This window comes from Panthera onca, chromosome X (assembly GCF_046562875.1).
Source record: "Panthera onca isolate mPanOnc1 chromosome X, mPanOnc1 haplotype 2, whole genome shotgun sequence".
Taxonomy (NCBI): domain Eukaryota; kingdom Metazoa; phylum Chordata; class Mammalia; order Carnivora; family Felidae; genus Panthera; species Panthera onca.
In genome coordinates, this window is record NC_138357.1 from 82,499,416 (window position 1) to 82,714,785 (window position 215,370).

General features: G+C 37.1%; 1 protein-coding gene across 2 annotated transcripts; it reads left to right on the forward strand.

Moving 5' to 3' along the window:
• The first annotated feature begins 27,228 nt into the window (after positions 1-27,228).
• On the forward strand, positions 27,229-212,358 carry WNK3 (WNK lysine deficient protein kinase 3). Of its 2 annotated transcripts, none has more exons than XM_081794294.1 (23): positions 27,229-27,313; positions 50,792-51,447; positions 70,992-71,164; positions 71,929-72,149; positions 73,090-73,247; positions 76,420-76,508; positions 80,189-80,408; positions 87,722-88,016; positions 91,500-91,693; positions 91,790-91,939; positions 133,165-133,229; positions 148,561-148,708; positions 163,703-163,819; positions 165,059-165,214; positions 165,296-165,347; positions 166,579-166,716; positions 167,074-168,017; positions 173,073-173,163; positions 173,705-173,835; positions 174,373-174,995; positions 177,897-178,108; positions 195,710-195,912; positions 206,818-212,358. In XM_081794294.1, the coding sequence occupies exons 2-23, from the start codon at positions 50,911-50,913 to the stop codon at positions 207,145-207,147; spliced, it is 5,247 nt and encodes a 1,748-aa protein (XP_081650420.1). In that variant the 5' UTR covers positions 27,229-27,313; positions 50,792-50,910; the 3' UTR covers positions 207,148-212,358. The 2 variants fall into 2 exon arrangements, with proteins under 2 accessions (XP_081650420.1, XP_081650419.1); XM_081794293.1 differs by lacking the exon at positions 27,229-27,313 and adding an exon at positions 27,821-28,148.
• The last annotated feature ends 3,012 nt before the right edge of the window (positions 212,359-215,370 follow it).

Sequence of the window (215,370 nt, forward strand, 5' to 3'; positions counted from 1 at the left end):
ATTTCTATTGGTGCTAGAGGGGAGCGAGTCTCAGTTACATTCTTGGGGTTTTCCTTACTGGTTCTGGGGTCTTATCCAATAGCAAATCTTGAGTAGGTTTTGAGGAGGATCATTTGTCCTCACAAGGTTATTAATGAGGGACATTGTCCACTTGCCATCTTCAGATTGGCAGTCTCTCTGTGGCTTCTGTGCTTGCCTTAGGACACAGAAATCATTATAATATTTGTAACACCAGGCCTTGCATTCCTGTCCCTCAAGTTTATTAAAGCAGACATTCCTTTCTGGAGCCTCACCAGGAGGCCATGGAAAGTAAGGTCCAGGTGCCAGCTGACTTCTCCCACCTTCCTGCCCCACAGCCCAAGGGACATTTCTTTTTAATCTGATGGAAGTCCCATTCTCCCTCAAACCCAATTTTCCTATTTGTTTTGGCTTTTCAAAAAGAAAGCTCAAATATCTTGCAAGCTAACCTGCTTTTAGTTCAGCTATACACTTCCTAGAAGGTAAAGAAGCACAGAGTCTGCTATTCGCCAGAAAGGTAGAAAAGGAATGGGTGAAATACAGGAAGAAAAAGACCTCTAACATTTCAAAATATTATCTGGAGATAAGCAAAAGTTTTAAAAATAGGACTCAAAAAGCGCTAACTATAGAGGGAAAAAATTGGACTCCTTAAAGTAAAGAACTGTTATTTACCAAAATGCACTGTTAAGAGAGTGAAAAGGAAAGAAAAAAAAGGAAGAAGATATCTGAAATACATATATCAAACAAAGGATTTCTGTTAAGAATATGTAACAAAGTCCAATGAATCAGTAAGAAAAGTGCAGACAATCCACTTGAAAAATTACTTAAATCCAGTACTTCACAAGAGAAGATATCCTAATGGCCAATAAATATGAAAAATTGTTGGGGTGCCTAGATGGCTCAGTGGGATAAGTATCCAACTTCGGCTCAAGTCATGATCTCATGGTTCATGAGTTCAAACACCATATCAGGCTCTCTGCTGTCAGTACAGACCTGCTTTGGATCCTCTATCCCCCTCTCTCCCTACACCTCTTCCCCTCAAAAATAAACATTTAAAAAAATTGTTCAACTTCCTAAATAATCATGAAAATGTAAATTAGAATCATGTTGCATTTCCACTCCATATCTACCGGTATGGCTAAAGTGGGAATGTCTGACAATACCAAATGTTGGCAAAGACGTGGAACATCTTGATGGGAAACATAAAATGGTACAACCACTTTGGAAAATTGGCAGTAACTACTAAAGCTAAACAATTGTATCAATTCCACTTAGACATACACCCAAAAGAAATAAATATATATGTTTATCAATAGACATATCTAAGAATGTTTTATAGAGGCACTGCTTATGACAGCCCCAAATGGAAACTACCCAAATACTCATCAACAGTAATATGGATAAAGTGTAGTATATTCATACAAGGGAATAACATACAGAAATGAAAATGAATAAACTATTTCTACATGAAATATGGAAGAATCTCACCAACCCAATATTAAGTATAAAAAATTGACATAAGAGTGCATGTTGGATGATTCAATTTATATAAATTTTTAAATGAGGCAAAATTAATCCTTGGTGTTACAAATCAGAAGAGTGGTTATCTTTGAGAGGAATAGTGACTGGGAGGGCATATGAGGAGGACTTCTGGGGGGCTAGCCAGGTACTATTCTGAGATCTGGATGCTGGTTACACAGCTGTGTTCTCTTTATGAGAATTCATTAAACTCTACCCTTAAGATTTGTGCATTTTTCTATATACATGCAAAGCTCAATAAAAATTTACCTAAAAAACTTTCACCTACAATTTATCCAGCCACATTGCACCTGCAGGTCTGAGGACCAGACTCTGAAGTGTGGTTCACCAAAATAACCAATGCCACTTTAAACCTTTTTAAGCACTGCCCTTCCACTTTTCCTGGCTATACCCCTATGCAGCCTTACCTGGAACAGAGAAGACTTACAAAAATTTCTTCTATAGGTCCTTTTACTGGAACTGAATGAAGTAATCTGAGAACATATGTAGCTTTTCATTAAATATGGTAGGTTGTCATACATTGGGAAACTTACTCCATACCTACCTCAGCTGGAAGTGAGGGACAGCAATTCATTGGAACCTACTTGCCCAACTTCACTTGATGCCCAAACTCACCCATCCTCCAAGCAAATTCTTTTCTTTTTTTTTTCATATTCTTTTTCATATTCATATTCATATTTTTCATATTCTTTTCTTTTTTTTCTTCTCCAGATTCTCAATTCACACCTTCAACTAACAGGTGATGCCAAATTTTATTGCTTTTACAAAAAAATCATGTATGCCTTTTATAGAAAAATTCAGCAACAGAAAAAAGAACAAAAACTGTCAACAGGTACCCCCAAATCCTACCACCCAGGTATAACCAGAGTTAGTAATTGGTGAGGTCTCTTTGTAAGATGTATTCAAACACCAAGAAGTATATATAGAAGATAGATGGATCATGGATGAATAGAGAGATAATTATATGAAAATTTAAGCCACAAATTGGGAGAAGACAAATTGCCATAAATATAGCAGCAAAAGATTAATATCCATTATATGTAAATAACTTCTATAAATAAAAAAGATAAATAAATCAATTAAAAAGTAAGAAAATCATATGAAGACAATTTATGCAGAATGAACCACAAAAGAACCAATACATATATGAAAACATGGTAAATCTTACATGTAATCATAAAATGAAAAGTAGAGTCATGCAGAGTGAAAGGAATGGGACATATTCCCACATCTACGCAATCATACTGCTAATATTTCACAACCATCACATTCTCAAAACTTAATTAAATTTTGAGAAGTTAAATTAGGTCTGGTAATGTCAAATATTAGTAAAAATGTGAAGAAAAAGGAACTCAGACATTAATGGTTTCAGTATTAATCAGTGCAACCATTAATTCAGAAATACCTAGTAAAATTAAACATCAATGTCCAAGAGAAATCAAGAACATGTTCACAAAAAGACTTTTACAAAAATATTCATAGCCACTGTATTATCTATTGCTACGTGACAAATTACCTCAAAATTTGGTGGATTAAAACAACAAATATTATCTAACAGTCTCTGTAGTTTCAGGCGTGGCTTAGTTGAATGCCTCTGCCTCAAGGTCTCAGGGCTGCAATCACTGCATCATCTGGGGCTGTGCTCTCATCTGAAAGCTCAATTAAAGAGAACAGATTACAAAAGGTCAGGCATACCAGGAGGCAGGGATCATCTGGGGCCATTTTATTTTTTTACTTTTATTATTTTTCATTATTAAACTTTGAAAATTTTTAACCCCAGTATAATTAATATGTAGTGTTATATTAGTTTCAGGTGTACAATATAGTGATTCAACAATTCTATATATTACTCAGTGTTCATCATGATAAGTGTACTTCTTAATCTCTTCCACATATTTCACCCATCCCCATCCCCTCCCCTCTGGTAACCATCAGCTTGTTCTCTACAGATAAGAGTATGTTTCTGGGGCACCTGAGTGGCTCAGTGAGTTGAGTTTTCCACTTTGGCTCAGGTCATGATCTCAAGGTATGTGAGTATGAACGCTGCATCAGGCTCGCTGCTGTCAACGCAGAGCCTGCTTCGGATACTCTGTTCCCCCCACCCCTCTCTCTGCCCCTCTCCTGCTTGTGCTCTCCCTCTCTCTCTCTCTCAAAAATAAATAAATATTTTTAAAAATTTTTCAAAGAGTCTTTTTCTTGGTTTGTCTCTTTCCCCTTTGTTTCTTAAATTACATATTTGAGTGAAATTATATGGTTTCGCCTTTCTCTGACTGACTTATTTTGCTTAGCTTTACCCTCTAGATCCATCCGTGTTGCTGAAAATAGCAAGATTTCATTCATTTTTATGGCTGAATACTGTTTCATTGGGTGTATATACCACTTCTTGTTTATCTGTTTATCTGTAGATGGACTGCTTCCATAATTTTGGCTATTGTAAATGATGCTGCAATAAACATAGGTGTGTGTGTATCTTTTCCAATTACTCCTTTTATACTCTGGGTAAATGCCCAGTAGGGGAATTACTGGATCATATGGTATTTATATTTTTAATTTTTCTGAGGAAACTCCAAACCGTTTTCCACAGTGATTGCACCAATTTGTGTTGCCACCAAAAGTATACAAAGTTTCATTTTTCTCCACATTCTTGGCCACGTTTGTTTCTTGTGTTTTTGGCGTTAGCCATTCTGACAGGTGCGAGGTCACAACTCACTGTGGTTTTGATTTGCATTTCCCTGATAAGTGATGTTGATCATCTTTTCATGTGTCTGTTGGCCATCTGCATGTCTTCTCTGGAGAAATGTCTGTTCAAGTGTTCCGCCCATTTTTTAATTGGATTATTTAGTTTGGGGGGGGGTTGAGTTGTATAAGTTTTTTTTACATATTTTGGATATTAACTCTTTATCAGATATATCATTTGGAAATATCTTCTCCCATTCAGTCGGTTGTCTTTTAGTTTTGTTGACAGCTTCCTTTGCTGTGCAGAAGGCTTTTATTTGGGTGTAGTACCAATAGTTTATTTTTTAATGTTTATTTACTTATTTTTGAGACAGAGAGAGAGAGAGAGCATGAACAGGGGAGGGTCAGAGAAAGAGGGAGACACAGAATCTGAGACAGGCTCCAGGCTCTGAGCTGTCAGCACAGAGACTGACGCGGGGCTCCAACCCACGGACCGCGAGATCATGACCTGAGCTGAAGTCAGACGCTTAACCGACTGAGCCACCCAGGCGCCCCAACACCTATTCTCTTGAAAGCTGCTCCAAAAAATAGAAATGGAAGGAAAACTTTCAAACTCTTTCTATGAAGCCAGCATTACCTTGATTCCAAAACCAGACAAAGACCGCACTAAAAAGGAGAATTATAGACCAATTTCCCTGATGAACATGGATGCAAAAATCCTCAATAAGATATTATCCAACTGGATCCAACAATACATTAAAAAAATTATTCACCACGACCAAGTGGGATTTATACCTAGGATGCAGAGCTGGTTCAATATCTGCAAAACAATTAACATGATTCATCACATCAATAAAAGAAAGGACAAGAACCATATGATCCTCTCAATAGATGCAGAGAAAGCATTTGATAAAATACAACATCCTTTCTTGATAAAAACCCTCAAGAAAGTAGGGATAGAAGGGTCATACCTTGAGATCATAAAAGCCATATATGAAAGATCCAACACTAATATCATCCTCAATGGGGAAAAACTGAGAGCTTTCCCCCTAAGGCCAGAAACAAGACAGGGATGCCCACTCTCACCACTGTTATTCAACATAGTATTGGAAGTCTTAGCCTCAGCAGACAACACAAATAAATGAAAGTCATCCAAATCAGCCAGGAGGATGTCAAACTTTCACTCTTCACAGATGACATGATACTTTATTTTTTTTTTCACAGTTGCACTGCTTTATTTTTTTTTATTTTTATTTTTTTATTTTTTAATATATGAAATTTACTGTCAAATTGGTTTCCATACAACACCCAGTGCTCATCCCAAAAGGTGCCCTCCTCAATACCCATCACCCACCCTGCCCTCCCTCCCACCCTGCCCTCCCTCCCACCCCCCATCAACCCTCAGTTTGTTCTCAGTTTTTAACAGTCTCTAATGCTTTGGCTCTCTCCCACTCTAACCTCTTTTTTTTTTTTTTTTTTCCTTCCCCTCCCCCATGGGTTTCTGTTATGTTTCTCAGGATCCACATAAGAGTGAAACCATATGGTATCTGTCTTTCTCTGTATGGCTTATTTCACTTAGCATCACACTCTCCAGTTCCATCCATGTTGCTACAAAAGGCCATATTTCATTTTTTCTCATTGCCACGTAGTACTGCATTGTGTATATAAACCACAATTTCTTTATCCATTCATCAGTTGATGGACATTTAGGCTCTTTCCATAATTTGGCTATTGTTGAGAGTGCCGCTATAAACATTGGGGTACAGGTGCCCCTATGCATCAGTACTCCTGTATCCCTTGGATAAATTCCTAGCAGTGCTATTGCTGGGTCATAGGGTAGGTCTATTTTTAATTTTTTGAGGAACCTCCACACTGCTTTCCAGAGCGGCTGCACCAATTTGCATTCCCACCAACAGTGCAAGAGGGTTCCTGTTTCTCCACATCCTCTCCAGCATCTATAGTCTCCTGATTTCTTCATTTTGGCCACTCTGACTGGCGTGAGGTGGTATCTGAGTGTGGTTTTGATTTGTATTTCCCTGATAAGGAGCGACGTTGACATGACATGATACTTTATATGGAAAACCCACAAGATTCCACCAAAAAACTGCTAGAACTGACCCATGAATTCAGCAAAGTTGCAGGATATAAAATCAATGTACAGAAATCGGTTGCATTCCTAACACCAACAATGAAGCAACAGAAAGAGAGATCAAGGAATCAATCCCATTTACAATTGCACCAAAAACCATAAAATACCTAGGAATAAATCTAACCAAGGAGGTGAAAAATCTGAATACACTGAAATACTGAAATACGCTGAATACACTGAATACACTGAAATACTGAATACACTGAATACACTGAAAACTATAGAACACTTATGAAAGAAATTAAAGAAGGCACAAAAAAATGGAAAAAAATTCCATGCTCCTGGATAGGAAGAACAAATATTGTTAAAATGTCAATACTACCCAAAGAAATCTACATATTCAATGCAATCCCTATCAAAGTAACACCAGCATTCTTCACAGAGCTAGAACAAACAATCCTAAAATTTGTGTGGAACCAGAAAAGATCCCGAATAGCCAAAGCAATCTTGATAAAGAAAACCAAAGCAGGAGGCATCACAATCCCGGACTTCAAGCTATACTACAAAGCTGTAACCATCAAGACAGTATGGTACTGGCACAAGAACAGGCACTCAGATCAATGGAACAGAATAGAGAACCCAGAAATGGACCCAGAAACGTATGGCCAACTAATCTTTGACAAAGCAGGAAAGAATATTCAATGGAATAAAGACAGTCTCTTCAGCCAGTGGTGCTGGGAAAACTGGACAGCGGCATGCAGAAGAATGAACCTGGACCACTTTCTTACACCATACACAAAAATGTACTCAAAACAGATGAAGGACCTAAATGTAAGACAGGAAGTCACCAAAATCCTCAAGGAGAAAGCAGGCAAAACCTCTTTGATCTTGGCCACAGCAACTTCTTACTCAACACGTCTCCAGAGGCTAGGGAAACAAAAGCAAAAGTGAACTACTGGGACCTCATCAAAATAAAAAACTTCTGCACAGGAAAGGATATAATCAGCAAAACTAAAAGGCAACCAAAAGAATGGGAGAATATATTTGCAAACAACATATCAGATAAAGGGTTAGTATCCAAAATCTATAAAGAACTTATCAAACTAACACCCAAAAAACAAATAATCCAGTAAATAAATGGGCAAAAGACATGAATAGACACTTCTCCAAAGAAGACATCTAGATGGCCAACCAACACATGACAAAATGCTCAACATCACTCCTCATCAGGGAAATACAAATCAAAACCACAATGAGATAACACCTCACATCTGTCAGAATGGCTAACATTAACAACTCAGGCAACAACAGATGTTGGTGAGAAATAATGTTGGATTTGGTTTGCTAGTATTTTGTTGAGAATTTTTCTATCTGTGTTCATTAGGGATGTTGGCCCGTAGTTCTTTTTTCTTGAGGTGTCTTTACCTGTTTTTTCTGGACTCATAGAACAAATTTAGAAGTTTTCCTTCTTCTATTTTTTGGAATAATTTAAGAAGAATAGGTATTAACTCTTTTTTTAAATGTTTGATTTAAACACTTAGGGGTGCCTGAGTGGCTTAGTCGGTTGAGAGTCTGACTTCTGTTCAGGTCAAGATCTCCTGTCTCAGGTCTTGATCTCGTGGTTCATGAATTTGAGCCCCGCATTGGGCTCTCTGCTGTCAGCTTGGAGCACACTTTGGATCCTCTGTCCCTTTCTTTCTGCACCTTCCCTGCTCGTACTCTCTCTTTCTCTCTCTCTCTCTCTCAAAAACAAATAAACATTAAAAATAAATAAATGTTTGGGATGAGCACTGGGTGTTGTATGGAAACCAATTTGACAATAAATTTCATATATTAATAAAAAATATAAATAAATAAATAAATAAATAAATAAATAAATAAATTTTGAGAGAATTTCCCTGTGAAGCCATCTGGCCCTGCAATTTTGTTTGTTGGGAGTTTTTTGATCACTGATTCAGTTTTATTGCTGCTAATAGGTCTATTCAAATTTTCTAATTCTTCTTGATTCAGTTTTGGGAGGTTATATGTTTTTAGGAATATATCTATTTCTTCTAGGTTGTCCAATTTGTTGGCATATAATTTTTATAATATTCTCTTATGATCCTTTGTATTTCTGTAGTTTTCGTTGTTATTTCTACTATTTCACTTCTTATTTTGTTTATTTGAGTCCCCCCTCCCCTCTCTTTTGATGAGTCTGGCTAAAGGCAAATCAATTTTGTTGATATTTTCAAAGCGCTAGCTCCTAGTTTCATTGATATGTGCTATTGTTTTTTTAGGCTATATTTTATTTCTGCTCTAATCTTTATTATTTCCTTCCTTCTCCTGGTTTTGGGTTTTGTTTTTCTTCTTTTTCTAGTTCCTTTATCTGTAAAGTTAAGTTGTTTATTTGGGATTTTTCTTGCTTCTTGAGTTAGGCCTATATTGCTATAAACTTGTCTCTTAGAACAACTTTATTGCATCCATTTGGGACCATTTAGAAGTTGCCTACCACAGCATCTTTGTTCATAACAGCCCCACACTGGAAACAGCTTAGGCATCTGTTGATAAGAGAATGGATAAACAAACTATGATGCATTCTTACAATAGTATACACTCAGTAGTCAAAAGGCTGAGTAAAGGAAACTTTAGACAAGAGAATTCATAGCGCATCATTTAAATTATATAAAATTCTATAATAAGCAAAACTGCAAATCTATTGTGGAAAAAAGCAGAACAGTGGTTACCTGTGGTGGGAGTAATTGTTTGGGAAGAGGTGTGAAGGAACTTTCCTGGTTGATGCTAATGTTGTGTGCTTTTTTAGGGGTTTCAACAATGCAAGTATGTTCATTTGTCAAAATTAGCTATATTATCACTTAAAATTGTATTTAATTACATGTGCATTTTATTAAAAGTCAGTTTTTATGTCAAAAGAAACAAAACAAAACCAAATATTCAACTGTATTTAATGATGTGTGTGCTGAAATATTTAGGAATTAACTGTTCTGATATCATGTCTGTAACTTTGAAATGCATCCAAAAAATAAGATGGATTGATGGACTATTAGAGGAATGGGTATATGGATAGTTAATGTATGATAAATATAGTAAAATATTAATTGTAGAATTTAGGTGGTGGGTACATGTAAATTCACTGTACAATTTTTCAACTTTTCTGTATATTTAGAAATTTTCATAGTAAAATATTGTAGAAAAATCAAAGATGAATATCCTATATTACCCAGCAATCCAATTCTAGGTATTTACCCTACAGAAAAATCTCAAATATGAATATAGGTAGACATGTGCAAGGATGTTCACTACAGCACTGGATGTAATAGCAAAAAAGTGGAACCAACTCACCTGTCCCTCAGTAAAGGAATGGATAGATCAACTGTGACTTATTCATACAATGGAATATAACATACAATGGAACTAGATCTACATGAATCAACTTGAATAAATCTGAAAAACAATGTTGGGTTTAATATACAAGCTGCAAAATCATACATATACCATGAGGCACATTGCCCACTCAGTGGGGCAATGGGAAGGCTCTGTAAGAAGTAAATATGGGGAATAAGGCAACTGAAAACAATGAACCTCCTGGGGCTCCTGGGTCGTTCAGTTGGTTGGGTATGGGACTCTTAATTTTGGCTCAGGTCATGATCTCAGTTTGTGAGTTCAAGCCCCGCACTGGGCTCTCCACTCTCACCTCAAAGCCTGCTTCAGCTCCTCAGTCTCCCTCTCTCTCTGCCCCTCCCCCCTCTCAAAAATAAATGAACATTAAAAAAAAGAAAACAGTGAATCTCCTATCCAACCTAGCTTTACATATTGGATTTCACAATGTGTATAAGTAACTACAATAACCTGTACAATGCCCCATATAATTTAATAATATCTAGTTCTTTCAATAAGCAAATGATATTTTCTTCCCAAAGAGAAATTAAAGCCCCAAATATATCCAAAGCATCTTATCTCTCTAATTTTTTTCAGTCAGAGGAATTTCACACTGGTGTCTGCTGGGGGCCCAAATTCCTAATTCTGTTGCCGTGTCCTGGCCTGTCTTGCACTGCTGTTTTGTTTTGTTTGGCTTTGGGAAGAAATTCTCAAGTAGAGGAGAGGTTTAGCTCTTGCTGAGATGAAGCTTAGGGCTTCCCTGGTCTTCCCTACTCTGTGCCAGATGCCAAGATCTACAAAGTGGCCAATGAATGATCATTAGGCCTCTTTCCATAATCTCTCCCCAACCTCCAAACCTCTACAGGTTATTCAGAGGCATCTACTTCCATTCCTCAGGTAGTAAGCAGAGATATTGGCATCATCACATCACGTGTGTCTATATCAATCAACCAAAGGTGACTAAGCCACATTATATGTTAATTGCGCTCTATGAGAAGAAACTAGCAATCTAGGATCAGGAAGATTTCCAGGCCTTACCCCAATAAGAGGAACTAGAGCATGTATGAGTCATAAGGAATCTAAAAGGGATGAGTCTTTCCAGTTTAAGGTCTAAACTACACACTGGCCAATTAACCTCCTTGGTCCCTTTCCCTCTGGGCTCATACTCTTGGTTCTGTTCCTCTTATTCTTACTACCAAGACTATGGGCAGTAGAAGACATAGAAACCTTTTTTTAAAAAGTAATCTCTACACCCACTGTGGGGTTTGAACTCACGACCCCAAGATCAATAGTCACATGCTCTACTGACTGAGCCAGTCAGGTGCCCCTAGAAAACCTTTTCATAAGACTTGAAGTAGTGATTCTCAACCAGGGGTAGCTTTGTACCCTCCCCCAAACATGCCCAGAGGACATTTGGCAATGCCTGGAAACATTTTTTTTTGGTGGTCACAAGTGTGTCAGGGGGAGGTACTACTGACATATACTTGGTAATGGCCAAAGATGCTACTAAACATTCTACAATGTACAGAACAGCTCCCCCCAAAAAGGAATGTCAATACTACTGAAGCTTAGAAACCTTGGCTTACAGGGCTTAGAGCAGAACATGCCTACTCCCACCAGGCCTTCAATCTTTTAGACTCTATTGAAGTTTCCTCTTAGCCTGCTCAGTAAAGGATAATGGTCTAGGGATGAACATTTCTATTCCACCACCTGCACAGGAAAAAAGGCACAATCCAACAGGTTAACTAGAGAAAGATGTCCAAACAAAGTGAACGTCAAGATAGAGATATGCCAAAGTAGAGATACCATAGCAACAGCTTTTAATCTCTCAGTTCTTATCACATTAAGCTACACCCCTAGAATAATGATTCAATTATGTGTACTTGAACCTTATTGCAAGATCTCCATTTTGGAATAGGTGGGAATAAGGAAAACTTGAACACTTCCCATGAACCCAAGAAAGTTTCAAACTCCCAATATCCAAGCCTTTGCTTCCAGCTAGAATGTCCTTTCCCACCATCCTGGCCTGTCTAAATCTTACTAATTTCCCTTTTTTTAAATGTTTATTCATTTTGAGGGGGGAGGGGTGGAGAGAAGGAGGGAGACAGGATTGAAGCAGGCTCTGCACTGCTAGAAGCATGAGATCATGACCTGAGTTGTACACTCAACCAACTGAGTCACCCAAGTGCCCCAAAATGTTACTAACCTTTTAAGGCCCACATCAGTGTTTCCTCTACCTGATCCCCCATAACTCCCCAGCAATTCTAAGTTGGCTATATTTTTATAGGACACATTACTGTCTGCTTTGTATTAACGTTATTTGATTTCACAGGTTTTCAGTTTTTACATTTGACTTTTGTAACATCTACACAGTCATATTTATTAACATACTCAAACCATCTTCTTTGACTGAATTTGAACTAGGATCAATCAGACAACAAACATTTCAAGCTATGTCCTGCCATCCAACCCTCCAGTTCTTACAATGAAGACATCTTGGTAGAGCAGATTTTGCACAGTGATCAAATATTTTATTATATTTTCTCTTATTATTTTATAAAAATACAAATGGAAAGCCAAAAAGTGAAAGGTCTAATACTACAATATAGACAAAGGCTAATAACATTAAACACATCAAAAGCAATGACTTGAGACAAACACATTAGAACAGTTGGTCAAAGGGCGTTCAGTTGTGAAGGAAAAGAACAAGATAAAAGAATATGTACAGATGACTGGAAATGCATCATTGGAAGTTGAGTCAAAAAGGTACAGTGTAATGATGCCGGAAATGGAGAATTTTTTTGGATTTTAGAGTGATAATCAGTATAGATTACTGATATATATGGGCTTCTAGAATCACAAAAATTCACAACTACACAGAACTGTGGATTATGGCACAATTTACCATGTGCAGTGCTTTCAAATGGAAAAAGAAGACTGGTGTTCAACGTCCTTTGAACAAATTTGTCAAAAGAGTTGAAGATACCTCAAAGTCAACATGAAAATTCCCTGATTACTGCTTAATCCTTTGAAAGTCATTATCAACAAGTCCTTCTTCCCAACATTAAAGCCAAAAATGTTTGAAGAACTAATGGCCAAATTTTTTCAAAATTTGTTGAAAAAGATTATAAAACCACAGAACTTTTTTTGGGGGGGGGGGGGGGGCTGAATGAATTGTAAACTCAAGTGCCGGGACTTGGCCTAATTTGTTCTGGGTTCTCACATAAGTTGAGCACAGAGTATTAAAGTAATGAATGTAATAAATAAATGAATTCATTATTTTTCAACAAATATTTGCTGAGGTCCATAGAAGAGATAATACAATTCTTTAACATAGAATGCTTTCAAGTGTAAGGATTACTTGTGAAAGGAGCTTCTGTTCCAACAGATTATAGTGTTTCCAACAACAAGTCTGCTATGAACCTTATCACTGTTCTGTACATAAAGTATCTTTTCTTAAAGCAAGATGCTTTAAAATTTTCTCTTCATTATTGGTTTTAACAAATTTCATTATTGACAGGCCTTACTGCAGTTTTCTGCATGTTTCTTCTGCTTGGGTTTTTTATTTTTCTTTTTGTTTTTAGTTTCTTGGATCTGTGGTTTTCTAATTTTCAACAAATTGGGAAAATTTTAGCCATTGGCTCTTCAAATATTTTTTCTGTCACTCCCCCCTTTCTGGGACTCCAATTACATGTATATTAAGCCCTCTTGAAATTGTCTCACAGCTTGCTAATGCTTTGTTCATTTTCTTCAATCTTTTTTCTATGTGTTTTTAACTTTAGTTTCTAATATGTTTTCAGGTTCATTGATCTTTTCTTCTGCAATGTCCAATGTCCAAGAAAATCTTAAAGCAACTTGTTTTTATTTTTTTTATTTATTTTTTAACGTTTATTTATTTTTGAGACAGAGAGAGACAGAGCATGAACGGGGGAGGGTCAGAGAGAGGGAGACACAGAATCTGAAACAGGCTCCAGGCTCTGAGCTGTCAGCACAGAGCCCGATGCGGGGCTCGAACTCACAGACCGTGAGATCATGACCTGAGCCGAAGTTGGCCGCTTAACCGACTGAGCCACCCAGGCGCCCCGAAAGCAACTTGTTTTTAAAAAGATACCTTATCAAGCTATTCCAAAAAATAGAAAGGGAAGGAAAACTTCCAGACTCATTCTATGAAGCCAGTATTACTTTGATTCCTAAACTAGAGACCCAGTAAAAAAAGAGAACTACAGGCCAATATCCCTGATGAATATGGATGCAAAAATTCTCAATAAGATACTAGCAAATAGAATCCAACAGCATATAAAAAGAATTATTCACCATGATCAAGTGGGATTCATTCCTGGGATGCAGGGCTGGTTCAACATTCGCAAATCAATCAATGTGATACATCACATTAATAAAAGAAAAGATAACAACCATATGATCCTGTCAACCGATGCAGAAAAGGCCTTTGACAAAATTCAGCATCCTTTCTTAATAAAAACCCTCGAGAAAGTCGGGATAGAAGGAACATACTTAAACATCATCAAAGCCATTTATGAAAAGCCCACAGCTAACATCATCCTCAATGGGGAAAAACTGAGAGCTTTTTCCCTGAGATCAGGAGCAAGACAGGGATGTCCACTCTCACCGCTATTGTTTAACATAGTGTTGGAAGTTCTAGCATCAGCAATCAGAAAACAAAAGGAAATCAAAGTCATCAAAATTGGCAAAGATGAAGTCAAGCTTTTGCTTTTTGCAGATGACATGATATTATACATGGAAAATCCGATAGACTCCACCAGAAGTCTGCTAGAACTGATACATGAATTTAGTAAAGTTGCAGGATACAAAATCAATGTACAGAAATCAGTTGCATTCTTATACACTAATAATGAAGCAACAGAAAGACAAATAAAGAAACTGATCCCATTCCCAGTTGCACCAAGAAGCATAAAATACCTAGGAATAAATCTAACCAAAGCTGTAAAAGATCTGTATGCTGAAAACTATAGAAAGCTTATGAAGGAAATTGAAGAAGATATAAAGAAATGGAAAAACATTCCGTGCTCATGGATTGGAAGAAAAAATATTGTTAAAATGTCAATACTACCCAAAGCTATCTACACATTCAATGCATTCCCAATCAAAATTGCACCAGCATTCTTCTTGAAACTAGAACAAGCAATCCTAAAATTCATATGGAACCACAAAAGGCCCCGAATAGCCAAAGTAATTTTGAAGGAGACCAAAGCAGGAGGCATCACAATCCCAGATTTTAGCCTCTACTTCAAAGCTGTAATCATCAAGACAGCATGGTATTGGCACAAAAACAGACACATAGACCAATGGAATAGAACAGAAACCCCAGAACTAGACCCACAAAAGGATGGCCAACTCATCTTTGACAAAGCAGGAAAGAACATCCAATGGAAAAAAGATAGTCTCTTTAACAAATGGTGCTGGGAGAACTGGACAGCAACATGCAGAAGGTTGAAACTAGACCACTTTCTCACACCATTCACAAAAATAAACTCAAAATAGATAAAGGACCTGAATGTGAGACAGGAAACCATCAAAACCCTGGAGGAGAAAGTAGGAAAAGACCTCTCTGACCTCAGCCATAGCAATTTCTTACCTGACACATCCCCAAAGGCAAGGGAATTAAAAGCAAAAATGAACTACTGGGACCTTATGAAGATAAAAAGCTTCTGCACAGCAAAGGAAACAACCAACAAAACGAAAAGGCAACCAACGGAATGGGAAAAGATATTTGCAAATGACATATCGGACAAAGGGCTAGTATCCAAAATCTATAAAGAGCTCACCAAACTCCACACCCGAAAAACAAATAATCCAGTGAAGAAATGGGCAGAAAACATGAATAGACACTCCTCTAAAGAAGACATCCAGATGGCTAACAGGCACATGAAAAGATGCTCAACGTCGCTCCTCATCAGGGAAATACAAATCAAAACCACACTCAGATATCACCTCACGCCAGTCAGAGTGGCCAAAATAAACACATCGGGAGACTATAGATGCTGGAGAGAATGTGGAGATGGAAATGATTGGAAATGATTTTGTCCTTTTGAGACTTACTTTCAAGCCCTGTTTATAAAACCGGAGTAGTCTTTAGTATAGGGCTAATCTTGCCTTACTACTGAAGCAATATGCCCTTGAGTACTTTTCCTGATGTTCCATATGTTTGACGTTTTCTCCATTCTGACCATTGGAAATATGAATGATCCTAGCTCTACATGAGCTCCAGGAATTTTTCTCCCTGCTCCTTGCAGGTGATTCTTTCCACAGCCTTGAATAATTTCTTCACATACGTGTGCTAACCAGTATTCAGCTGAAGATTCTAGAGGAACCTTCTATGGGTCTCTGGAGTTCTTCCTCTGTGTAGCTCTCTACTCTCCATGCAGCTCTTCCCTCTCTGGCATTTTGCTGTATGAATTCCAGCCATCCTGCCTTCCCTGAATCCTCAGGTCTACTGCCTCAACTTAGGGAAAACACCAACCTCCATTTTAATCCCCTCTCCCTGAACTGTGGCCTGAAAACTCTCTTCAGGGGTCAAGTGGGGCAGTTGTAGAACTTACCTCATTTGTTTTCCATCTCTCAGGGTTTACTTCTCTGTACTGCTTGATGTCCAATGTCTGAAAACATTTTTTCCCCCATATATTTGTCTGTGTTTTTTTTTTAGTTGTTTTAGACAGAGGGTAAATCTGGTCCCTGTTATTTTGTCATGGCTGGAAACCCATTGAAGGGTTTTATCAGGTTAATGATATGGATGGACCTGTGGGTTAGAAAGATGGCTGACGGGAGAGATAGATTGGTGGTACTGGATCATAGGCTGAGAGATTGGCAAGGAGGCTGGTGCAATTCGGATCCATGTAAGTGGCATAGTGGAAATCTGGCAGCAAGAGGCACAAACTTAGCCATTCCCAGGACAGGTTTCAGGACCAGTCTCTGGGAAGGAGGGGGACAGGGGAGAGCAAGGCTAGGCCCCAGGCCCAATGCACAGGGCAGATTATGTAGACGATAATAAGGCAGGAGATCAGTCACCAAAAATAGGAAACCAAATGAGAAATAAGTTTCAGACAACAATTCTGAGAAAGGGGGAATGCAGAGACAGCTACCTAGGCAAGGTCTGACATCTTAGCTTATGCACTAAAACCCTCTGAATGAATAAATGAATGAATGAATGTTTGACTGCCTATAGCACTTATTACAAAAACATGCACATGTTAATTTGTTCTTCAGTATCCTGTAGCAATTATTGTTTTCATTTTCACTTGTTTATGCCTTATCTCTTCCTCTGTATTCTCTGTCCATAATTGGGGACTATATTTGTGTGCTTCACTTTTTCCCAAGTAGCAGCATTATTATAATTATTTTGCTCAGGTTTCCTGACCCTCAGTCCAATACTCTTTCTTAACTATACCATTAACCAGCATTCTTAACAGAAATAGCTTGCCAAGGTAATTATAAGGACTCTTTGGCATATGCAAGGAGGCATATGCCTTCTTGAAAAGGCATGCATGGTGTAAAATTGTACAAATCAAAAACAATTTTCTCTCAAGAAATTATGGTAAAAGATTTTATTATGCCACTTACAATTCAGCTAGGTAAAACTTTTGCTATAGAAGTAACATATGCTAACCACCCCTAAATGTACAAACTCCCAAAATAATTAATTGTTATTCAAACTATGGTGTGAATTCTTTCACAATTTTCTCCAGGTCAACAGGAATAAGTATAACTCATGGTTTTTAATAGCTTTAGTTTGGATATAACACAATTTATTTAACCATTCTTCTATTGACAGGCATGCAGTTTTCTTGGTGCTTTTATTTCTGTAGGATAGACTCTGAACAGTTTGGTCAAGGGGTTAAGTGTATGGAGCAGACACAATTAGCTGGCATTTTCCCATTTCTTTCCTGCTAACAGAATGCTAATTTTGTTAAGGTATTAGGCAGAGAATTCTGATCTCAAGGAAGGTGGTCCTACTCCCTGGTCTATATGTGACACGTGATTCAGTTATGGCAAAGGAAATGTATGGGTAAGCTTGCTGGGGGATGTCTGGGAAAAACTGCCTTCCTTCAAAAAAAGGAGAGTGGCATGTCCCTTGTTTCCCTGGCCACCATCATTTTCCTTTTCTACCTTTGAATGCAGTTGTGATATCTAGATTCAGCAGCCCATCTTACAAGTATGAAGTAGCAAGCCTAGGGACAAAAAGTCAACATGTCAAACATGGTGGATTAGAAGGACAGGAAAAAAATGCCTAGATTCTTGAGACCTTGTTGAGTAGTTGATCCAGTGTTAGCACCTGTGTCCCTCCACATTTCTTGATATGTGATAAAAACAAACTTCCATTTGTTTAACCAATTATCAGTCAGATTTCCTGTCACTTGCAGCCCAAACCATTCTGAACTGATACTGTACATTTTTAATTTTATTAGATTCTTCAGATAACTTTCAAAAAAGATAGTAATGAGTCCCACTTTTATCAGCGATGAATAGAAGCAGGAAAATTACATTCATCTGGGATTTATTTTTGTATATGGCATAAGGTAGGGACTTTTGGTTTTTTCTAGTTGGATGACCAATTTTGAAAGCACTGTTTATTACATAAACTATCCCTTTTGCACAGAAATGAACCAGATACCTTATTTTTAAAATTTTTTAAGTTTTAATTTTAATTCCAGTTAGTTAATGTACAGTGTTATATTAGTTTCAAGTGTACAACATAGTGATTCAACACTATTCAACACTACATCACTCGGTGCTTATCATGACTATTGCACTCCTTAATCCCCATCACCTATTTAACCTATCTCCCCACCCCCCATCCCCTATGGTAACCATCAGTTTGTTCCCTATAATTAAGAATCTGTTTCTTGATTTGTCTCTCTCTCTCTCTTTCCCCCTTTGCTCATTTGTTTTGTTTCTTAAATTCCACATTTGAGTCAAATAATAAGGTACTTGTCTTTCTCTGACTTATTTCACTTAGCATAATGCACTCTAGCTCCATCCACGTCATTGCAAATGGCAATGGAAAGATTTCATTCTTTTTGATGGCTGAGTAATATTCCATTGTATATATACACCATGTCTTCTTTATCCATTAATCAGTCGATGGACACTTGGGCTCTCTCCTATTGTTGATAGGGCTGCTATAAATATCAGGGTGCATGTGCCCCTTCAAATCTGTATTTTTTTGTATACTTTGAGTAAATACCTAGTAGTGCAATTGCTGGGTCATAGGGTAGTTCTATTTTTAACTTTTTGAGGAACCTCCACATTGTTTTCCATAGTGGCTGCACCAGTTTGCATTCCCAGCAACAGTATAAGAGAGTTCCCCTTTATCCACATACTCACCAACATCTGTTGTTTCCTGTGTTGTTGATTTTAGCCATTCTGACAGGTGTGAGGTGATATCTCATTGTAGTTTTGATTTGTATTTTCCTGATGGCACGTGATGATGAACATCTTTTCATGTGTCTATTGACCATCTGGATGTCTTCTTTGGAGAAATGTCTGTTCATGTCTTCTGCCCATTTTTTCTTTTGAGAGACAGAAAAAGACAAAGCATGAGCAGGGGAGGAACAGAGAGAGAGGGAGACACAGAATCCTAAGTAGGCTCAGGCTCTGAGCTGTCAGCACAGAGCCTGATGCAGGGCTTGAACTCACGAATCATGAGATCATGACCTGAGCCGAAGTCAGATGCTTAACCGACTGAGCCACCCAGGTGCCCCAACCTCTGCGCATTTGTTATCTGATTATTTGGTTTTGGGTGTTGAGTTTTATAAATTCTTTATATATTTTGGATACTAACCTATTTACAATTGTCCCCCAAAATAATAAGATACCTAGGAATAAACCTAACTAAAGAGGTGAAAGACCTGTACTGTGAAAACTATAAAACAATGATGAAAGGAATTGAAGAGAACATTAAAAAATGGAAAAACATTCCATGTGCATGGATTGGAAGAACAAATATTGTTAAAATGTCTATACTACCCAAAGCAATCTACACATTTAATGCAATCCCTATCAAAATATCAAAAGCATTTTTCACAGAATTAGAATAATACTAAAATTTGTATGGAACCATGAAAGACCTTGAATAGCCATAGTAATCTTGAAGAAGAAAAACAAAACTGGAGGCATCACAATTCCAGACTTCAAGTTATATTACAAAGCTGTAGTAATGAAAACAGTATGGTACTGGCACAAAAATAGATGCATAGATCAATGGAATAGAATAGAAAACCCAGAAATAAACCCACAGCTGTGTGGTCAGCTAATCTTCAACAAAAGCAGGAAAAAATCCAATGGGAAAAAGACAGCCTCTTCAACAAATGGTGTTTGGAAAACTGGACAGCAACATGTAAAAGAAGGAAAGTGGACTAATTTCTTACACCATACACGAAAATAAATTCAAAATGGATTAAAGACTTAAATGTGAGACCTGAAACCATAAAAATCCTAGAAGAGAACACAGGCAGTAATGTCTTTGACACTGGTTCTAGCAACTACTTTCTAGATATGCCTCCTGAGGCAAGGAAAACAAAAGCAAAAATGAACTGTTGGGACCCTATGAAAATAAAAAGCTTCTGCATATTGAAGGAAACAATCAAGAAAACTAAAATTCAACCTAATGGATGGAGAAGATATTTGCAAATGACATACCTGAAATAGGTATTTTGACGTTTTCTGTAGTTACTGTTTTTAATTTCTGTATTTTTCTCTCCCACCCCTTTACCCCCCTACCCAGGTTTTATTGCCTCAGGAGAAGGGAATGCAGCAGGATAAAAAGCATGTTTCACTTACCAATCTTTTTGTTTTTGTGTTTCAAGAGCCCAAGTCCTTAGGGGAAGAGGATTAGGGGCAAATGCAAAGTGTCTTAGCCAGAAAATATGAAGGAAGAAGGATTGTACCCAGCTTAGAGAGAGATTCTATCACTCCCTGTACCCTAGGGCTGGGGATAATGTAATGCTATCAGGGAGACCCATGGGTCTTTGGTAGAGGGGACCTGTGTCCGGAATCCTGGCTCCATCTCTGGATAGACAGAAACACCTGAGAAAACGAGGGGTGTTCTAGGCAGCCTTAACAAAAATTCCCAAGCCACTGGCAGGATCCTAATGCAACAAGGACCTGCTGGACCATAAAGGAACACTGGGTAGGGGCAATGGACCTCTGACTGTTAAGCTGTGTTGCCTGACGGCCAAGGACTTAATGGACTTCTGCTTCCAGGCCTCAGCATCATGTAATAGCCCAGAATTGTGGCATGAGCCTAGGGTGGAGGAATGTTAAGAAGAATTGAGGTTGGGGCACCTGGGTGGCTCAGTCGGTTAAGTGGCCGACTTCGGCTCAGGTCATAATCTCGCGGTCTGTGAGTTCAAGCCCCATGTCGGGCTCTGTGCTGACAGCTCAGAGCCTGGAGCCTGTTTCGGATTCTGTGTCTCCCTCTCTCTGACCCTCCCCCATTCATGCTCTGTCTCTCTCTGTCTCAAAAGTAAATAAACGTTAAAAAAAATTAAAAAAAAAAGAATTGAGGTTAAGTTGTATAGTGAAGGAAACAATCAACAAAACTAAAAGCCAATGTACTGAATGGGAGAAGATATTTGTAAATGACATATCTGATAAAGGGTTAGTACCCAAAATATATAAAGAACTGATACAACTTAAGACCTAAAAAACAAATAACCTAATTTAAAATGGGCAGAAGATATGAGCAGACATTTCTCCAAAGAAGACATACTTTGTCTTCAGACAAATGGCCAACAGACACATGAAAAGATGATCAACATCACTCATCATCAGAGAAATGCAAATCAAAACTACGAGATATTATCTCACACCTGTCAGAATAGCAAAAATCAAAAACACAAGAAACAACAAGTGCTGGCAAGGACATGGAGGAAAAGGAACCTCTTGTACTGGAAATGCAAATTGGTGCAGCCACTGTGGAAAAAAACAGTATGGAAGACCCTCAAAATATTAAAAATTGAACTATCCTATGATCCAGGAATCACACTACTGGGTATACAGTAAAATACAAAATACAAAATATTAATTCAAATACAAAAACACAAAATACAAATACAAAAATACTAATTCAAAGGGATACATGCATCCCTATGTTTATTGCAGCATTATTTACAATAGCCAAACTATGGAAGCAGCCCAAGTGGTGTCCATCAATTGATAAATGGATAAAGACGTGGTGTGTGTGTGTGTGTGTGTGTGTGATGGAATATTAGCCACAAAAAAGAGTAAAATCTTGCCTGCCATTTGCAACAACATGGATAGAGCTAGAGAGTATAATGCTAAGCAACGTAAGTCAGTCAGAGAAAGACAAATACCATATGATCTCATTTGTATGTGGAACTTAAGAAACAAAAGAAATGAGCAAAGAAAAAAAAGAGAGAGACAAGCTAAGATACAGACTCTTAACTATAGAGAACAAACTGATGGTTACCAGAGGGGAGGCGGAGGGACAGGTGGGGGAAGTAGGAGATGGGGATTAAAAAGTACACTTTCATGATGAAAAATAAATAAATGAAATGAAAAGAAAAGGAATAAAAATGAAAATAAAAAAGAATTGAGGTGGGGCGCCTGGGTGGCTCAGTTGGTTGAGCATCCAACTCTTGATTTCAGCTCTGGTCATGATCACAAAGTTGTGGAATCAAGCCCTGTGTCAGGCTCCATGCTAAGTGGAGCTTGGGATTCTCTCTCTCCCTTTGCCCCTTTTCCCCACTCATGTGTGTGGTCTATCACAAAAAAAAAAAAAAAAAAAAAAAAAAAAAAAAAGAATTGAGGTTATTTTACCAGCCTCATAGAAAAGGGAGCTTGGAGACTAAAGTTAAACGGAATCATAGAAAGGTACAACAAAGGTACAACAAAAAGATTGAGAGCAACGGACTCTGAACTAAACTAACTGGGTTCAAATCTTGGTGTGTTACCTTGGCAAGGTATTTAACCTCTTTGTGATTTGGATTAACAATTTAAAAAATGGTTTTAATAATGGCGCTTACCCCATAGGATTTAATGGGTTTGTATAAAGCACATAGTAAATGTTATTTAGTAGTAGTAGTAGTAGTAGTAACCTTAGTGATAGACTCCGATTCATTCCTGATACATGAAGGATTTGTAACAAGACTGTTTTGAAAGACTTACAGAATGTTGGAACAGATACAGAGGGGTCAGTGGAAGGGAAGTTGAAGGGAGAGGAGAGAGGAAGGAAAGAAAGGCAGGCAAATTCAGCCTTGTTAGTTAGCTCAGGAGACTGAATTCTCTGATTCCCAAAAGCATATACTATGTTACACTGTACATTTCTAAAATAATTGATCTACTTCTGGAGAGGGAAAGAGTTGTTCCAACACCTCCAACTCAGGCTCTGTATCCTGTCCACATGGAGACTTTGCAGAGGAATTAAGATTCCAGATACTTAGCAAGTTTTAGGAGAAGTGATGCAGGCTTACTCTTTTTTAGGCTAAGTTGTCAAGGCAAAGGCATTTACCTTACCCTCTACCAGCTATATGACCTGGAGAAAAAGACTGTGTCCAGGAAGAGGAGATCAGACTCCATAGTAAGGCTCTAGAAATTGTACTATCTAATCGGAAAGGTGGAGTATTTCTAAGTCAGTTACTAAACTGAAGGTAGCTGCTCATTTCTTGGCTAGGTAATGTTTATTCTTACTCAGGGGACACTCAACTTTTGCTGGAAGGAAGGAGAACCTCCTGGGAGGACATTAACAGATCCTAGATGATTCAGGTAAGAAATTCCCCAGTACCAAAGAAAAGATCACCCAGGTATCTAAGTCCTGGGAATTACTATCTTGATCAGGGGGCATCTGGATGAGAAGTAAATTTTCTTTGCTCTAACTGCTAAGATTTAATGTGAGGAAGAAAGTGGCTGCAATATTTTTGAGACATTAATGGATGTTTTCTTTCCTGTATTTTCCCCCATTTACTCTATCCTTCCCCCACCAAAAAAGTAGTCAGCTTTATGGCATATCTCAGGGGAGGGAGGTGGCAAGGCAGGAAAACAAATACTCTGCCAGTCTCTCTAGCTTCTGTGTTCCAAAAGTGGAAGCCCTAGGGAAGGGGGGTTAATGTGCAGGGACAAAGACAAAGTATCTGGGCTAGAAAACTAGAAGGAAGAAAGATTTGCATAAGCCTAAAAAAAGATTCTTCTCTTCCTCACTCCCCTCTCCTTGGTGCTTGGGGGTGGGGTAGGAGGTGAGCAAAGAGCTCTGTGGGAGGTCAACCAGCATGTACTGCCAGGAGCAACATTTGGTTGGCTAGAAGACTCAAGAGAGGAAGGGCTTTGTAGAATGTCTAGGTAGATGGACCAACAGACAACCTTGGCAATGAGTTCTATGCCCCAAGTATGGCAGAGACATTGGAGAAAACTATAGCACCTGAAAGGACCCATGTGGGCAGAGGGCTGAGCAGTAATTGACAGGATATAAGGACCTGGAAGCATATGACTTTACCCCACTTCCACTCTCTACCCCCATGCCTGAGTACTACATAAAATCCCTAAACTATGACAATGCCTGGGATGAGAGAAAAGAAAATCAAGAATGACTTCTATTGCTTTCCCAATAACCCGGTAAAAGGAGGGCTCCAGGTCGGAAACTGAGTTTCAGAAACAGTCACAACTCTACCTATGGTTGTAGCAGTCAGCTAACTGTTAACTTTGAGGTTCATCTCAGTTCCATTTTGTTAACTGAAGGAGTTAACTTCTATGTTATAGGGAGGAGAGCAACAGCTAGTAGGGTCATGTAACTAACCTCCCACCCCCACCCCTGCAGGATGCCAGGGTCTAAAAATGGTCCCAGTGAAACCTTTTGTAATTTCATGGCACCAGAGCCTTTACATAAGATGAACTACATCACTGGAAGAATTTTTTCCTGGAATAACGTAAAGCCAAATTACAAGTGGTTAATATTTTTTTAATTACTTAACTAATTCAATATTTATTGCCTGCCTAGAATGTATAAGGAATTTAATAGCATTACAAAACACATTAAGTTTATAATTTCATGGAATTTACATTCCAGTAAAAGAGAGACATATAATAAGCAAATTATCAAATCATACACATATAATATTTTGGGGGAAGTCACAAATGCTGTAAAAAAATGAAACTGGTGGGGCACCTCTGTGGCTCAGTCAGCCAAGTGTCTGAGTCTTAATTTCAGCTCAGGTCATGATCCCACAGTTCATGAGTTCGAGCTCCACCCTGGGCTCTGCACTGACAGCGAGGAGCCTGCTTGGGATTCTCCCTGTCCCTATCTCTCTGCCCCCCACCCTCCCACTTGCACTCTTTCTCTCTCTTTCAAAATAAATAAACATTTTTTAAAAAACTGAGTGAAGGGATAGAGGCGGGAGGCTAATGAATGACAAGTGGTTAATATTTTTAAGTTAAATTTTCTATTTGATGAGTAGAAACATCACAAATGCTATTTGAGAGTCAGTGGAAACCAGTGGGTTAAATAGAAATGTTCCCTGTCATACATTGTTGACTAGCTATAATTTCCCACTCTTCTAAAGAAGAGTGGGAATGCCTATAGTGGCATTTGTTCTGAGTTATGGACAGGTTACTTCAAATAGAAGAGCATGCGTGTCAATAAAAGGTCTAAATTGAGAAGAGCCTTGCTTGAATGGGGAACAGACTGATTTTCTAATTTCTCAGGTTTGTAAAAGTCACACTATTTTATAGTTATTTAGCAAATCTTTGCTGTCAAAGAGGGACTTCTCAGAAGGGTTCATATCTGAGCAGGTTGAAGGGCTAACATTTCCAGGTATTGTTCTGTACTGATTACATCATTGGGCTCAGAGACAAAGGAATAGATCACAACTGAGGAAGGTACCTGTTGATTTTCCTAAAGGTGGATGTGTGTAGTGGTGGTGGGAGTAGGGTGACATTGAGAAACAAAAATTGTGGTTCAATTAAAAAAAATGGTGCCACAAGTTTTCTAGTTAGCATCTCAGGGGAAGTCAGGAGATACAAAGACTTGTAATAGCTTGGTAACCTTTGAAACAGCCCTTTGGTGGTTACTTGGCTGTTTCCTGTTTTCCCCACAGTACTCAACAATTCCAACAGGGAAAAGGGACTATCTTCAGGGACAGTGAGGAAAGGAGTTTACAAGACTCCATCCATTCTGTCACTAATTTGGAATGCAGAGATCTTTAAGGTAGAGTGGTGGCACTATTTGGAGAAATTACACCTTGCTCTTCCAAATTTAGCCAGGAAGATCTCCACAGGTGGAATAGTTGGACCTCCTAGCACTGAATTTCATTCCTTTAAAGTCTTTTTCCATTGTCAAAAGTGAATATGGGGATTTGAATTTATTAAGGGCATAGTCTGGTTTCCTTACACGTTCTGGCAATCCTGGCATTAATAAGTGACCTTCAAGAGCAAAGATGTAGAGACAACAAACAGGGCTGCATGGCCTCCCACCATTCCACTCCATTTGGACTCTGGAAACCTCATAATTAAATTTATTGATGGTTTTTTAAAGAGCTGAAAAAGCTGAGGTTCTGAGACCTATAGTAGGACAAGAAAAAATAACGTGGAGAGAGGAAATTGATATAACTCAGTGATAGGGTCCTGAGGCTGGGAAGTTGATAATATTAGACTGGCATTTTCCACACAGCCTCCTACCCTCAAGGCATCTTTCTAAGACTTGAGGGGCATTTGAAAGAAATCCTGCCCTTTAGGAGCTTTCATTCAGTGGCTCAGATACCAGATGCAGCCTGGGGGATTGAAAAATGCATGGGCTTTGGAGTGAGAACACCTGGGTTCAAGTTCTGGCTCCTCCATACATAGTTGTGTGAATTTGAGCAAGTCATATCCACTTTCTCCTCTTGGGCCTCAGTTTCCTCCTCTGTGGAGCCAGGATTATTCATGCAAGAATGACAGAAACAATTCTGTACAGTGCCTGATACAATGCAGGAAACAGTTGTTAAATAAAGCCGCGGCGCCAAAGTTAACGTGTAGTGAAAGCTTGAAGGAGGTAGCATTCACCACCAACTAGAGGATCTGGGAAGTGAACGGTAGGAGACGGTGAGAGCCAGCTTTAGGGGAGGTGGCCTTTACGCAGCGTGCAGTCTAGGAGCCAGCAGGACAGAGAGGGGGCGGGGCTAGGCTTCTGAAGGGGTTGCTATGGCACCGAGGGGCCAGGGGAGGGTAACCAAACCCTTAAAACATTGCTCCCTCCCCCACCCGCTACAGCCTAGGCCGAAGGCCATTGTTCCCAGCAAAATGGCGTCGGTAATTTCCCTCCAGGCCAGAGGCCTAAGTAAGGCGGAGGGTGCGAATGGGACTGGAGATGGAAACAAAAACTACAATTCCCAGGGTACACCGCACCTGCCTGCGAGGCGCAAGGCACGTGCCCAGGCCTAGCGGTTACATGCCGTCAAAAATCCGTTTCATATCTTCCCTTTCCCATCCCCACTTTCGTTGTTGCCCAGCCCCCGCGCGCGCGCACTGAGGTCCGGAGGGGTGGGGGTGAGGGTGTGTGGGGGGGGAACATGCCGTGGCCGTTGCCCTAGCAACGTAACCGGGAGACCGGTATTTGTAAATCTGTGCTTCGATTTCTAATCCCGAAGCCGGCAGGTATGGGTCTCGCGAGAAAAGCTGGGAGTTGAAAAAAGGGAGTTAGGGGTGGTGGGTGAAAAGGTGCCGGCGGGTATCACATCTCCGCAGAGCTGCTGCATTTAGAGGCTTGCGGATAACAGAGTGGATGGTGGGTGGCTGGGAAGTGTGTGCTTGGACTTTTCTTTTTTGGAGGGGAGGTGGGTAAAGAAGCCGTGGAGAGAGATCTTTTGAACACACAGGGGGTGTCACGCGTGTCTCCTCACTGAGATTTTCTTTTTTGGAAAGGAGAGAAGCCTTTCTCCTGCTCGACGCGCATCCCTCTCTCCCGCTGCGTTGAAGAGGGCGGGGGAGGAGTGCGCACGCTCCAGTTGGCTAGCCACTGGGCACCTCGCTGCGATAGGGGCTGTTCGGAGTTAGGGCTGCTCCGTCGTCTTTCTCCGCCCCTCCCCCCCTCTCCTTCCCTCCCCTCCCTTCCCCGCCCCCCTCTACCCCTCTCTTCTCTCCAGAATTCCCTGGCTGGAGTACGCGTGCGCCTGCTCTGCTCCCGGGCGAGCTCGAGCTTGGGCTCGTACACCGCTCCCCTAACCCCGCCCGCTCTTTACCTACCGGCAGTAGCTGGCCCGGTGGGCTCGCGGGAGACTGTCGCGCGCGCACGCGCACACAACGCGGAGCGGCGCTCGAGACATCGAGGAGGGGAGTAAGAAGCATCGGAGGAGGCGATAGAGGAGGAGGCGGTGTGTGTATATGTGTGTGTTCTACGGTGTGGCTCGTCGAGGGGCGAGCGGAGGCTTGAAAGAGGGCGAGGGAGCAGCGAAAAGAGTCAGAGTCTCTGTCCGTGAGAGCTTCTAATCTGGTGAGGGTCCCGGGCCGGCCAAGGCTCTGGGAGAGAGGGAGGAGGCCGGGGGGCGTGTCTGGGATTGGGTTGAGAGATGAATGGGCTAGGGATGAATGGAGGGAGGCAGCGGCGGCCAAAGAGTCTTAGGAGTAAGCTCCCTAGTGGGGGGCGGCTTGACTGAGGTAGGGTGGATGCCGTCGCCAAGAGGTATGGGACGAGGCCGGGCTTGGGTCTTCGGGGTTCTCGGAGCTGTAGTACGTGTGAGCGAACAGGCGGAGAGGAAAATTCTAAGGGGGAAAGTGGAGAAGGGCAGGTTTGGGGTTAAGGTGCGTTTTTGTCTTTTTTTCTGTTTTTGTTGGGGGGTGGCAACTTTGGGAGTTGGTGGAAGACTAGGGGATCGGGAAGGTGAGGAGGATACGTGAGGGGGCCCTGGGAGATGGTTGACAAAGGACTGAGTGATCATTTAGGTGAGATTGAGGCTGCTGAAAGAGAAGATCGCTTCGGGTGTGGGAAGTTGAGTTTCAGTGGGCATTGGGGTGGGAGATCGTGGAGAGGGATATTGCTGTCTGATTGTGTAAGTGGGTTAGGTTCAAGAGATTGAGAGGTGTTATTTGGGAATGGGTGACTGACGGTTGCGAATGGGGAGGAGATGGTATGATGGCTTTAGGGTAAAAGTGGTGAGGTGGCTTCAGTGTACTGGAAAGAGGTTTTGTTTGACTAGTTAAGAGTGGTGAAACATTTATGGTGTGGGCTGTGGGTGGAAATCCAGCACGTGTGTATCTCCCTATCTTGGGAGTTGATAGACCCTGTTAAAATGAAATTGAACCCTTAAAACAGATGCGAGTGGTATAGCTATTCCTTCTTAAGCGTTACCTTTGATTGAAGCAATTACATGAATAAATAGCCTTAAAGTTGTGAAAAGGCTTACTCACTTACTATACACTTCTATATAGTAGTGATTGCATCCAATTTGGGGAGGCATTGTTACCTGTTTTTCATTTATAGTAAGTTGTACTACCAAGATAACTTTTGAAGAGGTCGCAGTATATGACACAGAGCAGCAGGTGTCTTCTAGACAATATTTAACCTTTAGACTGATGAATTTAAAAATTGTTTGAAGTCAGCAGCCTAAAGGAGGGATACCTTGCATTGAAGGATAGCTAAAATGCACTAAAACTGGTTTTGAATGCTAAAATATATATACGTGATTTTTTTTGTCATTCAGAATTTATTTTGTTTGAAAATTGGCACTTGTTGATGTGCGTTTAAATTATAGCAGATTACTAAGGACATTTTGTTCTCTGAATGCATTACTTATCTTCTGGTAGGGATGCTTTGTGATGGTCTCATTCTATTCTGGGTCAAGATTAATAGTTTATGGATTTTTCACTTTTCATGGTTACTTTTTACAAACTTTGCTGACATATATTTATTATCTTGGAAAAGTTGCAAATTTGAGAACATTCCCATGACTTTTTTCTTTATTCTGCCTTGATGTTGGAAGGAGTGTAATCCTTGTTTTGGCTACCCAGAATTTAAATACAAAAGTTAATACTATGTTCGTATTCTCTCAGATTAAGATGAATACTTAGTGTAGTAAGCAGTAGAATAGAAGTATAAAAGCATCATGAGAGCCTGGGAATGTTACACCAACTTTGGCAGGCAAGGTAGCCTCCCAGTTTTGAACTAGATGTTCCTGGAGTGGAAGATCTTTCAAGTATTGAGGCTGGGAGTGGAATGCGATAAGGTTGGAATCTTAGATTGAGGCTAGGGTGAAGGATTACCCTGCAGAATTAGGAGCCCTTGACTATTTAAGAAGGAAAATAACATAAGCAGATTTTTGGTGTTCATCTCTCTGCCTTCGCTTCTGATGCCCCTGCCCCAAACCCCCTCCCCAACCTGGAATGCTCTCTCTCCCCTTCCCTTTGAATTTTGAACTCATTCTTTTTAGACTAACTTCAGTCTTTAGCTATTTCTGAAAGCCTTTCATGCTCCCCCCGCTTTTTTTCTTTTCCCAGCATCCTCCACCAAACTGCATTCGGTGCCCTCCTTTAGTGGTCCCATCACACCTTGTACATATTTTTATTACTGTACTTCTGTTGGTAGGCAAGCAGGAACATTATTTGCCTTTTTATACATAAGAGAGAAAGCACAGAAAGATAAGACCTGTCCTGGTAAGTGAGTGGTGGACCCTGGAGTTCCGACTTCTAGACCAGCGTTGATCCTCATATCACAAGTCTACATTTGTTGATGTAATTATTTTATAGGAGTTAAATTTCTGTAATTTGGACTTTAACTTTCTTCCATAAACTACACGAATTTTTCATTAAGGTGTCCATTGACTTAGCCAGTAAATGATAAAGCCAGGGGTTTTAAATGATAAAGCCAGTCAGGTTCTGACTAGAACCAGAGTAGTCAGAAATAAAGAAATGAGAATTGTTATATTACTATAAGATTTCTAGTCAGATAATTTACTTAAAATTAATAGAAGGCCTAAATTTTTGTGTATATGTCTGTGGGGTGGGGGTTGTGTGTAAGAAAAAAACCCTTCCTTTCTCAGTATCCCATCTTAGTATAAGTAGACCAGTTCTATTTGCAGATATACTTGTTTATGTCTCTTGCCTAAAATGCAGAATACTTTCAGAGAGGTGGGTCTTTTACATTTTTTTGTTTGAGATCATAAAATTTATGGTACTGTTAGGAGATATTTGATGATTGTAAAGGACATCTGTAAAAGCATTTATTCAGAAATACCCAAAACTTCAAAAGGAGAATTTGATACCATTTTAAATTGTTTAGGTAGAGCTTATCATAAGATATTCAGTTTAGAAAATGTTGAGGTTAACTTACTGCAGTAGTGAGTCTTTAATGCTCCTTTCTTCAGGGATATATCATTTTTTTCATTAACAGAAATGAAGTAACATTGTTTTCTGTGTTTTAACCTGGTAACTTTGTATTGTGATAAAATTCACATAACATAAAATGTGCCATTTTAGAGTGTACAATTCAATGTCAGGTACCTTCATGATGTTGCATATCTTGTTCCAAAACATTTTCATCACCCCAAAAGGAAACTCTGTACCCATTAAACAGTCGCTTCCCATTCCCCTTTCCTCCCAGCCCCTGGCAACCACGAATCTGCCCTCTCTATGGATTTGCTATTCTGGGTATTTCATATAAATGAAGCTATGCAATATATGACCTTTTGTGTCTGGCTTCTTTCACTTTGCATGTTTTTGAGGTTCACTAATGTTGTGGCATGTATCAGTCTTTCATTCCTTTTTTTTTAAGTTTATTTTTTTTTAGTAGTCTCTACACCCATCGTGCGTCTTGAACTCACAGCCCCAAGTTCAAGAGTTGCATGCTCTTCCAACTGAGCCAGCCAGGTGCCCCTATATTTCATTCCTTTTTATGGTTGAATAATATTCCATTGTATGAATATACTACATTTTGTTAATCTATTCATCGGTTCGTAGACATTTGGTATCTTTCTACCTTTTGGCTTTTGTGAATAATGCTGGTATGAATATTTATGTATAAGTACTTGAACAACTGTTTTCAATTCTTTGGGGTATGTACCTAGAAGTAGAATTATTGGGTCAGGTAGTAATTCTGTTTAACTTGTTGAGGAACCACCAAACTTTTCCACAGTGGCTGCACTATTTTACATTTCCACCAGTAATGTATAAGGGTTCTAATCTCTTCACATCCTCACCAACATTTGTTACTTTCTGGATTTTTTTGTTTGTGTGCTTTATGGCCATCCTAAGTGGGTGTGAAATGGGATCTCATTGTGGTTTTAATTTGCCTTTCTCTAATGACTAATGATAGCATCTTTTTTTTTCAATATATGAAGTTTATTGTCAAATTGGTTTCCATACAACACCCAGTGCTCATCCCAAAAGGTGCCCTCCTCAATACCCATCACCCACCCTCCCCACCCTCCCACCTGCATCAACCCTCAGTTTGTTCTCAGTTTTTAAGAGTCTCTTATGCTTTGGCTCTCTTCCACTCTAACCTCTTTTTTTTTTCCTTCCCCTCCCCCATGGGTTCCTGTTAAGTTTCTCAGGATCCACATAAGAGTGAAACCATATGGTATCTGTCTTTCTCTGTATGGCTTATTTCGCTTAGCATCACACTCTCCAGTTCCATCCACGTTGCTACAAAGGGCCATATTTCATTCTTTCTCATTGCCATGTAGTACGGCATTGTGTATATAAACCACAATTTCTTTATCCATTCATCAGTTGATGGACATTTAGGCTCTTTCCATAATTTGGCTATTGTTGAGAGTGCTGCTATAAACATTGCGGTACAAGTGCCCCTATGCAATGATAGCATCTTTTAATGTGCTCATTGGCTATTTCAATTTCATCTTTGGAGAAATGTCTATTTGCCCATTTTATAATTTTTTTATTGTTGACTTGTAAGAGTTTTTTAAAAATATATTCTAGGGGCGCCTGGGTGGCTCAGTCGGTTGAGGGTCTGACTTCAGCTCAGGTCATGATCTCACGGTTTGTGAGTTGGAGCCCTGCATCGGGCCTTGTGCTGACAGCTCAGAGCCTGGAGCCTGCTTCTGATTCTGTCTCCCTCTCTCTCTCTGTCCCTCTCCCACTCTGTCTGTCTCAGAAATAAATAAACATTAAAAAAAATAAATATATATATATATGTATATATATTCTAGATACTAGACCCTGATCAGATATATGATTTGCAAATATTTTCTTCCATTCTCAGTTGTCTTTTTACTTTGTTGATAGTGTCTTTTGATGCACAAAAGTTTTGAAATTTGACGAAATCCAGTTTATTTTTTTTTGTTTCTTATGATTTCAGTGTTATATTTAAGAAACCATTGCCGAATCCAAGATGATGAAGATTTTTAACCCCTTTTTTTTCTTTGAAGAGTTTTATTGTTTTAGCTTTAATATTGAGGCCTTTGATCCATTTTGAGTTAATTTTTGTATATGGTATAAGGTAAGGGTCCAGCTCTATTCTTTTGCATATGGATTATCTTGAAGTTTTTTTTAAATTATAAAATAGATAAGGGGGTGGGAGGTACAGGCTTCCAGTTATGGAAGGAATAAGTCATAGGGATAAAAGGTACACCATAGGGAATATAATTAATGGTATCGTAATATTGTTGTATGGTGACAGATGGTAGCTACACTTGTGGGAGCATAGCATAATGTATAGACTTGTTGAGTCACTATGTTGTATGCCTGAAACTAATGTAACATTGTGTGTCAACTATACTTCAATAAAAAATACATAATATACAATACTGTACATGTATTTAAATGAAGCTATTTTTTGGCGATATCTGATTACTTTTTGAGCATTTGTGGAGGAGAAATGTTTCTAAATGCATTTTTGAAGGTCATGCCTTATATTTGAAGAGTGGGAATATTCTAAAGCTCTTTATGAGGCAATGAGACTTGCATGATCAGGAAACTTCAATATGGCTAACTAGACACTCCTTATGTTAAAGTGTTGTTTTCCTTTTTTATAAAGAGTAGTATTTTTGTTTTCAGATTGTTTGTATAGGGCGAAATCTTAAAAGTAGGAAAAAAGCAGATTTGGTTTATAATTAACCAGAAATTGGCATGGGATTTATCCTAAAAGGAGTCATATCTATGTGTTACATAGATTCTGATTGTGAGCCAGCTTCTTGACCAAACCACATATCAATCAGTACTTTTTGGAGACTTTTTATTTGTAGCTTAGGCTATCATCACCTGTACTTGTCCTTTTCATTTAGGAATAACGCAAGATTATTTTAGTTTAGTTGCTTGTAAAAATGAGAATTAAAATTTAGTATAGCATGTTTGGTTGGTAAATCTCAGCCTCAAGTCAAGTATAATTAAAATAGGGATGTTATTTTGAATTGTTTTAAACACTAGGGGATGTGTTTTAATACAAGAATGGGGAATTGGTTTGATCAACTCCAGTTGATCAGTTCTTTTATTTCCAATGCTGCCCGGAGAATAATTTTTATCCTGATGGGCGACTGTCGCATTTCCATTCAGAGCTATCATTTGAAGGTTTCTAGCAAGAGACAAAACCCTTGAAGATACGCAGTTCATTTGCTAAGGAACCTTTCAGATGCACTTTTAACTCACTCTGAAGCTGTTAGCCCAAATGAATTTTGTAGTATGACTTACCCAGCATGTTTGTAAAGTTCTACCATTCATTCAACAAATATTTATTGTGTTCCTCCAGTGTGCAGGGTTGATGTGTTGGGGGAATAGATGAAAAGGAAGTAAATTAGGAAATGACCCTGTCCTCTTTGAAGTTACATTACAGTGGAAGACAACAGATAGTCAACAGATCTATCAGAAAATAAATGCTGAGAAGAACTTTTTAAAAAAGGTTTTATTTTTAAATAATCTCTACACCCAGTGTGGGGCTCAAATCCCCAATCCTGAGATCAAGAGTTGCATGTTCCACTGACTGAGCCAGCCAAGTACCTCAAGAAAAAAATTTTTCAAGGGTGCTGGGATGTTAGAGAGGAGCCTCTTTAGCTCAGGTGGTCAGTTTGGAAGTCTTCTTTGAGGAGGTGACTTTGAACAGAGATCTGAATGTTAAGAGACCAGCAATTCTGAGTATCTCTTTTGTTAATTGTTATTTTGTTGAATTGTTTATCCCTTTTAAACACTATAGGTTTCTTAATATTTTAAATGTCTGAGCTACTGCTTTTGTTTCTAAGGGGGGAAAAAACCCAAATACATTCCTTATGAGAAGAAACTGTTCCCAAGTGAAAATGTCACTGGAGTAGGAGTCAGCCTGGGTTCTGGTCTTGCCCTCAGTATGATATTGTATAAGTCTAAGCACCGATTACTTCATGTGTTACTAAACAAAACAAAAGCCCTACCTATTTTGCAGAGGTTTTTTGGCTCATTAAATGAGAAAATATGCTTTGTAAATTATATGACATACATATACATATGAAATGCATTGTAGTCTATTAAAATATTTTTGGAGTCAGAGTTTCTCAATTGAGAAATGATTTCCTACCAATTTAAAGCTTTTATGTCTCTAACCATCTGGTAAATTTTAGCGCCAAAGATCTAAACTCATTGATTAATCAGGAGGGGTTGGGTTCTTAGAAAGTGGTATTGTGGTAAACAGTATATTGGATTTGGAGTTAGAAAACTGGGTTTCCAGAATTCTCCCCTTCACCTACTAGCTTTCTGACTTGGGCAAGATGCTAAAACTTTTCTGAGCCTTCCTAATTTTCAGAATTCAGGGTAATACCAAATAGCTCTCAGAGTTGTTTTTAGGAGTAATTCAGTAAAGTAGATAACTTTCTTATGAAAACTATAAAGCAAGGTTTGATAACTTTTTCTGTAAAGGACTAGACTAAATATTTTAAGCTTTGCGGGCCATGAAGTCTGTTGCAACATCTCAACTCTGCTGTTGTAGCAGCCATAGGCAATATGTAAATGAATGAGTGTGACTATGTTCCAATAAAACTATTTATGAACACTGAAATATGAATTTTAAATAATTTTTGTGTCATGAAATACTATTCTTCTTTTGATTTTTTTCCCAACCATTTAAAAATATAAAAATATTTCTTAGCTCACCTGCTGCACAAAATATGGCAGTGAAGTGAGATGGGTTTGGCTTGAGGGCTGCATGTAGTTTTTTATTTTATTTATTTTTATTTTTTTAATGTTTATTTATTTTTGAGAGCGAAAGATAGAGTGTGAGCTGGCGGTGGGGGGTGGGCAGAGAGAAAGGGAGACACAGAATCCGAAGCAGGTTCCAGGCTGTAAGTTGTCAGCACAGAGCCCAACGCGGGGCTCGAACCACAAACCATGAGATCATGACCTGAGCCGAAATGGGATGCTTAACTGACTGAGCCACCCAGGTGCCCCTGTATGTAGTTTTGCCACCATTGTTATAAAGGGTTAGACAGAATAAAGTTTTAATTAGGATAGGTGATTGATAAATATAAAGTCAGGCTCCCCAATAAAGATAAATTGTTTATTTTTGATAATGAAAGAAGATGGAGATGATTTCAACTCCTTTTCTAATTTGGACCCAGAAAGTTTTTCACACAATACGGGTATCTTTAATTGAGGAAATGATCTTGCTAAAGCAAAACTGGATGATGGAAGTGAGTAAGAAGATAGTTTTAGTGTTATAAACTCCTGAGGACTATAATGTGGTTATGCATTGTATGTATCTGTTTAATTCAGGGATATAGTGTTACACATGTGGCTCTAAGTCATATGTGGCGTCATGTTATGAGTAAAGAATGGACTTAGGAATTCAATGCCTGGATTGAATTCTAGCCCTGATTTTCGCTAGCTGTGTGATTTTAGTCAAGTTAATTTTTAAAGCCTAGTTTCTTCATTTGTAAAATGGGAATAAAGATATTATCTGCCTCAAGATTCTGGTGATGATTACATGAGAAAATGCATGAAGGGGCTTACAGTGCTTGGCACAAAGAATTCAATAAGTATTGATTGATGAATTTATTTGGATTTATGTAGTACATACCTTATTTGTTTTCTCCTTCCTTCAGTTATTTTGAGAAGTGATAATATCCTTAACTGGTTCTTTTGTATAGACAATTCTGATAGACAATAGACAATTCTGCCTTAAAGGATTAAAATAACATAGAGGTCCACTAAAGCCTTAAGGTCCACTTTTTTGCAATTTCTTGCCCCCCAGTGGGTATCCATTGTTCAAAGTTGACTGGGGGGGGGGGCACCTGGCTGGCTCAGTTGGTGGAGCTTGCAACTCTTGATCTTGGGGTTGTAAGTTCAAGCCCCACATTGGGCGTAGAGATTACTTAAAAATAATTTAAAAAAATCTTTGGAAAAAAGGAGTTGACTGTGAACTTATACAGTCCTTTTTCATATGTGCATATACAAATAAAAAACATATTTTATGATTTGCTCTTTTCCCAAAGAATATGACTTAGGGCTCTTTTCATGTCAGTATTTACACATCACTTCATTCTTTTTAATGAATACATAGTGTTTAATACTACTTGCTTCTTTAACCTGTAGGGTAAGTTAAGAGCATATCTTTCCAGTCTTTTTTACAGGCATTTAAACATACATGAGTACTTTTAGAAACAAAAGGTTTTGTGGATTTTTTTCACATAAATGATATAAAGATGTATATGTTGTACTATAACTTGTTTTTTTCACCTAATAGTATGTATATGTAGGAGATTTTTATATATCAGTATGTATCCATCTCTCATTTAAACAGATGTGTATTATTACACATGTACCACTGCTATTTCACCATTCTCTTATAGGTGTATATTTAAGTTCTTCTCAGTATTTTTTGCTGTTCCAAACAATGCTTCAGTAAAAGTCCTAGTGCATACATATTTGTATGCATACAAGAATATTTCTCAGGTAGATACTAAAAAGTGGAATTGCTAATGACAAGTATGCATTAAGATACGTCGAATTTGTTGGGGTGCCTGGCTCGCTCTGGTAGAGGTTGCGACTCTTGATCTCAGGGTCATGAGTTCGAGTTCCATGCTGGGCATGGAGCCTACTTAAAGATTTATAAATAGATACTTGGAATTAGTTAAATGAAAAAGCTATTCCAGTTTATCTGCCAAGAGTTTATGAAGTGCTGAATTTCTCATACACTTCTCAAATGTAATATTAACAGATTTTTGGGGGGCTCATCTGATGGACAAAAAAATGATATTAAATTATTTGAATTTGCATGTCCCTGCTTACTAAAGAGTTTGAACCATCCTACCATCCATGTATTGGCCATTTGTATTTCTTACTGATTTGTTTTAGTTCTTTATATATTCTGGATAGTAATGCTTTGCTATACGTGTTGCAAATGTTTGCTCCCAGTCTGTTGCTTATCTTTTAACCTTGTTCATGGTCAGATGGCCAAATGTGTTAGCTTTTTTATTAATGGTCTTTGCATCTAGTTTTTTTTTTTTAATGAAAGCCTTTTTTCAAGTTAGAAATATATTCAACCATATTTTTCTTTTAATAGTTACATAGTTTTCCTTTTACATTTAGCTCTTTAACCTACCTGGAATTTATTTTTGTAACTGGTTTTTAAGTAGGGCTGTAACATCTCTCCCTCCCCCCCCCATATAGATAGCCAGTTGTTTTGACAACATTTTTTATGCTATCACTGCTGAAACTACATTATTTAGCTGACCATAGCTGTATTGTATTAGTTTTATTTATATAGTATTGCAAATTTCTTCTTGAGCTTATTCCTAGATGAATATGTTACAGCTTTGTTGCTGTTACGTACAGGATTGTGTGTGTGTGTGTGTGTGTGTGTGTGTGTAAAATCTCAGTGAGCTGCCCTTCTTCAAGGCACCCAGCCCTTCCCTCCCCTTCCTAGTGCTGCCCACCTCCAGAATAGTTGTTTTTTAAATTACATTTTCTATCTGATTATTGCTGATATATAGCAAAGCTATTGATTTCTGCTTGTTGATTTCATCTTTGGTCTTTCTGTTGAGCTCTCTTGTTAGTTCCTATTATAGTTTTTTAATTGATTTGCTTGGATTTTGTGGATAATCATATAGCCTGCAAGTTTTGGTTTTGTCTCCTGCTTTCCAATATTCATATGTCTTATTTTATTTCCTTAAGGGTAACAGTGATAATAAGAATTCTTGGCTTATTCATGACTTTAATTATTGTTTATGTGAAAGATGCTTAACCTCACTTATAAGATAAATGCTAATTAAAACCACACAGATTCCTTTTTTAAATCTATAGGAGTGTTAAAAAAATCAAAACATTTGATAACACCTTTTTGTTGTCAAGGCTATGGGGTAAAGGACACTTTCACACATTACAGGTGGGAGTTTAAATTGGTACAATGCCCATGGAAGGCAGTTTGGCAGTATTATGTAAAGATACACATTTATTATTCTGGATATATTAGCATACTTCAATAAAAGTTAAGTATGTAAATTTCTTTTGATCCAACAATCTCATTTCAGGGAATACATAAATATACACACCCCCCACATACATATATATATATAGAGAGAGAGAGAGAGAGAGAGATGCAAAATATGCAACGTTATCTGTCGTAACACATAACAGCAAATAATTGAATACTATATACCATATAGGTTTTAAAAAATAAGAATGAGGAACCTCCATGTGGTGACAGGGAAAAAATATCAAGTTATTGTGACTCTAAACAAAAGTTTGGTATATACTATGCTACTTTTTTTAAATGTTCATTTATTTATTGTGAGAGTGAGAGAGAGAGAGAATGAGCATGAGCAGGGAACAGGCAGAGAGGGAGAGAGAATCCCAGGCAGGCTCTGTGCTGTCAGCGCAGAGCCTGACTTGGGTCTTGATCCCATGACCACGAGATCATGACCTGAGCCAAAATCAGGAGTTGGTTGCTCAACCAACTGAGCCACCCAGGTGCTCCTTATTTATATTTGCTTATTTGCCTAAAGAAACTCTGGAGGGCTACATAAGAATCTAATGAATGGGTTACCTGTTAGGGCAATGGTGGGAGCTAAATGGGTTGGGAGGGAATCTGTTAATTATATACATCTTTGATTTTTTGAATCTTAGGACTATATTTTTAAAAATTAAAAATGGTTTCTTGAATTATTTCAACTCCTCAAAGAACATTTTTGTTTTTCTTGATCTTTCTTTTCTGTGTTACAGGTTTTCTCCAAATGGCTGTCTCCTGATTCTGTTCATATTTAAGAATGAGCTAGTAGAAGGGCCGACTGGGAGTTCTGTTGTACTGAGTCAGGGTTGTCAACTGGTAGGCTTTATTTTGGGGTGAGTGGGTGGACAGCTGGCTATTATACTTGGAGAGCCCAGATGCAGGAGGGCAAGGGCTTTGCTCTGGGGTTCTCTTGTTCATCCTGGTTTGTTGAATTTGATATTCTGCATGCAAGGATTTTTGTCTTTGGTGGAATGGGGAGGAGAGCTCATCAATTGTGTCATAATTCAGACCTTCAGCTAATCCCTGTTTTCAGCCTTTTTCTTTCTTTCTTTCTTTCTTTTTTAACTATGGTGCTTTATGGGATCGCTTATCTCTGGGGTTTGGTCTTGCAAGCCTTCTCCCTCCTGGGTTGGAACCCTTTCTGTTATGTATTTTAGGTTCTAGCATCCTTTGATTTGTGTTACTCGCCAGCCAGTTCTTTCCTATCTGTTCTCTGTCAGAAATTGTTGAAATCTTGTATTTGCTATGCCATTTTCCATTTGTGTTCTTGACTTATGACTTATACTTTTGTATTTTTATACTATCACTTTCCCAGGGTCTTGGAAAGTACAAGAGATAGAAGTGTTCAGTTCACCTTGGTGAACCAGAAGTCCACAGTAATAGATCTTAAACTTGAGTAAACTGTAGGTCCCTTGAGGACAAGGACTGACTTTTTTTTCTTTTTTTTTTTAAAGTTTTTTTTTTTTTAACATTTATTTAATTTTGAGACAGAGAGAGAGAGAGCATGAACAGGGGAGGGTCAGAGAAAGAGGGAGACATAGAATCTGAAACAGGCTCCAGGCTCTGAGCTGTCAGCACAGAGCCCGACACGGGGCTCGAACCCACGGACCGCGAGATCATGACCTGAGCCAAAGTCGGACACCCAACCAACTGAGCCACCCAGGTGCCCCTGACTTTTTTTTCTTTTATCCCCAGACCTTGACAGTGCTTGGCACTTGGTAAATGTTTATTGACATGAATGTACATATATGAGAGAGAGAGGACTGTTAATGGGAAATTTATAATTTTGACTATTTATTTAAAGATTTTTATTGAAGTATACATGGCATACAACATTGTATTAGTTTTAGGTGTACTACATAGTAATTTGACAATTCTATGCATTATTCAGTGTTCACCACAGTAAGTACAGTTACCGTATGTCACCATACAAAGTTATTACAATATAATATATATAATATTATATATATATATATATATATATATATATATATATATATACTATATTCCCTATGCTGGGAATTATTATATATATATATTATTATATATATATTATATATATATAATATATTATATATATATTATATAATATATAATTATATAATATATATATATATATATTATATATATATATATACTATATTCCCTATGCTGTACTTTTCATCTATTTGGCTTCCTTATTTTATAACTGGAAGTTTGTAGCTCTTAATTGCTTTCCCTATTTTGCCTATCCCCTCACCCCCCCCTCCCCTGTGGCCACCACAAGTTTGTTCTCTGTATTTATGAGTCTGTTTACCTTTGCTGTTTATTTACTCATTAGTTTTGTTTTTTAGGTTCCATACATGAGTGAAATCATATGCTATTTGTCTTTCTCTGTCTGACTTATTTCACCTAGCAGAATACCCTCTTGGTCCATTCATGTTGTCATGAATGGCATGATCTCATTCTTTCTTATGGCTGAGTAATATTTCATTGTGTGTATATATATACCACATCTTCTTTATCCGTTTTTCTATTGATGGACATTTAGGTTGCTTCCACATCTGGGCTTTTATAAATAATGCAGTAGGGGCACCTGGGTGGCTCAGTCGGTTAAGCGTCCGACTTCAGCTCAGGTCACGATCTCACAGTCCGTGAGTTCGAGCCCCGCGTCGGGCTCTGGGCCGATGGCTCAGAGCCTGGAGCCTGCTTCCGATTCTGTGTCTCCCTCTCTCTCTGCCCCTCCCCCGTTCATGCTCTCTCTCTGTCTCAAAAATAAATAAACGTTAAAAAAAAAAAAAAATTAAAAAAAAAAAAAATAATGCAGTAAACCTAGGTTAGCATGTATCTTTGTGATTTAGTGTTTTTATTTTCTTTAGGTAAATACCCAGTAGTGGAAGCACTGGATCATGTGATACTTCTACTTTTAGTTTTGTGAGGAACCTCCATACTGTTTTCCAGACTGGCTGCACCAATTTACATTCCCACCATCACTGTGCTAGTGTTGCCTTTGCTCCACATCCTTATTGACACTTGTCATTTCTTCTCTTTTTGATACTAGCCATTCTGACAGGTGTGAGGTGATACTGTGGTTTTCATTTGCATTTCCCTGATCATTAGTAATATTGAGTTCCTTTTTTTTAAATGGATTTATTTATTTATTTTTTAAATATGAAATTTATTGTCAAATTGGTTTCCATACAACACCCAGTGCTCATCCCAAAAAGTGCCCTCCTCAATACCCATCACCCACCCTCCCCTTCCTCCCACCCCCCATCAACCCTCAGTTTGTTCTCAGTTTTTAAGAGTCTCTTATGATTTGGCTCCCTCCCTCTCTAACCTCTTTTTTTTTCTTCCCCTCTGTTTTGACTCTTATGTGGATCCTGAGAAACTTAACAGAAGTCCATGGGGGAGGGGAAGAGTTTCTTTTTTTAAAAAAATAAACTCTACACCCAGCGTGGGGCTCAAATTCATGACCCTGAGATCAAGAGTTGCATGCTCTACTGACTGAGCCAGCCAGGCACCCCATGTTGAGCATCTTTTCTTGTGTCTGCTGGCCATCTCTTTGTCTTCTTTGGAAAAATGTCTATTCAGGTCCTCTGCCAATTTTTAATTGGATTGTTTTTTGTGTGATGAATTGTAAGAGTTATTTATATATTTTGGATACCAACCCTTATCAGATATGGCATTTGCAAATATTTTCTCCCATTCAGTAGGTTGACTTTATATGTATTCTTTCAATTGCTGGTTCCAAAAGTTGAAATTCTTGAGCCATTGATTGACAAAGTACTGATTTTATGCTGAATTTCTCATGGATAGAACTACAGTAAGCTGTGGTAGAAAATTATTTCAAACTTTTAACTCAAATGCTCCAGGATTATATATCAAGCAGGTTAAAGGAGTAGATGTAAGGTAAACTTTGTGAAATTTTCCCTATAATTTCAATCTCTATAGAGGTGCTTTTGCAGTTATCTTTATACATATTCCTAGTTTATTACTATTTTTTGAAGGAAAAAATGGTCATGTAAAGGTTATGATATATAGCTGTTAAATTCAGCAAGAGACTTTTGGTTTGAGGTCTGATTTTTGTGGAGTATTTCACTGAGGTGTGTTTCTGCATTGCTGAATGTAGAATGCATTGCTGAATATTATCCTGGTCACTGAATCAATCCTAACATGTCTTATTACTGGAAAGCTTTAAAAGAATGTATTATTATCAGTTTTACTAAGTGAGTCTACTGAAAATCATTTAATGTTTTTTAGAGTATTGTTGAATAGTGGTTTATTATAATGCTGCCCCTAGAGGTTTTTAAGATATGGAAAATAAAAGCTTCTATTTATTGATTATTATATTGTGCCAGGCACTGCGCTAAGTAGTTTATGTGTATATTTTCATTTTATTTTCATATCAGTCCTATGAGATTTCACAAATGAAATCAAGAATGAATGAGTTGAAGTAATTGGCCCCATATCTCCTTTGAGGAATGAGAGGCAAAATCAAGATTTGATTCCAGGTTTCTTCCTCTCCAAAGCCTGTGTTCTGAAACTGTTTTATGGTCAAGAAGGTAGTGGATTCATAATGAAAAGGCCTTAGATATTCTATGCTTAGTGAAGTTCTTGGCCTAGTTTTAAAGATTTATTTTCCTTATTTACTGTGTTTATATAAATAATTAAATTTTTTTTTAATGTTTATTATTTTTGAGAGAGAGAGAGAGACAGAGAGAAAGCAGGGAAGGGGCAGAGAGAGAGGGAGACACAGAATCGGAAGCAGGCTCCAGGCTCTGAGTTGTCAGCACAGAGCCCAGTGCAAGTCTCAAACTCAGACCATGAGATCATGACCTGAGCTGTAGTCAGCCGCCCAACCGACTGAGCCACCCAGGCACCCCTATATAAATAATTTTTTTATGTTTATTTATTTTGAGAGAGGGGAGGGGTAGAAAGAGAGGAAGAGAGAATCTCAAGCTGACAGCTTGGAGCCTGACTTGGGGCTTGATCCTATGAACTGTGAGATCATGACCTGAGCCGAAACCAAGAGTCAGACACTCAACTGACTGAGCCACCCAGGCACCCCGTGTTTGTGTTTCTTATTTGTTGTTTATTATTTATTGATGTCAGGTCTTTTCACTTCAGAACAGTGATTCTCAGCCCTGGAGACCAGGATGAAAATAAGGAGAAGAGACAGAATGGAGGGGGATGAGGGGAAGGTAGAAAGTATAATTTTACAAAGGCATATTTGATCTTACAATGGCTTTGATTTTAGTCAAAATATTTTAAGATTCTTAAAGGAGACATCATATTTTATGGAGATATAATTAACATACCATAAAATTCACCAATATATATGTAAATGATTTTTAGTAAATTTATAGAATTATGTAACCTTGATTACAATCTAATTTTAGAACATTAACATCATGCCCTAAAGATCCCTTGTGCCAGTTTGCAGTCCTATATACCTCAACCCCAAGTGACAACTAATCTATTTCCTGTCTCTATAGATTTGCGTATTCTAGACTCTTCGTATAAATGAAAGCATACAGTATGTGGTCTTTTCCTCTGGCTTCTTTCATTTAGCATAATGTTTTCAAGGTTTATCCTTATTGTAGCATGTATCCATAGCTCATTATTTTGCATTTCCAAATAATATTCCATTGCATGGATATAACACATTTTGTTTATCCATCAGTTGACAGACATTTGTATTGTTTCCACCTTTGGCTAATGTGAATAGTGCTGCTATGGACACTTGTGTAGAAGTTTTGTGTGGATATATGTTTTCATTTCTCTTGGGAAGATGGTATCATCTAGTTATTCTATACTTAATTTGAGGAACTGCTAGACTGTGTTCTGAAGCAGCTGCATCATTTTACATTCCCACCAGCAATATATGAGTCTATTTTCTCTACATCCTTACTAACACTTGTTACTCTTTTTTTTTTTTTTGTTTAGAGAGCACACGTGTAAGCAGGGGAGGGGCAGAGAGGGAGAGGGAGAGGGAGAGAGAGAGAAAGAGAGAGAGAATCATAAGCAGGCTCCACGCCCAGCACGCAGCCTAACTCGGGGCTTGATCTCATGATAGTGAGATCATGACCTGAGTTGAAATCAAGAGTTGGACACTTAACTGACTGAGCCACCCAGGTGCCCTGTCTTCTTTTTTATTGTAGCCATCTTCACAGGTATAAAGTAGTATTTCATTGTGGTTTTGAGTTGCATTTCTCTAATGAATCATGATGTGGAACATCTTTTCATGTGTTTATTGGCTATTTGTATATCTTATTTAGAGAAATGTCTATTCAGATCTCAAGCCCATTGGATTATTTATCTTTTCATTATTGAGTTGTAAGAATTTATTATATATTCTATCAGTCCCTTATCAGATTTGTACATATTTTCTGTTAGTCTCTTTGCTTTTCACCTTCTTGGTGGCATCTTTTGAAGCATAAAAGTTTTAAATTTTGATGAGATCCATCTTCTCAGTTTTCTCTTTTATCACTTGTATTTTTGTTGTTGTATTTGGGAAATCATTGCTTAACCCAGAATCACTAAAAATCACTCCAGTATTTTTTTTTCCTAAGAACTTATTGTTTTAGCTCTTACATTTAGGTCTGTGATCCACTTTGAGTTCATTTTTTTGTATGGTATGAGGTGGGGGCCCAACTTTACTCTTTTGTGTGTAGATATATCCAGTTGCCCCTGCCCCTTTTGTTGAAAGGTTTGTTGAAAGTAACCTTTGTTCCCATTCAATGGCCTTGGTCACTTTTTTGAAAATCAGTTGACCATAAATGTTAAGGTTTACTTCTAGACTCTCAAATCTATTACATTGACCTACAGTTGACCCTTGAACAATGTGGGGGTTAGGCGCACCAACCCCTGTGCAGTTGAAAATCTGCATATCTTTGACTCTCTAGAAACTTACTAGTAATAGTATACCAAAGCTTTACCAATAACAAACAGTTGCTTAACACATATTGTGTATGTTATATGTATCATATACTGTATTCTTACAATAAAAGAAGCTACAGAAAAAATGTTAAGAAAATCATAAAGAAGAGAAAGCAAATTCACACTACTGTACTGTAAAATATTCATGTATAAGTGGACCTGCACAGTTCAAACCCATGTGTTTCAAGGATCAATTATATAGAGCTATCCTTATTCTGTTGTTCATTCCTTTTATTTTTTTTTGTTTATTTATTTATTTTGAGAGAGAAAGAGAGCAAGCACAAGCTGGGGAGGGACAGAGAGAGAGAGAGAGAGAGAGAAGGAGAGAGAATCCCAAGCAGGCTCTTCACTGTCAGCACAGAGCCCGAAGTGGGTTTCAAAGTCATGAACTGTGAGACCATGACCCAAGCCGAAATAAAGGGTTGGATGCTTAATCAACTGAGCCATTCAGGTGCCCCTCTGTTCATTTCTAATTTAATTCTTTTGTGGTAGGAGAGCATACTTTGTTTGATTTCAGTTCCTTTAAATTTACTGAGATTTATTGTATAGTATATTATTTGCTCTGGAGACTTTTCCATGTGTACTTTAAAAGAATGTATATTTTGCTCTTACTGGGAGTGTTCTGTAGATGGCAGTTAGGTCAAGTTGGTTGGTAGTATTGGCCAAGTTTTCCAACTTCTTTTTGGTTTTTCATCTGCTTGTTTTCTCCATCACTGAGAATGGGGTATTAAAATCTACTATTATTGAATTCTTTCCTTCTAGTTTTGTGAGTGTATTTTATTTTGGAGCTCTGCTGTTAGATGTGTATATGTTCATAATTGTTATAGTATCCTGATGAATTAATCTTTTTATATTTTCAAATGTCCCTGTTTATCTCTAGGAACAATTTTGTCTTAGGGTTGGTTTTTAGAATTTAGAATACTGGGGGAACACTCATTTCCCCATTCCTCTTATTTGTTGCTTCCTATCCTTATAGTTTGGGAAACCAGGTGACCAAACATGTTAGAATTATTATGCCAGAGCAGCACTACTTGTCCCTCTATTTTTATATTAGGGTTCCGAGTAATATTTATTTGTTTTCAAAAGAGAGACCACATGAGCAGGGGAGGGGTGGAGGGAGGGAGGGAGGGGGAGAGAGAGAGAGAGAGAGAGAGAGAGAGAGAGAGAGAGAGAATCTTAAGCAGGCTGTACGTTTAGCATGGAGTCTAACGTGGGGCTTGATGTCACAACCGTAAGATCATGACCGAAGCCAAAATGAAGAGTCAGACACTTAACTGACTGAGCCACCCAGGTGCCCGTAATTTTTAAAAAGAGGTTATGGAGTTAAAATTTTTGGAAGGCTTTTTCTAACTTAAATTATCTAATTTTGCCTATTTTTGTCTGTTTGGAAGTCCTTTTATCTTACTTATGGATCTCTGTTCTTGAGGTTTCTGGATAAGTGACCTTTAAGTTAAGTGAAGTGAATAATATTATTCTTACTTAAGAATATCCCACCTAAAATGTTAACATTTGGGGAATGTGAGTGAAGGGTATACTGGATTCTTTGTATATGATTGCAGGTTTTTTTCCAAGTCTAAAATTATGTCAGAATAAGTTAAAGAAAAAAAATCTCTACCTAAGTGAGTCATTGTTAGTTACTTTTTCTCACTTGCAGGTAATGCTAGTCTTATTAGATGATTTTCAAAGTATATTGATTTGGAAGTGTAACCTCACAGATCACTCCTTAGCTCTGGTATTAACAGTTATGTCCTAGTACTGTCACCTGACAGGCAAATTTCTGGGAGTTTTTATAGACTCTTCTTTTGCCTCACAATCATATTCATTTAGATGGTAAATCTTGTATTTAGTATTTCCTTAATGTATCTTGAATCTGTTCCTCTTGTCACTATTTTCATTCAAACCTCAGCATCTCTTTCCTGGATTATTGCAGTAGCTCTCTAACTGGTCTCCGTGTTTTACATTGTATGGCATAGAAATCCTTGGTGACTGTCTGCCTTTCTGTCCTCATCTGCCCACTTCTAATATGTGAGTAAACTATTCATGGTACCACTCATATGCACTTACTCCATACTGTTTCTTGACTTTGCTTGTGATCTTACCTCTGCTTGGATCAGCTAATTTTCTCTCTTTAAGACTCAGTTTGGGTATCTTTTCCAGGAAACCTTACTTAGATTGTCTGACTTCCGGTTTTTGCATGTAGATATCTAGTAGTCCCAGCATCATTTGTTGAAAAGACTGTTCTTTCTCTTTTGAATTTTCTTGGCACCCTTGTTGACAATCAATTGACTATGAATATATTTTTTTCTGGACTGTTTATTTTTACTCCATTTATCTATACATCTATCCTTATGCCAGTACCACACTGTCTTAATACTATAGCTTTGTAGTAGGTTTTAAAATTGGTAAGGGTGTGTCCTCCAACTTTGTCCTTTTTTCAAGATTATTTTGGTTTTGGCTATTCTGGGTCCCTTGAAGTTCTATGTGAATTTTAGGATAAGCTGGTTAATTTCTGCAAAGAAACCATCTGGGATTTTGATAGCAATTGTGTTAAATGTGTAGAACAATTTAGGGTTTTTCTCCTCATTATGTTTTAGTTCAGGTTTGTTTTTCTTCAGTTTTTCACATTTGATATTTCTGTGTATTTTTGGTTTGACCTGACAAATTGTGCCTTCTAAGGCACGTAATGTAATAGGTATATAGGCTTAACTTCGTGATGCATGTTTGTGGTGAGAAGAGAAGAATTTTCTTTTATTATTATTTTTTATTTTTTTAATGTTTATTCATTTTTGAGAGTCAGAGAGAGATAGAGCACAAGCGGGGCATGGGCAGAGAGAGAGAGGGAGACACAGAATCCCAAGCAGGCTCCACACTCAGCACATAGCCCCGCGCGGGGGCCAAACTGATGAACCATGAGATCATGACCCGAAGTCAGACACTTAACCGACTGAGCCACCCAGGTGCCCCAGAAAGTATTTTCTTATTGGCGGTTTGACCATTCATTTGAAAAACTTTTTTTCCTTATGTGTTCCACATATTTCCACATGTTCCTTATGAAAAGTTTTAGAAAATACAAGAAAGCAGAAAGAAAATTCATAATTCCACCAGAGTTATGTATGTGTGTATGGAACCTTGTTGTATATATTTTTTCATTTAACCATATAACATCTAGAGAATGTCTTTTTTATTTTATTTTTTTTGAGAGAGAGCATGCACACGTGCGAGCAGGAGAGAGGCAGAGGAAGAGCGAGAGGGGGAATCTTAAGCAGGCTGTATGCCCAGCATGGAGACCGACGCAGCTCTTAGTCTCACGACTGTGACATTATGACCTGAGCCAAAATGTAAGAGTTCACACTTAACTGACTGAGCCACCCAGGCGCCCGGGAATGGTTTTTCACCTCACTAAAAGCTACAGTGTTTTTAATGCTGTGTCATATCTCATTTTGATATTTAACTAAACCTCTGTTAGGCTTGTGTTTAGGAGAGTTTTTCCAAATTTTAAGTGTTATAATGAATGTTAAACCTTTGCCCAGATTCTTGACTATTTGCTAAGGCAAGTTCCCATAAGTGGTTCAGAGGATGCATATTTTTAAGTCTTTCATGCCATTTTTTTGGTATAGCATGTTAATATTTGACAGCAGTTTCTTTCTGTTCATATCTGAATGTAAGCTCATAAACAAGTATTTACATTTTTCAGGATTACTGTTAGATGTTCTTAGCAGCATGATTGACAACAGTCAAAAGGTAGAACAACCCAATCCATTGGCCAGATAAATGGAGAAGCAAAATGTGGTATATAAAAACAACGGAATATTGTTGAGTCTTAAAAAGGGATGAAATTATTGGGTGCCTGGGTGGCTCAGTCGGTTAAGCGGCCAACTTTGGCTCGGGTCATGATCTGACAGTTAGTGAGTTTGAGCCCCACATCGGGCTCTGTGCTGACAGCTTGGAGCCTGGAGCCTGCTTCCGATTCTGTCTCTCCCTCTTCCTCTGCTCCTTCCCTGCTTGCACTCCGTCTCGCTCTCTCTCTCTAAAAATAAATAAACACTAAAAAAAAAGGAATGGAATTCTGATACATGCTACAACATGAATGAACCTTAAACATTATACAAAGTAAAATAAGCCAGACACAAAAGGACCAATATTGTATAATTCCACTTATATGAAATACCTAGAATAAGCAAGTTCATAGGGACATAAGGGAGAATAGAGATTACCAGAGGCTGGGAGGATGAGCAGTTTTAATGTATATAGAATTTCAGTTTGCAATGATGAAAAAGTTCTAGAAATAGATAGTGGTAATGGTTGTACAGTGTTGTGAATGTACTTAATGCCACTGAATTGTACACTTAAAAATGGCTACATGGTAAATTTGATATTAAGTATATTTTACCACAATAAAAAATACTACTATTGGATTAATTTCAGAATTTTAGATAAAAACCACTTACTGAGAAATTATGTGCTTATTTTACTTATTATGTGTTACCTTGTAGCTAAAGGTTTGGATACTTGTTTTAAATATGATTGATTGATAGATGGTGCTGAGAACTAAGTTCCTAACCAACATTCATGCAGTATGAAGACTTATTGAGCTATATGCCAATTAGTCTGCTAGGCATTGAGGACTACAGCGGTAAACGAGATAAGACACAGTCCCTGGAGTGTGCTGGTTGCTAAGATTGGACAGAAAAAGAACAAACTTCTTATTAAGAAAAAAGGGATTAAACAGTCAGGTGACTTGTTTTCTCCTTAATGATTTCCTTTGTGGGGTGATTTTAAAATATCCTTTCCCCCCCCTTCAGGTTGCTATGGAAACATAATGACCACATAAGCGGAAGTCCTTTCTGATAATCCTGATACCTGAGATGTAACTGGACTAAAGAGTGGAACAGGAAAAATTTTAGTGCTAACCTCAATTACAATGGCTACTGATTCAGGAGAGCCAGCTAGCACAGAAGATTCTGAGAAACCTGATGGAGTTTCATTGGAAGACAGAGCTCCTCAGGTTGCAGCAACTTTGACAGTGGAAGCTAGACTAAAAGAAAAAAACAGTACTTTCTCTGCTACTGGGGAAACTACAGAAAGGAAGAGATTCTTCCGAAAGAGTGTTGAGATGATGGAAGATGATAAAGTTGCTGAATCTTCCTCCAAAGATGAGAGAATGAAGACTGCAACAAATATTCCAAGAGTAGAAAAGCTTCCTACAAATGTGCTGGGAGGTGGACAAGAAGTTAAATATGAACAGTGTTCAAAGGCAACTTCAGAGTCCTCAAAAGATTGTTTGAAGGAGAAAAATGAAAAGGAAATGGAAGAAGAAGCAGAAATGAAGGCTGTAGCTACTTCTCCTAGTGGCAGGTTCCTGAAATTTGACATTGAGCTGGGAAGAGGAGCATTTAAAACAGTATATAAAGGATTGGACACTGAAACATGGGTTGAGGTTGCTTGGTGTGAGCTGCAGGTGGGTATATAATCTTTTTGGTTTTAATAAATTCCAGTTTTAGCAGGCCTGGCCTTCTGAATGATCCAGGATTAATATGTATCATGGATTTAAAAAAAATTGAAAGGCTTGTTCCCCACCTCCCTGAAATGATGCTCTTTCCCTAGATCCTCTTAGGAGCTCCTGGAAGCCTTTTTTCCTCTTGTTCTTTTCCCTTCTCTTGTTTTCCCTTCTGTTTTAAAGGGGGGGAAAGCCTATCAATGCCTTCTTTGGGAAAATGTTCTTAATTTATTAACCTTGGGAAATTTCCCCCAAACTCTTGAGGTCTCATTTTGAAAACTTTTAATAAATGTATGCCTTATAAGTTAGTTGATTGTTATACTAAATATTTAGGAGTGGGATATGTCAGGGATATATTTAGTGCAATTCCTACCTTTTCTCTTTTTATTTCAACAAATTTTTAGGGGTTCATATGGTGTTTTTCAGAACAGACAATGTTATGCTTGATTCTTTGAGGACTTCTATTAATAGAGACTTGCTCAATACCTTTAAATTTACCTCAAAGAGGATCTCTGGAAGGAATAATAACCAGAACCTACTGAGGTTAGTCAACTGGAATGTGTTTAGAAAGGAGAAATGAGAACAACAGAATAGTCGAATTACCTAGATATTTGGTTCCATAATAAATGTTTGTGAGGTACTTTTAACTAATGAAGTGCTAGAAGGGGTTATAATAAGAATAGTTTCAGAGAGATGTAGTTCAAATATAAGGAAAACCTTTGTGGCCTCAGTCAGCCCATGGGAAATGTCAGTGTTCACATGAGATGCTTAAAATTAAGATTGAATAAAGCAAGTTGCTAAGTACAGGTTTTTGTTTTTTTAATTCCAGTGGTTTCTGTGCATGTGGATGTGTATATATGTGTTGTGATCTCACCCATTCTGAATTTGCTGTAGGTTACCATTTCCTAACTTTACTGTCTGTCAGAATTAGTGTTTGCTTCATATGCAGATTCCAGAGCATGGTGTCAGAGATTCAGATTCATCTGGGGTGGGATACAAGACTTCAATTTTAACAAGCTTACAAAGTGTTTTGAATGTAGGAAGTCCCTTGACTCTAGGGTGTAAGTTACCTAGCAGTCAAGCCATTCTAGTAGTTCTTCAAAGGTGGGTGCATGTGTGGGTTTGCTTGGCTTTCTTCTCACCCCCTTGTACCCCTTTCAGAATTTTATAATTCTGTGTCTGTGACACAGTGGAAATATTAAGTAATATGAGAAAATAAATATCAAAATCACCTGAAATTCCAGTATTTTGAGGATGCTTTACACATTTTAGTATAGATATTTCTGGACTCTTTTTTTTTTTTTTGCAAAAATGTATAGTATATGGCTATTTTTTCCCCAAACAGTAGGATCTTTAAGGTTTTACAAAACCTTTTCTTTTTACTTATGATGAACATCTTTTCATTACCAGCAATTGTGAATTTACATCATTATTTTTTAAAAAGTTTTATTTGTCAGAGAAAGAATGAGCATGCATAGGGGGGAGGGGCAGAGAGAGAGGGACAAAGAGAGAATCCCAAGCATGTTCTAGTGCTGTCAGCGTGGAGCCTGATGCGGGACTTGAACCCACGAACCATGAGATCATGACCTGAGCCTAAATCAAGAGTCGGACGCTCAACTGACTGAGCCACCCAGGTGCCCCATACATCATTATTTTTAATAGTCACCCTTTATAAGTTATTTAATCAGTCATCTGTTGTTGGACCTCTAGAATTTTCTCCAGTTTTTCACTATTATAACCACAGTTGTGATCAACATACTTGTATATATAATGAAAATATGTACATTTTAATTTCATTTCTGCATTGTGACATTGGTAACATTGATCTTTGAGTGATACTCTGTGAATGGAGGAAATAATTTCCATTCACTTGTTAGTAGAATACATAGTAAAGATATGTTAAGTATTTTGAAAATAGTATACTCTAGCTATGTTAAAGGATGTTTAGGTAAAACTTAAAATACTCTAGTGACAGGGACTGCTTAGGGGAGTGCCTTCTATCATTCACCTGTGGAAAGACTAAGAGAGTCCATAAGGTCTTACTACTCAAAACATGGTCCCTGGAGCAGCAGTGTGGACATCATCTGGGAGTTTGTTCGAACTGCAGGTTCCTAGGTCTCAGACCTACTGAATCAGAATCTGCTTCTTAGTGGCATCTGCAAGGTGATTGGTATGTATAGTAGTGTTTGAAAAGCACTGAAATAAGGGACCAGTCCAAGAGCTAGCTGAATCAGAGGAGGAATTCCTTTAATACACCAACTTGAGCTTTGTACTCTATCATACATACTGATTCCTGATATTTGCTCCAGACCTTCCAAATCAGAATCTCTAAGAGATGGGCCTGTGAGACTTATTTTTTGAAAGTTCCCCAGTTGATTGGATACATAGCCAGATTTGGGAATCTCTCCTATGGAGCAAATGTAAATATATAAAATACGCTTTTTAATGATTATTTTTGAGAGAGAGAGAGAAAGCATGTGTGCACATGTGTATGTGAGTTGGGAGAGGGGCAGAGAGAGGCAGGGACAGAGGATCTAAAGCAGGCTCTGTGTTGATAGCAGAGAGCCCAACGCGGGGCTTGAACCCACAAACTGCAAGATCATGACCTGAGCCAAACAAAGTCAGATGCTTAACCAACTGAGCTACCCAAGTGCCCTTAAAATACATTTTAATTTACACCAAGAACAATTGCAGTTTTGTATTCTGAAAGGAATGTCAGAATTAGTGGACTTAATTGATGCAGTTTTTAGACATCACTTCATTTTCTGCATATTTGGAATTAAGAAAAACTAACTTGTGAGTACTATACAGTTTTTAATGTAGAATTTCTCATTTTTTTCCAGTTTTCTTTATTATGTAATTAAACAATTTTATAGAAAAACACCCCATTGAATAGTTTAAATGTTTAAAGTATTCTAAATTCTTTTTCAACCTTTGTTTATATATGTGTGTGTGTGTGTAGTATATAAAGTATTTCCATACTTTTGTTATCAATTTGATATGTATTTTTTGTTAACATCATTAAAATATTTATATTTTATTGCATTCATACCACCTGTTGCTTAAATCTTCTTCCCTGAAATTAGGCAGTTCTTTTTTTGTTTGTTTAATTTTTTGCATGTTTGATTTGAAAATCACAGCTTAACAAAATCTTTTTATACCTTTTTCTCTTGATGGCATTTCCCCCCACTGTGGATATTTGAGCCTTATGTAACAGTTGCTAAGAGCACCAAATCCATTTGTTTAGAATACATTGACCTTATGGCAGTGCAAAGAACCAGAAAAGATAGATTTTACTGCTGATATTTGACTTTGAGGATGTTAAAAATAAACAAACCCTTTGAAGACGTAGGTCAGATTTAGGATTTGGCCATAAATATCTGCATTTAACAGTTTGTCATAGTTTATGGTTTTGGTAACTTGATTTATACATCAGTGGAAAGGCTGACCTATTCTTTGTAAAGAACTTGGTAAATTTTGATAAATTGTTAATTTAATGTGAGTGAGGCTATCAGTCATAAGTGCTGTTGGGAAGACTGTTTATTTTAGTTCATGATGTTGAAAGACCTGGTCAGATGTTACTGAAAGGCCTGTTTAGTTACTCTTAGAAGGAGTCAGTCACAAGAATTTGTAGTATTTTCCTCTTCTAACAACTTGAGAATCAACAGCACTCCCCTTTTACACGTGGAAACATAACCAGCTTTTGCTTTACTATAATTTGGAAAAACACGTCCACTAGTGTATTTGTCATTTGTTTTCTTGATGGAACTGAGTTTGCACATAATGGGGCTATTTTCCAAATGGAGGGACATTTTTTTATTTGACTTTCTAAAATGTATTTGACTGTTCTTATAATAAGCTTCACTGTAGGGTCACATATGTGATTGTGTGCTTCTCAGGGTAATTAAATGGGCCTCCTTTTCTATTTTAATTTAAAAAAAATTTAAATTTTAATCCAATATGGTTAACATACAGTGTTATGTTAGTTTCAGGTATATAATTCCATACATCACCCAGTGCTCATCAGGACAAGTGCACTCCTAAATCCCTCTCATCTATTTAACTCATCCCCTTACCCACCTCCTATCTGGTAATAACCATCAGTTTGTTTTGTATAGTTAGTGTCTGTTTCTTGATTTTCCTCTCACCACTCTCTTCTTTTTTTCCCTTTGCTTGTTTGTTTTGTTTTCTTAAATCTGACACTATGAGTGAAATCATATTGTATTCGTCTTTCTCGGAGTTATTTCACTTAGCATTATACTCTCTATCTCCTAATGGGCCTCTTTTAAGTAGCATCTAACAAATAGAGCACTAACAAGTCTACCTATAGTCTCTGAGCTGAACCAAAAATGGCACTGAAAAGAAAGATTTTTTTAAATATGAAATTTGTTGTCAAATTGGTTTAAGATAGATTTTTTAAAAAAGACACAGTTGACTGTAGCAAGTTGACCTGTTGAGTGAGCATTCTAATGCACTTTCATTATAGTAGTGAATGTATTCAGAGCAGTGCAAGGGAAGTAGCAGTTTAAAAATCCATATTTCTACACCCAAAGCACCCATCAAAATTGTGGGGAAACTTGTTTCCATTTTATTTTCATTTATCATCTAAAAGCACTTTGGGGAAAAGTGTATTTTTCAATACCAGCCCTACATTTAATTGTAAAATTAGAATTAGATAATAATATGAAAACAGCTGAACTTCCAAAAAAATAAAAAATAAAAAAATAAATGCTATAATTTCTATTTTTGAATAAATATTGTAGTCCCAAAGTATTCACTCTGGGATACTTTTGCTCTCAAAATATTTTGTTTTGGCTCTCTTGGAAATGTTTCCAGATTCTGTTTGAGCCACACACAAAAAATGCTCCATTACATATATAACATACCCAAAATAGTGTTACTCAGTTTGATTCCCCCACTCTCTTCTGACCTAGCTCTCAAAGTGGAATATTCTCATGGATAAAGAAGATTACATTGAAGGGAGGAGGGATAAAGCTTGTTGCTTAAATATATATGTGCTTGTCTTTTTGTTTAAAAACTAGTCATGTAACTTTATCAAGTATAAACCAAAGGCAGGTATTTTCATAAAATGACAAAGTGTGAGAGTAGAAGGAGACAGATTTGGTCTGGGAAATAACATTTATTTTCCCAGTTAGTTCAGAGTTAGTTTTGAGCTAACTATCTGTTTGATAGATAAAATAAATTGATACATCTAGTAGTCTGAATAATTGCACTACAAAGATGTCCATGTCCTAATCCCTGGAATTTATGAATATTTTACCTTAAATTGCAAACAGGAGTTTATAGATGCAATTAAAGATTTTGTGGTGGGTAGATTATCCTACATTATCTGGGTGGGCCAAAGGTAATCACAAAGATCCTTAGAGGGGAAGGATTGTCATAGTCCAAAGGAGCTCTGACAATGGAAGCAGAGGTTGGAGTGAGGCGATTGATGGCAGTGGGCAATGAACCAAGGAATGTGGGCAACCTTTAAAAGCTAGAAAAGACAAGGAAACATTCTTCCTTAGAGCATGCAGAAGGAACACAGCCTTGCCAATTACCTTGATTTCAGTCTAGTGAGACTCATTTTGGACATCTGATCTCCATAAGTGGAAGGTAATAAATTTGTGTTGTTTTAAACCACTAAATTTGTGGCAATTTATTACAACCAAAATAAGAAATGAATACAATACACACAGCTGTCATTCATTCATTTGTTCATTCATTCAACAGATATTCAGTTCTACAATGTGTCAGAACTGTGCTAAGTGCTAGGGTCATACTGGGGAGAAAAAGCAGACACAGGCCCTATTTTCATAAAACTTACAGTAGACGGAATTTATACTCAGTAAGAAGAAAGCTTGGAAATTGGAATTAGTGAAAAGATCAAAGGTCTGTTAAATATAGGTTTGTTTGAAGGAAATGGTAGGGTTGGGAGTATCGGGCAACAGGGATACCATTCCTTTACTACTTAGTTTTCTTTTTTTAACTTTTTATTTTGAGATAATTTGCTACTAACTGAAGAATTTGAAAGATAGCATAGAAAGTTCCTGTATGCCTTTCACTCACTTTCCCCTTATGTTAATAATATCTTAACCAGAGAAAATTGATCAAAACTTAAGAAATTAAAATTAGTATAGTACTATTGACTGAAGTACAGAACTTATTTGGATTTTGCCAGTTTTCCCACTGATGTGCTTTATCAATGTGGTGATCGATTTAGGGTCCCACATTGCATTTAGTTGCTACATCCTCTTAGTCTCTTCCAGTCTGTGACAGTTCTTCAGTCATGTTTTTTATGATCTTAAACTTAAAAAAAATTTTAATGTTTATTTTTGAGAGAGAGAGAGAGAGAGAGAGAGGGCCAGAAAGAGGGAGGCAGAGGATCTGAAGCAGGCTTCACAATGTGAGCACAGAGCCCAACACGGGGCTTGAACTAATTGTGAGATCATTACCTGAGCTGAAGTCAAGAGTCAATCGCTTAACCTGCTGAGCCACCCAGGTGCCCCTGATCTTGAACTTTTAGAGTATGGCTTAGTTTTTTTATAGAATGTGTCTTCATTGGGGTTTGTCATGTTTTCTCATTATTAGATTTAGGTTATGAATTTTGAGAAGAATACCAGAGAAGTGATACAACCTTCTCAGTGCATCATAGCAGAGGGTACATGATGTTGGTGTGGATTACCGGTAATGATAACCTGATCACTTGGTTAAGGTGGTTTCTAATAGATTTTCTGTACTGTAAAATTAATAAATTTCCCTTTGTAGATTAATTCATACCTTGGGAGGAGATACTTTGAGACTATGCAAGTATCTGTTTCTCCTTAAACTTTGTCCAATTGTTTTGGCAACAATTGGTGTATATCTTGCCTGTAATAAGTATTACTGTGGTATTCTAATGGTGATTTTCTACTTGCCACATTCCTTCCACAGTTATTAATTGGAATTAACTCTTAGTTTTATGTGGTTTCTTCCTAAGTATGACTGTTAAGTTTCTAAAAGCCCAACAATTGGGGAATTTGTCATTGAGGAACTTTAGTATATTTTAAATTATTAATAATGACATCATACACTTTCCATTTTTTCAAAATTAATGTTAATTGTGCACTGTATAAGTACCTGGATAGGTACTTAATTTGAATATTTTATTTAGTCTTTGCAATAGTTCTATGCAATAGATGATTAGTTTTCAGATGGTAGAACTGAGGTTTAGATACATTCAGTAACTTGCCCAAAGGGTAAAGCAGGGATTTGTATTCATCAATGGTATATAAGAAACATTTATATAGATGATTTAAGAATTTCCCTCTCATCTTTTGTTTTAATCATTTTAGAACAGTTTCTTAAATGGACCCTGTTTAAGTTTCTTCAAATTAAACTACTAAGGCTCAAGGGATACTTAATAGTGTCATTTAAGGACACACTCTGGCTTGGGGCCTCTGAGGAACAGTTTAATGACTGGGTTGCCTTGGTTCAGTGTCTGGCCCTCGTCTTTTGTCTGTGTCCAGAGATGGTTAGACATGTTGGGGAGACTAACTTGCACTAATTCAAAAGCCTAAATCTAGGACACAAGTTTATTAATTTAGAATGAAGAATACAGTTGGTAGGTCAAATGTTCTGTTTGGTCTGTGGGCTAGATACAGGGGACACTAAATTATGAGAAAGTGGCTTGGTAAGAATAGAGTCAGAACAAAGGAACTAGATGTTCCTGTGTGTGTTCTTCTGCCAGGACCATAGACCAAGTAAATGAACTGTATGCTCAGGTCCTGTCTGAATGAGGACATCCTCTTTGTTCAACAGTACTGGTAGACAAGTGAATCTGGTTCTGTATTTGGTTCATTCACCTTCCCATGTGCTATCTTGACTACCATGGATGAGCACTATTTTTAAAGGAATTGATACTGTTGCTAAGAGCTTTAACATGCTAATTAATGGCCAGACTCTGACTGTTATATGCTGATTTTTTTTATTAGTACTTTGATGTTACCATTTACAGATTATTGTTATCTTTTAGTTCCAGGACTCTATACCATCTATCACAGGAAAGTGGTTTGTGAATGAGGTATCTGCAATCGTTGCTGTGAATACTGTTGATGAGAGGCAAAGCAATGAACTAGAAAGTGCTCAGGATTCAGAATATGACAGACCTGGGTTCCATTGTTGCCTGTGCCAGTTGGGTACCTTGGGCAAGATAAACAACAGTTTGGAAACTTAGCTTTTTACTTTTCAAAAAAGAATTAGAATTAATATTTCTGATATGCAAAGGACAATAAAGAATAACATGATGGAAACTGGGTATCTACTGCTCAGCTTGAGAAAAAAAATGTTGAGGATCAGAGATAATTATTATAAAACATGTGGTACGTGTTTGAGTGTTCAGTAAATGATAGTGATAAAATACTGAGCGACCTCATATTTATCCAGAATATTTATTGATAGACTGCTTTGTACGTTAAACACCATTTTGAAGCCTTCATTGTGTTTTTCCTTACTTGAACAAGTTATAATACAGCTTTTATAACATTGTTGATGATTTCTTCCTTCACATTTGCAGAAACAGAGCCACATAGCCTCTGACCTGGTTATGTAGTTCATTGTTGGTGTTTGCATTAAGAGACATAGCTGATAAGGCCATAGTTGACCTTTTGGAAATGAAATACTTCTTTGTTTTGTTTTGTTTTTATTTTTTAATAGTTTTTATTTAAATTCCAGTTAGTTAACATACAAAAAGAAGAAGAAAAACCAGTATTGCACTGTATGTTAACTAACTAAAGTTTAAGTAAAACAAAGAGGGGCGCCTGGGTGGCTCAGTTGGTTAAACATTCGACTCTTGGTTTCGGCTCAGGTCACGATCTTATGGTTGTTGGAATAGAGCCCCACACAGCATGGAACCTGTTTGAGATTTTCTCTCTCTCTCTCGATGCCCCCCCACTTCCCTGCTCATGCATGCTCTCTCTCTCTCAAATAAAAAAAAGAAAAGAAAAAGAAAAATCAGTTTAATATTTAATATTAAATTATTATATTTAATATTTATTTAATATTAATATTTAATATTTAATATATTATATTTAATATAATAAGAAAAACAGTGTAATATTCGTTTCAGGTGTACAGTATAGTGATTCATCAATTCCATACAACATCTGGTGCTCATCATAAGTGCACTCCTTAATTCCCATCATCTACTTCAGCCATTCCCCACATACCTTCCCTCTGGTAGCTATCAGTTCTCCATAGTCAGGAGTCTGTTTCTTGATTTGCCTTTCTCTCTCTTCTTTTCCCTTTGCTCGTTTGTTTTGTATCTTAACTTCCACATATAAGTGAAATCATATAGTATCTGTCTTTCGCTGGCCAACTTATTTCACTTAGCATTATACTCTCTAGCTCCATCCATGTCATTGCAAATGGCAAGATACCATTCTTTTTAATGGCTGAGTTATATTCCATTATATGTAGTGTGTGTGTGTGTGTGTGTGTGTGTGTGTGTGTAGCCCACATTGACGAATGGATAAAGAAGATGCCATGTATATATATGTGTGTGTGTGTGTATATACATATCCATTAGTTGATGGACATTTGGGCTGTTTCCATAACTTGGCTACTGTAGATAATGCCACTGTAAACATCAGGGTGCATGTATCCCTTTGAATTAGTATATTTGTATCCTTTGGGTAAATACCTAGTAGTGCAATTGCTGGATCGTAGGGTAGTTCTATTTTTAACTTTTTGAGGAACCTCCACACTGTTTTCTGCAGTGGCTGCAGCAGTTTGCTTTCCCACCAACAGTGCAAGAGAGTTCTCCTTTCTGCACATCCTCACCAACACCTGTTATTGACTGTGTTGTTGATTTTAGCCATTCTGACAAGTGGGAGGTGATATTTCATTGTAGTTTTGATTTGAATTTCCCTGACCATCAGTGATGTTGAACATCTTTTCACATGTCTGTTGGCCATCTGTATGTCTTCTTTAGAATGAAATGCTTCTTATCTTGAATAAATACATATGCATGTTAGTCATGTTGGTACTATGCCTTATCTCAGGAAAGATTTTGTATATGTTTTTAGCATTCCATATATTATGATAGATTAAGTGCTTAGTTAACATTCACAAAAAGACAGTATTTCTTTTTTTAAAATTTTTTTAAAGTTTATTTTGAGAGAGAATACAAGTTGGAGAGGGGCAGAGAGAAATGGAGAGAGACAGAGTCCCAAGCAGGCTCTTCACTGCCAGTGCAGAGCCTGATGGCGGGGCTCGAACCCACAAAACTGTGATGTCATGACCTGAGTTGAAATGAAGAGCTGTACACTCAACTGACTGAGCCACACAGGCACCCCCAAGACAGTATTTCTTTTTAAAGTAGTGTGGAGTAGTTGAAGTCTATTTGGTAAATTTGTATTTGACTTCTTTTATTATTATTATTATTTTTTAATGTTTATCTTTGAGAGAAAGAGAGACAGAGAGCAAGCAGGGGAGGGGCAGAGAGAGAGGGAGACACAGAATATGAAGCGGGCTCCAGACTCTGAGCTGTCAGCCCAGACACCAACACGGGGCTCAAACTTACAAACTGTGAGATCATGACCTGAGCTGAAGTTGGACGCTTAACCGGTTGAGCCACCCAGGTGCTCCATGTATTTGACTTCTATTATATCCAGTTATATAATTTAATAATATTGAAAAATTGGTACTTGATACTTTTTTGGTCACCTTACCTAGAGACAGTAAGATTTAGGGATCATTTTTATATAATTTTCCTGACTTCTGTGTCAACTCCATTAGCTGTCTCTGCTTTCTGATTTGCCTTTTGTGTTTCATCATTTCTTTTTTTGTATAAGAACTCTCGTTGGTGATGTGTGAAAGTTACAGTATTAAAGTGGTTATCATAATACAGTATTGTGTGTGTGTGTGTCAGTGTGTGTTTAAAGGAAGATTACTGTAGTAGCTGAAAGCTGTTCTCTGGATTTTGGTGCTAGTTTGGCAGGTTTACTTTCCACTCACTGAATTATAAGTGGACCTTGGAAGATCTTGGCTATACCTTTTCAGTGGACTTTACCTCCAGCAATACATCTGGGACAGCAGTTGTAATTTTGTAAAGTTGTTTACTCTTAATGCTGACTACTTTTGATTCCTAGGATCAGAGGATAAGATGGAGTAGTTTAGTTTGGAACATGAATGACTTGTATTCTACTAATTTAATCAAGGCATCAAATTTTATTCATTATTCTTCAGAATAGATCTGCTGATCTATCACAAGTGGATGACTTCCAGCTAATTACAGGGACATTTAGGACTTAATTAGTCATCTAAAGTTAGACAGAAAAGCATAAACATTTATGTCCAGGTCTTCTTTTTTTAAAATGTTTATTTTTGAGAGAGAGAGAAAGAGTGTGCAAGCAGGGGAGGGGCAGAGAGAGAGGGAGACCCAGAATCTGAAGCAGGCTCCAGGTTCTGAGCTGCAGCATGGAACCCAATGGGGGTGGGGCTTGAACTCATGAACTTTGAGATCGTGACCTGAGCTGAAGTCAAATGCTTAACTGACTGAGCCACCCAGGTGCTCCTTCCAGGTCTCTTCTAAGTGTAGCATCCTTTGTTCTTGTTCTTTGAGTTCCATAACTCTTTTAGCATTTTTTAAATATAACATTGCATAAGTTTAAAGTGTGTAGTGTGTTGGCTTGATACATTTATATATTGCAATGTGATTGCTACAGTAGCATTAGCTAACACTTTTTGTCATGTCACATATTTATCATTTCTTTTTTGTGTTGAAAGCAGTTAAGATTTAGTCTGTTAGCAACTTTGAAGTTTATAATATTGTTGGCTATAATCACAATATCGTATGTTAGATCTTCACAACTTAACTTATTTACTAGTTGTACATTTATATCCTTAGACAACATATCCCAAATTCCCTCTGTACCACCCACTCCCTGGTAACTGCTATTCTACTCTCTGTTTTTATAAATTCATTTTTTAGATTCCACATATAAGTGATATGACACACTGTTTGTATCTCAGATATCTACACACCCATTTTCATTGCAGCATTGTTCTTAATAGCCAAGATATGGAAACATCTTAAGTGTCTGTCAGCAGATGAATGCATAAAGAAGATGTGATGCATATATATACACAATGGAATATTATTTAGATATATGCAATGGAATATTATTTAGCCACAAGAAAGCAGGAAATCCTGCCTTTGTGACAACATGGATGGATCTGGAAGGCATTATGCTAAGTGAGATAAGTCAGATAGAGAAAGACAAATAACATATTAATTCCTTACCTCTTTTTTAAAATATTTTTTTGTTGTGGCACAATGTACATAACATTAAAATTTACCATTTTACCCATTTTAAGTGCACAATTCAGTGGCATTAAGTATATTCACATTGTTTTACAACCATTACCACCTCCCATCTCCAGAACTTTTAAACGTCCCAAACTGAAGCTCTATACCCATTAATCAATAATTCCCCTTTCCCCACTCTCCTAGCCCCTGGTAACCACTATTGTACTTTCTGTCTCTATGAATTTGCCTATTCTAGGTACCTTGTAAAAGTGGAATCCTACAATATTTGCCTTTTTGTGTCTGGGTTATTCCACTTAGCATAACCTTTTCAAGTTTCATCCATGTTGTAGCATGCATTAAAATTTCATTCCTTTTTAAGGCATTTAAGGCGTACATTCCATTGTATGTATATACCACATTTGTTTTATCCGTTTATCCATTGATGTACATTTCTGTTGTTTCTTCTGACTATGGTGAATAATGCTGTCATAAACATTAGTGTGTAAGTATCTGTTTAAGTCCCTGCTTTTAATTCTTTTTGGTATATATCTAGAAGTGGATTTGCTGGATCATATGGTAATTCTATGTTTAATTTTTCAGAAACTGCCATACTATTTTCACAGTGGCTGTACCATTTTACATTCCTGCTAGCAATGTACAAGGGTTCCAGTTTTTCTACATCTTTGCCAACTCTTTGTTATTTTCTGTTTTTTGTTTTGTTTGGTTTGTTTTTTTTTTAATAGCATCGTGAGGATGTGGAGAAAAGGGAACCCTCTTGCACTGCTGGTGGGAATGCAAATTGGTGCAGCCACTCTGGAAAACAGTGTGGAGGTTCCTCAGAAAATTAAAAATAGACCTACCCTATGACCCAGCAATAGCACTGCTAGGAATTTACCCAAGGGATACAGGAGTACTGATGCATAGGGCACTTGTACCCCAATGTTTATAGCAGCACTCTCAACAATAGCCAAATTATGGAAAGAGCCTAAATGTCCATCAGCTGATGGATGGATAAAGAAATTGTGGTTTATATACACAATGGAGTACTACATGGCAATGAGAAAGAACGAAATATGGCCCTTTGTAGCAACGTGGATGGAACTGGAGAGTGTGATGCTAAGTGAAATAAGCCATACAGAGAAAGACAGATACCATATGTTTTCACTCTTATGTGGATCCTGAGAAACTTAACAGAAGACCATGGGGGAGGGGAAGGAAAAAAAAAAAGAGGTTAGAGTGGGAGAGAGCCAAAGCATAAGAGACTCTTAAAAACTGAGAACAAACTGAGGGTTGATGGGGGGTGGGAGTGAGGGGAGGGTGGGTGATGGGTATTGAGGAGGGCACCTTTTGGGATGAGCACTGGGTGTTGTATGGAAACCAATTTGACAATAAATTTCATATATTGAAAAAAAATAAAATAGCATCGTGTTGGTCTCAGTGCTGACAGCTCAGAGCCTACTAGGGATTCTCTCCTTTTCTCTGCCCCTTCTCTCTCTCTCTCTCTCTCTCTCTCTCTCTCTCTCTCTCTCTCAAAATAAATAAATGAAACATAGCCATCCTAATAGATGTGAAGTGCTCATTCTGGTGTTGATTTCCATTTCCCTAGTGACTAGGGATGTTGAGCCTCTTTTCATGTGCTTACTATCAATTTATATTTCATTCTTTGGAGAAATAACTATTCAAGTCCTTTACCAATTTTTAAATTGGGTTGTTTTTTTGGTTGTTGTGTTTATGGTTGTTGAGTTGTCCGAGTTCTTTATATGATCTGAGTATTAATCCCTCATCAGATATATGAATTGCAAATGTTTTCTCCTATACTGTGGATTGTCTTTTCATTCTTTTAATAGTACTTTGATGTACAAAAGTTTTAAATTTTGACTAAGTCCAATTTATCTAATTTTTCTTATCTCTATCCTTTTGGTGTCATATCCAAAAATTCATTGTTGCACCCAATATCATGAAGCTTTCCTCTATATTTTCTTCTAGAAGTTTTTTTTTTTTTTTAATTTTTAGCTCTTATGTTTAGGTCTTTGATACATTTTGAGTTAATTTTTGTATATGGTATAAGCTAAGAGTCCAACTTTACGTTTTTTGCATGTGGATAGCCAGTTTGCCCAACCATTTGTTGAAGAGACTGTCCTTTTCCCATTGATTGATCTTGGCATCATTGTTGAAAATCATTTATTTGACCATATATGCAAGGGATTATTCCTGGCTCTGTAGTCTTTTCCATTGATCTTTTTGTCTGCCTTTATGCCAGTATCACACTGTTTTGATTACTGTAGTTTTATAGTAAGTTTTTAAATCAGGAACTCCAACTTTGTTCTTTTTCAAGATTATTTTGGGAATTTGAGGTCTTTGAGATTCCACATGAATTTTAGGATTTTTTAAAATTTATGCAGATAATGTCATTGGGATTTTGATAGGGACTGCATTGTATATCATGCATTATGAACATATTTGATTTAGCACATGATATACTTAATTTTACTACTTCCATTTTATTTTAGGTTCTGTATATATTTTACTTTTTGTTTCCTTTATTCCTGTTGACTTAGATCACATTTTTTCATTTTTACAACTTGTTAGCTTCTTTTTCATAACACTGAAAATCAAACACTAATAAACTAATTCAGCAAAGTTGCAGGATACAAAACCAACGCTCAAAAATCAGTTGTGTTTCTGTACTGAAATTAATAACCCAAAAAGGAAATTAAGAAAACAATTCCATTTACAATAGCATCAAAAAGAACAAAATATGTAGGAAGAAATTTAATTAAAGGGGTGAAAGACTTGTAACACTGAAAACTACAAAACATTGCTAAGTTTATTTTTTAATTTTTTTAATGTTTTTATTTATTTTTGAGAGACAGAAAGAGAGCATGAGTGAGGGAGGGGAAGAGAGAGAGATAGACACAGGATTTGAAGCAGGCTCCAGGCTCTGAGCTGGCAGCACAGAGCCTGACCCAGGGCTGGAACTCACGAACCGCGAGATCATGACCTGAGCTGAAGTCGGACACTTAACCGACTGAGCCACCCAGGTGCCCCAAAACATTGCTAAATTTAAAGAAGACATAAATAAATGGAATTTAATGGCTAGAAGGTTTAATATCATTAAGTGTCAATGCCAAAGGAGATTGGCAAATACAATGCAGTCCCTATCAAAATCAAAAACTACTATATATCCATCAAATGAAGTCTGTGGACTCAGCCTCCCAGATGGGGTTAAAAGACAAAACCCACATGTGTTGTTTGCTAAAAATATACTTGAAACAGTGATAAAGAAAGGTTAAGATAAACATATGCACAAGAAAGAGAAAAGAGGAGTGGCAATATTAATGTATCACAGAAGGAAGAAAGTAAAGTTAAAACATTGAACAGGATTTTATGAAATTATTTACTTCACAGTTTAAGAAGATATATCAAAGACCTGTAGGCACCAAAAATAATTTGGCTAGTAATTTAAACTAAGAACCTGTAATAGATTCAAGGAAAATGGGTAAACATATGGTTATAGTAGGAAATTCCAGGTCCTATTATTTCAAAATAGGACAGATCGAGTAGACAAAAAGTGAATAAATATAGAGGAACTAGATAGTATAATCCACAGACTTCATTTGATGGATATATAGTACTTTATATCCTTCAAAGAGAGAATATACGTTAATACAGTCTGAAGCCTCTAAAAAAGTTGGTCAAATATGTGGCCCATAGAAAATATTAAGTTAAAGAAAATATGTTTTATATTCTGCATTACTCAGTAAAATTAGAAATAATGAAACAAATAACTAAAAGATTCTTAATTGGAAATTAGAAATCACATTTCTAGACAAATTTTGGATTGAGGAGAAAATCAAAACTGAAATTATAAACTACCTAGAAAGCTATAAAATAGAGGACGTTACAGTGAAACTTGTGGATCATTGCAAAGCTATTCCCAGAAGAAAATTTATCACCTAAAATGTCTTCATTATTAATGAATAATAACTAGAAGGGATGTAGTACTCTTGAGACATTAGGGAAATAATAGCAAAGGAAAAGCAAAATAAGAGGGAATTAATAAAGATAACTGAAATTAATAAAAACTTGCAAACATAAAAATAGGATAAATAAATTTTACTCATTTTGACTTTCTGAAAAAATGATTAATGAACCTGATGAAGAAAAATAAAAAGTGCAAAAATACATGAGAGAAGAAGTGACAAATGAAATATAGCCATGCTCTGGAAAAGAGTCAAAGAAGTAGAAGAGAACATGACGTACAACTTTGTCAACAAAATTATCCCAACATTTTAGCGTGAAACATTTCAAATATAGGAAAAGAGTTCTTGGATGTAACAATGAACACATGATCCATGAAAGTAGAAATCAATTAATTGGACTTCAACAAAATTAAAATATTTTGCTCTTATGAAAGACACTATTAAGAGAATGAGAAGGTAATCCAGAGAGTGGCAGAGAGTATTTTCAAATCACATATGTGATAAAGGACTTGTATGCAGAATCTATAAAGAACTTGTGGGGGGCGCCTGGGTGTCTCAGTTGGTTAAGCGTCCAACTTTGGTTCAGATCATGATCTCACAGTTCTGAGTTCGAGCCCTGAATCAGGCCCTCTGCTGTCAGTATAGAGCCCACTTGAGATCCTCTTGTCTCCTTCTCTCTCTGCTCTGTTTGTTCTCTATGGTTAGGAGTCTGTTTCTTGGTTTGCCTCTCTCTTTTCCCATTTGTTCATTTGTTTTTAACTTCCACATATGAGTGAAATCATATGGTGTTTGTCTTTCTCTGACTGACTTATTTCACTTGGCATAATACTCTTTAGATCCATCCTTGTCTTTGCAAATGGTAAAATTTCATTCTTTTTTATAGCTGAATGATATTTCATTGTGTGTGTGTGTGTATATATATATATATACATATATATATATCATATGTGTGTGTGTATATATACATATATATACCACATCTTCTTTATCCATTCATCAGTTGATGGACACTTGGGCTGTTTCCATAATTTGACTACTATAGATAATGCTACTATAAACATCGGGGTGCATGTGTCCCTTTGAATTAGTATTTTTGTATTTTTTGTGTAAATACCTAGTAGTGCAATTGCTAGATCATAGGGTAGTTCTATTTTTAACTTTTTGAAGAACCTCTATACTGTTTTCCAGAGTGCCTGTACCAGTTTGCGTTTCCACCAACAGTGTAAGGTTCCCCTTTCTCCACATCCTTGCCAGCACCTGTTGTTTCCTGTGTTGATGTTAGCCATTCTGACAGGTGTGAGGTTATATATCATTAGTTTTGTATTTCCCTGATGATCAGTGATGTTGAGCATCTATTCATGTGTCTGTTAGCCATCTGTATGTCTTCTTCGGAAGAATGCCTATTCATATCTTCTGCCCATTTTCTTAACTGGATTATTTGTTTTTGAGGGGTGTTAAGTTGTATAGATTCTTTATATTTTTCGGATAGTAACCCTTTTTCAGATATGTCATTTGCAGACTTCTCCCATTCTGTAGGTTGCCTTTTAGTTGGGTTGATTGTTTCCTTTGCTGTGAAGAAGCTTTTTATATTCAGGAAGTCCCAGTAGTTTATTTTTGCTAAACAAAAGAAACCTCTCTAATGATACTCTTTCATGTTCATCAAGTTAATATTTCTTCTACTCTTTTTCCTTTTTTTCCTACTCTCTTGAGTTTCATAAAAATATAGTCTATCAATGTATGTATTTTATCTTAAAAAATCTTTGGTTTGAACCCTTCTCTTATTTCCAATGCTATTATGGATTTGTTTATATATTTCTTTTGCCATTTTGGTGGAATTTAGGAAGAGAAGGGATTTAATTTAATTTAATATGTTGTCAATCATCTTGAAATGGAAATCATAACTAAATTTTTAACGAGGATACTTGATTATTTCTCTGTTAAAATCAAAACTTAAAATAGTTCTGCCACTCCTTCCTCTCCTGCTCCCTCTTGCAGAAGACAAAAATTGCTTTTATTCTTCCTTTTTTTTGTTAGAATTTTTTAAATTAAATTAAAATTTTTGTAGTCTCACATTTTTATTTAAATTCCAGTTAACATACAGTGTAATATTAGTTTCAGGTGTAGAATTTACTGATTCCTCACTTATTACATACAACATTCAGTGATCATCTGGAGTTTTAATTCCAGGCTTTCTTTTTGCATTATATATCTTCTATTTTAATTATTGTTTAGAAAATTCATTCCATTTTACCAACCACATTAACCACTATTACTTAGCCTTTACCCTAAGTAAGCATTATTGGCAATTTATTACTATTTATTGTATGCCACACACTCCTTTTCTAATGATTTTATTTGGCCATATTTTTTTGAAATTCTTTGAATAATATTTTCAGAAGGGGTGTATGGAATGATGTACTTTGGGCCCTTATTTTCTTAAAAATGTGCCTATTTTTCCCTTATAAATTTGATTGGTTATTTTTCTGGGTTCAGAGTTTTAGGGTTACAGTCCTCCCTCAGAATTCTATAAACATTGCTCCTTTGACTTTTAGCATTTAATATAGCAGATTAGAGGTGTAATTCCTGTTTGAAGATATTTTACTGGTTGATAACCTTGTATTTCTTTCTAGAAATATGTTGGCAGTTCAGATATTTAACCAGAAGAGATGTCTACATGTCTAACATTTTGATTATTCCTGTCCTGACATCATATAGATCCTATAGATGTGGAAATTCAGGGATTTCTTAGGGAAACTTCCTGTTTGTTTTATTACTTTTTTCATTTTGACATATTATTTTTCTTTTCCAGCAAAGGTGATTTTATTTTTTATTTATTTTTCCAGTTTTATTGAGATATAATTGATATATAACAATGTAGATATTTAAAATGTACAACATAATGATTTGATATATGTGTATATTGTGAAATGATCACCACGGAAAGTTTAGTTATCATATGAGGTATTGTTTTTCAACATATTGATTTATTTTGCAGGTAGGTTTATAGCATAGTTATGAAATATAACAGCTGCTGCATTGTTGAATGGGAGGAATGAAAGTAACTACCTAATAAAATTTATCAATGATTATATAAGTCCTGAGAAAAAAAATTGACAGATAAAAATAAATACGTATATAAATGAAAACAACAGAACAAAGCACACATTTGAGTGGTGTTAGAAATGTCCATGAGAATTTCTAGACTCTATTTGGAACTTGCTACTCCATTTCAGGACCGGAAATTAACCAAAGCTGAGCAGCAAAGGTTCAAGGAAGAAGCAGAGATGTTAAAAGGTCTCCAACATCCCAATATAGTTCGATTTTATGATTCCTGGGAGTCTGTATTAAAGGGAAAGAAATGTATTGTATTGGTGACTGAACTTATGACATCAGGAACCTTAAAAACGTAAGTTGACACTGATAGTGCTAATGAAGTTTTATTTGGAAATACTTTTCAAGAGTCATAAAAATTGTTTGTAAAATTGCAGTACTTGATTAAAGAATATGTAGTGTTAGACTGGCAACTATGTGTCAGGGCAGGTTGAAAAATTCAGGATGTTAAGTTTGTTAGAATATACAGTATTGAGAAATGAATATTTGTGGGATAGCATAGAGTTTAAGAATTACAAATAATGTCATTTTGTAAAAATAATGAAAGATTGGGGGTGTGGCCAGGTTCACATATCTAGTGAGCAGTACTATATAATTATAATTTATTGTTTTATTTCTGACTGCAGTTTTTCATTTGATGGTACAATCACTTATTTATAATTATTAAATATGGGATATACTTTTTATGTTTCCTAGCATCTTTGTACTAAAATTTTACATAGTTAACCCCCCTGGTGACTTTATAGAAATAGTTATTGGAAAGTAGAGAAGGATTTTCTTTTTAAAATTGTGCTGCCCTTCCACAAGAGGTCACTCTGATTAGAATGATTCTTGTTTTGAATTTAAAAAGCTAAAAATGATAGACTTGGTAGGATGTCTTCTCTAAGAATGAAGCCTAGATTTAATTTTTTTTTTCTATAACAGACAATAGAGGACAATTCAGTGCTGACAATCATAGTACATACAATACCGGCTAACTTACATGATTTACCCTAATAGTGCTCATATAATAAGCTAGATATGTTTGTTTATATGTGGTCTTTTTTTTCCTTTGTGTAGGTACTTAAAACGATTTAAAGTCATGAAACCAAAGGTCTTAAGGAGTTGGTGCAGGCAAATTTTAAAGGGATTGCAGTTCTTGCACACTAGGACTCCTCCCATTATTCACCGGGATCTGAAGTGTGACAATATTTTCATCACGGGACCCACTGGATCTGTGAAGATTGGTGATCTAGGACTAGCCACCTTAATGCGAACATCATTTGCTAAGAGTGTCATTGGTGATTAACATTTTATAGTTTATTGTTAGGATAAAGAGAGATTTTTTAATTGTGTATGTGTAGAATTGGGATCAGCAAACTATGGCCCATGAATCAAATCTGGCTCCATTGCTTATTTTTGTAAATAAAAGTTTTATTGGAACACAACTACATTCCTTCATCTATGTATTGTCTATAGCTGCTTTTGCACTACAGTGACTGAGTTGAGTAGTTGTGACAGACCATATAGACTGCAAAGCCTGAAATCTTTACTGTCTGGTCCTTCACAGAGAAGTTTGCTGACCCCTGTCCTAGAATGTGAATTTGGTTTTACTTTATTTATTTATTTATTTATTTATTTATTTATAAGTGTTTATTTATTTTGAGAGAAAGAGCATGAGTGGGGGGGGGGGGAGCAGAGAGAGAGGGGGAGAGAGAGAATCCCAAGTAGGCTCTGTGCTGTTAGTACAGAGCTTGACATGGGGCTCAATCTCAAGAACTGTGAAATCATGACCTGAGCCAAAATCAGGAGTAGGACACTTAAGACTGAGCCACCCAGGTGTCCCAAATTTGCTTTTAAATATCCATTATATATTGACTTATTTCAGACACATCCTAGTGTATTTCTTTTGTGGGACATATTAAAAGGTTCCAAAGACTTAAGACAGAAGATTTACTAATTTAATTCAGAAAAATTTGTAAATAAAGGATTAGAAATAAAAACAGATTTTAGTAATCATTATCTTGAGCATTACAAGTTGTACTTTACCAGTATGGAAAGTTAAGGAAATTCTTGACGTACTTTGTATAGATATAGCAAGTATTCCTGCAAATGTTTTATTTATAAATTTGGTTTAGGGAGCAGAAATTAACCCAGGTAATCCATATGGAAAAGGGAATGTGATCTTGGTAGATAAATTTTTCTTTTTAATAAAAATATGGATGTGGTGTTATTTTGTAGGGACTCCTGAGTTTATGGCCCCAGAAATGTATGAAGAGCACTACGATGAATCTGTAGATGTCTATGCTTTTGGAATGTGTATGCTGGAAATGGCTACTTCTGAATACCCTTATTCTGAGTGCCAGAATGCAGCTCAAATATACCGTAAAGTAACTAGCGTAGGTATAACTTTATTCTTTTTTACTTCTTAGATTGTCATGTTTCATGTTGAAGTTGGTAAAGTCAGCTTAAAACTAATTTTGGTTTTAGTTTAGTGCTGTATAACACTGCTAAATTTAACATAATTGTAATGAAACAAGCTTTATATTTATGCTGTATGCCTGTACTTTATTGGGGTCACATAAAATGCTCTGTATTAGTACCTTTGGGTAAATGTATAGACATATCTATATCCATTTGTTTGTAAATAATTTTTAGATTTATTGGGTGGATAATATTTTTTTCAAAGCTGATAATGAAGTTTGACTAAATGGTTTTGAAGGTTTCTAGTTCTAAATGCCTAATTATGAAAGAGCATTCAAAATATTGTTCAACAGCTACAGCATTTGATTCCCTGTTATAGGTAATTTTTTGCATTAGAAATTTCAAGGAATGTAAAGATGAATAAGAAGTATTTGCTACCCATAAAGAGCTTGCATTTTTAAATTCACAAATAGCTATAAAAATAAGAGTATAGTAAGGGATGTAAGGTAGAAGCAAAGTCTTAGGATTGTTCAAAATAGGTCTATTTCATATCTACTTGGGTGGCTGTAGAATAGGCTGTGAAAGAGATTGTTAGAGTGTTTCAAGTAACTAATACTAACAGGTACCATTTTTAAATGCATGCTGTATACTATATACCTTCATATTATAACCCTACAAGATGGTGCTATCTTCAGTTTACGAATGATAAGGCTGAGAATCAGAGATTGTGACTTGCCCAAGTTCACACAGCTACTAATAGTGGTGGATTTTGACCTCAAATCTGTCTGACTCTAGAGATACATGTGTAGGGAGACAAGAAATAAAGCCAGTATCTAGAATGTGGGCCATTCTATAGGACAAATGACCTAGTTTCTCCAACAAATCAATTTCATGAAAGTAAAAAGGGGAGGGACTGTTAAAGAGTACAAGAGACTTAAAGTAGTGGTGAGCTACTTTAAGTGAGCTAAATGTTTAACAACCGATTCTCTGAAAAAGAAAAAGCACTGATTTCTAGCATTCTCTGATTTCCTTGGTGTTAAATATTCTCACCATGACTGATTTCAAGTCACCACCGTGACCTCACTGAATGCAGGGTTGGGAACAGTATATACAGTGGCACTCATCATATGGTATTTCTACCATACAGATATAATAAACAACCTCAAGAGCATAAATAATAGTAAAATGTAGTAAAATAATTACGAGTAGTGTTATCAGTATTTATTTCCTTGGCTGTTGATATAATTTATTTAATTGTAAGCTTATATAAGTTTTGTAAATGACTGTGTTTAATAATCAACTTACAGATTTCTTGACAATGTAATAGTTGCCTCTTGTGAGATGGTATGAGCCAGGTCTAATGCACCATACATGTTCTGTCAGGACCTTGTTTGAATCCTGATTTGAACAAACCAACTATAAGAAGACATCATTTAGACAATTTGGAAAATTTGAGTGTGGACTGGGTTTTAGATAATGTTAAGTAATTATTGGTAATTATTTTAGGTGGGATGGTGACATGATATCTGTTAGAGGTATAAACTGGAGACTTTCTGAGTGAAATGACATGATGCCTAAGATTTGCTTTAAAATATTTTAGGATAAAAAAGGTATGGGGGTAGATAGCTGAAACAAGGTTGACAAAATGTTGCTTGTTGAAGCTGGTGATGGTTACTTGGGGCTTCTTATACTATTCTACCTTTGAGTATGTTTGAAGATTTCTGCAACAAAGAGCTGAGAGAAGAGATAAGGCTAGAATGTCTTTTTAGTCTGAGTTCATACATTGTATGGCCACAAATAGAAAAGAATTTGTACTTGGTTTTGGAAGTTGCAGCTTCCCAATTAATTTCACCTAGGAGCAGAGAAAGGCAATAATTACCCAGGACTGCGGAAGAGGTAAGAGATCAGTGGAAAGGTCAAAGAGGAGTTTTTGTATAAGTAGAATGATGTAACACCATTTTTTGAATGATGATTTTATTATTTCATATTAAAATCACAAAAATGCCATATCACAATTCACATTTCCATCTGTATTAAAGTTTCTTGAGTTTGAGATCCAAATTAACTCCTAATCTCACCAGGTTTATCTAGTATATGATACTGGGCTTTCTGATTGTGCATCCTGTGAAGTAGTGTGGCAGACCCAGAACTAGGTTTTAGATTGCCTTATTCCATGACAATTATTCTATCATATCTTTCTCCTTCTAGATTAATTTGGAGTTTTCTATTAAATGACTGTAATGATTATTTTGTGAAATCTAAAACTCATAATTTAAGAGTAATAGAATGTAAAATAAGCAGATTCAGGCAGCTAACATTGTTACAGAAACATTTTGAATTGTCTAGACCTTACTAATTTGTTAATGCATTCCTAGAACCTATTGATTAGCTTGAGGTTCTCTCAATATTTTAGTATTGCTTAATGATAAAAATAATACAGATTTCTCAAAAGTTTATAGATGTGTGTATATATATATTTTGCATAATACATATATATTTTTTTAATGTTTATTTTTGAGAGAGAGGCACAGAGCATGAGTTGGGGAGGGGCAGAGAGAGAGGGAGACACAGAATGTGAAGTAGGCTCCAAGCTCTGAGCTGTCAGCACAGAGCCCGGTACGGGGCTCAAACCCATGAATTATGAGATCATGACCTGAGCCGAAGTCAGATGCTTAACCGACTGAGCCACCCAGGTGCCCCTATACATACATAATATATTGATTGTCCATTGCTTCTAGCTCTTCTGGAAGACTCGTTTATTATAGTTTGTTAATTGGGGTTATACTTGTATGTACATTTTGAGATCCAATTTTTTCCATACTTAATGTTTCAATATGAGAATTTTCTGTTATTAAATACTTTGAGAACATTTTTAGTTTTTGCATAACATGAGCATATATATATATCATATAATTTATGTAACATCACCTCTGTTGTTGGAAATTTAGATTGTTTATAAGTCTCCACTGTTATTTGTAGACTATTAGAACTATGGCAAAATCTTTGTCAAAAAATTGTTAAACTGTATGTATATATTTATCTTATATTTTAGTTTAGTGGTCAAAATTTATTATTTTAATAAGCATCCTGTTTACTTAGGCTTCCAATTGCTTATTTTGTGACTAGAAACCATTTTTCTTTTCCCAGGGCATAAAGCCAGCCAGTTTCAATAAAGTCACTGATCCTGAAGTGAAAGAAATCATTGAAGGGTGTATTCGTCAAAACAAATCAGAAAGGTGGGTGCAAATGTAGCAAAATGACATAACTGATAGATACATTAAACTCTTATCTTGGACTGGGTCATTTTCTAACCTTTGAATAATACTGAGTATTACTTTTGAGTAGAACACAAACCGTACTGTATTGAGTGAAGTGTATCAGTGCATGTTGCTTGCCATTTTGGACTTTGATACCATGTGCTCAGTTTTTCTTGAACTGAAATTTGGGGTTTGTTTGTGTGTGTTGTGGCAAATTTTCATCACCTTCAGCCATCAGTTTAACAGTCATTTGAGCCTCCCAGTTTAACTTGTTTCTAACAGTTGATAGTAGAGAGTTTCTGCAGTGTCACCTTCAGGTAAGTACTCAAATGGTTGGGCCCCCAGGTTAATTTGTTTCTAACAGTTGATGGTAGAGAGCTTCTGCTGTGTTACCTTCAGGTAAGTACTTAAATGATTTTTTATGATAGCTTAAAAAAATTGACCATCAACTCACTGGATGTTTTTTATTTATAGACCATATATCCTTAGGTCATGATAATGGTAAAGTGGATAGGGCTATTTTTTTCAAGAAGTAGTATTCTAGATGGGCGCCTGGGTGGCTCGGTTAAGCATCTGACTTTGGCTCAGGTCATGATTTCACAGTTTGTGGGTTTGAGCCCCGCATTGGGCTCTGTGCTGACAGCTCGGAGCCTGGAGCCTGCTTCGGATTCTGTGTCTCCCGCTCTCTTGCTCCTTCCCCACTAATGCTCCATCTCTCAAAAAAAAAAAAAAAAATTAAAGTAGTAGTATTCTAGATTTATTTGTATCAGTTTTTTTTTTATGGACACATCCCTTTAGTTTTAGCTTATATTTCCCATTAATTTGAGCTTAGGACAGTTGCCGAGTTAAATCAGTAGGTTAAATTTTTGATTTTTTACCTCCTTATTGGTTATGATTAATGAAGGTGATAGGTCTTTTATAGAAGTTATTTTCACCCACATTTTATTGACTGTCCCCCGTTTTTATTAGTTTTCTAAGTTCAGTGTTGTATATCTGAGAATATATAAAGCCACTAAGGTAAAACCTGTTTAATTATAGCTTTATTATAAAACATTATTGGTGTTTGTACCAACAGGCTATATCTAGGTAGTTATATATTTTAATTATGATAAAATGTGCATAACTTAAGATTGACCATTTTAATCATTTTTAAGTATACAATTCAGTGGCATTAAGTATATTCACATTGTTGTATACAACCACACAGCTTTGTATTTACAGAACCTTTTCATCACCCAAACAGAAACTCTGTACCTATTACATAGTACCTCTCCATTCCTTTTCCCCTCAACACCTAGTAACATTTATTCTACTTTTGTCTCTATGAATTTGTTTATTCTAGGTACCTCATGTAAGTGGAATCATACAATAATTTGTCTTTTTGTGGCTGGTTATTTAACTTAGCATAGTGTTTTCAAGGTTGATCCATTTTGTAGCCTGTATCAGAATGTCATTTTTAAGGAAGAAACACATACATGCCCATTTTGTGTATCCATTAGTCTGTTGATGGACACTTGGGTTAGTTATTCTACCTTTTGGTTTTGATGAATAGTGTTGCATGGGTATTGGTGAATAAGTATTTGCTTGAATCCCTGTTTTCAGTTCTCTTCATTATATACCTAGGAGTGGAATTACTGGATTGTATGGTAATACTGTTTAATTCTTTGGAGAACCACCAGTTTTTTTTCATGGTGACTGCACCATTTTGTATTCCTTCCACTAACATATGAAGGTTCCAGTTTTTCAACGTCCTCACCAATACTCGTTATTTTCCATTTTTTGATAATAGCCATCCTAATGGTTACGAATTGGTATCTCATTGTGGTTTGGATTTGCATTTTCCTAATGGCTAATGATGTTGAGTATCTTTTCACGTGGTTCTTTTCATGTGGTTATTGGCCATTTGTATATCTTCTTTGGAAGAGTGTCTGTTCAAGTCCTTTGCCCTTTTTAAAGTTAGGTTGTTAATGTTTTTGTTGTGGCCATTTTTAAGTTGTAAGAGTTTAGGCATACTTTTTTTTTAAATGAGACTGAAAATACAGTTGACCCTTGAACAACAAACAGTATAGTACTGTAAATGTATTTTCTCTTCCTTATGGTTTTCTTAATAATGTTTTCTTTAGTTTATTGTAAAAATACAGTATGTAATACATATGCAAAATACGTGTTAATCAACTGTATGTTATTGGTAAGGCTTCTGGTCAATAGAACTATTAATAGTTAAGTTTTGGGGGAGTTAAGAGTTAGACACAGATTTTCAACTGAGGTTGGCACCCTAACCCCCCATAGTGTTCAAGGATCAGTTGTATGATGTTGAAGTAGCCATTTTAGTTTGGATTCTGATTAGTGCTTTTACAGCATTTTCATTGTGAACTGTTATCAGAGAACATTGGAATATTCAGAAGGATTCATAGCATATTAGTGTATTAGAAAGAGCATAAGCTTCTACATCAGACCAAGATTCAAATGTGGATTCATACTTAGCCAGTGTGATCTTGAGTAAGTTACTTAACTGTTCCTCAAAACAGGTCTTATTTTGGTGATTAAAAAGATAATGCATATAAAATACCTAACAGAGTAATAAGTATTTAATGGTGTCTTTTGGTGCTATTGCTGTAATTATTCCTTAGTAAAAATACCTAGGGAAATTTTTCATTGAGAGGCAGAGGACTTTAACTTGGTTGTGCCTTCTTAAACACATCTCACCTTAGCCTTAAAACTAATTAGTATGAGGAAGCTTATTCTTTTTATAACTCTCTCTTAGTTATGTATTTGTCTCAATCAGTAAAATGATCAGAAGGGTTGAAAATCCTCAAGTTACAGGATACCATGCTATTAATGTACTTTATCTGTTTTAAGTAGTGTGAGAGGTTTTCTACATAGACATTGGTTTTAGTTCTCTCTGACCTGTAATGTAGATACATTAGATATTAAATATCTGTTTTAGAAATTGGTGAAAGCAAAGGAAATTAACTGTCCTGAGCTTGTAAAAGAATCTTTTGAACCCCTGTCCTTTTTTTTCTCTTCAGAGATGGTTAATTCCTAATATTAGGTTAGAGGCACATCCACTGCATGTATACTTTGGCCTAAAATACTAGACTTACATATTTTAAGAAAACCATGGGACTTTGCAGAACTAAATTAGTTTCATTCATGGCATTCTCTAAAGAGTAAAGTACACTAACTTGACTATTGTTAATGGAGTCAATGACTTCTATTTATAACATTTGTAAAATAGTTTGAATTTATGGTTTACTTTAGAGTTTATATATCTGGAAGTTTTTAGTTGCCTTTGCTGACAGTCTGTTGTTTGAGTTTTAGTAACTTAAGCCAGTGGCTTAGGGAAACTAGTCACTCTACCCAACATATACTATAGCACAGCTTCAGTTCTCTAGGCATATAGTATCTAGATGTGTTGTTGATAACAATCTTTAATTAAGGTGACTTTAAATGTATGTTAGGTGGGATTTCTTTGCATTCTTGGTAATAATGAGTTGGATATAAGATTCGGTTTTTAACAAAGCAGGGTAATGGTTTAATTAATAGAAGTTTTAAAATAAGATTGTTATTTTGATGTAATTAATATTTACTAATTAAGGGTTCTATATCTTGTTTGTGATTGGACAAATTGATAATGAGATATGTATTTTGTTTATTAGGTTGTCTATCAGGGACCTATTAAACCACGCATTTTTTGCTGAGGATACAGGACTGAGGGTGGAGTTAGCAGAGGAAGATGACTACTCTAATTCGTCCCTGGCTTTAAGACTCTGGGTTGAAGACCCTAAAAAATTGAAAGGCAAACACAAAGACAATGAAGCTATTGAATTCAGTTTCAATTTAGAAACGGATACATCTGAGGAAGTAGCATATGAAATGGTAAGTGAATCCTACCACTATTCTCCACACCCCCCAACCAATGCTGCCCTTTATAGTATCAGGGTTGATTGATTCCTTTCTCCTTCTTGCTTTCTTTCCTCTCGTTTTCTCCTTTTCTTTATTTAAATTATTTTATTGTGAAATGTATCTTTACATAAGAATATATTAAATTTGTATGTAGAGTATAAAGAATAATAAAATGCTACTTTTATTAAGAAATAGAACACAACTGATACCTTTGAAGCCACCTGTATGCCCCTCCCAGTTGTATTCCCTTCCCTAATCACTACAGGTAATATCTACCCTGGCTTTTGTGTTACTTATTCCTTCCTTTGTTTTTCATTATAGTTTATCTAAGTAATATATTGTTTTGTTTTAGAAACCTGAGTGGCAAGCCCACACCTAGGTGATTACTGAAGTTACTATTAGGTGAAGATGGCCAGGATAGCCAACTGAATAGTCTCTCAGTCATAGTCTGCCTTCAGTTTCCCTAAGCATTTACAAGAGGGGAAGTCAACAGGTGAGGTCATGATTAAATTTAGGGAAATACACACATGGCTCACTAGTCAGGTCACCAGTGGGCTGTTGTATGGACCAGAAATTAGTTGTGTGGTTACAATATGGTTTGATGGGGCATGGGCCTCTCTGACTTCTCTACTTCTAATCTCCTCATGCTCCCTCTCCCCACAGAGCAGATGACAATAGAGAACTTCTGTGGGGTTGAATGTGCGTCCACACCAGATCCAGGCTGCTACAGTGCTTGGAGGGAAGGCATACAGGAGCTTTGGCAGCACATGGTCAGATTAGCCAAGTACAGATAGTCTGAGGCAGGTTAATCTGGACATCCTGTCCTTGGGTTAAAAAGAGGGATGGAACATTGGCAGTGGGGATCTTGGAGATGATAGCCTTTAACGTGTCTATTTTTATAGTCATACTGTTTTGGTCTGGAATGATTGCCTTGGACATCTGGTGCACAACTATTATTCTGATATTTCTCTTTACTATCTTTATAGACTCTTCATCCTCTCTGTTGGGTTTCATGTTTCCTAAATCTCATGTCTTTCTCTTTCGTGGCTTACCCTATTGTTTTAGTGGCACACTTCCTCTGCCTGCTTCTTAAAGAAAGGGTATGAGAGGTAAATTCTTTGAGATTTGCATGTATGAAAATATTCTTATTCTATATTCATATTTAATTGATTGTTTGGCTGGCTATGGCATTTTAGGTTGCATTTAAAAAAATTTTAGACTCATTGTTCCATGCTTTTCTGGCTTTCAATATTAATATTGAGAAGTATAAAGTTCTGTTTTCAGAATCTTTTGCATGTGATCCATTTTTTGCTCTCTGGAAGTTTGTAATAGTTTCTATTTCTTTTTTCAGTATTCTAAAATTTCAGTGATATGTCTTTTTTTAATTTTATTTTTATTTTTTAAAAATTTACATCCAAATTAGTTAGCATATAGTGAAACAATAATTTCAGGAGTAGATTCCTTAATTGCCCTTACCCATTTAGCCCATCCCCCTTCCAACAACCCCTCCAGTAACCCTCAGTTTGTTCTCCATATTTATGAGTCTCTTCTGTTTTGTCCCCCTCCCTGGTTTTATATTATTTTTGTTTCCCTTCCCTTATGTTCATCTGTTTTGTCTCTTATAGTCCTCATATGAGTGAAGTCATATGAGTTTTGTCTTTCTGTGACTGACTAATTTCACTTAGCATAACACCCTCCAGTTCCATCCACGTTGTTGCAAATGGCAAGATTTCATTCTTTTTGATTGCCGAGTAATACTCCATTGTATATATATATACCACATCTTCTTTATCCATTCATCCATCGATGGACATTTGGGCTCTTTCCGTACTTTGGCTATTATTGATAGTGCTGCTATAAACATGGAGGTGCATGTGTCCCTTCGAAACAGCACACCTGTATCCCGTGGATAAATGCCTCGTAGTGCAATTGCTGGGTTGTAGGGTAGTTCTATTTGTAGTTTTTTGAGGAATCTCTATGCTGTTTTCCAGAGTGGCTGCACCAGTTTGCATTCCCACCAACAATGCAAAAGAGATCCTCTTTCTCCACATCCTTGCCAACATCTGTTGTTGCCTGAATTGTTAATGTTAGCCATTCTGACAGGTGTAAGGTGGTATCTCATTGTGGTTTTGATTTGTATTTCCCTGATGAGGAGTAATGTTGAGCATTTTTTCATGTGTCGGTTGGCCATCTGGATGTTTTCCTTGGAGAAGTGTCTATTCATGTCTTTTGCCCATTTCTTCCCTGGATTATTTGTTTTTTGGGTGTTGAGTTTGATAAGTTCTTTATAGATTTTGGATACTAACCCTTTATCTGATATGTCATTTGCAAATATCTTCTCCCATTCTTTCAGTTGCCTTTTAGTTTTGCTGATTATATCCTTTGCTGTGCGGAAGTTTTTTATTTTGATGAGGTCCCAGTAGTTCATTTTTGCTTTTGTTTCCCTTGCCTCCGGAGACGTGTTGAGTAAGAAGCTGCTGTGGCCAAGATCAAAGAGGTTTTTGCCTGCTTTCTTCTCGAGGATTTTGATGGCTTCCTGTCTTACATTGAGGTCTTTCATCCATTTTGAGTTTATTTTGGGGGATGGTGTAAGAAAGTGGTCCAGGTTCATTCTTCTGCATGTCGCTGTCCACTTTTCCCAGCACCACTTGCTGAAGAGACTGTCTTTATTCCATTGGATATTCTTTCCTGCTTTGTCAAAGATTGTTTGGCCATATGTTTGTGGGTCCATTTCTGGGTTCTCTATTCTGTTCCATTGATCTGAGTGCCTGTTCTTGTGCCAGTACCATACTGTCTTGATGGTTACAGCTTTGTAGTATAGCTTGAACTCTGGGATTGTGATGCCTCCTGCTTTGGTTTTCTTTATCAAGATTGCTTTGGCTATTCGGGGTCTTTTCTGGCTCCATACAAATTTTAGGATTATTTGTTCTAGCTCTGTGAAGAATGCTGGTGTTATTTTGATAGGGATTGCATTGAATATGTAGATTTCTTTGGGTAGTATAGACATTTTAACAATATTTGTTCTTCCTATCCAGGAGCATGGAATCTTTTTCCATTTCTTTGTGTCTTCTTCAATTTCTTTCATAAGCTTTCTATAGTTTTCAGTGTATAGATTTTTCACCTCTTTGGTTAGATTTATTCCTAGGTATCTTATGGTTTTTGGTGCAACTGTAAATGGGATCGTTTCCTTGATTTCTCTGTCACTTCATTGTTGGTGTATAGGAATGCAACCGATTTCTGTGCATTGATTTTATATCTTGCAACTATCCTGAATTCATGAGTCAATTCTAGCAGTTTTTTGGTGGAATCTTTTGGCTTTTCCATATAGAGTATCATGTCATCTGTGAAGAGTGAAAGTTTGACCTCCTGCTGGCCGATTTGGATGCCTTTTATTTCTTTGTGTTGTCTGATTGCAGAGGCTAAGACTTCCAATTCTGTGTTGAATAACAGTGGTGAGAGTGGACATCCCTGTCTTGTTCCTGACCTTAGGGGGAAAGCTCTCAGTTTTTCCACATTGAGGATGATATTAGCGTTGGGTCGTTCATATATGGCTTTTATGATCTCAAGGGGATGGAAAGCCGTCTATCATGCTAATGGTCAACAAAAGAAAACTGGAGTAGCCATACTTATGTCAGACAATCTAGATTTTAAAATAAAGTGATGTGTCTTGATTTGAGTCTATTTTCATCTACTTTGTTGGTTCTCAGTGGAGCTTTCTAATCTGTCAACTCATATCCTTTAGTTTCTGGGAAGTTTCTTGAAGTATTTTATTGATCATTTCTCCCCATTTTTTTTCTTTCTGGAACTATTAGCATTTGGATATTGGACCTTTTGGACTGATTCTCCACTGTTCTTTCTTTTCTATTTTCCACCTTTATTGTCCTTTTATTCTCCTTTCTGGCAGATATTATCAACTTTATTTTCTAACCCATCAAGTTTTTCATTTCTGTTATCATGGTTTTAATTTTAAGAGTTCCTATTCATTGTTTGGTCTGTTCCTTCCTTAGAGTAAACATCTTGTTTTTTGTTTTGTTGAGGCAATATTATCACACCTCTCTGTAATATTTGTAAAAAAAGTGTTTCTAACGTTTTTCTACCTGTGTAGTCTCTTTTCTCCAAATTGCTGTTTTACCTTTGTTGGTTTTATACTGTCTTCTTGTTAGAGGCTTTTCTCATATTTCTGGTAATTCTTGCTGCTCATGATTAATAGACTATAGGAGACTATGTTTTCTGTTGCTGTGTAACAAATTACCACAAATTTAGTGACTTAAAGCAACACCCATTTATTAATTCAGTTCTGGAGGTCAAAAGTCCTAGTGGGCTTCACTGTATTCTCTGCTTAGGATCTCACAGGCTGAAATTAAGGTGTTACCAGCCAGGGTTCTTATCTGGAGGTACTGTGGGCATATCTGCTTATGAGTTTTTGGCAGAATTCAATTCTATATAGTTGTAAGACAGAGGCCCCCGTTTCCTTGCTGGCTGTTAGGTGGTGGTCACTTTCCACTCCTAGAGGCTGCTTTTCAGTCCCTTCATATGTCCTCACTCCATCTTCAAAGGCAGCAATGACATGTTGAATCCTTAGTCACCAGCTGGTAAAAGGCTCACCCAAATAATCTCCCTATTTTAAGGTCACCTGTTCATAGCAAAATAATGGGATTGATCTCTCCTCATATTCATAGGTTTGAGGATTAGGATGGGACATCTTTGAGGGCCCATAATTTGTGTTCCACAGAAACTTACAAGCCCATTGGATGATGTGATTGCTTGTATCGGACTTGTTAACGTTGACCTCTACGGTGGGCCTTTAATTAAGGAATCTCTGACATCAATATTTGTAGGTCTGTATTCTTGGATTGGTCAGATTCCCCCAGAGAATCATCTTTCAGTGTCCTTCCTGAAGGGTAGGGGGCTGGTTACTGGTATTTTGGTAGCCAAGTTGGGGAAAGGGCTGAGGGTTTCTGCATATGGCATTCAGTGTGCATATTGTCATTTAATCTTACTTTCTACATGGTAGCTTTACTGTCAACTGTGCCTGGTGTTCTATAGTCCAGAGATCCTCTCTTTTACCCTCTCTAGAGAACAAAACTCCAGGCTTCTTGGGGAGGGGAGAATCAATCACCCAAAGGTGTGGAATGGAGGAAGGGGCACAGGGATCCAAATATTTAAGTGCTTCTCACACCAATGCCAGAACAGGTATTGCCAGTTCCTGTGCCTTGTGAATATTTTTCAGTATAAATGATAATGATTCTCCACTTTCCCTAGTTCACCATTTTCAGGTCTTCTAGGTCACTTAATCTGTTTTCCACATTCTGGAGTGTCCAAAATGTTGTTGCTGTTGTTTTTCTCTTATTCTCCCTGTTCTTGTGGGTTTATAACTTAAAAATCCATTTAGTATGGGGATTTTTTTAGAGCTTTTGGAGGGAGTGAAAGTAAATATATGGATTCCATCTAACATTTTAATCATCTTTCAACTACCACGAAATTTTCCTGAGTATTCAGACCCACAAGGCATACTTTAAAAAACAGATTGTAGGGGCGCCTGGCTGGCTCAGTCGGTTAAGCCTCCGACTTCAGCTCAGGTCACCATCTCGCGGTCTGTGAGTTCGAGCCCCGCGTTGGGCTCTGGGCTGATGGCTCAGAGCCTGGAGCCTGCTTCTGATTCTGTGTCTCCCTCTCTCTCTGCCCCTCCCCCGTTCATGCTCTGTCTCTCTCTCTGTCTCAAAAATAAATAAACGTTAAAAAAAATTAAAAAAAAAACAGATTGTAGGACTGAGAATAATCTGCCATGCCACCTCCTCAAGTCATCTTTCTGCTCCTCAGCCCCGCTTTTCTCAGACAGCAAGCCCTTAACTTCTCTCACACTTCTAACACCTGGTAAGATGTAGTACTTTGCTGTGAGCCGATATCCCTTTGCCTGGAGTGTGGATCTCTAAATTTCATCTCCACCTCCCTTAATAGCCAGCAAGTTCCTTTTTTTGTTTGTTTGTTTTAATTCAAGTCAGAGTTTACCTTCCTCTGTGATGCTTTCTTCTCTTTTCCCTTTAGGGCTTTTATAGGAGCTTAAAGCTTTCTACCTTATTTTAAGTTAAATATGTACCATCTTACCACCAGATTTTGTGCTCATACAGGACAAACGACCAGTGTAATAACTTCTATGTCTCTGGAGTCCAGTACTGGGCACATTGTAGGCACTTAATGTTGTTGAATAAGAAACTTTTAATCTTTCACAAACCTTAATGACAGTCATAAATTAACTGTAATAAGACTGCATGTACTGAAACATCAAGTTATTTGTTTTGTTTAAAGCCACAATTCTTTTAACAATACTTGGTAGTGGTATTTTTCTTATGCTTATTAAAGGCTCTACATTTATGTATGTCTAGGAAAGAACATAGAAGGTGGGCCTGGGTAGCTCACTCGGTTGGGTGTCTGACTTTGGCTCAGGTCATGATCTCACAGTTTGTGAGTTCAAGCCCCGTGTCGGGCTCTATGCTGACAGCCTGGAGCTGCTTCTGATTCTGTGTCTTCCTCAGTCTCTCTCCCACTCTCCTGCTCACGCTCCATGTCTCTCTCTCTCTCTCTCTCTCTCTCTCTCTCAAAAATAAATAAACATTAAAAAGAAAGAACCTAGATGTACATCGAAAATATTGAGGGGCGCCTGGGTGGCTCAGTCAGTGAAGTGTTCCACTCTTGGTTTCGGCTCAGGTCATGATCTCACAGGTTCATGAGTTTGAGCCCTACGTCAGGCTCTGCACTGACAGTGTGGAGCCTGCTTGGGATTCTCCCTCTCTCCCTCTCTCTCTGGCCCTTCCCCTGCTCACATGCACTCTGTCTCCCTGTCTACCTCTCAACATAAATAAAGTTGTATAAAAAATTATTTAAAATTTTTTTAATGTTTATTCATTTTTGAGGGGGGGGGGTGCAGAGGGGCAGAGAGAGAGTGAGACACAAAATCTGAAGCAGGCTCCAGGCTCTGAGCTGTCAGCACAGAGCCTGATGTAGAGCTCGAACCCACAAAACTGTGAGATCGTGACCTGAGCCAAGTCAGACGCTCAACCGACTAAGCCACCCAGGCACCCCTGTATAAAAAATTATTTAATTACTATGATATACACTTGAAACTATGTCAATTATATTGAATTGAAACAAAAAGGACATGTAAACAAATTAGCTCTTATTTAATGGCATTTGCAATTTGGGAGTGCAAAATAACTCTGCTGGTAAAAAAAAAAGTTAAAAATCTTAAATGTTAAAGATGTAGTTTGCTTATTATATTTTGTTTGTAGGTCAAGTCAGGATTCTTCCATGAAAGTGATTCCAAAGCTGTTGCTAAGTCCATTAGAGACCGGGTCACCCTGATAAAGAAGACAAGGGAGAAGAAACCAGCTGGCTGTTTGGAAGAACGCAGGGATTCCCAGTGCAAGTCTGTGGGGAATGTACTCCCTCAGCACCAGAATGCAACTTTGTCCCCTGCTCCTGCTCAACACACGGGGGCTGAATGTGAAGAAACTGAAGTTGATCAGCATGTTCGACAACAGTTTCTACAAAGAAAACCACAGCAGCACTGCTCCTCTGTTACAGGTAGTATTCCTAATTTATAAAAGTAAACAAACGTGTGATTGTATTCCCTTATCTTGAAATAGTACTTTTGTGCTCTTCAAAGAATTCTATTATCCATCATTTCATCAGTCCTTTTACAAACTCCCTGAAATAGACAAGCCAGCCTAGTTATCTTATTTTAAAATTAAGAAACTGTTTTGTTACATGACTTGTCCAAAGTGCTAACTGAATAAGAGCTATAATATTTTTACCATTTTTAAAGGTCTAATGTAAATCCTTAAATAAAGAATATTTGGAACTAAAGGGAAAATTTATTTTTTAAGGAGGAATTTTCTAGACTTTAAGATCCTTTGTTTTTAGACTCAAGTATAAAATTATTGTAGTTCCTTTAATTTTTCTGCTATAATGCATTCTCTTCTCTAGAAGGACACAGTATTTTCTTTTCTTTTTTTAGTGTTTTCATAGTAATAACCAATTGTTCTGTAAAGATAGTATTTTCTAGCCAGGTTCTAAGAGAATGAGAATATATATGACCCTTAGATTTTACTGAAATCCTAATGGCAAGTATAGATTAGTTAGGGATTTACATGAAATGGCCAGCAAATGGAGTTGATTTTTTTTTTAACATTTGCAAATTAGTTTATTGTTAATCCATGCTCAGTAAATTAGTATTATATTTCTAACTTAATGGCTTTTTTTTCCGTAACTAATTGGGACGGTCTCCTTGAGGCGTCCTAGTATCAGGAGTCTTTTATTTTTTTTATTATTTTTTTATTTTTTATTTTTTTTTATTTTTTATTTTTTATTTTTTAATATATGAAATTTACTGTCAAATTGGTTTCCATACAACACCCAGTGCTCATCCCAAAAGGTGCCCTCCTCAATACCCATCACCCACCCTCCCCTCACTCCCACCCCCCATCAACCCTCAGTTTGTTCTCAGTTCTTAACAGTCTCTTATGCTTTGGCTCTCTCCCACTCTAACCTCTTTTTTATTTTTTCCTTCCCCTCCCCCATGGGTTTCTGTTACATTTCTCAGGATCCACATAAGAGTGAAACCATATGGTATCTGTCTTTCTCTGTATGGCTTATTTCACTTAGCATCACACTCTCCAGTTCCATCCACGTTGCTACAAAAGGCCATATTTCATTTTTTCTCATTGCCACGTAGTATTCCATTGTGTATATAAACCACAATTTCTTTATCCATTCATCAGTTGATGGACATTTAGGCTCTTTCCATAATTTGGCTATTGTTGAGAGTGCTGCTATAAACACTGGGGTACAAGTGCCCCTATGCATCAGTACTCCTGTATCCCTTGGGTAAATTCCTAGCAGTGCTATTGCTGGGTCATAGGGTAGGTCTATTTTTAATTTTCTGAGGAACCTCCACACTGCTTTCCAGAGCGGCTACACCAATTTGCATTCCCACCAACAGTGCAAGAGGGTTCCTGTTTCTCCACATCCTCTCCAGAATCTATAGTCTCCTGATTTGTTCATTTTGGCCACTCTGACTGGCGTGAGGTGATATCTGAGTGTGGTTTTGATTTGTATTTCCCTGATAAGGAGCGACGTTGAACATCTTTTCGTGTGCCTGTTGGCCATCCGGATGTCTTCTTTAGAGAAGTGTCTATTCATGTTTTCTGCCCATTTCTTCACTGGGTTATTTGTTTTTCGGGTGTGGAGTTTGATGAGCTCTTTATAGATTTTGGATACTAGCCCTTTGTCTGATATGTCATTTGCAAATATCTTTTCCCATTCCGTTGGTTGCCTTTTAGTTTTGTTGGTTGTTTCCTTTGCTGTGCAGAAGCTTTTTATCTTCATAAGGTCCCAGTAATTCACTTTTGCTTTTAATTCCCTTGCCTTTGGGGATGTGTCGAGTAAGAGATTGCTACGGCTGAGGTCAGAGAGGTCTTTTCCTGCTTTCTCCTCTAGGGTTTTGATGGTTTCCTGTCTCACATTCAGGTCCTTTATCCATTTTGAGTTTATTTTTGTGAATGGTGTGAGAAAGTGGTCTAGTTTCAACCTTCTGCATGTTGCTGTCCAGTTCTCCCAGCACCATTTGTTAAAGAGACTGTCTTTTTTCCATTGGATGTTCTTTCCTGCTTTGTCAAAGATGAGTTGGCCATACGTTTGTGGGTCTAGTTCCGGGGTTTCTATTCTATTCCATTGGTCTATGTGTCTGTTTTTATGCCAATACCATGCTGTCTTGATGATGACAGCTTTGTAGTAGAGGCTAAAGTCTGGGATTGTGATGCCTCCTGCTTTGGTCTTCTTCTTCAAAACTACTTTGGCTATTCGGGGCCTTTTGTGGTTCCATATGAATTTTAGGATTGCTTGTTCTAGTTTCGAGAAGAATGCTGGTGCAATTTTGATTGGGATTGCATTGAATGTGTAGATAGCTTTGGGTAGTATTGACATTTTGACAATATTTATTCTTCCAATCCATGAGCAGGGAATGTCTTTCCATTTCTTTATATCTTCTTCAATTACCTGCATAAGCTTTCTATAGTTTTCAGCATACAGATCTTTTACATCTTTGGTTAGATTTATTCCTAGGTATTTTATGCTTCTTGGTGCAATTGTGAATGGGATCAGTTTCTTTATTTGTCTTTCTGTTGCTTCATTGTTAGTGTATAAGAATGCAACTGATTTCTGTACATTGATTTTGTATCCTGCAACTTTGCTGAATTCATGTATCAGTTCTAGCAGACTTTTGGTGGAGTCTATCAGATTTTCCATGTATAATATCATGTCATCTGCAAAAAGCGAAAGCTTGACTTCATCTTTGCCAATTTTGATGCCTTTGGTTTCCTTTTGTTGTCTGATTGCTGATGCTAGAACTTCCAGCACTATGTTAAACAGCAGCGGTGAGAGTGGGCATCCCTGTCGTGTTCCTGATCTCAGGGAAAAAGCTCTCAGTTTTTCCCCGTTGAGGATGATGTTAGCTGTGGGCTTTTCATAAATGGCTTTTATGATCTTTAAGTATGTTCCTTCTATCCCGACTTTCTCAAGGGTTTTTATTAAGAAAGGGTGCTGGATTTTGTCAAAGGCCTTTTCTGCATCGATTGACAGGATCATATGGTTCTTCTCTTTTTTTTTTTGTAAATGTGATGTATCACGTTGATCGATTTGTGAATGTTGAACCAGCCCTGCATCCCAGGAATGAATCCCACTTGATCATGGTGAATAATTCTTTTTATATGCTGTTGAATTTGATTTGCTAGTATCTTATTGAGAATTTTTGCATAAATGGAGTTGATTTTTATGTGATTCTTTGTTTTTAGGTTTGCTTTACTAAGAAAATTTTAGTTATACTACAATGTCAGCATGGAGAGTTTACATGATGGTTTTTGGTTAATTGTATAGTGTGCATATTTTATTTCAAGTTGTCTCGGGTTGTCAGAGTAAAAGAAAATATAAAACACTTATTATTTCCCATGTCATTTAGACCTTGTGCTTCAAGTTTTTCCTTCTACCTGTTGCTTCTTTTCTTTGTCATAGGTGACAATTTGTCTGAGGCAGGAGCTGGATCTGCTATACACTCAGATACTTCAAGTCATCCCAGTGTGGCCTGTTCCTCAGACCAGAAGATGGGTTCTCAAGTGGTTTCCAACATCCCACAGGCTGAAATAAATGTTCCAGGGATGATTTATCCATCCCAGCAGCGAGTAGGACATTACCAGCAGATTTCAGGGGTAAAGTGAACTGTTATATTTTTAAATATATAATCCATATATTTATTGTAAATGGGAGAGTTTATCTTTAACATATTTTTTTTTCTTATTTAACAGCTGCAACAGCAGCCAAAGCTGTCTCAGCCCCACATTTTGCCTTTGGTTCAAGGTCAGTCCACTGTTTTGCCTGTACATGTCCTTGGACCTCCAGTTGTCTCACAACCCCAGGTTTCCCCATTAACTGTCCAGACGGTCTCACAGGTAAAGGTAAGGTGTATTTTAGAGGTTCTGTATTCTGTTAAATGTATTTAACACTGCCTAGATTTTCTCCCTTTCAAAGGCTCTCTTTCATAAATTCAATATAGTTATATAAAACTCACTGAAAGTTAAAAGTTGTTTATGCCTGAGGATGTGCCTAACATTGTGAAACTAGAATCTTGAGACACTGATTGTATTATTGGCAAAGACACTGAGGACACCATATATCGATAAACAAATTTATTTATAAGTCAGATCTCTTGCTCTTGGTGATGATGGTTTGTTCTTTGTATTGGACTTTTCTAGCCTGGTTTGAATGTGGAGGGATGTCTTTTGTAGTTAATTAGAAATAATATTTTATAGACAAAATCTTTGGCACTTTATCTAAATTCTTGGCTTTTTAAAAAATTTTAATTCCAGTATAGTTAAACATACAGTGTGATATTAATTTCAGGTGTACAATATAGTGATCCTACACTTCCATGCATCACCCTGTGCTCATCACAAGTGAACTCTTTAATACCCTTCATCTATTTCACCCATCCCCCCCCCCCCCCCGCCTGCCTTCTGGTTAACCAGAAGGGTTTGTTCTCTGTAATTAAGAGTCTGTTTTCTTAGTTTGTCTCTTTTTTTCTTTGTTCGTTTATGTCATTTCATTAATTCCACATGAGTGAAATCATATGGTATTTGTCTATCTCTGACTGACTTGTATCACTTAGTATTATACCCTCTAGATCAATCCATGTTGTTGTAAACAGCAAGATTTCGTTCTTTATTATGGCCAAATAATATTCCATTGTGTTTATACACACACACACACACATACATACTACATCTTTATCCATTCATCTATTGATGGACACTTGGGTTGCTTCCATAATTTTGCTGTTGTAATTAGTTTCGCTATAAACATCAGAGTGCATATATCTTTTTGAATTAGTGTTTTTTTGTAATCTTTAGGGGGGAAATACCCAGTAGTGGAATTGCTGGATCATAGGATAGTCCTATTTTTAATTTTTTGAGGAAGCTCCATATTGTTTTCCAGAATGGCTGCACCAGTTTGTATCCTCACCAACAGTGCAAGGGGGTTCCTTTTTCTCCACATCCTTGCCAACACTTGTTTCATGTGTTTTTGGTTTTAGCCATTCTGACAGGTATGAGGTGATATCTCATTGTAGTTTTGATTTGCATTTCCCTGATGATGAGTGATGTTAATCATCTTTTCATGTGTCTGTTGGCCATCTGTATGTCTTCTTTGGAGAAATGTCTGTTCATGTCTTCTGCCTATTTTCAATTGGATTATTTGTGTGTTTTGGTGTTGAGTTGTATAAGATGTTTATATATTTTGGATACTGACAGTTTATTAGATCTTGGCTTTTTTTGATTCATGTTTATTTCTGTAGGAGAAATAAGTGTGTCTTTTTGACTCTCAAACTTAGCATTATTCATTTCTGACAAGGTGTAAACAGTGTTTGTGAGAGTTCATATATTGACTATTCTGGTTCCCTAGGTTATGAACTCTGGACACATGGTTCAGCTTTTTTGTTTTTGCCATCACTGAATTTTCTTTTCTCAACCTCACCAACTCCTACGTGTGCCTTATGTCTTTGGGAATGAGATGGTCTGAGCTCCTAGGCATTCTCTGTATATGATTCAGTTAGCAGCTGGTGCATCTGTTTCTTTTAAGAGATTGATATATAGTAAGTCACAGTTCATCAAACAGTTTTTAATGACTACCATTTCTATGTATGTAAGATAAAGTAAAATATGGCCCATACCCTCAAGGAGTTCACAGTCTTGTAGGAGAAAGCATACACATACTTGACAAATGCCTGATGTATTTAAAACCTGCTGGGGGTAAATTTAATCTGATAGAGTTGACAGTGCATTGTATTTGGCTAGTGTTTGTAGACAACATGGTACATATTCATAATTGCGCTCTTGTGGTTTGATTTGCCTGTTTCTTAGACTTTCATGCCAAGTGTGTTGAAAGGATGCTTAAATTAACTTAGGTTCAACCACATAAGTATGCAGATATATGTATTTTAAAATGTGCTCCAAAAATTTTTTAAGTTTCAAAAATTAGTGTGAGAGTATTATTTACCTATTTAAAAATAAAGCCTATGAAGTTATAAAGAAGACCATGAAAATCACCTGTTATTTCTCCAGCTAGAGACAACTTTTTGTTTATATTTGTCGGTAGAGCCTCTAGATTTGTCTTTTTTCCGTATTATACATATATAATTTTGTTTATATACATCTGAATATCACATACATACTATTTTTTAGACTCCCCCCCCCCCAATATATAGAAGCCACATAAGCAAGCACTTTGACTGTTGGTGTCTTTTTATGAATGTGGTGGTTCAAGTTCTAGGAATTATTGCATCCAACCTATATTTATTCAGCCAACTCTCTCTCCTCTTTGGAGAGCTTCTATGTTCATTTTAGCTATGATATTGAAATCCCTTTGAGCTTTTTCTTGGAACTTCCAGTGTCTAGTGTGTGAAGGTGTTAGATTCAGTTACTCTGAATCTCTGCCAGGGCTTGAATGAGTTATATAACAAGTGCAATAAATGAGAAGCCACGAGCAGTATATTATTGGGACTGGTCTCAATCCCTTAGTGTATTCAACCAGCATTTACTCATGGTATTAAAGATTTTTATAGGACTAATACCAGTACCTTTTTGATAGCTTACTGAACTTTTTAGAACATAGCATTATTTTATCTATCATTTTGTCTGGGAGAGTCCCATTAAAATGGGCATGGCATATGCATTTATAATTTGAATTTTCCTTGCACCACAACCAGGAACTGCAGCTGAACTTTGGAACAGATGGACAAACTTCAGCCCAACATATGACTTTAGACTTGTCAGTTACTGGAGTTCCACAACCAGTCTTTTCTGCAGTTTCTCCTCAGACATTGTCTGCTTCACGAATGATTTCCCAGCATCCAAAATTGGTCTTCAACTTGAGCCTGGCCCTAGAAATGGAAATCAGGAATTAACCAAATCACCAGATTCTAATGACATCTAACTTCTTTTCTTTCTTTCTTTTTTTTGAGAGAGAGAGAGAGAGAGCACATGAATGTGTGGGGGGGGGGGAGCAGAGGGAGAGAGAAAGAAAGGGTGGGGGAGAGAGAGAATCCCAAGCAGGTTCTATGCCCAGTATGGAGCCCGATGTGGGGCTCAATCTCACAACTATGAGATCATGACCTGAGCTGAAATCAAGAGTCGGATGCTTAACCAACTGAATCACCCAGGCACCCCCAGAATTCTAGTTTATTATTGGTTAACTGTTCTCAAGCTTTGTCAAATAATTCTGCACAATACATGAGCAGTGCACAGAAGGCTGCTGGTACAGTTCAGCTCCCTTCTAATTCCACTGGGGGGCATTCAGGGGCCAATTAGCCTTCACAAAAGATATATTTAGTACCCCACCCGTACTCCATAGTACATCAGGAGTCTAGGAGACTCTAGGTTCTTCAGTGCCACAAAGCCAGACTGTGTATTTGAAGAAACCTTTTTTCCAAGCCTCTAGTCAGCAGCAGCCATTAATTTTACAACCTAAAATTATGGCATCACTACAAAAAATTGTGCAGTGGGATTGTATTCTGAGAGTGTCTGAAGCTCGTGCAAGTCAGCAGCAGTGAAAAGGTGATATTAAAAGTGTGATTCAGTCCCTGCAATGACCCTCTTACTCTATTCAACACACTTCTGCAGGGCCACCTGCAGAACTGCCATCCTTCCCATTGAAGGCTCCTGGGCAGCTGCCATTTGTGATACATCCCCAGAACAAGCTTTTTAGCCATCATAGCCAATTTACCCAATCCAGACTACAGCACAGTGTGTTTATTCACTGTCATCCCCAGAATATCTTCTTTGTACTGTACAACCACCAGGCTCACAGTCAACTCATTCTGTGCAGACTTCTTATCCAGTCCTGCCTGTGGTACAGGCCTCTTATTTGGCTCCAGCCTAAGGGCATCCTGCTTTTCCAGTGCAACCTCAGGTTTTGTCAGCTTTTCCAGACCAGCCAGCATATATGATCCAAGCAGCTTACTCTGTGCAATCTATAGAACAGTTTGCTTACTGGGCACTGCCACTTGAGCATGCCCATTATTCAGCACAAACTGCTTACACCATCTAGACAACTGAACAGGCAACCTACATAACTCAGCAAGTATACACAGTAAACCCTACCGATAACAAGCACATACATATTGCAAATGCTGCAGATCAGAAGTTACACTCCGTACCACCTTATGTAGTACAGACTTCTGATGAACAAATCTATTTAACACAACCCTAAGGTGGTAATTCTTCAAAGTTGGAGCAAAAGACATTTTTAACATTAATCTTAATGTCCAGTACTCAGCAGCTGCATCACAAGCAGATGTTGGTTTTAGACACCAGCAGCTAAAAACCCACTCAATTAGCATTACGTGTCAGAGGGCCATGGAAGGACAACTTCAACATCCTGCGCAGATGTCCTTCATTCAACAGGCCTCCTCACAGGCCCAGATCCAGCCCCCCCCCCCACTTTATCTACACAGTTTTCACGATCATATCTAACACCAAGCCAGGTTTCTCATTCAGTTTTCATTCAGCATCTGCACATGACTCATTCATCTTGTAGAGAAGCACAGAAAAGCCATCAGTTGTCTACTAAAGAAGGTCTTGTAAATCAACAGCAGTCTTTGGGTAGCCACCACGCTGCTTTCCAGCAGCGTTTACCTCATTCACAGGCACCTAACCAAGTTCAGACATTACCAGGTATGTTGAAGGTATGGATATGGTATGGATTATACCTCCTTTGCAAGAAAACTTGCAACCAGTGGCAATGGAAAAATACATAATGCAGCCCTTAAAGCAGACTCAAGTGCTTCAGCATTAGCAAACATTTCCCCTGAAGAAAACCCTAGCGTAGCACCAGCCAGCATGCATTCAGCAGCAGTCTGCTGTCCAGCCACAGTGGCAACCATCTTCTGGCTCAACACTTGTTTTTCGGTCAGCAGAAACACAATTACAACAGCAGACCCTCTGTCAAAGCTCTGGGGTAGCTCTTTCAAATCAGCCACCTTCTTCTGCTCATCAACACTTAGTATTCCAGTGCAGGCTTCTACTGTCTTTTAGAGCATTTCTATGTTATAGACACAGCAGCATTTGCAAAGCCAAGAAATTCCAAAGGTAAATCCTCCTGGAGGAAAAATATAGATGATTGTGATTTTTCTGTGATGTTCAAGGGTCAGGGAGATAGTGAGCTAGGTAGAAATGGCATTGGACAGGGAGTCACAGTCCCCATTCTTGGGTCTTTTCCTTATTTATTCAGTGCGTGGCCTTGACTCAAGTCTCTGGGGTTTCCTCATCTCTAAAGTTGGAGGGGTTAAACCAGATGATGATAACAAAAAAAATATTTGAGCACCTACTTGGGATGTATCAGTGAATAAAACACAAAAATCCCTTCTGGCATTAACTTTTGTTTCCTGATGCAGAGAGACTCTGTTAATAACCTTAATAAAAAGTAAATTTATAATATGGTCCCAGGAGACTGGGGGAAATGTGGAGCAGGGTAAGGAGGAAAGTGGGTTGTAATTTTAAATAAGGTAGTGATCAGGGTAGGCCTCGTTGACATTTGAGCAAACATTTGAAGGAGGTGATGTAGCCCACAGTGCACATTTGAGGCAGAGGGAATAAGCAGTGAAAGGCCATGGAGAAGGAGAGTGTCTGGCATGTTTGAAGAACAGCAAGGAGGCCAGTTAATTCTAAAATGTTAGGAGCCAGTGATTATCTTATTACTCTACATTTATAATACAGCATTTGCCTTTATGAGATGATAGTAATGAACACTATTAAGTGATTCCCAGGTGCCAAATACTGTCTTAATGATTTTACATGTACTATTCTCACAACTGTATGAATTGTAGCTATCATTACTCCTGTTTTATAGGTGAGGAAACTGAGGTTCACAGAGGTTACAGGAAGGTCAGGATTTGAACCCAAACTATTTGGCTGCAAAGGCTGTGCCCTTAATCATTACACCCACCAGCCAGCCTCTTTGTAAGATAGTATCCTCCCTGCCAGAATTGGAGAAGACGGACATGATGACTTCATTGAGATTTAGTTAATTCAGGAGATTGATTGAATTATTTATAGAAAGAAATTGACAATCTAGTATATTCTTGTTTCTGTGTGTGTATGTGTGTGTGTGGCTGTTTTGTTCTGCTTTAGATAACTCTGAAGACTCTGAATTTATTGAGTTTGACTAATAAAAATGCCTTGAGGTCCTTAGATAAAAGGTGTGCTGTCCTGTAGGAATTTTCTATTGATGGTATATTAGTATTCCAAACAGCTATTATCTCAAGTACTGTGTATTTTATAAAATTCCCTCTTCCTCAAGGGTATAAATTATAGTGAATTCCAGTGTGTGCAAGCTGACTCCTAACAGAAACAATCAAGGATTAATAAAGATCTTTGCAGTTGATGGTTCTTCAGACAAAGCATGCTATTCTGGGGTTATTTCTTTAAAAAAATTCTTTTAATGTTTATTTATTTTGAGAGAGAAAGAGAGCATGAACAGGGTAGGAGCAGAGAGAGAGGGAAACACAGAATCCAAAGCAGGCTCCAGGCTCTGAACTGTCAGCACAGAGCCCGATGCGAGACTCGAACCCACAAACTACAAGATCATGACCTGAGCCGAAGTCAGACGCTTAACCGACTGAGCCACCCAGGAGCCCCTGGGGTTATTTCTTTAGAATAAAGTTCTTCATGAAGTATTTTGGAATGGAATATTCGTTTCTGTAGGTGTGTGCCGTATACTTTCCTTACCTAATTAAAAAAAAAATTCCTCAACATTTTATTAAGAAAAATTTCAAAGATAACAAAAAGTTGAAAAATTATAAAGTGAACACCCATATAACCTACCAACTAGATTCTATAGCTAACTTTTGTTGTATTTGCTCAATTACGTATCCATACCTTTATTCACTTATCAATCCATCTTGTTTTTCTGGCACATTTCAAAATTAAAGTTTTTGACATCAGTATACGTCATAAATACTTCAGCATTCATATCATTGGCTAGAACTGAGCATTAATTTTTTTAGTTTATATTTGTATGCAGTAAAATGCATAGATTATAATTCAATGAGATTTGACAAATGCTTACACTTGTGTTACGCAACCAATTATCAAAATATAGACCAGGTGTTGGCAAACATTTTCTGTAAAGGTATAGGTAGTAACTGTTTTAGTTGTTGTGGGCTATAGAGTCTCTGTTACAGCGACTCAACTCTGCTATTACATGCATGAAAATGGCCATAGACAATATATTAAAAAAAAATGGACATGGCTGTGTTCCAATATAACTATTCACAAATAGATGGTGTGCCAGCTTTGGCCTGCAGGCTGTAGCTTGTCCACCCAATACAGAATACTGCCATTACTTCAGAAAGCTCCCTCATGACTCTTCCCAGTCAGTACTCCCCACACCCCACCAGAGTTGACTGTTGTTGAGTTTTTTCACCTTAGTTTATCCTGTTCTAGATCTTCATATAATTGGAATCATACAGTGTGTACTCTTGTATAAGGATTTTCTCAGTAGATTTTTGAGATTGATCCACATTGTGTGTATCAATAATTTCTTTTACTGCAGAGTAATATTCTATTGTATGAACATACCAAATCTGTCCATTTTACTATTCATGAGTACCTGAGTGGTTTCTAGTTTGGGGTTATTAATAATAAAACTGCTGTGAATATTCTTGTATAAGTCTTTTTGTTAACATATGCTTTTATTTCTCCTGAATAATACCTAGGAGTAGAATTGCTGGGCCATGGGATAGGTATTTGTTTACCTTTTTTCCAGATTGGCACTATTTTACAGTAACATCAGCAATATATGAGTGTCACACCCTCACTAACTCTAATTTTAGCTATTCTGGTGGGTGTGTAGTGGTATCTTGTAGTTTTAATTTGCATTTCCCTGATGACTGTGTTGTTGAGCACCTTTTCATGTATTTATTGGCCTTTGTGTATTTTTCTTTGTGAAGTGTCTGTTCAAGGCATTTGCCCATTTTACTTTGCCCATTGTAGTTTGCCTTACATTGTTGGCTTGTACAAGTTCTTATATATTCTGGATAATACTAGTCTTTTAGCAAATATATGCTTTACAGATCTATTCTCCAATCGGTGGATTGCTCATTAATTTTTGTAATGATTTCATTGGACGAAACAGAGTATTTAGTCTTGATGAAGTTGACGAAACAGAGTATTTAATCTTGATGAAGTCTAATTCATCAGAATTTTCTTTTGTGGTTATTTTTTTCTGTGGCCTCAGAAACCTTTGCCTACACCCAAGTTACAAAAATACTCCCTGTTTTATGGTTTTAGGTTTTATGTTGAGGTCTGTAGTCCATCCTACATTAATTTTATGAGTGGTGTGAAGTAGGAGGTCAAAGTTCTTTCTTTTCCCCATATGAATAACCCACTGTTTAAGCTGTTGAAAAGATTTCCTTTTCCCATTGGATTGTTTAGCATCTTGTCCAAAGTAAAATAAACTTATAAATATGAATCTGTTTCTGGGCAGTGTATCCTGTTGCATTGATCTAGTTGTCCATCCATTTGCCAGCACCACACTGTCTTGATTACTGTTGATTTATAATATATCTTGAAGTTAGATAATACAATTCTTTCTACTTTGTTTGCATTTTCAAGATTTCTTTGGATATTCCAGGTCCTTTGCATTTCCATATAAATCTTAGAATTAGATGGACAATTTCTACCAAAAAATGGTAGAATTTTAGTAGGGATTGTTTCAGATCTGTAGATCAATTTGAGGAGATATGACATAACAATATTGAATCTTCCAACCCAGGAAAATGGCATATTTCTTCATTTATTTATATCTTCTATCATTTCCCGTCAATGTTTTATAGTATGGGGGTTGTGGCACATCATTTGTATGTGTGTGGTGGTAGTGAGAACTCACCTTTGGATAAGCTTATTCCTAATTTATGTTTTGATGATACTAAAAATGGAATTACTTTTTAAATTACATTTTCCAATTGTTTGCCATTTGTATAAAAGTAAAATTGTTTTTTTCACCTTTTGGGATGAGCACTGGGTGTTGTATGGAAACCAATTTGACAATAAATTTCATATTTAAAAAAAATTATTTTTTTGTCCTTGTACTCTGTGTCTTTATGAAGTTCAATTTATTAGTTCTTGTTCTTTCATTGATCCCTTGAGATTTTCAATGTAAATAATCAAATGCAGACAGTTTTATGTCTTCCCTTCTAATCTTTATGCTTTTTATTTCTGTTTTTGCCTTATTGCACTGGCCTCAACCTCTAGTACAATGTTAAATAGCAAAAAAGATACTGGACATTTTGCCTTGTTCCCTGATATAAGGGAGAAAGTGCTTGATATTTCACCTCTAAGTATGCTGTTAGATGTAGGGTTTTCTAGATGACCTTTATCAGATGAAGAATTTCCCCATATTCTCAATTCACTAAAAATATTTTATCCTGAGTGGATGTTGAATTTTGTCAAATGCTTTTTTTCTGCATCTGTTGAAATGGTGATATGACATATGACTAATATGGCTAAATTTACATATACCATTTTACTATTTTTTCTCTTTACCCCTCTGGTTTTTTTTATTTCTCCTGGCCAAACTTCTTTGGGTAAAAAAAATTATTTTTTAGAATCCAGTTTTAATTTTACTATTTTTTTTAGCTAAATACTCTTCCTATGTTTTAGCAATTTCTATCAACTTTATTTATCTAGGCATTCTTTTATTGAGATATAATTCATACACCGTAAAATTCACCCTTTTAAAGTGTACAATTCTATGATTTTTAGTATATTCACAAGGTTGTGCAACCATCACCACTAATTCCAGGATATTCTTGTCACCCTAAAAGAAACGCCCTATCTATTAGCAGTCATTATTCTTTACCTCCACCTCCCCTGCCCCTGCCATTCACTTATCCAATATCTATTTAGTTGCTTATTCTAGACATTTCATATAAATGGAATCATGCTATATATGCCTTTATGTGTCTGGCTTCTTTCACTTATGATAATGTTTTCAGGGTTTATCCATGGGGTAGCATGCATCAGTATTTCATTCCTTCTTACAGCCAGATAATATTCCATTGTATAGACATATTTTGTTTATACCTCTATCAGTTGTTGGACATTTGGGTTGTTTTTACTTTTTTGTTGTGAATAATGCTAGTATGAGCATTTGTGTACAAGTTTTTGTGTGAACATTCATTTCTCTGGTAATATACTCAGGAGTGAAATTGCTGAGCCATATGGTAACTCCATGTTTAACTTTTTGAGGAACTGCCAAATTTTCCAAAGCATGTGTACCATTTTACATTCCTACCAGCAAGGTATAAGGATTTCAATTTCTTCACATCCTTCCCAACACTTATTACTTGCCTTTTTGATTGTAGCATCCTAACGGATGTGAAGTGGTTTGCATTTCCTTAAAGGCTAATGATGTTGAGAATCTTTTCAAATTCTTGTGGACTCTGTGTATCTTCTTTTTTTCTTCTTTGGAGAAATATCTATTCAAGTACTTTGCCCATTTAAAAAATGTTTTTTAATGTTTATTTATTTTTGAGACAATGCGAGAGACAGAGTGCAAGTGGTGGAGGGGCAGACAGAGGGAGACACAGAATCTGAAGCAGCCTCCAGGCTCTGAGCTGTCAGCACAGAGCCCAACGCAGGGCTCAAACTCACGAACCATGAGATCATGACCTGAGCCAAAGTCGGACGCTCAACCAACTGAGCCACTCAGGCGCTCCAGTCCTTTGCCCATTTTTAAATTAAGGTTCTTTTTGTCTTTTAATTGTTGAGTTTTAAGTGTTCTTTATATATTCTGGATGCTGGACCCTTATCAGATTTGCGACTTGCCAGTATTTTCTCCCATTCGGTGTGTTCTCTTTTCACTTTCTTGATACTGTGCTTTGCAGCTTAAAACTTTTTAATTTGATAAATCCAGTTTATGTTTTCTTTGGTTGCTTTGTGCTTTTGTAATTTTTCCTTTTTAATTTGAAAGCCCTTTATTTCTTTTTCTTCCTGATTGCTCTTTCTAGAACTTCCAGTGCCATGTGGAATAGAAGTAGTGAGAGAGGACATCCTTGTGTGATTCCTGATCTTAGTGGGAAAGATTTGAGTCTTTCACCATTAAATGTAATGTTAGCTATGGATGTTTCCACTTTTAAACAACTTTATTCAGGTATAATTTATGAACAATAAACTGCATATATTTATAGCATACAATTCAATGACTTGATAGATATATGCCACAATCAAGACGTTTAACATTTCACCAATCCCCAAAAGTTTCTTGTGTCCCTTTTCAGTGTTTTTTTTTTGTGATTTCTCAAGGGATTTTAATTTACATTCTTAATTCTTCAGTTTCTACATGGCTTTAATATTTTATTTAATAGTGTATTATATAAAATATAATAACCATGTAACCATTTATTCCCTCTAAGCTTTAAGCTATCATTGATATTGATATATATATATATATGTATATATATATGTATGTATGTATGTGTGTGTATATATACACATATATATTATACCTACATGTATCATAAGCCATACAATGCAATCTTATAACTTTTGCCTTATATAAACAAACATTTTTCAAGAAAGTAAGAGAACAAATTTAAACTTTGATGAGGTCCAATTTTTCAATTTATTTATTTTTTGTATTGATTGTGTCTTTGATGTTAAATCTAACTTTTTGCCTAGTCTTAGACCCTGGAGTTATTCTCTTGTTTTTGTTTGTTTGTTTAAGTTTATTCATTTATTTTGAGAGAGAAGAAGGGGACGGGTAGAAATAGAGGAAGAGAGAGAATCCCAAGCAGGCTCCACGCTGTCAGTGTAGAGTCTAACACGGGGCTTGATCTCATAAACTGTGAGATCATGACCTGAGCCAAAATCAAGTTGGACACTTAACTGAGCCACCCAGGTGCCCCTATTTGTTTTTTAATTTATGGTTTTCACTTATGATCTAGGTGATCTATGTTATTTTGTTAATTTTTGTATAAGGTGTGAGGTTAAGTTCCGGATTTTTCTTTTTCTTTCTTTTCTTCTACCTATAGATGTACAATTGCTCTAGTGTGATTTGTTGAGAAGACTACCCTTCTTCCATTGAATTACTTTTTATACCTTTGTCTAAAATCAGTTGGGCATATTTGTGTGGGTCTTTTTCTGGGTTCTCTATTTTATTAAATTCATTTATGTCTCTGTCTCCCTGTTAATTACATAGGTCTTGATTACTGTTGCTATACAGAAAGACTAACATTGAGTAAAGTGTTTTCTCCCCCTGCCTTCTTTTTTTAAAGATTATTTTAGTCATTATCTAGCTATTATAGGACTTCTAACTTTCCATATAAAGTTTAGAATAATCTTGTCTATATCTATAGCAAATCTTGTCAGGATTTTGATAGTAATTGCATTAATCCTATATATAAATGTGGGGAGAATTGACATGTTTACCGTATTGAGTCTTCCACTACTCATGAATGCAGTGTCTCTCCGTATATTTAGGTCTTCTTTGATTGTTTTCATTAGCACTTTGTAATTTTCAGCATACATATACTGAACATCTTTTATTAAATTTAAGTATTAAGTAATTTTCTTTGGAGAGATTACAAATGGTATTGTTTTTCATTTCAGTTTCACATGTTCATTGTACATAGAAATGCAATTGGTGTGTGTGGGAGGGGGTGTGTGTGTCTTGTATCCTATGACTTTGCTGAACTTAATTATTTTTAGAAGAGTTTTTTGGGTAGAATACTTGTGATTTTTTTTTATGTAGACAATCATGTAATCTCCAAAATGTAGACCATTTAATCTCTTTCTACTCTATATGCCATTCTCTTTCTACTCTATATGCCATTTAGTTCTTATTTTCCTTTTGTTGTGCTGGTTAGCATTTCAAATACTGTGTTGAATAAGAGTGATGAGAATGAACATACCTTGTTTCCAAGCTTAGAGGAAAACATTAAGTCTTTCACGATTAGGTATGATGTAAGCTATAGATTTTTCCTACATGCTCTTTATCAAGTTGAGGTAGTACCTAGCAGCTATTTGAGTCACTGAGAAAAATTCCTTTTCTCTGTTAATATAATTTTATGATTTTTTTTTACCTATTGGTGTTGTGGATTACATTGATTTCAAATGTTGAAACAGCATTGCATCCTTGGAATAAACCCATTTGGTCATAATGTATAATTCTTTGTGTATATTGTTGGATTTAATTTACTAACATTTCATGCAGGATTTTTGAATCTTAAGTTCATGAGAGATATTAGTCTGCCATTTTTCTATATCTTTGTAATTTTCTGTCTGGAGATTGTATCAATTGCTGAGAGAGGATGCTGAAGTTTATAATCGTAGATTTATATATTTCTCTTTTTAGCTGATTTTTTCCCATTTGTTTTGAAGGTCTCTTGTTCCATGCAATCACATTTAGGATGGCTAGGTCTGCTTGTTGGATTGATCTTTTTATCATTATATTATGTCCCTTTTCATCCCTACTAATTTTCTTTTCTCTGAAGTACACTTTATCTGATACTACATATCCACTCCTGCTTTCTTTTGATTAATGTTAGCATGGTATATCTTTCTCCTTCTTTCTACTTTCAACCTACTTGTCTTATTGTGTTTAAAGTGAATTTCTAGTAGAAAGCATCCAGCTGGGTTGGGGGTTTTTTTGTTGTTGTTTTTTTACCCACTCTGCCCATGTTTTCCTTTCATTTGGTATATTTAGACCATTTACACTCAAAATAATTATTGATATCTTAGGACTTAAGTTTGACATTTTAGTATTTGCTTTTTGTTTCTTTCCCATGTTCTACTTCCTCTGTTTCTCTGTTCTTGTCTTCCTGTAAGTTACTTGCAGATTTTTTCAGGATTCCTTGTTTTATTTATACTGTTTGCATGTATTGTGCTGTATAGTTTTTTAGTGGTTGCTCTAGGTATTACGCTCTGTATATGTAACTAATACACTCTTCTAGTATGGACATTTTACCACTTCAGGTTGAGTATTGAAACCTTACTTCCATTTAGGTCTCCTTACCCTTCCTAGTTTTAAAATATAATTGTCTCGGGGCGCTTGGGTGGCTCAGTTGGATAGGCATCCAACTTTGGCTCAGGTCATTATCTCACAGCTTGGCTCATTAGTCTGAGCCCCACATTGGGTTCTATGCTGACAGCTCAGGGCCTGGAGCCTGCTTCGGATTCTGTGTCTCCCTCTCTCTCTGCCCCTCCCCTGCTCACACTCTGTCTCTCTCTCTCTCTCTCTCTCTCTCTCTATCAAAAGTAAATAAACACTAAAAAAAATTTAAATATAATTGTTTCAGAGCGCCTGGGGGGCTCAGTTGGTTGAACGTCCAACTTCAGCTAAGGTCATACTCTCACAGTTCATGAGTTCAAGCCACATGTCCAGCTTTGCGCTAACAGCTCAGAGCCTGAAGCCTGCTTCAGATTCTGTCTCTCTCTCTCTCTCTCTCTCTCTCTCTCTCTCTCTCCCTCCCTCACCTGCTCACGCTCTGTCTCTGAAAAATAAATAAATATTAAAAAATTAAAAATAAAAATAAAACATAATTGTCTCAAGTGTATCCTCATATGTTAAGTACCACAATAGATGTTATATGTTTACAGACCTACTGGCGAAAAGTTCTAGTTTTGTTTAGTCTGAGAATATCTTTTTTTTCTCTTTCATTTCTGAAGGTATATTTTGCTGGATGTAGAATTCACGGTTAACAATTATTTTCTTCCAGCATTTGAAAAATGTTATGCCCCTCCTTTTGGCTTCCATATGTTTAGGTGAGAAATATGCTGTCATTCAAGTTGATGTTCCACTAATGTAATGTGTTGTTACTTCCTAGTTGCTGTTAAAATTTAGTTTTTACAAGTTTAATTATGATGTATCTTGGCATGGATTTCTTTGGGTTTATCCTCTTTGAAATTCACTCAGCTTCATGCATTTGTTTTATGTCTGGCCAAATATGGGAGGTTTTCAACTATTATTTCTTTGAATATTATTTTCTGCTACATGTTCTTTCTTGTTTCCTGCCAAGGCTCCGATTCAGTCTTTTTTTGTTTTATTGTGTTCCATAGGTTTAGAGGCCCTGTTAATTTCTTTCAGTTTCTTATCTCTTTTATTCAAACTGAGTAAATTCTAATTAATCTGTACTCAAGTTCACTTATTCTGTTTTCTGTCATTTGCATGCTGTTAATTAGCCCATTCAGTTAGTTTTTTATTTACATTATTTTTTATTTCTATAATTTCTATATAGTTCATATAAGTTCTATTTTTTCCCTCAGGTTTTCTATTTTTTCATTTGTTTCCAGAGAAATTATAATTACTTACTGAGGATTTTTTTCTGACAGCTGCTGTAAAATCCTTGTAAGATAATTCCAACATCTGATTCATCTTGGTATTGGTGTGAGTTGATTGCATTTTCCCATTTGAGTTGTGATTTTTCTTTTCATGTGACAAGTGATTTTTTTTGTTGTATGTTGGATATTTTTAGTATTATGATTGGGGATTCTTGGTCATATTTAAATCTTCTATTTTAGCAGGCACTTGGACTATTGAGTTTAGCCTGTAGACTCTATCCTTCTTTTGTGGACCATAGTTCCAAAGATAATTTAGTTTCTTGAGCTCTTGTAATACTGTTCTGGTCTGCTTGGTCTTCTGGCTCTTGTTGAGCCCTCACTGGGCCCCTGTTGGTGCTACCTGCAGTAGTGGAAAGGGTTTTTCTGGGCTGCCAAGTGTTAGATTTCAGGAGTGGTAGATGCTGGGCCGAAGGATGGAAAGCATATCCCCTGGCCTCTTATCTGGCCACCTGATGCTGGTACCCTTCATACTCGATATTGCCTAGTGCCACTAGAATATGGAAGCATTTACCTGGTTACTGTTTATTGCTGGTCAGGAGTTGAGGGGTCATCATGGCTCTCTTCCACTGGACACAGGTGAGGACATAATGATGTGGGTTGCCTTCTGCCTTTAGGTGAAGTGTCAGGAGACACCTAGTCTGGAACTTTTCCTGCTGTGTGGTGGAGCACAGGAGCTTCTGGGTCTGGAAGGCTCTGTACTACCCGACTCTTTCCTCTGTTTCTTCAATCTTGTAAGAATGTTGGTGTTTTCTTTTGATTTTTATCTGCTATAGGGATTACTCTCAGATGAAAAGCCATAAAAATGGCAAACTCATCCACTATTCTTCCTTTTTTCCTACTGACACCTTCCTACCAGTTTCTACCTGCTTTTGCTTGGTCTCAGGCAGTGTTTTGTTTTACATTTGTCCAGCACTTTCATTGGTAACTGCCCAGGGTGGGGGAGGGTATTAGAAGTAGACCTTACTTTCCCAATTTTTGTCATTGCAAAATAGCACTTACGTGAGGTAATCACTGTAGTCCTGTCAGTAAACCCTAGAAAGTTGAAGGGATGGTATGAATTTCTGATATTTGGGTTATTTTACTGCCAAGGTAGAGGAAAGAGAGATCTTCAGTCTGGTCAAATAGCAAGCTATGCTTACATTTTGTGTCTGTCTCTCCAATAAAACTGAAGGTTTTTTGCATAGAGATCTGTACACTATTTACCTCTGTATTCCTAGCACCTAGCATAATGATTGATAAAAATAGTTGCTTGTTGCATGTCTGTTGAATAAATTAATAAATAACAATGTCTATAGATATCTCTATCGTCCTGTTCTCAGTGACAGAAGTGTTCTTTGTTAATATTTATCATTCTTGTTGCCTAATCAGGACTTCCAAATTGATAATGAACTTGTGTTTGGTGGGTGACCTAATATCTGTTCTTATTTGTCCATTTTATTTTCCCATTTAGAAATGGACTAGGGACATAAGAGACAGGAAGTGAATCATGAATTCAGATATGCCAATTGTGGTTTTGATCATTTTATCAAATAATATGGAAAACCACTTATTCTGATAATTATTTATTGCTAAGGTCAGCATTTCTTACTTCCTCTAGTGTGATGTGTTAGTAGTAGTGAATTAGTACTTCCAGTGGTTAAGATTGATTTCATTTGACATTGTGGTCTAATCAAGTATCCATTTAGATGGTTTAATTTTCAAGCTCTTGAAGAGAAATATTAAACCTCAGCATTTTATATGCAGTTGCATCCCTGCTCAGTATGTTTCGATATCACTTTGCTTTTCTACCACAGTATTTGCATTATTTTTTCTTTTTTAAAAATATTTTTCCAGTTACTTTAATTATATGAGTAACATGCCAATATATACTTATGGTAAAAATTTAAAACAATACAGAGAAGCCTCATTTGATCCACCCATATCCTTGTTCCTTCCGTTGTCAGATTGGTGTATATTCTTTCAGATCTTTTTCAGTGTAGTTACATATATAGATATGTACACTTAGACCTTACACAACATTGTTTTCTGGTTTGGTCTTTCAGCACATAAAAGATATCCTACTGTATATGTCACTTTGTACTTTTTTAACTTAATTATGTGTCTTGGAAATATATCTTTATTATTACATATAGGTATACTGGATTTCATTTAATTTTTATTTAATTGCTCCATAGTATTCATTAGTAAGACTACACTGAAGTTTGTTTAGCTGTTCATCCTGCTGATGAACATTTTGGCTCTTTCCAGTTTTTCACTATGTTTTAAAAATTTATTTTTATTTTATATTTATTTATTTATTTTTAATATTTATTTATTTTTGAGAGAGACAGAGTGTGAGCAGGGGAGGGTCAGAGAGAGAGGGAGACACAGAATCTGAAGCAGGCTCCAGGCTCTGAGCTGTCAGCACAGAGCCCAATGCAGGGCTCAAACCCATGAACCATGAGATCATGACCTGAGCCAAAGTCAGACACTTAACCGGCTGAGCCACCCAGGCACCCTTATTTATTTATTTAGAGAGAAGGGAAGGGGCAGAGGCGGAGAGAGAATCTTTTTTTAAAGTTTATTTACTTTGAGAGAGAGAGAAAGAGAGAGAGAGAGAGATTGCGCCTATGTGTGAGAAGGAGGGAGGGGCAGAGAGAAAGGTTAAAGAGAATCCCAGTATGGGGCTTGACATGAACTGTGAGATCATGACCTGAGACAAAATCAAGAGTCAGATGCCCAACTGACTGAGCCACCAAGGTACCCTGAGAGAGAAAGTGCGAGAATGAGAGAGAGAGAGAGGGAGGGAGGGAGGGAGAGAGAGAATCTTAAGCAGGCTCCGTACCCAGCATGGAGCCCGAGAGAGAGAGAGAGAGAGAGAGAGAGAGAGAGAGAGAGAGAATCTTAAGCAGGCTCCATACCCAGCATAGAGCCCAAGGTAGGCCCAATGTGGGGCCCAATGTGGGGCTTGATCTCACGACTGTGAGATCATGACCTGAGATGAAGTCAAGAGATGGACGCTTAACCGACTGAGCCACCGAGGCGCCCCCAGTTTTTCACTATTTTAACTAATATTATAGTGAACAAAGTGGATCATACTAGAATAGACACTGAGGCAGAATTACTAGACTATAGGTCCTATACGTTTTTTATATTAATACATATTGCCAAATTGCTTTTCCAAGGGACTAGACCAATTTAAATTCTCAGCAGCCAGTGGTACAATCTGTCAATATTTGATAATATCAGATTTTTTTTTGCTAGACTGATGAGTAAAAAGAACGTATTGTTTTAATTTATATTTCCTTGATTACTAGAGATGATGAGCGTGTCTTCATAAGTTTATTTTTAACTTTTTATTTTGAAATGATTTTAGATTCACATAGTGTTTGCCAAAATAGTACAGAGAGTTCCTGTGTACCCCTCCACTCAGCTTTCCCCAATATTAACATCTTATATAACCATAGTGCAATCATCAAAACCAGGAAATTGACAGTGTATGATACTATTAATTAAACAAAAAACCTTATTTGGATTTTAACAGTTATCACATGCACTCATTTATTTTGTGTGTATCTGTAGTTCTGTAAATTTATTTCATGTATAGATTTGTGTAGCAATCTCCACAATCAGAATGCAGAACAGTTCCTTCACTCAGAAAAACTCCTTTGAGCTATCCATTTATAATCATACCCTCTTCCACCTCTAACCCCTGGCAATCACTAATCTGTTCCCCATCAAGATCATTTTCTCCTTTGGAGACTATCGTATCAATGAAACTATACAATGTGTAACCTTTTGAAAGTGACTTGAGATCCATTCCAGTTGTTATGTGTATCACTAGTTGGTTACTTTTTATTGTTGAATACTATTCCCTTACATAGCTACACCATAGTTTGTTTACTTCTTCATTTGTTTATTGAATATTCATTTTTTTGCTTGCAAATGTTATTTGCCTATTTGTCTGAGAACTTTCTCTTTTTCTTTTTGATTTCTTTATATGTTCTAATACTAATTCTTTGTTAAATATAGTGCAATTACTTTCTTTCAGTGTGTCCTAATTTGCTTATAGTGTCCTTTGTCACCCAGAAGCTTTTATTTTTTATAAGATCAAATCTATTCACCACTTTTTTTTCCTTTTGGATTTTGCAGCTTGCTTAGGAAGGCTCAGTGTAAAATATTCTTCTATATTTTCTTCTAATACTCTAAAATTTTTTCTTTGTTTAGCTCTATGTTCCATTTTGAATTTTTTAAATGTTTTTATTTACTTTTGAGAGAGAGAAAGGGAGGAATACAGAGAGAGAGAGAGAACGAATGAACAAACATGAGCAGAGGAGAGGCAGAGAGAGAGGGAGACACAGAATCTGAAGCAGGCTCTGGGCTCTGAGCTGTCAGCACAGAGCCCAATGCAAGGCTTGAACTCACAAACCGTGAGATCATGACCTGAGCCGAAGTCAGGCACTTAACCGACTGGGCCATCCAGGTGCCCTTCTATATTCCATTTTGATTTTGAGTTTTTTTGTGGACTATCTGAAGTAAAGATCTAGTGTTTTTTCAAAATGAATAGATATCTGTCCCAACATATTTATCATTATCCCAACTGTTTGTCATTTCCACACTGATCTGAAATGGTATCTTTATCATATCTGAAATTACTATACATACTTGACTCATTTCTCAATTCTCTTTTGTTCCTTTGACTTTTATCTATTCTTATACCAATACTCTAGTGTTTTTAACGACTTTATTTGTAAGAAATTAAAGATTTTTCTTTGATTTACTCTTAGATAAAACTTGTTTTAAATGATTGTTAATTTTGAATTGGATACATTTTTATTGTTAATATATGTATTTATGGCATTGTAGTCAGACCACACTGTCTACTTATTGGAATTTGATATTTCTTTTTTTTTTCTCTGTGTGCTAAAGATTTATATTTTCCATTCTGGGATGTGTATTCCAAGTTTTGTCTATATTTATTACATTATGCTTCTTAATTATAATATTAAAATTCTCTATATCCTTTCTTTTTTGTCCAATTCTTTCACTTTCTGAGAAAAAGCGTTGAAGTATCCGACTATAATTGTGGATTTCTCCATTTCTTTTTTTTTTTTTTTAATTTGTTTATTTAAATTTGTTCATATAAATTTGTTTATTAGTTAACATACAGTGTAGTATTGGTTTCAGTAGAAGAACCCAGTGATTCATCACTTATATACAACACGCAGTGCTCATATCAACAAGTGCCTTCCTTAATGCCCGTCGCCTGTTTAGCCCATTCCACCACCCTCCTCCCCTCCAGCAACCCCCAGTTTGTTCTCTGTATTTAAGAGTCTCTTATGGTTTGCCTCCCTTTCTATGTTTCTCTTGTTTTTCCTTCCCTTCCTCTATGTTCATCTGTTGTGTTTCTTAAATTTCACACGAGTTAAATCATGTCTTTCTCTGACTGACTTATTTTGCTTAGCATAATACATTCCAGTTCCATCCATGTTGTTGCAAATTGCAAGATTTCATTCTTTTTGATCACCGAGTAATATGCCACTGCAATTATACACAACACATCTTCTTTATCCATTTATCAGGTGATGGACATTTGGGCTCTTTCCATAATTTGGCTACTGTTGATAGTGCTGCTATAAAGAGTGGGGTGCATGTGCCCCTTCAAATCAGCATTTTTGTATCTTTTGGATAAATAGGAGTGCAATTGCTGGGTCACAGCGGAGCTCTATTTTTAGTTTTTTGAGGAACTTCCATACTGTTTTCCAGAGTGGCTGCACCAGTTTGCATTCCCACCAGCAGTAGAAGAGGGTTCCCCTTTCTCCTCATCCTCACCAACATCTGTTGTTTCCTGAATTGTTATTTTTAGCCATTCTACACAGATGTGAAGTGGTATCTCATTGTGGTTTTCATTTGTATTTCTCTGATGATGAGTGACGTTGAGCATCTTTTCATGTGTCTGCTCTGGAAAAATGTCTATTCATGTCTTCTGCAAATTTCTTCAGTTTATTATTTGATTTTTGGGTGTTGAGTTTGGTAAGTTCTTTATAGATTTTGGGTACTGACCCTTTATCCAATGTCATTTGCAAATATCTTCTCCCATTCTGTCGGTTGCCTTTTAGTTTTGCTGATTGGTTCCTTTGATGGGCAGATGCTTTGTATCTTGATGAGGTTCCAATAGTTCATTTTTACTTTTATCTCTTTTGCCTTCGAGACATGTCTAGAAAGAAGTTGCTCCTGCCGAGATCAAAGAGGTTCCTGCCTCTTTTCTCCTATAGGATTTTGATGGTTTCCTGTCTCATATTTAGATCTTTCATACATTTTGAATTTATTTCTGTGCATGATGTAAGAAAGTGGTCTAGTTTCATTCTTCTGCATGTCACTGTTGAGTTTTCCCAGCACCATTAGAAACTGAAGAAACTGTCCATTTTTCCATTGGATACTCTTTCTTGCTTTGTCAAAGATAAGTTGGCCACATATTTGTGGGTCTATTTCTGGGTTCTGTATTCTGTTCCATTGATCTATGTTTCTGTTTTTGTGCCAGTACTCTACTGTCTTGATGATTACAGCTTTGTAATACAGCTTGATGATTATAGCTTTGTAATATAGCTGCGTTTTTTCTTTGGCATGCTGCTGGGATTCAAAACCCAAAGTTTTATGGGAATGCAAGCTGGTCCAGCCACTCTGGAAAACAGTATGGAGGTTCCTCAAAAAACTACAAATAGAACTACCCTACAACCCAGCAATTGCACTACTAGGCATTTATCCAAGAGATACAGGTGTGCTGTTTCAAAGGGACACATGCACCCCCATGTTTATAGCAGCACTATCAACAATAGCCAAAGTATGGAAAGAGCCCAAATGTCTGTCGATGGATGAATGGATAAAGAAAATATGGTGTATTTATATATATATATAGGAGATATAGGTGTATTTATATATATATATAGGAGATATAGGTGATATATAGGTGATATAGGAGATATATATAAATATATATATATTTATATATATATATAGGAGATATAGGTGTATTTATATATATATATAAGAAAATGTGGTGTATATAAATATATATATATATTTATATATAATTTATATATTAATTATATATAAATATTATATATTATATATACACACAAATATATATTATACACACACAATGGAATATTACTTGGCAATCAAAAAGAATGAAATCTTGCCATTTGCAATGACATGGATGGAACTGGAGGGTATTATGCTAAGTGAAATTAGTAAGTCAGAGAAAGACAAAAATCATATGACTTCACTCATGAGGACTTTAAGAGACAAAACAGATGAACATAAGGGAAGGGAAACAATAGTATAAAAACAGGGAGGGGGACAAAACAGAAGAGACTCATAAATATGGAGAACAAACTGAGGGTTACAAGAGGGGTTGTGGGGGGGGATGGGCTAAATGGGTAAGGGGCACTAAGGAATCTACTCCTGAAATCATTGTTGCACTGTATGCTAACTAATTTGGATATAAATTTTAAAAAATAAAAAATAAAACAAATTAAAAAAAAAAAAACCAAAGTTTAAAGGATGGCATGGTGCGGATCTACTCCCCGCATCTGCCCTGCTGATGAAAGGCCTTGGCTGGCACCTACAAAGTCATTTGTCCTTGGGGAGACAATAAACCCTCTTCCAAAAGTACTCCAAGAATGGGACTTTTCTCTCCCAGTAAACCCCAGAGATCTCTACACCTTGCTATGTATTCTGGGACCAGCTCCCTCCTCCCCAGGAGCATGTCACGGCTCCACTTGGAGAAAGTCTCCACAATCTCAGAGTTTGAGCTCTAAAAGCTGTTTGCAAAAAAGAACTGGGACACTCAATACTTTCTGCTTCCCATTCTGTGGTCTAGAGTGGTTTTTCTCTTGTGCTAACTCGATGCCACACTTTCTCAACCCCTCTCTATTTCTCTCCCTTTTGTCTCCATCAAAAGGTTTCCCTCCCCTCTGTGGCTCTCCCTCCCCTCTGTTTTTCTCTCCCCCAGTTCACATCCACATACCTAGCACCTGCCAAGCTGTCTCTCTACAACTGTGGAGATCCTTGTGCCAGTCCGCAGATCGATTTCCTGGGTGTTCCAAGTAATCTGACCTCAATACAGCTCTGTTTGAGGGACAAGGATAGCCCAGTGTCCCCCTCCTTCTCCACCATCTTAACTTCTCCATTTCTTCTTATTGTGAGTCCTAATTCCTTAATCCTAAAAGTTTCTGGATACTGAAAGGATTTTCCTATATTTGTTGCCAAAATTCATTTGGTGGCAAACTTGACCTGAACCAATGAGACTACCAATAGTGTTTCTGTTTTTAAAAGCAGACACATTCTGGAGCGACTGGGTGGCTCAGTCGGTTGAGCATCTGACTTCAGCTCAGGTCATGATCTCACAGTTTGTGGGTTCGAGCCCCGTGTTGGGCTCTGTGCTGACCACTTGCTCAGAGCCTGGAGCCTGCTTCAGATTCTGTGTCTCCTTCTGTCTCTGCCCCCCCCCCCCCCCCCCCCGCTCATGTTTTGTCTCACTCTGTTTCTCAAAAGAAATAAATGTAAAAAAAAAATTAAAACAAATAAAATAAAAGCATACACATTCATTTATATTAAGGATTACATAATTGGTATGTGTAAGAACCCCTTGTACAACAGGACTGAATGCTGCTAAATTTTTCATTAGTTAACCTGTATTCTTGAATTAAAATATTTACAATGAAATCTTTATGATATATGCAAGGATATTAAGAACACCTATATACCAAATACTCTAGAAATGAAAAAATTACCATATTTACTGTCCTCTGGATATACCTGTATTTTTTTGCAAGATTTAAAACTTCATTTAAATAGTACCCTAGCATATGTATTCTTCTGTATTTTTTTAAATTCAATATGGATTATGAGATTATTATGAGATTTACCCATGTTCACATATGTAGCTCTACTTTCTTCATTTTCCTTTTCTCCCATTGATGTGCATGTGAGTTTTTCCCATTAATTTGCTTATTTCCATGTTCCTGACTCATTCCTTTGGGATAGAATATATGTTATTAATTTTATGGTTGCTAAATCTCCTCCCATGTTTAGTCTTTTTTTTTTTTTTTTTGGCTTTTGCTTTATATTTAAAATGAAGGTCTAGTTGATCGGCATTGGTAGCTGATTTGGGCTTCTTCAATTAAAGTGTGTAAACTTTGTGACTTCTAGGTTAACAATGCCTCATCCCACATCTAATGAATGCCTGCACTATTAGTGAGATCTTTTGTAGTTAGCTGGACATGAGTGGGATGTATAATGGATGTTCCAGAAGTTTCTCAGATTCTTCATTTTTAACTGTTCTCCAAAGAAGATTTCTTCTAAATATATGACTCCTCTTAATAACAGCAGAGGAGAAAACATTCTGGTTCAGGATACAATCTAGAATAATTGTTTGTATTTTATTGTCACTCTAATAGTTTCTTCTAATTTGGAACAATTGTTTTAGTCTTTCTTGGTCTTTTATGACCTTGATGATTTTGATGAGTGTAGACCAGTTATTTTATAGATTAGTATTCAAAATGGGTTGGTCTTATGTTTCCACATGATTAGATTCAGGTTATGCATTTTTGGCAAGAATAATATAAAGGCGATTTTTGAGTCCTTTTTAGTGTATTATATCAGGAGGCACATGGTGTCCGTTGTTTTATTACTGGTGAAATTAATTTTGATTAGTAGGTTAAGGTTCTGTCTACCAGATTTTACCACTGAAAAGTTATTATTTTTTAATTTATAATTAAGTAATATGTGAGGAGTTACTTTGAGTCTATGTTTATCATAAAACCTTTACCCACAGTTTTGGCAGCCATTATTGCCTATGATGATTATTACTATGATGATTGCCAGATAATGGTTTTCAAATTCTGTATTTATTATTTGGATTAAAGCTTTCCGTTTTCCCCATTTATTGATTGATTGATTTAAATATATAAAAGTATTTTTATTTTGTTCTATGGTTTATAACTCATGAGTATCATTATTTATTTTGATGCACCAACTATCTCAGATTAGGCTAGTGGGTTCCTCTTCAAACTTGTTTCTTTAAACTTTTGACATGTCCCCATCATTCTTTGAACTTACCTTTTCACAACAAGCGTATTCTATTCTTCTTTGCCCCAACTTCACAATTGGTCATATCTCAATGAGTTCTGGTTGAGAGAGTTTGTTTTAATGGGGATACAATCTCATAAGAGGAACAGTTTCAAAGTGAGGGAAAAATTGGTGATAATAGGAAAGAGAATGGAGAATTACTGGAGTGATGTTCTTGAGAAGGTGAGAGGAGATGAAGTTTAATTTCTAAATAGAAGAGTTGGCCTTAGCATAGGAGCCCAGACAGGTTGTCCACAATAATATGCGTGAAGGTAGAGAGTGTGGGCACAAATGATATTAGGTGAGTAGATGTGGTAGTAGGAGTTTACGGTAATTCTTTTCTTGTTTCTTTTTTATTTTCTCAGTGAAATAAAAGTATGGTCATCATCCGAGCATGAGTTTGGGAGAGAGAGAGTGTGTATTAAAAGTTTGAGGAGAGAGGAGAAGGTATAAATAAGTTTTCTAAGAGAATGGTAAAATGAGTGGTAGTAACACTTCCAGGCAGCATTAAGTACCTACCTGAAGATAATTGTTCTAAAGATTTTTTTGATTTTGGTGCTTCTCTTTTTCTAGCTTTGGTGTTTCTGAGAGGTTTGGTGATCCTGGTTTTCTAACCCAGCTCCCTCTTGAATTTTTGGCCAATCTCCATTGCTACTTACCTCTTAGCACAACAGGGGTTTGGAGGTGGATAGGATTGCCCAGTTGCTCCTTCTTTACCTTCCCATTGAATCTCTCAGATAAATTCCCCAAGGCCACTTCATGCTTCTGGTATCTACTGTGAGTAGGTTTGGTGCTTCCCAAATCACTCCTAACTTTGTAGTAGTTTTCTCCATATATGTTCCATATATGTTTGAAGCTTTGGTTTCCAATGATTTTGTTTCCCTGTGGATGTGAACTATTGTTTTCTATTCATTTGGAGATTCTCCACCATTTATGGTCTGTGGATGGCACTCGTTTTTAATTTTTCTAGGATGTTATAACTTTATTCCAGTTTTTTAAACCATCATCTTGCTTTCTAGAGTAATAGAATGAATGTATATGATCACTGTTACCATATTGATTCAGTCTCCTAGAATTTTTTTTCTGTGTGAATAATGTGGATTAACATAAGGAAAGGTAACTTAGTGATTTTTGTTGTTGCAAATGTTTAGCATTGACTACTAGGATGAGGAGTATCTTTCAGGTTTTTGTTGGTATTGTTAGAAGCAATGACCGGATTGGCCAGATTTTAGATTTTCAATGCATCAGGAGTCAATAAAATGTTTTTATATATTAATTTTTTTCACAGATAAATCTACATATTAGCATATCTGATGTGTACATTTGTAAGATTACTCTGGAAATTGTGGTTCTGACTGACATTTCCTATTTTATTACTGCTTCATAGCTGATCTCAGTGAAATCATAATGTTCAGCTCCAGTTTCTTAAATCAGGAAAGTAATGTCTTTACACTTTATTCTTGATGATTTTAATTCTAACTATAGTATGTTTAAGACCCAAAAAGATAGTTACTGAAGATATTAGTGCCTTTGAGATGTTTACTTTGTCTCTGGTTACATTTCTGTTTTTCTAGTCCTTTCAAGACAGTACAGAAACTATCTGAAGAATGGACTGATGGGTATAATGCTGTTGTTAATTGGCAAAAGATTCACCATGTTCACTTTGTTCAGAAATATCCATGGGTCTAGTGTGTGTGAATGTGATTAAAACAGTAGGTTTATGGGGCACCTGGGTGGCTTAGTCGGTTAAACATCTGACTTCAGCTCAGGTCATGATCTCATGGCTCATGAGTTCAAGTCCTTCATTGGCTGTACTGACAGCTCAGAGCCTAGAGCCTGCTTCATATTCTGTGTCTCCCTCTCTGTCTGCCCCTCCCCCACTTGTGCTCTGTGTGTTCCTGTGCGTGTGTGTGTGTTTATGTCTAACTGTCTGTCAAAAATAAACATTAAAAAAACAGTAAGTTTATTCTGATAAAGACAGTTTTTTAAAAAATATAACTTATTGTCAAATTGGCTAAAGTACAGTGTGTAAAGTGTGCTCTTGGTTTTGGAGTAGACTCCTGTGGTTCATCGCATTACATACAACACCCAGTGCTCATCCCAACAAATGCCCTCCGCAATGCGCATCACCCATTTTACCCTCTCACCCACCCCCACCCCCCCCATCAATCCTCAGTTTGTTCTCTGTATTTAAGAGTCTCTTATGGTTTGCCTCCCTCCCTCTCTGTTTATAGCTATTTTTCCCTTTCCCTTCCCCCGTGGTCTTATGTTAAGTTTCTCAAGATCCACATATGAGTGAAAATATAAGATATCTGTTGGTAAGGACAGTTTTAATATATTGAGACCAGTTTCCAAGGCATTCGAAAGGAGTAAATCTTACAGTTAGGGAGCTGACATTGAGGACCTACAATGTATCAAGCAGTGTCATCTCATTTATTCTTCATTCTAACTTCCTCTATAAAGTAGTTAATTCCATTAAATGAAAATGTATAAAAATTGAGAAGTAATGTTAGTCTGGTTTCTCTAGAGAGAGAGATTCTGGATCTAGGATATTAGACCATTTATGTAAAAATGCTAGTTAGCACAATATTTTATTTATGTGAAATTACTTTATTCTAACTGAAGGAAAACTGGTCTAAACAGTCGGTGCATTTACTGAATGTTGTCAAAAAATGTTCTCAAAAGACACATATTGCTTAGGATGTCTTCGGAATGTAGAAGCTGGTAATGATAAGGACATTAGTCATTTGGATTGATTTACAGGGACATTATTTGGCCTTCTCCGTTTTGCAATATAAATTAGTTGGGATATTGAGGATATTGACAGGATGGGAACCTTTCAAGTAGCTCTCATTCTCCAGGAAGGAGCCAATCTCTAAAATAGAAGCACAGTTGAAATCTGCCAACTTGGGAAGTTGGTGGAATGAGCTAAAAGACTGATTATCTGTGGATTACTAATAAAGTTATGTGAGGGAAAGGCAAACTGTTCTTTAGTGGGGATAGCAATGATGAAGTATATTTATTTTATCATAGTATACATGTTAGCATTCTCAGTTTTTTAACTGTGCATTCAGTTTTAAAACATAGTTTTAACAATTTGGACTTAATACTGATACTGGTTTTGGTATGCAACACCAGTTTTTTTTTTCAAGTTTTTATTTAAATTCCAGTTAGTTAACATAGCACAATATTAGTTTCAGATGTAGGATTTAGTGATTCATCACTTACATACAACACTCAGTGCTTATCACAAGAAGCGCCTTCCTTAATGCCCATCACCCACTTAACCCATCTCCCCACCTATCTCCTTTCTGGTAAACCATCAGTTTTTTTCTCTATAGTTAAGAGTCTGTTTCTTTTTTTCTTAGTGTTTATTTTGAGAGAGAGGTCATGCTCACAAGTGGGGAAGAGGCAGAGAGAGGGAGAGAGAGAATCCCAAGCATGCTCTACACCATTAGCACAGAGTCAGATATGGGGCTTTTGAACTCCTGAACCGTGAGATCATGACCCAAGCCAAAATCAAGAGTCAGACGCTTTACCAACTGTAAAGCTTTACCACACAGGTGCCCCAAGAGTCTATTTCTTGATTTGTCTTCTTTCCTTTGCTCATTTGTTTTGTCTGTCAGATTCTACATATGAGAGAAATCTTATGGTATTTGTCTTTCTCTGACTTAATTGTTTCACTTAGCATTATACTCTCAGATGTCAAGATTTCATTCATTTTTCTGGCTGAATAATATTCTGCTGCATATATATACCGTATATTCTTTGTCGTTCATTAGTTGACAGACACTTGGGCTGTTTCCATGATTTGGCTATTGTAAATAATGCTGCTATAAACATAGAGGTGCGTGTATCCCTTTGAATTAGTGTTTTTGTATATTTTGGATAAATACCCAGTAGTGTGATTACTGGGTTATGGGTAGTGCTGTTTTTAGCTTTTTGAAGAATCTCCATACTGTTTTCCACAGTGACTGCACCAGTTTGCATTACCACCAACAGTGAAAGTGAGTTTCTTTTTCTCCACCTCCTCACCAATACTTGTTGTTTCTTGAATTTTTGATTTTAGCCATTGTGCCGGATGTGAGGTGATACTGTAATTTTGATTTGTATTTCCCTAATGATAAGTGATGTTGAGCATTTTTTCTTGTGTCTGTTGGTTATCTGGGATGTCTTCTTTGGAGAAATACCCGTTTATTTCTTATGCCCATTTTTAGTTATTTATTTTATTTGTTTATTTTTATTTTGGCAAGTTTTTATTTATTTTTATTTTTTTAATATGAAATTTACTGTCAAATTGGTTTCCATACAACACCCAGTGCTCATCCCAAAAGGTGGCCTCCTCAATACCCATCACCCACCCTCCCCTCCCTTCCACCCCCCCCATCAACCCTCAGTTTGTTCTCAGTTTTTAAGAGTCTCTTATGTTTTGGCTCCCTCCCTCTCTAACCATTTTTTTCTTCCCCTCCCCCATGGTCTTCTGTTAAGTTTCTCAGGATCCATGTAAGAGTGAAAACATTTGTAGCAACATGGATGGAACTGGAGAGTGTTATGCTAAGTGAAATAAGTCATACAGAGAAAGATAGATACCATATGTTTTCACTCTTATGTGGATCCTGAGAATCTTATTCCCATTTTTAAATTGGATTATTTGTTTTCTGGGTGTTGAGTTGTATAAGTTCTTTATATATTTTGGATATTGACCCTTTATTGGATACATCATTTGCAAATATCTTCTCCTATTACATAGGTTGCCTTTCAGTTTTGTTGATTGTTTCCTTTGCTGTACAGAAGCTTTTTATTTTGATGAAGTCCCAATAATTTATTTCTGCTTTTGTTTCCCTTGCCTCAGGAGACATATCTAGAAAAAGGTTGCTAGAGCCAATGTCGGAGACATTACTGCCTGTGCTCTTTTCTAGGATATTTATGGTTTCAGGTCTCATATATAGGCCTTTAATCTATTTCAAACTTATTTTTATGCATGGTGAAAGAAAGTGGTCCAGTTTCATTCTTTTGCATGTAGCTGTCCAGTTTTTCCAACACCATTTGTTGAAGAGGCTGTTTTTTTCCCATTGGATTCTTTACTGCTATTGTTGAAGATTAACTGATCATATAGCTGTGGGTTTATTTCTGGGCTTTCTATTCTGTTCCATTGATCTATGTGTCTGTTTTTGTGCCAGTACCATACTGTTTTCATTACTGCAGCTTTGTAATATAACTTGAAGTCTAGAATTGTGATACCTCCAGCTTTGCTTTCCTTTTTCAAAATTACTTTGGCTATTTGTGGTCTTTTGTGATTCCATATAAATTTTAGGATATTTTGTTCTAGTTCTGTGAAAAATGCTAGTGGTATTTCGATAGAGATTGCATTAAATACATAGATTGCTTTGGGTAGTTTAGGAATTTTAATAATATTTTTCTTCCAGTCCATGACCATGGGATATCTCCATTTCTTTCTGTCCTCTTCAATTTCTGTCATCAGTGTTTTACAGTTTTCAGAGTACAGGTCTTTACTTCTGATTAGGTTTATTCCTAGGTATCATTATTTTTGGTGCAGTGGTAAATGTGGTTTTCTTGATTTCTCTTTTTGCTGCTTCATTATTAGTGTATACAAATGCAACAGATTTCTGCACATTGATTTTGTATCCTGTGACTTTACTGAATTCATTTATCAGTTCTAGCAATTTTGGTAGAGTTTTAGGGTTTTCTGTGTATAATAATGTCATTTGTCAATAGTGAAAGTTTTACTTCTGAAAATAGCTTTTTGAAAATAACTTTTCTTCTTATACTTTTTAGAAATTACAGCAAAGTATAAAGTTAAAATTACTGGTTAACTCACCTCTCAGAAATGAACCTTTGTAGTTTTCTAGACATTTTTCCATACAAACACATACACAAAATATTTTTTAGTATTTTATCAGAATTGGATCATACCAGCTTTTAAAAAGATTTCTTCTTTTTTTAACTATTTTTTAATGTTTATTTATTTTTGAGAGAGAGAGAGAGATAGCAGGGGAAGGGCAGAGAGAGAAGGAGACACAGAATCTGAAGCAGGCTCTAGGCTCTGAGCTGTCAGCACAGAGCCTGACATGGGGCCCAAACCCACGAACCGTGAGATCATGACCTGAGCTGAAGTCGGATGCTTAACTGACTGAGCCACCTAGGTCCCCCAAAGATTTCTTATTTTTATTAAAGTATATAAAGCATATATACATTAAAGTACCCTAATCTAAATCTAACGTACCCTAATTGAAGAATTTTCACGTATCTATTCCCCCACTAAATGCAAGTGAAGATAGAGTACATTTTCAGCCCCCTAGAAGATTCACTAAGATCCACCCACATTGTTGCATGTATCATTAGTTTGTTTTTTGTGCTTTGAGTTGTACTATTATAGATTATGCCACAGTTCAGTTTTCAATTCTTCTATTGATGTACATTAAGATTGGTTCTCCTTTTTGACTCTTAAAAATAAACAGCTGTGAATGTTCCTGTATGTTTTATTGTTGGACACATGCACTCATTTCTCTTGTGTCTGTATATAGGTGTAAGATTGCTGGGTCACAGGATAAAAGTATATTTAACTATACTAAATAATACTACACAGTTTTCCAAGTAGTTGTGTCAAAATACATTCCTACCCGGGTGCCTAGGTGGTTCAGTCAGTTAAGCATCCAGCTTCGGCTCAGGTCATGATCTCATGGTTCATGAGTTTGAGCCCTGCATTGGGCTCTCTGCTGTCAGCGCAGAGCCTGCTTCAGATCCTGTGTCCCCTCTCTCTCTGCCCCTCCCCTGGTAGTTCTCTCTCTCTCTCTTTCAAAAATAAATAAACATTAAAAAATATATTCCTACCAGCAATGTATGAATGTTCCAGTTATTTTACATCCTTATCACCACTTAGCATTACCTGTATGTTAAATTTTAGCCATTCTGGTAGATGTGATGTAGTATATATTGTGCTTTTAACTTGCATTTCTCTGATAAGTAACAATCTTGTGCACTTTCTCATGTAATTCTTAGACGTTCAAATATCTTCTTTTGTGAAGTGCCTAGTCAAATTTTGGTGGGGAGGGTAGTTGTCTTTTTTTTAGTCTGCTTTAATATTGAACATTTCTTTAGCCTTTCTTTGTTTTTCTTGACAGTGTTGAAAAGCACAGGCCAGTTTTTTGTAGAATACCCTTCAGTTTATGTTTATTTGAAGTTTTCTCATGATTAGATTCAAATCATAGATTTTTGGCAGGAATACCATGTAAGTGACATCTCTATATTAGGAGCCATGCCAGTTTGTCCCAAAATTTGTGATATTAACTTTTATTACATGGTTCAAGCAGGGCCTGCCAGGCTTCTCCACTATAAAGTTGCCATTTTCCCCTTTATAATTTATGAGTTATTTATAGGGAGCTGTTTTGAGACTATGTAACATCATCAAAACTTTCACCCACTAGTTTATGTATCTATTGATATTCTAATTTCATCATTCCTCTTTATGTTTATTAGCTGTCCCTTCTCATTTATTTGTTTATTTGTGTAAGTGTGTACTTATGGGGCCTTATATTATTTACTAAGTTGTGATATAATATTATCATTATTTATTTTGATGGTTAAAGTACCCCAGATTTGGTTAATAGGCACCCATTCAAGGTAGATGTGGTGTCCTTTTGACATGTCCTTGTTATTCTTTTTTAAAAAAAAATTTAATGTTTATTTTTGAGGGTGGGGAGGAGGGGCAGAGAGAGAGACACACACACAGAATCCAAAGCAAGCTCCAGGCTCTCTGCTAACAGCAGAGAGCCAGATGTGGGGCTCAAACTCACGAACTGTGTATTCATGACCTGAGCCAAAGTCGATCACCTAACCGACTGAGCCACCCAGGTGCCCCAACATGTTCTTGTTATTCTTTTGAGTACTTCTTTATTTTCTGGCACGGTATGGTATTTCAGGCTCATTTTGTACTTTCCCTGCCCCTCCTCTGGAATCAGTCATTTTTCCATGGAGCCCTAATTCCTTTCAGTGGGCAATGTAATTTAGAAACTAAAATATGGATGTTGGCTGTGTTTTGTGTTACTTGGGGGTTATAGTTTCCAGGGTTCTCAGCACACAGACCAGAATGTGTGTGTGTGTGTGTGTGTGTGTGTGTGTGTGTGTGTGTGTTTCGTATGGATACTTCCAGCCCACTTTACTTTTGACTTTGTGTTCTAGGAAAGAACTTTTTGTTTTTGTTTGTTTTTGCCATGCTTCTTTCAGTATATATCCAACATCTCTATTTGGTTATACAATGGGCATTTCAAATTCAATGTGTCCAAAATCAAACACTTTTTTTATACTCCCCTCCGACCACTGCCCTAAGGCTGTTCTTTCCACAGTTGTCCCCATCTCAGCAAATGGAAACTCTTTCTTGTTACTCAAGACATATATTTGTGGTTATCTTTTACTCTTCTCTTTTTCTCAAATGTCACTTGAAATCATCAGAAAGTCTTTTGGCTTTTCCTTTAAAATATATCTACAACCTGACTACTTCTCACTTCCATCATTATCATGATGGCCTAATCTCTCTTACTTGAATGATTACAGTAGCCTAATTGTTGTCCTTCCTTCTGCCTTTGCTCCTTTATAACCCTTTTCTCATTCTAAGAAGCAGAATGATCCTTTTATTTATTTATTTTTTAAATATGAAATTTATTGTCAAATTGGTTTCCATACAACACCCAGTGCTCATCCCAACAGGTGCCCTCCTCAATGCCCATCACCCACCCTCCCCTCCCTCCCACCCCCATCAACCTTCAGTTTATTCTCAGTTTTTAAGAGTGTCTTATGGTTTGTCTCCCTCCCTAACTTTTTTTTCCTTCCCCTCCCCCATAGTCCTTTGTTAAGTCTCTCAAAATGCAAGTCATATCATGTCTCAAAACCCTACCCAAAACCTTCTATTGCCCATATCACTCATAGTAAAAATACCAATACTTAATGGCATGAAAGCCCTATAGGATCTGGCCTCCCCTGCCCAACTCTCTGACTTCATGCAGATTTTCTTTGACTTCTGTTGTCTTTTCAAATGGTGATTAAGTCATTTCACAGATCTACAGTTTAAGGACAAGGGTATGTACACTGTTTATTAACAGACATTGATCTATAGTTCGCTAATAAGGTATGGTTTACTTTTACCCCCATAGTGTGTTTTCTAATGCTTGTAATAATCAAATATGGTAAAGACTGCAGTCTTCAACATGTATACCTACCAAAATTTTTCCTTTCTGCATCCTTGCTGATTTGGTTTTACTTGTAGGGACTCTACCTCCCAGAATGCTAAATGGTTCAGTTAGTCCTCTCCTTTTTATCTCCAATATGCATTCTCACTCCTTTCAGTTTTTTTTTTTTTTAAACAGGGTTAGTTTCTGCCTCCAAATAGCTGTAGAAACTTGGAGGGCTGCAACAAGAGCAGTGCCTTATCAATTTGCTGGTTGGTACAGACCCTTGATAACTCAACTGACAGCACATAATACAGGGAAAGTATGACATATAAGTCTACTTTCAGTTAGTTTCCCTTTCATGAGGTGCTCTCTAGGGAGGCCCTGGAGTGAAGCCTAGGTAAATTTTTTTTTTAATCTAGTTCTACCTGCCTTATAATTAATAAAACTTCCTCCTAGTTTCTATCACTCTTGTTTGTCAGTTTTTGTGGTGCCGGTATGTTTTCATCTTTTTTTCCTTGCCTGTTTAATAGTCTGTGTGTCTTGATGTGAGTTTGTCCATGGAAATGTGCTGTGGATCATTTCTTTCTTTTTTTCATGTTTGTTTATTTTTGAGAGAGAGAGAGAGAGAGAGAGACACCACAAGTGGGGAGGGGCAGAGAGAGAGGGAGACACAGAATCCGAAGCAGGCTCTAGGCTCTGAGCTCCCAGCACAGAGCCCGACACAGGGCTCGAACTCATGAACCCTGAGATCATGACCTGAGCCAAAGTCTGATGTTTAACTGACTGAGCCACCCAGGTGCCCTGGATCATTTATTTTTTTATGGTAAATTTCATTTCTTGGAATCTTGGCTTGGCCAGGAATTCGGCTTGGATAAACAATGACTTTATAGATGAAGCATTCTTTTTAAGTATAAAAATATGGAAGTGGACATACACAGTGATAATTTTTTTAATTAGACAAAAATTTCACTGTTAAACAGGTATATGCATCATAAATATAGGCTTGAACCAGTTTGTATCTTGAGTTAGACCTGAGTTTGAACAGTGTCTCTGAATTATTTACTGTATGATTTGAGGAAAGGTATTTATTTTAGCTCTGATTGTTTTCATTTGTAAAATGACATTTTAAAATGCTTGTCTTGCATTTGCAACTTTGAAATGTAAAAAATAAGATGGATTGATGGATATACATGTGATATGCAATTATACTAAAATGCTATAGACTGTGAGTGGTAGATACATGGGTTTTCACTGAACAATTATTCAACTTCTCTGTATGATGTAAAAAAAATGCCTATCTTGCAGGCTCATTAGGTTTAGATGAGATATATGTAAGAAGTGCCTGGCATGTAGTAAGTGCTTAGTAAATAGCAGTTATTAAAAAATAAAAAGCACTTCATAGGAGAGGCATGTTTTGTAGCATTGATAATACAAGATAGTTTATGAAATTTTTAGATGTTTCTTTTCTTGTTTTTTGTTTTCTTTTTCTTCTTCTGTCTCCCCTCCTCCCTTTGTCTCCTTCTCTTCTCCTTCCCTTGAGATTATAAACTGCATCCAGGGCTGAGAATCACTGGTGGGAGGAGGGCAAATAATGACAAAGTAAGTTAAGGAGAAAGGATTAGGAACTAACGAAACTTAACAGAAAAGCCTCTGTGGTATGCACAAGGGGTCTCTGCTCCTCAGTACTGTCTGGAGTTATTTATCTATTCATTAATTTCCTTTTACTGACTCAATTTTTGCTTCTATCACTTACAGCCTCAGCTTGCTCATTTGTAAAATGAAGATAGCAATACTTACTGCTCAGAGTTGTCATAAGGGTTTAAGTAAGTTTAAATAATGTATATGAAGTGCTTAGCACTTAATAAATGCTTAATATTGATTGGTTTGTTGCTATAATAAAAATAAAAGCAATGAAAATATTATAATAGTGAAAGACAATTACTGAGTGAGCATCTATTCCTATTTCAGGTGTTGGTTAGGTGCTGGGAATATTGTGATAAATTTTAGAGATATGGTCTTTCCCTCAAATAGCTCACAGCATATCCCAGGTGAGAAAGACCTAGAAACAAGTGTAAGAAATGTCAAAATAGAGAGGAGAGCATGGTATGGCTCATGGAATCCACGCCTAGCTTTGCTTTTCATTTTGGCCTTGTCCTCATTCTGCATGTGTCCAGATGTACTTCAGTATTATTGAATTTTACTAGAAAATTATCAAAGTCTTAGACATCAAAATTATGAAAGTCTCATTAAGAAAGGGGATTGGTGCCTGTCTCTCATTGGATTTTAAGGTGGGCGTTAGTTGAGAAATAAGCACAAAGTACCATTTCTTGACTTTCTTTTCCTCCTCCAACCTAGTCAGTCAACCCATACTGAGGTTTTTTCCTGGACAAATTAGATTAGCTTCTAAATATAGGTTAGATATTTAGCTCTTTAACATAATTACTGTTTAAAAACACTAAAAGCAAATACTTTGGCAATCAGAATTCTTTTTTGTACACACAAGATCCGACAAAATGTATCCAACTTAAATGGTTGTATTAAAGAAATTTTAAAAGAATTATATTGAGACCCAGCAAGATGGAACACTGACATGGTGCCTTGATGCATAAATCTAGAGGCAAAGAGTATGGATTAAGTAAAGAGAAACAAGACATAGTTACTGTGACAGCAATCTGGGATGATATTTTATAACCACGTGTTAATTATTAACAGGATTATTAATGCTACTTTGTGTCCTCAGAATCATGGCTAATAGTCGGTTCATCTGTCTTTTCATATGATAGCTTCAAATCAAGTTCTCTCATAATATTTTGAGGAGTTTCAAAACTAATATATACAAATAGATGCTGGGCTATTTTTTTAGATGTCTTTCAGATTTAATTAAATGTTCCATTTTTACTTTTGTCTAAAATGACCATAATGTTGTGTATTGAAGTAATGGAAACCTGCCCTGTGTTTACCAGATTTGAGGGTTGATAAATCTGTAAAAAGTTGAATTTATTTTTTTCTTATTACCAAAGAAGATGAATATAGATAAGCTTAACACCTTGTCATATATTCTTCCAGACCATTTTATATACTTAAACATACATGTAATTTTAATGTAACTATAGTATACATACTCTTTTATAGTTTTTTCTCACTTATAAGATAACCTATATATCTGTCACTGATAAGATAACATGTAAAATACAATTATTTATTTAATGGAGCAAATAAAGGAAACAAGTGTCTAAATTTTTTGCTCTTTGCAATTATATTCTGTGTTGTGAGGAACATTCTTGTAGCTAAATCATGCTGTCTACTCTTAATTATTTCCTTTGTATACATTTTTAATTATTGGGCAAATTTCTAGAAATGTAATTGCTACATGTTTGTAAGACTTATGCATTGATTGTCAAATTACTTTTCAAAAAGGACTAACCAGTTTACAATCCCACCAGTGGTTTATGAAAATACCGATTTTCCTGTACGCTTAGTATTTGATATCCTTTGAAAGTTTTAAATTATAAAATGTATGTAGTAACATCATAAAAAGTAGTAAGATTGGGAAAAATCACTAGAATGCTATTTCTTTGACATGGCAGTGATTATATTTGTTATAGTATTCCCGGCTTTTGACACATGTGTAAGTGGTTGTATTTACATATACAGTTTTGTTTTCTACTTTTTTCATTCATTGGCAAGTGATTTTCCCTGCCTTTACTTGGCTTTCACAATTCTAGTATTTATTGGCCACACAATAGTACAATAAATATTCATATTTACTTAACTCTTCCCCTATTCCTGAACAACTAATTTGCTGCCAATTTTTATTATGTATAATAGCACAATAAAAACACAGAGGTATCTATCATTTATTGAATATTTACTATGAAACAAACTTTATACTATGTACTTTTTTCTTCCTTTGTATTATTTCCTTAGGATTTGTGTCCAGGATTCGTAATAATGGATCATGAACATTTTTATGGCACAGCCTTTCTTCTTATGTCAGTATTTTCTTTCTTATTTCTTTCTGCCTTAAAACATTATTCGAAGCCTAAAATGTGCCAGACACTGTGGTAAGTGGTAAGAGGAACTGAGAATACAAAGATAGCAGAGTCCTTGGAGTCAGACATTAAACATATATGATAAAGAGGGACATGATAAAAGGCATTGCTGGATGACGGTCCATCGATTTATTATTTGGTTGGTCATTCTGTCCATCCATTCATCCATCCATCTATCCATTTATGCACACATGATTTTCCCTGTGAAGCATGGGAGAACTAGTTGCAGATATGATGCCCTTTTACTCCTAAATATTTCAGTATAAGAATAAGGACATTTTTTAACCACAATACAATGACAAAATTCAAGGAATTTAATATAAATATATTATTATTACTTAAACCATTGTCCACATCAAAATTTCACCAATTGTCCAATTAATGTCCATGTAGGCAATTTTGCTCCCTTGATTTAAAATCTAATTGAAGATCATGCATTGCCTTTACTTGTGTTGTCTCTCTTGTCTCCTTTAATCTAGAACAGTTCCTCAGCTTTTCTTTGTCTTTTATAACATTGATATTTTTTTGAAGACTAAAGATTGGTTATTTTGTAGAATGTCCTTCAATTTGAGTTTGTTTGAAATTTCCTCTTGTTCAGATTCAGATGATGCATTTTTGTCAGGAATACTATATAAGCAATGTGTTCTTTGCACATCATATCATATTAGGAAGTATGTGATGTCAGTTTGTCCCACTATTGCTGAGGTTAAATCTGATTCCTTATTTAAGATGGGGCCTGCTATATACTGTATAGTTTTCTAGTATAAAGTGACACTTGCTATATGCTGTATGGTTTTCTAGTATAAAGTGACACTTGCTATATGCTGTATGGTTTTCTAGTATAAAGTGACCCTTTTTGTTGCTTTTATAATTAATCAGTAATCTGTGGGGAGATATTCTGAATCTATGTAACTTTTACCCACCTGTTTTATCATCCATTGATGATTTTATGATTTCATCATTCCTTGTGTTTATTAGTTGCCTTGTGCTGCAAAGACTTTGTATCAGTATAAACTCATGTATTTTTATTTTATTGAATGGGTTATATTCCGGTTACTATCATTATTTATTTTGATGTCCAAATCGTCCCATATTTGGACAGTGGGAACCCCTTCAAGCTGACTCCTATATATTTTTGATATGTTCCCATCATTCTTTGAGCAGTTCTTTATTTTTTGGCATAACAAGATGATCCAGCTTCATCTTGTACTTTCTTTGCCCCAGTGTTGGAAGTGGTCATTTCTCTAGGAAACCTTCATCCCTTATTGTTTAGAAAACAAGATATGAGATAAGGTATATGTTTTTTTATTTTTAAAATATTTCTTAATGTTTATTTTTGAGAGAGAGAGAGAGTGATCAGGGGAGGGGCAGAGAGAGAAGGAGACAGAGGATCCAAAGCAGGCTCTGTGCTGACAGTAGAGAACCCAATGTGGGGCTTGAACTCATGAATCGTGAGATCATTACCTGAGCCGAAGTCTGACACTTAACTGACTGAGCCATCCAGGCATATTTTTTTTAAAGAGTACCCAAAGCGATTTTGCTGGACTATCTGGAACCTACGATGATAGAAGCTTCTTATATAAAGGAGTCCCATCCATAGAATGGACAGGACTGAGGAGGAGTTGAAATAGACCAGGAAGATGAAGGAACATGAGTAGAGTCACAGCATATGGAAGAGCCCAACTCATTCAAAGGAGCTACAGTTCAGTGTGTCTTCAAGTAGAGGAGTCTAGAGAATGTGGCAGGGACCAGTTCACTGAGGACTTTGCCATCCAAAGGAACTTAACCTTATTTATAGGGAACCATCATAGACGGTTTAAACTTGGTAGGGCAGACATCAGTTTTGGTAGATTTGCATTTTAAGGTCACTGGGCTATCACCAGTGGCAGTACATAGGATGGATTAGATAAATGTTTAAAATTTTTTTTCCAACATAGTTGGCATTTTCCTTCTTAGATGGCTTAAGCTTTTCTCCTAGAAGCCAGTATTGCAGCTGCTGATACTAACACCTCAAAGGGATAGTTGTCAGCAGTTTAGTGTAAAGAGAGTGAGAAAGAGCCAGAACATGCAATAAGTGAAAGTTTGATTCATTTATTCATCTATTTGTGAAATGGTAGCAACTCTCCCTTTTAGTACTGGTTTTCCCATCAGGCCTGGAAGCTGAATGTTGATGTTCTCCATTGAAAAATAACACAAACAAAGGTATATAAAAGAATGCTATCTTTTTTAGTGGAAAATCTTAATGAATATGAATACTGCTACATTTTATTTTTCTTTGTCTTTGGTAATAACATCAAACATTCCATAATGTGGACATTCTACCTAGTTTGTGAGTTAACTAAAATATGAAATGTAAAAACCATGTTTTTTGAAATAATAGCAGATTGCATTTTTAGCTTGAAGCCTGCTGTTATAACAAGTTTTATTTCTGTACTATTTACAGCCTATATCCCAGGCAGTTGGAGTTGAACAACAAGCAACTGTTCTAAAACCAGATTTAGTTAGAAGGTGAGTATCTTCAAATTAATACCATGAAAACAATGAGTATTTTGAAGTATTTGCACTCAGTAGGTGTGTAGAGTATCTTGATTCAAGAAGCTTCTGTGTTCTTATATTTGTATGTTCAATAAAAATAGTAGGTATTATTTTTACTTTTTTATGTTAATGATCATATGGATTTTTAATTTAGTGACTGTGTTTTCTTGTTCTCATTATTATAATATTCTGTTCTTAAGAAAAGCTTATAAGGGTTAAAAAAAAGAAAAATGGAATAGTATAATGTAGAGTAAAATTCCAGCTAATCTAAAGAAATAAATTACAACCAGGTATATAATTGTGTTATTATTTGGTAGTTGTAAATTAATATTTTATCTGTATTGTTCAGATTAATTTTTATTGATCTCGCTTCAGGTTCACTGATTTTTTTCCTTTGTCCTATTCATTCTGCTATTGTGCCAATTCAATAAGGTTTTTATTTCTATGATTGTACTTTTGTTCCAGTTTTATGGAGAAATAGTGGACATACCTAACTGTATAAGTTTAAGGGATACACCATGCTGGTTTAATTTACATTTACATTATGAAATGGTTACCTCAGTAGGTTCAAATAACATCCATCTCATATAAATACAATAAAAAGAAAAAAAGAAAGAAGGGAAAAATTTTTCTCATTGTGGTGAGAACTCACAGGATTTCCTTTCTTAACAGCTTTTCTATATATCACACAACAGTGTTAACAATAGTCATCATGTTGTACATTACACCCCCAGTACTTATTTATTTTATAACTGGACATTTGTACCTTTTGACTACCAACTTCCAATTTCCCCTCCCCTCACCCTCTGCCTCTGAAAACCTCTAATCTCTTTTTCTGTGAATTTATGTGGATTTTTTTTTTGTTGTATTTTGGTTTTTGGTTATTTTTAGATTCCACTTATGAGATTATACAGCATTTATCTCTCTCTCTGACTTATTTCACTTAACATAATGCCTTCAGAGTCCATTGATGTTGTTGCAAATGGTAGGATTTCCCCTTTTTATGGCTGAATAATATTCTTGTGTGTGTGTGTGTGTGTACACCACAATTTCTTTATATATTCATCCATCTGGACAGTTAGGTTGTTTCCATGTTCTGTGTCTTGGCTATTGTAAATAATGCTATGAACACAGGGGTGCAGATTATCTTTTGGAGTTAGTGTTTTTGTTTTTTGGGGATATATTCCCCAAAGTCAAATTGCCGAATCATATACTAGTTCCATTTTTTAAAATTTTTTGTTGATCTTCCATACTGTTTTTCATAGTGGCTGTACCAGTTTACAACCCCACTAACTGCACAACAGTTCTCTTTTCTCCACATTCTTGCCAGCATTTTTTATCTTGTCTTTTTGATGATGGCTGTTCTAACAGGTATAAGGCAATATTTCTAGAGCTCACTTTGCCCACACCCAGGCAAGTAGCTGAATCACAGCACCACCCATTGTGGAAAGTGTTTTCCAGCCCCATTGGAACAGAAGGTCTAGCAACAACTTCTGGAAGCTGTGGGGCCCTGTGGCACTTGAGCCAAGAGGCGAGTGGGAAAAGTTGATTGCCCCCAGAATAAAGCCAGTACTGAGTGTAAAACATTCCTGTGCTATGCATGGGAAAGGGGATTGATTCATAGCCAAGGCTGAAGGTAGTTCCCAGTCCCTCCCAACCAGAGAATCTGGGAAGTTGATAGTAGCCTGGAGGGGCCTCTCTTCCTCCCACTCAAGCAAGGGAACTAAAACATAGCCCCACCATCTGTGGAAAGTCTTCTGACCCCATCTGACCAGAAGGGTGGCAACAACTACTAGGAACTATATGGCCCAGCAGCAGTTGAGCCAAGAGGCAGGCAAATAGAGCCAATAGTTTGCAGAACACGGCTAAGAGCTCTGTTTGTTCAGGGAACTTGGGGTGTGGGTAGGCTTGTGAGTTAGAACAAAGAGTTTTATCAACTTTAGAGCTGCTTCTTCCCCTGTGTCCAGGCAGAGAATCTGATCTGTAGCCCTGCTCATTGTTGAATAAAGTCTTCAGCCTGTCCCACCAGAGAACCTAACTAGAGCACATCAGTAGCTGCATAGGCCATTCAACAGCCCTATGGCATTTGAACAGGGCACATAACCTCTGGCTTCCCCTCTCTGCAGAGCAAAATTGGTGGCCTTGCCTGACCAGGGAATTCAGTGCACACTCCGGCTGGATTTGAGTCCCTAAACAATGAGCTACATAGACCACAGTTCCCATCCTGCTGCCCTGCCAGGTCAGGCATGCTAATTCAGAGCTGCAGTCCTGACCATCTAGTAAACCTGACCATAGCATCCAGGAAACCATGGAGCCGATCCTGCAACCTCACTTGGATAGGGAACCAAGCCAAAAGTCTGACCCAACTGTTCTCAGCCATTGGCATACCTCCCTTCCCTGTCCTCAGAACTCGAACAGTTGCCTTCCCCAAAATGGACCATAATAGCAGGCCCCCTGCACAAAGACATTACTAGCAGACATATCCAAACAGAGCTGACTGGTGAAGAACTGCCTCTGCCAAAGAAAACCTGTGAACTCTGGAAGAGGAGCCCAATTACTCAATTGTACAGATACCATTGTAAGGAATTAAGGATTACAAAAATCAGGTAAATATGAAACAACTAAGGAAAACTAATAAACCTTCAATAACTGACACTAAGTAAATGGAGATCCTTTTAAAAAAATTTTTTAAACGTTTATTCATTTTTGAGAGACAGAGAGAACAGAGCTTAAGTGAGGGAGGGGCAGAGACAGAGGGAGACAGAATCCAAAGCAGGCTCCAGGCTCTGAGCTGTCAGCACAGAGCCTGACACGGGGCTTGAACTCACTGACCGTGAGATCATGACCTGAGCCAAAGTTGGACACTCAACTGACTGAGCCACCCAAGCACCCCAGGAAATGGAGATCTTTAAACTGACAAAGAATTCACAATTTAAGGAAATTTCAGGAACTGTAAGAAAACACAGACCAGACAACTAAATAAAATTAGGGGAAAAAATCCATGAACAGAGTGAGAAGTTTGACAAGGAAATAGTAACCATCAAAAAAAAAAAAAAATACAGGGGTGCCTGGGTGGCTCAGTTGGTTGAGTGACTGACTTCAGCTCACAGTTTGTGAGTTTGAGCCCTGCATCGGGCTCTGTGCTGACAGCTCGGACCCTGGAGCCTGCTTCGCATTCTGTGTCTCCATCTCTCTCGGCCTCTCCCCTGCTCGCTCTCTCTCTCTCTCTCTCAAAAATAAATACACATTAAAAATTTTTTTAAAAAAACTCCAGAAATCTTAGTGGTGAAAAATACAATGTAACTGAAGAATTCCACAGAGTTTCTAAAGTAAACTAAACCACTCAGAAGAAAGAATTAGTGACTTGGAAATAAGACATTAGAAATTAAGCAGAGTAGCAAAAATTAAAAAAGAGTGAAGCAGAGTGAAGAAAGCCGATGGAAGTTAGAGGACAAAAAGAAAAGAAACAATATTTGCATTAAGGGGGTTGCCTGGATGTCTTGGTAGATTTAGCATCAGACTCTTGATTTCGGCGCAGGTCATGATCTTGTGGTTCGTGAGTTCAAGCCCCACTGGCATTATCCAGATACCCAAACCAGAAAAGGATACTACTAGAAATTAAAATGATAAGCCTATTCCCTGATTAATATAGATGTAAAAACTCTCAGTAATATACTAGCATACTGAGTTCAACAGCACATTAAAAGGATCATATACTATAATCAAGTGAGATGTATCTCTGGGATGCAAGGATGGTTCAACAAATGCAAATCAATCAATGATTGGATTGAAAGAAATTAATCATATGATCATATTAATAAAATGAAAGAGAAGAATCATATGATCATCTCAGTAGATACAGAAAACTCATCTGACATAAATAATCATAGTAAAAACTCTTAAGAAATTAGACCTAGAAGGAACACATCTCAATATAATAAAGGCCATGTAAGACAAATCCACAGCTAACATCTTACTTAGTGATGAAAGGTTGAAAGCTTTTCTTCTAATATTAGGAACAAGACAAGGGTACCCATTCTCACCACTCTTATTCAACAATACACTAAAAGTCCTAGCTAGAGAAATCAGGCAAAGAAAGAGATAAAAGGTATCAATCCCATTTACAGTAGCATCCAAAACAACAAAGTACTTAAGTGTTAAATTTAAAGAGGGGGAAGATTTCTACTCTGAAAACTACAAGACATGGGTCAAAGAAATCAAAGAAATCACAAGTAAATAAAAAGGTCTTCTGTGTTTATGGCTTAGCAGAGTGAGTATTGTTAAAATGTCAGTAGTACTGAAAGCCATCTATAGATTCAATGCAATCCCTGTAAAGATTCCAGTGGCATTTATCATAGAGGAAGAAAAATCACTCCTAAAATATATATGGAACCAGAAAAGACCCTAAATAGCCAAATAAATCCTAAGAAAGAAAAAACAAAGCAGGAGGCATCACACTTCGTGATTTCAAGCTATACTATAAAGTTATAGTCATCAAAACAGTATCATACTGGCATAAAAGCAGACAAATAGACCAATGGAGCCCAATCAGGAGCCCAGAAATAAACCCAAGCATATACAGGTCAACTATTATATCACAAGGGAGCCAAGAATACTCAATGGAGAAAAGACCATCTTTTCAATAAATGGGGCTGGGGTAATTGGATATACACAGGTAAAAGAATGAAACTGGATCCATATCTTATACCACTCACAAAAGTTAACTTGAAATGGATTAAAGACTTAAATGTAAGACCTGAAGCCATGAAACTCCTAGAAGAAAACACAGGAATAAAGCTCCTAAGACATGGGCCTTGGTAGTGATTTTCTGGATATGACACCTAAAACATGAGCAACAAAATAAAAAATAAACAAGTGGGACTACATAAACTAAAAGACTTCACAACAAAAGAAACCATCAACAAAGTTAAAAGAATACCTATAGAATGGGAAAAATATTTGTAAACTATATATCTGATAATGGGTTAATATCCAGAATATATAAAGTATTCCCACAACTCAATAAAATCAATAACCCAATTAAAAAGTGGACAAAGGACCTGAATAGACATTTCTCTAAACAAGATACACAACAGGCCAACAAGTATATGAAAAGATGTTCAACATCACTAGTCACTAGGCTAATGCACATAAAACCACAATGATATCTTACTAGTCAGAATATATCCCCGACTTGGTTCTGCAGATGAGCGAAACCACTGTTTGGGATTACTGCTTGAGCACTGCAAGTATGAATTTGGTCTGCCAAGATCCGTGTGCTGGCCTTTAAAGCCCCTCCCTCTTTCCCTGTCATACTCGGATTCCCAGTGGAGCCCTGCAGATTCCCCTGCAATACCTGTGGTGCGAGATCAAAATAGGGGCTCTGATAAAGCAACCCACAATGCTGAGGGAGGGCTTGTTTTCCCCCCAGGTTCTGTTTTCCCACTGGATGTACTGGAGGCTCAGGAGAGAGCTCTTCACATGTGCTGGTCTCGGGGAGGTGCAGCATGACCAATGTATAGCCACTTCTCTTACCCTTTTAATCCAGTCTGATGTGGTCTCTGTGGTGCAGGAGGTTACCTCAGCTTCACCCCCTTGTTCTAGGATTCTTTCAGTGGTATATTGTTCTTGAATAGTTATTAGTTGCTTTTGTGAGCCAAGTCGGGAACAACCTATGTTGCCATCTAGGTGATGTCACTTCCTTTGTGCTTTATTTTTAGGAATTCCACTTAACTCTTTTAATATCTTCTATTTTTCTTTTTTAAAATTTTTTTATTAAAAAATTTTTTTAATGTTTGTTTATTTTTGGGAGAGAGAGAGAGAATGAGCAGGGGAGGGGCAGAGAGAGAAGGGGACAGAGGATCCAAAGCGGGCTCTGCACTGACAGCCTGATGCGGGGCTCTAACTCACAAACTGTGAGATCATGACCTGAGCCGAAGATGGACACTTAACCGACTGAGCCACCCAGGCGCCCCAATATCTTCTATTTTTCTATGAGATTTTCTGTTTCTGCATTTGCTTCAAGCTTATTTGTAATTGTTCATTGAAGCATTTTGGTGATGGCTGCTTTAAAATCCCTGTCAGATAATTCCAATATCTAATTCAGCCTGTTGTTGGCATCTCTTGATTGTATTTTTACATTCAGATTGTGATTTTCCTGGATTTTGGTATGACAAGGAATTTTCATTTGTCTTCTGGACATTTTGGATATATTTTGGGAGACTCTGGATCCTATTTAAATACATTACTCTATTTTAGCAGGCAATTATCCTATTTAGATGCATTGGTCCTGGTCTACTTTTGTGGGCTGTGGTTCTAATGACAATTTAGTTTTCAGAGTCCTTGTAGTACTAGTTAGGTCTGCTTGGTTCATCTGACAGCACTGAGCCCCACTGCTGCTGACCTGGGCCAGAACACCAGGCCACATGCTACTAGTGGAACTCCCACCAGTGTTACCAGGGGAGGAAAAAGCCCACTTGAACTGCCTTCTGCTGGGTTGGGGGTCAGGACATTACTGGGCTTGTGCTGCCTTTGCCTTTGAGCTAAGAGTCAGGAGATGCTGAGCCTGGACTGTCTTGTCACTGGGTGGGGAATTGGGAGAAGCCAAACTGATTTGTTTTTCCACAAGTCCTGGGAGTCCCTAGTTAGTCCACCTTCAAATTTTCATCCTTCAGTACCCAACTGATTGTGCACTCTATTATTTCCACATTATTTAGTTATACTTAAGAGGAAGAACAGAGAGAATTTAATTTCTGCCATCTTGTCCCAAAACCTCACCTGATGTTTTAAGATTACTTTGAAATGTGAATGATATAGCCCCATTGACTAGAATTATGTCCCTTTTATCTTTTTTTTTAAAATTAATGTTTATTTTTGAGAGAGAGAGAGAGTGACAGAGTGCAAGTGGAGGAGGGGCAGAGAGAAAGGGAGACACAGAATCCGAAGCAGGCTCCAGGCTCTGAGCTGTCAGCACAGAGCCTGACAAGGGGCTCGAACTCATAAACTGTGAGATCGTGACCTGATCCAAAGTCTGACATTCAACTGACTGAGCCACCCAGGCACCCCTCCCTTTTATCTTTTGAAGGTGTAATTTGTTAGTGTTATTTCTTTGTATATTAAAAAACTAAGAGCAGTATTAATGAATCTTCCTCTACCACTCGTGTTTATGCAAATGTTTTTCACGTGGACATAGGAAAAATTTTAGGAGTTACTTTTATATTTTCTTTTGTATCTTTATATGAATATATCATAAGTAGCTTCTAAGAGAAAGTACCTAAAAATTAATTCAAAAGATATGTTTTTGCTGCTAACAGATCTTCTCATTTAATTTTCAAACGTCTTTATTGGAATTTTTCTATTTATTGAAGTATCTTCAAACTTATTAAAGAAACTGCTGAAACATGCCCTGACACAAATAAACTGAAAGCTGCTCTTTCATATTGATGTGAACCTGCAAAATATAACTGGTTAGAATTAATCACATTGAACCATTTTGACATCATTCATTTTTTTTTTACTAGAATTGTAGTGTTTTATTATGTACTTGTTTTATTGAGGTATAACTGACATACAAACTTATATTAGTTTCAAGTATACAACATAATGATTTGATATTTGTATATATTGCAAAATGATCACCACGGTAAGTGTAGTGAACATCTATCACCATACAGAGTAACAGAATTTCTTTTCTTATGATGAGAACTTTAATCTGTTAGCAACTTTGAAATATATAATACAATATTAATAACTGTAGTCACCATGATGTACATGACATCCCAGGAATTACTTATTTTATAACTGGAAGTTTATATCTTTTGACTGCCTTCACCCATTCTGCCCAACCCAATTTCGCATGTCTGACAACCTCTGGCAATGATTAATCATTAATCTGTTCTGTATATATGAGTCTGCTTGTTTTTTTTTCTTTTAATTCCACATATAACTAAGATCATATGATATTTGTCTTTCTCTTTCTGACTTATTTCACTTAGCATGAGAAATATAGTGAGGAAAATAATGTCCTCAGGGTCCATTTATGTTGTTACAAATAGCAAGGCTCCATACATTTTTATGGCCAAATAGTATTCCTGTGTGTGTGTGTGTGTGTGTGTGTGTGTATGTACACACATGGGTATGTGTAAACATGTATATACCATATTTCCCTTTTTCCTTTAAATATGTGTTTTTTTCATTTTTTTAACATTCAATGTTTTATTAGTTTCAGTTGTACAATATAGTGATTCAACAACTTCAAACGATTCACAGTGCTCATTATGACAAGTGTACTCCTTAATCCCCATTACCTATTTAACCCATTCCCCTCACCCTCTTCCACTCTGGTGATACTCACTTTGTTCTTTATAATTAGGAGTCTGTTTCTTCATTTGTCTCTCTCTCCTCTCTAAATTTTTTTCCCTTTGCTCATTTGTTTTTCTTCAGTTCCACATATGAGTGGAATTATATGGTGTTTGTCTTTCTCTAACTTATTTTGCATAGCATTATATTCTCTGGCTCTACCATGTCATTGCAAATAGCATGATTTCATTCATTTTTATGGCTGAATAGTATTCCATTGTATATATATACACCACCTCTTTTTTATCCTTTCATCAATCAATGGACACTTGGACTGCTTCCATAATTTGGCTATTATAAATAATACTGCAATAAACATTAGTATGCATGTATCCCTTTGAATTAGTGTTTTTGTATTCCTTGGGTAAATCCCCATTTAGTGCAATTGCTGGATCATAGGATAGTTCTATTTTTAACTTTTTGAGGAACCTCCGTAATGTTTTCCACAGTGGCTGCAACAATTTTTATTCTCACCAAAAGTGCAGTAGGGTTCCTTTTTCTCCACATCCTTACCAATACTTGTTGATTCTTCTGTTGTTGATTTTAAGCATTCTGGCAGGTGTGAGATATCTTATTGTAGCTTTGATAACATTTCTCTGATGATAAGTGATATTGAACATCTCTTCATATGTCTGTCGTCCATCTGAATGTCTTCTTTGGAGAAATGTTTGGTCATTCCTTCTGCCCATTTTTAAATTGGGATTATTTGTCTTTGTGGTGTAGAGTTTTGTAAGTTCTTTATATATTTTTAGTACTAACCCTTTATTGAATATGTCATTTGCAAATGCCTTATCCCATTCAGTAGGTTGTCTATCAGTTTTGTTGACTATTTCCTTGGCTATGCAGAAGCTTTTCATTTTGATGTAGTTCTAATAGTTCATTTTTACTTTTGTTTCTGTTGCCTCAGGAGACATCCTAGAAAGAAGTCGCTACAGCCTGTGTCAAAGAACATACTGCCTGTGATCTTTTCTAGGATTTTTATGGTTTCATGTCTCATGTTTAGGTCTTTAATTCATTTTGAATTTATTCTTGCATATGGTGTAAGAAAGTGATCCAGTTTCATTGTTTTGCATGTTGTCCAGTTTTCCCAACACCATTTGTTGAAGAGACATTCTTTTCCCATTGGACATTCTTCCCTGCTTTGTCAAAGATTCATTGACCTATAGTTGTGGGTTTGTTTCTGGAATTCTGTTCTGTCCTATCGATCTATGTGTCTATTTTTGTACTATTTTGATTACTACAGGTTTGTAATATAACTTGAAGTCTGGAATTGTGATGCTTCCAGCTTTACTTTTCTTTTTCAACATTGCTTTGGCTTTTCAGGGTCTTTTGTGGTTTCATACAAATTTTAGGATCATTTATTCTGGTTCTGTGAAAAAACATGTTGGTATTTTGATAGGGATTGCAGTGAATATGTAGATTACTTTGGGCAGTATAGACATTTTAACAATATTTATTCTTCTAATTCCTCAGCATGGAATGTCTTTCCATTTCATTGTGTCATCTTGGATTTCTTTCGTCAGTGTTTTATAGTTTTCAGAGTACAGATCTTTCACCTTTTTGGTTAGGTTTATTCCTAAGTATTTTATTATTTTTGGTACAATTGTAAATGGGATTGCTTTCTTAATTTCTCTTTCTGTTGTTACATTATTGGTGTACAGAAATGGAACAGATTTCTGTATATTGATTTTGTATCCTGTGACCTTACTGCATTTCTTCATCAGTTCCAGTAGTTTTGTGGTGGAGTCTTTTGGGTTTTCTATATTTTGTATCATGTCATCTGCAATAGTGAAAATTTTACTTCTTCCTATCAATTTGGATGCCTTTTATTTATTTTTGTTGTTGTTGTCTGATTGCTGTGGCTAAGACTTCCAGTACTATGTTGAATAAAAATGGTAAGAGTATACATCTTTGTCTTGTTGCTGACCTTAAAGGAAAATCTCAGTTCTTCCCCATTAAGTATGATGTTGCTTGTGGGATTTATGTAGATGGCCTTTATTATGTTGAGATATGTTTCCTCTAAACCTATTTTGTTGAGGGTTTTTATCAAGAATCAATGTTGTACATTGTCAAATGCTTTTTTTCTGCATCTATTGAAATGATCATATGGTTCTTATCCTTTCTCTTATTGATATGATGTAATACATTGAGTGATTTGCCAATATTGAATCACTCTTGAAACCCTGGAATAAGTCCCACTTGATTGTGGTGGATGATGTTTTTAACGTATTGTTGGATTCAGTGTGCTAGTATTTTGTTGAGGACTTTTGCATGTATATTCAGCAGGAATAAGGGATATTGGCCTGTGGTTCTCTTTTCTATGGTGTCTTTATCTGGTTTTGATATCAGGGTAATGCTGGCTTCATAGAATGAATTTGGAAGTTTTATTTCCTTTGCTATTTTTTGGAATAGTTTGAGAAGAGTAAGTATTAACTCATCTTTAAATGTTTGGTAGAATTTGCCTGTGAAGCCATCTGGTCCTGGACATTTGTTTGTTGGGAGTTTTTTGATTACTGATTCCATTCCTTTGCTGGTTATCCATCTGTTCAGATTTTCTATTTCTTCATGTTTCAATTTGGGGAGTTTATATGTTTCTATGAATTTATCCATGTTTTCTAGATTGTCCAGTTTGATGGCATATAGATTTTCATAATACACTCTTATAATTGTTCATATTTCTATAGTGTTGGCTGTTATTTATCCTCCCTTATTTGTGATTTTGTCTATTTGGGTCCTTTCTCCTTTTTTTTTTTTTTGATAAGTCTAACTAGAGGTCTACCAATTTTATTAATTTTTTTCAAAGAACCAGTTCCTGGTTTCATTGATTTTTTTCTATTGTTTCTTTAGTTTCTATATCATTTATTTCTGCTCTAATATTTATTATTTCATTCCTTCTGCTGGTTTTAGGTTTTGTTTGTTGTACTTTTTCTGTCTTCTCTGAGTGTAAGGTTAGGTTATTTATTTGAGGTTTTTTTTTTTTTTTTTTGCTTCTTGAGGTAGGCCTGAATTGCTTTGAACTTCCCTCTTAGAACTGCTTTTGCTCCTTCCCAGAGGTTTTGGAACCTTGTGTTTTCATTTTCATTTGTTTTCATGTGCTATTATTTCTTCCTTGATTTCCTGGTTGAGCCATTCATTGTTTAGTAGCATGTTATTTAACCTGCATGTATTTGTGATCTTTACAGGTTTTTTTCCTGTGGTTGACTTCTAGTTTTGTAGCATTGTGGCCTGAAAATATGCATGGTATGACTTAAAACTTCTTCAATTTGGTGAGACTTGTTTTGAGATCTAATATGTGATCTATTCTGGAGAATGTTTCATGTGCACTTTAAAAAAACATGTATTCTGCTGTTTGGGATAGAATGTTCTGAATGTATCTATTAAATCCAGCTGTTCCAGTGTGGCATTCAAAATCATTGTTTTCTTGTTGATGTTCTGTTTAAATGATCTGTCCACTGATGTAAGTTGGGTGTTAAAGTACTCAACTATTATTGTATTATTATTGATTTTTATGTTTGTTATTAACTGTTTTATGTCTTTTGTTGCTCGTAAGATGGGTGTCCTAGTTATTAAGAATTGTTACAACTTCTTGTTGGATATCCCCTTTATGCTTATATAGTGTCCTTCTTTGTTTCTTGTTACTGTCTTTGTTTTAAAGTCTATTTTCTCTGATATAAGTATTGCTCCTCATCTTTCTGTTGACATCCATTTTTATGATAGACATTTCTCCACGCCCTCATTTTCATTCTGCTTGTGTCTTTAGGTCTAAAATGGGTCTCTTATAAGCCACATATAGATTTGTCTTGCTTTCTTTCCATTCTGTCCTCCTATGTCTTTTAGTATATGTGCTGGCGATGTCTTTTGATTGGAGCATTTAGTCCATTTATATTCAAAGTAATTATTGATAATGTATTCTCATTTTATTATTTGTTTTGTGGTTTCTGAAGATTTTCTCTGATCATTTTCTCTGATCATTGATGATTTTCCTTATTGATATATTTGGATTTTTTCTCTTTGTTCTTTACATACTTATTAATGATTTTTGATATATGATTAACATTAGGTTTGTATATAACCTCTTATGCATATAGCTGTCTATATTAATTTTATCATCATTTAAAATTAGAACCATTCTTTACTTCTCTCCTGCCCACATTTTAGGTATATTTTATCATATTTCACATATTTACATATTTGACAAATTTTCCTTTTATTTTGTGAATGCCTTGTCTGATTTTTGACAGAAATATTATTTTTTACTCCTTTTGTTTCCTACTTTTATACTGTCACTTTTGGTCTCTCCTTTCCACTCAACGAGTCCCCTTAAATATTTCTTACAGGGTTGGTTTTTTGGTCATGAGCTCCTTTAGTTTTTATTTGCCTAGGAAGCTCTTTATCTCTCCTTCTATTCTGATTGATAGCCTTGCTGAATAGAGTATTCTTAGCTACAGATTTTTCCCATTCAGCAGTTGAATATATGAGGCCACTCACTTTTGGCTTGCAAAGTTTCTGCTGAAAAATCCCCTGCTAGCCTTTTTGGGTTTCTAGCCTTTTGGGTATCTTCTTTTGCCTTGCTGCTTTAAAATTTTTTTCTTTATCACTATATTTTGCCAGTTTAATTACAATATATCTTGGTGTTGACCTCCTTTTGTTAATTTTGATGGGAGTTCCCTGTGCCTCCTGGATCTGGATGTCTGTTACCTTCCCCAGATCAGGGAAGTTTTCAGCTATTATTTTTTCAAGTAAATTTTGTACCCTCTTTTGTCTTCCTTCTTCTAGGACTCCTATAATATGAATACTATTTCATTTGGTGGAGTCACTGTGTTCCCTAAGTCTGTTTTCATTTTTCATAGTTCTTTTCTCTCTTGTTCAACTTGATTACTTTCCATTATTCTGTCTTCTAGGTCACTGAGTTGTTCCTCTGCTTCTTCCATCCTGCTCTTCATTCCATCTAGCATGCTTCTCATTTGGTTTATTGAGCCCTTTATCAATGCTATTTTATTCCTTATCTCTGTGTTAAGGGTCTCACTGATGTCTTCCACTCTTTTCTCAAGTCCAGTGAGTATCTTTGTGATCATTACTTTAAATTCTCTATTGGGCATGTTACTTATTTCTGTTTTGCTTAGATCTCTGGACATGGCCTTGTACTGTTCTTTAATTTGGGATAAATTTCTCTGTCTTTTCATTTTACCTACATTTCTGTGCCCATTTTCTGTGTTAGGAAATAAGCTACATCTTCTGTTCCTCAGGATAATGATCTTATGATGAAGAGATCCTGTAGTGCCCTGCCATGTAGTGTCCCCTGTTTCCCTAGGCCTGGTGCTTCCTGGAGTGTCTCCAGTGTGTTCTGCATGTGCTCTTATGTTTTGTCTTTGCCGCTGTATCCTTTAGGTCAGTCGTCTACAGAGGCTTTGTTTGCCTATTACAAGGAATGTCTGGTCCCTGGACTGAATGTGGCACATTTTAACTTAGGTGTGCTCTGGTCTGTTTGTGAAATGAGACCTGTTGCCACTGCTGCTGTAACTGAGGCTCCTCAAAACTCCTGAGTGGGAAGGTGTGGTGTGAGCAGGGTTTGGGGCCAGTTTTCTAGAGGAGGGGACTGCTAAGGCATCACTGGAAAATGAGAAGGGTGGTTCCACTGGAATATGGGGGACAGGGCTTGGTGTAAGCGAGTGTTGGTGTTGTGTTGGTTCCTATAGGTGTCCCTGTGCTTATGCTTAGGGTCAGTGGAGAGAAATGGCACTGTCTTGTTATTTTTTTCCTGAAGATTTCTCTCCGTGAACACTGCCTCTCTTGGATGTAGTCCAAAATAAACAACCCTCTCCACTGTATGTGCCAGGTACTTTTCATATCACTGTTTCTGTGCTGTATAACCACAGGTTGTTTGCCTGCCTTCTCTGCAAGAGCAACATAATGCCCTCCATGCTGTATCCTAGCCAAGCCCGGTGACCTTTAAAACTCCAGACTTTATGCTCCTCTAGTTGCCAGTAGTCATGAAATTTGGCCCCTCTTGCTTTACAAGCCAATTGCTATGGAATTTGTTTCCCCCAAGCACTCCCCTGCGTGTTAGTCCCTCTCACCCTTCTCTACAACCAGTGCATTCTCTCCACTCCCATGGTCATGGTCTATTTCACTCCCCAACCACATCTCTGCACTTTTTACCTTCTTCGATGTGGCCTCTTTTCTACCTTTAGTTGTGTAGTATGCTCTGCCAGTCTTCAGGTCATTTTCTGGTGTATTTAGGATTATTTGATAGTTATCTGGTTGTATTTGTGGGACAAGGTGAGCTTAGAGTACTCCTACTCCACTGCTATCTTCCAACAACCCACTAGTACATTTTCTTCATTGATTTTCATTTTTTGTTCTTTCTCTTGCCCTATTCCTATCTTCCTCACTTGGTCTATCTATATATACCCTATTGATTTTTTTCACATAAACAGGTATATTTTGAGTGAAAATTGGTTTTTAGAAGTTTTATTTGAACAAATTAATAATATACCCAAAAAACAAACAAGATAAAGCTGATCAAGAGAATCCTCTGATAAAAGGTTCCACAGAGGTCCATCACTGACACTGTTTTTCTTTCATTCCCACTAGTGTCAGGTGATTGCCAAATAAATACATATTATCTCAGTGTTTCATAATTTTTAAAAACATCTTTATTGAGATATAATTCACATACTATTAAATTCACCCTTAAATGGGTATACAATTTGCTATTTGTATATTCTCACATATTATATTTCTTATTTATTTTCCTTAAATTCATAATGTATTATTTTATAATTGGAAGTTGTCTAGAATTTTGCCATGAGAATGGAATTATTCTAGCTATCATAGAATTTCCAATGATAATTCTGATTTGGGTTAAATATTGGGCTTTGAGAATTATGGCATAGTGTTTGCTCTGAGAAATTGAATAGGAGTTGCTTTTTTTTTTAATAACTAGTCTGAATCAAGATGTGGCAGCTGTGAAGGAAAACATCAATACTCCTGATAACCTATATGGCAATGGCAAACAAGATCGGATCAAACAAAGAAGAGCTTCCTGTCCTCGATCAGAGAAGGGGACTAAATTCCAACTTACTGTGCTTCAGGTCAGTGTGTAAATATTATTTGCTTGAGAGTGTGTGTAGAGGTCTGTGTTGACAGAGAGGGGCCATGTTTCTTAAGAGGTGAGTATAAAGCATGTGAAGCGCTAATGTTTCTCTCATTAAAATTTTTTCTGATAAGAATATTATGTATTAGGAAGTATAGGCCAAATACAAGGAAGAAAATGAAATTCACTTTTTTCATCTTTTTTCTATATGTATGTATAGTATTTTACATTATTAAGGTTGTAATAGTGCTAGTAATAGTAGCAAATGTTTTCTTTTTGGTAGACACCTTAAATGTTATGCATTTGTTTTATCATTTAATCTTTCAATAAACCTGTATGATAGGTGTTAGCATACTCATCTTTACAAATGAAGATATTGAAGATTAGAGGGGTAAAGCAATTTGCCTATGGTCATTGAACTAGCAATTGATAGTCTGATTGGAATCCAAACTTTAAAGCTGATATTTCTAACTAATTGGTATATACATCTTGGATGGATGCTTAAACCATTATATAATTTCATATTCTTCCTTTTTTTTTGCTGAACACACACACACACATATATTTTAATTTCATTAAGTTTTTAATTTTAATTCTAGTATAGTTAACATACAATGTTATATTAGTTTCAGTTGTACAATATAGTTACTCAAAAATCATATATATCACTTAGTGCTCATCATAAGTGTACTCTTTAATATCCATCACTTATTTTATCCATCCCCCATGCACATGCCCTCTGGTGATCATCAGTTTGTTCTCTATAGTTAGGAGTCTGTTTCTTGAGTGTCTCTCTCTCCTTCTCTCTTTTATTTTAATCTTCCGCTTATTTGTTTTGTTTCTTAAATTCTATATATGAGTAAAATCTTATGGTATTTGTCTTTCTCTGACTGACTTATTGCACTTAGCATTATATTGTTGAACTCCATCCATTTTGTTGCAAATGACAAGATTTCATTCTTTTTTATTTCTGAGTAACCTACTTTGTATGTATATACCGTATCTTTAAATTTTTTTAATGTTTATTTATTTGTGAGACAAAGAGACAGAGACAGAGCATGAGAGGGAGGAGGGGCAGCGAGAGGGGGAGACACAGAATCTGAAGCAGGCTCCAGTGTCTGAGCTGTTAGCACAGAGCCCAATGCGGGGCTCGAACCCACAGACTGCAAGATCATGACCTGAGCTGAAGTCGGACACTCAACTGACTGAGCCACCCAGGCACCCCAACCATATCTTTTTAAAAAATTTTTTAATGTTTATTTTGAAGAGAGAGAGTACATGTACATGATTGGGGGAGGGGTGGAGAGACGGGGACAGAGGATCCAAAGTGGGCTCTCTGCTGTCAGCACAGAGGTTCAAACTCATGAACTGTGAGATCATGACCTAAGCCGAAGTCAGACGCTTAACCAACTGAGCCACCCAGGCACCCCATATCTTCTTTATCCGTTCATCAATCGATGGACATTTGTACTGCTTCCATATCTTGGCTACTGTAAATGCTGCTATTAACATAGGGGTGCATGTATCCCTTTGAATTAGTGTTTATGTCTCCTTTATGTAAACACCTAGTAGTGTGATTACTGAATCATAGGGTAGTTTTGTTTTTAACATTTTGAGGAACCTCCATACTGTCTTCCACAGTGGCTATACCAGTTTGCATTTTCAGCAATAGTGCATGAGGGTTCCCTTTTCTACACATCCTCATAAACACCTGTTGTTACTTGTGTTGTTGATTTTAGTCATTGTGACAGGTGTGAGGTGATATCTCATTATAGTTTTGATTTGCAATGCCGTGATGATAAGTGATGATGAGCATTTTTCATGTGTCTTTTGGCCTGAGTGTCTTCTTTGGAGAAATGTCTGTTTAAGTCTTCTGACAACTTTTTAATTCGATTATTTGTTTTTGTATGTTGAGTTTTATAAATTCTTTATATATTTTGCATACTAGCCCTTTATTGGATATGTAATTTGCAAGTATCTTCTCCCATTCCATAGGTTGCCTTTTAGTTTTTTTAGTTGTTTCCTTTGATGTGCAGAAGCTTTTTATTTTGATGTCATCCCAGTAGATCATTTTTGCTTTTGTTTCCTTTTCCTCAGGAGATATAAATAGAAAGAATTTGCTACTGCTGATTTCAAAGAAGTTAATGCCTGTGTTCTCTTCTAGGAATTTTACAGTTTCAGGTCTCACATTCAGATCTTTAATCCATTTTGAACTTATTTATGTGTATGGTATAAGAAAGAGGTGGAATTTCATTCTTTTGCATGTTGCTGTCCAGTTTTTCCAACACCATTTGTTGAATAGACTGTCCTTTTATCATTGCATATTGTTTCCTGCTTTGTCAAAGATTAATTAACCCTGAAGTTGTGGGTTTATTCTGCATCTTCTATTTCTTTTCATTGGTTTTTGTGTCTCTTTGTGCCCGTACCATACTGTTTGATTACTACAGTTTGGGAGTATAACTTGAAATCCAGAATTGTGATGTCTTCAACTTTGCTTTTCCTTTTCAAAATTGATTATTTGCATCTATGTTCATCAGGGATATTGGCCTGTAGTTCTCTTTTTGAGTGGTGTCTTTATCTGGATTTTGTATCAGAGTAATGCTGACCTCATAGAGTGGATTTGGAAGTTTTCCTTCCTTTTCTGTTTTTTTGGAATAGTTTGAGAAGAATAGGTATTAACTCTTCTTTAAATTTTGTTAAAATTCATCTGTGAAGCCATCTGGTCCCTAACTTTTGTTTGTTGGGAATTTTTTGATTACTGACTCAATTTCTTTGCTGGTTGTCTCTGTTCAAATTTTCTATTTCCTTCTGTTTCAGTTTTGGTAGTTTATATGTTTCTAGGAATTTATCCATTTCTTCTAGATTATCCAATTTGTTGGCATATAGTTTTTCATAGTATTCTCTTATGATTATACGTTTGATATTGGTTGTTATTTCTCTTTTCTCATTTGTGATTTTATTTATTTGAGCCCTTTCTCTTTTTTCTTGACAAGTCTGACTAGAGGTTTAACAATTTTATAATTTTTTTCAAAGAACCAGCTCCTGGTGTCATTGATCTGTTCTATTGTTTGTTTTGTTTTGTTTTGTTTTGCTTTGCTTTGCTTTGTTTTGTTTTTAGTTTCTATATCTTTTATTTCTAATCCCATCTTTGTTATTTCCATTTTTCTTCTGGTTTTAGGTTTTGACTGTTGTACTTTTTCTACCTCCTTTAGGTGCATGGTCAGGTTGTTTATTTGAGATATTCCTTCCTTCTTGAGGTAGACCTGTATTGTTGTAAATTCCCTCTTAAAACCACTTTTGCTACATCCCAGAGGTTTTGGATCATTGTGTTTTCATTTTCATTTGTTTCCCTGTACTTTTTTTTTTTAATTTTTATTTTTTTAACTTTATTTTTTATTTTTTAAAATTTACATCCAAACTAGTTAGTATATAGTGAAGCAATGATTTCACTAGATTCCTTAATGCCCCTTACCCATTTAGCCCATCCCCCCTCCCACAACCCCTGGGGACTATGTGCCATTGAGGCCAGGCCATGAGTTTGGGCTCAATGTGCGATGGTGGCTGGGGATCACAGTTGGGCAGGATACATGAGGGTGGTGGGTGTGCATAGCTGGATATGGTGCTGGTGACATGCCTGTTGCCCTTTGGCAGCTGTGCACCTGTTGCTAGGCAGGGTACCTGTGTGTCTTTAACATAATTTGCCCTGAGTATAGGGCCAAGGCTTGCAGGCTTGGAGTAGGCAATCCTCAGCAGAACTCATGGGTGTGGAATACTGCTGGTGGGTTAGGTAGCAAGCGTCTGTGCATTCTCGCCTTCTGCAGGTGTCTCTGTGCTTATGCTATGGGCAGGGGACAAAAATGGCATGTGCCAGCTCCCTCATTTTAGGAAAAGTCCCCAATACAGTCCAAAATCAGTATGAACAGATCTGACTCCTGTTTCCCCTGGCTTTGTATAAGCTGCCATTTTTATGTTGCCTCTCTGCTGTCTCTTTAAGTGTGGCAACCCACCTGTCATTCACCCACCTGGCTTGCCCAGTGCTAAGTCAGCTGACCTATAAAGCTCCAGGTTGTAAGCCCCACTGGTGTTACAAACTCATAGAATGTAGTCCCTCTTTTGTGTGTGTGTGTGTGTGTGTGTGTGTGTGTGTGGTTTTTTAAGAGAGAGAACGCAAACAGGGCAGATGGAGAGAGAGAGAGAATATCTTAAGCAGGCTCTGTGCTCAGTGTGGAGCCTGTTGCATGCCTTGATCCCATGCCCCTGGGATTATAACCTGAGCTGAAATCGAGAGTCGGGTGCTCAACAGACTTTGCCACCCAGGTGCCCCTGCCCCTCTGGTTCTTAGAGCCAAACTTTGTGGGGATCAGTATTCCTCCTGTGAACTCCCTGGTGTGAGGGTCAGTTTCTCTGCTCTCTTTATGCACATAATTTCATTCCTTTTGTGGGAAGCCTCTTTGGCCTCTGACCTTCTTAACTTTTCAAATGCAGCTTCATCTCTAGTTGTGGAGTTTGTTTTGCCTGTCTTTGGATCACTCTCCAGTTTATTGACTTGGGTGTGGATGATATCTAGTTGAAAATGTAGGAAGGGTTGAGCTCTGCATCCTCCTACTCCACCATCTTCCCAAGCTCTGACTCTCTTCTGAACATTCTGTAATGGGCTTATATTTTTGTGTTGAGTTTTAGAAGTTTTTCATATATTTTGTTTTTTTTAATTTTTATTTTTTTTAAGTTTTATGAGATATAATTGACATATAACATTATAAACATTAAAGGTGTACAACATAATGATTTATGTATATATTGATGTTTTTAAATTTTTTTTATATTTAAATTTTAGTTAACATTCAGTGCAGTATTGGTTTCAGGAACGGAATTTGGTGATTGATAACTTACATACAAAACCCAGTGCTCGAGAAAGACCTCGGACTGAGACTGAGAGGGATCCAATCTCTAACTGCGGGGCTTTCTTCGGACTGGGGCCAGCTCCCTGTTCGCACAGCTGGGGAGGAGGGGAGCCACGCCTGGGTGCGATTGTAGGTCACAGGCTCAGTCTGCAGCTTGAGAAAGTGGTTCCCTCCCTGGAGGGCTCCATGATAGCACAGAACCTGCCTTCATCCGCCGCTCCCGCCCCCCCCCCCCCCCCCCCCCGCCATTTCTCCTCCTTATCTCTTCCCTCCCCTTGGCTGGTTACTCTGGTTTTTGGTCTGTCTAAACAGACATATTTAATGCATTGTCTTGATGCATGTTCTACACCTCCTTCTTTACACTCCTTTCTCTCTCTCTGGAATAATCAAGCCATATAGTTTCTCTGTATGGGTAATTTTATCTTCATTTCATTTTCCCCGCCTCCTTCTTTATTTTCCTTTCTCTCTCTCTGGATTAAGCCTTTTAGTCTCTCTGACTAATCAACTGCCCAATCAACGTTTATCCCCCGCCCCACTGTTGTCATTTCTCTTTGGATGTGCTTTTCCCTCAGCACTTCCTCCAACCTCTTCTTTACTTGTAGTCTGTGTTTTTGGGTTTTTGGTTTTTAGCCGTTAGGTTTTTGTTTTTGTTTATTTGTTTGTGTTATTTGCTTGTGTGTTTGCATGTTTTTGTCTCCTGTTTGTCTGTCTGTTTTCCTTTACAGGGCTACTCCAAGGAACAAATCTGGTGGAGGGTACAAAATATTACTACGAGTAGGGTAATAAAATAACCAAAGTCACAACAACAGAGAGCAAGTAACAATCCCCGATTAAACACCTCCTGAAGGGTCAGGCCTTGGACAGTATATAACGCTCCTTTAATACAGCAGTGTTTGCAGGTACAGAGCACACAAGCTTTTAAAACGCATAAAGGACTTGGGGCACCTGGGTGGATCGGTCGGTTGGGTGTCCGCTTTGGCTCAGGTCATGATCTCACAGTCCATAAGTTTGGGCCCACATCAGGCTCTGTGCTGACAGCTCAGAGCCTGGAGCCTGCTTCGGATTGTGTCTCCCTCTGTCTCTGCCCCTCCCCTGCTCATGCTCTGTCTCTCTCTGTCTCAAAAATAAATAAAAACATTAAAAAAATTAAAACGAATAAAGGATAGAAAACTACCCAAATTATGATGAAACGGAAGAATTCTTCTCAAAAGAAATGCCAGGAAGTAGCGACAGCTAATGAATTCATCAAAACCTATTTAAGCAATATAACAGAACAATAATTTAGAATAATAGTCATAAAATTAATCACTGGGCTTGAAAAAAGCATAGAGGACAACAGAATCTATTGCTACAGAGATCAAGGGACTATAAAAGAGTCATGAGGTGGTAAAAAATGCTATAAATGAGGTGCAAAATAAAATGGAGGCGGCCACAGCACGGATTGAAGAGGCAGAGGAGAGACAGGTAAATTAGAAGATGAAATTATGGAAAAAGAGGAAGCTGAGAAAAAGAGAGATAAAAAAATCCAGGAGTATGAGGGGAGAATTAGAGAACTAAGTGATGCAATCAAATGGAACAATATCCGCATCATAGGAATTCCAGAAGAAGAAGAGAGAGAGAAAGGGGCTGAAGGTGTACTTGAACAAATCATAGCTGAGAACTTCCCTGATCTGGGGAAGGAAATAGGCATTGAAATCCAAGAGACACAAAGAACTCCGTTCAGATATAACATGAAACGATCTTCTACATGACATATCATAGTGAAACTGGCAAAATACAAGGATAAAGAGAGAATTCTGAAAGCACCTAGGGATACATTGGCCCCAACATACAAAGGTAGACACATAAGGGTAGTTGCAGACCTATCTACTGAAACTTGGCAGGCCAGAAAGGAATGGCAGGAAATCTTTAGTGTAATGAACAGAAAAAAATATGCAGCCAAGAATCCTTTATCCAGCAAGTCTGTCATTCAGAATAGAAGGAGAGATAAAGATTTTCCCTAACAAACAAAAACTGAAGGAATTCATCACCACTAAACCAGCCCTACAAGAGATCCTCAGGGGGACTCTGTGAGTGAAATGTTGCAAGGACCACAAAGTGCCAGAGACATCACTACAAGCATGAAACCTATACACATCACAATGACTCTAAACCCATATCTTTCTATAATAACATTGAATGCAAATGGACTAAATGCTCCAACCAAAAGGCATAGGGTATCAGAACTGATAAAAACACAAGACCCATCCATTTGCTGTCTACAAGAGACTCATTTTAGACCTGAGGACACCTTCAGATTGAAAGTGAGGGGATGGAGAACTATCTATCATGCAACGGGAAATGAAAAGAAAGCTGGAGTAGCCATACTTATATCAGGCAAACTAGACTTTAAGTTAAAGGTTGTAACAGGAGATGAAGAAGGGCATTATATCATAATTACAGGGTCTATCCATCAGGAAGAGCTAAGAATAATAAATGTCTCTGCACCGAATACGAGAGCCCCCAAATATGTATTAATTAATCACAAACATAAGCAAACTTATTGATAAGAATGTGGTAATTTCAGGGGACTTTAACTCCACTTACAGCAATGGAAAGAACATCTAGAGAGAAGAATAAATAAAGAAACAAGGGCCCTGAATGATACATTGGATCAGATGGACTTGATAGATCTATTTAGAACTCTGCATCCCAAAGCAACAGAATATACTTTCTTCTCGAGTGCACATGGAACATTCTCCAAGATAGATCACATACTGGGTCACAAAACAGCCCTTCATAAGTATACAAGAATTGACATCATACCATGCATACTTTCAGACCACAATGCTATGAAGCTTGAAATCAAGCACAGGAAAACGTCTGGGAAACCTCCAAAAGCATGGAGGTTAAAGAACACCCTACTAAAGAATGAATGGATCAACCAGGCAATTCGAGAAGAAATTAAAAAATTATGGAAACAAATGAAAATGAAAATACAACATTGCAAATGCTTTGGTATGCAGCAAAGGCAGTCCTCAGAGGAAAATACATTGCAATGCAGGCCTATCTCATGAAATAAAAAAAAAATCCCAAATATAAAATCTAAGAGCACAGTTAAAGTTATAGAAGCAGAACAGCAAAGACACCCCAAACTCAGCAGAAGAGAAATAATAAAGATCAGACGAGAAATAAGCAGTATTTGTTTAGTATAGAATCTAAAAAAAGATTAGAGCAATCAATGAATCCAAGAGTTGTTTTTTTGGAAAAATAAACCAAATTGATAAACCGCTAGCCAGGCTTCTCAAAAAGAAAAGGGAGATGACCCAAATAGATAAAATCATGAATGAAAATGGAATTATTACAATCAATCCGTCAGAAATACAAGAAATTTTCAGGGAATACCATGAAAAATTATATGCCAACAAACTGGACAACCTGGAAGAAATGGACAAATTCCTAAGCACCCACACGCTTCCAAAACTCAAACAGGAAGAAATAGAAAATTTGAACAGACCCATAACCAGCAAGGAAATTGAATCAGTTATCAAAAATCTCCCAACAAATAAGAGTCCAGGACCAGATGGCTTCCCTGGGGAATTCTACTAGACATTTAAAGCAGAGATAATACCTTTCTTTCTCAAGCTGTTCCAAAAAATAGAAAGGGAAGGAAAACTTCCAGACTTATTCTGTGAAGCAAGCATTACTTTGATTCCTAAACCAGACAGAGACCCAGCAAAAAAAAGAGAACTACAGGCCAATGTCCATGATGAATATGGATGCAAAATTTCTCAACAAGGTACTAGCAAATCGAATCCAACAGCATATAAAAAGAATTATTCACCATGATCAAGTGGATTCATTCCTGGGCTTCACAGCTGGTTCAATATTCGCAAATCAATGTGATACATCACATTAACAAAAGAAAAGAACCATATGATCCTGTCAATAGATGCAGAAAAAGCATTTGACAAAATTCAGCATCCTTTCTTAATCCCTCAAGAAACTCGGGATAGAAGGAACATACTTAAACATCATAAAAGCCATTTATGAAAAGACCACAGCTAACATCAGCCTCAATGGGGAAAAACTGAGAGCTTTCCCCCTGAGATCAGGAGCACGACAGGATGTCCACTCTCACCGCTGTTGTTTAACATAGTGTTGGAAGTGCTAGCATCCGCAATCAGACAACAAAAGGAAATCAAAGGCATCAAAATTGGCAAAGATGAAGTCAAGCTTTCACTTTTTGCAGATGAAACGATATTATACTAGGAAAACCTGATAGACTCCACCAAAAGTCTGCTAGAAGTGATACATGAATTTGGCAAAGTCACAGGATGCAAAATTAATGTACAGAAATCAGCTGCATTCTTATACACTAACAATGAAGCAACAGAAAGACAAAGAAACTGATCCCATTCACAATTGCACCAAGAAGCATAAAATACCTAGGAATAAACCTAACCAAAGATGCAAAAGATCTGTATGCTGAAAACTATAGAAAGCTTATGAAGGAAATTGAAGAAGATATAAAGAAATGGAAAAACATTCCGTGCTCATGGATTGGAAGAATAAATATTGTCAAAATGTCAATACTAACCAAAGCTATCCACACATTCAATGCAATCCCAATCAAAATTGCACCAGCATTCTTCTCGAAGCTAGAACAAGCAATCCTAAAATTTGCATGGAACCACAAAAGGCCCCGAATAGCCAGAGTAATATTGAAGAAGACCAAAGCAGGAGGCATCACAATCCCAGACTTTAGCCTCTACTACAAAGCTGTCATTATCAAGACAGCATGGTATTGGCACAAAAACAGACACAGACACCAATGTAGTAGAATAGAGACTCCAGAATTGGACCCACAAAAGTATTGCCAACTAATCTTTGACAAAGCAGGAAAGAATATCCGATGGAAAAAAGTCTCTTTAACCAATGGTGCTGGGAGAACTGGACAGCAACATGCAGAAGGATGAAACTAGACCACTCTCTTACACCATTCACAAAAATAAACTCAAAATGGAGGAAGTACCTGAATGTGAGACAGGAAACCATCAAAACCCTAGAGGAGAAAGCAGGAAAAAACCTCTCTGACCTCAGCCGCAGAAATTTCTTACTTGACACATCTCCAAAGGCAAGGGAATTAAAAGCAAAAATGAACTATTGGGACCTCATGAAGATAAAATGCTTCTGCACAGCAAAGGAAACAGTCAACAAAACTAAAAGGCAACCAACGGAATGGGAAAAGATATTTGCAAATGACATATTGGACAAAGGGCTAGTATCCAAAATCTATAAAGAGCTCACCAAACTCCACACCCCAAAAAAAAATCCAGTGAAGAAATGGGCAGAAAACATGAGTAGACACTTGTCTAAAGAAGACATCCAGATGGCCAACAGGCACATAAAAAGATGCTTAACATCACTCCTCGTCAGGGAAATACAAATCAAAACCACACTCAGATACCACCTCACGCCAGCCTGAGTGGCTAAAATGAACAAATCAGGACACTATAGATGCTGGAGAGGATGTGGAGAAATAGGAAGCCTCTTGTCCTGTTCGTGGGAATGCAAACTGGTGCAGCCACTCTGGAAAACAATGTGGAGGTTCCTCACGAAATTAAAAATAGAACTATCCTACCACCCAGCAATTGCACTACTAGGTATTTATGCAAGAGATGTAGGAGTGCTGATGCATAGGGGCACTTGTACCCCGATGTTTATAGCAGCAGTTTCAACAATAGCCAAATTATGGAAAGAACCTAAATGTCCATCAACTGATGAATGGATGAAGGAGTTGTGGTTTATATATACAATGGAATACTACTTGGCAATGAGAAAGAATGAAACATGGCCTTTTTTAGCAGCATGGATGGAACTGGAGAGTGTCATGCTAAGTGAAATAAGTCATGCAGAGAAAGACGGATACCATATATTTTCACACTTATGTGGATCCTGAGAAACTTAACAGAAGACCATGGGGCAGGGGAAGGGGGAAGAAAAAGTTACAGTGAGGGAAGGAGGCAAACCATAAGAGACACTTAAAAACTGAGAATAAACTGAGGATTGATGGGGGGTGGGAGGGAGGGGAAAGTGGGTGATGTACATTGAGGAGGGCACCTGTTGGGATGAGCTGGACATCCCAACTGGGTGTTGTATGGAAACCAATTTGACAATAAATTTCATATTAAAAGAAAAACAGTGATCACAGGTGCCCTCCTTAGTACCCACCACCCATCTAGCTCATCTCCCACTCCCCTCCCTTCATCAACCCATAGTCCGTTTTCTAGAATTAAGAGTCTCTTGTGGTTTTTTTTCCCTCTCTTCTCTTTCCCCCCTTGCCATATGTTCATCCTTTTTGTTTCTTAAATCCCACATATAAATGAAATTGTATGGTATTTGTCTTTCTCTGAGTGACTTATTTCGCTTAACATTATACATTCTAGCTCCATCCACATTGTTGCATATGGCAAGATTTCATTCTTTTTGAAGATGAGTAATGTTCCAGTGTGTGTGTGTGTGTGTGTGTGTGTGTGTGTGTGTGCGCGCGCGTGCATGCATGCCCATACATGTATACACCATATGTTCTTTATGCATTCATTATCCATTCATTAGTCGATGGACATTTACACTCTGTCCATAGTTTGGCTGTTGTTGATTCTTTATATATTTTGGATACTAACCTTTTATTGGATAGGTCATTTGTAAATATCTTCTCCCATTCAGTACATTATTTTTTAGTTTTGTTGATTGTTTCCTTTGTTGTACAGAAACATTTTAGTTTGATGTAGTCCCTATAGTTCATTTCTGATTATATTTCCCTTGCTTTGGCAGACATATCTAGAACAATATTGGTATATCCAATGTCAGAGAAATTATTGCCTGTGTTCCCTTGTAGGACTTTAATGGTTTCAAGTCTCACATTTAGTTCTTTCATCCATTTTGCATTTATTTTGTGTATAGTGTACAAAAGTGGTCCAGTTCCATTCCTTTGCATGTAGCTCTCCAGTTTTACCAACAGTAATTTTCAAAGAGCCTTTTCCAATTGTGTGTTCTTGTCTCTTTTGTTGAAGATTAAATTACCATGTAATTGTGGGTTTATTTCTGGGCTTTAGTCCCGTTCTGTTGATCTGTGTGTCTGTTTTTGTGCCAGTACCATACTCTTTTGATTATGATAGCATTGTGGTATAACTTTAAGTCTGGAAGTGTCATACATCTAGCTTTATTTTTCTTTTTGAAGATTGTTTTGGCAATTCTGGGTCCTTTGTGTTTGCATACAAATTTTAGGATATTTTTTTCTAGTTCGGTAAAAAAAAAATGTTTTGGTGAGGTTTACATTAAATCTGTAGATTGCTTTGGGTTATATGGTCATTTTAACAATATATGTTCTTCAAATTCATGAGCATGGAATATCTTTCCATTTGTTTGTATTATCTTCAATTTCTTTTAGAGAGAGACAGAGACAGAGCACAAGTGGGGAAAGGCAGAGAGAGAGAGGGAGACACAGAATTCAAATCAGGCTCCAGGCTCTGAGCTGCCAGCACAGAGCCCAACGGGGGCCTCAAACTCATAAGCCATGAGATCATGACTTGAGCTGAAGTCAGATGCTTAAACATTTGAGCCACCCAGGCGCCCCAAAATGCAACTGATTTCTATACATTGATTTTGTATCCTGCAACCTTTGTAAATCCATTTATTAGTTTTAGTAGTTTTTTGGTGGTTTTTCACATAGAGTATCATGTCATTTTCAAATTGCAAAAGGTTACTTGTTTCTTGCCAATTTGGATCCCTTTTATTTCTTTTTGTGTCTAATGGCTGAGGCTAGGATTTCCAGTACTATGTTGAATAAAAGTGGTGAGAGTAGACATCCTTGACTTTTTCCTGACCTTAAGAGGGAACGTTTTCAGTTTTTCACCATTGAACATCACGTTATCTGTGGATTTTTCATATATGGCCTTTATTATGTTGAGGTACGTTCCCTCTCAACCTAGTTTCTTGAGGATTTATGTCATGAAAGGATGTTGTGCTTTGTCATAGGCTTTTTTGCATCTATTGAAATGATCATATGGTTCTTATCCTTTCTCATGTTGATGTATGTATCACAGTGATATATTTGCAAATATTGAGCCACCCTTGCATCCCAGGAAAAATTCCACTTGATCGTGGTGAATGATTTTTTTAATGTGTTATTGGATTCAGTTTGGTGGTATTTTGTTGAGTACTTTTGCATCTATGTTCATCAGTGATTTTGGCTTGTAGTTCTTTTTTTTTGTATGTCTTTATCTGGTTTTGTAATGCTGGTTTCACAGAATGAATTTGGAAGTTTTCCTTCCTTTTCTATTTTTTGCAATAGTTTGAGAAGTCATATTCTTTCTTTCTTTCTTTCTTTCTTTCTTTCTTTCTTTCTTTCTTTCATTATTTATGGGAGAGAGAGAGAGAGACAAGTTGAGAGAGAGAATCCCAAGCAGACTCAGGGCTGTCAGTGCAAAACCCATTGCAGGGCTCGGTCCCACAAACCATGAGATCATGACCTGAGCCAAAATCAAGAGTTGGATGCTTAACTGATTGAGCCACCCAGGTGCCCCATATTCTCCATTTTTAAAAACTTAATATATCATGTGCATTTTCCTGTGTCACTTTGTAATTTTTCAGTAGCATAATATTTAAAATATTTTTCTTATTTTACAGTGAGAGAGAGAGAGAGAGAGAGAGAGAGAGCAAGCGAGCAGGGGAGAGGGGCAGAGGGAAAGAGATAATTTTAAATTGGCTCTTGCTCAGCTTGGAGCCTAATGTAGGGCTTGATCCATTGACCCTGGGATTATGACCTGACCTGAAATCAAGAGTTGGATGCTCAACTCACTGAGCCAGTCAGGTGCCCCGGTAACATATTTTAAATTGTTGCCTTAGATAGTCCCTTGTATAGAGATACAATATTTTAATAATCACTTCTGTTATTATTCATTTAAATTGTTTCTATCAGTCTATCTCTGTCTGCCAGTCTGTTTCTTCTCTTTTTGTCTTTCTCTCTCCTTTTGTCTGTATGTCTGTGCATGTCTCTTTCTCTGTAGCAAACACTCTTGAACACAGATCTATATAAAGATCCCTGTTTTTTTTTTAAGATCCCTGTTTTTTTTAATGATTCATTGCTAGAAGTAGAATTAATAGGTAAAAAAGTGACAAGCAGAAAACTGAACTCTTAAACTGAGAGAACAGGGGAGCCTGGGTGGCTCAGTGGGTTAAGCATCTGATGTTGGCTCAGGTCATGATCTTGAAGTTCGTGAGTTCAAGCCCCGCATCGGGCTCTGCACTGGCGGTGTGGAGCCTGCTTGGGATTCTTTCTCTCTCCCTGTCTCTCTCTGCCCCTTCCCCCTTTCCATATGCTCTCTCTCTCTTTCTCTCTCAAAATAAAAAAATAAACTTAAAAAATTCAGAGAACAAAAATGGTTGGCAGAGGAGAGGTTGTTGTAGGGGATGATGTACAGCAAAGGGACTAAAGTCAATGAGAGTGTAATAATGTTGTCTTGTGACAGATGGTGACTACATTTACCATGGTAAGCATTGAGTAATGTGTGGAATTGTTAAACCAGTATGTTGTACACCTGAATCCAATATAACTGTTAATTATACTTCAATTTAAATTAAATCAATAAAAGTAGTGAAAATATATGAAGATTTAACAATTTTTAAAATTCGCGTTGCTAGATTGCCATCCAAAAAGGTTGGACCAGTATACATTTCCATTAGCAGTGTGTTTTCTATTGCTTAAAGTGCTAATTTGTGTGATTAAGAGAATTTTGGAAATGAAGGACTAAATAAACTTTGCATTTCGGCAAAATACAGTGACTGTTCAGACTTTGTGTTTTCATAAAAGTTAAATTTTTCTTTTCCACAGGATCACAGTTCTAACATTTTGCTAATTTAAGTCTTTTATTTGTCATAGAATGGGTGTTAAGGCAGTGTTTCAACAGGGAAAAACAACCTTCTTAGAATCTCAACAATTTAAACTATTTTTCTATATATTGTATGTTAACTCATCTAGACGTTCCTTTGTCCATTTGCAAATAGAAGATAATAACTGACTCTTAAATTGGTGAAATGTTTGTGCCCAGGTGTCAACATCTGGAGACAACATGGTGGAGTGTCAGTTGGAGACACACAACAACAAGATGGTCACCTTCAAGTTTGATGCTGATGGTGACGCACCAGAAGATATTGCAGATTATATGGTAAGTACAATGAAACCAGATTACCTTCCATCTGGCATTCCATCTCTTTTTTCCTCTCATCCTTTCCCCTCATTTATTCAGAGCAATCTTTTTTTAGGGTACCATTAGTTTTTAAAATTTGCACAAAGATAAACTGCTTATGATCAAGAGTAAGTCTACCTTCTTTCATTTTATTATACTAATCTCTAAAATATAAGAGTGTTTTATTAAGACATTATCTAGGTCAGTGGTTCTTACCACCTTAAGAGCTTTTAAAAACAAATCCATTGCCTCGGTCCCTAATTAAATCAGAATCTTTGGAGTTAAGGCCTAAGCATCAGTAGTTTATGAAATAGTCCAGGTAATTCTAATGTAGTAGCTACTTATATACCATCTTACCTATAGATGTCAAGTAATGTTCATCATTTCATTTAGTTTTCATACTTTTTTTTGAATTGTTAGGCTTAAGTTAGTAGTTTTGCCCTATTTTCATGGGGATAAGTAAGGGTGGCGGGAAGAGTACATAATGCTTTTGTTTCTGCTAATTTTCTTCAGATATGTATTCTTGTAGAAACAGAATTAAACGTTTTGTTTAAATTTTTTTGACGTTTATTTATTTTTTTGAGAGAGAGAATGTGAGCAGGGAACAGGCAGAGAGAGAGGGAGACACAGAATCTGAAACAGGTTCCAGGCTCTGAGCTGTCAGCACGGAGCCCAATGCTGAGCTCAAACCCACAAACCGTGAGATCATGACCTAAGCCGAAGTTGTATGCTTAACCAACTGAGCCACCCAGGCACCCCCAGAATTAAACATTTTAAAAGTTAACGTTGTCATTTCTGCCTCTTGTTTAACATCATATTTTATGAACTGTCTCCAGGCCATGCTTTATCGTCATTAGAGATGTTTCATTTTGTGATTTGTGATTTAAAAACTTTTGGGTTTGGACATCCTAGTTTTAAACATAAACATTGCCTCAGTTGTGTTCCTCAAATGATAATTTATAGAATGCAAGATATTTTTTTAAATGCTGTGTTCTTCTCTGGTAGGTAGTATCACTCTGACAAACATCAGTGGTCTCCAAATAGGATAATTTAATGTACTGTGTGGTCCTTTAGTGCTGGTTGTTTTTTAATTCTGTTGTGGCATTTGTATCTAAATAGTTAATTTTAATTCATTTTTCTTTAAGATAGTCACTGTGGATACAATATTATAATTTTGAAGAAACTAAATTTAATAGATTTATTTTTACATTTGGACAGGTTGAAGATAACTTTGTGCTGGAAAGCGAGAAAGAAAAATTTGTAGAAGAATTGAGGGCTATTGTAGGTCAGGCCCAGGAGATCCTTCATGCCCACTCTGCTATAGATAGAGCCATTGGAACTGACTCTATAATTGTGGAATCCAACAGTAGCCAAGTAAGAACAATTATTTAGCAAATAGGTCTTCTCAGATATGTATCAGGAACTTCTTTATTTATCTATTCATTTTTAATTCAGACAGGATCATCTGAACAAGTACAGATAAATTCTGCATCCACTCAGACCAGCAGTAAGTATATTTAATAAAATTTACCATGTGGCTTTTGAAGCAAGACATTTGGAAAGTTTATGCAACTTCGTTGGGAAAGATGTTTGCCAATAAAGGAAATTAATAAATTGTTAATGTAGGTTTTCCCACACTTTAAAAGGACTTTTTAGCCTGGATGTAAGAAGTAAAACCATTCTGTAGGTTTCCTTCAAGTGTTGGTTCTTTATCAAATTAGTTTATTTCCGAGTTGCTGCATGGTATGTTACCAGAAAAGCAGTCACAGTACTGATGACCTTTAACGGCTTTACTGTTTGAAGTCAACTGGTAAGTTTTTTTTTTTAACCACTGATGTGAGATGGACAGAACCTTTCTTAACTGATATCCCTATGTTCTAAGTTTGCTTCATTTTTTAATATAGTCATTTATATCTTGATTTCCTTCCACTAATATTATGCTTCTACCTGCTCTGATCACTGATAAGTTTTTGTAAATCAGATACTAGATAAACTTCCAGGGACTAAAAATGGGGTCTTCTGTTTTCTTTTCTGATGACTTTATCTCTCCATTCTTTTCAGCTCTGGTCATGGTTATATTTAGAGTATCTGGGAGGGGGCGAAGAGCCATAGACAAATGAGGACCTGTGAAGGAATTATAACAACATGAAGAAGCAACAGGTGGTGTGGGAGTCATGAAATCAGATACCATTACCCTGAAATTTACTTTGTGTTAGGATGCCAGGGTCCTCCTCTATGTTCTTTTCCTTGTTAGGAGGAATTTGAGCAGATTTCTAACTGATAAAGTAGATTAAAGTTTAAAAAATAATTATTTGAATAAGTTTACAAAGTAGGAGTAAAGGTGTAGGGACTTTGTTTTTAAGTCATCATACAGTAAAATTGATTTTTTTCTTTTGGGGTATAGTTCTGTAAATGTTAATACTTGTAGATTTGCATAAGTATCATCATAATCAGGATCAGAACAGCTGGAGAAAATGTTTTCCATTTTCTCCCCCAAATTGTGCCCTGCTTTTATTGCTATTGATACAGTGTTTGTTTCATAGATTCTAAAATCCTTCCCTAAAGATATCTTGTGCTCAGTTGTTTAGAGTATTTGCCAGCATTGTACTGGCAAATCCTAGTGCTATTGGAAATGGAGATACAAGACAAATTGGTGTTTTAACCTGGTTTTCTTAATCAATAGGGTAAACATGTTGACAATTGCTTAGCCTATTAATTTTTGCAAATTCTTTCTACAGATGAATCTGCTCCTCAGTCATCTCCAGTTGGTCGGTGGCGATTCTGTATCAATCAAACAATAAGAAACCGTGAGGCTCAGTCTCCTCCTTTTCTTCAGCAGTCCATGTCTACAGTTCCTGGGTTACCTCTACTTTCTGGTAAGTGTTGTCTGTCAGCTTCATCCAGACTTGGAAGATGGGGATATAAAATTTATACCATATCTTTAACTTGTTTTCATGGGTATTTCATTCTTATGAGAATTTTCATAAGCATTTTTGAAGATGCTATTGTTAAGGTGTAACTTAAGCCATTTTAAAATATAATATTTATGAAAAAATAAAGGTTTTTTTGTCGCTTGGCAGGTTGAATTCTGTGTATTTTGAATCTTATTTATAACACTTATTCACACAGATTCTTGTTTGTCCCTTGCTCCTCTTGTCCCCTTTGAGTTTGAGTACTAGTCCATGCTTTGTATTTATTAATATGTGCCTAGCTATTCTTTGTTATTGTTCTAGGTCCAAGAACCACAAGTAATAAGGAAATATCACAGGATACACTGCTCACTCTAGAAAATAATCCCTGCCAGCGTGTACTTTTTGCCTCCAAATCAGAACTCAAGGATGTAGTTGATGGTAAGATTTCTGAATATGCCAGTGTAGACACTAAGCAGCAAGCTGTATTTTATCAAGTGGAAGATGACAGGCAGATAATGGCATCAGTTGCTAGTAGTTCAACTTATACTGCTACTTCAGTTCGTGCAGTTCCAGTTGAATGTGAGGGACAAACCAACCAAGCAGGCATATTTCTACCTGCATATCCATGTCACCAAGCTGCCAGTCAGGCTGATGTACTTATGGTCCCTCCTGGCGAGTCAACTCAGATTTCTGGTAACTCTCTTACAACTCTGGCATTTATGTCTGATCAAAAGCCTCAATCCTTAGCAGTGCAGCAACCAACTATGGATGCAGAGTTGATTTCCCAAGAAGGAGAAACCACAGTGAACACTGAAGCAAGTTCTCCTAAGATGGTCATTCCCACTCAGACCCCTGGCCTTGAACTGACTACCCTTCTACCCTCTACTGTCCTGGAATCAGATGGGGAAAGACCTCCAAAAATGGAGTTTGCAGACAACCGAATTAAAACTCTGGATGAAAAATTAAGAAACTTGCTCTATCAGGAGCATAGCATATCTAGCATCTATCCTGAGAGTCAGAAGGATACCCAAAGCATAGACTCTCCATTTTCTTCCTCTGCTGAAGATACGCTCTCATGTCCAGTGCCAGAAGTCATAGGCATCAGTCACAGTGGAATTCAAGATAGTCCTGCACAGTCCCCTAATTTTCAGCAGACAGGCTCTAAGATTCTGTCCAATGTGGCTGTGAGTCAGCCTGCTAACATATCAGTGTTCAAAAGGGACCTGAATGTGATAACTTCTATACCCAGCGAAATATGTTTACATGTAAGTATTATTCTTTCTAATCAATTTCTTATCCTTATTCTTTTAAAGAAATTCCTTCTTTTCTAAAGTTCTGTTCTTTGAAATTAATCTATGTCACAAGATTCTGAGGTCACAGGTATTTAGGAAGGCCATGACTTAGGCTACGGGTGCCAAGAATGTCTCCATAGAGACGGCAGAAGTATCTTTGGTGAGAGAGCCCTCTGGTGAATTAGCTAGGAACTTGCAAGCAATGACTTTTTTTGTATTGGTGACAGAACAGGACTGATTTATAGATTGTTTTAGTGTGTAGGAAGAGCTGACTTTTATTTATTTTTTTAAGTTTTTATTTAAATTTCAGTTAGTTAACATACAGTGTAACATTAGTTCAGGTGTACAGTATAGTGATTCAACACTCCCATACAACACCCAGTGCTCATCACGACAAGTGCACTCTTTAATTCCCACCACCTATTTTACCATCCCCCCCTTCCCCCGCACTGACCTCCCTTCTGGTAACCATCAGTTCTCTGTAGTTAAGAGTCTTTCTTTTTTTTTCTTCCTCTTTTTTCCCCTCTATGTTTGTTTGTTTTGTTTCTTAAATTCCACATATAAATGAAATCATATGGTATTTTTTTAAGTTATGTAACATAGGAATTTAGTTTCCCTTTTCTATTCCTTCACATCACAGAGGTAGTGACTATCTGGTATTTATCCACTATTTGATACTTAACCTTCTTGACTTAAGCTTACACAGACTAGTTACATACCTATAACTTTTCATTCACAAAAATAGGATTGTGCTATATGCATATTTGTTTGCAAATTTATCTTTTCATTTTACAGTATATCATAAATATATTTCTAAATCTTTACCACTGTATCTCTTTATTATTATTATATAAGTAGTATATGTGTGTATATAAAGTAAAATCCATCCCACTTCCAAACCTATAGACATAGCTGTTAATGAATCTTTATAGACATGGTTTTAATTAACTTGCAAATATTTATATAATTTTACTCCTCTGTTTTATATTTACAAAGATATAGATATATGTTATATGTTTATATTCATGTGATGTTTGGAATTATTTTTCAGTTATGAACATTTATCTGTGTTGGCACACAGAGTTCCATCTCACATTTTTTTAAACAATAGCATAATATTCCATTGAATAGATATAACAAATGTTTATATTTTTGTAAACTAGTAATTTTAAAATATGCAATTAATATATAAATAAGAAATCAGTTCAGAAGGAGGGAAAATTAAAAGTAATTTATGTTAACACCTTCTTATACTCCATTTCCTTCCCCAAACACTGTTAAGGTCCTGGTTTTAATTCTTGAGGTCATTGCCATTAATAACTTGTAAATAATATACGTATCTATTTTTTTATTTAATAATCTTCAAAAATACCTGTTAACTCACTGCTATGAAGGGTGAGGAAATTACAATATTTTCCCTTTCCTCTTCTTTCCCATACACTTCCCGATTTTTATTTACTTGTATTTTTAACATTAGCAAAGTTTATAACATGTACATTTTTTTTCTGTAACACTTGGTTGTGCTTTGCCTCTAGGTTGATTCAAAGAATTGAAGATCAATAAACAGCATTTATGTTATGATTATATGTGTTAGCCTATGATCATGTAATATGATTAGAACCATAAAAAATGAAATATAATTTAATAATTTTAAACTTTGATCCTCAAAAGATACTGAAGTGTTAAAGTCAAATGAAATCTTTTGTTTTAAGTGTCCATTGCTACATCTGGATCAAATTTACATGCTACTGTTTCTGGTGTCCTAGAATTCCTTTTTTTTCCCCCTTTGAAATGCTTCTATGAGTAATATCTTTAAATATGTTGAATGGATGACTAATTTGTTTGTTTTTTTGTTTTTTAGTGTCCAAAAATGACTTTATTTTGCTTCACCCTTGATTAATTAAGTATACGTGGTAGGATCATTTTGAGTTAATTTTTGTATATGGTGTGGAATAGGGATTCAGCTTCATTCTTTTGCATGTGACTATCCAGTTGTTCCAGCACCAGTTATTCTCCTTGTTGTTATTTTTAAATGGAATTGTTTTCTTAATTTCCTTTTCAGATTTTTCATTGCTAGTGTATAGAAATACTAATTTTTAATTAATTTATTTACTTATTTTGAGAGAGAGAGAGAGAGAGAGAGAGCGAGTGGGGGAGGGGCAGAGAGAAAAGGAGAGGGAGAATCATAAGCAGGTTCTGCAGCTATCAGTGTGCAGAGTCTGATGCAGGGCTCGAACTCACAAACCATGAGATCATGACCTGAGTCGAAACCAAGAGTCTGACGTTTAACCGACTGAGCCCCCAGGTGCCCCAGAAATACAACTAATTTTTAAGGGTTGATGTTGTACCTTCAATTTTCGCTGAGTGTGTGTATTATTTGGGATTTTCTGTATAATATATAAGATCATATCATCTGTGAAAAATAGTTTTATTTCTTCATTTCCTGTTTTTCTTATCCATTAACTTATCATTTCATGTTTTCCATCTCTTTGTCCTTTTGCTTTTTGTACTTGGAGAATTTCTCAATTTTTATGCTGTTTCCAGACTTTTATTCAGGTATTTTTTTATGTCAAGGATTATATTTTTAATTTCCAATAACTGTAGTTCATTCTTTTTCTTATGGTTGTAGTATATTCACACATCTTTCTGGAGGTATTACAGTCTTATTCTATGTTACTAATGCTATTTCCTTGGCTATTCTTCTGTTTATTGAATTTAGTGGGTTTTTAAACTTTTTTTTAAATTTTTTTTTATGTTTATTTATTTTTGAGAGAGAGGGAGAGGCAGAGCATGAGCAGGGGAGGGGCAGAGAGAGAGGGAGACACAGAATCCAAAACAGGCTCCAGGCTCTGAGCTGTCAGCACAGAGCCCGACGCAGGGCTTGAACTCGTGGGATCATGACCTGAGCCGAAGTTGGACGCTCAGCCGACTGAGCCACCCACGTGCCCCTGTTTTTTAACTTTTTATTTATTTTTTTAAGTAGTCTCCACACCCATTGTGGGGCCTAAAGTCACAACCCCAAGATCAAGAGTCACACATTCTAACCAACTGGGCCAGCCAGGCACCCCTAGTGTTTTCTTATAGTATTGATTTCCTGTAAGTGTTTGGTGATTCTTAGTTGTGTACTCATATTTTCTTTAACCTGTGTAAGATTCCTTGTTTGTCTCTCTAAATGCTATATATAATTGCTGTAGCCTTCCTCCAGTAATTGTGGGAAAGGCATGGGACAGGCTTCTTGGCTCTGGATATTACAACTTTTCTCTAAATGCTGCCTGGAAGGTGGCCTAATAGTCTTCACAGGTAGAAGGGCTTCCCCTTCCTCTTGGATGTTGTCTCCTTTCCCCATTGCTGATCTTTCTCGTGGCCACAAACATTTGCCTCTCACCACTCTTATTTGGGAGCAGATGTCTCTCCCTTTTGCTTGCTTTGGAGGTCAGGAGGGAAAGAGAACTTCCTGGCTGTTCTTTCTTTAGTACCCCAACCAGTTTTCTCCCATTCAGTAAGTCAAGATCTCTTTTTTGTGGACCTCAAATTCTAGTAGTGGAAGACAAACGCTAAACAAATAAAGGGTTATAATAGAACAAGTAGGGGATTACTTTATTACAAGGTGGTGAGGGAAGAACTTGTGTGTGATGGTGACATTCACAGGTGGAGACCTGTTCAAGGAACCAAAAGAAGTCCAGTAAGTAGGAGAGTGTTATGAGATGATGTTTAGGAGGCATAAAGGAGACATATTGGGTATAGCTTTGTAAGCATTCTAGTCAACCACTCTTCCTTTAAGTTGGCCAGGGCTCTCTCTTACTGTCTGTATCTGCCACCCAAGTTTGCAGCATTTTGAAACAGTTCCTGCATGTGTCATGGGCTGCTTTTTCCTCCTTTAGTCATATATGTATGTGTCTGTATCTTTGTTTTCTGTTGTGTCTATGAATTTGGATTTGTAAGGTAGGCTAGAACTTGTATTTAACTTACCATCTTGATTCAGTTATTACTTATTAAAATTTTTCTGTAATTGAAGTGGGACCAGTGCAACATTTTCTAAATTATAATATTATTGAGAGGTTTTTTTTTTCTCTCTTCAAGAAAGTAGCATTATTACTAGTCCAAAATGGGACTTTGGAAAATAAGAACTGACTGATCAGAATTTTAATAACTGTTGACATGCCCTAAGTGTTAATAATGCTGATTTAAGACTCCAGTGTACTTAGTGCCACTTAGGCCATCCTTCTTGCAAACAAATGCTGAATCCCATTCTTTGAACTTTTTAAATACTCATTTGATTTTCTAGATTAGTAGAGACCATTTCCATATTTTCCAAAGTATTTGTGGTTGTGCATTTTTTATATTAATTATTATAGAGGATTTATTTTTAAAGTACTCATTTAGAATACAACAGTTAATTCTGGCATTTTGTTGGGAGGGATGGGAGGACAAGAGGAAAAACTGATTTTATAGCCAGCTATGGCCTGATATTAATAATATTTCTATCAAGAATTTGAAATACTTTTGAGGCCTATTGTAAGATTTTGTGTACTTACATAAAGTTAAGAAATTTGATTTGATAATATTTCTCTATAAATATAAATGCCTAGATATCTTGTTTTTCTATGTTTTCATGTGTATTAGGCATCTTTAACTCTGTTGAATAATATGAGCATAAATGAAAAGTTTCCTTTTAAAAGCATAGGGTTTCAGTAACCTTTTTTAGTAAATGAAACATATGAAGGAAACAATTTTAATTTTCAGTTTTCAAAGTTGTTATAATAAAAAATATCCTAGGCTGGAAGATTTATATTCTGCTCTTTTATTTATCTTAAGTCTAATATTTTTAAAGAAAGGGGAAGGATTAATTCCTATAAGTTGAATACTTCAGATTCATTGTGATGAATAAATGCTATTAATGCAAGTATACATAGCATTCTATTTTTGATTACTGATTAGTCAATGCAAGAAACTCTAATGGTATAAGCAACTGATTCACCATGTCTAAATTATTACCATTTTGGTTTTTCTCTTTTTGTCTCCCATCAGGAGATGTCTCCAGATGCTTCACTTCCAGGGGATCCAGAGACCTATCCTGCTGCTGTGTCAAGTGGTGGAGCCATTCATCTGCAGACAGGAGGTGGATATTTTGGCCTAAGCTTTACTTGTCCTAGTCTCAAAAATCCTATTAGCAAGAAATCCTGGACTCGCAAATTAAAAAGCTGGGCATACAGGCTACGGCAGTCAACCAGCTTTTTCAAGAGATCAAAAGTCCGTCAAGGTAGTGTGCTTACAGTCAGGGACATAGACTAGGTAACATCACTTTTCATTTACTTCTGTTTTTTTTGTTTGTTTGTTTGTTCATATACAGATCTTACCACTTTTTCCACGTAGCCCATGTATGTGACATGTCCCATTAATGTCATTGCCATTTTATTTTTACTTTTGTAACTAATTTGGTTTTACAGTTATTCATTTCACGTAGATACTAAGTCTCGGGATAAATCATACGTCTGATTTTGAGTTAGGGACTTCTACAATGTTGCTTATTACATTAACACTTTTTAATTATCTAGCAGGGCTTAAGCTTTTCTACTTTTCTTCATTTTTGGTAATGTAAACAAATTTAGTCTTAATAAACAATTTTCTCTTTTCTGCTTACAATTTTGCAAAACTTACAGTGGAAACAGAAGATATGAGATCAGCAGTTGCTCCTGATCCCATTCCTCTGACAGGAGAGTCCACAGCTGATACTAGGGCTTTGAGTAGATGCAAAGTGATGTGTGGATCATTTCAGCGGGGTCGGTTCCAGGTTTGTGTTCTTTGGTTGGATCTTTATCTACAAGGGCATTGTAAAAGGTAATAGTATTGAAGATCTTGGTATGTAGATGATCCTTATTTTCAGTGTAGATTAATGTCATATTTAATACACATCCCCTTACCTTTTGTAGCCTTCCAATAAAGGTGAGTCTAAAGAAATGGGGATTTTTGTAGCTGGAAAAGAGCACAGAAATGAGTCATCATTTTGGTGGGGGGTGATTGGGTCATCTTTTTAATAAATCTAATTTCTTATCCTTTAGAATCTCAGCAACTTGAATTATTGAATTTTTTTTAATTGTGGAATTTTGTTTGAGCAATATGAAGCCAATTTTCTTTACCCAAGGGGCCCACTTGAAAGACTCTGAATATGGGAATTCTAAATGTGGCTTTTAAATTTGGGTATCATTGATAGATATACATCACAGCACACCATCCACTTGTCTGTACCATATTTTGATATTGAATTTCTTTGTGGGTTTACTCTTTGGTTAGATAGAGCCAGCCACTTTTGCCTTTTTTTGTATCTCAGGTGATTACAGTTCCTCAGCAGCAGTCAGTGAAAGTGACATCTTTTGGAATAGAACACATACCAGCATTCAATAAAATGACAACCCATTCTAGTGAAGAAGTTCTAGCCTTTACTGAAATAGCCAAGTCTCAGTTAGTGAAAATGGAACCTTCCATGTGCAATCCACAAGCTTCACTTTCTTCTCAGAAGTTACGAGCTCATCGTGAAACCTTTAAAGGAGACAAAAGAATTGCCAAACAAGGTGACAACTACTCATCTTTCAACACAGCTTGTGAGACTGATGTATCTTTGATGACCCCAGAAAAGGAACTGGAAGAAAACTCAGCCACGGGAAGTAGTATGCATTCTGGACTTGAACTATTGCTTAAAGAGAGAGAGACATTTACTGCTGGGAAACATCCTAGCTCTGATAGTGAATTTTCAGCCACTCTTGCTGGCAGAGGGAGGTCAGTGGCAAAGACTGCTCCAGTGAGTGATCAGTGCTTACCACTCCGTGAAGAAAAAACCTTTGCTCAAACACAGAGCTCACTCTTCTATTCACCGTCTTCTCCAATGAGCAGTGATGATGACTCAGAAATAGAGGATGAGGATTTGAAGGTGGAGCTTCAAAGATTACGAGAAAAGTAAGGATTGTTTCTCTTTTTAAAAAAAAAATTTTTTTTGATGTTTATTTTTGAGAGAAACAGAGCATGAATGGGGGAGGAGCAGAGAGAGAGGGAGACACAGAATCCAAAGCAGGCTCCAGGCTCTGAGCTGTTAGCACAGGGCCCGACGTAGGGCTCGAACTCAGGAGCTGTGATATCATGACCTGAGCCGAAGTCGGACGCCCAACCGACTGAGCCACCCAGGCACCCCAGGATTGTTTCTCGTTTGTCACAAATCTGAGTGCCCCAAATTCTATAGAACAAAGTGTTTGACAGGTAGCTAATTTACAATTGGTGACATTTTAATGACTGAAAATTGTTGATGATTGAGAACTGCAAAGATACCATCAGATCTCCCAGGTTAAGGTCTCAGTCCCACAGATGCCAATCATAAGTCCAGGCGGTGTTACCTATGCTTCTGACCAACCTGTTTGTTATAAATCACAGGCTCCCAGAAACCCTTCGTTGGGTTCAGTTAATTTACTAGAGTGGCTTACAGAACTCAGGAGAACAGTTTACTTACTAGATTATCAATTTATTATAAAAGGACACAACTGAGGAATAGTCAGATGGCAAGGTGTAGGGGAAGGGGCATGGAGCTTCCATACCCTCTTGGGAGTGACACTCTCCTAACACCTTCATGTGTTTACCAACCTAGAAACTCTCCAAACCCTATAGTTCAGGGATTTTTATGAAAGCTTCATTATGGTAGGCACAATTGATTAAATCATTGGCCGCTGGCGACTAATAAATTCAGTCTGTAGCTTCTGTCCACTCCCCGGAGGTGGAGTGGGAGGGGCTGAAAGTCCCACTGTAATCACTGAGTTGGTTCTCCTGGCAAGCATTCTCCATCCTTAGGGGCTTTTTAAAAGTAAGGTCATTAATATAATCTCAGGTGTGATTCCAAGGGGCTTGTGATAAATAAGATTCCTTTCACCTTTATCACTCTGGAGCTATTTTAGGAACTGGAGCTATTTGAGGAAAACAGACCAAATATTAAAACGAAAGATTCTCCCACTGTTCTTTGTAGCTTAGGAAATTACAAGAGTTTTCAGAATTAGGTGCCAGGAACAGGCATAAAGATGTTAATATAAATCATAATATCACAACAGTAATAAAGCACACAAAACAGTCTCATACTTCTCATGCCCTGATCTCATTTCTCAGAGGCAACCACTGTGAACTGTTTGGTATGCCTGACCTGTAATTTTTCTATGCATTTACAAATACATACTTTTTGCTTTTTATAAAAGTGGGGTAATATATGTTATTCTAAATTTTTTTACTTAACATTGTTGTGCACGTGTGTGTGTGTGTGTGTGTATACACACGTTTGCACAAATAGTCTTTGTTCCATACATTAGAATAGCCAAAGTTTATTTAATCCCTCATTAATGGACATTTCAGTTTTATTCCATGTTTTTCTTATGTAAACAATTTAAATAAAAACTTGAAATGTTAAAAAAAGAAAAATAATGTTGAAGTACACAAAGTTAAACATCCTTACATTTTTACATACTTATGTATTTTTTGTAGGATAGATACCCAAAAATAGAATTTCTGGGTTAAAAGGTATGTGCACATGAAATTGATAGATACTGCTAAAATTGTTGTCTAAGGTAGCTATATCATTTTATACACCAAACAAAAATATATGAAAGTGGGGTGCCTTGCTAGCTCAGTCATAATCATGAGTTCAAGCCCCAAGGTTGGGTGTAGAGATTACTTTAAAAAATATATGAGAGCCTGTCTTCCCACTTCTTAACCAACTAAGCCACCCAAGTGCCCCATCTGTCTTCCCATTTCTTAGCAACATTGGACTGGATATTTTTTGAATGTTTATTTATTTTTGAGAGAGAGACAGAGAGAGACAGACAGAGCATGAGTGCGGGAGAGGCAGAGAGAGAGGGAGACACAGAATCCAAAGCAGGCTCCATCCAGGCTCCGAGCTGTCAGCACAGAACCCAACGCAGGGTTCAGACTCCTGAACCGTGAGATCATTACCTGAGCCAAAGTTGGACACTCAACCAACTGAGCCACCCAGGTGCCCCAACATTGGACTGGATATTATTGATCCTTTTTCTTTTATTCCAATCAGATGAATTTAAAAATTTTTCTTAAAAAATAATTTTATTCTCCCAGTTAAAAGTGAAGTTGTACATCATCTCATGTTTAATTGGCTACTTGTATTTCCTCTTCCTTGGAGTCACCTTCTCATATTCTTTCCCCTTTTTCCTATTACGTTTCTTTTTTTTTCTCTTATTGAGTTTTAGGAACTATTTGTGTATTCTATGAATCTTTTACTATATGTTGAATACATTTTCTTGTTTATATTTGCAACATATAATAAAGAAAAGGTTAATATTACTAATACTGTGTGACTTTAAATTTTGTTTTGTTGTCTTTCACTATATTGAAATTTTAGAAATTTTTTCTTGTCAATTTGTTTACTTTTTTCATTTTATTAAAATCATTTCACAGATTTTTAAATTTATTTTAAGACAGAGAGAGAGAGCACCCAAGAGAGTAGGGGAATGGCAGAGAGGGAGGGAGAGAGAGAATCCCAAGCAGTCCCTACCCCCATCAGCACAGAGCCAGAGACAGGGCTGGATCTCATGAACCATGAGATGACCTGAGCCAAGAGTCAGACGCTTAACCAAGTGAGCCACGTAGGCACTCCAGTTTGTTTAATTTTTTCTTAATGTCTGATTAATGTTGTGCTTAGGAAAGCATATCCCATCCTAAAACTGTGAATATTCTTTATTTTTACATTCTTAATCTAAATTCCTTGTTAAACTTTACTTGTATTGCATAGAGTTTTTTGGCTTATCTGTATGGTGTCAGTGCTATTAAAATGCTTTCTGCATTATTTTCACTTAGACACATTCAGGAGGTGGTAATTCTTCAAACCCAGCAGAATAAGGAGCTGCAAGAGCTCTATGAACGCCTTCAGGCAATTAAAGATAGCAAAATCCAATCATCAGAGGCTCCTTTGCCACCATCATCACCACGTAGACCAAGATCTTTCAAAAGCAAACTTCGCAGCCGCCCCCAGTCCTGGACACATGTGGACAATGTCGCAGTTGCCACAGGTAAAGCGGTCCTGAAAGTGGTTTTAAAAAACTGGTGAAAGATCAGCAAAATTAGAAATATAATGATATTAAGTTTATTTCTTATTAAGCTAATATGCTCTAAAGAAGTGCACATTATCCTGAGATTCTTTTCTACCTTTTTGGTATTAAGTATTCTTTTATGAAATAATGGTGAGGATAGATGATAGATTCTGGAGAGCATGTGAGTGTGTTTTATGTTTTTATTTGGGAAACAAACACCTGGAAGCCCAATTTCTTTTCTTTTTTTTTTTTACATATGAAATTTATTGTCAAATTGGTTTCCATATAACACCCAGTGCTCATCCCAACAGGTGCCCTCAATACCCATCACCCACCTTCCCCTCCTTCCCACCCTCCATCAACCCTCAGTTTGTTCTTAGATCGTAAGAGTCTCTTATATTTTGGCTCCCTCCCTCTCTGAACTTTTTTTTTTTCATTCCCCTCCCCTATGGTCTTCTGTTAAGTTTCTTAGAATACACAAAGGAGTGAAAACATATGGTATCTGTCTTTCTCTGTATGACTTATTTTACTTAGCATAACACTCTCCAGTTCCATCTATGTTGCTACAAAAGGCCATATTTCATTCTTTCTCATTGCCATGTAGTATTCCACTGTGTATATAAACCACAACTTTTGCCTGCTGCTCATTTTGTGTCTACCTCTTCATTCTTCGAAGAAGCAGCGAGACAATGAACTCCAGGTAGTGAGGTAAAAAAAATCCTGCAACAATAGTATTCCACAGGTGACTAAGGCTCTGTTTATTTTATTTTACTCTTTTTTTCCTTCTTTTCGCCAGAGTGGATTTCTCCATTAATTGATCTTCTTGTTGGCTGATTCTTTATTTTGCCCTCCCATATCTGTTGTTGAGCCACTCTAGTGAATTTTTTATTTCACTTATTGTACTTTTAAACTCCAGAATTTGTTTTTTGAAATAATTTCTATCTCTATTGATATTCTCTATTTGATTTGAGACATTGTTATCATACTTTCCTTTAAATTTTTAGGCATAGTTTCCTTAAATTTGAATACAGGCTTTGTCTACTAAGACCAAAATCTAGGCCCGCTTCAGGATGTTTTTGTTGACTTTTTTTGTCTGTATGTGTGGCATATGTTCCTATTTCTTTGCATGTCTCTTAATTTTGTGATAAAAACTGGACACTATAGGTAATATGTTGTAACAGCTCTAGTATCAGATTCTTCCACCCTCTTCCCCACCAAGGTCTGTTGTATTTTGTTTATTATTGTTCTGGCATTTTCTGGGTATTGGTTATTCGTTTAGTGATTTTCCAACACTACTCTATATTCCCTGCAGTGTAGGCCATTGAGTTCTTTGCAACTTAAAAAAAAATTTGTTTTGGGGGGCACCTGGGTGCCTCAGTCAGTTAAGCATCCAACTGAGGTCACGATCTCACATTTGCAAGTTCGAGCCCCACATCAGGCTCTGTGCTGACGGCTCAGAGCCTGGAGCCTGCTTCAGATTCTGTGTCTCCCTCTCTCTCTGCCCTTCCCCCGCTCACACTCTGTCTCTCTCTCAAAAATAAATAAACATTAAAAAAAATTTTTTTTAATTTTGTTGGGGTGCCTGGGTGGCTCAGTTGGCTAAGCATCTGACTCTTGATATCGGTTTAGGTCATGATCTCAGGGTTTGTGAGGTTGACCCCACATCTGACTCTGCGCTGATTGCTCAGAGCCTGCTTGGGATTTTCTACCTCCTTCTCTCTCTGCCCCTCCCCTGCTTGCGCGTGCTCTCTTCTCAGAATAAATAAGTAAACTTAAAAATAAATAAAAATGAATTTAAAAACTTTGTTTTTATTTTTAAGCCTGGCATGCTAAGGTTCATACCTGGGTCAGTACATTTAGTGGTGAGCCAATGATTGGCCAGAAGATTTCATTAAATGACTCATCTGGATATTTTTGCCAAGGGAATCTCTGTGAGAAGGCGCACTTTCTAGCTTTACTTTACAAGACAACTTTTGAATTTCTTTCCTGCTTGTCCAGGAACTGAAGTGCAGCCAGAATTGAGTGGTTGGTACTTTTTCCTTTCTTAGGTCTTTCCTGGCTTGCCAGACATTTATATTCCCAGGAATATGTCAGAGGTTTTAAAAGTTTCCTATGGTCATCTAATTGCCCTAGAATTCTTTTTTAATTCTAGGCCAGACTCTTGTTTGCCCCAGCTGAATCACTGCATCTGAGTTGTTGCCAGCGCTTTCCTATTGTTTCAGTAATGCCCTGGAGGTAGCTCCCTACCCTCCCCCACTCCCCAGACCCAGCCTGCCTGGGCTGACCTGAGCTCTAAGTGAAACCAAATATCTACCACACTCTAAGAATAGAGATTTTTCTGGGTTGTTGCAAGTTCAGATGACTGTGCTCTGAGGATGGTACTTTTAAGGGAACTCAAAAAGAGGTCTGATCTCTATTGTCTGCAATGCTGCTGGCCTTTAGGTATCCCAACACTGACCTGGGAGGGAAGCCGGGAGGGGAATTACCACAAGTTAAAATGTCACAGATCTCATTAGTTTGTCTTGAATAAATGATTTTTATTTCATTCTGTGTCTCTGGATAATTGTCAGAGTTCTGAAATGGTTTGAGTTGTTTTGCTCATATTTTTATTGTTTAAGAGCAAGTTCACCTAGGCCCTTATTCTGCATTTTTGAAGTCTTTCTCCTCCCTCTTTTTCTATTATCTGAAAGAGCTTGTGTTGAATTAGTACTATTTCTTCTTTAACTGTCTGGAAGAATTTTTCAATGAAACCACTTGGGTTCAGAGATTTCTATTTTGGGAACTTTTTCACTACAAATTCAAATTGTTTAATAGTAGTTACAAGATTTATTCAGGTTATACATTTCCTGTTGAGTAAGTTTTGGTAGTTTGTGGTTTTTGAGGTTTGGTCCATTTCATCCAAGTTGTTTAATCTTTGTGTTTATTGTTATGCCCAGAATTCGTGATCCCCAAAGACCACCAGGGAGCCGAGTCCAATACAAAAGCAAAAGAGCCTTTATTCGAGCTAGCTCAAGCTCAATCCCCTACCTGCACCCACGCAGCGGTGAGATACTGGGGAGAGAGAGCGAGTTTCAAAAGCACAAAGGTTTTATTGGGGTCTAGGGGCAGTTGGTGAGGTAATGGCTGTGGCCTCAGCCGATTGGCTGGGGAAGGGTCGGAGTCCTGTTACGCAGGTTGCCGGGCGTGTTTTGATCAGGAAGTTTGAACGGGTGAGCGGAAGGTCACTCAAGGGGAGGAGGCGTGGTCAAGGTGGAGGACACAGAACAAGATGGAGTTGGCTGGCATAGGTCCGCCGTTTCATTTATAATTGTTTATTATTATCTTTTTAATGTCTTGGGAACCTGTAGTGACATCACCTATTTCTGATATTTGTAATTTGTATCTTCTCTTTTTTTTCTTTGTCAGTCTTGACAGAGGTTTATCAATTTTATTGATCTTTTCAAAGATATCCAGTGTTTGCTTTTATTGTTTTTTTCTATTGTTTTCCTGCTTTAAATTTCATTGATTTCTGCTCTTCATTATTTTCTTCCTTTTACACATGCTTTGTTTTTATTTTGCCCTTTCTCTAGTTTCTTTGAATGGAAGCTAAGATCATTGATGTGTGAGACCTCTTTCATTTTTTTAATACAAGCATTTAATGCTATAAACTTTCCTAAAAGTACCACTTTGGCTACATCTACTATGATTTTTTAAAATTAAGCTTTATTGGTGGGAGGAAGTTTTAGATTTACAGAAAAATTATTAAGATAGTACAGAGAATAGTTTCCTAAGATAGTACTGAGAGTACCCCACACCCAGTTTCCCCAATTACTAACATCTTACATTAGTATGGTACACTTGTCACAACTAATAAACCAATCTTGATACATTATCATTAACTATAGTCCATATTTTACTCTGATCTCCTTAGTTTTTACCTTATCTTTCTTCTGTCCCAAGATCCCATCCAGGTTATTATGTTATATTTAATGTTCATGCCCCCTTAGGCTTTTCTTGGTTCTAACAGGTTCTCAGAACTTCCTTGGTTTTTTTTTTTTTGTTTTTGTTTTTGTTTTATTTTTTTCAACGGTTTTTATTTATTTTTTTGGGACAGAGAGAGACAGAGCATGAACGGGGGAGGGGCAGAGAGAGAGGGAGACACAGAATCGGAATCAGGCTCCAGGCTCTGAGCCATCAGCCCAGAGCCTGACGCGGGGCTCGAACTCACGGACCGCGAGATCGTGACCTGGCTGAAGTCGGACGCCTAACCGACTGCGCCACCCAGGCGCCCCAGAACTTCCTTGTTTTTGATGACTCTGAAAGTTTTGAGGAGTACTAGTCAGTTATTTTGTAGAATTTTGTTTTTGAAGGCTTCTTTGTTTACTGGCACCAGAAGAGGCTAATTTTGTATATTTCCTGCGCCAGTCTTAAAAGCCACCATTTCCAAAAGGAATTGTAATTCCTTTTATTGGAGAATAGACTAGAAACCAAGATCTGGGTGCCTGGTACGCATTATAATTGCTACTGGGGTATCATTGCTTTTAAGTTTTCTTTGCTGACAGATAAGGAAATACATGTATGCATACTAACTGACATATCCATATCTATGAATATTTCCATATGTAAACATCTGTATCCATAGTAAGGTAAACATGCATTCATATTGCTATCTCTAAGTTTAATCCATTACCACATGGATCATTATAGCCTTCTCTCCTTGTTTGTCTGTAACCTCCCACTCCAAAAGTGAGAAACCTGGCTCCCACCGTCCTCCATCCATTTACTTAATTCTTCAATTCCAGTATAAGGTATCATGGTTTCAGAATTGTGAACTTATACCCCAGTGGGAAACACATGTATCAACTACAATATAGTGCTGGTGTGCAGTTTCGTTTGCCTTTGACATTGTAGGTGTCACTCATTTCCAAAGTTATGTAGGTCAGCACTTATTTCTCTACTCCATTATGGTAGGTTCCTTTATACATTGTAATGATTAGAGTCTTTTGTCACATTCTGCAATCCCCTGACCTCCTAAATGATTTTTTAATAATTTGCACACAGTGAAGTTTACTCTTTGTTCTCTAGCATTCCCTAGGTTTCAATGTTGTATTTTGGGTTATTTTTTTCAGTTCCAAATTTTTTTATTTTATTTTATTTTTTTAACGTTTATTTATTTATTTTTGAGACAGAGAGAGACAGAGCATGAATGGGGGAGGGTCAGAGAGAGGGAGACACAGAATCTGAAACAGGCTCCGGGCTCTGAGCTGTCAGCACAGGGGCCCAATGCGGGGCTCGAACTCATGGACCCCGAGATCGTGACCTGAGCCGAAGTCGGCGCTCAACCAACTGAGCCACCCAGGCGCCCCAGTTCCAAATTTTTTTGATTTGCCTTGAGAGTTCCTTTTTGTTCCATAGTTTATTTTGGTAATATGATGTTTAGTTTCCAAGTGTTTTGAGATTTTATTGTTATCCCTTTGTTACTCATTTGTACTTCACTTTCATTATGACCAGAAAATATATTTCCAATCATTTTGATTCCTCTTAATTTCTTAAGGTTGGTTTTATGACCCAGGATATGGTCTATTTTGGTGAATGTTTTATGTGCAATTGAAAATAATGTATAGCCCTGTTTTTGAGTAGAGTGTTCTCTAAATGTCAGATCTAGATGTTTGAATTAGGTATTGTTCAGTTATTCTGTATCCTTGCTCATTTGCTGTCCACTACTTCTATTGTTTACTGAGAGAAGAGTGTAAGAGACTCCAACTGTAATTGTGGATTTGTCCAAAAGAATGTAGAAACCTTATATCCATAAAGGTCTCTTCCTTCTTTATAATTGTCTTATGTACTACATCTACATATATGGTAAACTCCATCACACGGTGTTATAATTCAGTTTTGCTTGAGTTTCAGAATTCTAAAGAAGAATGTACTTACTCTCTTATCTACCATTTTGTTGGTCTTCCTTCACTCCTACTCTTTCATGTTTCCCACTACTATAATCTCCCTCTGTTCGAAGAATTTCCTTTAGTTAGAACAGGTCTGCTGGTGACTAATACTCTTAATTTTTTTTATCTGAGAATGTCTTTTTTCACCTTAATTCCTGAAAGATATTTTTATTGCATATAGAATTCTGAGTTGACAGTTCTGTCTTTTAGCATTTAAAAAATACTGTGCCACTTACTTTTGGCTTCCATGATTTATGATGAGAAATCTATAGATATTTGGATCATTGTTTTCCTGTATGAAATGCATTGTGTTGCTCTGGTTGCTTTAAGAATTTTTCCCTTCTTATTTTTCAGCACTTTTTCAGTTTCAGTTTTAGCAATTATAATGTGTTTAGACAGGAGTTTCTTTGTGTTTTATCCTGTTTGGGGTTCACCAAGCTTCTTGAATATGTTGTAGGTTTATGTCTTTTGCCAAAATTAGCAAATTTCTGTTTATATGTCTTCAAATATCTTTTTTCTTATCACCTCTTTTTTTCACTTTGCTTCTGGGACTCTGATGACATAAATTTTTGATGTTTTACTATTGTCCCATAGGTCCCTTAGTTTCTGTTCATGCTTGTTTTTCAATCTTATTTCTCTCTTAAAATTGAAATGTCTTCTGTCATCTCCCTTTTGCTATTGCCATCCAAGGAGAGTTTTTGTTTTTTGGTTATTTTATTTTTTGGTTTTAAAATTTCCTGTATGTTCTCCTCTTTACCTATTTCTTTACTGAGGCTTTCTACTTTGCTTAGTTTCAACAGTTTTTGTGATTTGAGCTATTTGAGCATTTTTATCATTGCAGCTTTAAAAAGTCTGTTAAAGGGGTGCCTGGGTGGCTCAGTCTGTTGAGCATCCAACTTCTGTTCAGGTCCTGATCTCATGGTTTGTGAGTTCAAGCCTCGCATTGGGTTTGCTCACTGCTGTCAGCACAGAGCCTGCTTTAGGATTCTCTGTCCCCCTCCTCCTCTCTCTCTCTCTCTCTCTCTCTCTCTCTTTCTCTCTCTCTTTCTCTCTCTCTCTCTGCCCTTCCCCTGCTTGCTCTCTGTCTCTTCCCAAAATAAACAAATACAAAAAAGTTAAAAGCCTTTGTTAGATAATTCCAACATCTGTATCATCCTGAATAGTATCTGTTGATTATCTTTTCCCATGTGAGTTGGAATTGTCCTGGTTCTGTGTATGCCAAATCATGTTTGATTTTATTTTGGACATTTTGAGTATTCTGTTATGAGACTCTGGTGTCTTTTAAATATCCTATCTAGAATGTAGATTTTTTTTTATGCGAAGTGATTGACCCAGTTATTTTTTTCCTTGAGTTCTAGCCTATCTTTTGTGGTCTCTTGTTCCAATGTCAGTTCAGTTGCATTGCCTCTGTGGCACACATGTAGGTCTCACAGTGGTCCGTCTCAGTCTTTGGCAGTTGTCTGTTATTTCAGTTCTCATGTCTTTGGCATGCTGTATTTTTCATTGCTAAGAGAAAAAAAAAAGCATGCTCAAGAGTGCCCCCTTATAATAGGAAGAGAGCATAAGGAAGTCTGTGCAGTAATTTCTCTACATTCCTGTGTCTTTTCCCTTGTTGATTCTATCATGCATCTTTTCACTGTAATAAACTTAGCTGTGAATACAACTATATGCTGAGTCCTGTGAGACCTTCGACTGAATCGCTGAATCTGTGAGTAGTCTTGGGAACCCTGAAACATAATTGCATTATACAATCTCAATCCTCAAAACACCTGTAAGGTAGGTAGAAATTAATGTCTGTCTCTTATAGGCAAGAAGAAAAGTTTGTAAGATTAAACAACTTTCCTAAAACCTCAGTTCAAAATAGAGGGAATCCAAATCTGTTTGACCCCAAAACCTTGGTTCTTCACTGTTATTCTACATTGCCTGCCAATACTAGAAAGCGTGTCCGCAGTGGGTTGAGGAGAGGCAATGGAAGATCATAGAGGGTAATAGTGGTCTGAGACTGCTACATGTGGGATATAGTATTTGAGTTGGTCTTGAAGGATAAATGGACAAGATTAAAATTGGTCAAGTATAGTGGGAAGAGAATTGTCAATAGGTAGAATTGCATGATATAAAGACATGCAAGTGATAAAATGCAAGATTTATTTGCAAGAAAGAGAATATAACAGTTGGGTTGAAATGGAGGGTTTACATTAGAAGGTTTTCTTACATACTTTAAAAAAACAACTTTTGGCAACTGCCATACCTTGTCTGTGCTACACTTTGATAGCATATATCTGATGTAACACATAATTATATATTTAAGCTTAATAAATGAGATGTTATATTTGTTTAAGGATAATGAAAAACATAATATATTTGTTCTGCAGAGACAACCATGACTACTACCAAAAATTTCACCACCTAAACAAGTTAAATACCCACTGTTGTTAGTATTAAGAAGCCATTAAAGTGGGAGGGGCTGGGTTTTTTGAGAAGAGGAGTGAAATGCTGAAAACAGCATTTAACTGATACTAATCTGGTGGCAATGTGAAGAGTGTATTGGCCAGAGCTAGGGAGCAAGTCCCTTTAGATCACTGTAATAGCATTCCATGTATGAGGTGATTAAGAGCTTAGAGAACTGTGGAAGTGAAAATAGACAAAAGATCTTGTATAGGATGAATTACCATGATGTGGTGATAAACTGGATATATATATGTTTAGGGGGAGATCCAAAGGTTCTGAGTGAGTGGTTCAGAGAAAATGTAATACCTTTCACAGAAATTTACATGAACTGTTATGCCAAGGCCATGATAGGTTTGATTCTAGGTGTATTGAATTGAATAACTTGACATCCATTTGGAAAAGCACATTTGGGAGTTACTTTTTAAATTGGATTGAAGAGGGGTCAAGGTTTGAGATAAGAGATGGAAACATTTACAGTTGGGTGATCACTAAAACTATGTGAATGGAAGCATTACCTTGGGAAAATACAAAACAAGAGCACCAAGGACCATACTCTGGTTTTATTCATTACATCAGTAGGAAATGAATATTAAAGATCAGCTTTGAAGTTATTAAGTAATGTTAATAAGTAATGTTAATATTTTTTTATAAATGCTAAAACATTTATTTGTACAGAACTTCTTTTCATGTAGGTATTTTCTAGTTTGTGAAATTTAAATTCAATGGTCTTTTAGGGACACCTGGGTGGCTCAGTTGGTTAAGCGTCCAACTTCAGCTTAGGTCGTGATCTCACGGTTCATGAATCTGAGCCCCGCATTGGGCTCTGTGCTAGTAGCTCAGAGCCTGGAGCCTGTTTCAGATTCTGTCTCCCTCTCTCTCTTACCCTCCCCCACTCACACTCTCTTCTCTTCTCTTCTCTTCTCTTCTCTTCTCTTCTCTTTTCTCTTCTCTCTCTCTCAAGAATAAATATTTTAAAAATTAATGTGGTCTTTTATAGTATGATATGATACTCTGAAATGAAATCAATAAATGTCCTTTTGTGTGTAAAGCATAGTTAGGCACTGGATAACATTCAAATAACATTTTTTTATTCTTGATAATTTTTGGAATGTATGTGTGTGTATATCTTTATGTTGCCTATTTAGGAATCTTGCCCTTACTTCCTATATCATTTAAAAACCTGTTTGGGGGCGCCTGGATGGGTCAGTCAGTTAAGTGTCCGGTTTTGGCTCAGGTCATGATCTCATGGTTCGTGGGTTAGAGCTCCGCATTGGGCTCTGTGCTGACAGCTCAGAGCCTGGAGCCTGCTTCGGGTTCTGTGTCTCCCTCTTTCTCTGCCCCTCCCCTGCTCACATTCTCTCTCTCTCTCTCTCTCTCTCTCTCTCTCTCTCTCTCTCTCTCAAAAATGAATAAACATTTAAAATAAATAAATAAATACCTGTTTGGTTTGTTAATCATTTTTTCCTTGTTGGCTGTTGTGCCACTAGTGCACTCAATTAGTGCCACTAATTGAGTGTTCAAGATCAGAGTTGTACACAAGAATCCTGACATTGGGCTTTCCCTTAGTACAGAAATGTTCTTAAATGAATGACATTCAAACTTAGCTCTATGCAACAAATTTTTATCAGAAACAGAAGGGCACAAAAATACTCCTTAAGAGAAGCTGGGAGGGCAAAAATGCTGGCACTAATGTATATATGTTTCTGGCAATCTTCTCCATTTTACTCCTATCTGCTTCCATTTTTCCAGGGTAAGAAGACAATCTAAAAAGGCTTCAGCTCCAAAGTCTTCCCCAGTATTGTGGTGCTATTTATTCCGTCACTGGAATTGACAGAGAATCAAATGAATGTGCAGAGGGATAACAGGGAAAAATATCTTTATTATAGGCTGACTTGTTGTCTTTGGGTTTTAAGTCTTAGAAAATGAGGTAATTCCAGAAAATTGGTATGTCATTTTGGTACCTCATGGTTGCCCCAAATTTAGTATACATAATTTTTTAAAACTCTTTTGTATATGTAAATATGGCCCGATTCATTAAACTCTTCTTAAGCAGTTTTCATTAATATGTTTTCATTTAATATTTAATCTCCTTGAATTTAAGCTTTCAGTAGTGCAGAGTTCATAGAGAATCACAGATTATGTATAAGAAATCATTGAGATTATCATGTTCTTCCTTACTAAGCAATTTCCCCATTCATTTATCAGTGTATTCTATGGGTTGCATGGTGCAATGGAAGGCACACTGCCCTGTCAGGATACCTGATTTCTAGCCCCAGCATATAGCCTCAACTTCTGGATCCCATTCTTCTCATCCAAAAAATAGAATGGTACTTGCTGATCCTATATCATAGGACTGTTACAAGTTTCAAAAATGATAAAGAAAATTACTTTGAAAGTGTTAATATGGAGGCTTCTTGCATTATCTTCTGCCATTTCCATATTTTTTCATGATTAAAGTACTATAGCAAATGTACAAGAAATTTTCATATGCTTATTTAATAAAATCCCTGAACATGTTATTGTGCCTAAATTTCACACTTCTATTTCCTAAAATTCATTTTAAACCCACTCTGTAAGTTTTGGCTTGTAAATCACAGGAATTGGTACTTCATGAATTTTTCCTATGAAAATGATTTAGCAAATGTGTACAATAGTACTAAATAATTTAAAGACATAGTGTGATGTTCATATTAGGAAGCTTGTCGCTGACACAGATATCTGTAATTGATTTGTTTCATTTATTTGGACCTCTTATGCTCCAGAATTGATGAGGCTCACATACCATTTGCATTCTTGTTTCTGCCATTTGTTTATCATTAACAAACAAAAATATTGGTAAAAAAAATTAAATGAGATTCTAGTTTTCTGATGCTTGTTGAAAGTCAGTATGCTATATTGACAACAGAGAGCATACTTGTCTATGCTTAAAGTGTTCCAGGCCTGATTCAGCTGGTTGTAAATTGCAAATCACTGTACTTTGCCTGGGCTTCATTTGCGCATTATAAAACAAGTGGTTTGGATTAGGCTTCTAAAGTCATTTTCCCTTTTAACATTCTATGTTTTTTTTTAAATATGAAATTTATTGTCAAATTGGTTTCCATACAACACCCAGTGCTCATCCCAAAAGGTGCCCTCCTCAATACCCATCACCCACCCTCCCCTCCCTCCCACCACCCATCAACCCTCAGTTTGTTCTCAGTTTTTAACAGTCTCTTATGCTTTGGCTCTCTCCCACTCTAACCTCTTTTTTTTTTTTTCTTCCCCTCCCCCATGGGTTTCTCTTAAGTTTCTCAGGATCCACATAAGAGTGAAACCATATGGTATCTGTCTTTCTCTGTATGGCTTATTTCACTTAGCATCACACTCTCCAGTTCCATCCACGTGGCTACAAAGGGCCATATTTCATTCTTTCTCATTGCCACGTAGTACTCCATTGTGTATATAAACCACAATTTCTTTATCCATTCATCAGTTGATGGACATTTAGGCTCTTTCCATAATTTGGCTATTGTTGAGAGTGCTGCTATAAACATTGGGGTACAAGTGCCCCTATGCATCAGTACTCCTGTATCCCTTGGGTAAATTCCTAGCAGTGCTATTGCTGGGTCATAGGGTAGGTCTACTTTTAATTTTCTGAGGAACCTCCACACTGTTTTCCAGAGTGGCTGCACCAGTTTGCATTCCCACCAACAGTGCAAGAGGGTTCCCGTTTCTCCACATTCTCCAGCATCTGTAGTCTCCTGATTTGTTCATTTTGGCCACTCTGACTGGTGTGAGGTGATATCTGAGTGTGGTTTTGATTTGTATTTCCCTGATGAGGAGTGACGTTGAGCATCTTTTCATGTGCCTGTTGGCCATCCGGATGTCTTCTTTAGAGAAGTGTCTATTCATGTTTTCTGCCCATTTCTTCACTGGGTTATTTGTTTTTCGGGTGTGGAGTTTGGTGAGCTCTTTATAGATTTTGGATACTAGCCCTTTGTCTGATACGTCATTTGCAAATATCTTTTCCCATTCCGTTGGTTGCCTTTTAGTTTTGTTGGTTGTTTCCTTTGCTGTGCAGAAGCTTTTTATCTTCATAAGGTCCCAGTAATTCACTTTTGCTTTTAATTCCCTTGTCTTTGGGGATGTGTTGAGTAAGAGATTGCTACGGCTGAGGTCAGAGAGGTCTTTTCCTGCTTTCTCCTCTAGGGTTTTGATGGTTTCCTGTCTCACATTCAGGTCCTTTATCCATTTTGAGTTTATTTTTGTGAATGGTGTAAGAAAGTGGTCAGTTTCATCCTTCTACATGTGGCTACCCAGTTCTCCCAGCACCATTTGTTAAAGAGACTGTCTTTTTTCCATTGGATACTCTTTCCTGCTTTGTCAAAGATTAGTTGGCCATACGTCTGTGGGTCTAGTTCTGGGGTTTCTATTCTATTCCATTGGTCTATGTGTCTGTTTTTGTGCCAATACCATGCTGTCTTGATGATAACAGCTTTGTAGTAGAGGCTAAAGTCTGGTATTGTGATGCCTCCTGCTTTGGTCCTCTTCAAGATTACTTTGGCTATTCAGGGCCTTTTGTAGTTCCATACAAATTTTAGGATTGCTTGTTCTAGCTTCGAGAAGAATGCTGGTGCAGTTTTGATTGGGATTGCATTGAATGTGTACATAGCTTTGAGTAGTATTGACATTTTAACAATATTTATTCTTCCAATCCATGAGCACGGAATGTTTTTCCTTTTCTTTATATCTTCTTCAATTTCCTTCATAAGCTTTCTCTAGTTTTCAACATACAGATCTTTTGCATCTTTGGTTAGGTTTATTGTTAGGTATTTTGTGCTTCTTGGTGCAATTGTGAATGCGATCAGTTTCTTTATTTGTCTTCCTGTTGCTTCATTATTAGTGTATAAGAATGCAACTGATTTCTGTACGTTGATTTTGTATCCTGCGACTTTGGTGAATTCATGTATCAGTTCTAGCAGACTTTTGGTGGAGTCTATCGGATTTTCCATGTATAATATCATGTCATCTGCAAAAAGTGAAAGCTTGATTTCATCTTTGCCAATTTTGATGCCTTCGATTTCCTTTTGTTGTCTGATTGCTGATGCTAGAACATACAACACTATGTTAAACAACAGTGGTGAGAATGGACATCCCTTTCGTGTTCCTGATCTCAGAGAGAAAGCTCTCATTTACCACATTGAGGCTGATATTAGCTGTGGGCTTTTCATAAATGGCTTTTATGATCTTTAAGTATGTTCCTTCTATCCCAACTTTCTCAAGGGTTTTTATTAAGAAAGGATGCTGAGGGGCGCCTGGGTGGCGCAGTCGGTTAAGCGTCCGACTTCAGCCAGGTCACGATCTCACGGTCCATGAGTTCGAGCCCCGCGTCAGGCTCTGGGCTGATGGCTCAGAGCCTGGAGCCTGTTTCTGATTCTGTGTCTCCCTCTCTCTCTGCCCCTCCCCGGTTCATGCTATGTCTCTCTCTGTCCCAAAAATAAATAAAAAACGTTGAAAAAAAAAAAAAATTAAAAAAAAAAAAAAAAAAAAGAAAGGATGCTGAATTTTGTCAAATGCTTTTTCTGCATTGATTGACAGGATCATATGGTTCTTATCTTTTCTTTTATTAACGTGATGTATCACATTGATTGATTTGCGAATGTGGAATCAGCCCTGCATCCCAGGAATGAATCCCACTTGATCATGGTGAATAATTCTTTTTATATGCTGTTGAATTCGATTTGATAGCATCATATTGAGAATTTTTGCATCCATATTCCTCAGGGATATTGGCCTGTAGTTCTCTTTTTTTACTGGGTCTCTGTCTGGTTTAGGAATCAAAGGAATACTGGCTTCATAGAATAAGTCTGGAAGTTTTCCTTCCCTTTCTATTTTTTGGAATAGCTTGAGAAGGAAAGGTATTACCTCTCCTTTAAATGTCTGGTAGAATTCCCCTGGGAAGCCATCTGGTCCTGGACTCTTATTTGTTGGGAGATTGTTGATAACTGATTCAATTTCTTCGCTGGTTATGTATCTGTTCAAGCTTTCTATTTCTTCCTGTTTGAGTTTTGGAAGTGTGTGGGTGTTTAGGAATTTGTTCATTTCTTTCAGGTTGTCCAGTTTGTTGGCATATAATTTTTCATAGTATTCCCTGATAATTGCTTGTATTTCTGACGGATTGATTGTAATAATTCCATTTTCATTCACGATTTTATCTATTTGGGCCATCTCTCTTTTCTTTTTGAGAAGCCTGGCTAGAGGTTTATCAATTGTGTTTATTTTTTCAAAAAACCAACTCTTGGTTTCGTTGATCTGCTCTACAGTTGTTTTTATATTCTACATTGTTTATTTCTGCTCTGATCTTTATTATTTGTCTTCTTCTGCTGGGTTTGGGGTGTCTTTGCTGTTCTGCTTCTATTTCCTTTAGGTGTGCTGTTAGCTTTTGTATTTGGGATTTTTCTTGTTTCTTGAGATAGGCCTGGATTGCAATGTATTTTCCTCTCAGGACTGCCTTCGCTGCATCCCAAAACGTGTGGATTATTGTATTTCATTTTCATTTATTTCCATAATTCTTTAATTTCTTCTCGAATTGCCTGGTTGATCCATTCATTCTTTAGTAGGGTGTTCTTTAACCTCCATGTTTTTGGAGGTTTTCCAGACTTTTTCCTGTGGTTGATTTCAAGCTTCATGGCATTGTGGTCTGAACGTATGCATGGTATGATCTCAATTCTTGTATACTTATGAAGGGCTGGTTTGTGACCCAGTATGTGACCTATCTTGAAGAATGTTCCATGTGCACTTGAGAAGAAAGTATATTCTGTTGCTTTGGGATACAGAGTTCTAAATATATGTGTCACGTCCATCTGATCCAATGTATCATTCAGGGCCCTTTTTTCTTTATTGATCCTGTGTCTAGATGATCCATCCATTGTTGTAAGTGGAGTATTAAAGTCCCCTGCAATAACTACAGTTTTATCAATAAGGTTGCTTATGTTTGTGATTAATTGTTTTATATATTTGGGGCCTCCCATATTCGGCTCATAGACATTTGTAATTGTTAGCTCTTCCTGATGCATAGACCCTGTAATTATGATATAATGCCCTTCTTCATCTCTTGTCACAGCCTTCAATTTAAAATCTGGTTTGTCTGATATAAGTGTGGCTACTCCAGCTTTCTTTTGACTTCCAGTAGCATGATAGATAATTCTCCATCCCCTCACTTTCAATCTGAAGGTGTCCTCCGGTCTAAAATGAGTCTCTTGTAGACAGCAAATAGATGTGTCCTGTTTGTTTGTTTGTTTTTTATCAATTCTGATACCCTGTGTCTTTTGGTTGTCACATTTAGTCCATTTACATTCAGTGTTAGTATTGAAAGATACGGGTTTAGAGTCACTGTGATGTCTGTAGGTTTCATGCTTGTAGTGATGTCTCTGGTACTTTGTGGTCCTTGCAACATTTCACTCACAGAATCCCCCTTAGGATCTCTTGTAGTGCTGGTTTAGTGGTGATGAATTCCTTCAGTTTGTGTTTGTTTGGAAAGACCTTTATCTCTCCTTCTATTCTAAATGACAGACATGCCCAGTAAAGGATTCTCAGCTGCATATTTTTTCTGTTCGTCACATTGAAGATTTCCTGCCATTCCTTTCTGGCCTGCCAAGTATTCAGTAGATAGATCCTTCACTAGTCTTATTGGTCTCCCTTTATATGTTAGAGCATGTTTATCCTTAGCTGCTTTCAGAATTCTCTCTTTATCCTTGTATTTTGCCAGTTTCGCTATGATATGTCATGCAGAAAATTGATTCAAGTTTCATCTGAAGGGAGTTCTCTGTGCCTCTTGGATTTCAATGCCTTTTTCCATCCCCAGTTCAGGGAAGTTCTTAGCTATGATTTGTTCAAGTACCCCTTCAGCCCCATTCTCTCTTCCTCCTCTGGAATCCCTATTATACGGATATTATTACATTTCATCGCATCACTTAGTTCTCTAGTTCTCCCTTTATACTCCTGGATTTTTTTAATCTCTTTTTCTCAGCTTCCTCTTTTTCCATAACTTTATCTTCTAATTCACCTATTCTCTTCTCTGCCTCTTCAATCTGGGCTGTGTTAGCCTCCATTTTATTTTGCACCTCATTTATAGCATTTTTTAGCTCCTCATGAATGTTTCTTAGTCCCTTGATCTCTGTAGCAATAGATTCTCTGCTGTCCTCTATAGTTTTGTCAAGCCCAGCGATTAATTTTATGACTGTTATTTTAAATTCATGCTCTGTTATATTGCTTAAATTGTTTTTGATCAATTCGTTAGCTTTCACTACTTTCTGGAGTTTCTTCTGAGGAGAATTCTTCCGTTTTGTCAGTTTGGATAGTCCCTGGAGTGGCAGGGAACTGCAGGGCTCTTCCCCTGTGCTGTCTGAAGTAACTTGTGTTGGTGGGCGGGGCCGCAGTCAGACCTGATGTCTGCCCCCAGCCCACTGCTGGGGCCACAGTCAGGCTGATGTGTAGCTTATCTTCCCCTCTCCCAGGGGCAGGACTCCCTGTGGAGTGGTGTGGCCCCTGTCTGGGCTACTGGCACACTGCCAGGCTTGTGGTGCTGCTTCGATGGGATCTGGTGTATTAGCCAGGGTGGATCCACAAGGTGCACAGGGGCAGGAGTGGCAGGCTCAGCTTGCTTTGCCTTTGGTGGTCCGCTACGGCAGGGGCCCTGCAGCGCCGGGAGGGAGGCAGACCCGTCCTCTTCCATGGGCCTCTTGTCTACACTTAGCTCCAGAGAATCTGTTCTGCTAGTCTTCTGGTGGTTTTCTGGGTTATTTAGGCAGATGTGGGTGGAATCTAAGTGATCAGTAGGACACAGTGAGCCCAGCAACCTCCTACGCCGCCATCTTCAAGTCTCTCTCCTCCATGTTTATTTTTTATCTCTTTTAAGTATCTATCCGAGGAAAACTGATGTAAAGATTATAATTGATACTAATGTTTTTATATTTGACTTATAACTTGTAGCTTATTTGACTTTATACCAAGGTGACCATATAATTTCCCATCCAACAAGAGGAAACTTTCGAGAGTGAAAGGCATACATACTGTTAATAATTACTCCAGGACTGTCCCAGATAAACTTGAATATCTGGTTACCTTATCTGTAGCCCATATGTGAGGTTCTACCAACTGCATTATTACTCAAAGAAAAGTATTTATCAGTTTTAATTATTTTTTATGATTTTCCTGTTATTTCTTCTAGATCCACTCTGTGTGGAGAGTAATGTAGCATCATGCCAGCAATCTCCAGCTAGTAAAAAAGGCATGTTCACAGATGACTTACATAAACTGGTGGATGACTGGACAAAGGAAACAGTTGGAAGTTCTCTTATTAAGCCAAGTTTAAACCAACTCAAACAGAGTCAACACAAACTAGAGACAGAAAACTGGAACAAAGTATATGAAGTAAGTGGTTTTTGCACGTTCCTCTTTATTTCTAAGAACTAAAATCATAAAAATTGATTTCCTTAGGTCTATTGTTAAAGTCACTATTAGAGAATGGTGTGACTTGACAACATAGCGACTTTTATCCTTGTCTAGATTCATTTTGTCTTTAAGAAAATTATCTTTTAGACCAGGGGTCAGCACATTTTTTTCTGGGAAGGAGCCAGTTAGTAAGTACTTTCACGCCATGTGGTTGCAACTAGTCAACTCTGTCATCGGGCAAAAGCAACCATAGATAAAATATAAATGAATGCACAGGGCTATGTTCCAATAAAACTTGATTTACAAAAAGAAGTGGTAGGCTATAGCTTGCTGACCCATGCTTTAGACTCTTATACCTAAAAATATAACCATCAAGTATCAAAAAAGAAAGCATCTGGAATGAGGGTGAATTCAGTCCTGTGGTGCAAGAAGAGTTTGAGTTTTGAGGGAAAGCTATCATATGTTGTATATCAATATTCTCAGAACTATTAAGTGATCTTATTTGTTCAGTTTGAAAAAATAATTTTAAAGCTCTTTAAGCTAGGAAGATGGCGGCGTAGGAGGACGCTGGGCTCACCGCGTGTCCTGCTGATCACTTAGATTCCACCTACACCTGCCTAAATAACCCAGAAAAACGCCAGAGGATTAGCAGAACAGAGTCTCCGGAGCCAAGCGCAGACGAGAGGCCCTAGGAAGAGGGTAGGAAGGGCGGCGAGGCGGTGCACGCTCCACGAACTGGCGGGAGGGAGCCGGGGCAGAGGGGCAGCTCGCCGGCCAAGCAGAGCCCCGGAGTCTGGCTGGCAAAAGCGGAGGGGCCTGACGGACTGTGTTCCGACAGCAAGCGTGACTTAGCGTCTGGGAGGTCATAAGTTAACAGCTCTGCTCAGAAAGCGGGAAGGCTGGAGGACAAGGGAGGGAGAGCTGCTGAGCCCCCGGACGGACGACAGAGCTCAGTTTGGTGGGGAACAAAGGCGCTCGCCAGCGCCATCTCCCCCGCCCATCCCCCAGCCAAAATCCCAAAGGGAACCAGTTCCTGCCAGGGAACTTGCTCGCTCTGCGAAAACACCCAACTCTGTGCTCCTGCGGAGCCAAACCTCCGGCAGCGGATCTGACTCCCTCGCTGCCACAGGGCCCCTCCTGAAGTGGATCATCTAAGGAGAAGCGAGCTAAGCCTGCCCTTCCTGCCCCCATGCACCTTGCCTACCCACCCCAGCTAATACGCCAGATCCCCAGCACCACAAGCCTGGCAGTGTGCAAGTAGCCCAGACAGGCCACGCCAAACCACAGGGAATCCCGCCCCTAGGATAGGGGAAGAGAAGGCACACACCAGTCTGACTGTGGCCCCAGCAGTGGGCTGGGGGCAGACATCAGGTCTGACTGCGGCCCCGCCAACCAACTCCAGTTATACACCACAGCACAGGGGAAGTGCCCTGCAGGTCCTCACCACTCCAGGGACTATCCAAAATGACCAAACGGAAGAATTCCCCTCAGAAGAATCTCCAGGAAATAACAACAGCTAATGAACTGATCAAAAAGGATTTAAATAATATAACAGAAAGTGAATTTAGAATAATAGTCATAAAATTAATCGCTGGGCTTGAAAACAGTATAGAGGACAGCAGAGAATCTCTTGCTACAAAGATCAAGGGACTAAGAAACAGTCACGAGGAGCTGAAAAGCGCTTTTAACGAGATGCAAAATAAAATGGAAACGACCACGGCTCAGATTGAAGAGGCAGAGGAGAGAATAGGTGAACTAGAAGATAAAATTATGGAAAAAGAGGAAGCTGAGAAAAAGAGAGATAAAAAAATCCAGGAGTATGAGGGGAAAATTAGAGAACTAAGTGATACACTAAAAAGAAATAATATACGCATAATTGGTATCCCAGAGGAGGAAGAGAGAGGGAAAGGTGCTGAAGGGATACTTGAAGAAATTAAAGCTGAGAACTTCCCTGAACTGGGGAAGGAAAAAGGCATTGAAATCCAAGAGGCACAGAGAACTCCCTTCAGACGTAACTTGAATCGATCTTCTACACGACATATCATAGTGAAACTGGCAAAATACAAGGATAAAGAGAAAATTCTGAAAGCAGCAAGGGATAAACGTGCCCTCACATATAAAGGGAGACCTATAAGACTCGTGACTGATCTCTCTTTTGAAACTTGGCAGGCCAGAAAGGCTTGGCACAATATCTTCAGTGTGCTAAACAGAAAAAATATGCAGCCGAGAATCCTTTATCCAGCAAGTCTGTCATTTAGAATAGAAGAAGAGATAAAGGTCTTCCCAAACAAACAAAAACTGAAGGAATTTGTCACCACTAAACCAGCCCTACAAGAGATCCTAAGGGGGATCCTGTGAGACAAAGTACCAGAGACATCACTACAAGCATAAAACATACAGACATCAAAATGACTCTAAACCCGTATCTTTCTATAATAACACTGAATGTAAATGGATTAAATGCGCCAACCAAAAGACATAGGGTATCAGAATGGATCAAAAAACAAGACCCATCTATTTGCTGTCTACAAGAGACTCATTTTAGATCTGAGGACACCTTTAGATTGAGAGTGAGGGGATGGAGAACTATTTATCATGCTCCTGGAAGCCAAAAGAAAGCTGGAGTAGCCATACTTCTATCAGACAAACTAGACTTTAAATTAAAGGCTGTAACAAGAGATGAAGAAGGGCATTATATAATAATTACAGGGTCTATCCATCAGGAAGAGCTAACAATTATAAATGTCTATGCGCCGAATACCGGAGCCCCCAAATATATAAAACAATTACTCATAAACATAAGCAACCTTATTGATAAGAATGTGGTAATTGCAGGGGACTTTAACACCCCACTTACAGAAATGGATAGATCATCTAGACACACGGTCAATAAAGACACACGGTCAATAAAGACACAAGGGCCCTGAATGATACATTGGATCAGATGGACTTGACAGATATATTTAGAACTCTGCATCCCAAAGCAACAGAATATACTTTCTTCTCGAGTGCACATGGAACATTCTCCAAGATAGATCATATACTGGATCACAAAACAGCCCTTCATAAGTTTACAAGAATTGAAATTATACCATGCATACTTTCAGACCACAATGCTATGAAGCTTGAAATCAACCACAAGAAACAGTCTGGAAAACCTCCAAAAGCATGGAGGTTAAAGAACACCCTACTAACGAATGAGTGGGTCAACCAGGCAATTAGAGAAGAAATTAAAAAATACATGGAAACAAACGAAAATGAAAAGACAACAATCCAAACGCTTTGGGACGCAGCGAAGGCAGTCCTGAGAGGAAAATACATTGCAATCCAGGCCTATCTCAAGAAACAAGAAAAATCCCAAATACAAAATCTAACAGCACACCTAAAGGAAATAGAAGCAGAATAGCAAAGGCAGCCTAAACCCAGCAGAAGAAGAGAAATAATAAAGATCAGAGCAGAAATAAACAATATAGAATCTAAAAAAACTGTAGAGCAGATCAACGAAACCAAGAGTTGGTTTTTTGAAAAAATAAACAAAATTGACAAACCTCTAGCCAGGCTTCTCAAAAAGAAAAGGGAGATGACCCAAATCGATAAAATCATGAATGAAAATGAGATTATTACAACCAATCCCTCAGAGATACAAACAATTATCAGGGAATACTATGAAAAATTATATGCCAACAAATTGGACAACCTGGAAGAAATGGACAAATTCCTAAACACCCACACTCTTCCAAAACTCACTCAGGAGGAAACAGAAAGCTTGAACAGACCCATAACCAGAGAAGAAATTGAATCTGTTATCAAAAATCTCCCAACAAATAAGAGTCCCGGACCAGATGGCTTCCCAGGGGAGTTCTACCAGACGTTTAAAGCAGAGATAATACCTATCCTTCTCAAGCTATTCCAAGAAATAGAAAGGGAAGGAAAACTTCCAGACTCATTCTATGAAGCCAGTATTACTTTGATTCCTAAACCAGACAGAGACCCAGTAAAAAAAGAGAACTACAGGCCAATATCCCTGATGAATATGGATGCAAAAATTCTCAATAAGATACTAGCAAATCGAATTCAACAGCATATAAAAAGAATTATTCACCATGATCAAGTGGGATTCATTCCTGGGATGCAGGGCTGGTTCAACATTTGCAAATCGATCAACGTGATATATCACATTAACAAAAAAAAAGAGAAGAACCATATGATCCTGTCATTCGATGCAGAAAAGGCCTTTGACAAAATCCAGCACCCTTTCTTAATAAAAACCCTTGAGAAAGTCGGGATAGAAGGAACATACTTAAAGATCATCAAAGCCATTTATGAAAAGCCCACAGCTAACGTCATCCTCAAAGGGGAAAAACTGAGAGCTTTTTCCCTGAGATCAGGAACACGACAGGGATGCCCACTCTCACCGCTGTTGTTTAACATAGTGCTGGAAGTTTAACATCAGCAATCAGACAACAAAAGGAAATCAAAGGCATCAAAATTGGCAAAGATGAAGTGAAGCTTTCGCTTTTTGCAGATGACATGATATTATACATGGAAAATCCAGTAGACTCCACCAAAAGTCTGCTAGAACTGATACATGAATTCAGCAAAGTTGCAGGATACAAAATCAATGTACAGAAATCAGTTGCATTCTTATACACTAACAATGAAGCAACAGAAAGACAAATGAAGAAACTGATCCCATTCACAATTGCACCAAGAAGCATAAAATACCTAGGAATAAATCTAACCAAAGATGTAAAAGATCTGTATGCTGAAAACTATAGAAAGCTTATGCAGGTAATTGAAGAAGATATAAAGAAATGGAAAGACATTCCCTGCTCATGGATTGGAAGAATAAATATTGTCAAAATGTCAATACTACCCAAAGCTATCTACACATTCAATGCAATCCCAATCAAAATTGCATCAGCATTCTTCTCGAAACTAGAACAAGCAATCCTAAAATTCATATGGAACCACAAAAGGCCCCGAATAGCCAAAGTAATTTTGAAGAAGAAGACCAAAGCAGTAGGCATCACAATACCAGACTTCAGCCTCTTCTACAAAGCTGTCATCATCAAGACAGCATGGTATTGGCACAAGAACAGACACATAGACCAATGGAATAGAATAGAAACCCCAGAACTAGACCCACAGACGTATGGCCAACTAATCTTTGACAAAGCAGGAAAGAACATCCAATGGAAAAAAGACAGTCTCTTTAACAAATGGTGCTGGGAGACCTGGACAGCAACGTGCAGAAGGTTGAAACTAGACCACTTTCTCACACCATTCACAAAAATAAACTCAAAATGGATAAAGGACCTGAATGTGAGACAGGAAACCATCAAAACGTTAGAGGAGAAAGCAGGAAAAGACCTCTCTGTCCTCAGCCGTAGCAATCTCTTACTCGGCACATCCCCAAAGGCAAGGGAATTAAAAGCAAAAGTGAATTACTGGGACCTTATGAAGATAAAAAGCTTCTGCACAGCAAAGGAAACAACCAACAAAACGAAAAGGCAACCAACGGAATGGGAAAAGATATTTGCAAATGACATATCAGACAAAGGGCTAGTATCCAAAATGTATAAAGAGCTCACCAAACTCCACACCCGAAAAACAAATAACCCAGTGAAGAAATGGGCAGAAAACATGAATAGACACTTCTCTAAAGAAGACATCCGGATGGCCAACAGGCACATGAAAAGATGTTCAACGTCGCTCCTTATCAGGGAAATACAAATCAAAACCACACTCAGATATCACCTCACACCAGTCAGAGTGGCCAAAATGAACAAATCAGGAGACTATAGATGCTGAAGAGGATGTGGAGAAACGGGAACCCTCTTGCACTTTTGGTGGGAATGCAAATTGGTGCAGCCGCTCTGGAAAGCAGTGTGGAGGTTCCTCAGAAAATTAAAAATAGACCTACCCTATGACCCAGCAATAGCACTGCTAGGAATTTATCCAAGGGATACAGGAGTACTGATGCATAGGGGCACTTGTACCCCAATGTTTATAGCAGCACTCTCAACAATAGCCAAATTATGGAAAGAGCCTAAATGTCCATCAACTGATGAATGGATAAAGAAATTGTGGTTTATATACACAATGGAATACTACGTGGCAATGAGAAAAAATGAAATATGGCCTTTTGTAGCAACGTGGATGGAACTGGAGAGTGTGATGCTAAGTGAAATAAGCCATACAGAGAAAGACAGATACCATATGGTTTCACTCTTATGTGGATCCTCAGAAACGTAACAGAAACTCATGGGGGAGGGGAAGAAAAAAAAAAAAAAGAGGTTAGAGTGGGAGAGAGCCAAAGCATAAGAGACTGTTAAAAACTGAGAACAAACTGAGGGTTGATGGGGAGTGGGAGGGAGGGCAGGGTGGGTGATGGGTATTGAGGAGGGCACCTTTTGGGATGAGCACTGGGTGTTGTATGGAAACCAATTTGACAGTAAATTTCAAATATTAAAAAATAAATTAAAAAAAAAAAAAAAAAAAACCTTAGAGGAGAAAGCAGGAAAAGACCTCTCTGACCTCAGCCGTAGCAATCTCTTACTCGACACATCCCCAAAGGCAAGGGAATTAAAAGCAAAAATGAACTACTGGGACCTTATGAAGATAAAAAGCTTCTGCACAGCAAAGGAAACAACCAACAAAACTAAAAGGCAACCAACGGAATGGGAAAAGATATTTGCAAATGACATATCAGACAAAGGGCTAGTATCCAAAATGTATAAAGAGCTCACCAAACTCCACACCCGAAAAACAAATAACCCAGTGAAGAAATGGGCAGAAAACATGAATAGACACTTCTCTAAAGAAGACATCCAGATGGCCAACAGGCACATGAAAAGGTGTTCAACATCGCTCCTTATCAGGGAAATACAAATCAAAACCACACTCAGATATCACCTCACGCCAGTCAGAGTGGCCAAAATGAACAAATCAGGAGACTATAGATGCTGGAGAGGATGTGGAGAAACGGGAACCCTCTTGCACTGTTGGTGGGAATGCAAATTGGTGCAGCCGCTTTGGAAAGCAGTGTGGAGGTTCCTCAGAAAATTAAAAATAGACCTACCCTATGACCCAGCAATAGCACTGCTAGGAATTTATCCAAGGGATACAGGAGTACTGATGCATAGGGGCACTTGTACCCCAATGTTTATAGCAGCACTCTCAACAATAGCCAAATTATGGAAAGAGCCTAAATGTCCATCAACTGATGAATGGATAAAGAAATTGTGGTTTATATACACAATGGAGTACTACGTTGCAATGAGAAAGAATGAAATATGGCCCTTTGTAGCCACGTGGATGGAACTGGAGAGTGTGATGCTAAGTGAAATAAGCCATACAGAGAAAGACAGATACCATATGGTTTCACTCTTATGTGGATCCTGAGAAACTTAACAGAAACCCATGGGGGAGGGGAAGGAAAAAAAAAAAAAGAGGTTAGAGTGGGAGAGAGCCAAAGCATAAGAGACTGTTAAAAACTGAGAACAAACTGAGGGTTGATGGGTGGTGGGAGGGAGGGCAGGGTGGGTGATGGGTATTGAGGAGGGCACCTTTTGGGATGAGCACTGGATGTTGTATGGAAACCAATTTGACAATAAATTTCATATATTAAAAAAAAAGCTCTTTAAGCTAGAATATTATAAAAGGCATCTTAAGTTTATGGATGAGATTCCTAGTTAATTGCATATGGCCTTAGGCAGATGTACATGCAGTTGAGATATAGAAGGATGTCCACAATGCATTCTGGAGTGGGAAGAAGGCAGGCTTATAGAACAGTATATACAGTATTTGTTTAAAATTATGTGCATTAGATATTTATATATATACACAGAACTAGGAGAAGCCGTTAACAATATACTGGATGGTGGAATTTGAGCCTTATTTTACATTTTACTTCTCTGTTTGAACTTTTAAAGTATCACTTTTTCAAAATGAGTAAATCTATCAAAATGTGAATCACGGCTTAGAATCTGAACCCTCATAATTGCAAGATGTATATGTGTGTATATGTGTGTGTGTGTGTGTGTGTTGTGTTTGTGTACCTGTATGTATGTGTTTGTAGTCATTGCATATAATTTGGTAAAGAAAGTCTGAAAATACATTTAGTGTTAATGTTGAATAAAAATTTCAAAAGCCTACATTTCCCAAACTAGTAAGCAGTATTTCTGCGTGGGGACTCTGTGTACTTATCTTACTCCTGGCACCAATTTATATACGGATAGTATCACCATTGTAAAAATTGGAAGCCTTTAGAGGCAAACTTCAAGGCATAAATGCATTTGTGCTGCCAGTGAGAGAGCCTCTGAGTACTGTGTGAATGGAGGCTTTTGTTGACTAGTAGGAGGGTGGTTTATTGCAGTATAATGGAGGATTTTTGGAGGGAGAGTGAGTAGAAAATGGCAGTATGAACAAGAGTGGTAGAGGTCTCTAAGCAGACAGAATTGGGTTCCAGTGTCAGCTCAGTCACTTACTAGTTATATGACTGTAGGCAAGTCATCTGTGCCTCAGTTTTCATGTCTTCAAAACAGAGATAATACCTACCTGCCTTAAAACATCACTGTGAAAATTAAATGAGGTAATACCTCTAAGATGCCTAAATAACTATTTTTGTATTTTAAGTTCAGTTGATTACATGTTTGTGTGGAAAGCACATCTCATTATCTAATGTTCTTGCTTGTTACTGGTCTGTGGCCTTATTAGAAAATTTTGTCACAATTATGTCAGGCCCTTTACTTTGTGCCAAGCCCTCTACTAGGCACTGGGTTTGATGAGCAAAAACAAGTATGTGCCCTATCTCATGGAACTTACACTCTAGTGGGACAGTTAGACATGAACAGACTTATATAATATAGGATATCATATAATAAGAGAGTTGGTCTAGTTAAGGGAACTCAAGGAAAGCTTCCCTGAGAAGGTGATGATTGAACAGAGATCTGAAGGATGAGTAGGTGTTAACTAGGTGAAAAAAGGGAGGTAATCTGATTCCAAGTGGAAAGAACAGCATATGCTAAAGCTCTGTATTGGTAAAGGGATCATGAGGCCACTGAAAGTAGGCCAATTTTGCTGAAGTGAAGAGAGCAGACAGGAATTGGTGCACAGTGAATCTAAGGAGGTTGGGAGGGTCTTAAAAGTGGTGATGATAAAGACCTTTGTCTTTAAGAAAGATGGATAGCCATTGAAGCCCTAGGGTTCACATCAGATTTGCTTTTTGAAAAGATCACTCTGACTTGAAGCAAGAAGAAAAGATTATTGGAGGTAAGGGTAGAAATTGATAGACCAATTAAGAGTTAGTCACAGTAGTACAGTTAAAGAGAAATTGAGATGAAGAAAAATGAACAGATTCCAGGAAATGTTTAAGAGATAAAATGGATGAGATTTAGTGATGGAATGGATGTATGGCAGAGGGAAGGTATCAAGACTAGGTTTCTGGCTGGCATTACTGGCTATCATTCCAGCCTACCAATCACCAAGATGCAGAACATGAGTAGGCATTGTGTTTTGGTAAAGGAAAGACCATAGGTCATTTGAATCTCAGATGCCTTTGAAATATGCAAGAGAAGGTTAGGTCCTCTCCACTGGTCTTTTTAAAAATAAAAATCACACTACTGTTTGTAAAATAATGTTCATTATAGAATTTAATCAATGCAGAAAAGTATGAATTCTAAAATACCACCTTCAAATCCCAATACCTAGAAATAATTGTCACTAACTTTAAATAAACACCATTTCAGATTTCTTTCTATGTCTGTATATGGATACATGGAAATGACTTTATAAAAATGAAGTCATACTATATGCGCTCTTTTGTGTTTTAAATATTTATATATTTATATATATTTTTATATATTTATATAATTTAAATCCAAGTTAACATATATTATAATAATGATATCAGGAGTAGAATTTATGTGCTCTTTTGACTCAGAAGTATTACATTTAATTTTACTTTAACAGAACAAAAACACTGATATGAAGAAGGGATTACTGAACTTTAAATAAATGTCTTTTTACCTCAGGAGATACGGTCATTCATTCTTGAGTCAGGCAAAGCCTTTATTCCAACTTTAGTTTGAAAGTTTATTTAAAAGGGTTTAGGCTTGACTTTTCGATTTAGAAGAACTTAGCATTAGCGACTGATACCAAACTCTCCTTTAAGTGAGAATTATTTACTTCCATTAGACTTATTATTACCATGTGTATAAGATTTCAGTAATCTCTATACACATACATAATCGTAGTAGGACATGATAAGGGCAGGCAGGAATATATTTTCAGAATACTGCCAAAAACTTCCCAAAATGCAACAGAAATGTTAGACTTTAACGCAATGAGTAGGAGTGGGTAGGGAGGTGACATTTATTGAGCATCTACTCTGTGTGCCAGGTTCTTTCTCCTGGGCCACACATAATCATGCTCCTCTGTCTCCAAAGAATTCTGTAGTAAGGTGGGCTATGGTCTGTGGTGCTACATGAGAGAATTCATGGGGCTGGCAGAAAGAAGTAAAATTATAAAGAGTAGTGCTAGCATAAAGAAAGGAGACGACACTAAATATTGAACAGAGTGCTACCTCTATTCACTGGAGTTAATCCTCACCTCACTATTAAGTTACTTAGTGATATTTGGTGTTACCAATTTTTAGCTTCGGTTTCCATATCTGAAAATGCCTACCTTGCAGGTCAGTAATGAAGAGGAAATGAAATAAGGTATGCAACTATGCTTGGCACACAGAAAGGTGCTCCAAAAATGGTAGCCGCTCATAGTAATAATGGGAGTAGTAAACCAAAAAGAATAGGAAAGAATACAGATGGGTAAAAGCATCTACCAAATAAACTGATCTTTTGTTTTTATTTTTGTTTTCGTTAGAATACTCCATCTACTATGGGCTACACATCAACATGGATTTCTTCTCTGTCCCAAATCCGTGGAGCTGTCCCAACCTCCTTGCCACAAGGACTCTCACTCCCTTCATTTCCTGGGACATTATCATCATATGGAATGCCCCATGTCTGTCAGTATAATGCTGTGGGGGGGCCAGGATACCCAGTACAATGGGTAGGAATTTCAGGAACACCACAACAGTCTGTAGTAATTCCGACTCAATCTGGGGGACCATTCCAGCCGGGAATGAATTTACAGGCATTTCCAGCTTCATCAGTGCAGAATCCATCTGCCATCCCGCCTGGTCCCAAATGAATCAGAGTAGATGATGAAGAAAAGGGAGAATTTTTTCAGAATTATTTTCAGGATACCTAAGATACTAAACATTCTTCTTCTTGGGTTCTGCCATATTTTCCCTCGTTTGAGTTTACCTTCCACTGTATTTTTTTTTTGTTTGTTTCATTGTGGTATTTTATATAGCTCATCATTCTATAGAACTGTGCAGTTTGTACATAGAGCACTGCACACAGAAATGTTTTTTCACTTCAAATCCTATCCTCTTTGATACTTGATTTTTTAAAAATACCGTTCAGAATGCTTTAATAAGCTCAGCTTGAGCATTAACATTTCCAGGACACTTTCCATGAATTGCTGAGAAGCCCCCATTTTTTACTGCTGCTATCTGCAGCTGGATGATACTTTAAAATGTATAAAAACTATTTAAATTGAAACTCCCCAAACGTGGACGAAGTGAGACCCTCCAACAGCCGGAGTCTTATGGGATTCTTCACATGTTTATCTTAGGTTTACCTTTCACAGAAGGCAGGGTAACTTGCTGCAGGAAATGTTTTGGTATATAAAATTAGAATAACTTTGTCAACCAGTATAGACCATGAGCCCTTTTTAATGTGATTTTCTTCCCGTCGTCACAGCAGTAGGAGTAAAGCCTTGTTTTAAGTGAGGCGGAGAGAAAGGAAAAAACAGAACTGTAACAGTTCCTTGATTCTGCAGATACTATAGCTACTTTAGGATTTCAATAGTAATTCAAAGTAGCTATCTCCTTGTTTCTCATGTGCACACTACATTGTTTTTGAGCATCTGAGAGGCATTGATTTGGCTTGCATTCTTTTGCAAGGGATATATTGCAGCTGATACGAATCTCATTTGGGGGGAATCTTTGTATTCCTAACAAAGAGAATTCAAGTTACACCTCTATTAATCCATTCTTCTGAAGTAAAATGTACTTGACACAGCAGGTTGTACGTTTTGAGACTTACACATGAAACACTGGCTTTACAGGGTTCTAAGATGTGGGGTATACACTGTACTGCAGTGAGATAGTAGACCCTCGAAGGACACTATTTAAGTTGCCCTTAGATTTTTTTTTGATTACCATTTTTTTTTAGTTGTTATAATTTCTTATTAGTATATATAGCATCCTAGATGATTTTAGATCTTAGATGATATGGCAGCCTCTTTAGAATCTGAGAGAGATCACTGTCAAGTTGCACTTTACTGGGTTTTATCCAGTTTTAGGAGGAGGTGAGGCAATGTCAAAATAGACACTTTTGGATTTCAGGAAGGTTAACTATAATAATCTTAAAAGGCTGGTCACAGAGTTACCTAATGCTCAGTCTGTGAAACCCAAACAGAATTTTTAAATGGTATTTATCAACTACTACATATACACATTTAAAATACTTACTTTCCACTCTGAAAATTTCAAGGTCATTTCTAGTACACATTTACCTGATAATGAGTTCTGTCTACTGGTAAACATTCCAAATTATCACCCAACATTTCTGTTAAAAGATTTTCCTCCAAGTTCCTCTAAAATTTTTACCCCATGAGCTTGGCAGGTAAGGAAAACTTAATAGGTGTAGTTTCCTGTTTTGTTTGCTTGTTTGTTTGTTTTTTGCATAGTCTACTTTGTGATATTCGGTACCCTTTTCAAAAAATGTGTCTGATATTGCTTACCTGAGGATCACACTAACCATCATGAAGGTTCTGTCACTATCATTTGGGGTGTCTAAAGCAGCATTTTCAGAATTGCTGTTGATAAGAGCCACAGTTTCTTTTCATAAATGAAAACATACTCTGGTTTGGGTGAGTCTTTCTAAATCTTATGTACAGATTCTTCAGATTTCTTCTACAGTATTGGTTTGCAAGTTGCAGTGATTTTAGGACATTAGTGTAATGCAAATGCTTGCATTGCAGTGTTTTCCATGTGTACAAAAACAATGCACCTAAAATCCATAATTCTTTAAAACTGCTCGTGTTTCATTATAAGAGTTGGCTTGTGTAATCACATTGAGACTTACAACCTATAAAGTGAAAATCCTGCAGGTCTTAAGATCTCTTCTTCAACAGTTGTAATCCTTTTAAACAGTGTACCCCAGGATGAAAAAACCTCCATGGATGACATGCACAGTTACATTTATTAATGGCTGCTCTGCATCAGATGTCCCACATTTTGCCACCACCTCTGTTTTATGTATAATTCATCATTCATTTGCCTGCAGACTTTTGCAGTGCCTTGTAATACTTAGAATCTTTTCAGATTTTTTGCTGGAAAGAAAAGTAGTCTTCTAAAGTTTGAAGATGGTGAATAGTGTACTGCTGTCTCCATGCTGACTGCAGTAGTTGGGTTAACATATGTTATGTATACATTATGTATACGTAACATGTATCAGTTTAAAAATACAGAAAAAAGTGAGTTTGTGAGGAAATGAAGAAAACAGTGTTATTCACACCACTGTGGGTTTTTTTCCCCATTACTTAAATGTTTGATTCAGATGATAGTCACTTTGGCTGTAAATATTGGCTAGTTTTTTACCTAGGGGTTTTTGCATTATTTCATAATTTTGCTAACTCATATAATAGTGCTGTTTTCATCCTTGCTGAGGTAATTTTCCTCCCCAGAAATAATTAACTCTTGAGGTAAAGCTCAGAAATTCCCTTCTTACTTAACAAAATGCCTGCTATATAACAAGGGCCTTCTACCCATTTCCAAAAAACCACACAAACCTATCCTTTTCATTTTCCTTTTTGTAGAAGAGAAAAAGGTCGTACTGAACAATCCTGCTTGTAAAGTTTATTTGGGGGATAGTCTGTATGTCCAACCACCATGTTTACTTCTCCAAGTACAAGTCTGATGAATAGTACTGTATCTCCATATGTGGCAATGTGAGCATTTCATCATGAAATACATGCTGCTATGTTTGTGAAGTTGGGTGTTAACATCATAAGAATATGAAACCAGTATTGGTGTAAATCTAATGAAAATAACCCTATGTATATTTGTAGCAGTCTTGAATCTCTATTTAAGGTAATTTGCTGTAATATAACAAATATCCATTTTGTTTTTCATCCTTTTCTTGCCAATTTTATATCAAGCATGAATTCTAATGGTTTGACAGCAAAATTATCTGTGAAAGCTTAAAAGGCACTTTTCTGCTGTGATTTTTGGATTGAGTGTGGTGTGTTATGTGCAGTATGATGGGATGTATCATTTTAGAACTCCAGATTTAATTACAGTCCAATTACTTTTGTTTATCTACCTCGTTTTCAGTGCTGTTTGGGGGTGTACAAGTAAACACTGCCTGTGAAACTTGCTTTTTTGCCTTGATTCTCAGTATTCTTTCAGGTTCCAAATCTGGCCTGCCTCCTTGTCCCAGTGCTAACCATGAGTTTGAGATGAGTGGGACCATCACTCTGCCACCAATCTGTGTTTAAGTGACGAGAGCCATGTGCCTCTGCAGAATAAGCTTTGGGGATTTGGGGATGGAGAGCAGAGAAGTACACCCAGCTGGTGGCAATGTAGGACTTAGTTGTAGGAGTCCATTGTAAAATAAATAGTAAGAAAGTACTAAATTAGACAGTCCAGTGCCTGTAACTTAGCATCTTTTATTAAAGATGCATTTCTTGTCTTGTGTGCCTAAAGGGCTATGGGTTGAAATTGCTTTAACTACCGCAGTGAAATAGTTGATAAATCCTACAGCAGTGGCCTGTCATTCAGCATATTAGCATATTGCTAGGTATTTGCAGTGGCATTTTGTTAAAATGGCTGTATGCTTTTAGTTGAATTGTAGTTGGTGGTAACTGTTTATCTGATCTCTAAAGTTTATTGGAGGCATTGACTTTCTTTGTGGTCTTTTCTGAATGATGCATTTTTTGTTTTTCCAGAAACTCAGCTAATGTTTGTAAGCCACATGTTCCTTGTTTCACATGTTTACGGTGTGTAACACTACAGCATATTTAATCTTAGCAAATGCTGTATTTCAGGCTGTATACATTCCTGAAGTATATTTGGCATCAGTTTGGGATTCAGTTATTTAATCTTCTGTTTGGTTCAGAAAAACTTGAGATTTGAGGTGGTGTGCAGGCCATTTTTTTAAAGAATAGGTTGTTCATTTTTTCATTCTGTTGTTTATTGTAGACTTTTTTTTATCCCCCCCCCCTCCACACTTTGAAGATGAACCAGAAAAGGGGGTGGGTTGTAGAAAAGGCCATTGATTTGATAAATGTAATTTCTGGGATTCAGATTTTTTTTTAATCCAATCCAATTGGCAAAATTGTAACACTCAAACTTGGTAAAATCCTTTGAAATTACTATGACATTTTTATGGAGCCAAATGCTTTCAGATCACCATGGAAATAGTCTTTGTATGTGAAGGATGAACACAAACATTGGTCAGGGTCCCTGATAGCCAAGATAGGCAGGGGCCTGGGGTAGTGGCTAGGTTACACTCAAGTTATTTTCAACTGAGATAGTTGGAGGAGTGTACAAACTAACAGCTTCCATTATGAAAGGTTTTCTTTTAGTTAAAAACCACCTCAAAAAGGCTAAAAGTCAAGCAAGAAGGGAAGAGAGAAACTGGGCTTTTGAGAAAAAAATGTGCCAGTGTAAAATAAACCCCTAAATGCGTGCTTGTCATCCTTCCAGGTTTTTTTTTAAGTTACATTTCTTTTCACTATAAATTAAGATTTCAGATTGAGGTTTGTGGTCCAGAACGTACCCTCAGCAGAAAATAGTGACTGATCAGAAAGTGCAGTTGTTCAAGGTCTGTCATGCTCAATCACTTAAAGCTGTAATTTGTTTGATATGAATATTAAGCATGTAGACCTAGTGCAGCATGGGAGCCACTCAGGAAGTTTATGCAATTAATAAACTTTCATGCATAATTTACTATGAAGTATGCAGGATTTCAGCCACTTCTCTACACTTAACATTTAGTTGTATATGTGAACTCTCCTTTCTTAACTGGGGAATGTAGCATTATATAGTATGTTGTTAAACTTAATTTTAATTTTAATCCTTCTTGACATTAACTTTTTGTTTTGTTTTGCTTTTTGGGGGGGTTGTTTTTGGTAAACCAAGTGATCTGCCTTTAAGCAGTTGTCTGATTTTGGTTCGTTGAAACTGTGATTTTTATTTCATTTGTACCCAGCCATTGTAAGTATTTTGTTTTGTTTCTTGGAAATTTTGTTTTGAAACAGAAAATAAAGGCTGTGTTATAAAATGAATATGTTATCTTATTAAAATGCTTTCATAGTCATTGCAATCACCTGGCTTAAACTGGTTCTTCATTTATCCAGTGTAATTTAGCAGATTTAAAAAATTTAGTCCTATAGATTATGCTGACTGAACAAATTAACCAAGCCGTGTATTACCTCTTGATTTATAGCCCCAGGAAATTTTGAGCTGTACCTCTTCTCCACCCTTCTCAATGAGCCATAATTGTAACAGTCACTATGACTTTCTTAGTACTTGTTGTGTTATCTAGGCCTTTACCTGTGGTATTTTTAGTTCACAAAAAAATCCTATAAACTAAGTCTATTACTATCTCCACTTTACAGAGAAAATTTATGGATTAGAGAGATTAAAGAATTTTCCATGGTAACATAGCTAGGAAATGGTGAAACCTGTACCCAAACCCAGGTCTGTCTGACTCCCAAGCTCATGGGAAAAACTCCAAGCCATACAACTCTCAGATATACTGTATGATAAATAATGCAAATACATTTGCAGTAAGTTTTCATCTATTATCAGGATTAGTATGTACTCTTTTCTTATATATCTTTCATGAGGTTATATCCAGTGCTTGTTTCTTTTTAATTTTTTTAACATTTATTTATTATTGAGAGACAGACACAGAGTGTGAGCAGGGGAGGGGCAGAGACAGAGGGGGAGACACAGAATCTGAAGCAGGCTCCAGGCTCTGAGCCGTCAGCACAAGCCCGATACGGGGCTCAAACCACGAACTGAGATCATGACCTGAGCCGAAGTCAGTAGCGCAACCAACCAAGCCACCCAGGCGCCCCTTCAGTGCTTGTTTCATAAAGGATTCAAAATGTGCCCTTTGCACAAACTTGAGTTTTCCTTTCATATTGACAACGTTTCAACAATACACCTTTAGCAAAAAGTACGTTTTGAAATTTCCCTCCCACATCTCTCATTTATCACACTACAGTGACTTGGGAAACTGCCCAATGAGATCAGATCACTTGTTCACTTGATAACTTAGAAGAAACATGCATATGTTTATGCAAACAGCCCTGGAGGAAGAGTTAGAGGCTTATCAAAATTATCCAAAATTCGATGAGGATTTTTAAAGTGTTTTAAAAAATCTCTTACCTTTACTTACTGACCCGGTAACTCTGAGGCATTCTATGTTAGGTGATTGCTAAAGGAAGGACCTAAAGTACATAGTGGAACAAGCATGGGTTTTGATTTGCAGACCTCTCAAACTTCGACTTTCTCATTTATAAAATGAGGTGGTTGTGAATATTAAATAGGATATATAAAAGCAGCCACCTCTGTCCCTAAATTTTTTAATTGTATTCACTGTTGACATACCTCTGGTGACTTCCACAGTAAAATTGTACTGGGGAAACCAGGCTGGTTTGGAAATGGGCCCTGATTCTTATTACAGTTAATACAGATACTTTTTAGAGCCCAGCAGACCTGGGTTTTTATTCTAGCTTTGTGAACTTGGGAAAACTGCTTAACTTTTCTGCTTCAATTTTCTTACCTGTAAAAAGGATAGCTGTCTCAGTTGGGGTTGTTTCCAGACTAAATGAAACAGCATATAAAGAGCTTAGCATTATATCCGGTACACAGTAGGCTTCTTCAAATGATAGTAACAACTACTCAAGGGACGTTACATATCGCTATTTTAAGAGAAGAGGAAACAGGTGACAAAATTGGACCCAACTTGTGAGTCAATGTGAGGTCTGTTGGTGGAGGAGATTAGGTATTGGCCCAAAAGGTGTTGGATGATGTGACAGAGTGAGGTTTAGAGGTGAAAGTGTTTCAGTTGGGGCATAAGACAATATAAAACCCATTTAAAATGTACACCACTAGATACATGAAATGGTAGAGAGCCACCTGGGTGGCTCAGCTGGTTAAGTGTCCGATTCTTGATTTCAGCTCAGGTCATGATCTTTGTGGGTTTGGGCCCATCAGGCTCTGTGCTATTAGCACAGAGCCTGCTTGGGATTCTTTCTCTCCCTCCCTAGCTGCCCTTGCCCCAGAGTACTGTCTCTGTCTCTCTCAAAATAGATAAATAAACCTAAAAAAAGTTTTAAAAAAAGAATGAGAGGGTAGAATTTTCTGTGACTAAAGAGTTTAGAAAGAGCTCAACTAGTAGTAGTTGGGGAAAAGAAGGTGGGGTCTTACAAAGGAAGTTCAAGACAGAAATGAAGATGTACAGCATAAGTAATGGTCCAAATAGGAGCAGGACCTTGTGATAAAGAAATGGAAAGGACTAGCTCACATGCACGTTACAAATAAGGAAACAGCCTCAAGAATTTAAGCAGTATTTGTAAGGGTTCTACATTCCAGCTCAGAGGTTCTCAACCCTGACTGCATATTAAAATCACCTGGGAAGCTATTTAGAGCTATGTAAAGCACAACAATGTGAATATACTTAACACTACTGAACTGCACACTTGAAAATGGTTAAGATGGTAAATTCTGTTGTATATATTTTACCACAAGTGAAAATAAAAAATGTGTCTGTGTCCCATCCCTATAACCAGTATCATTACATACACACAGTAATGTAATTAAGGTTGAGGACCACTGTCATCGTTTCCTTTATTAATCAAATGACTTCCCTACTTGCTATTAGCCAGTTATTGGTTCAAGAAAAACAAGAAATATGGCAGCCTCATTAGACCTTCTAATGAACTACTTTCTATAACCATATGAACCTATAGCCTCTCAAACAGGCCCCAAGGATTTGGGCAATAGAGAAAGCTAAGTGGGCCCCTTGCTACTTAAGTGGAACATGTCAGAAGATTGAGTCCACTGTGAACTCTCCGTGCAACCTCTTTATGTTTCTCTCTACCCTTCATGACACGAGTGAACATTTATTAGGAACTTACTGTGCCAGTTATTGTGCTAAGCACTTTACATCATTTAATCTTCACATTTAATCTTCACAATCCTCACAAGCTTCTGAGGTAAGTATCGTTACCATCTCACTTCTAAGCTCCCTGTCAAAAACTGCTTTTTCCCCAGTGCCCAGCTTT

Bases quoted from the DNA above. Each gene is read 5' to 3' on its own strand.
- WNK3 (XM_081794294.1), top strand. From the start codon at position 50,911: ATGGCTACTGATTCAGGAGAGCCAGCTAGCACAGAAGATTCTGAGAAA. The intron at 76,509-80,188 runs GTGGGTGCAAAT...TTTGTTTATTAG, and splicing joins CGTCAAAACAAATCAGAAAG to GTTGTCTATCAGGGACCTAT. The intron at 195,913-206,817 runs GTAAGTGGTTTT...TGTTTTCGTTAG, and splicing joins ACTGGAACAAAGTATATGAA to AATACTCCATCTACTATGGG.